Genomic DNA, 288,358 nt, shown 5'->3' with positions numbered 1-288,358 from the left:
CTCAACTCGTCGTGTTTGGAGGACAAAGAATGCTGAGTTGCATCCAAAGAACACCATACCTACTGTGAAGCATGGGGGTGGAAACATCATGCTTTGGGGCTGTTTTTCTGCAAAGGGACCAGGACGACTGATCCGTGTAAAGGAAAGAATGAATGGGGCCATGAATCGTGAGATTTTGAGTGAAAACCTCCTTCCATCAGCAAGGGCATTGAAGATGAAACGTGGCTGGGTCTTTCAGCATGACAATTATCCCAAACACACCGCCCGGGAAACGAAGGAGTGGCTTCGTAAGAAGCATTTCAAGGTCCTGGAGTGGCCTAGCCAGTCTCCAGTTCTCAACCCCATAGAAAATCATTGGAGGGAGTTGAAAGTCCGTGTTGCCCAGCAACAGCCCCAAAACATCACTGCTCTAGAGGAGATCTGCATGGAGGAATGGGCCAAAATACCAGCAACAGTGTGTGAAAACCTTGTGAAGACTTACAGAAAACGTTTGACCTCTGTCATTGCCAACAAAGGGTATATAACAAAGTATTGAGATAAACTTTTGTTATTGACCAAATGCGTATTTTCCACCATAATTTGCAAATAAATTCATTAAAAATCCTACAATGTGATTTTCTGGATTTTTTTTCCTCATTTTGTCTGTCATAGTTGAAGTGTACCTATGATGAAAATTACAGGCCTCTCTCATCTTTTTAAGTGGGAGAGCTTGCACAATTGGTGGCTGACTAAATAGTTTTTTGCCCCACTGTATATACTGTATTCTATACTATTCTACGGTATCTTAGTCACTTAATGTTTACATATCTGGCATTACTCATCTCATATGTATATACTGTATTCTATACTATTGTATTGTAGCTTAGTCCGTTCCACTCGGACATCACTCGTCCATATGTATATAGTCTTAATTCATTCCTACATAGATTTGTGTGTATTGGGTATATGTTGTGTAATATGTTAGATATTACTTGCTAGATATTAGAGCACTGTCGGAGCAAGAAGCACAAGCATTTTGCTACACCCGCAATAACATCCGCTAATCACGAGTATGTGACCAATAAAATTTGATTTGATTTGATTTGAAATATCCTGATAAAAATAAATATCCTATAAATCCCATTGGCTATGCATGGCTTCTGCAACGATCTTGAAACATTGTATCAACTATCAACAGGGTCACCCCCGAACTCGCTTTAGCAAACTTGAACATTGTATAACATTTTCAGGGCCCTCAGTTTCCCACACCAGTGAGCTTGGGACAGACATAGCTGTAGGCTATTCGTGCAAGGGATGAGAAGTAATATGGTTATTTGATGATGTTTCCACTGGATCAGAGCAATACATTTTTCCCTTTCATGCCAAGTTGTTATTGAAAGGGAGAGAGCGGGAAATATTGTTCAAATACATTGAGGAACTATTGTTATTTTCAATTTATTCTAAAAACAGACTGTGTTTACTTTCTGTCTGAGGTAAAGAAAAAATACTTTGAGAAGCTCCATAGCTCATTAGTGGTCGTGAGTTAAGACAATCAGAAATACTATCAGACATCCCCAAGTGGGCACATTTACAGGCCTACAATTGCATGCAGGCCAGGTAGACTAGTCCAACCAAAATGGCGCTGATAGATAGGGCAGCCTTGCTTCTAGCCCTTAGGCAACTTTGCAGTATTTTTTTTGTTGTGTGTTATTTCTTACATTATAAGACCAGAAATTATTTTGTGTTATTACATAGAGCCGGGAATAACTTCTTTTTTTTTACAAGCATTTTGCTACATCAGCAATAATATCTGCTAAACAAGTGCATGTGACCAATAAAATCTGATTTTTGTTCAATATTTTTTTTTCCCCCTACTTCTATATGTGTAGTCAGGTGTGCATCCTTACTCAAAAGGAGCACTGCAAACAAAAGACGAGTAATAAATTGACCAAATGGAATGAAATGAACAAAAACTTTTTCTCACAAGTCTAGCAAAGGTTGTGCGCTCTGCAAACAACTTGACCACTCCGAAAATGACAACGGTAAGACTGTAATACTAATATATTGACTGCATTAACAGAAATTACTATAACCACACAAACATTAGAAATTATGGGAATTAACAGTAAATGTAGGCTACTACTGGTGGTGTATGTCATGTGGAATTGATGTGGATGATCCTAAAGCACACCGATGCCCCTTATTGTATCACAGTTCAATGATAAAACTGTGTGGGAAGGGGGTCATATCCCCTCTATGGTCATTTTTGTTGCAATTTACACATTTATATTGGGGATCCACCCCTGTAAGCGTAGTTTGCCTAATGACGCACGAGTGGAGAAGGACCGTCTCATTTCAAGCAAGCGCATTTCATCCATGTTCACTCTCCTCGCCAACTCTCCTCTATTAACTTGGACCCTTTTCATAAGGACGTGAGAGAGGACGCAGGAGAGAGGACGCAGGATGTGAGCAAATCTAATTGATAAAAGGCCATTGAGATTCTCTATTCCAGTCGCCTACTAACGAATTGACATCTCCTCGACCTCGTTTCAGGGTCACAGAGGAGAGTGGGTGGAGTACGGAATTGTGCCCAAATGAGAAAAGGTCTAAGTCCTTTCTTGATATTATTTTTCAGTAGTAGTATGACGCCGCATGAACGATCAGTGCCCAAACAACAATATGAACCAGGAACAAAGGTTCGGTGCCCCCCTCCACGCGCCACTTCAAAGTATCCTCATTATTCCAGAGAAATTAGTGCGAGCATTTTGACTAATGAATGTTAATTGACCATAATAGCCGTGTTCCAGAACAGAAAAGAGGTCCTGATTTAGATAATTGAGAAATCCTTTTGAAATTCAGCAATTAAGGAAGGCATATATCCCAGAGGAAACGTGTTATGATGCTAATTGCCCGTAATTGCATGTAGGCCTCCTATGTGGAACAGCTGAATTGTCACTGTAAGGTGCGCTCACCTGTCGTCGAGAAATTATTTATTGAGAGCATCTAGGGATATGAGATTATATTGTTCCTTTTAAAATGCACTTCTCCTTGACCTCAATACAGTAATAATGGCGAAGACGTGAGCTATGGCAATGTATGCAAATGTTTGCATGTTGTGATTTATAATGCCATTGAGAAGAGGTTGACATTGGGATGAATAATAATGTAGACTGGTTATGGAACCAATTTTCGTGGAAACTGTTTTCTGTTGCTGTGGTTCACTTTGGGTAGAATCCTGAACCGTTTTTTACGGATAAATATCAATGAGCGATTAACGCGTAAAATCGGTATTACGCAGGATTATGCTCAGAGTTTGGAGTCAGCAAACAAAGAGGGATAATCAAAATATTTACCCTTGTTTCCTCTATCGGGCACACGTGTTATTGTGATATAAAATTATTGCAATTTGACAGTATGTGTAATGGTTTAATGCTATCAGAAGTGACACCATGCGTCGTATCACTCTGGTTTGTTTGAAATAGATGTGACCACAGCAGGTTTGTCAAACGTGTGATTAACGAGACTAAACTGTCTAACGTTGGCACAATGAAAACCACCGATACTTAGACATCTATTCAATATGTATTTCACATCATAGCCACCAGAAGACGCTGTCTTGCTGTCTTTCTTCGGTCCAATGTATGTCCAGGGCCTCGACATCCAAACGAGAAAGGCTTATCAACACCGGGACTGTTTGTTCTTCTTTCCTAAATTCCTCGATGTGTTTTATTCGACATCACGTCAATTGAATGTTTTCTTCTCGTTTATAAACCTATATAAATGATCTCCAGCGTGCACTGCAGTACGGATAAAACATTGAAAGTAGGACTGCACATTACCAAACTATTTCCATCTATAATTTCCTGAATATCTTGGAAATTATTTTTTTTTTAAATCAAGTAAATAGCCAAATCAGATTTCTTCCTTTGCACTCCGAAATGTATAAATCCATCCCACATATCTTAGGTCATTACACTATATCCTAGCCAATTCATTTCCACAACCGCATGCAGGCTTAAGCTGAGGCGATACGAGGATATGCCCTCTGACTGTCATACCAATGTATTTTGAAAAGCCTATTGGAGATGATGATGTCAACGAGAACACTGTTACAGTAATAATGACGTTAGTAGGCTAGTCATAGTGATAACCGTATGTGTAGTGTTATTATTGTTGTTGTTGTTGATTGCTGTTTCTATTAACAGGACTATGGTTGTTCATGTAGTTTAATTTCATAACAATCATAATAATCATAATAATGAACACTTATAACAGTTATTATTATGAAATATTATTAATATTGGGTGAGTTGTTTATTTCGTGGGGTGTCAAGGCATGAAAGTGGATCTACTGCCTTCCTGTATACGTTTAGATGTTATACTTAAGTTTGAGTTTTTCCTTGCATAAATAATACATATGAAACAAAGCATGTATAAAAACAATGTTTATGACAACGCAAATGAGAGATAAGAAATTCACGCAAGGGGCATCATTTAGGTCATCGTAGCCACATTTTTAAAAAGGCATCTTAATTAATAACGTAATAAAACAACAACCAAAATCAGAGGCTTTAGGCTACGTACAATAACAACAAAAATTGTTTACATTGTTTGTTGTTGTAAAATAACAAAACAATAATCAACAGTCAAGTCATGCAGACAGATTGATTAACCATGTTATTATTATTATTATTGTTGTTGTTGTATTCCACCCACATCAATGTACAACGTCCTCAATAATGGAAAGTTATAGGCTACAATTAGCCTACTTCCTTCAATTTATTTGTATATAACATTTTTGTCATGCTCCTTGAATAAAGTGAACAAAACACTGTCCTTTGATTATAGCGCGCGTAACTCGAACTACACCAAATATTCCTTCCTTTGACATGAAAATAGTTTAGGAAAAATCGAATTCTATGGTCATGCCAGGACTGCGGCCTTTCCCTGTAGTATCATTTTTCGTTGGAAAGGTGAAGGGGAAACTAAGCACATTTGACTTTTACGCATCCATGAGCAGTGAAATCTGATTGAGTTAGACAATTATGGCTCCTTGGGCATCAGGGCGAGAGGCGGCTCACTGAGGACGACTACCTGGCGTGTGGTGTGGTTCTCCCTGCCTATCTACTGCTGCAGAAGGAGAGTACAGATACTTGAGCGCCGTTAACTTTACAAGAGAGCCTCTCCTGAAACGCATTTTCGTTTGACTGGCTGCATGGCTGTCTGATCTGAGACGACGAGTGGAGCATCCGGATTTGGGGTGACACGCTGCTCTCTCTCCTCGCGCTCAACTAATGATAACAAATAGAAAAGGGGTTAATCATTCACGCGCTGCCACTTAACACGCGGATGTGTATTTGTTTACTTATCCGTCAATTTTCCTCCCTTGTAGCAGAGAGCAAGTGCACTTTTGCATGTTTGAGTAAGATGCGAGCATAATGCAAACACGTCTGCAATCAACCAGAAGCCTCTCACGCCCATTAAAAGTCACTAGTTCAACTCAAGCTTTTCTCAGAGTACAGAGATTGTGTCCTAAATGGCACCCTATATTCCCTATCGTGCACTATTGACCATCAGCAGTGAAACGTGGTTAAAAAAGTACACTAAATATGGAATAGTGTGCCATTTGGGAAGTGGTCGGGGTGGGTTCCCCAGCTATGAGACTCTCAAGTCCGTCTAGGCCCCTTTTCATCAAGAGGTCTTCGTAAACATCACTACAGTTAATATAGTGCATTGTGGTGCATGTGCCCACTGCTATCATTATACTGCTGCGTGTTTGTCAACCACAACACAACAAACCCACCTACCTACTGCTAATAAAGTAGCCTACCTACTATCAATAGCCTATAATACACAGGTAGCCAATGTGCATGCACTTTGGTTTATGGATTTGTGGGAGGGAAGCTGCAGAGCGCATTCTGTAGCTTGGCCAACATGTAAGTCAAATTATGCCTTTGGGTGCAACGAGGTTGAAAGGAGAGGAGGATAGAGCTGCTTTGTATTGTTGCCCTAGTTGGTGATGCCCCGCCTCTGATGCTAGACTTAAACCTGGCACCCTGCTAAAACAAACGGAAGCCAGCAGCACCAAGCTCAGCCCAGCTCAGCTCAGCTCCCACTCAATGCAATTAAGGCGGAATTCAGTCGACTCTCCTACCTACGTGTTCATCTAGCAAGGATCGACGTTGAGTCAACAGGAACCAAAGAGAGAGAGAGAGAGAGAGGGGCTTTGGTCCCCCCAAAAAAACAGAAGGAGAGATTGCCTAGCCTTCTAATTTCTCCCCTCTCCACCTGCCCCAGAACAATGTCGATGAGCCCTAAGCATACGACTCCTTTTTCTGTTTCCGATATCTTGAGTCCTCTTGAGGAGAGCTACAAGAAAGTAAGTATGGAGAATAACAACTTAGGGGTACCTCTCGCGTCTTACCGGCAACCGCAGGTGTCTCAGGCGGCGATGCAGCAGCACCACATGGGCCATAACGGGACTGTGTCCGCAGCGTACCACATGACCGCGGCAGGGGTGTCCCAGCTGTCACACACCGCGATGGGGGGCTACTGTAACGGCAACCTAGGCAACATGAGCGACTTGCCTCCCTACCAGGACGGTATGAGAGGCAGCACCACTGCCACCGGCTGGTACGGAGCCAACACAGACCCGCGATTCTCCACGAGTAAGTATACCTTTTGGTCTGCATGAAGCCGAACAGCTGAGGGTATAGCTTTTTTATTACGCATCATCACGTACGCTAGTCTACACTAGAGCCATATGCTCTAGTCTGCACTGAAATTAGTGATAGAAATCACTGAAACTATTTGTTGTTGCTTCCAGTTTTTGCATCGATACTTATTGTTTCACTAAGAGGGAGTGTTAGGTATATTCATTGTTAATCGCCCAATTTAGTGACCCACTCTGTGCCTTTTTTTTTGCCTGTCTACCAATATCATGTTTACCATGGATATAGGAACACGTTTCATAGAAAGCTGACACCACCTGAAAATGTCCTTCACTTTTTTCGTTTATGATACATTTAGGCTCCCGCGGTCAAGATTGATGCTTCTAATAGTCTATTTGATTTAAGAGTATTGTCACTCCGGTTTGTAAAGATATATTACAGACACCTGTTGCTGGTTTCTACTCTATTGTGAGTAGCCCACAGAGGTTCATGCACCTGTCACGTGGGGGTGTATCGAATGCGTTATTAGCCTATTATTCATCTGATTGCACTAAAAATATAAACGATATAATTCCGTTAAAATAGGCTACTAATTATGGTTAGGTCATTTGTCCGTTAGGAGACAGACCTGTGAGTGACGTGATCATGTTAGCCTCAGTTTTTAAGGAAGGGTCATATTCCGACACGTTCTAAATTCAATTCATTCACATTGAGTATTATTTTATGGTTAAATGTATTGAAGCGTTATAATAATATTATTTTTTATTATTATTGTTATCATAATCATCATCATCTCACTGGCCTATTTCTGCTTTCAGTCTCCCGCTTCATGGGCTCTTCCTCGGGCATGAATATGGGCAGTATGGGCAGCCTCGGCTCCCTCGCGGATGTGGGCAAAGGCATGGGCCCGCTGTCAAGCACCCCGAGAAGGAAGAGACGCGTGCTGTTCTCTCAGGCTCAGGTCTACGAGCTCGAGCGGCGATTCAAACAACAGAAGTATCTCTCGGCGCCCGAGAGAGAGCACCTGGCGAGCATGATCCACCTCACCCCCACCCAGGTCAAAATCTGGTTCCAGAACCACCGGTATAAAATGAAGAGGCAAGCTAAGGACAAAGTGTCGCAGCAGCAGATGCAACAGGATAATAGTTCCTGTCAGCAGCAGTCCCCTCGGCGGGTGGCCGTGCCGGTGTTGGTGAAAGACGGCAAGCCATGCCAAGGCAGTGCCCACACTCCAACCACTACTGTCCAGACACACCACCAGCAAGGGGCCAATGTTATGATCATGTCCAGTAATGGTTCAGGCCTAGGCCAGCACCAGGGCCAGCAGGTAGTTAGCGCAGATCACTCTCCAGACCTAGCACATCATTCGACCAGCCCGCCGTCTCTCCAGACCCAGGTAGCTAGTCTCTCTCACCTGAACTCATCCAGCGCCGAGTACGGGACAGCCCTGCAGTGTTCTGCTCTCTTATACGGCCGGACATGGTGACAGCAAGACAAACTATGATCACAAACAAACAACACTGTTGTCAAAGCTTTCGCAGAAAAGTCCCTCAACAGACAAACTAACAAACTCGGTTACTTTGTATACATTTTCAACAACACCACTTGGTGCATTTGGTTCACGCTCTTCTAAAAATGTTATTTACTCTTTCGGAAAGCCATGTTGGATGCGGACAGTAGGAGGGGAAGAAAGAAACTTGAAAGACGAAGTGTCGAGTACATGCGATTTCAAGACTCGCCTTGAAGGTGGATTTTTTTATTTATGTAAATTATACTGAGAAGGTATAAAAGGCTTACGTCAAGAGGTAGGCCTTCTCCTGTGTGTAGGTCATTGGGCTTAAAGGTCTCAATAGAAAAACTGTGGGTGCTTTTCAACTTTTGTCACAGAAGGCTCTGGTTTATAATAGATTTCATGTAAAACGTAGCTTGTATATTTCTGTCAAAGTTTTGAATTGAACATATAGCCTAGTTTTTAGCAATCTGTTGTACAAAGTTTTTATGCTTTTGATGGTTTGTTGTTGGTTCTTTTAGTTCTATCGGTATTTGTACGTTTTATTTACTTGTAACTTATATAGATATTTTACTTAAATACAGACAAACAATCCTATTAATAAATTATGGAAATAAAATAATTCACATCCATTTATTGAAATTGATTTGTATACTGTTTCAGAGAAGAATATATAGGCCTACGAGAAACCTTGAAATGTGTTTTCAGAAAATGATATAGGCCTATTAACAACATAATTTTCAACTTATTATTATTACTATTATTATTATGTTATTTTTTAAATATATTTTTTTAATGTAACCTTTATTTAACTAGGCAAGTCCGTTAAAAACTCATTCTTATTTAAAATGACGGCCTAACGAGGAACAGTGAGTTAACTGCATTGTTCAGTGGCACAACGACTGATTTTTACCTTGTCAGCTCAGGGATTCGATTCAGCAACCTTTCGGTTACTGGCCCAACGCTCTAAACAATAGGCTACCTGCTGCCCCAAAACAGTGTCTATAACCCACTTTAGCTTGTCGATTCAGTAGGCCTCAATTTATACCGACATTATTTAGCTGTTTTATTAGAATAGCCTATGTTAACCGCACACAACATTGGCTTATAAGCAATGCATGACTAATGAAAACCTGTTCCTTGACTAGGTGTAATCCAAATTGCTGTTACAATATGCTTGCTTGGTAGACTAGCCTACATTGCTATTAGCCTAATGCTAACTTTTGCATGTAAGAGCTCGACCCCAATTTCACGTTTTTTTCGTCACGTTTATTATAGCTACAATCAACGACTGTGGGTAATAAGGTTAATTAATCTCTGTGACCGTTCCTACAAAACGCGGCTCTTCACAAATCGTATATTAAGCTAATGGATAATTGTGTACACAGTATCTCACTTGGATAACGCTGAGTAAACCCAGGCCAGGCCATTGTGTGCTGTCGGCGGCCCTTTGGTTCTAACTTTCTTGTATTCTCGGCTGCGGGCCTGTGTGTTTCTGGTTTGGGTGAGTCAGTTAGGTGAGGCCCCGAGGCGTTCTTTTTAACAGTGGGGATCAAACACGCGTTGGCTGAAAGGAAGTCTTATCGTTCAAATCCCTGCCCAAACAACTGTATTCTTCTCAAATAACTTCGCAAGACAAATCTCTTCGCTTCTTATCAGAGGTAGGCTTACGTTTATCAATAATCAATCAGTCAACTGGGATTGAAAGGAAAATAGCGTGCCCATAGCCACTCTTTACGTGGTAGGCCTATTGATAAATCGCCTTTAACCTATAGGATTTGCAACAAAAACTTTTGATAGCCTACCTATTTTATTGAATTGTTCTAAATCTATAGCACGTAGGGCCTGGTCACTATTTCCCACTGTGCAAAAACTGGTTGAATCAACATAATTTAAAAAAAAAAAAAACATTTTTTAAAAATGTGATGACTTGAAACAACATGGAAAACGTGGATTTGCAAAAAGTCACCAATTTAAGGGATTTTTTTCACCCAACCAAAATCCAATGACATGGTTAATTTGTTGTTGATTTCACGTTGAATTCACTTTTGTTGACAACTCAACCAAATGTAAATCAAAACAAGATGTCTGTGCCCAGTGGGTTCTTTAATAGTCTCTTTTATGAGATTTTTTTTGGTTTGTTGCAAACTTCAATGTAAACATGTCGCAGAAGAGTGACCCGAGTCTAAACCATATGAAATTGCCAGCCTTGCACGGGGATTAAGACTTAAATCTAGACCTATCAAATCGGATATTATTTTGACTGAGTATGTTCATGCATTTGACTCTATCCCGTCATATCATTTGCATGCCGTGGGGCAGAGATTTTGCGGTTCTTAATCGAAAAGGTTTTAACATACTCCAGAATATAAATGGTACATTTCAAATGAATTGTTGGAGACGGGCCCATAGGTCCATAGTGTGGAAGGACTGGCTGTGTGTTCTCTTGTAATTTAGCTGTTAATTACCTTGATGTAACATACTTCCTGCAACTAATAGTATGATATTATATTGGTATAGATTATTAATACTATTCATATTAATATTATTTATTATTGTGATTATTAAGGGAATGGCAAGTATTTTTTAGTCTTTATGATAAGTCTATTATGTCATGACTTGTTTGATATAGCCAATACGGGCTCCCCCCGCAAATGCTAAGCGATTGAACAACGACCCAAAGCGCTTTCTCAGAATACTTTAGTCTTATCCGCACTGGGCCCATAAATACATATTTCAGTATGCTATACGACGCCCACGGTTACACTATATTCTCTTTATTTGCATGCTTTATGACAGGATACTTGCGTTATGCTCTTTAGAATATTTATACGTTAACTTGAGACACTTGACAGACATGAGATCGTCTTTTGCCAATTATCAAACGGCTGATTCAAGCAGCAGATTGTGCAAACATATGAAGAACAATATAATACTCTCATCAAACACTTCTGTCAAGTGGAGAAAAGTATAGTTGTATACTCGATTATTATGTTTTAATGAGCTCTCACAAGAGTTGCACTTCAAACAAGCAAACATCCTACATCATCAGCATTTCAGACTCATGCCAACCAATGGTAAACACTTCAAATTTAGTGCAATGCTCTTTTCAATACTGTGCATTTGACCTAAAGGGATTATTAACCTAGTTTCAATATAGCTTATTGATTTTGATAAGACTAATGACACAGGTGGTTGTGCATGCGCTTGCCCGGTCCTGGCTACATTGCAGCGTTGGGCTATGACAAACCATTATTGGAAGCACGCCTTTGGTCGCAATGGGGTTTTTGAGCAAGAGCTTTCTTCGACACAAGGTGAATAGCCTAGCGTAGCCAGTTTTCCTTTGAATCGGCTACAGCATTATGGCACAGGTGCAGTGAGGTTTCCCTGGCTGTAAAACAAGTCGCTGGTACATCTATCGGCTCAGTTACAGACGTATCATCCATCCCACTGGCACATACGTCAATTCAACGTCTATTCCACGTTGGTTCCACGTAATTTCGTGAAAACAACGTTGATTCAACCAGTGTGTGCCCAGTGGACTTACACGGTTCACTTTATCTCGCTAAATATGATTTGGAATAAGCATTGTTGAACAGATTTTAGGACTTTACGAATAGACTAATATTTAATTGAAATATAGGCTACTAATCGAATGTCAGGGATAGTCAACGGAATTAACAGAGCACCAAACGCCTGTCGTAACCCTGCGTCAAAGCGCAGCAGTGCAAGGATTTGAATGAGGCACTGATTGTATGTATTGGCGCTCTACTTTTCACTTAAAGTGGATCATTCAACCAATTGGGCTTTTCGTCGATTATTTTCTTTATAAACTATATTGTACAAGCCTCTAGCATTCTGGGTATAGAGCCTATTTGCTCTGTGCTAGCTCAATTTGATGTTTGATATTATATACGGCAACCTCTCACCCTCCGCATTGTTCTTCCCTTTTGCCTAAGCATCACATCCCGTCTGTGTGGCAGTCTATATATGCCTGCCAGGAAAATGTCAACCGTATAAGACGTATTTTCAACCCATCATCTGTCCTATATTAGTTCTATGGCGACATTCGTAAAAGGAGATCTCTACTGTCTGCAAACTGATGTAGTTTGCTTGTTTAATGGACCCATCTTCTACCAGTATGATATAAGTTAATTAACATTGTATCAATACTTTATTGGTTTTAATTGTGTTGAGTAAACACATTCCAATTGTTTGTCCATTTCAATACATTATTAGGAAATTTGATATACACCGGAGCACATGATTTGACCCCATTAACGCCGCTGGTGGATTGGAAATTAGTCTGAATATTTCACACATACTTACATGGAATTATGACTACAGCTCTATTATAAGAGAGAAATCCCAAAATGTCCATAGCTTCCTCAACTTCCAAAGAGATTCAGTCCTCTGTCTGCTAACTCAATATCTATTTTTATTGGGATCTGGTACTATAGTCCTAAAGTCCTACCATTTCCCTAAAACTTTAATTCAGTGAGAATTCGGGGCATTTTCAAACGAACCCTTTGCAGCATCAGATAGAACAGAAAAGCGTTCGATTAAGTATTTTGTTGGTGTGGTTTTGTTCAGGATGAGCTCTGAGAGGCTCAAGCTTACATTATTACCATGTCTGTGGCGCGGTGTGTGGTCTTTTTGTTGGGCTTGTAGCTGTTCAGAATGACTTGTTGGAAGCGTGTGTGCTCTCATTGCTCTCTTTAAGACTGGTCTTTAGACAGACACATTGTACAACTCCGGCAAGTCCTCCTTGCTTTATACTCCCCAGGTCTCCACCAACCCAAAAGCAATTAGTTCCTAATCTCAAGGCAATCATATTTGAGTTGCGCGTTTGTTTCCCTTATTTACTGTCATTTAAAATGCAAAAATATATTTAGGGCAGCCTATAGAACCTGTGTGGTATACCCTCATTATTTCGAGACTATCAGTGCACTATAGCCATTAGACCACCTTAGTTGAGGATATTTTAGTTGAGGAACAAGAGGTAGAATGGTTAACTTCAGGTTAAGTTGTAGGCCTGTGATAAATGAATCCAATGTTAATCAAGGGGGGTCCAATTCTGAGTGGAAAACCATAATTGTCTAAAACGCATCAAAGTTTTGCTCCTCAATTGATAATTAAGTCAAGTGTTACAACTTTTGACCATATGGCATTTTCTTTGGAGGTAGCGTTGATTTTCACATGCATTTCCAATCAGGGAAATATTTGGAATAAGTAAACAGAGCTTTAATCAAACTGGCATGCAAAACAAACCAAAATGTTCTGGAAAGTGTCTCCCATTTGGCCTCGATATTTTTACACCTTTGACTTCAGATATATTTTAATAATATCCCCTAGATTCTAATTAGCATAATACAACAATCCGCATAAAAATGAAGATTGATCTGCTGTGGAAGGTGGCAGAGATATACCCACTGTTTGTCAGAACGGGAGACATCCGGATAATCGGTCTTCTCACGAAAACGTCTGTAGCATTTGAATGGTTTGGCCTACAAATGATGGTGTTCTCCGTTTTACTCTACGACCCCCACGCGCGTCATGGGACTCCTCTGCAGGTAAACAGGTACGGGGCTGAAAAATGAATGGAAGTGAATGGGGCATTTCCATGTCAAACCTATACAGATCATTTCAACATTTAAAAAAATCCCTGCGCTTTCTTGTATCTCATAAATATAGGACAACCACTTCAGAACATACTTCCTTTTGATTTATTTTTGGACTATCTGTTTTTCTGTGTACTGTATGAATCAGTTATTCAATGCGTTTCTAAGGGGTAATATCATGATATCAGTAAGGCCAAATTCAATGTTTTATCAAATAATGTTTTATAAATACAGGTCAAGTCGAAAGTTTGGGCACACCTACTCATTCAAGGGTTTTTCTTTATTTATTTTTTTACAATTTTCTACATTGTAGAATAATAGTGAAGATATCAAAACTATGAAATAACACATATGGAATCATTTTGTAACCAAAGAAGTGTTAAATAAATCAAAACATATTTTAGATTTTAGATTCTTCCAAGTAGCCACCCTTTGCCTTGATGACAGCATTGCACACTCTTGGCATTCTCTTAACCAGCTTCACCTGGAATGCTTTTCCAACAGTCTTGAAGGTGTTCCCACATATGCTGAGCACTTGTTGGCTGCTTTTCCTTCACTCTACGGTCCAACTCATCCCAAACCATCTCAATTGGGTTGAGGTCTGGTGATTGTGGAGGCCTTGTCATCTGATGCAGCACTCCATCACGCTTCTTCTTGGTCAAATAGCCCTTACACAGCCTGGAGGTTTGTTTTGTGTCATTGTCCTATTGAAAAACAAATGATAGTCCCACTAAGCGTAAACCAAATGGGATATCACTGCAGAATGCTGTGGTAGCCAAGCTGGTTAAGTGTGTCTTGAATTATAAATAAATCACGGACAGTGTCACCAGCAAAGCACCCCCACACCATCACACCTCCTCCTCCATGCTTCACAGTGGGAACACATGTGGAGATCATCCGTTCAACTACTCTGCGTCTCACAAAGACACGGCGGTTGGAACCAAAAATCGCACATTTGGACTCATCAGATCAAAGGGCAGATTTCCACCAGTCTAATGTCCATTGCTCGTGTTTCTTGGCCCAAGCAAGTCTCTTCTTATTATTGGTGTCCTTTAGTAATGGTTTCGACCACATTCGACCATGAAGGCCTGACTCACACAGTCAACTCTGAACAATTGATGTTGAGATGTGTCTGTTACTTGAACTCTGTGAAGCAATTATTTGGGCTGCAATTTCTGAGGCTGGTAACTCTAATAAACGTATCCTCTGCAGTAGAGGTAACTCTGGGTCTTCCTTCCCTGTGGCTGTCCTCATGAGAGCCAGTTTCATCATAGGGCTTGATAGTTTTTGCGACTGCACTTGAAGAAACTTTCTAAGTTCTTGAAATGTTCCGTATTTACTGACTTTCATGTCTTGAAGTAATGATGGACTGTTGTTTCTCTTAGTTTATTTGAGCTGTTCTTGCCATAATATGGACTTTGTATTTTACCAAATAGGGCTATCTTCTGTACACCTCCCCTACCTTGTCACAACACAACTGATTGGCTCGAACGAAATAAGAAGGAAAGAAATTCCACAAATTAACTTTTAACAAGGCACACCTGTTAATTGAAATGCATTCCAGGTGACTACCTCATGAAGCTGGTTGAGAGAATGCCAAGAGTGTGCAAAGCTGTCATCAAGGCAAAGGGTGGCTACATTGAAGAATCTCAAATATAACATATATTGTGATTTGTTTAACACTTTTTTGCTTACTACGTGATTCCATAGGTGTTATTTTATAGTTTTGATGTCTTCACTGTTATTCTACAATGTAGAAAATAGTACAAATAAAGAAAACCCCTGTAGGTGTCTCCAAACTTTCGACTGTTACTGTGTATTTGATTGTCTACCTACAGGGGTCCTCAAATTCAATATTAAAAAGCTAAATGATCCTTTGTATGATCATCTTAAAACAATTCCACATGTTACTGACTCATAGATGAATCAGGAGGATGTCAATAACAAGTGGGTTAATTTGGGCCTTGATGAGTGCAGACAGCTGTCCCTACTGGCTGGACGACATCGTGGACGATGTCTACCTTGATTGTTTTAGATTTGACCGGCAACTTTGTGAGATCAATTACGAGTCTTGCTAGCTGCCTACCTAATGATGCTGATATTGAAAACAACTAACATAAAAGATAAGCTTACTCGTTTTCGAAAACGAGACATTTCGTTGTTTTAGTTAGCCTTTTACTCATGTAGCCTACAGAAACTCTTCGTTAGCCATGTGTACAAATAACAATTTCACTTCAAATTCAACATCCCTGAAGATTCTTTTCAAAATCCCAACTTTTGTTTTTCTTATTACGGACAGGCCTACAGCTTTGACGTTAGGAGCAGGGTATGGGGTGGAATAGCTACGCCTCAATTTGGCGCTGTCCAAGGTTCTGCAATCCACAAGGCGATGAGCGTTTACCAAACCGCCCAGCGTCAGAATTCAACATGACTGTCACTCATGTTTGAATCAACACAATCTGCTATAGTAAGGCATGAAGAGTGACTGGTCGAGGGTGCAGATTTATTTAATCTACTTAAACCCTATGTAGGCTATATATAGCCTATGCGTCTGCATGGTGGCTGCATGGCGCAGAGAAACGTTGGACTGCTCCGGAAAGGATTCATGTCGTTCTGAAAAATCTGTGTTTGAGGTCAATGCATTGTTTACCAGCTCGAATTCGAACCGATCTGCAAAATGGTTTGTGAACACTTTTATAGGTAAAAGCCTATCTAATACACAAATGTGAATACCGCTTGTTGGCTATTCGGATTTCTAGACAGTTTGACACAATACAGTTAATGTAACTCTGAATAAGGAAGAACTTTAGTAAAAACGACTTCATTTTGCCTCCTTGCTAAGAGTTATTTTAACAACATCACACTAAGCAAGCATTCCTTACTGTGCTGTGCATGACAAATTGGACAATTAAACTGTAACTGCAATCACCTCCTCTTTAGTAAATCTTATTGTCAAACTGGTAACAAGAAATCTTTAATTGTCCTACATTTATCTGGATCTTGAAGCCATTGTGCGAACAGGGCACCCGAGGTTCATTTGCGAAGTGAAATACTTGGGCTCCATCCCAAATGGCATCCCTTTCCCTATATAGTCCATTACTTTTAGTGGGATATATAGGGAATAGGTTGCCATTTGGGACGTAGTCTTGTCATGCAAAGCGGAGTACAAGATGCTGTTATAATACTTGACCTTTTCAGCATAATTGTTGCAGCAGTGAAATGCAGGGAGCGCATTCAGAGCCCGGCTGAATAGTCTTTTCCCTCATAAAGGAACAAAAAGACACATTTTTATACCTTCGTTTTTCATTTGGTTTTGTTTCTTCTGTGAACATTATTATTTTAATGGCTATAGTCTAGTCTAGTTGCAATCAGTCAGCATTCTGAATGGGCGAGGAGCGGAGGGAGAGGAGACATGAATTGCAGAAATGTCATGTCTCCATTTTTTTGTTGTTGTATGGGTGAGAAAATGCATCATTCCACTGACGAGTTGGGTTTTATTTTCAAATGGCCATTAAAATGTACACGGAATGGTTATTTTGCGGATTTTATGGGTCATTGTTTGAAATGAGCACCTGATTTCCTGAAAATGTTATTCCAAATGAATCAGTCGAATAGACTTACATTAGCCTTTATATAAATTGTATTATAGTATAAAACAAACATTTTCATTTTTCTTTGATGAACTTTTAAGATGTTGTACTAGGACTACTTCAGTTGACATGGATCACCAATAGTGCTCTCGCAAAATAGGACTTATTTTTCGTTGGTTGCAAAACATCCTTTAGTGCCGCTTTACAAAAAGGCACTACTACACTTAACAAGACCCAGGTCAGGCAGGCACGGCTGTCAGTGAGGCTGTGGACATGTGTAGCATCTCAATCACAGGCTTTCATTGATACAGACGTTAATTAGCCACATTTCTCTGTGGCCCGGCAGCCCGACTGAGCTAACCTAAAGTCTGCTCTGAGACAGCTGAGAAGCCACATGCCATGTGGGACTGGGCCCCTCTCCCATCACACTTCCTCCTTCTGGAGAAGCTCACGTGATGGGGTCTGATGAGTATTCAATCACATTCAAGTTGTATATACTCTGGTGGGGGTGGTGGAAGTATGCGCGTCAATGTTATTGCTCTTGTTTAATTGTGGGGTACAAACTGTCTGCTATAGGTATGGGAAGGCTTTTATTAATAAGAGGTGCATCAGCCCGCTCCAACAGGGGCTTTGCCATGCATGGCCTTGTAGGCTACTGTACCAGCGGGAGTCCTTTAGTAGCTACTGAGCCATTACTAAACGTGTTAACACGAGGTCTTTACTAAGTGGCGTGTAATCGTCTCTTTTCCCTGTCTCACTGTCGAATCCCACCATCCCCCACTAAAGCAGCTGTTTCTATATTTCAAACGGCAAAAAGGTTTAGCATAATGTAACTTAATTCGAGGACATTGCAAGACACCTACTGAGCTTCAGTCTGCTCTCACAACGAGTTTACTGATCTGGATAAATGTATTTAGAGGAGATGAAATGGAGGCTCTCCCTCCCCTGCCACAGTCAAATAGAGAAAACAGGCGTTATTAGGCTTTAATACAGCAATAATGAACCAACCACACCAATTACGGGAAAGATACGGCTGGGCAATTTTGCGCCTCATTTACACAATTGACTGAAGTTAGAGAAACGTTGTTTTGACAGTTGCTCCGATTGACCTGGAACAGCAACAACAAAAACATCCGTTAATCTTCATCAGGACTAACGTGGATATGAAAATATTGGATTTCCCACATAAAATCATGATGGGAGATCAAGAACACATTGAGCAAACTGCGTTATTGGGTTTTATTATCAACATGGTCTCATTGTAATATGTAACATTTGGTGATATTTACCATTGTAGTAATGTCCAACACTAATGTCACATTTTTACCCTATTCGCTATTTTACAAATTGCCTTGTCATTTAATTTCGTAGGGAGTCATTATGGGAACCCTATTACACATACCCAAAATACAGTCTTCTGTAGGCCCTATAGACGGGGGGAAGTGCCTATAGCCAACCCATTGCCCTACGGAGGGCGTGAACAAAAACGAGTTAAAACGTTCCTAAAATAACTACCCCAACAGTAACAAGCCAAAATAACAAGCAATCCAATCAATACACTTTATTCCAAAATAACCTCGGAATTACCATGCCATGGCATCATGATGAGTTCAGACTAAAAATAATCCTCCTAAGTATATGTTTAACCAACAGGTCTATACGGGTCGGGGCTGCGAAAGGCAAAGCACGTCTATTTAACTCAAACCAAAAGAAAAAAAATAACTGCAGCCGAATGAAAAATATCTGGGGGTGAGGTGTGAGGTTGGATCGGCTATAGCATTAGAACCTGTTGAGACGTTGGAAGGCGTTCGACATTAGTTTTGTTCTAGAACCTCTAATGAAATATGCAATTAAGACAGATTCATGCGACACAAAAGGCACGGCAGTCAAAAATTGCCCCACTGCTGTTCGGTAATTATATAGTTTGCCCTGGCAGCGGGCCGACTCGTGTCGAGGCAGGTGGCGATAGTCCATCATGCAAATAGTCTTGGCTGTGTCGACATAATTAGCCTCTGCGAGCCGCTTAAATGAACAATTAGCTAACATGCAATTCGGTCCATGCAACGTGGTAGTTCTCCTTTGTATTGTATTTCCCGCCCATCAGTTGAATGCAATGAACACTGTAGGATTTGTTTCATAGGTCAATACCCAGCTGGCACATTTGGTTCCTTGGAAGTTGTGGGAACATATGTTTTCGGTTTCACATTGATTGTGGGAACGAAGCCATAAATTGCCTGAGCGGTAAAACTGGATGTTTTTTGTTCTGAGATCAGAAGTGAAAAATGTGCCTGTTCTGAGAATGTTTATTTTTAAGTTGCAATGAGGTTCTGAGAACGTTTCACTCTGGTTCCTTGAACGCTTTCCTTGGAGGTTTTTATTAATGTTCAAAGAATGGAAATTATATGTTATTTACAGGTTTTTTAATAACTTCCTTAAAACTTCCAGTAAATGTTTCAATAAGACTTTTAATACAACTGCTAGTTCATTGTAGGTTAACTCTTTTGAATTCCAAGCACAGATATAAATTAATTTCATTAGGCATTAATCATGCAAACACATGTATTTTTTTATTGTGAAACGGCATCAGTGAGATTTGTTTGACCCTGTAATCTTCTGTTTTCTATCAATGGAATTAGGCCACTACGCCACCAAGATGGAGCTAGCATGCTGTTTTATTTACGCATACAAAGGAGTTAAATTTATTTTATTCAAACAGATCCCATTGCAAAGGAAACACACATTAAGATCAGGTGTGGCCAATTAGTGGGTGTGGCCAACACATCTGACCACACTTAACAAGGTAGAGAATAGAGTTTTGTTGAAGCTGAGAATGAAATGTATATGTTTAATGACATTCTAAATGAAAGTTTTCTTGTGGTTTTTATAAAACGTTTTCTTAAAGTGCTCAGAACAGTTTGAGAACATGACTTTAAATAGAACCATGAGGCAATCTGTACGAAACGTTATGCTGAAGTACTGAAATTCCACAGAGGAACGTTTTCTTAACATTATCTGAACTATTTGCGTACATTCCCAATGTCAAACCAGTTGGAGAACATTCAAAGAACATTACCAAAATTGAAAATAAATGTAACCATGTTTGAACTTTTAGGAAAGTTCTGTTAAAATAATGAAATACCAAGAAAATTGTTCCTTAAAAATAAAAAATACATTTTTGTCAAGTTCCTTTAAATGTGCATAGAATTCTCCAAAACCAAGCAACTATCCTAATATGCACCATTCCTAGAAAGTTGTGGGAAGGCTATATGCAAATTAACCATAGTACAGCCAAGCTCTAACAAACGTATGGTTCTAAAAACGTTATGTGCTAGCTGGGTATTAATAAGCTAAATCTGAAGGAACGGAACTCGCTGGTGGTACAGGCCCATGGAGACACAGTTGGATCTCTGTGTTTGGAAGAGCTGAGTAGGTTATTATCAGTTAACAAGTTCAATACATTTATTTCACACCCCATGGCCATATAACTTTAGTCAAAGTTACGTTTCCTCCCCTTTGATTAGGCTAGTCTATTCTTTCAAGTCACTGTATAGTTTTTACTTGGGTGCTTCGATCCCTGAATGCTAATTGGCTGACAGTCGTGGTATATCAGACCGTATACCATGGGTATGACAAAACATTTATTTTTACTACTCTAATTACGTTGGTAACCAGTTTGTAATAGCAATAAGGCAACTCGGGGGTTTGTGATACATGGCCAATATACCACCGCTAAGAGCTGTGTCCAATTACTCCGCTTTGCGTCGTGAGTAAGAACAGCCCTTAGCCGTGGTATATGGGCTATATAGCACACTCCCTCAGGTCTTATTGCTTAATTATACTGCCATCAATTTACCCTAGTGGGGCATGTGACACATGCAGTCCTATTGGTTTTAGTATGGGCTAATACAATTATTAAACATCACTCACAATTATGTTAGAAAACATTAAATAGCTCATTTTTGGAATCCTTTTTGGGTCAACTTATTTGTGGGACGGTGACCTAACAGGCGACATCCTGTGTCCCAGGGTTCTGATATTCTAACATCGCTCACTGATCTTCCTACATACCCCACATCATCCAACACGGACCCATCACCGCCCACCCACCCATTCATTATCCTCACTGCCCTCCGGCTGCGGCGTGACACAGGAACGAATCAGACATTAGGCAACTTTAAACCCTGGACCGGGAGTAATCAGGACACGGTTTCTGTTAATGAGGGGAAACATGCAGAGGGATACTCACACTGCCTAATCAGTAGAAGCTGTCGGACAATGCTGGTTTAAAGTTCAACCGATGGATGGACTCTGAACGCAAAAAAGGGAAAATGCAAGTCAATTAGAATCCCCTATGAAACAAACTAATTCATTTCACACGTGATCATAAGTTCCACATGTGATCATTTGATCTTATTTTAAGTTAATGTGACAACGTAGTGTGATACGTAATGCTTATTAAAGAGCAGTGATACTATCAAGAGCGGCGTGCAGGTTTCTTTTTTTTCTTCTTCAAGTTAATGTGATAACATGTGATAACATGTAAATGAAAAGTGATAACATGAAACTGCACATGTGAAAACTTTATCTAATGTGAAATAAATGTGACAACCATGGGGATGCAACATTTCAACCATGAAACTAGCCTTGATAACATTTTAAAGTTTTTCACATGTAAAAACTGCAATTGCACATCAGAGAGAGAGAGAGGTTTTTACATTTGAAAAAGTCACATGTGAGAGGAAACATATTATTCTCCTCACATGTGAAAAGGTGAACTCTAAATTGAATACATGTGAACATATGTTTTCACATGTGAACAACGGACCTCACATGTCTCTTTTGTTTACAGTGAACTTTTTTTCAACCGACATTTCACATGTTTTTTTGTTGTAAGTGAAGTAATGAAACGGTATGTGGGTTTTAAAGTAAGTTCTGCTAAAATAGTGTAAAAATAGTTCATCAACGACCGTATGATTACATTTGACATGATCACTTAATACTTACTTTTCAATATTATCCCACCTGGGGTTTGAACTCACAACCTCTGGATTTGGGGTACACTGATCTTTCTGCTGTGCCATAAAGTCTGCATTGTTATCAGAAGTCCCCCTACACATTTAATTAACCAAAATACATCTCTGTACTTTGAAATAGAGTACAATCTGTACTGCCATTGCAGTTATCCGTTTTTCGCAATATTCTCTCATTGATTTAAGTGACTTATTTCAGCAATTTGAGAGTTTTCTGTATAGCTGTCTAATGTTGGTGAGGCATATTATTCTGTCTTCATGTTACTCCTCAATCACTAATTGATATAATTGTTTTTATTGAGTGTATTATACACATCTGAATTTTCCTTTGAAGTCCAAATTGTAGGAACACAGGTGAAATCAGTAAATGACAGACATGGTGGCATAGCAGAAAGTTTGGACTGCTGTGAAACAAGAGGTTGTGAGTTCAAATCCCAGGTGAGGACATGTTGAATAATAATGACTGTATAAATAAACATGCACAAGGTAATCATGTGTGTCAAATTTGTCAGTTGAAAACAATGACTATTTTAATGATGTTCAGGAAACACCTAACCACTCATTTTTGTTTTCTGGTCATCACTTGTGAAATCAAATTGTCACGTGAAAATTTGAATCCTCATGTGAAAGGTTATGTGATCACATGTGAAAATTTGAATCCTCATGTGAAAGGTTATGTGATCACATCTGAAAATTTGAATCCTCATGTGAAAGGTTATGTGATCACATCTGAAAATTTGAATCCTCATGTGAAAGGTTATGTGATCACATCTGAAAATTTGAATCCTCATGTGAAAGGTTATGTGATCACATCTGAAAATTTGAATCCTCATGTGAAAGGTTATGTGATCACATCTGAAAATTTGAATCCTCATGTGAAAGGTTATGTGATCACATCTGAAAATTTGAATCCTCATGTGAAAGGTTATGTGATCACATCTGAAAATTTGAATCCTCATGTGAAAGGTTATGTGATCACATCTGAAAATTTGAATCCTCATGTGAAAGGTTATGTGATCACATCTGAAAATTTGAATCCTCATGTGAAAGGTTATGTGATCACATCTAAAAATTTGAATCCTCATGTGAAAGGTTATGTGATCACATCTGAAAATTTGAATCCTCATGTGAAAGGTTGTGTGATCACATCTGAAAATTTGAATCCTCATGTGAAAGGTTGTGTGATCACATCTGAAAATTTGAATCCTCATGTGAAAGGTTGTGTGATCACATCTGAAAATTTGAATCCTCATGTGAAAGGTTGTGTGATCACATCTGAAAATTTGAATCCTCATGTGAAAGGTTGTGTGATCACATCTGAAAATTTGAATCCTCATGTGAAAGGTTGTGTGATCACATCTGAAAATTTGAATCCTCATGTGAAAGGTTGTGTGATCACATCTGAAAATTTGAATCCTCATGTGAAAGGTTATGTGATCACATCTGAAAATCCACACGTGAAATATCATGTGAAGTGTTCCGAAACAAAATGGTTTCACATGATTTCACGTAATATATGCATAATGTGAAAATGTTCCATCTATGAAATCATATGTTTTTTCCATACGGGATCATCAGTCTGTGTTTGCCTTGAAACCATTCAGTCTATCTGTAGCAATTACTTCCTTAAATGTAATTTGTCATCCTAGCCTATAGGTTACCCTAAACAGCCACAACAGTTGTTTAGTCCCAGTCACCATTTTAACAAAACCTAATGAATGTGATGGGACAGGACAGCCATCTGGCTATGCAATGAGTTGACAATCCCTTGAAGTCACTAAATTAGGTTAACATAACGCACAGTTGCACAATGAAATCACTGAAACACTTCAGAAGGATTTTTTTGGGGGGCTATTTCTTTATAAATGTGTAGATTCTAAAAGCTTACAACATCATGAAGTTTAAAACATAGGCCTATACCATACCGTTGAAAAAAAACAGGTGTCTAGGGCTCTTATTTTGATCAGACAGAACTGAATTTGTGACACTTACAGTGCATTTAGAAAGTATTCAGACCCCTTGGCTTTTCCCACATTTTGTTATGTTTACAGCCCTTTTCTAAAATGAATCACAAATGATTATTTTTTTTTTAACCTGTTTTTGCTTTGTCATTAGGGGTTATTGTGTGTTGACCGATGAGGGAAAAACATGTATTTGATCCATTTTCGAATAAGGCTGTAACGTAACAAAATGTGTGAAAAGCCAAGGGGTCTGAAAACCTTTCAAAATGCACTGTATATCACGTCTTTTATTTGCATGATCTTTAAGTGTGTGATCACTGTTACCTTGACTCACTGCAGCTACTACAACGTTACTCGGCTTCTGCCAGAGGCCTACCTCCTCTAGACTATGCGGTTGCTATAGCATTCTCAAGCACCATTCTACTAAATCCCCGCCCCCACAAACCCGCTCTGTGCACTTGTCATAAATTAGCCTCAAGTGAAACAGCTCAAATGATATTTGGAGCAACTGGATTGGGCTGGACATGGCAGGGGCACTTTGGTGAATCATACCTCACAGACACACACTCTTCAACTTCATATTGTGCGAGTGACCCTGAACCTACCCTGTATGTATACAGTTGTTACACCTGGCGTGTTCATTTCTGGTTTAGTTTTTTCTTACATAATCCCAGCTATGGATTTGCTGTTATGTGGTCACATTTGGCACCAGTGGCAGATTGGCAATAGACAACATCTGTATGCAACAGAAGAAACATGTCTCGCATGCAGAGCCTGTGCCTCGCCCCCTATATTCCAGTTTGAAGTGCAAACATATGTGACAACCAGGCTCCTGAGAAGAGCTCTGATTTGTTGACTAATTGAGAATGGCCCTTCAAAATGGCCCCTAAAGCGAACCACCACTGTAGACCGGCACCTCCAGGTTTACCAGTGAACAAGTGGAAATTTTAATAATTCAACCCCCTTTTCTATGAGCCCCATCTTTGCCAAATTGAATGCCGATTGAAAATAATTTTACAGCTCTTGACTTGTGCGATCCATTGGCTCTCTGGATTTGTTTATCACGGTCACATTGCCACTAGAATGCCAATAAATGCAGTTAAAGCTGCAGTAAATGCTTCACCTGATGAACATGCATGGTTGCATGGTCATTTTGTGGAGACTGTGTACAGGGTGAAGGAATAATGACTATATTGAAATATTTTTTAGAAATGGCGTGTTTTGTTAACTTTTGGCGCTTTTCAGCACAGCCTGTTAATGTTGTGATTCTTTTTTGGAAGGTTTTGAATGGACAAATCTTGGTGTTTTTATTTTATTATGCATTGACATGGATGTAATTTTTTTTTTAAAAGCATTGATAATATACTCAAGCTTGGTAAATAGTCGGTAGATGTAAAAGCATCACAACATCCAAGTGTATTGATTGCTTTTGTACTCTTGGAAGTAAAGCACCAAGCAAAGAATCACTGAGTTTGTCTTTTTTCATACCTTTATAGAAGTTCATACCTTAGGAGACATTGATACATGTTTTCAAATACTAAAGCCTACTGAACATACCCCCCCTTACCAGCTCTCCTTTCCCTTGCCCCCCACCCCACCCAAGTCGCTCCCCACCCTATTCGCCTCCCACCCCAGCTATTCCCCCCCACTCCACCACAGGACCAGGACCAATCGCACGCTGCGATTTGGCAGAAAATCAATAAAATGGAAAATCTGTTCTAATCATCGGTACATTTACCATCACAATCAACAATCAAAGCCAAGACCCTGGTGCTTTATTTGTAGGCCTGAGCCGCCCAATTTCCCCACTGTGAGACGCAGGCTAAATTAGAACCTTTGGTTCCTGTTAGCTGCTCCTAATGGCCCTGATTTGTGAACTGCTAAATGAGGTTATGTAAATGGCTCCTGAGTGTAGTGGAGTCTAGGCAGCAGAGGAAGAGCAGAGCAGGGGCTCCCAGGTGACAGGTGCAGTCGTCCCAATGTGGGGGCAGGGGAGAGAGAGGGAGGGAGGAGGAGGAGATGTAAGGGGGGAGGGAGATGCTGGCAAGAAGAGCTGCAGGGCCACCGACTAAGTGAGAGTGAGAAACGAGGCAGTTTGACTGCACATTCCTCAAAACGTTGAGTATTGCCCTACATTTATTTGCCCCACAAAATCACCTTTGATACCTACAATGGCAACAACAACAAAAATTATGGGTAATATTGCTACCACGAGAAATAAAAATTAAAATATGTCTTTGACATTAGTCAATTTCATCACCAATTAGTCATGCTACAAATATCCATATGATGTATCCATCTACAACATGCAGATAAACAGTCTTCCAGACTGGAGTGCTCATAGTTGTGAGGATATAATGACAAGACAACTATCAACATGTTCCTTCTCCCTCTCAGTGGAAGTAATGCTGCAGAGTGATTGGCGCGCTCCTCCGATTTACTGCACTGCACTTCACTTCTGTTCCCTGTTTAGACACCCCCCACACACGACCCGGGTTACTGTCACAGCTGAGATGGGAGAGAGAGGGGCTTCTTTCTCTCTTCCCCTATCTTCTCTTTCCCTCTTCTGATTCTTCTCCCTTTGTTTAGGCAGTAGGCATAGGGACTTGTGTTTACCTATCTCCATCCAAAGGCTGCGGTCAATTTGATGTCAATTCAGTCAGGATGTAAAATTAAACTCCAATTCCAATTTTACACTAAAGTACACATTCAAATTTCAATTCAAATGTTTCTCATTGGACTTCAACTTTGCTTCCAAAATTAACTGTATTGAAGTGGAATTGATTGCAACTCTTCTCGGCCAAAGATATTTTATTAAGTAAATACCGTATATGGTAATGAGAAACTTTACTGAACAAAAAGGTGAAAGAGGTATGTCTGAGTGTCAGTCAGGCTCTTGAATGTGAAGCCGGATCTTTATTATATTAAGAGGTCCAATTGAACATGGAACCGCCTGGGCTCTGATGCTAGTAGCTAATCCTCTACAGTACTTCTGCTGATTGGTGACACAGTCAGTGGTGGGCAAGAACAGAACAGCACTATAACTGACTGCTTTAAAAGCCTAACGAGTATTCTCATTAATGCTCTCAACAGCGTAAAGTGGAACTTTTAAGTCATTTTTTTCATTTCACTATTTTATGTTATTAATGCATGTTAAGGATGTCATTTTCGATCCCGTTGTAATTGCTTAATTTAGTTGAAATGATGTAAAAAGCTAACAGCTATTTAAAGTTGCATTTGTTTCACCTGTCTGGTTGTTTATATATTTTTAGTATATTTTATTTGTGTTGTCTTTTTTTAAGGCAAAAATAAAATGATTGAAAGATTGAAAAAAAAAATATATATATGTATATATATATAAATATATGCATTTAATTTTCCATGAGACAAAGAGGTATCTAGGCTATTCTACTGTCAATTGTCTGCTGTACAGTTTGCATTACAGGATCACTCTGTGATATTTACAGCAGTTTGCATTAAGCGCTTGTTCACCCTCATTGATTAGTCAAGTGCAGGTTTAGAAACCTCGCTGATGGTCAACATATGTGGTAGGTGAGAAATACACGGCCTGGTATTATTCTAGAACTACTTACAGTTAAACATTTTACTGTGTTCCTTTTTCCTTCATTTAAACTGTTCAATTATAGTTCTACGTTAGCCCAGACACATTAAATTACTTTATGTTGTTTTGAAAAGGTGAAGTACAACTAGCACTGATTTTTCTTTTAGTTTTGTCACTTTTGTCTAAAAGACTGGAAAAGAAAACCGAAAATAAATGAATTAATCAGAGAAACTATAATGGACAACGTTCTCTTTGTGCTGAGGAGTGTAGCTGAGACTGGGAAATATCCCTGGCATCTCGAGTATAGGTGTGTGTATTCTGAAAATTGCTCCCAAACTGAAGCAGGAAAAATATCAACGCCTATCAATTCCCCATACAAAAAAAATATAACATTTCAGAAGCCAACACTACTCTCTCCTTTCCTGTCACTCTCTCCATCTCTCTCTCTCTCTCCCTCCCTCATGTTCTGTCTCTTCCTTTATCCGTCTCCTACTCTGTCAACATCATCTGCTAGTGAAGACTAGACAGACGGGCTAAATAAGCAGCTTTTTACTATACTGCAGGTGGCTGATGGTAGAGCAGCAAGAGGCAGCCTCAATCCCTCTTCAGATCCCCATCTCCCCACCACCTCCACCACTTCATGCCAGCCTCCCCCGTCTTCTATCCTCCCTACTCCAACACAAACTCCTTAGACCTGTGAATGCACCAATTCCTGTCCTGAATAAAGCTAAAACCATTTATCATAGAGATCAAATATGAAGTTATCCAGTTTATAATGATTACAATAAACTTGTATTTGTTTAACACCTTTAGCACCAGTTTGTGCAAATATTGTTTTGTATTATTTAAATTGTTATTTATTTTGTTTCATAGCACAATTGCAACGTATTTAGAATCATATTTAGAATCATACAGTAACAGTCAAAAGTTTGGACACACCTACTTATTCAAGGGTTTTTCTTTATTTTTTACTATTTTCTACATTGTAGAATAATAGTGAAGACATCAACACTATTAAATGACACATATGGAATCATGTGTGACACATATGGAATAAACCAAAAAAGTGTTAAACAAATAAAAATATATTTTATATTTGAGATTATATTTGAGTAGCCACCCTTTACCTTGATGACAGCTTTGCACACTCTTGGTATTCCCTCAACCAGCTTCATGAGGTAGTTACCTGGAATGCATTTCAATTAACAGGGGTGCCTTGTTAAAGGTGAATTTGTGGAATTTCTTTCCTTCTTACTGCGTTTGAGTCAATCAGTTGTGTTGTGACGAGGTAGGGTTGGTATACAGAAGATAGCCCTATTTGGTAAAAGACAGAGTCCATATTATGGCAAGAACGACTCAAATAATAGAAATGACAGTCCATCATTACTTTAAGACATGAAGGTCAGACAATCAGGAACATTTCAAGAACTTTTAAAGTTTCTTCAAAAGGGCAGTCACAAAAATCATCAAGCGCTGTGAGAAACTGGCTCTCATGAGGACGGCCACAGAAAAGGAAGACCCAGAGATACCTCTGCTGCAGAGGATAACTTAATTAGAGTGACCAGCCTCAGAAATTGTAGCCCAAATGAATGCTTCACAGAGTTCAAGTAACAGACACATCTCAACATCAACTGTTCAGAGGAGACTGTCTGAATCAGGCCTTCATGGTCAAATTGCTGCAAAGAATCCACTACTAAAGGACACAAATAATAATAAGAAGAGACGTGCTTGGGCCAAGAAACACGAGCAATAAACATTAGAATGGTGGAAATCTGCCCTTTGGTCTAGTGAGTTCAAATTTGCGATTTTTGGGCCCAACTGCTGTCTTTGTGAGGCACAGAGTATGTGAATGGATGAACTCCGCATGTGTGGTTCCCACCGTGAAACATGGAGGAGGTGTGATGTTGTGGGGCTGCTTTGCTGGTGACACTGTCTCTAATTTATTTAGAATTCAAGGCACACTTAACCAGCATGGCTACCACAGCATTCTGCGGCGATACGCCATCCCGTCTGGTTTGCACTTAATGGGACTGTCATTTGTTTTTCAATAGGACAATGACCCAAATTCTCCAGGTTGTGTAAGGGCTATTTGACCAAGAAGGAGAGTGATGGAGTGCTGCATCAGGTGACCTGGCCTTCACAATCACCCGACCTCAACCCAATTGAGATGGTTTGGGATGAGTTGGACCGCAGAGTGAAGGAAAGACAGCCAACAAGTGCTCAGCATATGTGGGAACTCCTTCAAGACTGTTGGAAAAGCATTCCAGGTGAAGCTGGTTGAGAGAATGTCAAGAGAGTGCCAAGCTGTCATCAAGGCAAAGGGTGACTACTTGGAGGAATCTAAAATCTAAAATCTTTTTTGATTTGTTTAACACTTTTGTGGTTACTACATAATTCCATATGTGTTATTTCATAGTTTTGATGTCTTCACTATTATTCTACAATGTAGAAAATTGTAAAAATAAAGAAAAACCCTTGACTGAGTAGGTGTGTCCAAACTTTTGACTGGTGCTGTATATATTTGGTTACATTTGGTTATATTGTAAGTAACTTTCTGTAAAAGTTAATTGTCAGTCAATCATACACAGTCAGTCAGACAAATGAAATGAGCAGCTTTTAATTATCCAGCTCCTCTTAGTGTGGGAACATACAACCACAGCATGTCAAAAGATGTCAAGTAACCACGACTCAGCATGTCAAAAGATGTCAAGTGTTACAGTTCCCTTCCTGCTGCAAGGAGAGAGAAAAAAAAACCTAGAAATGAATTCAAGTGAAAGGCTTGTCTCTAAACCCCTTCCTAAAATGATTAACCCGTCCACCAGGACATTATGAGGTTCAGCTCTGAGTTCTCATGCTTTCTTATTGCTGTTAATTGTTCTTTTTCTGTTGTTGCCTCTCTTCATCAGTCTCCCCCCTCATTATATGAAAAGAGGGGAAAATGTCGACCTGAATAGAGGAAGGAGATTTTCCCACAGTCACTTAACAGAGAAATTCACCATTGTAGGCCAGGCCAGGCAGGTTCCCATCCCTTGTCTGACACACACACACACACACCTCCAGCACAGTTTGATAGACAGTGTTTTTATAATTGAGTGACCAGTCTTTCCCCTTGTGTCTAAATTGAAAAAACTGAGAATAATATAGTTTTGGTAACAGGGTGCGTATCCCAAATCATTCACTTTCTGTCAAACTGATGGACCATTCACTCAGGTAACACTTCAGTGTTGAATTGGTATTTTATCATACCAACTATGTCCCAAATGGCACCCTATTCCCTATAGAGTGCACTACATTTAAGCAGGGCCCATACATCTCTGGTCAAATGTAGTGCACTAAATAGGGAATAGGGTGGCATTTGTAATTGCCTGGGAATAATTCAATTCACCATTACAACCCATTTCAATAAAAATATGTATATATATAATATCTTAAGATTGGAGATTAATAAACCAAATGAACCAGTTTTTGAAATTGTCAAAGCAAAACTGTGTACATCAAATGTTTTGTGATTACATTTTTAAAAACCTATTGAGCTCAGGTGCATCCTGTTTCCATTGATCATCCTTGAGATGTTTCTACAACTTGATTGGAGTCCACCTGTGGTAAATCCAATTGATTGGACATGAGTTGGAAAGACACACACATGTCTATATAAGGTCCCACAGTTGACAGTGCATGTCAGAGCAAAAACCAAGCCATGAGGTTGAAGGAATTGTCCGTAGACCTCGAGACAGGATTGTGGCGAAGGGTAAAAAAATGCTATTTGTAATTTCCTGGGAATAATGCAATTCACAAATTCAACTCATTTCAATAAAGAAAGTACCGCAGTGTGTCTCCATAATATACTATCTTCAGATTGGAGATTAATACACAAAATTAACCGGTTTGGGAAATTGTAATGGCAAAACTGTGTACATCAAATATTTTGTGATTCAATTTAAAAAAAACTATTGTTAAAACACAAAAAAAGCTGCATAAATCAATGCAATGTGAAATGATGAGGCTATTATTTGATTGCCAGGTCCTTGCTACTAATATAGGCCCCATTTGATTGTGGGACATAAAAGTTAAATGTTAATGTTTTAGTCAAATATTTAGGACTTTAGTTTTGAGTACTGATTCATATATGATGCAAGTTAAATAATTGTTCTGAAGTGCTCCTACTGGTTCTGGAGTGTTTGACTAACCAGGTCGTTGGTTCACTTTGTTAGCGGTATCTGACTTTTCACCTTGAGTAGGCCTACCTTCTGATATTCTGAAAGGCTGATTCTATTCAATAGTTATATTTTCGCTACAAAGATAGTGGAGGTATATATGGAGTTTATATATATATATATATATATATTTTAATGATGATTTTTTTTCACCTTTATTTAACCAGGTAGGCAAGTTGAGAACAAGTTCTCATTTAAAATTGCGACCTGGTCAAGATAAAGCAAAGCAGTTCGACACATACAACGACACAGAGTTACACATGGAGTAAAACAAACATACAGTCAATTATACAGTAAAAAGGTATGCGAAGAAAGTTGAAAAAAAAAAATATATATATATATATATATACGGGACACGACAAGACGAGGACAAAAGACGTCTGAACTGCTATGCCATCTTGGAGCGAGTATGCGCATAACATTTCTTTTTTCTCAGTTTGGTTATACTAAGGCCAACTTGTTGATGGTTTTATGCACCATCCATTTATTGCTTTGCAGGGGCTACGTAATGAAACTTCCGGTATTGGAGGGACCGTTTCTTAACCAATCACTGTGCTTGAGACGCGGAAATGCAATGGCGGACAGGATGAAGTTGAATGACGAAAACGGTGTGTGCGATAAACAAAGGGGAAATGTTGCCATAACGTCTTCTTGCAAGGAAATATCAAGCTACAGAGACAGTATGTTAATTCTTTTGAATCTGCTCACAGACTTCGGGAGTGAGGTTGGTATACTAATGCTTTTGCACAATCTAATTCAGCTATAATTGCTTCGATCACTGCGAGAGATGCCCACGAGATGTACATGCTGCATGTCTGTTCTTATCAAATAGGAATTTGTCAAATATCCTTTGTCGCATGCAATCGCACGCTAAATGGTACAATGTTGCAAGAATAGTTTGTGTTGCAGCACAGTAGGCTACTACTACTAGCTTGCTGTTGCACTGATTACAGATGGGCTCCTTCCTCCTTTATCTAGCAGGCTGAATGCGACAAAGTAGCAATCAAAAAGATCTTACTGACAACTGCCGCGTGGAGCAAAGTAACAAATAATAGCCCTCGTTTGTATTAACAGCTTTTGCTTGTTTTTTTCCCCCGGTTCTTATAGCCCTGGAAATAATATATTTTGTAGACTTAGTATAGCTCAAATGGAGGCTTAACTATTCTTAGTCCAGGTTCTGACCAAGTTTCAATGATTTATTTTGTAACTATTTTTCATTTCAAGCTGAAATTGGGTGAAGCTGCACTGAAAATCAGCGCCAGCTTAGACACAGTGGATGTGGCATCTCTTCAACCTACTCGTCATGTGTTCACCTGTCTTCAGCAACACATCTCCAAACTACAGGTAGACAACACTACAGTCTCACAACGGTGTGCTGACAGGTGCACAGTGGTGTCATGTCGAAAGTTAAGGATGGATATGCAACACTACTTTCAGTATTTATGACATTTTTCATTTGGTTCTTTACTCTAGAGCAAGTATTCCCAAACTGGGGTATGCTAAATCAAATGTGATTCACATTTAAAAATACATTTAAAAAAGTAAAATATTTTTATTAAAAAATAAATGTTTCACATTTTCAAATAGTCCATTTATATTTTCCAACGGTGCTATGCATTTGGGAGGTTTATTTCTCGCCTGAGTAGCCTTGCTTCACTGCCAAAAATAAAATTAAACCATCTAGTGTTCAGCAAAATAACAACAGAATGTCAAATACAGGTAGCCTAGTCAAATAATTAACATCCGATTACATTAAACGTTACTCTCTCACGGGAATTCCACTAACGGTCCGCATGTAGCCAAACGTAGCTGCTGCTGATTCTGTTTGCTAGAAAATTGATAAATGTTTTTTTTAAAGTATGGCACACGTCCATAGACACATACCAGCTCTACTGGTAGTACTGCTACTACCAGCAGTACTACAAATGCACCTGTCGATGACACAAGTTGTTCTGCTTCCATGAGCACATCCAATGCTAGCATCAGTAATTCTACATTTGTTGATAGCCCAGCTAGCATGGACACTGATAGTAGTGAATCTGATACAGCCAAAGAGCTACTGCCCCCTTACCCGGGAAACCACCGAACAACAGACAGGGACGTTGGACCATCGAAGAGGCGCAAATATGATGAGAAGTACATTGATTTTGGGTTCACTTATATTGGGAGTAGGGCCTTTCCTTATCCACAGTGTGTTATGTGTGCAAAAGTACTATCTCACAACTCGATGAAACCTTCACTCCTGCGTAGACATTTAGAAACAAAACATGCCAATATAAAAAAATAAGCCACAGGAGTTTTTTGAGTGAGAATTAAGATTACTTTTGAGTAGTAAGACATGTATAAATGCAACAGATACCATTAATAAGAAGGGGCTAGAATAGTCTTATATGGTGAGCTACCGAGTGTCTAGGACAGGCAAACCACAAACTATTGTGTAGGACTTAATTCTTCCTGCTGCCTTGGATATGGCTGGGACAATGTTGGGGGGAAAGGCCGAAAAACTATACAGACAATATCTTCATCAAACAACACTGTTTCACGACGCATCAGTGACATGGCAGGAGATGTTTCGAAACAGTTACTGCTTCGCATGCAAGCCATTGAATTCTATGCGTTACAGCTGGATGTGTCAACAGACCTGTCAAAGGGCCTGGCACAGCTCCTGGTATATGTTGTTTAAGTTTATGGGGGTAATGAAGGCATCCTCTTCTGCAAACCACTGGAAACCAGGACAACAGGAGAGGATATTTTAAGTACTGGACAGCTTCGTGACATCAAATGGACTTTGGTCATCAAGATTTGTTTGTATCTTTACTAATGGCCCAAAAGCTATGAGAGGGAGACATAGTAGAGTGATAACCCACGTGCAAGCAGTTTCTCCCGACGCTACTTGGGTACACTGCAGCATCCACCGAGAGGCTCTTGCTGCCAAAGGAATGCCTGACAGCTTGAAAGATGTTTGTGACACTACAGTGAAAATTGTTAACTTTGTTAAAGCAAGGCCCCTGAACTCTCGTGTATTTTCTGCACTATGCAATGATATGGGCAGCGACCATGTAACGCTTTTACAACATACAGAAAAGCGCTGGTTATCAAGGGGCAAAGTATTGACACGTTTTTTGGAATTGAGAGACAAGCTTTAAGTTTGCTTTACTGACCATCATTTTCACTTGTCTGACCACTTGCGTGATGACGAGTTTCTCATACGACTGGCCTATCTGGGTGATGTTTTTTCTCACCTGAATGATCTGAATCTAGGATCACAGGGACTCTCTGCAACTATATTCAATGTGCTGGACAAAATTGAGGCTATGATTAAGAAGTTGGGAGCTCTTCTCTGTCTGCATTAACAAAGACAACACACAGGTCTTTCCATTGTATGATTTTTTTTTTGTGTGTGTGCAAATTCCCTCAAACTTACAGACAATGTCAAATGTGATATATCGAAGCACCTGAGTGAGTTGGGTGCGCAATTACGCAGGTACTTTCCCGAAACGGATGACGTAAACAACTGGTTTCGTTATCCCTTTCATGCCCTGACTCCAGTCCATTTACCGATATCTGAACAAGAGAGCCTCATCGAAATTGCAGGAAGCAGTTCTGTGAAAATGGAATTTAATCAGAAGCCACTGCCACATTTTCTAGATTGGGCTGCGCTCAGGGTATCCTGCCTTGGCAAATTGCACTGTTGTTAAGTCACTGATGCTCTTTGCAACCACGTACCTATGTGAGAGTGGATTCTCGGCCCTCCCTAGCATGAAAATCAAATACAGGCACAGACTGTGTGTGAGGCATGATTTAAGACTGCGACTCTCTCCAATGCAACCCAACATTGTGGAGTTACGTGGATCCTTTCAAGCACACCCTTCTCATTAACCTGTGGTGAGTTATTCACAATTTTCAATGACCAAATAAGGTTTTATATGTAATATGGCTAAATAAAGAGCAAAATTATTTATTATATTATTATTTGTGCCCTGGTCCTATAAGAGCTCTTTGTCACAACCCGGCTCGTGGGAAGTGACAAACTCCCACTCATTCTTATGTTTAATAAATATATTGTATAGTGTGTGTGGCAGTGCGCTGACCCTGGCGCTAGAGGGGGTACGCAGCTGGAGGTTGAATGTTTGAAGGGTTACGGGACTATAAAAAGTTTGGGAACCACTGCTCTAGAGTTAAATAAATTGTTGCATTTTCATGTGTTTTTTTTGTGTTTTTTATTCTTTGTCGTATTAGTTAATGGATGTAGAAAGTGTATGTTTAAAAAAATATATATATATTTCACCTTTATTTAACCAGGTAGGCAAGTTGAGAACATGTTGACGGGGACTTCACCGTCTCTCCCCATAACCTGCTTTTAATCCTCCTCAACAGTCAGTTTCAGACAACCTGAGGGTCCTGGTGGAGGCAGAAGACCAGTCCTCGTCTTCAAAGAGCAACAAGGATGAAACCACTAGCACACTCTCTTCTGAAGAGATGACCATAGACTCGCCACCCATTCTACCTGCAGCTCAGCCAACCCGGCCAGAGGTAGAGGAGGAGGGCAAGTTGCAGGTTGATGACCTCAGCATTCAGATCAGAGCCAACAAATCCGAGGTGAGTTGACTGTAGCTTCTGTTTGGTCATTGGTCAACTCCGCTCAGCTGGAATGATGCTGCGGTTTATACGGCAGTGTTTTCAATACTGTTTCCTATTCTCTGCTAAAGCCAATGAATACTCATAAGTAATTGCCTCCGAGTGTGCTGCACACTTTGCAATAACATAGTAGTGAATCAAATGTTTGATCAGGACCTGATGATAAGCCAGTTTAGCACAGAATAAGGGCTCCTTCAGAGTGCTGTAGTCAGGGAACGTGGGAGTGTGTGGTCGCTGACTGGTGTGGTGGCAGTAGCAGGAGGGCTTTGCGAGAGGGCCAGGCCCTTGATATATTATGAAGTGGATGCTCATTACTCTAGAGAGATTGCATGTGGATGAAGGACAAGAGGATGCCGAGGCCTGTTGTATTTCATTGTGTATTTATTTTGGTAGCCAAATAAACAGTATTTTGTAATACTTCGTCATTTTTAGAAATGGCAAAGCAATTGTGATGGGGTATTCTGAATCTGAGGACATTTCACGTGCTGTCTGGATGTGAACGCTAGTCTCATATCGCTTTGCTTGCCCCTGCCTTTATTACCATGATATAAACAAAACTCGACTGTCGTTTGATATCAATAGCTCTTTAATCCAGCCTGTGTCACATCTCCAACTGTCTCCTCTACTACTATAGATTGATAGGAGGATATCTGCATTTATAGAGCGAAAGCAGCTGGAGATCAATGAAAACAACGTGAGGGAGTTCTGCAACGTGATCGACTGCAATCAGGGTAAGAATCTGAGTGAGGTGTGGGGAGAGGTGTGTGTGTGTGTGTGTGTGTGTGTGTGTGTGAGAGAGAGTTGGTGGAGGGGGGGCGTGCACAGATTGCCAATGTTTGGAGAGGGCTGATTTCCACAGCCAGAGAGGCAAGAGGTCAGACTGAACTGTTATAATAGTGGGCCTGAAGTAGCTAACACCCTCCTCAGCTGGCCTCAAAATAAATCCAGCTTTGTCCAGATTCTTTGAACAGAAGGTACAAGTTGTTGTTTTTCTTCAGAAATAGATGGTGTGAAATGACAGTAATACAAATGACAATTAACAGTAATGACCGTAACAGAAATATTGGTAACAGAAATGAGGGTAACCGAAGTGAACATGTCACAAGGACAGTCCATTTAATTTTAAACGGATCCATCAGTTAATTATCCACAAAATGGATATTTCAAAGGTAAAATATATATTTTGTGCTGATTTAATATAAACGGTTCCCTTTTGCTATGATGTAGAAGACAGCTGTGCCAGAACAGATGCAGTATTCACACCCTACCCAGGCTTCAAAAGTCATGTTAAAGGTAAGAGCATTCTGCTTTAAGTTTAAACATAGTTTTCTTATGTTATTTCTTATTTTTTATGTTTATTGGTGGGTCGTTCAAAGAAATTAGTCCCTTTTGCGTAGTGTAACTTGATTAAAATAATAATAATAAATGAGTTAGCTAATTTTAACATTATTAATTTAAAAAAAAACATGTATTACCATCAAGTTAAATAAATTACTGTAGTAATTTCCTATTAAGTGCCAAATAAAGTACCAGCGTTGCTAGTCATTAATCCCCTTGTGACGGGGGGAATGGAAGCTTGTTGTTTGCAACGGGGAGGAGCAATCGAATGCAAGTTTCACAAAGAAATGTACATTGTAAAAAATGTCTAGCCTGTCTATCGAAGGGTAACAGGGTCGACATGGTATGTTTGACCCACTGTTTTCCACCACGATACACCAGAAAATGGCCAAAAAGAGTAGACCCAGCTCACTTGCTTTTACACTATGATTTGACAATTAGATGTTCAATGTTTCTTTAGAAAATAATATTTAATGATCAACTGCCCCTTGGAACCATCTTCTCTGGTTTTAAAGGACCTATGAGGCATTAATATGAGTCAGAAACATTAATTCTAGTATTAGAATTGACTACAAAGTGTAAAGAGGATAATTTTGGTTTATAAAGTCAGTCTCGTCCAAAATGGAGTTTGGTAAGTGACTGCGTTATGTCAACAATTCAACAAAACAATTCATGCCCCATTTTGCCTATTAACGCGTGATGGCACTGTGTTTTCTGGGAAAAGACTGGGCGATTTCGCTTTGCATGGCCCAGTGCCCCTCGGCAGACGTAGGAGACCTCTCCTTAGGACAGTTTTTCCCAACCCTGGTCCCCGAGTACCCCCAAAGTTCACATTTTTATTGTAACCCTGGAGGACAAGCACACCTGATCCAACTTGTCAACTAATCATCAAGCCTCAATGAGTTGAATGAGTTGTGTTAGTCCGGGGCTACAACGAAACGGTGTACTGTTGGGGGTACTGGAGGACCAGGGTTGGGAAACACTGCCTTAAGAGGACCATTCCATTGGTCCTCTTTAAGGTAGTGAGCAGACCCCGCCTACGCGAGGCGAAACACACTCGCCCACTGGAACCTCTTCCCTAGACATGACGTGGGTAGTACATGCCCTACCCCCATTCATAGACGCTAACTACCTTTAGCGCCTATTGACGATAGTATCTTCTGGCCAGGGGGGTTTGTTAGGAGCCATGACCCTCAACCTGAACATGGACCACGGGTCACTTTAATTATGTTTACATACTGTTTTTTTTACCCTCTTCATATGTACACTATATATGCAGAAGTATGTGGACACCCCTTCTAGTTAGTCGATTTGGCTCTTTTGGTATTTTTTTAGGATCCCCATTTAGCTGTTGCAAACGCAGCAGCTACTGTTCCTGGGGTCCACACAAAACATGAAACATCATACAGAATGACAATACAGAACATCATTAGACAAGAACAGCTCAGACAGAACTACATTCATAAAAAAAGGCACATGTAGCCTACATATCAATGCATACACACACACACACACACACTATCTAGGGGAGAGGTGAGGTGTTGCTTTACCTTGAAACAAGGTTTGCTATTTATTTGAGCAATGTGCTCTGTTCTGTTCTGGGCCAGCTGCAGCTTAACTAGGTCTTTCTTAGCAGCACTGGACCACACGACTGGACAATCTGCAGCCACTCCTGTTGCTGACAGGTGTATAAAATCAAGCACACAGCATTGCATGTTAAAATTGTCTGTCCTCTGTTAAAACACTCACTACAGAGTTACAAACTGCCTCTGGAAGCAACGTCAGCACAATAACTGTTTGTTGGGAGCTTCATGAAATGGGTTTCCATGGCCGAGCAGCCGCACACAAACCTAAGATCACCATGCGCAATGCCAAGTCTCTGCTGGAGTGGTATAAAGCTTGCCGCCATTGGACTCTGGAGCAGTGGACTCGTTCTCTGGAGTGATGAATCACGCATCACGCTTCACCATCTGGCAGTCCGACGGACGACTCTGGGTTTGGCAGATGCCAGGAGAACGCTACCAGCCCCAATGCGTAGTGCCAACTGTAAAGTTTGTTGGAGGAGGAATAATGGTCTGTGGCTGTTTTTCATGGTTCAGGCTAGGATCCCTTAATTCCAGTGAAGGGAATTCTTAACCCTACAGCATACAATGACATTCTAGATGATTCTTTCAACACACCTGGTCTTCCAGGTCGATTAAATCAAAAACATGTGGTGCCTGCGGCACTACTGGGCCAGGGTTGCCTACCCCTGTACTAGGCTAGCTAGCTCATAACTAAGCAAAGCTGACAACATGTTTGATGCATGTTACCAGCTTGCTTTCAGTAAAGAAAATTAAATGCCAACTGGTTAGCTACTGTCCTTTTTTTTGTGACTGAATGACAAAGACAAACCCAAGAAACACGCACATCAAACCACACCCCCAAGACAGCTCTCGTTTGCCTTTATTCACAGGCACTAGCATTTCTTAATGAGCAATGATGAAAGACGAGGCCAAATCAGGAAGTGCAAAAAAATAAATAAAGGGAACACTTAAACAATACAATGTAACTCCAAGTCAATCACACTTCTGTGAAATCAAACTGTCCCCCCCCAATAAAGGAGTGGTTCTGCAGGTGATAACCACAGACCACTTCTCAGTTCCTATGCTTCCTGGCTGATGTTTTGGTCACTTTTGAATGCTGGCGGTGCTTTCACTCTAGTGGTAGCATGAGACGGAGTCTACAACCCACACAAGTGGCTCAGGTAGTACAGCTCATCCAGGATGGCACATCAATGCGAGCTGTGGCAAGAAGGTTTTCTGTGTCTGTCAGCGTAGTGTCCAGAGCATGGAGGCGCTACCAGGAGACAGGCCAGTACATCAGGAGACGTGGAGGAGGCTGTAGGAGGGCAACAACCCAGCAGCAGGACCGCTACCTCCGCCTTTGTGCAAGGAGGAGCAGAAGGAGCACTGCCAGAGCCCTGCAAAATGACCTCCAGCAGGCCACAAATGTGCATGTGTCTGCTCAAATGGTCAGAAACAGAATCCATGAGGGTGGTATGAGGGCCCGACGTCCACAGGTGGGGGTTGTGCTTACAGCCCAACACCGTGCAGGACGTTTGGTATTTGCCAGAGAACACCAGAATTGGCAAATTCGCCACTGGCGCCCTGTGCTCTTCACAGATGAAAGCAGGTTCACACTGAGCACGTGACAGAGTCTGGAGACGCCGTGGAGAACGTTCTGCTGCCTGCAACATCCTCCAGCATGACTGGTTTGGCGGTGGGTCAGTCATGGTGTGGGGTGGCATTTCTTTGGGGGGCTGCACAGCCCTCCATGTGCTCGCCAGAGGTAGCCTGACTGCCATTAGGTACCGAGATGAGATCCTCAGACCCCTTGTGAGACCATATGCTGGTGCGGTTGGCCCTGGGTTTCCTCCTAATGCAAGACAATGCTAGACCTCATATGGCTGGAGTGTGTCAGCAGTTCCTGCAAGAGGAAGGCATTGATGCTATGGACTGGCCCGCCCGTTCCCCAGACCTGAATCCAATTGAGCACATCTGGGACATCATGTCTCGCTCCATCCACCAACTCCACATTGCACCACAGACTGTCCAGGAGTTGGCAGATGCTTTAGTCCAGGTCTGGGAGGAGATCCCTCTGGAGACCATCCGCCACCTCATCAGGAGCATGCCCAGGTGTTGTAGGAAGGTCATACAGGCACGGGGAGGCCACACACACTACTGAGCCTCATTTTGACTTGTTTTAAGGACATTACATCAAAGTTGGATCAGCCTGTAGTGTGGTTTTCCACTTAAATTTTGAGTGTGACTCCAAATCCAGACCTCCATGGGTTGATAAATTTGATTTCCATTGATAATTTTTGTGTGATTTTGTTGTCAGCACATTCAACTATGTAAAGAAAAAAAGTGTTTAAAAATAATATTTCATTCATTCAGATCTAGGATGTGTTATTTTAGTGTTCCCTTTATTTTTTTGAGCAGTGCACTTTCACCATATTAAAAGGTTTATCTTTTTTAAACCTTAAAATGCATCACTAATCACATTAAAAATATATATATTTGAAATCTTCAGAAATGACTTTGTCACAGCTACAAAAGAACTAGGGCTTTGTGAAAACTGCTGAATTTTGGGCACATTAGCTAGTATTTATTCATATATATTGAATTTTCCATGTGCTCTAAAGGCCACTACATTTTAAAATAACAGGCTTTTAAAATCCAATATGGGTGCACAATTTCTACTTAAAATATCGAAGGGACGTAAAAGGGACTCAATCCGATGAAACGACCCTGGTATGTTTCTTTACTCTGCTTGTGACATTTAATGGGTTTCTATTGTCTGTATGCCTTGTCTGTGCAGTGACTCGTGTGGTGAACACCTACGGGCCTCAGACTCGTAGAGGGGGAGGGTTAGGAGGAGGCGCCTTGGGGGAGGCTGAGGAGCAGCAGAGGGCCATGGTGTCTAGAGACTGTGGGAATCCAGCCATAGAGGAACGCCTGCACAACATCGAGACACACCTAAAGCTCCCAACAGGTGAAGAGGTTTAAACAAGATGTGGTATCGGCCATATTGTGGTCGTTGCATGTCTCTCTTTACCCAAACATTTGTATTCCTTTACATTTCTGACACTTGACCTTTAGGTCTTATACTCTTAATATTCCTATCAGACACACAAACCTTTCTTTTCCAGAGGGTCCAGTGCCTTTAAGTGTGTACCAGAGGCTGAAGAAGCTTGAAGATCGGATCCTGGAGTTGGAGGGACTTTCCCCGGAGTACTTCCAGTCTGTGAGTTTACGGTGGTAGAAAGATTTTAACACATCCACTTATATTTTTGTATGTGCGTGCGGACATGCGTGCGTCTACTTGCGCGTTAGTATTTCTCCATGTTAGTATTTTTCCATATTGAGCCCGAGAGTCCTTATGCGTGATTATCAGAAGTGGGGTATTTCTTCCTCTTCAGTTCAGAATATATCATCCATGTCAGAATTTAGCCTATCAAAGTTAGCTGAGTAAGAGCGCTCGAGTTTCTGCATGACTCTTATCTCTCCCTTCTCTTGGCTTGACGTGCCGGTTCTAAGAGCGTGCTGCTCTCCATGTCCTTTAGGGTGTGTGTGTGTGCGTGCGTGCACAGAACTGGGGGTTGAGAGAGTCTTTTTGAATAAACTGAGCTGATCTTTTTTTTTTATTCCAAGTGCCACTGTTTAAGCAATTTCTGCAAATAGTTTGGAAGTACACACTGAGCAGGTTTCTGAGGGTGGAGGAGGGGAGATGTTTCCTCAGTAGCGGCCTAGTGAGTCTATAATCTCGTCTTTAACACTCGTACCCAGGCCCTAACATTAACCCCTGCCAAATGTGGGTAGATTTTTCCATTGGTGGGTAAGATGTCTATTTCACCAGCCACGTTGGTGGGTGGTCAGGGCTCCACAGTGCACGCATTTCACTCGCATTTGTGAATTAAAATGGTCAACTATGATCACATTTTATAGTAACATAAATGCTGCAGTAGCTGTTTTCAAAGTACACTACAAATGTATGTGGACACCTGCTCGTCGAACATTTGCTGCTAAAACAGTCTCCACTCTTCTGGGAAGGCTTTCCACTCGATGTTGGGACTTGATTCCATTCAGCCACAATAGCATTAGTGAGGTTGGGCACTGATGTTGGGCGATTTCGCCTGGATCACAATCGGCGTTCCAATTCATCCCTAAGGTGTTTCGATGGTACTACGCATTGGGGCAGGTAGCGTTTTTCCTGACATCCGCCAAACCAGATTTGTCCATCGGACTGCCAGATGGTGACGTGTGATTCATCACTCCAGCGAACGTGTTTCCACTGCTCCAGAGTCCTATATCAGCAAATTTTATACCACTCCAGCCAATGCTTGGCATTAAACATGATGATCTTAGGCTTGTGTGTGGCTGCTCAGCCATGGAAACCCATTTCATGAAGCTCCTGACGAACAGTTATTGTTATAGCACAATTTCAACATGCTATGTGCTTCAGCACTCGGCGGTCCGGTTCTGTGAACTTGTGTGGCCTACCACTTCGCCGCTGAGCCGTTGTTGCTTCTAGACGTTTCCACCTTACAATAACAGCACTTACAGTTAACCCGGGGCAGCTCTAGCAGGGCAGAAATTTGACAAACTGACTTTGTTGCTTTGTTTCATAGCTAGTAAATTAATCGCACAAAGTCAAAGAACTACAAATCCTATATAGCCTATACCATCTCGCGCTGCAACACTTCATAGATTGGGGCTTTGCGCACATGAAGAGCTGAGTGAAAGATTATTTACTTGAAATGAAAGTCTACTTAAGTGAGACTTTGTCATTGTGTTTCTTGTCTATTTACATTGTTTTGTTCACACGCTAGGTTGTTTTTCAGTTTGAGTTTCAACTGCTAGGGAAGAAAAAAACTCTGCTACTAATCAGACTCAATCTCAAAGGCAGACTGGAGCAACGTTACCACGGTAACCTCCCACTCTTAAAGGGGCAGGTGAACATTGTTGTCTCATCTGTGATATTTTGGTAAAAGACTCTGGCCACAAAATATATTAAATTAAACAATATACCACATTACTTCTTACTAGTAATACATTTGTATTGTTTTAGAAACATTACAAAGCATTGCAGCATGCTCTCCTCTTTTTGTGTTTTGTTGGTGTAATTTTACGGGGGGTGGAAAAATGTTCTCTGGTTAAAAGAAATCTGAGTGGCTGGTAGATTTTTATTTTTTTAATCTACCTGACACTGTGGTTGGTGGACCAGGAAGTTGATTTTAGGCCCTGCTCGTACTCCTTTAGGGGTTGAAAATTCCAGATTTGGTCACTAATAAACGCTTCAATTGGAATGCAGTGGCTTTCTATCAGTGGTTTAGCTAAGTCATTGCCCAAGTCTTTAGATTTACAGTACTGTATGTTGCATAGCAGACTGCTGCAGTGCATTAAAATACTTTCATGGTTGGGTTGAGGGTGGGAAGGCCATGTTTTTGTACTCTCATTCCTGGCCCTTTTTAGTCTGCTAGTTCTGAAATGACTAAAGAACTGAATTCTTCATGGAGATTCTTCATATGAGTAATATACTTGCACTATTAGCCTTCTTGCAGAATGTATTTTTGTCACCAGAAAATGAAGGCACAGCTGGTTGATTTTAGTTTTTAATCTTTTTATTCTGAAAGCTATTTGATTGGTGCCATTTCCAGAAATAGAAGGTATTTTCTGAGGTAGGTGTATTGATGTAAAAAGAACAAGTAGCTCTCGGGGCTCATTTTAAAGCTACAATATGTACGTTTTTGGACGACCTGACTAAATTCACATAGTAATGGGAGTTCTAGATCTGTCAGTCACATTAAAAGCAAGTCTATTATTTCTATGCTTTCCATTTTTGTACACCAGCTTCAAACAGTTTAAAATATAATATTTTTGGTTATGGAAAATATATTTCACAACTGTTTAGATGGTACAATGATTCTCTATTTGCTTGTTTTGTCACACAAACTGAAATTATGCGAACGATTTTAGAATTTTAAGCAACCAGGAAATGGCGTAGAGATTTCTGCGTAGTGCATCTTGAATGGATGGGAAATATTTGTTCAGTCTGTCTGACCCTGTGCACGGCAGGAATGTTGCCAGTGGCTAACCTCTAACTCTTCTAGTTCTCTCAAAGTTACTGAACCTCTTTTTTTGTCTCTGCTCTCTCTGAGTTACCTAAACATTCTAACCTCTCATCTCCTGTGTTCTTTCAGAGTTACCTACACAAGCGACCAAAGACATCAATGTCTCAGGTGAGATGTGTTATCATACCTTCTCACTTGTCTCATACCTTTCCTCCTTTCATTACATTCAAGTTCAAAGCAGTGTTTCTCAACCTTCGGTCCATGGACAACCACCAGTTTAAGGTGACACTGATTTTAGTGTGCGCATATGTGCTTGTACTTGCTTTTGACTGTGATTGTTCTTATCTCCCATGTTGGCAGGTCTGTAGTCTGTCGGAGCTGGATGTGAAGATCAGTGCTGTCAAAGCGGCCTTGCTGAAGAGGATGGGGGAATTTGGGCCGGTAGAGTACGACACCGAGTGTCCACTCTGACCCCCAACCTTTTGACCTATGACCTTCACACGTACCCACCATTATGGGCACCAGACTAGAGGAACAGATGAGAGACTTTAACCTTGAGGTGTAGATATCCACCCTTACACACAGCTGAATGCTGCTTCAGTTTTATTGAGTAAAATGTGTGTGTGGGGGGGGGCAGCCATATTGGTCAGGGAGAAATCCAAACCAGTCTAATCGGAATGAATAGCAGTAGAGGCGCAATACGGATTTGTACTTATTCAGGGAAATAAAACTAATGCATGTGATATCAGAAATTGTTTAATACAATTATCAACTGAAAATATTGTCGTATAATTATAAATACAGTTTTATACCAATTGAAGGATACCATAAATGTCTAAATTGATGTTTTCTTGGAAAGCTGTGAGTGCTATTATATGATACAATGTCAGTACTTGTTGCATTTACAACTTGTCTAAGTCCTATCATCAGCTGATTTCAACCAGTGTGTGGCTGTGGATTGACTGCATTGTCTAATGGAATGTTGGGATATTGGCCATTTTTAATTAATTAGAAAATGAATGAAATCATTCCCCTAAAACTGTCTGGCTAGCTAGCTGACCAACATCGCAGATAAATTCTTTGAATTAATATTTTATGAATCACAGCACTGACTAACCATGGTTGACCAACTCCCTGACCAAGATGGCTGACCTTTATCCCATCATAAGAAGGTTCATGTCCATTCTGGTATTCTATTCCTAATTCTATGTGTCCTGAGCTGAAGGTCTTGGTTTTCAACCTTCGGGTTGAAATGTTGCACTCCATGAAACTACTGGAGAATTCAAGTGTGTGTGTGTGGGTATCTATCTTTCTAGCATGATGTGGCTCTGCGGCTCCCGTGTTTTTCGGGATCTATAGTCTGCCCCACTCAAAGTTCCGGAGCTTCCTGAAGCTTCTGCGCATGTATATATTCTCTACTTTACCCACAGAGAACAGGCTACTCGGGTGAATGGTGCTCGTTTAATAAAGTTAGATCAAAGCTGAAACCGTGTCGGCAAGATCGCATAATGATAATATTCGACATAGAGTTTGATATAACAGCGTAGTATAACATTACTGTAAGACAAAAATGGGGATATGCATATAGATCTTGAGTTATACAGTGTGTTTTTTCAAAGTAGTCTACAGTGTTGTTTTGAATGATGTACAGTTAATTAATTTTAGAGCAGATGGAGTAAACAAACTAGCATAGCCTACCTGTGTATTTTGCCCAGTGGCGCATGCTGTTGTGTTTTGGCCACATGAGAGAGAGAGATGCGTTGTTTTTTAGAAACGTTATATGCTGCTATTATATTATTTTTCTGTTATGGAGAATACTACGCTCATTGTGATGTTGCAGACATTGCTTCAGACATTGATCTAACTTGATTCAGCGTTGATTCTTCCTCCTTTTTGCTGTTGTGTTGCAAAGTTTGTTTTTGTAAATAAATTCTCTTTTTCATTTGGCGAACCTGTTGAAGTAGACTTTGACTCAGGGTTCTAATCACACACTCACTATGAACTGTTAGACACACACACATTGTACATGAACAGTGTTAGTCATGCACACAGCTAATCAGATCGCAATTAATTCCTTTTCTAAATTGTACACAACTGAAGAGGTTTAAATTTAACTACGTGAGGTAATTCATATTAAAGGGTGACAGTGGGAAATCAGCAAATCCAGGAAATGACTTGGCAGGGGGCCACTAAAGCCTGCGTGCTCTGTTCAGTGAACTTTTCAACAGTACGTTTAAAGTACAGTAGTTTGTAGTTAGGAATTGAGTAGTGCTTTTCAGGACCCTGTCTTTTTCAAAGATAATTTGTAAAAATCCAAATAACTTAACAGATCTTCATTGTAAAAGGGTGAACCATAAACAATTAATGAACATGCACCTGTGGAACGGTCGTTAAGACTAACAGCTTACAGACTGTAGGCAATTAAGGTCACAGTTATGAAAAATTAGGACACTAAAGAGGCCTTTCTATTGACTCTGAAAACACCAAAACAAAGTTGCCCAGGGTCCCTGCTCATCTGCGTGAACGTGCCTTAGGCATGCTGCAAGGATGCATGAGGACTGCAGATCTGGCCAGGGCAATGAATTGCAATGTCTGTACTGTGAGACGCCTAAGACAGGGAGACAGGACAGACAGCTGATCATCCTCGCAGTAGCAGACCACGTGTAACAACACCTGCACAGGATCGGTACATCCGAACATCACACCTGCGGGACAGGTACAGGATGGCAACAACTGCCCGAGTTACACCAGGAACGCACAATACCTCCATCAGTGCTCAGACTGTCTGCAATAGGCTGAGAGATGCTGAACTGAGAGCTTGTAGGCCTGTTGTAAGGCAGGTCCTCACCAGACGTCATCGGCAACAACGTCGTCTATGGGCACAAATCCACCGTCGCTGGACCAGACAGGACTGACAAAAAGTGCTCTTCACTGACGAGTTGCGGTGTTGTCTCACCAGGGGTGATGGTTGGATTTGCGTTTATCGTCGAAGGAATGAGTGCTACACCGAGGCCTGTACTCTGGAGCGGGATCGATTTGGAGGTGGAAGGTCCGTCATGGTCTGGGGCGGTGTGTCACAGCATCATCGGACTGAGCTTGTTATCATTGCAGGCAATCTCAACGCTGTGCGTTATGCAGGGAAGACATCCTCCCTCATATGGTACCCTTCCTGCAGGCTCATTCTGACATGACCCTCCAGCATGATAATTCCACCAGCCATACTACTCGTTCTGTGCGTGATTTCCTGCAAGACAGGAATGTCAGTGTTCTGCCATGGCCAGCAAAGAGCCCGGATCTCAATCCCATTGAGCACGTCTGGGACCTGTTGGATTGAAGGGTGAGGGCTTGGGCCATTCCCCCCGGGAAATGTCCGGGAACTTGCAGGTGCCTTGGTGGAAGAGTGGGGTAACATCTCACAACATGAACTGGCAAATCTGGTGCAGTCCGTGAGGTGGAGAATTTGTTCTATGGAACTTGTTCAGTTTATGTCTCAGTTGTTGAGTCTTCATACAAATATTTACACATGTTATGTTTGCTGAAAATCAACGCAGTTGCTGAGTTTATGTATGTATGTATGTGTGAACAACTGTATTAAGTTGTGCATATGTGTGTGTACACACATCTATTCAGTTGTGTGTCTGCATGCATGTGTATGCAGGGCCGGGTCTAGCCTTCTGGGGGCCCTAAGCAATATACTGCAATTCTGATGATGCACAATCACATTTTGAAATTGCACCTGCTGTGTTGTACTATTCTTACTCTCAATAGTTGAGACCCTGACTGAAATCCTAAACTGGGTCGGGGGCCCCGAGCTACCGAATGTCACTTATGCCTGGAACTGGCCCTGAGTGTATGTGTACAAGTGTATTGAGTTTCTCAGTGAGTGTGTAATTGGGGTGTGTCAGAGTGCACATGATTCAGCTGTCTGCTTTGCTGTGAGGTTGATGATCACCATGATTTCTATCATTACAACAAATTACCTGATTACTAGATCTCTGTCTGCACCGTACAATGCATCGAGCTCTGAGTCCTCACGCACGCACGCGCGCACACACACACACACACACAGCAGTTAAGGAAATTGCTCTGTGTATCTGTGTAGGCATAAATTGATATGTGAAAGCTAGATTAATGTTCACAGCCACACGACTAGACGTTTTAAACACCTGATATAGAATTGCTATTGATTGTCATTTCATCTACAAAATGGATCTATGGTTTACAATGATTGGGTATCAAAAAGCTTTCACATTTCATTCCACATTTCTTGGAGACTTTAAATCATCTAATTGTACAGTAATCCTTCTTTTCTCACTCTTATTTGACATTTCCTCGCAGTAAAATGGCACATCAACGTTCTATGAATTCTCCGGTGGCGTCTCGACATTGATTGACGGAGAGGTCTCTGAGCACAAAAGGAAAATGTCCTTTTGTTTCTGCCTTGTTCAGTCACATAATATTCTTACTGTGGAAATGGGGGGGGGGGACCTTTTCCTCTCAGTCCTTTTCAGGTGTTCCTCACTTGTTCTGGTCTCCCCCAGTCTTTTATTCTCTCATTCATCTGAACTTTCTGGGCACAAGGCCCACACGGCACTAAGGGAGGCACTTGAGCACTGACAATGTGAACAGGCGGTCGCTGTATTGCGGTCACAATGTGAACAGGGGGTCTCTGCATTGTTCCCCTGTGGTTCCTTTGTCTTAGATACGGAACCCTTATAAGGGTTAATGACAAATGATTGGTCTGAGTGTAACAAATGGATTTTGGACGTGGACAAAGGGATTATCAGTAGGCATGGCTTGTGTCTCAAATGGCACCCTATTCCCTATGTGGGCCTTAGGACTCTGGTCAAAAGTAGTGCGCTATATAGGGAATAGGGTGCCATTTTGGACATCCCCTGTCTGTCGAGCTGGGATGGATCCACCCATGATGAAGGTATTGAACGGAGCATACAGACCAAGGGGGAGGTGATGGCGGGCTACAATGAACACAACACAACATTTTAGCGGCCGCCAGGCTCCAGCCCGGCCCCAGAATATTTGAACTGATCTCGTTCCCTTCCCTCACGCCCTGGTTTTCGCCAGGTGATGATGTGGCATTCAACAACAATGCACAGCTCAAACACATTATTTTACTTTGCCAATCAATGAGCTGCAATTAGGAGCAAGAGCCACTGCGGAATTACATACATGGATTTGAATTGTACCACCATGTTTGGTTCAATAAGGAATAAAGTCAACAACGTTAGTGTCAGTAAATAGCCTATTAGTCCATGGGTGGGTGAGCACAGTATGGCCTTCTAGAAGACTACAGAGCCACTTCCACACCGACTCAATGCTCCCTCCCTGTCTCTGTTTGTCTGTCAATCTCTCCCTCTCCCTCTCTCGGACTATTTCTAGTTCTGTGATTGTCTATCTGGGAACCTTGTTAAAAGCCTGGGAGGTTTATGCTTGTCTTGTGTCAAGGTCTCCCTACATGATATCAAGGCCAGGGAGGAGTTATTCATAGCCATTCATAACTTCCCCAACTCTTAATGGGCTCGGACCCTCCATAGAGAAAGGTTTTTCATGTGACTAGTCAGCTCCAGTCGTCATTCAGCCCGCGGCTCCGTGTCAAAAAAGACTGTTGCTCGTTTGTGTCCTGAACAATGAGGAACAAGGCTGAATCTCTGGCCGGGGACAAAGGGGAGAAAACAACCTTTTCATTCTGCAGAACATTAGATTCTGACACATTTTGCCATGGCAGGTTTTTTTTTCCTGGGGTCCTGAGTGCTGCAGGATCTGGGTCTTTAAAAGGACCACCTGTTGGTTACCAGCCGGGTCTTCATTACGTGCTAGGAACTATTATCACAGGGTGTGGAGTGCAGCACGAGGGACTTCTAAAGTTAACCCTGTTGATCAGGACCCGGCTCAAAGGAACCACGTTCCACAGCCATGCCTGTAAGGGGAAAGAAACCTACAGAACCAAATCCAATGTCATGTCCAATTCTGTCATCGCTATGTGGATTCATCATTTTTGGGGGGGCTTTTTGTGGATCGAGGAGGGGGGGGTTATTCATTCACAGCTGTCACTCACTCACAAATGACACATAAAGACAAAAGATGACCAAATAACCATTGTTCAAACCACTCAATGATAGATAACTCGTTCTTTCTTTTAAGTGTAGAAAGGTTTATATGCATGCAGTGTGCAAAAATGATTACTTTATTATATTTCAGTTTCCAAAACGTGTTAACCATAATTGATGCTCCAACATTTCATTGCACAGCGTTAAGGCTGCCTAGAGAGTTTAATAGGAATTTCTCTTTATGGACATTGACCCATTTGCAGTCCCAAAGCCATTGTCAGAGCAAGGACATAACCTCCCATGATGTTTATGACTGCTGTGAATGTGTTCATGCCTCTCAACTGCCTCACAATCTAATAGTCTTTGAGCGCATTGAAGATTGAATTGAACAAACTAAACTTCTAAACAGATAGCATGGCAATGCTTGCCATTCAGATGATCTGTATTAAATACATCTGATGCTGCTATAGATGCTGTACCAAATACCTATACACACAGCATCATCACTTTGTCTGTGAATGTGTGTACAGTTTGTTGTACATCTTTTGTTTTAAATCACACATACTGAGAGGAGCTTACACCTCTGACCTGACCCACTGGGGTGGAGGGGAGAGAGAGAGCCAGAGAGAGCCAGCCAGCCAGCCAGCCATCCAGCTGCTCTTTGTGGTCCTCTCTGCCTGCTGCTGCAGCCCCCAGTCAACATGTGCCTGTGATATTGCCAGGATGGATCAGCGGGAACCGAATTCAGGCAATTACAATCAAGTCAGGGCATAGTTAGTGCATGGGCCCAGCACCTGAGCTGGATGCTGATGAGAGACTTAGCCCCGACCAACCCCCTCCCCAATTCATTGTACCAGACACAGCCTAGTGCAGGGGTGGGCAATCATTTTGGCTCGAGGGCCACATTGGGAATTCAAAATTCAGTGGAGGGCCGTCCAGATTTTTTCCAGGTCAATTGGTTAATTAAAAGCAATTTGCAGGTCAAGAAAAAGGGCAGTTATTTGAAAACGTATAGGTCCATTATAATTTCTACATACTTTCTATCTCGTTTTAGATGTTCCAGAGTGACCTGGAGTGTTTTTAACCCCCCCCATCCCAACCTCCATCACCCAACCTCCCAACCCCCGTTTGACAGCAACCGTTCCCCTCACCTCTTTCACTCCCCTCTGTAATCCTCTCTGTCACCTGTCTCTGTTCATTCTACTATATAAATCAAATCAAATTTTATTTGTCACATACACATGGTTAGCAGATGTTAATGCGAGTGTAGCGAAATGCTTGTGCTTCTAGTTCCGACAATGTCGTAATAACCAACAAGTAATCTAGCTAACAATTCCAAAACTACTACCTTATAGACACAAGTGTAAGGGGATAAAGAATATGTACATAAAGATATATGAGTGAGTGATGGTACAGAGCGGCATAGGCAAGATACAGTAGATGGTATGGAGTGCAGTATATACATATGAGATGAGTATGTAAACAAAGTGGCATAGTTAAAGTGGCTAGTGATACATGTATTACATAGATGCAGTAGATGATATAGAGTACAGTATATACATATGAGATGAATAATGTAGGGTATGTAAACATTATATTAGGTAGCATTGTTTAAAGTGGCTAGTGATATATTTTACATAATTTCCCATCAATTCCCATTATTAAAGTGGCTGGAGTTGAGTCAGTGTGTTGGCAGCAGCCACTCAATGTTAGTGGTGGCTGTTTAACAGTCTGATATACTTATATACTGCACTATACATAGGCCCTGGGCCATGGTGGTCATCTACATTTACAATTCATTCTTCACACTGTAGTACTTGAAGTCACACTTTCCATAACATCTGCACGTGCTGGACATTGACTGAATTGCTCATGGTACAGCACATATCTGTGGTAAGAGAGGGGAAGAGAGTGGAAAAGCAGGTCACAGCCAGGAGAGTCCTCTACCTGGCCGTGATGCAAGAATATGGAGTCACAAGATGTCACAGCTCTCCAATCATTCTTAGTCCCCCTTTTTCCTACAAGATGCTCTCAACCCTTTGGAAAGGTAAGGACAGCCAGCTGGCTAGTCACCCTCACTCAGGTGGGCAGGCAGCACACTTTGCTGAAGGGTCATTGTGATTCTACAGATCAGGTTACCCACTACTAGCTACACTACTCCCGCCACTGGCTGTTCTTATGGAGTCCCTATAAATCCCCCCACCCCACCCCACCCCACACTCTCAATCTCTAATCTTTCAGCCTCATCTTTCATCTGTTGTTTTGAAGTGCACTGACTGTCTGTTTTGGGAGATTGCTAGCCTTTATCCCCATTCCACTGAACCCTCAGAGCCTGTGGCAGCAACATATATTTGAAGTCCTCCTGTGTGTTTGTGGTAGTTTGGTGGGGTGCTGAAGTTGAACACATCTCGGGTGGGGTGCTGAAGTTGAACACATCTCTGTAGCCAAACATTTCTGTTTAGATTACACCAGTGTTGTTTCTGGTGGTTGCTAGTTTGGCGGGGCATAAGGGTGAATTTGAACGGCAATTGGCTCTCCCAATTCTTGCCATAATGGTTGTTTTTTGACTATGGTTTATTTTCCTGAGGCTATAGATGCCAGGCCACAGCCAGCCGAGGAGTCAAATGATTGATGCTTAAAGATTCCTTCTGTTTGTGATAAGTGGTAGTTGGTGGTATTTTGTTGGGCGTAGGGGTGAAGCTGATGACCCATATCTTTTCCCCAATTTTTGTCATAATGGTTGTTTTTTAACTCTGGTATATATATATATATATTTCCTTTTCTCTCTCTCTGTGGTAAGATACCGACCGCCAGCCCAGACAACCAGGGTTTTCTCTGTAAAATTATTCCATTTTGGTTGAAGAAAAAGAAATTGGATTGTGTTGATCCTGTTCTGTTCCTGGGAGGGCGGCAGCGGCATTATCCTCGGCTGACACCGCTGTCCAAGAGGCAATCACAGTGGCCTCGCTCTCTTCGCCTCGCCTCGCCTCACTGCGACAAAAACACTCCATCTGCTAGGAGAAGGAGGAAATCACACCACAATGAGGTCTCACTCTCCGAGACTGCTGCTATGGCGGTATGGCTGGGCTGGGCTGACAGCTGGGGCCTTAGAGAGGGATGTATACTGACGGGCCACTATCTACACAATGTTCACACACACACACACACACACCATACCATACCCCAGAACACACACCAGCAGCCATATGTACTACACTAGTGCTATGCACCTGTTCACACACAAAGATGATTTTAACTATTGGTTACACAGTTGCTCAGTTTAACAAATAGACGAGAAATCACAATATGTACACATTTTGGAAAATATTGTGGAGACAGCTTATTTATTTCTATAAAGAATTTACAGTTAATATACGGTCTCCTTGGTTATGGAATGAGAAGATGTGGCTTCCCCACCATGGCACAAACCATTACACACAAGATGGATAACACAATTAGCATTTCTGGTGTAACTAATACTTATCTGACAACCCAAAGAAATCGTTCATAAATCATTCAGAAAACCACAATGCCTCCCACTGTAAATCTTAGCATACAGACATACAAAACACATTGGCACCAAATACTACCATTAGGTCAGCAATCTGGGATAGACACTCTTATGGAAATAACTGCCACCGTTTACAGGTCACCCTTTGAGCATTGAGGAGAGTCACCCCCCCCCAAATGGCACCCTATTCTCTATGTAGCCCACTACTTTTGATTAGAGCCCAATGATCAAAAGTAGTGCACTATATAGGATATAGGGTGCCCAGCTGACACTGCCTCTTGCGCCATGTAGATGGAGGCCCGTGATTACAAACAGACAGGCAGGAGGCACAATCCTGAAGAGAACTCCACTCTCCTCTCTTACTTTTCTCCCCATCTACCCCCATGCATATGTACTATGTGTACACACACACACACACACACACACACACACACACACACACACACACACACACACACACACACACTTTCACCCCACACAACAAATGCACATGCACACACACACACACATGTTAACTCCCACACACACACACACACACACACTTTCTCCCCCACAACAAATGCACATGCTATCTCTGACATAGATGTTAATCTCCCAGCCAAGCCACTACCACTGTGAACTCGCTGACACACAGTATATAACCATGCCGGAGCCACGCTATCACTAGCAACACACACGCACACACCCACTTTCTCCCCCACAACAAATGCACATGCTATCTCTGACATAGATGTTAATCTCCCAGCCAAGCCACTACCACTGTGAACTCGCTGACACACAGTATATAACCATGCCGGAGCCACACTATCACTAGCAACACACACACACACACACACACACACACACACACACACACACACACACACACACACACACACACACACACACACACACACACACACACACAGTGAATTACAAATGGAAGGATTTTTACACAGAGTGGCGAGATACAGGCCACCTTACACAAAAACGGGTTATTTATAGTGACAATTGTTCTGATAGATTAGAATTTGAGATTAAAATGTCACAGAAATCGTTCTTTCCCCCTCTAGAATAAAGTACAGTAGAGAGAAGGCATTGAAATAAGTGAAAATATGACTTTGTTGAAAGAGAGCAAGAGCAGAGGCTCATGTGGGGTTTCACATAGCAAATTAGCAAACCCTCGTCTCAAACCCTCTTGTACAGACATGCATATACACTTCAGGACACCCACACACAAACTCACCTACGCATGCATCCCTTTCAAATCCTTGAAATCAGTCTCTCTCTCTATTATTAGAGAACAGGTGCGTCAAAGCTGGGACCGAGAGATTGAGAAACAGCTTCTATCTCCAAGCCATTAGACTGTTAAACAGTCACCTCTATCCAGCCTCCGCCCAGTACCCTGCCCTGAACTTTAGACACTGTTGTAGCCGGCTACCACCCGGTACTCAACCCTGCACCTTAGAGACTGCTGCCCTATGTACATAGTCATTGAACACTGCTGGATTCATCATTTTTTTCTGGACAACTTGTGTATTTTTGTTTTATTTTTGTATTGGTAGATATTACTGCACTGTTGGAGCTGGAAACACAAGCATTTCACTGCACCTGCATTAACATCTGTGTACCCGACCAATAAACTTTGATTTGATTTTTTATTTTGAATTTGATTTCACGCACGCACGCGCACACACACACACACATAAACACACACACACCTACCTTCAATTGTACAGTGGCAAGAAAAACTATATGAACCCTTTGGAATCATCTGGATTTCTGCATAAATTGGTCATCAAATTAGATCTGATCTTCATCTAAGTCACAACAATAGACAAACTCAGTGTGCTTAAACCAATAAACACACAAATTATTGTATTTTTCTTGTCTATATTGAATACATAATTTAAACATTCACAGTGTAGGTTGGAAAAAGTATGTGAACCCCTAGGCTAATTACTTCTCCACAAGCTAATTGGAGTCAGAAGTCAGCTAACCTGGACCCCAATCAATTAGATGAGATTGGAGAAGTTGGTAAGAGCTGCCCTGCCCTGTAAAAAAACACTCACAAAATTGGAGTTTGGCTATTCACAAGAGGCATTGCCTGATGTGAGCCGTGCCTCAAACAAAAGAGATCTCAGAAGACCCAAAATGAAGAATTGTTGTTCATGGAAGGGCACCATGGAAGAAGCCACTGCTGTCCAAAAAAATCCATTGCTGCAGGTCTGAAGTTCGCAAAAGAGCATCTAGATGTTCCACAGCGGAACTGGCAAAATATTCTGTGTTCAGGTGAAACTACAGTTGACTTGTTTGGAAGGAACACGCAATACGTGGAGAAAATGTGGAGAAAAAAAAGCACAGCACACCAACATCAAAACATTGTCCCAACTGTAAAGTATGGTGGAGGGAGCATCATGGTTTGGGGCTGCTTTGCTGCCTCAGGGCCTGGACAGCTTGCTATCATCGACAACTTTATCAAGACATTATGCAGGAGAATGTAAGGCTAACTGTCTGCCAATTGAAGCTTAACAGAAGTTGGGTGATGCAACAGGACAACGACCCAAAACAAATAAGTCAATCAACAACAGAATGACTTCAACAGAAGAAAATACGTCTCCTGGAGTGGTCCAGTCAGAGTCCTGACCTCAACCCGATTGAGATGCTGAGGCATGACCTCAAGAGAGCGGTTTACACCAGACATCCCAAGAATATTGCTGAACTGAAAAAGTTTTGTAAAGAGGAATGGTCCAAAATTTCTCCTGACTGTTGTGCAGGTCTGATCCGCAACTACAGAAAATATTTGGTTGAGGTTATTGCTGCCAAAGAAGGTTCAGCCAGTTATTAAATCCAAGGGTTCACATACTTTCCCCACCCTGAACTGTGAATGTTTACACGGTGTGTTCAATAAAGACATGAAAACATATAACTGTTTGTGTGTTATTAGTTTAAGCAGACTGTGTTTGTCTATTATTGTGACTTAGATGAAGATCAGATCACATTTTATGACCAATTTATGCAGAAGTCCAAGTAATTCCAAAGGGTTCACATACTTTTTCTTGCCACTGTATCGACAGACACAGAAATCAATCTCTTGTCTCTTTAGTTAATCCGCAATGGCTCTGCCACTAATAACGTATGGAGCAGGTGAGACGACAGACTGAGGGGGGAGAGGGGCTGAGGGGAGAGGTAAGGAAAAGGTGGTGAGGGAAAAACAGAGAGGGAGGAGATAGGACTGGGGAGGGGCAGATTGGAGAGCAAAGAGGTGGGGGAGGGCAGGGGGGCGAGGAAGAGGTGAGGGGCAGGTGAGGGGCCTGTAGTCTGAGACTGGCTGGCACAGTTCCAGTGCAATTATGGGACTTGTGTATGAGAGGAGAAGGGTGTAGGAAAAGAAGCTGCACAGAGGGAAAGAGGAAGAGCGAGAGAGAGAGAGAGAGAGGAAGAGGACAGAGAGAGAACGCAACAAAGAGTGAGTGAGAGAGAGACCAAGAACCGAGAGCGAAAGAGAGAGACGAGACGTAGGGGGAAGGTAGGGTAAAAATCGATCCCATCTGTGGTCTGATGGTTAATTACCACGTCTGTGGATGAGAGGAGAGAGAGCAGAGCAGAGCAGCAGCCCTGTAAGGATGAATGAGGAGGATGAGAGGCTTGGCTGGCCTCCCGGAGCCTCAGCTCTGATTAATACCACAGAATAGAGGGTTTCTTAGCAATGAAAGGAGGAGGCCATGAGCTGCCTGGTAAGGTGCACAGAGGGTAGACAGAGAGAGAGATGTGCGTTCTACACACACACACACAGAGACACACGTCGCACACATATGCACATACATGTCCGCAAGTATGCACACACACACTTTCACACATAAACTAGATTTCCATCCAATTGGCGACAGATTTTCATGCAAATAATCTAAAATCGGCATGAAGAAAATAAGCGCATTTTCCCACCAGCGGTGTGTATCCACCCATCGGATAAAAGTCAACACATGATGACTTAGTACACAAAATATACCTTTTCTCTTAAATTTTCATGTACTTTATAAAAACTAAAGTTCAGTGTGTTTCCATCGTATTTTCAACTCTACCGATAATTTTGCCACAAAAACTGTTGCGTTACATAACAAACGTTCCTACTCTGGTCTTGGCCCATGCTCTCTGTAGCCAACAGTTTGCAGATACAGTGCAGGTAGGCTAGTCTACACATTGAGATTATTATGGAATTATTATGGAAAAGAGCTAGAATATTTGGATTTGTCAATCGGCAGTCAAACACTGAGCATCATGTAACCAGGATAAGACCCTAGATATTTATTGGAAACGAGCATTACCACCCTGGTAAGTTCATCATCTTTGATTTTATCTGTAGCCTAATAAACTACATGGTTTCCCCGAGTCATAGTGGGAGGACAACACACCATATCATCACGTGACTCCAAGTTTACTTCGATATGATATTATTATTATATCAATATTTGTGCGTAAAACCATTTCTTGCATAATTCATTTTACCACCATGTCGAACAAATAAATGATCTGTCAGCATTTATATAATTGTACCGAAGCTACCTGTTTCCATTACAGCTCTCAGCAATTTTTTATACGCTAGGACTCTGGAACTGTGGAAACGTGGTTACAGACATCAAAGGTTTATTAAGCTTATTCGATTTTAAAGCGCATTTTACAAAATGGTCACAACACACAAGACGGATGAAATATGACAAGAAATGCACGTATGGAAACACACAGAGCTCAAAAACGATCCTGATGAAATGTTACTGCAGATAAACAGAGTTTCCACAGCCTCATCTCAGACCACCGATGATGTGCTTGATCATATTCTTGACCTCTGACCCTCTCAAGGTTCAATTGAACAATGCTACCAGAGCCCCTTTTTGCAACTCTGCCTGGACAAAGGCTAGCTAAAACAGCAGGCCACAGCAGAACAGGGAGGGAATTTAGAAGTAGGGAACAAAAGTTTACTTTTGTAATATCTATGTTTTAGTTTCCACTATCAATTACAAATAGGCATAGTTATTATGGAGGTTGCTAGTATACTTCTTCGATCATCCCGTTCCCAGGCTACCTAAATGTGCAGCTTTCTTCTGGGATAAGGCCACTGCATGGTGGTGGCACTTTGGTGTGACCCCACCCCCTTATGGATAGATTGGGTATTACATAATAGTGGTGGGGTAGTAGTAGGAGTTTAGTTGTACAGCAGGGTACTAGGGGGTAACTAGCCCCCACTAAGAACAATGTCTAATTGCTGACACACAAAAAAAAGCAATGTTTAGAGAAAAAAATTGGTATGTGAATGAAGGTCATGCTTAGGCGAATAAACGGCTACAGCTTTACACTTTTACTGAGAAGACTATGGTGTGGGATTTCACACAAGGGTGTTAAAATCCTTTTAATCGGTTTTGTTTAGAAATTATTCAGTGAAAACTAAGTCTAGTTCATTTTAATTATTTAAATAAATTATGGGGGTGGTGGTGTGGCACGTCCCCATTAATATCCACACTTTGAGGAGATTTTATGTAAAGTCGCTCTTTTTACCTCACCTGCACATTCATTTTCTTTGTTCTTTCATTGTTGTTCCTTTTCCATACAATCCATTATGTACAATTGAACTAAATAGGATTTGAATAATGCAAGGTTTTAAATTGCAGCAGTATTTAAAATTACATTCAGGAGCAAAAGGTTTTCAATAGTTGTTTTTAATTCATAAAACATTAATTGGAATATAATATTGGAATGGAATATAAATAATAACATTTACATAACATTGGAATATAACATTTAGTAACAATAACTTAACTAATTAACTCAGTGTAACATTGATGTGGCAACTTTCTTATGCTCTGCTATTTCACCATTCTAATTTGAACCTACGTACTCATCCAACATATTACTACTTTACTCAAAAACTACCAAAATGTTCCTCTCTGAACAAGTGGATGATTTATTTTAAGGCTTTCCTATTTTTATATATCTTTACAAAAATAGAGATCTAACTTCACTGAAATATATCGACAACTTTTTCAAAATGTCCAAAAATTGGATCAATTTACCACACAATCATGTTGTTGAATTATCTCCAAAAGTTGTGATGACACAGAGGATATGTTTTGTTCAGCAAGAACAGTGACAGACAGGGAAAATTATTTGGTGTCATCTTGTGGTCTTTATGTGAATTACAGGTGTGTGTGTGTGTGTGTGTGTGTGAGGGGGGGGGGTTACCCCCTACTACCCTACTAATGCCAATTTGATCATTTAATTGAGCTCTGGCAGTTTTATTGACATGCATCTGTATTCTCTTCCAAAAGAATTGGGGACAAGCGACAACCAAAGATATCGAGCCCAATAGAAAGATGATGATTATACAGAGAGAAAATACATCCTATTCTTATTAAGTCAAGTCTAACAGTACAAAATGAATGTAACTATAATCACACTTTCAATGCCGGAGAGAGGGAATAATACATCTGAATCATTATTCCACCTCAGGTAGATGCATTATGTATAGCTATGATAATTTGATGGCTGAATGTATAACGACTCAGAGTGAGTCAAATTAGTGAGTGGCTGATTAGAATCCTCCGCCGGAGCTTCACGTGGCTGTATCTCAGTCTCAGGGTGTGTGGTTGTGTTTTTATCGGAGGTCAGAGCCCTGTGCTAATTGGCAGAGGGCCGAACGCTCTGTGAGGAAATTTGAAAATTACACGTTTTAGTACGGGAGAAATCAGCAGCAGTTCTTGGGGATCCGTGTAGCTGTGTGCACAGTAGTGGCTAGCTACTCCTCGGTCTTGTCTTGTCTGTGTGGCAGACTAGAAGTGGCTGTAAGGCTGTACACCTCGGTATTCAGAGATAGGGGAACCCAACACACCCTTGGAGGCACACAGAGGTAGGGTTGGGGTCAATTCCATTTAAAATTCCATTAAGATGAAATTCCAATTATCCTTAATGAAAAGTATAAACAGGGGATCTGATTCTTACTGTAAATAAGATATACTTAATTTGGGATGATCGTACAGAACTTGTAACATTCCCAAAGGACAAACCCAAAATATTGTCGCTTACAGAAAAGGGAACTAGCAAAGTCACGTCGACAACCAAAACAGAAAGCGGTTCCAAAGTGGTTCTGGAAGTAACTAATAAATGAGCTGTATTCCACCATAAGCAAACAGGAAAAATGCTCATCCAGAGGTGGCGCTCCTTGTGGCCGGCGACTTTAGCGCTGGGAAATTCAAATCAGTTTTACCTCATTTCTACCAGCATGGCATGTGCAACCAGAAGGGAAAACAACTAGACCACCTTTACTCCACACACAGAGATCCCTGCTTACAAGCAAATCTAAACATTTTTTATTTACCTTTATTTAACCAGGTAAGTCAGTTAAAGAACAAATTCTTATTTTCAATGACGGCTTAGGAACAGTGGGTTAACTGCCTGTTCTTGGGCAGAACGACAGATTTGTACCTTGTCAGCTCAGGGGTTTGAACTTGCAACCTTCCGGTTACTAGTCCAACGCTCTAACCACTAGGCTACCCTGCCGCCCCAGGAAGCATCAGTGACTCGGTCAATAAGAAAGTGGTCAGATGAAGCAGATGCTAAATTGAAGGACTGTTTTGCTAGCACAGACTGGAATATGTTCCAGGAGTCTTCCGGGACATCCACAAATGAATACATACCAAACAAAACATATCGTACTAATTGGAGTGCAGCGGCTTTACGTACAGAATAATATGAAATGCTCTAAGATTAGGTTGCCAGCCAGTCAGCTACAGGCCACCTATTAAGTTGGGTCAACAGTTCTGAGCAATGCAATAGACCAGACAACACCTTAGCAAGAATCTAAAAATTGTATTATAATTGTAACATTGAACATTACAGGTTCCAGGCACATTAAAAGGGAAACAGTACAGACAGATCAGCAACGTTTAACAAAGCTTACAGAATTAGGTTCTCGTTTGACACAAACAAGAGTTACACCAAAATTACTTCTTAGATCTGTTACTTCCAGTAGATACTTTTCTAAAATACAACAGTGCTTTCAGAGATTCAGTTGACCAAGTTTTACAAGAGGACCAAAAACGGAGACAAACAGTACTGTACTTCTGATGGTAGAAAAGAACAGAGTTAACCACAGCATTTACATAAATTGATTTTAGAAACACAAATTACTTTACTTAAAGACAGTCACCTTACTGCCAATAAACTGATTGGACCTCAAACCAATTGAGAAAAAAAGGACATCTTGAATATTGTCACATGTATTAACTCACCTGGGTTTAAACTCAACACATACCATTCAGAACAATCGACCAAACCCCAAGTATTTCTTCAAGAAGGTATGGTCACAAAAATGGTTGCTCACATAAATAAACCAATATCAACAGTGTCATACAACACACACACACACACACACACACACACACACACACACAGGTAGGAAAACAAACCATCAGGAGTGACGAAAGCAGACAGCTCTTTGACACACTCGGTTTGAGGAACTAATATAGGTACTAATATACAGGGCGAACTCCATGGACTGTTGCCATGTTGTGGAATACCATGCTCAAGCATGAACTCCTCACTGTGGAGTTTCTCTCTCTTTTCAGGATTCAGTCGATAGGCACGCTGTTTGATTGGGGCAGAGTCTCAAACGTCAATATAATGCCCGAGTATATTTGTCTGAGTAGGCACACCTGAGAATAAACCCTGATTTTTCTAAAAGCAGTGCAGCAATGTCGCCTTTTTCCTCTGGAGACAAGTGTGCCAAAAAGTCATCAAGGTTTTTCTTCCTGAGTTACTCACACAGGGAGTATTGGGCTTCCCTCTCAAGGAAGACAATAGTGACTGCAGTGGCCACAGGCAGCTGATCACTACCTGTTTCCACCGACCTCTCTGACTGATCGCAATGGGAAAAGTAGGACTTTAACATGTTGACACGACACAGCTGGGTTTTTTTCTTCTTCAGTGCTCCGTTTTTTTCTCTATGGTTTAAGGCAGCGTTTCCCAAACTCGGTCCTAGGGACACCAAGGGGGGAACATTTTGGTTTGTGCCATGGCACTATGCAGCTGATTCAAGTAAGGAACTCGTCATCAAGCTTTGATTATTTGAATCAGCTGCGTAGTGCTGGCCAAAATGACATGAAAAGTGATCAAAATATATTAACAGTATTGTAGTAATTTCAGCAGTTCAGAATTTGTTTGATTTTTAGATAGGATATCGATTGCTTTTCTATCCTAAACTTGTTGCAAGCGAGAGGCATTTTGCAATCATTCGTTAGCTATGTCATGTTGATCCGCATCCCATGTCTTGCTTGCCCTGGCCACACGGCTTCACCCCCCTCAAAGATGCAAAAGCATTAGATACAGGTGTCAATGAATGGTCTACCAATACAATAACACCAATCCACCGCGTTTAATCTTTGAGCATGCAGTCTTCCCGTTGTCTAGTTAGTCATCAATCATCGTTGAAATTAACGGCTGACTTCTCAGATAAATAGCTTGTTGTTTGATATTGGAAGTTCGAGTGAATAGAAATACAAAACGCAACATGCAACAATTTCAACGATTTTGACTGAGTTACAGTGCATAATAAGGAAATCAGTCAATTGAAATCAATTCATTAGCCCCTCATCTATGAATTTCACATGACTGGGAATACAGATATGCATCTGTTGGTCACGGATATCATGAAAAAAGGTAAGGGCGTGGATCAGAAAACCAGTCCGTATCTGGTGTGACCACCATTTAACTCATGCCGCTCCTTTGCATAGAGTTGATCAGGCTGTTGATTGTGGCCTGTGGAATGTTGTCCCACTCAATATTCAATGGCGCTGCGAAGTTGCTGGATATTGGCGGGAACTGGAACACGCTGTCGTACACGTCGATCCAGAGCATCCCAAACATGCTAAATGAGTGACATGTCTGTTGATTATGCAGGCCATGGAAGAACTGGGACAGTTTCAGCTTCCAGGAATTGTGTACAGATCCTTGCGACATGGGGCCGTGCATTATCATGCTGAAACATGAGTTGATGGCGGTGGATTTAAATCTGTGCATTCAAATTGCCATAGACAAAATGCAATTGTGTTTATTGTCCGTAGCTCATGCCTGCCCATACCATAACCCCACCGCCACCATGGGCACTCTGTTCACCGCATTGACATCAGCAAACCGCACGCCTCCACGAGGCGGTGCCATCTGCCCGGTACAGTTGAAACCAGGATTCGGCCGTGAAGCGCACACTTCTCCAGCGTGCCAGTGGCCTTTGAAGGTGAGCATTTTCCCACTGAAGTCGGTTATGATACAGAACTGCAGTCAGGTCAAGATCCTGGCGAGGACGACGATCACGCAGATAAGCTTCCCTGAGAGGGTTTCTGACATTTTGGGAAGAAATGATTTGGTTTTGCAAACCAACAGTTTTATCAGCTGTTCGAGTGGCTGGTCTCAGATCATCCCGCAGGTGAAGAAGCTGGATGTGGAGGTCCTGGGCTGGCGTGGTTACACGTGGTCTGCAGTTGTGAGGCCGGTTGGACGTACTGCCAAATTCTCTAAAAAGACGTTGGAGGCGGCTTATGGTAGAGATATTAATATTACATAATCATTGTATGAGCACTTTGTGACATCTGATAATGTCAAAAGGGCTGTATATAAATACATTTTATTGATTGACTGAGTCCACCACAACATCCTGTTTCAGACCAGGCCAGAAGAAGTTACGCAAGTTACGGTCATAGGTCTTGTTGACCCTAAGATGGCCTGCCATACTACCATCACAAGCCAACCCCAGTATCTCTTGTCAAATTGTAGATACACTAGTCAAAATGTCTTGCCCAGAAGTGGCGTGAGAATGCCATCAGAACACAATCTCTGTCAAAGTAACCCAAACAAACTTCATAAAACTCTGGATGTATCTCAGCAAAAAGAGGGGAGAGAGAAGCGTCCTTACTCTTGTCAGCAATCAGGTGCTTCCTAGTCGTCGAAGTGTCAACTGGTAGTGATCCTCTCTTCTTTCAGAGGTCCTTAGGGGTCTTCAAAGGAGAGGTCAACTGAGGAATCAGCACCACACAAACGTCTCAGACAGATCAAACATGGTGGAATCGCTGACATCCTCCTCAACACTATACTTGCGCTCCACAATCTTCTTAGACAGGAGCATGTGTAACAGCATCAGGTTCCTCCACGCTGGCCCTCCAGCCAAGTCGATTCCCCCAAATTAATGAGACCCCCTTTACAGGTAGGGTAGGCCTCACTCAAAATACCACGGGACCAGAAACCAGATCAGACTCGAAGTTCCACATTATACAAAGGAACGTACATTCGACCCATATCCACACCTTGAATTAACACACTGTCACCGGTTGTTGAAGTATCAGACAAAGGCAAAACACTCACCCCAAAAAATGAAGGACTGGGATACCCCAGTGTCTCACAGTATCTTCATCGGCTGCTTAACAGCATCACCCCTCTTGGGAGATAAACCAGTCCCAACCAGTGAGATAACGGGCTGGCGGGCTCCCAGAAGAATATGAAATGTATTTTTGTTTTTTTTATCTCTCTCATTTCTCTGTTTCAACTTAGGACACAGAGGCGATATGGCCTTTCTCATGGCAGTAATGACAACCTGGCAGATATGAACAACCAGCATTCTGCCAATCCCTGTCTTTGGACCCTGGGGGAGAAGACTACAAACTTGTAGTCCGAGGTGACTTCTCTGGATATTTTTGTGTGTGTAGGGATAACGACTGGATGTTTTGTTTGAACGATAGTTTTATGTGTCAACAAAGACTCATCTGCAAGGACTGCAGCTTTCTAAATATTGCTCATAAATGAAGGCCACTCTTGAACTGCTAGAGTTGCATGAGTGTCTTCAAATCCTGAAAGTCCTTGACCTCTTGAGAAGCACACCCCAGATCAAAAAGACATTCTTGCTCCTTTGGAACTTATGGAACTGTCGTCTGTATGCCTCCGGGACTAACTCGTCAGCCCTGGACCAACTCGTCAGCCCTGGACCAACTCGTCAGCCCGGGACCAACTCGTCAGCCCGATGGATAGCAGCTTTAACAGTGTCATAATCTAAACTTGGGTCAAGAGGTAAAGCGACGTACACTTTCTGAGCTTCCCCCACATGAACACTTTGGCAGAGCAGTGACCGTATATTGTGCAGCCATCCTAAGGACCGCTCAAAACAGTAAAATATACATCAACCTCCTTTTCGTTGAAAGGCGGTACAAGCCGGATGTTCTGACCAAGATCACTGACTTGATTCTAGTCAGGCTGCACGTTCATTTCCCTTTTCTTTGTGTTCGAACTCAAGTTCCTTGTTCCCTGAACTCTAATTTCCTTTCCTCGACCTGTTGCTATAATTCTGCCTGCAGTCCTACCTCCCGCAGCCGCATGTCTAAAGGATATACTCTACTACCCGTAGCACTCTTTTCATTATCCACCCTCTCCGGGAGGAATTCCTCCTCCACCAAAGCAGTATCTATTGACTCTTTGATTACTGCTTTTCACTGGGCAGATGCCACTTTGAGGTCTGTATCACAATGATAAGCGGATTCACCTTTGTAACTTTTATCCATCCTCAGAAGACAAACTGAAAGAAAACAACCCACAACAATTTTGGAAGGGGATTAAAAAATTAATATTGCAGCAAAACAAACAGGGGAAAACACAAAACTTAAGCTTATTTTGGGTTAACTGAAATGGAAGAGCTAACATGAGGTGTAGCTCTCCCAAAGTCTCCAACTGATGCACTGGGATAGCAGGTCCTAAATACCAGCTGGGCCAGCACAGGTGAAACACATACTGACTAACGACGTGACTCCAATCAGTACGCCTCAGCTAACATGCCAACGAACCTCTAAATGGATAAAGAAACCCTTAACAACACTACACAGAGTGTCAAGAATGCTCCACGCTTCAAGTGCCAGCACTCTTTTTGCTGCTCACAGCGTATTCATGATGATCACCTTTGTCAAATTTAATTGTCAAGTTCTCCAACCTCTCAGAATCTCCACGTCTTGCTATTTTCATGTGTGCCTCCCATCATGACCCTTCCAAACACATTTCTGCTCGCTGCCAAGATGATGGCTTACAAGTGTCGAAGGAAAATGGAAATCATCATCTACAACAAGTCCACTTAAACCCCCACCCCAACGACACACACACTACTGCAAAATGATCATGTCTAGATGTTTTTTTGTTAGACTGTTAAAGTTACACAGCGCATTACAACATTATAGCCTACTAACTGAGTAATGATACGTCGGCAGCATTTATTTATTTGTACAGCTCTTAAGGATCGGACACGTTTTGTCGGACACTAAAGAGAGTCGCACACTCTATATATAAACTCCCAGTAATTTATTGGGTAAACCACCAACGTTTTGGCATCACTGTGCCTTCTTCAGGGTAATGTCATGAATGCTTGAACCAGGTTATGTAGACAAACAGTGCAATTAGTGCAACCAATGACAGTAGCGAAGGGTGTGTCATAATTATTAGGTTGATGAGAATGAATTGAGTGAAACCGTTATAAGACAATAGTTTACATCCTATTGAATATGGAACCGGGTGGATCCCGAGTGGCACAGTGCTCTAAGTGCATCGCAGTGCTTGAGGCGTCACTACAGACCCAGGTTCAATCCTGGGCTTTATCACAACCGGCCGTGATCGGGAGTCCCATACGGCGGAGCACAATTGGCCCAGTATCATCTGGGTTAGGGGAGTTTGGCTGGGGTAGGCCGTTATTGTAAATAGGAATTTGTTCTTAACTGACTTGCCTAGTTAAATAAAGGTGAAATATATATATTTTTAAACAATTATGGTAGAGACTCCAGTTGAACAAGTTTACGGTGTGTTTATCCTGTACCCAGTCAGGTCGCCTGGTCTTCAGTACTATTATTAGAGTGGCAACAGTTTTGCAGAGGTCTGTACTCAGTGTCCAGTTTGGTCACCGGGTCTTCAGGTGCCCAGGTGGGTCTGAGCAACCAGCTGGTACTTCAAAGCCTCCTGGCACCGTCTGCCCGGCCTGACCACGCCATTACAGCACAAAACCTCTTTAAACAACTGATAGCAACACAAAGAGGGCCACTGCATGCTTTCTGTGGGCGATATGAGTATGTTTACTCAAGATTACCTGCTTTCACCACCAAAGGAGTCTGGATAGAGTCGGAGAGAAAGATAACCTGGAAGAGAAGAGAAAGAATGAAAGAAAGAACAAAAGAAAAGCAGGGCAACTCAGAGCTTTGGTCATTAAGTTAGTTCACTTTGTTGTTTGTCTGTTTGTTGGGTGTGACTGAGTGGATAGAGGAATGTTTTGGTTGGAGGTGAATCATTTGCTCACTCGTTCTCTAATGTGAAGACTAAATCCAAAACCATAGGTGTCTGTGTGTCGTGAACTACCGCGCAAAGCCCCTGGAGACATTTTGGGATTTCAGTTGTGTGTCAAAGTACTGTACTTGAAAGTATTTTTATAAAGGTGTTGGGCGAGGTGTAGTAAAAGGGTACCATGTCCATTGAAGTAAAAGAACCCCAGAGAAATGTGTCAACGCAACAGGAAATAAATTAAGTTAGTCTGGCAAATGTTGCCGACGTTGACATCTACTGGTCTGAATTATGACTTTGATCCCTGGCCTTTCTTATGAACAAATGTTCATATTTTTTAAGAGGTCTTGTAAATTGAATATATCATTTCTACGGCTTATCAGCGTACACCCAATATGTTCCCCCTTTTTGCTAATGCTTATTATGCATGATGGTTGAACCAGAAGATTACATGTCACAAACATTTAATGAAATTGGAAAGAATTAAATATATATGTGAAATTAAATTGAAACAATAATGTATTTTGATTCTAATATTAGGTACAATATCTAATTATGTTGCCATATGATAACAATATACTAATATTAACCTTTATTTAACCAGGTAGGCTAGTTGAGAACACGTTCTCATTTACAACTGCGACGTGGCCAAGATAAAGCATAGCAGTGTGAACAGACAACAATACATAGTTACACATGGAGTAAACAATAAACAAGTCAATAACACAGTAGAAAAAAAAGTCTATATACATTGTGTGCAAAAGGCATGAGGAGGTAGGCGAATAATTACAATTTAGCAGATTAACACTGGAGTGATAAATGAGCAGATGATGATGTGCAGGTAGAGATACTGGTGTGCAAAAGAGCAGAAAAGTAAATAAATAAATCAGTATGGGGATGAGGTAGGTAAATTGGGTGGGCTATTTACCGATGGACTATGTACAGCTGCAGCGATCGGTTAGCTGCTCAGATAGCAGATGTTTAAAGTTGTTGAGGGAGATAAAAGTCTCCAACTTCAACGATTTTTGCAATTCGTTCCAGTCACAGGCAGCAGATAACTGGAAGGAAAGGCGGCCAAATGAGATGTTAGCTTTAGGGATGATCAGTGAGATACACCTGCTGGAGCGCGTGCTACGGGTGGGTGTTGCCATCGTGACCAGTGAACTGAGATAAGGCGGAGCTTTACCTAGCATGGACTTGTAAATGACCTGGAACCAGTGGGTCTGGCGATGAATATGTAGCGAGGGCCAGCCGACTAGAGCATACAGGTCGCAGTGGTGGGTGGTATAAGGTGCTTTAGTAACAAAACGGATGGCACCGTGATAAATTGCATCCAGTTTGCTGAGTAGAGTATTGGAAGCTATTTTGTAGATGACATCGCCGAAGTCGAGGATCGGTAGGATAGTCAGTTTTACTAGGGTAAGTTTGGCGGCGTGAGTGAAGGAGGCTTTGTTTGCGAAATAGAAAGCCGACTCTAGATTTGATTTTGGATTGGAGATGTTTGATATGAGTCTGGAAGGAGAGTTTACAGTCTAGCCAGACACCTAGCTACTTATAGATGTCCACGTATTCTATTCTAATAAGACAGCACACCATTTCAGTGTAGGATTCATGCACATTTTCTACAATTTCCTGTGCGTAGAAAGGGAACGTGTACACAATCCACACCACAATATAGTAGCACACAGTTGATAGACTTGAGGGGTGGGGTTAAATGCGGAAGATAGATTTCAGTTGAATGCATTCAGTTGTACAACTGACTAGGTATCCCCCTTTCCCTTACCGTTGGCCTTCAGTAGCAGATTCTCTCACTGATTTGACCATTTCCTGGGGCTAGAGAACAGACTTGAGATCTGGATGGAGAGAGGTGAATTATGGGTGACGTGCATTGGGAGAGCGAGGGAGGGAGGGGAGGGAAATGTTTGGCCTGTAGTCTGAGTCAACAGCTGAGAGAACACAGCCTGGACCTGGGCCCATTAGAAGCTGATTTAAGAGAGTAACCCTGTACTCTACTCCAGTGTCCGCTGGCATACAGTATATCCACTATACCATCACACACACACACACACATTATGGGTAATACACCTGCTCTTACCTCTGCCATGTACTAAATTATAAAGAGGTTAAGGGAAAGGTTGCATATCAGGGTATCCATCCATCTACCCTGGAAACCGACATGGAGAGAGAGAGCGAAAGAGAGAGAGGTCTGATCCTAGCCCCTGCTGTGCTTAGTAAATACAGTCTAATGGCTCCTGATTAATTCTCATGAGGCCAGTAAAAAGAGATGTAATGACCTGCATGTCTGCCCCTCGCAATCTCTCTCTCTCTCTCTCTCTATCCCCCACTCTCTCTCCCTCCATTTCTCTGTCGCATTTGCCCAGTTTTTGATTATGAATTAAAGGGATTGTAATGTAATGGCGCACTGTTCTGTTGGTTAGTCTCCTGATTGCTATATTTGATTAAGAAATGTCAGTGTGCATGTTTCTCCTTCACTCCCCCCCCTTCTCTCTGTTCGATATACCATTCACTCACAATGACCTTCACTTCCACCATGATTCCTCCATGAACAGCAAGCCTAACGCTAATCAAACACATTCTTCCACCGTTTTCTTTCTCCTCTTTCATTCTTCTCTCATTTTCTGCCTTTTGAAGACGTTGTGGTGTATCAGGTGTGCGAGACAGCAACAAGTGGAAATCAGGTTTAATCACAGAGTATTGAGATCAAGATAGCCAGGTAGAGGTGGAAAGTATAGTACATTATTTTCACTTTTCACTGTTGTCGGTTCTTCACTTCTGTTATCCTTGAAGATGTCTCTAAGCTCTGGACCAGGGCGGTCCAACTTCGCTTTCTTGTAAATACATTTTGTGATCTCAAACAGTAGGAACTTCTGGTGGCAACTGAAGTGAAAAATAACATATTTATTATAATTCTGTTGTAACTAAGCTCCCTAATGTTTTCGGGGCCTTTGGGTTATAGCGCTTTGAATCCAGTTCTGTAAATTTGACTCCTACGACCTTACTCTCAATTCCCAAACATGACTTTGTACTCAACACACAGCCCCCTGTCCTAAACCTCAATCACAGAACAGACAGCTATATTCCATGCTATTCTCCACACATCTCAACCCCCAATAGCTCTGTGCTGCAAAGCTTAGAGGCTGTGTGTGTGAAAGCCAGATTTATAATGGCCTGTGGCCATCAGTACACTGAACACAACCCTCTGTATCAGGCAGAAGAAACACTTAATGCCTGCCACAGGGTCAGATAAGGTGTGTACAAAAGAAAATTGATTATATTTGAAGAAAAAAAACAGAACCCAACGAAGGACAGTTTTCCCATTTGCTAAGGAATAAGAAAGAGCGATGGAGATAAAGAGAGAGGGAGAAAATAGACGGGAGAAAGAAATAGCATAGATAGACGCTGACAGAAACCTGAAAACATGTCGATCTTTTCAGATGGGAAACCTTAGCTATATTCACAGACAAGGGCTACAGAATGACATGAGGAGAAGCTCCAGGGCCAAAGCTATTCAAACCCCCCTCTTTTCTTTTCATTCCTGGTTCTTTTGTTGGTAGCACTGCCCTCATTAGTCAAGCTAGAGGTGGTTGGGAGAAGTTCTTTTTTTTTACTGTTTATTTCACATTTGTTTATCTATTTCATTTGCTTTGGCAATGTAAACATATGTTTCCCATGCCAATAAAGCCCTTTGAATTGAGAAGAGGAGGAGGAGGAGAGGAAGGCTCGTTGTGTGTCATCTCCCACCAGTAAAATGGATTCCTTTCCCTTCCCACTCAGCAGAGAGAAAACAGCCTAACCATACACCTCAAGGAGGAGAGTAGAGAAGGAGAGGAGGAGGAGGAGGAGAGTAGAGAAGGAGAGGAGGAGGAGAGCAGGACCCGGCAAAGGAGGGGAAGATTTGAAGTTGGAAGTGAAGAAGTCGTGGAAGAAGAGAAGGAGCAGGGGACTGTGTTAATGATGGGGGATGGGAGAAAGAGAGATGAGAGAGAAAACCTGGAAAAGGTTTCAGTGCATTTTTGCTCTTCTTTCTGTGTGGGTGGTGGGCAGTGCTGTTGGCTCTTGCATTATGTTCTTGACTCTCCTCTGGGAGGGCCTAATGAAGCTCTCTAGTCACGCTGGACCTGAGGTGACAGAGGAACAGGGAAAGAGAGAAGAGGCACGCCAAGAGGATGGGGGAGAGAGAAAGACGGAGGAGGAGAGAGGGGGGGAGGGAAGCGGAGAGGAAGGCTCGCCATCCAATAGGGTCTCTTTCGCCATATTTTCCTCCCTTTCTCTCCATCCAACCTCTTCAACCTCTCACTTCCCCTCCCCTCTTCGAAGATCCTTCTACCTCTCCCTCTCTTCCGAGTGGAACAGGTTGGTAATGGTCTCACACACATAGCTCACTTCCTTCATACATACTGTTAAAAAAAAATGGATTCCTCAACATGTCTTGAATAGGCCTCCCGAGGGGCGCAGCGGTCTAAGGGACTGCATCGCAGAGCTAGGAGTCACTACAGATCCAAATCAAATCAAATTATATTGGTCACATACACATGGTTAGCAGGTGTTATTGCGAGTGTAGCGATATGCTTGTGCTTCTAGTTCCGACAGTGCAGCAATATTTAACAAGTAATTTAACAATTCCCAAACAACTACCTAATACACACAAATCTAAAGGGATGGAATAAGAATATGTACATATATGGATGAGCAATGTCAGAGCGGCATAGGCTAAGATGCAATAGATAGTATAGAATACACTATATAAATGAGATGAGTAATACAAGATATGTAAACATTATTAAAGTGCCATGTTTAAAGTGACTAGTGTTCCATTTATTAAAGTGTCCAATGATTTCAAGTCTGTATGTAGGCAGCAGCCTCTCTGTGCTAGTGATGGCTGTTTAACAGTCTGATGTCCTTGAGATAAAAGCTGTTTTCAGTCTCTTGGTCCCAGCTTTGATGCACCTGTACTGACCTCGCTTTCTGGATGGCAGCGGGGTGAACAGGCAGTGTCTCGGGTGGTTGTTGTCCTTGATGATCTTCCTGTGACAACAGGTGCTGTAGGTGTCCTGGAGGGCGGGTAGTCTGCCCCCGGTGATGCGTTGTGCAGACTGCATCATCCTCTGGAGAGCCCTGCAGTTATGGGAGGTGCAGTTGCCGTATTAGATGGTGATACAGCCTGCTCTCAATAATGCATCTATTAAAGTTTGTCAGGGTTTAGGTGACAAACCACATTTTTTCAGCCTCCTGAGGTTGAAGAAGCGCTGTTGCACCTTATCCACCACACGTCTGTGTGGGTGGGCCATTTCAATTTGTCCATGATGTGTACGCCGAGGAACTTTCCACCTTCTCCACTGCTGTCCTGTCAATGTAGATAGGGGGGTGCTCCCGCTGTCTCCTGAAGTCCACGATCATCTCCTTTCAGGAAACAGCAGAGGGAGCACCCCACTATCCACATCAACTGGACAGCAGTGGAGGTGGAGGAAAGTTAAGTTCCGTACATATCACTGACAAACTTAAATGGTCCACCCACACAGACAGTGTGGTGAAGAAGGCGCTGTTGCGCCTCAGGAGGCTGAAGAAATTTGGAGTGTCACCTAAAACCCACACAAACTTTTACAGATGCACAATTGAGACCATCCTGTCAGGCTGTATCACCACCTGGTACAGCAACTGCACCGCCCACAACCGCAGGGCTCTCCAGAGAGTGATCAGGGTTCGATCAGGGTTGCAGTCGGCCACGACCTGGAGACCCATGAGGTTGCGCACAATTGGCCCAGCGTCGTCCGTGTTAGGGGAGGGTTTGGCCGGCTGAGATGACCTTGTCCCATTGCGCTCGGAGGAAACAGCTGTATGGTGTTTCCTCCGATACATTGGTGTGGCTGGCTTCCGGGTTAAAGGAGCCGTGTGTCAAGAAGCAGTACGGTTTGGAGGGGCCATGTTTCAGAGTACGCATGGTTCTCGACCTTCGCCTCTCCTGAGTCCGTACAGGAGTTGCAGTGATGGGACAAGACTGTAACTACCAATTGGATATCACAAAAATCGGGGAGAAAAAAAAGGGTAAAAAGTACCAAAGATAAATAAATAAAAACATGTCTTGAATATCTTAAGAATTTCACATTGTCAGTGTTCATGTCCACCCACTATCCACCCTCCACAACTATCACCCTCGTGCTCCCCACCACCACCCCCCATACTAAAAATATCAAACAAAATCAGAGGGTACAGTAAGGTCTTTAATCAAGGCAATCAGTGCTGTTTTCAGAATAATAACACAGAGCACACACTGCACGCACACACACTGTGTACAGGATCAGTGGTGGTCTCATTTTTAAATTCTTGCTTTTGCAGTCTGATGGTGACAGGGATGTGCGTCTGTGTGGGTGCATGTAACAGAGGGTGATTGTGTTTTATCACCTATCTCCCAGGAAAAAGTACTCACCAATTACTTTGTTTGGATGCTAATGATTGCATTTCATTAGTAGCCCGCTCTTAGCCCTCCTCACCCGCTTAAATGGATGAATATGCTGTAATTTCAATTATTGGAATTATGAAAATTGCTTTTAAAAAAGACGCCGTGGAGCCAAGGCGGGTATCATCAGTTCTCCACTGTGGCATGATGTCAGTTTAATTTCTATAATCGTTTTAATTGTGGGTGGCCCTGCTGAGCGTTAATCATTTAATTGTATTGTATTTTTCTCTTCCTAAACACCTAGGTTGTTTCCCAAATGGTATCCTATTCTCTTTAAAGTGCACTATTTTTGACCAGGGCTGGTCAAAAAAAGTGCACTTGATAAGAAATAGGGTACCATTTGGGACATATCCCTACACCCTGCTTAACCAAGCTTTGAAGATACAAATCACAAATCAGAGGGATCATCATCTCAAGAGTTGATGAACACTACAGAATGGAATGAAATGGCAAGTTGGAAGGATCATTTAGAAGTTTCAAACCACCGATAGTCACGACGGTACGGCCTACTGTCGTCCTTTTCATGGATCTTTTCGAAGGCAGTTATTTTCTAAATATCTTTTTCCCCTCATCACAATTCAGAATTGGTCCGGTGGAGTCAATGCAGAGGCACTTTGGTGGTAACTAACTTTGACATCCGGTTTTATGAACTGAAAAGGGAACATGGCATTACAGTGGTTGTGGCCCAAATGGCACCCTGTTCCCTATATAGTGCACTAATTTACACTATGTAAGGAATAGGGGGACATTTAGAACGTAGCCAGTCTCTCTCCTCAGGTGACTAATACAAGAGATGGAAGGAGACAAAGGAGAGATGGAGGTAAAGGGAAGAGGTCGACCAAGGTTGTGGGAACAAAGCCCAGGACCAAAGGCCATGTGCACTGCTGTCACCCTCTCTAAAGCATCAAGGAGAAAGAAGACCTACTGTAGGTGAGTGAGGAGTAAGCCTACAATAGATGTTAGTTGGAAAGTGTCAGTTTGCAAAGACAGCAATACAAAATCTCATAGACCTTGATATGGACATAGAGCAGCTATTGGCAAAAGATTGAAAACACATACAAAATACTTTGCATTTAGAGAAAGCTATACCATGTCAGTAAAATAGTTTATCCCTCTCTGATCAAATGGGTGGATGTGATAAAAACCTTAACTAAGAGGTTATTGACCAATGAATTGTATATATTCTTTAGACATTGACTTCACAATGACAGATACCAGGTGTTTGATGCTGTTTCGGTGGTCCTCTTCACAGATCCTTCCCATGCCTGTGTTGTACTGTACGACTACGTGTGAGTAGAGAGAGCCTCCAGAAACAGACAGGCTACTCCTTGAGGACCGTTAACCATGTCTGCTCTCCTCCGCTCACCCACCTCTGAGTGACAGCTTTGAGCAGCTCTCTATCCGTCTCCTCCTGAGTCTCTCTCTCTCTCCCCTCGAGAGAAACCGGGAGGTCAAGTGTACCCCTCAAACAAACAGAAAAGACGTTCAGCTCAGATGGATGCCCATGCAGAGCACCTTGCCAAAACCTTTTAACCACTGCTCCTTTTCCTAACCACAAGTCATCGAGAGAGACAAGCAGAAAAGCCAGAGGGCAGGAGGGGGGTGTAAAAAAGTAAGAGAGGGATGGAAATAAGACAGTGAGGGAGTAAAAACATGTGATAGAAAGCTGTGGATGCAGGGAATGGAATTGCAGAGGACTTGGCCTTGGTGTGTTCGAATTATAGAACTCTGTAGGTGGCACTCCAACCACCTGAGCAGTAGACTCTTCACCCTTTGTACTACCCACAGCCATTCACTCTGCATAGGGAGCAAGGCCGTTTAGGCTGCTGATGCTCCATAACAAAACACACAAAAAGAGGCCCGTACAATGCAGAGAAGACACTGAAGATACTGAACTACATACATATACAGAGGTAGATGCATAGTGCAACCTTTTTGGAACTACTGGGCTTCAACCTTCCTCAGACAGGCTGCTGCTGCATACAATGTTATCAGAATAAGCGTCGCTGCTCACGGGAGACAATCAGAGAGACAAGCAGGCTGGAGACATGAGACAATGATGAATGAGAGTCTACCGACAAAAGAGAGGTGGAGACTACGACAGTGAGGGGAGGGAGACCGAGGGAATACGTCTGAGCTAGGCTGCAACCATCCCAATGCAAGTCTGCCATCTGCTGGTAGAAAAGTAAAACTACTGTCTCCAGGTCAAAAAATAAATGATGCCCAAAAGAAGAACATTTCCCCTGAAATAAATACATCTAAAATGTTTCTCAAGAAGACGCCTCTAGACACCGAATGAGCATGATAGCCAAAAGGAGCATACATATCCTGTGACATTGCAATCCATAGGTCACAGGTGTGAAGAAGGCCCTTAATTACTGCGCGTGCTTTTGCCCTAATCAAGTGTTCCTGATTGATTAATAGAGCAATATGATTGGCTCTGTTTTATAACCCTTGTTTCCTTTGTTTGAGGTGCGGCGCCCACGGGAAGTGACTGCGGTTGAAGCTGTGACAGAGCGCCTTTGGAAATATTGGGTTTGGCGAGGAGAAGTATTACCTTGATTAAATAATTATTTCAGTTGAAACGTTTTCCTTCCACTGTAACCAGTTTTGAGTTATCCTCCATTTGTGCTAACGCCAAAGTGAGTATAGAAACCGACCAATTGTGACATGCCTTTGATCCTCATTTCGTGTTCTTCCACTCAACCCCAAATTGAAAGAACCTGCGTAGGCAATGGTAGTGTTATTCAGGGCTCCCTGTGCTATTGGTGTAAACCTAGGGTGGTGTTGTCGGCTCTGGTCCTCAACTGTGTTTAGTCACAGCCCCTCTCGGCTGCGGTGTGGCATTGTATACATGTATACTGAACAAAAATATAATAACTCAACATGTAACATTTTCTAAGATTCTACTGAGTTACAGTTCACGTGAGGAAATCAGTCAATTGATCAATTCATTAGGCCCTAATCTATGGATTTCACATGACTTGGAATACAGATACATCTGTTGGTCACAGACCTGGGCCTCAGGATCTCGTCGCAGTATTTCTGTTCATTCAAATTGCCATGATAAAATGCAATTCTGTTTGTTGTCTAGTGCATACCATAACCCCACCATGAGGCACTCTGTTCACAAAGTTGACATCAGCAAACCGCTCGCCCACACACATTGTCTGCGGTTGTGAGGCTGGTTGGACATACTGCCAAATTCTCTAAAACATTGGTGGCTTATGGTAGAGAAATTAACATGACATTTTCTGGCAACAGCTCTGGTGGACATTCTTGCGGTCAGCATGCCAATTGCATGCTCCCTCAACTTGAGACAGTGTTGTGACAACCTATTTTAGTGGCCCTTTGTCCTAAGCACAAGGTGTGTAATGATCATGCTGTATAATCATCATCATCATCTTGATATGCCCAGTGGCGATTTTGTAAATTTTTGTGGGGCAAAAATAAAAATGTGGGATGCATGCCAGCAAAGCCACATCACCACACACAAAATACGATAAATTGCACTAGTGTTACACCTGGCTATCAGTGGAGCCTTGTCTGGCAGTGAAACAGTTCATTCAGCCTAATTTACTGCCTTTAAATAAACACAGCTGATATTACTGACTTGCTGAAACCAATGTGGTTTCTACTGACAATTGAGATGTCCTCTTATGCCATAGTTTGTACAACAAGCAGCTAAGAGGCAATCCGTAATTTAGTTTAAGACGTTAATGAGCGAGCTAGGGCGGACATAGTCAGCTATTTGTTCAGCAGTTTTGAAATGTACAGCGACAGAATTCAGAACATTCTTACAGTGTTCTCCCTGTACACCAAGTCCGAACCCTAGGATAAATAAAGGGGGCATGTAAGCAGACAACGAAAGCTCTTACAATATTCAATGATTACATTTCTCAAAAACAGGTTATAGGCTACATGTGCACCACCAAGTCAGAATAGTAGGCAAAATTAAGTGAGGCACATGGTCTACTAACAGTATTACTTTCTTAGCTACAGTAACATATCCCCCCTGGTATATTACATCCTTTATGCACTAGCATACAATACATGTTTGGCCTCACCTTGTTGTGTTGTGCTCATTTGAACAGGAAGGTGGTGCGGCAGTTCTTTGTGGGCAAATTTTAATCAAAGCCTGTCATTCTCTGGATTTACGGCACTTTCTAAACAACTGGGAACTCTGGGGGGTGGGGGGGTTGAATCGTGATGACGTCAGTGATCTTCAGGTCAAAGAGGCCCGAGTTCCCAATTTACAATTCCGAGTTGGATGAAAGTTCAGAACGCATTTACCCAGTCGTAGCTTGTTTCCTCCCAGCAATGTTTATGTCCAGTGGCCGATGAGCACCAATAAGTTGTATCTATTATTTCTCTTCATATGACAAGGATTAGGAGCTTTTATTTCAGCTTAACTATACATGCTGCGTTTATATTTTTGTTCAGTGTAGCATGGAGAGACTCCTGGGTAGCCTACATTCAGAACCTCACTATCATATCTTATTGGCAGACGGACCTACTTTAATGACCATTCCTTGTGTATCAAGTCCGGAAAGAAAAACCTATGAATGATTTAATCGCTCCACAAATAGATTTGCCTAATACAGACAGGGCCTCTGATCCAAACTGATACACAGCTGGAGCACTGTTATTGGAGAGGGAGAAAAGAGGGGGTATGAGAGAAAGGGACGGAAAGTGAGTATGACCGGAGGTAAATGGGGAATGCACTTCTGCATTAACATTTATTATATAGGATGAGCCACCTTTGTTTTATAGCAGGCCATTCCTCTTTTTTTCCTTGAGCGGATGGTCAGGGGGCCAGTATGTAATTACAAATCATTTGTAGACTGCAACTTGACCACAATAAGCCCCAAACAGATACGCAACATATAGTGTTGGTCCCATGTTTCATGAACTGAAATAAAAGGTCCCAGAAATGTTCCAGATGCACAAAAAAAAAGAATTCTATCAAAGTCTGTGCTCAAATTTGTTTACATCCCTGTTAGGGGGTTCCCGAGTGGCGCAGTGGTCTAAGGCACTACATCTCAATGCGAGAGGCGTCACTATGGTACCTCTAAAATGTGCAGATTTGTCACACAACGCCACAGATGTCAAGTTTTAAGGGAGCGTGCAATTGGCATAAAATGTAAAGTACATTTCTTCTCCAACATCGTTTTAGAGAATTTGGCACTAAGTCCAACCGGCCTCACAAACACAGACCACGTTTAACCAGCCACCCGGACAGCTGATGAAACGGAGGAGTATTTCTGTCTGTAATAAAGCCCTTTTTTCAGTGAAAAACTCATTCTGACTGACTCGTCCTTGCCCCCCAGTGGGTGGACCTATGCCCACCCATGGCTGCGCCCCTGCCCAGTCATGTGAAATCCATAGATTATGGCCCAATTTATTTATTTAAATGGACTGATTTCCTTATATGAACTGTAACTAACTAAAGTTGTTGCATGTTGCGTTTATATCTTTGTTCAGTGTATTTGACTAAAACATTTAAAACCTTGCTTACTGATTATACGATCACAAATCTATTATGCATGGGAATACTTTGGAACAGTTTTCCTAAATTCAAATCACTTGAAGCTGATTTGTTGGTGTTTTTAGCCTTCTATGTAAAACTTTGTTTTTGGTTCAGAACCTGGGGGCCAAATAAAATGACGGACCGCCAGATGGGGAACCCTGCTTTCGAGTAACAATACTTCCAGTGTCTATATGGTGCCCCTGGCATCATAGGGGTTAATACATGGTTTTGTAGGGCTGTCTGGGGAAAAAGGGAACATGAAGGGACTCTCCACCATTCACCTAGTCCACTCCTCACTCTAATGTATGGGCTTCTTTAGGAGGAAGACCTGTGATTCTCTCCCTCTGGTAAATATGGTGGTCCTGCTAGCCCCCCTCGCTAATGTACATTTGCGTGTGTGTGTGTGTGTGTGTGTTTTTACTCTCCTTGTAGGGGACCAGATGTCCTCACAAGGAACATTCTGACAAGTGAGGACATTTCAGTTTAGGAGTTAGATTTAGGGAAAATAGGATTTTGAATGAGTTGTGGTTAGGGTATAGTAGAAACAAAACATGTGTGTGCACAGGGATAGATTGAAAGAGAGAGCACGGGATAGAAACTGAGAGTGCTTGTGTGTATAATGTGTATTTGGTGGCCAGGGGTCTTCCCAACTCTACACCACACAAAGAGCTGCTTAACATGAACACACCAGGGGGCTCTTGGGAAACCTATTGGCTCTTAGGGAGAGGCGGAGGAGAGAACTAAAGACAAATCACCTAAAGGTTAGGGTTATAGGAGTGTGACGAGGGAGGTCTCTGCTTATCTAGTGAGGGGAATCAGTGGAAGCTTGCTAACGCGCACAAATTAATACTCTAGATCAGATCTTTGGCAAAAATCTATCCATATCATACTCAGGAACCCACAGAAGGGAAATACAAATGGTTGGATACCAGGACTGTTGCCCAAGACCAAAACACACGCACACCACCCCTCCCCCACCCACCCTCCCAGCTGTACCCTCCTACTGTGTTTCCTTTGTGTGCTTCATTGTAACAATTTTGTCTATGCCATATGGAGGGTTTTTACAGAGTTGGACCCCCAGCAGCTGAACCATTTGTCTTGGGGTCACAGAGGTCACAGGGATTGTGTTCCAGGCTAATTCCTCCTTTCACTGACTCCAGATCAGAGTCTATAATGATCCGACCAGCCCAGCACAGGGGATTAGTGTTGGATCTGACACCCACAGGGATGGGATGGAGGGGGATGGATGGAAGAAGAGGAATGGGGGAGGGAGGAGAGAACCCCAGAGGGATGACATCTTCAGATAAAACATTGTAGCCACTCTTTTCACAGCGGGGCTCAATTGTTACTCCTATTATACAAAGACACAGGAGACACCAGGGAGAACCACACTTTTCCACCTCATTTCACCAACTACAGCTTGAGCAAACATTATCAGGAGAGAAAAAGAGAAGAGGGACAGAGAAGAGAAAAGTTAATTAATGGAAGAGAAAGTAATTGGTTTCTGTGATAGTCACCCTGAGACCTGATTGCACGTTTCACCAGTGGTAGGTTAAACTTACCGTATGCTTCCCAGTCAAAAAAGTTTGCACATATAAACTACATGAACAAAAGTATATGGACACTTGCTCGTCAAACATCTCATTCCAAAATCATGGGCATTAATATGGAGCTGATCCCCCCCTTTGCTGCCATAACAGCCTCCACTCTTCTGGAAAGGCTTTCCACTAGATGTTGGAACATTGCTGGTGGACTTGCTTCCATTCGGCCACAAAAGCCACATATTTTTGTATATATAGTGTATTTTGATGACTTTTTTTACTTGATATGTTTCGTTCTGGTATACGGCAGGCATTTTCTTCGGCTGTTCATGCACACATTTTTCTCGAGCCAGGTCAAAGTTAGTCTACACTCCTTTGTCGGTGATTGGTAGACAGTACTACTCCTAGGAGGAGTGGGAACATGAAGTCTTTGTTGTCATTCAACGAGAGACATCTTGTTTTCATGCAAATGATTTTACTTGAAAAATACTGCACCAAACATCTTAGCTATATGTAAAATTGCACGACCAAGAGCTGTTTTGCAAAAATGTCCAAATTAATGACAGTTTTTTCCCCGCTTAGATTAATTCTGACTATTTTGAGGAAGTGTTTCTGGCTGTTGTTGTTGCTACGGTGGCTCAAGAGGGACAAACAGAAATATTGCCACTTTTTGTCTTGTTTTTCAACCAAAGGTCTTTAGGGTGTATGAGAGCACAGACGGTCGGCTCGCCTTGCCGAGTTCTGCCAGGAGCAAACCTACCCTATGTATGCAAACGCCTTTAAGTCTCCTCGGAATGGTTCATCAATGGTGGGTAAAGGTTAACTTTACTAATCTGCAGGAATATCAACACGCACCATCACAAAGGAGAGGGCAGAGAAGGGAAAACCAAAATAAACACATTCATTTTCTAGATACTATTATAACAGTACTCACGGGCATCTTGCATCCCAAAAATCTGAGGGTATGTGAGGCTGGCTGGGGGGTGGTCCGGATCGGGGCTAGGCCCAACTAAGTTGGAGAATATAGCATTTTTCAAACACCTGAAACAGCTTTTTTCCTGCTATCTAGAGCCATAATAAAGATGGTTATTTCTATATAAAAATACTATTTTTCTGCATATAAGCCTACGTCTTGAGCTGTCTGTATCCTCCTGACTGGTGTTTCTTTTTTAAAAGAAATGACACTGATTGAAATGACACCCCTCCTCCTCCTTTCCCCTTCTCATCTCCCTGGTCATGGTTTGATTAGGATCTGGAGAAGATGACAGCTGTCTCCTGGAAATTAAACCCCCAAATGTGATAGAAAAACAGATACAAGGCCTTGGCCTGGGTGTAGCAAAAGAAAAACAGATACAAGGCCCTGGCCTGGGTGTAGCAAAAGAAAAAGAGATACAAGGCCCTGGCCTGGGTGTAGCAAAAGAAAAAGAGATACAAGGCCCTGGCCTGGGTGTAGCAAAAGAAAAACAGATACAAGGCCCTGGCCTGGGTGTAGCAAAAGAAAAACAGATACAAGGCCCTGGCCTGGGTGTAGCAAAAGAAAAACAGATACAAGGCCTTGGCCTGGGTGTAGCAAAAGAAAAACAGATACAAGGCCTTGGCCTGGGTGTAGCAAAAGAAAAACAGATACAAGGCCCTGGCCTGGGTGTAGCAAAAGAAAAACAGATACAAGGCCCTGGCCTGGGTGTAGCAAAAGAAAAACAGATACAAGGCCCTGGCCTGGGTGTAGCAAAAGAAAAACAGATACAAGGCCCTGGGTGTAGCAAAAGAAAAACAGATACAAGGCCCTGGGTGTAGCAAAAGAAAAACAGATACAAGGCCCTGGCCTGGGTGTAGCAAAAGAAAAACAGATACAAGGCCCTGGCCTGGGTGTAGCAAAAGAAAAAGAGATACAAGGCCCTGGCCTGGGTGTAGCAAAAGAAAAAGAGATACAAGGCCCTGGCCTGGGTGTAGCAAAAGAAAAACAGATACAAGGCCTTGGCCTGGGTGTAGCAAAAGAAAAACAGATACAAGACCTTGGCCTGGGTGTAGCAAAAGAAAAACAGATACAAGGCCTTGGCCTGGGTGTAGCAAAAGAAAAACAGATACAAGACCTTGGCCTGGGTGTAGCAAAAGAAAAACAGATACAAGGCCTTGGCCTGGGTGTAGCAAAAGAAAAACAGATACAAGACCTTGGCCTGGGTGTAGCAAAAGAAAAACAGATACAAGGCCCTGGCCTGGGTGTAGCAAAAGAAAAACAGATACAAGACCTTGGCCTGGGTGTAGCAAAAGAAAAACAGATACAAGGCCCTGGCCTGGGTGTAGCAAAAGAAAAACAGATACAAGGCCCTGGCCTGGGTGTAGCAAAAGAAAAACAGATACAAGGCCCTGGCCTGGGTGTAGCAAAAGAAAAACAGATACAAGACCTTGGCCTGGGTGTAGCAAAAGAAAAACAGATACAAGGCCCTGGCCTGGGTGTAGCAAAAGAAAAACAGATACAAGACCTTGGCCTGGGTGTAGCAAAAGCCAAGGTCTGGGTGTGAGATGAATCTGACCAGGGCTCGATATCAGTCCTCTCCTTTATCGACACTGATTAGGAAGACCAGGTGAAAGCCCGGTTAATGACGAGCTTCCACCATATTGGTTTCACCTGTGAAGTATTTTCCAATCATTAGAGATGAAGAAAGGCTATGAGGAACGGACATATACTTTAGACAATTGAGAAAGAGCCCAAGACCTGCAGGTATATGCACAGTGTGCAAAAACATGAAGAACACCTGCTCTTTCCATGACATAGACTGACCAGGTGAATCCAAGTGAAAGCTATGATCCCTTACTGATGTCACTTGTTAAATCCACTCCAATCAGTGTAGATGAAGGGGAGGAGACGGGTTAAAGAGGGATGTTTAAGCCTGGAGACAATTTAGACGTGGATTGTGTATGGGTGCCATTCAGAGGGTGAAAGGGCAAGACAAAAGATTTAAGGGGTGCAACTCAATAGTAGGAAGGTGTTCTTAATGTTTTGTACACTCCGTGTATGAATGCATACATTATGTAAACATGCTCGCTGTGTATAAGATAGAGGACATCCACACGCAAACCATCTATTCAAAAGATGTCTATTTTCCATATGAATGGTGTTCTTGACTGCATGGACGTGGTCTTGGAGGCATTTCGCTTTGGAAGAATGAAAACTATGCCTCAATGGAGAGATCCTGATTTTTATTTTTTACATTTGCTCTGCTGACCATGTGAATAGATTAATACAGAATACAGTATGTACACGTGATTACATCAAAAACAATTGACACAGTCTATTAGGAGACCTATCCTTCAAACATGACAGCATCCCTATGCTCCATGGCCCTCAAGGCCAACCCGTATCAACATCAAAACCACGAGAAAGAAATGAGATTGTTCCAAACCCTGAGCATAGGACCGTTGTCACGGTAACCGGTGGCGCATAGACTAGTGGCAGACCTCCACATATTTGCCCAGAGTTTAAACTATTTCTTACAAAAGGACACACATGCACGTATACATGAGCACAGACAACAAGGGCATGTGTTTGGCAGATGGTAGAGGGAGAGCAAGAGAGAAAGAGAGAGAAAGAGTGAAAGAATACGAGTGAGAGAGTGTAAGAGAGAGAGAGAGTAAGAGTGAAAGAGGAAGAGGGAGCGAGAAGGACCAGCAGCACAGCTCATCTGATCAGACCAGCCCTGATGTGCACATGAGTTCACAGGGATTCCATAAGGTTCCCAGGGCCACTGACCAATACACAGGGAAGACAAGTGACCAGACCAGAGTAGCCATTCCACCACTCACAGACATCACACACAGGAGCACAATTGCATTCTTCTCTCCTTCATTCTCTCTCCTCTCTTTTTTGTCTCTCTTGAGAAGAGAAGATGCGTCACTTGAACAAGCACAGTAGCTGCGTTTTAGAGTCCGTGTGTGGCAGGGTGACACCACTCTTTCCCTTGTTTTCCCCCATTTGGGGAAGACTGTGGCAAATTGAAAGTGGGTCCTCAGCTCCCTCCCCTAGCCTCTCACTAGACCCCCTCTGTGTCTGTGTGTGTGTTATTAATACCTCTGGTAGGGTAGCGTTTTGTGCAGGCTATATAAAGAACAGGAAGCTAGGGGGTCATTGGGGCAGGACTGAAGGTCAGCTCAATCAGTCTCCTCTCCAGCGTGATGACGTCGTCGCTGTGATGGATGGATGTGATGTGATGGATGCAGCATGGATGTCAGGTCCCCTGAAACACGCAAGTCAAGATGAGCCACATACATCAACACACACCATACATTCTCCCACTCTCTGGCGCTCTCTCTCTCACACACACACACACACACACACACAGTTCTCCTGTCCTCCGCTGTATCTAATATCAGAGTGAGGTGTCCTGCCTGTATTTCTAGCTAGAACAAAGTCTGACGTATCGGTCGGCAGCAGAGCCATATAAATACAGACACACCCGGTAGTACCCCATCTCGACCTGCCGCCCATCGGAAATGAGGAACACATTGAGAGTTGTTAACCACACGGCGGTATATGGCTCTGGGGGTGCGGGAGTTTTCGGGGGTTGGCATGGAGACCCTCCGTTGTGTGGGAAGCGTTCCAAACATGATGGGAGGGGGCAGAATTGAGTGACTCAAGGTGTCTGGGGTGATTGGGGAGGGCTATAGGGACAATGGCCCCCTCCATTAGGCCTAATGGGGACACATGTAATGGGATTAGGGTTAGGGCACCTGGGGGGGACCACATGGGGAGACATTGCACTTGTCCCACACATATACCCCCCACCCCCATGTCCCACTCCATCAAACCTGCCTGACAGTGTCTGACTGCCCAGCAAGTTCTCCTTGATTGGAGAAGGATGGATGAGATGGCTGTCTGTAGGTCTGTCTATTCAGTCTGTGGTTAGATTGAGCGCTTTCAGAAAGTATTCACAACCCTGGACTTTTTCCACGTTGTTGTTACAGCCTGAATGTAAAATGGAATACATTGAGATTGTGTGCCACCGATCAACACACAAAACCCCATAATGTCAAAGTGGAATTTTGTTTTTAGACATTTCTACAAATGAATACAAAAAAAATGTCATCTGAAATGTCTTTAGTCAATAAGTGTTCAACCCATTTGTTATGGCAACCATAAATATGTTCAGTAGTCACATAATAAGTTGCATGGAGTCACTGTGTACAATAGTAGTCCAAACGTACAGATAATTGTAAGGTCCCTAAGTCGAGTAGTGAATTTCAACTACAAAGACCAGGGAGGTTTTCCAATGCTTCGCAAAGAAGGGCACCTATTGGTAGATGGGTAAAAAAAAAAAGCAGACAATGAATATCCCTTTGATCATGGTGAAGTTATTAATTACACTTTGGATGGTGTATCAATACACCCAGTCACTACAAAGATACAGGTGTCCTTGTTAACTCAGCTGCCGGAGAGGAAAGAAACCGCTCAAGGTTTTAGCCATATTGCCAATAATGATTTTAAAACAGTTTCAGAGTTTAATGGCTGTGATGGGAAAAACTGAGTAGTTCCTCCACAATACTAACCCAAATGACAGAGTAAAAAGAAGGAAGTCTGTACAGAATACAAATATTACAAAACATGCACCCTGTTCGCAATAATGCACCAAAGTAATACTGCACATTTTTTTAAACATTTGGTCCTGAATACAAAGCATTAATATAAGCATTATGTTTGTGGCAAATCCAACAACACATTCCTGAATACCACTGTCCATATTTTCAAGCATGGTGGTAGCTGCATCATGGTATGGGCATGCTTGACATCGGCACATACTAGGGAGTTTTTCAGGATAAAAAGGAACTGGATGGAGCTAAGCACAGGCAAAATCCTAGAAGAAAACCTGGGTTCAGTCTACCTTCCAACAGACACTGGGAGACAAAATCACCTTTAGGCAGGACAATAACCTAAAACTCAAGGCCAAATATACGCTGGAGTTGCTTACTAAGACGACATTGAATGTTCCTGAGTGGCTTAAATCAGTTTGAAAAACTATGGCAAGACACACCAACTTGACAGAGCTTGAAGAGATTAAAAACAAACAATGTGCAAATATTGTACAATCCAGGTGTGCAAAGCTCTTTGAGACTTACTCTAAAAGACTTACAGCTGTAATTGCTGTCAAAGGTGATCCTAACATGTGACTCAGGGGGTTGAAAACTTATGTATTAGGGTTTTATTTTTCATTTATCTTTAAAAGGTTAGAATTTTTCTTCCACATTAGATTATTTGTGTAAGATCATTGAAGAAAAAAGACAATTAAATCCATTTAAATCCTCATTTGTAACACAACAAAATTTTGAAAGTCAAGGGTTGTGAAAACTTTAAGGGGCGGATTCTGGATCGAATCCCCGAGCTGCCTAGTGGTTAGAGCATTGAGCCAGTAACCAAAAGGTTTCTGGATCGAATCCCCAAGCTGACAAGGTACAAATCTGTCTTTCTGCTCCTGAACAAGGCAGTTAACCCACTGTTCCCCGGTAGGCAGTCATTGTAAATAAGAATTTGTTCTTAACTGACTTGCCTAGTTAAATAAAGGTTAAATAAAAATAATAATAAAAATAAATGTATATCCCAGATACATTCTCAAGCAAAACCAAGTTTCGCATTAAAGCTGACAACTAAAGATTAAAATAGTATTTGATAAGGGATATCAAACAAATCCTGACAGACATTTTGGGCAATATACTCTTTTAGTGAATTTTTCATACATCATTATCCCCCGCCCCAGTGATGTGAATCATAAAATAATAAATTGGGGGAAAAGTGTCCAATGAATCTTTACCAGTCACCACTCCCCGTTCCCCCTCTCCAAATTCCTCCCCTCACCCCAGGACAAGACGCCCAGTCAATTAATAAGACATTGTCTCCTCCCCCAGGGGCCGGTGCACAAGAGGCCACCCAGGAACCAGCGGCCCTCCATCTAAAGCTGCTTCACTGGTGGCCCCCAGGAATGCAGAACATCGCTTTGGGAACAGGACAAGGACAGGGGGTCCGGGTGGGGTGAGAGTAGAAAGGGGGAGGCAAGAGAGAATAGAAACAGCCCCATCATCATCATCATCATGCTGGGCCAGGGCAGGCCAGTCAAAACTGGAGGGCAACAAAAGGAAATGGCATCCAGGGTTCCAGTCTCTCTCCAGGATCCAAAGCCACTTCACTTCACCCCTCTCCAGTCAAATCCCACCTCACACACACACCACCACCATAACCCACCCCAAAGCACTCTATCACATGGCTGCCCCAGTCATAACCCCCCACGACAGTCCTGCCCCCCTTGGATACATCCCAATCCCGGCCCTCTCCCACAGTCCTGCACCTTCAAAAACACAGACTCCCTGTTCTTGTCTGCTTCTCTTTCCGTCTCCCTCACTCGCAGCATCAGTTGCAAAAGGGCAAAAATCTTACGAAAGTGACATCATTAAATTCGGGTTTACCTTTATTGAACAAGGACTGACAACTAAGTGATTTACTGTCCAAGAATAAAACCAGAAGTCAGATCCAGACTGAATAGGACATTTAGGCTTAACCGGTATCACATAAAAGTTACATATGGCAAGCACAGTGCGCTGGTGCTACTTTCCTTGAGAATCACGTCAACATTTCAGTCAGACACAACTGAAGCAACCCTCTGATGTGGGACTGCGTTTCATTTACATGGTAGTAGAATGATGCTGCCATACATTCCCCCTGGGAATACCACTACTGACAGCCATGACAACTCACAGAACACTGTCTGGGAATACCACTACTGACAGCCATGACAACTCACAGAACACTGTCTGGGAATACCACTACTGACAGCCATGACAGCTCACAGAACACCGTCTGGGAATACCACTGACAGAGCCACAGACACCGAGCCCCCTCTGCTGTCCAGATACTGAACAGTAACTATTGGCAGGAAATAGTTTATAAATATGGACTTCTCCATGCTTAGCATCGAACTACTGAGAATGTGAAACAATCTCTACTGAACCAAGTCACTATGTAAGTAACTAAATAATCATAGACATCAATTCCTTTTAATATTCATCTCTGCCAAATTAGTTAATTAATGGTACAGCCGGATTTAGCTGTGTTTTACCAAAACATTCGTACCACAAGACTTGAACATAGATATTTTACAGTATTACATGATTTTCTATATAAAAGAATAAAACCTTAATGTCCTTCACGTTTTTTTTTAATAAACATTTATTTAAACAGATATTAAACAAACCACAAACAAGCAATACCAACAGGATTGGTTTACAAAACAAAACACACTCCCTTCCAATGATAATATGCGAGTTGATTCAACTCGTTCTCACCCAAAACAATACAATACAAGGGTCACACACACAAAACGTTAACCTTATTTTCCTGACAAAACAAAATACAGTAGAAATCACATCAAAATTCATTGTTTGAAACACAGCAAAAAAAAAAAACTCTTATTAGTATTCAATGTCATTCTCCCTCTGTAAAAGTTCGCATTTCAAGACAACCCACTGCATTGTATCCAATGCAGTTGAATTATATATTTTTTAAAGTCTTACCGTTTAGAATCTTATGGCGTAGCATAATTACAATATTTACAGTATTAGGACAAAGAAAAATACGGTTATTATTTTAGTTATTTCTTAAATGTACACGCATCTACCTAACTTCTATGACTCTTAACGCAAATACAATTTCTAGCCCAGCTAGATAAAATTTACAGATTTGATATAATAGCCATGAAATAACTTCTTCCAAATATTTTCTTAAAGCCTTTTTCTATGGATAAATATAAAATATAGTCACTAATGTTGCACAGTGATTGGATAATGAGCTACAGAGAAGAGAATTAGGATGGTCCCTCAGTACCAGTTCATTAGAGCCAGGAGCTGGTCGACGCTGCCCTCTTGTGGCTGCCGTTGGACATGTCATCTTAAAACTACGGAGTGCCCTTTGCTTAACTTAACTTTCACATAATTTACAGTTAACTTTCAAATAAAAATACAAAAAGGAATTACATTTTATTTTGATAGACAACACAAATGTAAATAAATACATGTTCTATGATGCTAAAGCTATTCAAATCAAATGCACAGGTGTTGTTTTCATGATTACTCGTTTATGAGGTAAGAAAATGTCCCTTGTAGAGCTCAGAATTAGAACAGCCCCAGGAAATCTTCTCTTACGAAACTCGGGATCAAACCAAATCACATAAACATCTCAGTTGAACAAATTATTTTCTAATTTAGGATGCATGTAAGATTCATCTATTTTAACAGGTCTAAAACAATAGGACTGGATTCACAGCGAACAGCGCATATACACACACCATACTTTTACATGGGTAGACAATATAGAAAAAGACCCAGAACACTGCTATGCTCTTCAGTTCATAACATAATGCCGTATCGGAGAACATCCATGGTTTGGCTGGCCTGCACACCTGAATGATGGTGTATTAAGTGACCAAACCATATACCGCATGTCAAATGGACCAAACACACAGGTATTGTGTTCACAGTGATGGTTAGGCTACGTATGCCCTTGCAGTAACTAAAGGGGTAAGCAGTAGAGTAGTGTCATAAATTACGTTGACTGATGTTCCATTCCAAATGGAGGACAATTATCTACCGTGAACAAACCAATTGAATGCCCCCCCACAAAAAAAACATTGTAAAAAAAAAAAAAAAAAAATATCAAAAGTGCAAAGGTCGATAATATTAAAGCTGATTTGCATGTTAGAAGGTTGGATATTTCAGATATAGTCTATTGAAAGGACCCACCGCTACAGTACTATTCAGGAAGACAAGCTCCAGAGAACCATGGCCATGACAATGTGGGATGTGTCTGTCTGTACCACCAATAGCATTGAATGTAGTGGGATGGGAGAGAACCAAGTGCCTCAGGCACAGGACTCACCTGGCAACGGGGGGTCGAGCTTATTTCAAAATAGCATAGCTATTGAGTGAGGATGCACATTACAAATTAAATTGGGAACAAAAACTTTTGGGTGTGAAGTGTTAATAAAAAAACAAGTCAGCTTGGCGTGAGTCTGACCTAAAATGACACAAAACCACGAGAGAGAGTTGAGCATTTCCCTTTCTGGAATAAACAGGCCAGCACTACAGCAGACTCCCAGCTCCCAAAGGAGAGTTCAATATAGGACACACTCCTTCCTCTCCTCCCTTCCGTTCTCCTTAACACCCCCCCTTCCGGTCCTCCCATCCCCTGCTTCCTCTCTTCTGTGGGTTGTGCTCTCTAGTCTATTAATAGGCCCAAACAACTTTAGGTTTAATGGGGCAGAAAATAAGGAGGAGGGAGGGAACTCAAACAGAATGAAGTCAGGAGAAGAGAAGAGCTTTGTACTATTTAGCTTCTAGGGTTCAGCCTTTTAGTCCATGAAACTGAGAAGTGCGTGTGTGTGTGTATAAACAGTGTTCCCTGTTGACATGTCAAGCTATAGGTTCAGACCTTTTTTGGAGTGGACTGCATGAAATGGGGAGAGCAATAATATATTTATGGTTTCAGCATGAACTGAGTTCAAATGAAGCCCTCAATCCGAAAAGCAAGCTGAAAAGTCCCTGTGCACCTGTGCTCTAGAAATAAACAAGTTCTCACCTCTGACAGTCAGACAGTGTCATACAGATATTCAGACATGAAGTATCCTCACCAATACGAGTCGGATGGGGAAACATGTGAGTAACTTGCATAGAAAGGAAACATCGCATGCAGATATTAACAGGTCGCTACCTAAAAGTGTGTTTCCACAGAATGCCGCTTCTAAATACTCAAGTAGATAAAGAAAGCCAAGTCGAGGCGCTCTTCGCAAAGCAACATGTCAAGATGTGCATCACAAGAGTTCAAACCACAGTGCGTGTCCCAAGAACGCCAACCAACCATTATCTCAGTCCTGCAACACTCGAATACAGAGAAAGACATGATGAAAGGAGATTCATTTATGTTTCTACAAAAATAGCAACCAGTGAACTGTTTGTAGTAGTCTGAAGCAGAGCCAGACACAGTACCAGTCAAGATTGGACACACCTACTCATTCAATTGTTCTTCTTTATTTTTACTATTTTGAAGATTAATAGGAAAGACATTAAAACTATGAAATAACACATATGAAATCATATTGTAACCCCCCCAAAAAATCTTAAATCAAAATATATTTTATATTTGAGACTCTTCAAAATAGTCACCCTTTGGCAGTCCTGGCATTCTCTCAACCAGCTTCACCTGGAATGCTTTTCCAACAGTCTTGAAGAAGTTCTCAGATATAGCCACCTGGCAGGGTAGCCTAGTGGTTAGAGCGTTGGACTAGTAACCGAAAGGTTGCAAGTTCATATCCCCGAGCTGACAAGGTACAAATCTGTCATTCTGCCCCTGAACAGGCAGTTAACCCACTGTTCCTAGGCTGTCATTGAAAATAAGAATTTGTTCTTAACTGACTTGCCTAGTTAAATAAAGGTCAAATTAAAATAAATAAATATGCTGAGCACTTGTTGGCTGCTTTTCCTTCACTCTGCGGTCCGACTCATCCCAAACCATCTCAATTTGGTTGAGGTCGGGTGATTGTGGAGGCCAGGTCATCTAATACTCAATCACTCTCCTTCTTGGTCAAATAGCCCTTACACAACCTGGAGGTGTGTGGGGTCATTGCCCTGTTGAAACACAAATAATAGTCAGACAGTGTCACCAGCAAAGCACCTCCTCCATGCTTCACAGTGCAGAGATCATCCGTTCACCTACTCTGCGTCTCACCAAGACACAGCGGTTGGAACCAAAAATCTCTAATTTGGACTCATCAGACCAAAGAACAGATTCTACCATTCTAATGTCCTTTGCTCGTGTTTCTTGGCCCAAGCAAGTATCTTCTTATTATTGGTGTCCTTTAGTAGTGGTTCGACCATGAAATTCAACCATGAAGGCCTGATTCACGCAGTCTCCTCTGAACAGTTGATGTTGAGATGCGTCCGTTACTTGAACTCTATGAAGCATTTATTTGGGCTGCAATTTCTGAGGCGGGTAACTGTAATGAACTTATCCTCTGCAGCAGAGTTAACTCTAGGTCTCCCATTCCTGTCCTCATGAGAACCAGTTTCATCATAGCGCTATAATGGTTTCTGCGATTGCACTTAAGAAACTTTCAAGTTCTTGAAATTTTCCAGATTGTTACTTTAAGACATTAAGGTCAGTCAGGCTGTCATTTCTATTTACTTATTTGAGCAGTTTTTGCCATAATATGGACTTGGTATTTTACTAAACAGGGCTCTCTTCTGTATACCACCCCTACCTTGTCACAACACAACGGATTGGCTCATCAAGGAAATAAATTCCACAAATTAACTTAAGGCACACCTGTTAATAATTGAAATGTATTCCAGGTGTCTACCTCATGAAGCTGGTTGAGAGAATGCCAAGTGTGCAAAGCTGTTAAAGGCAAAGGGTGGCTATATGAAGAATCTCCAATATAAAATCTATTTTGATTTTTGGAACACTTTTTTGGTTACTACATGATTCCATGTGTGTTATTTCATAGTTTTGATGTCTTCACTATTATTCTACAATGTAGAAATTTGTCAAAAGAAAAACACTTGAATGAGTAGGTGTTCTAAAACTTTAGAGACACAGAGACACAGACAGAGACACAGACAGAATCTAATGTAGAAAAGGCAGAGGTTTTTGGCACAGTACTTGTCACTCCCCTGCCGCCTTCAAGACAAGTTGATGTATATGAGGATCCTACCCTACTATTTGTCGTCCACAACAAAACACCGACTAGGCCTGAAACATAACATCAACCTGCCATTGAAACGTTTTGCAATGAGGTGACACTGGGTCTAGATCTCAGGTTGGTGGTCTGAGCATTTCCATCCATCATAAACAGCTGTGAACCATTAATAAGTTCACACAAAAAGAAGAAAGAATTTCGGTCTGCATTATTGTCATACATAAAATCCTGCAAAATATATGTGCTCCGCTTTAAAAACTAGAGGTTCACCCCAATGTGAGAAGCTGCAGTACTTGTGGCTTAGCGGTCCATTTTTACAATAACGCAACATACCAGTATAAAAAGAGACCAAGAAACACAACCGGGACGACCATCTACTAAACCTGACAAACTAACAAACAAAAAGACATGACTGAAATTGAGTTGTGGTTGTAGAGGGTTCTCGCCGCTGTCTAGCCCTGAATCCATAGAGCAGCCCTTATTTGGCGTGTGTCTACTGCTAGCAATGACCGAGAGGTGGTTCCTGCTCCCGCTGCATGCTCGGTTTTGGAGGCGTGCGCTTGCTGTCCATGCGTGTGACTGATTGACTGCGAGCTGCCATGGAAGGAGAGCAAGAGAGGGATAGAATAATAGAGGGTTCTCCCTGCCGTCCGTCCAGCCATCTTTCTGACGACGCAGGCCTTCTCCCTGCCTTCTTTCCCCTCGCTCGCTCAGTGCGCGTTTTGAGATTGACCGCATGTGACCGCACAGAAAGCCTGACCTACAAATTAAGATTAGCGAATCAGCCGTGCTCAGGCTGATCCCCTTTTAATACACCGCCTGTCTCTTATTGTGAGAAGTGGAAGGCTGGAGGGCGCGGGCGTTCCGGGGCAGGGTTGCTGTCTGAGCCCAGGGCGAGGGGTGTCGTGACAGGGGTGGTGTTGGAGGGCTGGGGTGGAGGGTTGGGGTCTCCACCCATCTTCACCTGGTGGGTCTGGGAGGAAGAGGAGTGGGTGTCCTGGTGGGTCTGGGAGGAGGAGGAAGAGGAGTGGGTGTCCTGGTGGGTCTGGGAGGAGGAGGAAGAGGAGTGGGTGTCCTGGTGGGTCTGGGAGGAGGAGGAAGAGGAGTGGGTGTCCTGATGGGACTGGGAGGAGGAGGAAGAGGAGTGGGTGTCCTGATGGGACTGGGAGGAGGAGGAAGAGGAGTGGGTGCTCTCACCGGAGCTGCTCCTGGTCTCTGTGCTGGTGCTGGTCTTCTTCATCTTCCTCCTCTTGGCCAGCGGGGCCTTGTCCACCGTCTGCAGACGGAAACCCTCCCGCTTACACTTGTTGAACGCCTGGAGAAGCAGAACCCAAGACCACAATAAAAACAACAAGAATTGCCTTGGCAGCAGCCAATGCGGGGGGTCCATAAACACAATTACAAACAAGAAATCAACAATAGGAAACTACAATAAACACACTCATAAAAACATGAATGGATTTATACCCGCCATCACCCATCCCTTTTGGAAGAACTGAAACGGGGATATTGGATAATCTCAAACACTCTCCCCCGATTGAATGACTAAAGCTCACGTTGAAGGTAGCCTTGACGTAGGTGTGTACGGACACGGTGGTGGAGGAGCCCAGGATGTCTGGTGTCATCAGAGGGTTGGAGGAGAGCTGGCTGTCGTCTTGGAGCCAGGCGTTGTACCTCAGACCACACATCTTGATCCGCTTGTCAGGGTCCACTGTCAGCAGCTCTATAGGTACCACATCAACGATGGATATTACAAGCACTAATACTGTATGTATGTCAACACAGAATCTCGGGGGGGATGACGACGACGGACGGACAGACCAGACCAGGGCTCTCCAACCATGTTCCTGGAGAGCTATCCTCATGTAGGTTCTCTCCGACCACAGCTGGAACAAACCTGATTCCGCTTATCAACCAGCCAACTATTAGAACCAGGCGTGCTAGATTAGGGTTGGAGTGAGAAACCTACAGGCGGTAGCTCTCCAGGAACAAGGTTGGAGAGCCCTGGACCAGACAGACACCAGGTGAACATTACAGACACCCCCGCTGGTGAGCAGCAGCACCATGAACACGCTGAACTCTCGAGGAGTTACACCTCCATCCAGATGACACTAAGGTCGACTCACACATCAACTCATTTACTAAAATGTTTCACCAAACTAGGGGTGAACCACAAGAAAAACACACGCAGAGTAATTACCGGAGTCATTCAGTAAGTGGAACCAACGCAGCCTTCACCTTGCAGCAAAGCATTCCCGAAGTTGACGTCATATCTTCTGACCTTTCAACCCCCCCCATGCTCACCTTGTATAAGGTCCTTGGCCTGCTGCGAGACACTCCTCCAGGCCTCGCCCTCGAAGGAGAAGTCTCCCTGTTTAATCTTCCTCATGATCTCTTCAGCGCTGGTGTGGGTCAAACTCTTCCCCTGACACTGGAATGGCACCTGACCCGACAGCATGGTGTACTGGAACATAATCGTAATAAAACACATTCCTAAACATAATAATACATATTTTGGAATCCTACATGTGGCCTATATGATGACGTTGTGTATACATGTTGTCTCCACGTCTTACTAAGTCATGTACTGGGTGTACGCTCACTTGAACTAAGTCCGATTAAGGTTGGCCCGGTTTCTAATACCTCATTAAACAGACGTTTTGGCCGTGCATGTGTCCGTCTGTCTCTGGGGCGTCCGCTCATCGGCTTGCTATGCTTCCAGGGCACTCTGCTATACAGAGCCTGGTCTGTCGGGAAGCGTCACATCACAGCTCTGTACACACAGCCAGCACACTACTATACTCTACCCCCAGGGGCCAACGCGCAGAGCGAGAGAGAGCGAGAGAGGACTGAGGCTGCACGCTTGAAAGGACATGCAGAGAACTCGCTCTTCCTCTCTCTACTCTTCTTCCTCTCACCTCTCGTCTTGCTCTCTTTCCTATCACTCTCCATCCATCCCCCTCACTCACTCCACCTCCCCTCTTCATTCTTATTCTCTTCAGATGGCCATTGAATTACACTGACATTTCCACTGGCAGGAAGCAATGCCACAGCCGCATGTGGCCACAGAATAGTCTTAAAAGCTACAGACTGCGATTAAAAATATATAAAAAATAAAAAAAATCAGCTGAGGGATAGGGCTAGGGCAATTGCAACCCTTCTCCAAGTCATAAACAGTGTTTTCCATGCAAAGGCTGACAGTCCATGACATCCAAGAGATCGTTTAACCATCCTTTGACGCAATACATCAATTGTTTACATTCTTCTTGTTTGTAAACAAAGGAGTAAGAAACCCTCATATTTGGAGTTACGATCAAAATGAACAAATTAAATGACCCGCTCTGCTCTGGCTAGGCCTATGACCGGTCAAGAGTTTTTTTTTTGTCAACAAAACTCAAGAGAAAAATAGTTATCACTTGCGGCATTCCACAAGGTTCGATTTTGGGTCAGGTACTGTTGAGTTTATAAATGTTACCCCTTGGTTGCGTCATCACAAGGCACGGCATTGATTTCCACTGCTACGTAGACGATACACAACTTTACATTTGTGTCACCAGAGGATTTTAGCACCACAAATAAATTATACTGTATTAGTTATTTAAATACTTGGATGGCTCACAACTTCCTCCAGCTAAATCAAGACAAGACTGAGGTACTTATTGTTGGAGCCAAAGCACACAGAGAATCTAGCCGCACATCTGAATTCACGGGCAATAAAGATAAAACACCAGGTAAAAAAACAATCTAGGTGTCATTTTAGATTCTGAACTCAATTTCGAAACACACATTAGGAATGTGACCAAAGCACATTTTATCCCCACTTGAGGAACATAGAAACGGCAGCGTCTTGGCAATCTCAGGCTGATAGAGGGACTCATTATTACAAGGTGGCTTGACTACTGTAATGCTCTCCAGTCTGGTCTTTAAGAGAATGCCATTGGTCAACTGAAAAACATACAGAATGCTGCAGCACGGGTACTGACCAAGACCACACAGAGAACACACATTACACCGGTTTTAAAAAAGGTCTCTGCACTGGAGTTTTAGAATACATTTTAAGATTATTCTATTGGTTAGTAAATCAATCCACGATTGTGTACCCCAATACATGTCAGACATGCCTTTAAGTTCTGTACCCAGTAGGTCCCTCAGGTCCTCTGGCCTTTTAACTATCCCGAAGCCTAGGACCAAGAGGCATGGAGAGGCAGCCTTTAGTTATTATGCCCCCAGCCTCTGGAATAGCCTGCTAGAGCGAACCTGAGGCAGGCCGAATCAGTGGACATAATTAAGAGATCTTAAAAAACATATTTTTAGCTTCACTTTTCCTTAGGGTGTTTTTTTTTGTCTTTCAGTTTGTTATTCTTTAGTTTTTTATCCTCTTATGTTTATTTGTGTGTAATAAAAATGTTTGTATTTTCTTTGTTTTTTTGAAACTTATGTTTTTCCCCTGTGAAGCGCATTGCGTTGCATTCAAATCTGAAATGTACAGTATAAATAAAGCTAAGTGCTGCTGGTAGATCGTCGTTTAGTGGTGAATATTGATGCGTGTCAGCAGCACAGCACACCCCCGGACACAACAGCAGCATGTTAGCTGTACTGAATAAAACATAGAGATGGGTATCAGACAGGCCCTAACCACATAACACAGGATACAGAAAACACCGGAACAGCTTCCCTTGTGAATGGCCTTGACAAAACTCCCAACATAAAACTGCTGAATCAAGCTAGAATTTGTGTAGCTGTATTGAAACAATGAAACACAAGATCTAGTGCAGCTATTGGTACAGATAAAGGCTCCGGTTGGATTCGGAACACCCCGACATCCTTCTCAAAACCCAATTCGGAGGAGACGTTCTAAGGGAAGGAACCTTTGATCTTCAACGTATTTAAAGGGTATAAGGACTCACTCCTTCTCTGTACCACCTCCACTCACCAGGATGACGCCCAGGCTCCAGAGGTCACATGACTCGTCGTAGCCGTCGTATTTGAGGATCTCCGGCGCGGCGTAGGCCAGGGTGAAACACGGCGTCTTCAGCAGCTGGTTGTCTGGGGGCTTCAGCCGGGCGAAGCCAAAGTCTATGATCTTTATCTCAGAGTTCTCACTCTCGTCTGTGAACAGCAAGTTCTGAACAGGGTTTCAAGAGAGAAACAGGTTTCTGTTATTGCTCCAGAGTCTATTTGAATGCATAATTGCAATCTCAAATGGCACACCCGTTACCATTTCTAGTCCATTAATGACAGGAAGGATGAGATGCACCACTTTTAAAGTGCCAGCTTCAGTTCCATTTGGCCAGATGGAGAAAATAAACGTAAAAAAAAAAAAAAAGATATCACGCTTCATTCAAGCCTTTGATCGTTATATTCTATTCATATGCAATGAACATGTACAGCACATTTGGAAAGGATTCAGTCCCTTTCCCCACATCTTGTTTCGTTACAGCCTTATTTCAACATGGATTAAATAAACATTTTCCTCAATCTACACACAATACCCCCATAATGACAAAGCAAAAACAGGTCATTTTTTGGTGCAACTTTATTACAAATAAAAATGTACATAAATGAACACGAAATGGAGCTCAGGTGGATCCTGTTTCCATTGGTCAGCCTTCATGTTTCTACAACTTGGGAGTCCACCTGTGGTAAATTCAATTGATTTGGAAAGGCACACACCTGTCTATAAAATGTCCCACACTTGACAGCGCATGTCAGAGCAAAAACCAAGCCATGAGGTTGAAGGAATTGTCCTTAGAGTGCCGAGAAAGGATTGTGTTGAGGCACAGATCTGGGGAAGGGCAGCCCAGCCAAACTGAGCAATCTGGGGAGAAGGGCCTTGTTCAGGGAGGTGACCAAGAACCCGATGGTCACTCTGGAGATGGGAGAACCTTCCAGAAGTACAACCATCTCTGCAGCACTCAGGTCTTTATGGTAAAGTGGCCAGACCACTGTACCATAAAGAAGCCACTCCTCAGTAAAAGCCACATGACAGCCCGCTTGGAGTTTGCTAAAAGGCACCTAAAGGACTCTCAGACCATGAGAAACAAAATTCTCTGGTCTGATAAAACCAAGATTAAACTCTTTGGCCTGAATGCCAAGCGTCACGTCTGGAGGAAACCTGGCCCCATCCCTACAGTGAAGCATGGTGGTGGCAGCATCATGCTTTGGGGATGTTTTTCAGGGACTGGGAGACAAGTCAGGGTTGAGGGTAAGATGAACAGGGCAAAGAACAGAGATATTCTTGATGAAGACCTGCTCCAGAGCTCTCAGGACCTCAGACTGGGGCGAAGGTTCAACTTCCAACAGGACAATGACCATAAGCACACAGCCAAGACAATGCAGAAGTGGCTTCAGGACAAGTCTCAATTTCCTTGAATGGCCCAGCCAGAGCCCGGACTTGAACCCGATCAAACATCTCTGGAGAGACCTGAAAATAGCTGTGCAGCGATGCTCCCCATCCAACCTGACAGAGCTTGAGAGGACCTGCAGAGAAGAATGGGAGAAACTCCCCAAATACAGGTGTGCCACGCTTGTAGCATCATACTCAAGAAGACTCGAGGCTGTAATCTCTTCCAAAAGGTGCTTCAACAAAGTACTGAGTAAAGGGTCTGAATATTTATGTAAAAGTGATTTGGTTTTTTATTTGTAATAAATGTGCAAAAATGTCTAAAAACCTGTTTTTGCCTTGTCATTATGGGGTAGTGTGTAGATTGATGCAGGTAAAAAACGTAAGGCTGTAACGTAACAAAATGTGGAAAAAGTCAAGGGGTCTGAATACTTTCTGAACGCACTGTATTTAGCTAGACCATACATAGAGATCATCAGGATAAGTTGGGAGTGTCCCTCAAGTTCTTTACTTCCAGGGGTTCAACAGCCTGATCCCAGATCTGTTTGCGCAGTATGGCCAGCCCATAAAGATAATAAACTCGGCAAAAGAAAAAAACGTCCCTTTTTCAGGACCCGGTCTTTCAAAGATAATTCGTAAAAATCCAAATAACTTCACAGATCTTCATTGTAAAGGGTTTAAACACCGTTTCCCATGCTTGTTCAATGAACCATAAACAATTCATGAACATGCACCTGTGGAACAGTCGTTAAGACACCAACAGCTTACAGACGGTAGGCAATTAAGGTCACAGTTATGAAAACTTAGGACACTAAAGAGGCCTTTCTACTGACTCTGAAAAACACAAAAAGAAAGATGCCCAGGGTCCCTGCTCATCTGCGTGAACGTGCCTTAGGCATTCTACAAGGAGCCATGAAGACTGCAGATGTGGCCAGGGCAAGAAATTACAATGTCCGTACTGTGAAACGCCAAAGAGAGCGCTACAGTGAGACAGGACGGACAGCTGATCGTCCTCGCAATGGCAGACCACGCGTAACAACACCTGCACAGGATCGGTACATTCGAACATCACACCTACGGGACAGGTACAGGATGGCAACAACTGCCCGAGTTACACCAGGAACCACAATCACTCCATCAGTGCTCAGACTGTCCGCAATAGGCTGAGAGAGGCTGGACTGAGGGCTTGTAGGCCTGTTGTAAGGCAGGTCCTCACCCCACATCACCGGCAACAACGTTGCCTATGGGCACAAACCTACCGTCGCTGGACCAGACAGGTCTGGCAAAAAGTGCTCTTCACTGCGGTTTTGTCTCACCAAGGGTGATGGTCGGATTCGCGTTTATCGTCGAAGAATGAGCGTTACACCGAGGCCTGTACTCTGGAGCGGGATTGATTTGGAGGTGGAGGGTCCGTCATGGTCTGGGGCGGTGTGTCACAGCATCATAGGACTGAGCTTGTTGTCACTGCAGGCAATCTCAATGCTGTGCGTTACAGAGAAGACATCCTCCTCCCTCATGTGGTACCCTTCCTGCAGGCTCATCCTGACATGACCCTCTAGCATGACAATGCCACCAGCCATACTGCTCATTCCTAGTGATTTCCTGCAAGACAGGAATATCAGTGTTCTGGCATGGCTTGCGAAGAGCCCGGATCTCAATCCCATTAAGCACGTCTGGGACCTTTTGGATCGGAGGGTGAGGGCTAGGGCCATTCCCCCCAGAAATGTCTGGGAACTTGCAGGTGCCTTGGTGGAAGAGTGGGGTAACATCAAACAGCAAGAACTGACAAATCTGGTGCAGTCCATGAGGAGAAGATGCACTGCAGTACTTAATGCAGCTGGTGGCCACACTAGATACTGACTGTTACTTTTGATCCCCACCTTTGTTCAGGGACACATTCAATTTCTGTTAGTCACATGTCTGTGGAACTTGTTCAGTTTATGTCTCAGTTGTTGGAATTTTGTTATGTTCAAACAAATATTTACACATGTTAAATTTGTTGAAAATAAATGCAGTTGACAGCGAGAGGATGTTTATTTCTTTGTTGAGTTTACATGCCATTTAGCAGATGCTTTCATCCAAGAGACTAAACTCATGCATACATTTTACGTACATGTGGTCAGGGGAATCAAACCCACTATACTGGTGCAGCAAGAGTCATGCTCTACCAACTGAGCTACAGCGGACCACAGGTCTGGGAGCAGCCTAAACGGTTGAGTAGTACCAATGACAGTGTGTATAAATGGAGAAAGCCATCGATTACTCGGCACCCTTCATTCCTATGTGAAAACTCAATAGCACATTGAAGCCAAATTAAGTCAGTTAAGATGGCGTCTCATGGAGACATAACATGCTCAGTTTGAGCTACTCCAGGAAGTGACATTACAGGCTAGCTCAGTTATGCCCCCTCATTGAGTAAGTCAAGTTGAAGGCCGACCGGGGTGCTGCAGGCCGCCATTAGCAGCTAAAATATCCTTAATAACTTCTTCTGTGTGTGATTTTCAAATAACCGGTTCAAGGACATACATCTGGTGTATTAGAAGCAACGATTGGTACCATGACGGTCTTCAAATTTGTATTGTATTTACAAAGATTGGCCACAAAGATTTTTTCTATTCTCTATAATGGGGGAATCCCGTTTTCCCGCAAACAATGCCTGCAGTACCGCAGTCGGCCTTGAACTTCCGTAGCCGCAATGAGAGGGGGCAGTCATTCTCTCAATAGTAGTACCTCTGGCTTGAGGTCCCTGTGCACCACTCCTACATCGTGCATGTGGCTGACAGCTGACACCAGTCTCCTCATGATGCGGCTGGCCTCAGTCTCACTGAAGTGCTGCTTCCTCCGTATCCTCTCCAGCAGCTCTCCACCACGCAGCAGCTCCAACACCAGGTACGTATGCAGCTGGAGGGGAGAAGGAGAGTTACACACACACTTACCCATAGGGTCTCCAGAGAGAGTCTTACCGTCATGTTGACCAACGACTCAGTTCCTATACAGACGTATAAAACTGTATTTTGTAACTTTCTAAATAAATAAATATTGGAGGTCATACGAAGTAGGAAACGTCACGCTTTATGGAATTCATGTGATCGATTGCTCCGAGCCCAAGGCTGTGGTTATACAATAGCGGAAATTGTTTGGAAAACTCAAAACGGTAGAAACCCTGAGTCCACATTTCTATTTTGTATGAAACATGTCCTAATAACAATACAGATGTCACGGTGATGGAGAGATGAAACCGGAACAGAGTGGCTGAAGTGAAAGGACCCTGATAAAGAGGCTAGAGAATAATGTACCTACGTCTGTCTGTGGCACTGCAGCCGGGTAGAGTAGGCTTTCTCATTAGTGCTCGAAGAGGGGAACAAAGAGAGAGAGAAAAAGAGAAAGAGAGAGAGAGAGAGAGAGAGAGAGAGAGAGAGAGAGAGAGAGAGAGAGGGAAGGGGCGGGAAGGTGGCCTGCATCCCAATTCTCCACCCTTCTCCCAAAGTATGCACTTGGACACCATTGGCTATGTCCCAACTCTCCATGCAGGTGCTGTGTGTCCCAATTGGCGGGGAGTGTGCAAGTGCACACTTTGGGAGAAAAGGTGTAGAATTGGAACGCAGAATGGGAGAGGAGGGCCGCAGCAAGGCGGCTCTGCTTTGATCTAGTTAACAGCCCTCGGTCTGCCTGAATTCTAAATGGCTCCCTTTATGGTGCACTACTTTTGACCAGGGCTCCTATAGTGGACCAGGGCTGTGGTCAAATGTAGTGTGCTTTAAAAAGGAAATATGGTGCCATTTAGGCCAAGCCCTCTCTGAGGTACAGTACAGTAACAACCCAGCAGAGCTCATCAGAGCTACAATGCTGCTCCTAGGCCTGAAGGGCCCCAGATAATGAACATGGCCAATATCAGCCACACACACACACACACACACACTTGTTTGACCCAATTAGGAGAAAACAGTTTTTTCCTTCTCTCACCAAGCTCAAATCCATCATGAGATCTAAAGGCCCACATACAGACATGAAATATGCTCTGTGTAGGTTAATTCATCTATACCGACAATGTATGTGCCCGTATGTGGCGCAGCTGCTGTACTGCAGTAAAATGCAGTGTATACAAACTGAAATATGGGGGTATAGTGTAGTGCTTATTATGAAGGAGAGAAGAGGGAGATAGAGAATGTCCCAGGAGGAATCTAGCTTCCACGTTCATCTGCTCTGTTCCACCTCTTGACTTAATAAGGCCGTCTGCCGTTAGTCTCGTCTTACGATCGCTAGTTCGGTTAGGAAAGAAAATGGCCATTTCTAAAGATGGGCTTTGACCGGCAACGCTTGTGATAACAGGTCTCTCTGGTAAAATAGATGATATCATCTCGATGAGAAGAAACTGTAAGAAATGACAAGTTCTATGAAAATATGTGGTTGTTTATTTTGCCTACTTCAGTGATTCCAGCGAGTGTCTGCCGAATGACTGAAATATAACGTAATGCAATGTTTCCACTGACTCTATAGCACGCACTTCTAACCAGGATAGCAGAGACAGCAAAGATAACATCTCTTCTGTAAGAAGTGCCTGTTATCTAAAATGAGACTGACATTTAAAGATATAAGGTTCAATAAAATGTAAAAATCCTTACCTGATCATGGTAAATCTCGTGAGTCTTGACGATGTTGGGGTGGCCGTCGCAGAGCTTCAGAGCTGCAATCTCTTTCTGTGTCTGGGCCTCCATCCTAGAGGGGACATGGGAGAGACGAGACGCAAAGTGTCATCGGGAGGAGTCGCCTGTCATGTGTGCACCTGTCACAGTGTCACCCCCGTAAGTTCAGTGTCACCACTGAAGCCTATTCCTGTCAGGGAAGTGTTGGCACACTTCATCCACCAGCAGCCAACAAGTGTTGTAATCGCAGAGCAGTCTTCCGCAACGTCTGGTGGCCTGGAATTTACATCACATCGAGTGAGACCAAACAAATTGAATTAGATGTTTAACGGATGTCTCACTACATTTTTCTCCAAAATAGTTTTATTTAAAATCAGCTAAATTGAAAAGTTAATGAAAACTGGCACAATTATACACACATTTTTTAACTACTATTAAAAGAATCTCAATCGTATAAAAAGTCAAACCTTTTTTATTTTTAAACAATGGCGATTCAAAGTCGGCTTGTGATGAAACTGAGGCAATTTGGGCTTCCAGTAAAGTGACAGAACTTCCTCTTGGATTATGGCTCAACTATGCCTCTTTTAGCCTCCCTAAGAGGCAAAAATCTCACGATTAGATCGCTAGTTGTTAAACTAAAGTTGATGTAGTATTTGAACAATGGGGTTCTACTTTTTTCTTCTTCTTTAATTTTTTAAAAAATAATACTACAATGTCTTATCTAGTTAGCTAGCCAACTCCCAATAAACACACATCAGTGAGCTCCGGGGAGGGCCAGTCTGAGCCTGGTACAGTATGGCAGCACAAAACAGATCTGGGAACCAGGCTAGCCTATGGTACAGTACCTCTTGCTGACGATTTTCACAGCGTACTTCTGGCCAGTCTTCTTGTGGGTGCACTGCCTACAGATGGAGAAGCTGCCCTCGCCCAGAGCATTGTCCTTCAGGTTCATCTCATAGTTCACATAGAACGGAGAGTCCTAAAAGAGAAGATTGTCTTACCAAATCACAAAGAACGCCGTTTTCATAACGCCACTATCAGTCGCTAATTAGTCAACACCACACCTGAGCCAAAGCTGAAACTGAAAATAGAATTTAAAAAAAATACAGTAGCTAAATGATTCACTCCTGGAAGGACTGAAACCTGAAAAGACAAATGCAAAAACAATTGAAAGCAAGCGTTGCTCTAGGGAGAAAACTCCTTTCTTAGTGGCTGCAGCTAAGCTATTAAAGCTAAGTGTGTTTAGGTGGCGGGAATAAATACAACCCTATCCATCTAACTGTCCTACACACACACACACACACACACACACAGACACACACACACACACACACAGGTGTACCTTCATCATGGCGCTGCGGGCCACAGCAGCAGACCCCGGCCTCTGTGACCCTGATCCTCCACACAGCTGTAGTGTGTCATCCATTACAGCGTTCCACTTGAACAGGATGGAGGGGGCCATGAACGAGTAGCCCTGTAACCAGGACAGAGAGATAGAGAGAGGGGGTATTACATGAAGCAGAAATGTGAAGCGAGAGGTGGCCATGAACAAGTAGCCCTGCACAAAGGACACACATAAGAAGTGGGTTTAATATAATATACCTTGTCATATGAAGCACAGGAAAGAGAACGGTATACCCTTCACATTATAGAGCTTACCTGAGACGTCCTTTTCACCATTGTTGCAGCAACAATGGTGGATGCATAAGATGGCCATCGACACCAAAGTAGACTAGGTTGTGTTCAAATCTGAACTTCAAAACGTAGTTTGTCATTTTACTGAAAAGGCATGCAGCGTTTATTTCATTCAATAACTACATTATAACCCATCGATCCTGTAACAACTGTGGCGTGAGCATGACAATGGCTGCCATTCATTGGTGGTCCACCTGTGCTCATTGTTATAACTGTCATCTATGACAGGATTGGGATGTGCTGCCTGGTTCCAACTATGAAGGGCCCAGAGCTAGCTAGCTAGCACACACACACACACACACACACACACACACACACACACACACACACACACACACAGCTGCGTGGAATGCATACAGAGTAAGAGCTGTGGATGGACGGATGGATGGATGAGAATACCCTAATTGCCAGGCATCAATATCTGATTGCGCTGCTGTGAAATTACATCTCGTCGGGGCTCTAATGCAATTTAATTTTGTTTTGTGAGGCGAGGCGGGAGCGCAGACCCCCAAGAGTTAAAAGTTGTGATAGCAGCAGTTCTCTCTAACGCAATTGCTCAGGCCTGGCGTCAAATTATAAAGACTAGCCTACAAATTCTAGTATATGTGAAATTTGGGCTGCGTGCATGAAATAAAACAAGCCAAGATGAAGTTGGCAATCATAGGTTTAAGGCGTAATTGAGGCAGACATGGTGATTCTCTGGAACCGTAACCTTTTATTCCAGCAGAGAAAAGAGAGAAGCCCTTATAAATGGGCCTATTGATCAGCCAGGCTCGAGGAGCCAGAAGGCATGGCAATCACAGCTGAGATTTTGCTCAATAGCCTACATCAATCAGACACTCAACCAAAAGCTGGCACACAGCTGCATTCATAAAGTGTCTCAGTGTAGGAGTGCAGATCTAGGATCAGGTCCCTCCGTCCATATAATTATGATCTAAAAAGGCAAAAATGGATCCTCGATCTGCACTCATGCTCGGAGATGCTTTATGAATAGGGGCTCTGGGACACATTATGGTTCAAAACTATAGCATAAATAGTCATTCACATCTGTTAGGTCCATCAGAACTGCATATGGCTATAATTATACGCCTTGAATGAAAAGCCCTTTAGTCAATTTGAATACCAATGTACACACAGACGGGCTTGCACTGACTTTAAAGCAAGCTATTGAGGAGTTTCTAAACAACGTCAATAGCTGAGGAGTCAAATACATACAGTACCCGTCAAAAGTATGGATACGCCTACTCATTCAAGGGTTTTTATTTGTACTATTTTCTACATTGTTGAATAATAGTGAATACATCAACAGTATAAAATAACATTTGGAATCATGTACTAAGCAAAAAGTGTTAAACAAATCAAATTATATTTATTCTTCTTCAAAGTAGCCACCCTTTGTCTTCACAGCTTTGCACAATCTTGGTATTCTCTCAACCAGTTTCACCTGGAATGCTCATCCAACAGTCTTGAAGGAGTTCCCACATATGCTGAGCACTTGTTGGCTGCTTTTCCTTCACTCTGCGGTCCAACTCATCCCAAACCATCTCATTTTGGGTTGAGGTCAGGTGATTGTGGAGGCCAGGTTAGCTGATGCAGCCCTCCATCACTCTCCTTGGTAAAATAGCCCTTACACAGCCTGCAGGTGTGTAGGGTCATTGTCCTGTTGAAACACAAGTGATTGCGCTTAGTCCCACTAAGCGCAACCTAGATGGGATGGCATATCGCTGTGGTAGCCATGCTGGTTAAGTGTGCCTTGAATTCTAAATAAATCACTGACTGTCACCAACAAAGCACCATCACACCTCCTCCTCCATGCTTCATGGTTGTAACCACACATACAGAGATCATCTGTTCACCTACTCTGCGCCTCACAAAGACATGGCGGTTGGAACAAAAAATCTCAAATTTGGACTCATCTGACCAAAGGACAGATTTCCACTGCTCGTGTTTCTTGGCCCAAGCAAGTCTCTTCTTCTTATTGGTGTCCTTTAGTAGTTTCTTTGCAGCAATTCGACCATGAAGGCCTGATTCACGCAGTCTCCTCTGAACAGTTGATGTTGAGGTGTGTCTGTTACTTGAACTCTGAAGCATTTATATGGGCCGCAATTTCTGAAGCTGGTAAATCTAATGAACGTATCCTCTGCAGCAGAGGTAACTCTGGGTTTTCCTCATGAGAGCCAGTTTCATAGCGCTTGATGGTTTTTGTGACAGCACTTGAAGAAACTTTCAAAGTTCTTGAAATTTTCCAGATTGACTGACCGTCATGTCTTAAAGTAATGGACTGTTGTTTCTCTTTGCTTATTTGAGCTGTTATTGACATAATATGGACTTGGTCTTTTACCAAATAGGGCTAACTTCTGTATACCACCCCTACCTTGTGACAACACAACTGATTGGAATGCATTCCAGTTGACTACCTCATGAAGCTGGTTGAGAGAATGCCAAGAGTATGAAAAGCTGTCAAGGCAAAAGGTGGCTACTTACTAAAATCTCAAATATAAAATACATTTTGATTTGTCAAACACTTTTTTTGGTTACTGCATTATTCCATGTGTGTTTTTTCATAGTTTTGATTTTTTCACTATTATTCTACAATGTAGAAAATCGTAAAAAATGAAAAACTTGAATGAGTAGGTGTCCAAACATTTTGACTCGTACTGTATAGAAACAGCGTCATCTGTGACACCATCTACCACATGTCAAGAGTTTACATTGAATGTCAACAAAATAAGGTCGAAGTTTACCTAAATGAAACATAATTTGACAATTTGGGCAAAGCATTTTAACACAGACCGACTGTATTAAAAAGCATAAATCAACCACTTGCCAACCCATCTGAAAGATGCATTGTCAAAAACCTCTGACCAACCAGAGAATTAAGGTAACAGTTCTGAGGCAGAGCTGCAGGGGACTAGGTGGGGTCCATCGGGCACACACACAGAGACACACCTGAAAGATGCGGTCACAGTTCTGAGGCAGAGCTGCAGGGGAGTAGGTGGGGTCCATTTCAGTGAACTCCTCCGCAAAGTTGCTGACATCTAGCTCATCCCTGATCACCGGCTTGAACGGGGCAGGCACCCTCTTAGCTGCTAAGTCCTCCCAGTTAATCTTCTGAAATATTGAGATGAAGCACAACAAAAAGCTTTAGTCAGCAACCATTTCTACTTTAAGACCATTTTATCAACAAAAGGCAAATATAAAGTGTCTTCAGGAAGTACTCATCCCCCTTTTCCACATTCTGTTATGCAACAGACTAAATTGTTTGTTTTTTTGGCACTGGCCTACACATACCACATAATGTTTAAGTGGAATGATGTCATTTTTTAAAATAAATTCATTGAAAATGAAAAGCTGAAATGTCTTGAGTCAAGTATTCAACCCCTTTGTGATGGCAAAAATGTGCTTAACAAGTCACATAACTTGAATAATGGTGTTTGACATGATTTTTGAATGACAACCTCATCTCTGTACCCCACACATACCGTACAGATCATTGTCCCTCATTCGGGCAGTGAATTTCAAACAGATTCAACCATAAAGACCCGGGAGGTTTTCCAATGCCTCACAAAGGGCACCCCTTGGTAGACAGTGAATATCCCTTTGAGCATGGTGAAGTAAGTTATTAATTACACTTCAGATGGTGTATCAATACACCCAGTCACTAGAAAGATAGTGGTCCATCCACACCCAGCTGTCGGAGAAGAAAGAAACCGCTCAGGGATTTCACCATGAGGCCAATGGTGACTTTGAAAAACAGTTTCAGAGTTCAATGGCTGAAATAGGAGAAAACTGAGTATGGATGAACAACATTGAAATTACTACACAATATTAACCTAATTCACAGTGAAAAGAAGGAAGCCTGTACAGAATACAAATATTCCAAAACATGCATCCTGTTTGCAATAAGGCACTAAAGTAAGTGTAAAAAATGTGGCAAATCCATTCATGTCCTGAAAACCAAGTGGTTATGTTTGGGGCAAATCCAATACACAGTAACACTCCCCATATTTTCAAGCATAGTGGTGTTATGGGTATGCTTGTAATCATTAAGGACTAGAGAGTTTTTCAGGATAAAAAAGAAATGGAATGGAGCTAAGTACAGGCAAATTCCCAGAGGAAAACCTGGTTCAGTCTGCTTTCCACCAGACACTGAGATGAATTCACCTTTCAGCAGGACAATAACCTAAAACAGAAGGCCAAATAAAAACTCGAGTTGCTTACCAAGAAGACAGTGAATGTTCTTGAGTGGCCGAAAATCGATGGAAAGACCTGAAACCGGTTGTCCAGCAATGATCAACAACCAATTTGACAGCTTGATGAATTTTGAAAAGAATAAATGGGCAAATGTTGCACTATCTGGGTGTGGAAAGCTCTTAGAGACTTACCCAGAATGACTCACAGCTGTAATCACTACCAAAGGTGATTCTAACATGTATTGACTCAGGGGGTGAATACTTATCTAATCAAGATACTCTTGAGTGTACAAAACATTCGGAACACAATCCTAATATTGAGTTGCACCCCTTTTTAACCTCAGAACAGACTCAATTTCCTCGGGGCGTGGACTCGACAAGGTGTCGAAAGAGTTCCACAGGGATGCTCGCCCATGTCGACGCCGACGGTTCTAACAGGTTGTGTCAAGTTGGCTGGTAGTAGATCTGTACTCCCGAATACCTCGTTCCATCTCATCCAACAGATGCCAAATTGGATTGAGATCTGGTAACTGGGCAGGCCACTGCAGTTTGCTGAATTCACTGTCATGTTTGTGGAATAATTCCTGAACAATCCTAGCCTTGTGTCATGGGGCATTGAGTACTTCAGGATGAGTCATAATACCCTTAAAACCTAGTGGTCAAACAGTGAAATGGTTCCAATTGATGTTCATTTTCCCCTGTGTTTCTTGTAGGCTTACCCTGGAGTGCCGTTTTGATAACCGTGTAAATCTCTTGGACAAGGTGACTTATCAATTTATTCGCCTGCATTTACCCTCCAAAAATGATATGCTAATTAGCTGCTAAAGTGAACTAAAAAAAACTTCAAAATGGCATGATGATCTGGATGAGACTGCCGAATCAAGGCAAAGGTAAGAATCTCTGGATGAACTATTTAATGTTAGCTAAATGCGGTAATTAATAAATAGGCAAAATTTCTTTCAAATTGAGAATTCTCTGAAATGTCTGGTACAAGTTTTAAATTGACACAATACCTGTTAGCAAAGGGGTCTGCTAGAGATGAAATCCAGGAGCCTGCAGGGATTGGTCGTTTTGCATGTCTACTTTGATGGTATTTAGCATTTTAGAATCTGAGAGTGAACAGAGCCAAATATATTGATGAAACTCACCTTGTCAGAGAGATTGACATAGTTATCAAAACGTCACGCCAGGGTAAGCCTACAGGAAACAACACTTATTTGGAGTGTTTCTAAAATCCCCTACGGGAAAACTGAATGGTAGAAAAACAATTAGAATCATTTCCCTGTTTGACTGCAAGGTTTTATGGGGATTATGACACCTCCACAGTGAGTCTCTATTAACCTGCTGAAAAAAATCTATTTGCAGATGGATACAAAGCCGCCATGAAAGGATGCACCTAATTGGCAATGATGTTCAGATATTCTGTGGCATTCAAAACGCTGCTCCACTTTTATCAAGAGGCCCAATGTGTGCCATGAAAATACACCCCACACCACCAGCCTGCAATGTTGACACACGCCATGTGGATGCTTGTACTCATGTGGTTCTCCATACCCTAGTCCTCCCATCAGCGTGACAAAGCAGGAACCGGGATTCATCGGACCAGGCAATGTTTTTCCAATTCTCCAGTGTTTATGTTCCTTAGCCCACTGCAACCGCAGTTTGTTTTTTTGCTGAAAATAGTTTAACTCCGAGGTCGTCGGCTGCCATACCCCATTCGTGTCAAGGTAGGACGAGTTGTGCATTCTTTTACGGGTCTTTGGGTACCAATGTTGTACTGGACTGTCAGTTGACTAACTGTAGCCCGTCTGTTGCTCTGCACAACACATGCCAGCCTCCTTTGTCTTCTTTCATCAATGACCCATTTTTGACCACTGGCCTGCTGTTGTCTGGATGTCCTTTGGGTGGTGGACCATTTTTGATGCACACGGGAAACTGCTGAGTGTGTCAAAACCCAGCAGCGTTGCAGTTATTAACATACCCTGTTCAAAGGCACTTAATTCTTTTGTCTTGCCCATTCACTTTCTGAATAGCACACATACACAATCCATGTCTCAAGTGTCTCCATGCTTTAAAATAATTATTGAATCTGTATCCTGCCCTTTATCTAGACTGATTGAAGTGGATTTAACTGGTGACATCAATAAGGGATCATAGCTTTCACCTGGTCAGTATGTCATGGAAAGAGCAGGTGTTCTTAATGTTTTGTATATTAGAGTTAAATACAGTGCCTTCGAAAAGTATTCAAACCAATTGACTTATTCCACGTTGTTACGTTACAGCCTTGATTTTTTAAAATCATACATCTTCAGTAATCTACACACAGTACTCCATAATGAAAAAACTAAAACAGGTTTTTGAAATGTTGGCAAGTTTATTAAAAATAAACATAAATACATTATTTATATAAGTATTCAGCCCCTTTGCTATGAGACTCAATTGAGCTCACTTGCATCCTGTTTCCATTTATCATCCTTGAGATGTTTCTACAACTTCATTGGAGTCCACCTGTGGTAATTTCAATTGATTGGACATGATTTGGAAAGGCACATACCTGTCTATATACGGTCCCATAGTTGCCAGTGCATGTCAGGGCAAAGGAATTGTCCGTAGAGCTCCGAGACAGGATTGTGTGTCAAGGCACAGATCTGGGGAAGGGAACCAAAAACATTTCTGCAGCATTGAAGGTCCCCAAGAACACAATGGCCTCTTTGGAACCACCAAGACTCTTCCAGGAGCTGACCGCCCCGGCCAAACTGAGCAATCGAGGGAGAAGAGCCTTGGTCAGGGAGGTGACCAAGAACCTGATGGTCACTCTGACAGAGCTCAAAGTTACTCTGTGGAGATGGGAGAACCTTCCAGACGGACAACCATCTCAGCAGCGCTTGACCAATCAGGCATTTATGGTAGAGTGGCTAGACAGAAGCCACAACTCAGTAAAAAGCACATGACAGCCTACTTGGAGTTTTCAAAAAGGCATCTAAAGGACTCTTAGACCATGACAAACAAGATTCTCTGGTCTGATGAAACCAAGATTGAATGCCAGGTGTCACGTCTGGAGGAAACCTGGCACTATCCCTACGGTGAAGCATGGTGGTGACAGCATCATGCTGTGGGGATGTTTTTCAGCAGCAGGGAATGAGAGACTAGTCAGGATCAAGGCAAAGATGAACAGAGCAACGTACAGAGAGATCCTTGATGAAAACCTGCTCCAGAGCGCTCAGGACCTCAGACTGTGGGCGAAGGTTCACCTTCCAACAGGACACTGACCTTAAGCACACAGCCAAGACAACATAGGAGTGGCTTGGGGACAAGTCTCTGAATGTCCTTGAGTGGCACAGCCAGAGCCCGGACTTGAACCCGATCGAACATCTCTGGAGAGACCTGAAAATAGCTGTGCAGCGATGCTCCCCATCCAACCTGACAGAGCTTGAGAGGATCTGCAGAGAAGAACGGGAGAAACTCCCCAAAAACAGGTGTGCCAAGCTTATAGCGTCATACCTAAGAAGACCAGAGGCTGTAATTGCTGCCCAAGAGTCAAGGAGTCTGAATACTTTGCAAAGGCAGTGTATATACAGCGCCTTCGGAAAGTATTAACAGTTCCTTCAGAAAGTATTCAGACCCCTTGACTTTAACATTTTGTTACATTACAGCCTTACTCTAAAATGTATTCAATTGTTTTTTTCCTCGATCTACACAAGTCAAGGGGTCTGAATTCTTTCCGAATGCACTGTGTGTGTACACACACAGTACCAGTCAAAAGTTAACATACCAACTCATTTAAAAAGGTTCTTTATTTTTACTATTTTCTACATTGAACGAAATAATACAAAAAATAAAAACCATCAAGCACTATGATGAAACTGGCTCTCATGAGGACTGCCACAGGAAAGGAAGACCCAGAGTTACCTCTGCTGCAGAGGATAAGTTCACTAGATTTACCAGCTTCAGAAATTGTAGCCCAAATAAATGCTTCAGAGTTCAAGTAACAGACACATCTCAACATCAACTGGCCTTCATGGTTGAATTGCTGCAAAGAAACCACTACTAAAGGACACCAATAAGAAGATACTTGCTTGGGCCAAGAAACACGAGCAATGGACATTAGACCGGTGGAAATCTGTACAAATTTGAGATTCATGGTTCCAAACGTGAGATGCAGAGTAGGTGAATGGAAGATCTCCACATGTGCGGTTTCCACCGTGAAGCATGGAGGTGGTGGTGTTACGGTGCTTTGCTGGTGACACTGATTTGTCAAATTTTAGGCACACTTAATCAGTATGGCTACCACAGCATTCTGCAGCGATATGCCATCCCATCTCGTTTGCACTTAGTGGGACTATCATTTATTTTTCAACAGGACATTGACCCAAAACACACCTTCAGGCTGCGTTGGACCAGAGTGAAGGAAAAGCAGCTAACAAGTGCTCAGCATATGTGGGGACTCCTTCAAGACTGTTGTAAAAGCATTCCAGGTGAAGCTGGTTGAGAGAATGCCAAGAGTGTGCAAAGTGGTCATCAAGGCAAAGGGTGGCTACTTGGAAGAATCTCAAATCTCAAATATATTTTTATTTGTTTAACACTTTTTTGGTTACTACATGATTCCATATGTGTTATTTCATAGTGTTGATGTCTTCACTATTATTCTAAAAAGTAGAAAACAGAAAAAAGAAAAGAAAAACCCTTGAAATGAGTATGTGTCCAAACTTTTGACTGGTACTGTATATTTTTTTTCCCTTTTTACATTAGATAATTTTGTGTAGATCTTTGAATAAAATGGCAATTAAATCCATTTTAATCCAACTTTGTAACAACAAAATGTGGAATACTTTCTACCAATACACTTACCCTACAAATGAACCTACGACGTACCAATTTGTCTAAATGCCACAGAAAATAAACAAAATATGTTCTCAATATGTTAGCGAGGAGATGCTAACCAGGTCTCAGATCTGTTTGTGCTGTATAGCTAACTACTTTTGTCATTAGTAATGACAATGACCATAGGAGTTGGCTATACAGCATCTCCGGCCAGCCTATGGAAATAGCTCTGGTACGAAGTTAAGGGGCTGCCTCGCTCTCCTACCTGGTAGAATGGATGTTTCTTAACGTTTTCTGCTCCGTCAGGCCCAGAGCCCAGTCTCTTCTTTGGGTCTTTGATGAGGAGGCCCTGGATGAGGTCTTTGGCCAGAGGGCCCATGTCTTTGGGGAACGGAGGGTCCTTCTTTGAGATCCTCCTGACAGGTGACAGAGGTCATGGTTGGATAGGATTTTGGTTTTATTTGTAAAAAATTATAATTCATACTGTACATCAGACAAATTCAACTCTGGACATTGAAGCCAGTTCCACTGCTGATTTTTTATTTCCCCCCTGTAATCAGGATCTGATTTAGACTGGAGACACCAGGTAGAACAGAAAACCAGCAGTACTCTGGGCCTCCAGGATCAGATTTGAATACCCCTGACTAACATACAGTAACAAGAAGTGTATTTGATCCCAGAGAATAACATGAAAACATGAATGAAAACACATTTCCTAAGTGGTTGACTGACAGTCCAGAGAGAGAGAGAGAGAGAGAGAGATGGAAAACAATCCAGAAAGTTTTACACAATGAGAGGCCAGATATAGAAGAATAAATTCATATTTTGTCCCTTGATCAGCCCAACTTGATTAGACACAGACACGCTGGGTACCAACTACTTATTGGACAAGTGAAACATTTTTGTTTTCCAGAGAACCAGGAAATCAAATGGATGTGTAGTTGAGTTGATTAGGATCCCCATTAGCTAATGCTCATGCAGCAGCTACTCTTCCTGGGGTTAGGAGATATGACAGTGGTCACCAACCTTTTCTGAGTTAAGATCACCGAGTCAAAATGCAAGCTGAGATCTACAGATAAGATTTTTTTTATTTTTATAAACATGACTTAAAAAAAGAAAAGCCTATGCAACATTAACCTATTAAAAACAGTTCTGTAGCAATGAAGTTTATGCAATATGCCCAATATAGTATTTCTGCATTTCGGATGCCTCTCACCGGACTCAACATCCCTCCGCTGAGAAAAGGAGATGGTGAATCTTAAGTCGCACTGCATTTTTTCTGCCTCGTGCACCAAATAATGTTGTTACTCCTACGACCAGAGAAAGTGAAATATACCTCAATATTAAAAAAGAGAAGCAACTAATAATGAAATCGCAAGCTTATCGAAACACTTTGCTATACTCATTCCTTGCTGCTGCAGCAGTGGTGGTGGTTGTAGCGTGAGTGAAAGTAGGGAGAACGCACATGTTACGGCTTATAAAAACGGGTTGAACAAAGTGTTGACAGTGCTGTGTAACAACTGAAACATTAACTTAGTCATAACAGCAGCTCCTTGCTGTAGACATTGAGTCGCTTTATTCATTGTTTAAAACGTTTTTAAATATCACAATATCAACTTTGCTGTGCACTCGAGGCTTCTTTTTACAGTCTATGGCTCTCGGAAACTGCAGAAATGGTAATCTGAGCTATCCGATTGGCCAGCGGTAGGCCTATAGGTGCACTTGATTTGTTCTCTGGGTCTGCCAGGTAGGTGTTCTACCTTCAGACACATGAATTGGTTCAAAACGGAAACACTGCCTTCCCGGCGCTAGACCTGCGGGATCAAGTGCACCTACCACCAACAGCGTTGACAGAAATGTTTGGTGATCGACAAGGAATGCCTTGGAGATCGACCCGGTTGGTGACCACTGTGTTAGGAGATATATCTAGGGGAATGCTTACTTGGCAATATCTGTGTGAGAGTTGTCGTCTCCATCGACGGTGAATGGTGATCCGCCTGTCATAAGTTCATACATCAATACCCCAAGGCTCCACCAGTCTACTGCCTGGAACACGGGTAGATTTTCCATGGATGAATAAAGTTTGTATTATTAAGATTATATACAAGCTCATGATATACATTACCATGTGGCAAAAGGTGGAGTTCCAGGCTGCCGACACCATTGACGTGTTGTGCAAATGATTCAACGTAGGCAGCTTGGAACCACACCAGACACCGGAGGGCAGCTCTTACAGGTGTGTAGCAGACTACACCCAGTTATTAGTGAGCTAGACCTATGATTACCTGTGTACCATGTGCATTTGGGTCAGGAACAGTAGAACAGGTAGAAAAACACGTTCTAAATGATCATTTACCATGTCATGTCCAGCCTCTCCTCCCGCTGCGATCTCTGGGGCCATGTACTCAATGGTGCCACAGACAGAGTAAGCCCTCTCCAACTGGGGAACAAACAGTCAAAACATTGAAATAACATAGCAAGATGAGATTTTTCCCCTCCATCTCTTGTTCTCTAATCACTGGCATTTTGCAGACACACTAGGATTGACAGGAAGGATGCTTGGAACTAGGACACATTTGATCAGTTCAGGTAGAAAATAAGTCACGGTTGTGAAGAAAGACCTACCAAGCACCACAGAACGGGACATCTAACTATGCTCTTATAATGATGCTCATAGAGGTTATTTACACTACATAACCATCACATATATACACACACGACATAACTATCACACAGAATGTGTATAGACTGCCGAAAATGATCATACAGAATTGGTATGTCCCAAATGGCACCATATTCCTTATATGGTGCATTACGTTTGACAAGAAAGTTATGGCCCCTGGACAAAAGTAGTGCACTACATAGGGAACAGGGTGCCATTTGGGGGGGCACACTGCATAACAACTGGCTGCAAAACATCTTCTCAAGTGGGCTGGACCTAAATCAGAACCACTGCCTCAAAACATCCAGACAGACATAAACATGCAGATACTGGGTGGCCTGGTGTCTGTGCTAGCATAAATACTCATCCATAAGTAAAGAGAGAAGACATGGCTGTCAAGGGGCTTGGCATTGCATAACGTTTTACCAAGGGTGCATTCACACGGAGACAACTCAAAGTATGTAAATGGGGAAGGCGTGTAGGAAGGTGGGCGTGTCAGGTAGCATGAGCTTAAATTGCGTTAAACAAACATAGCGCATACATAGCACATACTCCGCCATAGGGCTGGGCGATATGGCCAAAGTATCATATCACAATATATTTTTTACGGTATGACAGTATGACTGTTTTTTTTATATTTTTTATAATAAAAGTTCTAAATATTCAGGACCCTAGGGTGGCAACGTAGAAAATATAAGTGATGTTTATGGGGCATTCTCCATTCCGATTGTTTTATACTGTTCAATCCAACGCAAATCAATTCATCAACATCTGCATTTCCTGCACTTTTAACATATCCACACTGTCACGTAGGGCTACATGGTAGATCTGGGCAAAACAATCTAGGTCTAAAGTAGTTTATTGGTGAACTGTTGAAAGCATGGAAATAGAATGATTATTGTAATTCAATTGTTGGGGGGGGAAAGTGGCGTTAGGTTCTAAGTTCTGTTACAAATCCAGACGGACCCCAAAGGAAGCTCAAAACTAGATTTATTACACCAGACAGGATGTCGCTGCTGCACGACACAACATACAAGACACACAAGCACATAGGTGGAGTCTTCTTCTTGGTGGAGTCTAAGATAAACAGTCATTCTCTGTTACTGGGCAGGAACCGAGTCCGCTCCTCATGTTATTGTCGTGGCCCAGACTGAGCCCAAAACCTTTGGGCGGGGATGTGCGTGTGTGTGAGAGAGATAAGGCTTCAGTTAGAGTGTTGTTAGGTGGACCCCTATGGGCTCCCTCTCAGCGGTTCAGTCTCTCTTTAACCGTTGTCCTCACCTCAACCTCGAGATGTTAAGTTCCACATCTCTCCTTACCCTATTTCCACAGAGACTAGCCTAGCTTGTCAGGAACTGAGACTTGACGGGTGCCTTTTACCTACTTCCTTAGAAATATTAATATACAGAAAAGCATGATGTCTGGACAGACAGAAACTTTCTGTACTTCCTTCCCCTGGTCACCGCAATAACACACAAAAGCGCCAACATCCTAACCGATAACAAGTTATTACTACTAATAAGCTGATTACGCAGTTATAAACAGGCTCATTATGTAATTAAAATGGGCTCAAGTCAGTCTTTAACAGTGGGCAGCATGTTGAATACATTGTTGTTTGACATTACACCAAATAAATAAGCCAGAGAGGAATTATTGCGACAGGGTAGAATCCAAAGTGTTGGTCAGTGTTTCCTAGGGGACCATATACGATGTTACATTACATGTGTATTCTCTTACTTTATGTAGCTAGCTAGCTAACATATTCATGCTTTGCTTATTCCTCTCTGATTTAGTGTACCTAGGCCTAAACCAGAACTGGTATCAGGCTGTATATTAGCTACAGTGTAGCTACGTTTGGTCTGACTCTGATTACATTTAGCTAGCTAACTAGTGATTAACATTCATGGAGAACATCATTGATTTTAGCCAAAACTTGCTAAGAAACACTAGCTGCTTGCAGACAGTCAGATACACAAACTAACAGTGTAATTAATTAAAGCACGGTTTGAAAGCAGCATTGCTGGCACCAACATCGTGTTGCGTCTGACTCTGCAGGAGGCAGAGTGAAGGGGAAGTGAAGAGCTCGTGACTCCATGGTCGAGCAACAACAACTGATCTCTTTGGAGTGACAGGGGGCAGGCAGGGCTAGGTGTGGTAAGAGGGAGGAGAGAGAGAGGACTACCAGGCAACAAATGGGAGTAAACTATAAAAGTGGACATTACACGCGCCATAGTTGCGTGTCACACTTAACATACCAAAACATTGAAATACTGTTATAGAAGGTAAAGTGAAAACAAGTCATGGGGAAAAAAAAAAAAAAATCGATAGTTACATATTGGGATATTATGTTTTTTGACAATATCACAATATTATCTTCACGCTAGTTGGCTGTACCTGCACCAAAACTTCAGTGTTTGTCCTCCATCTTCTTTATAAATAGGGAGCAAATTTGTTTTCAGCATTTCTATACTTTTTTCAATACAAAAAAAAAATACATACAAACGCCAGCATAGAAACACACCCCCATCTCCAGCACCCTCATCACTCTCCGCCTCCGCCACATGGCCTCAAACAGCAGCCATTTTGTTTCTCTCCGTCACCCACACACATTCCAACATTTAGATAACAAAGCATTTGACCTTTCCATTGTGTTAACGATTGAGTGTTGGTTGATTTCCAGCTCAAGCCTATCTTTTTTCAAGGTGATTGAGGAGAAAAGTATCGTCCAACCCATCAGGTATCTCACTGCACACTGATTTGCCATGTCTTGAAATATGTAGACAGATGGATTAAAAGTACATTTACATACTAATACTTCGGACAGCCAACTTTCTAACTCCTCCCATAGCCCTTCTCTTTCCATGACTGATCAGAACTTGTTTTGTCATGGCTCCCTCTTGTCCCTCTGCAACAGAGATGTGGGTAAGCAATAGGTTTAGAACATCGAATCCCAAGAAAATCACAGTATGGAATCGCAATACACATCGTATCGGCGCCTAAGTACCGTGATAATATCGTATTGCGAGATCCCTGGCAATTCCCAAACCGGTCCGCGCATCAATACCGGTATAGTCAAATACAGTACATTGCCCGGCCCTACTCATCCATTGACTCTGCGAGGGATGCGTCGCGAGTGTGAATGCACCCTAATACTGTAAGCAGTCTAACCATTTTTAAAAAGCACAACTCTCCTCTGTCTTAACGTTCACATGGATGTTTGCTCCAAACATCTGTAATACATACCTCATCAAACTCTTTGCTCAGGCCAAAGTCTGTGAGCACTATGTGCCCGCTGGAGTCCATGAGGATGTTCTCCAGCTTCAGGTCTCTGTAGACTATCCCCAGCTAGAAAACAGTCAGGCCATTACAAGGCTCGACTATGACAATGTAGAATCAGCAGCCAGCAATTCATCCAGAAAGTATTTCAGGGGCGGTTCCCCCGGACACAGATTAAGCGTAGTCCTGGACTAAAAAGCATGGAGAATCTCCAGTGAAATAGCTTTTTAAGTCCAGGACTACGCTTAATCTGTGTCCGGGAAACCGGACCTGAAAGTATGAGTTGTGATAACACACGTGTGGTTAATGATTGAGGAAACGGCACCGTTTGTAGCTGCATTTAGGCTACAGCTCCAAAGCTATTGTACCTTAATGAAGTTCAGGAACGACAAAACAATGAAGTGTAGGTCTAGAGGTACCCACACTCACCTGGTGTAGGTGCTCCAGTGCCAGCACCATCTCTCCACTGTACAAAGCTACCTCCTGCTCCTTGAACCGAACCCTCTGCACCAGGTGTGTGAAGAGCTCCCCACCGTTCACATAATCTGTCATAATAACAATAACAACAACAATGAAACAGGTATGAACGAGCCAATTCGTATTAACTCCGTGACATTACATTTCAACATTGCCTGTATAGTTCCAGAATTCAACGGGTCAGTTCACTGTAAGACAGGTGAAAAGTCTCACAGAAAACGCTGAATTTCTTTTGCAACAATCTTGCATTCTGCTACTCGATATTCATACTTCATACTCATGTCTTCCTTGTAAAAGAACAACTTTGTGTAAAAGACAGAACAAGAGGGATAGAACAAGAAGAGAAAGAAGAGGATAAAGGGGCAGAGAGAGAGAGACAGAAAGAGAGAGCGACCCAGACCTAGAATGAGGTGCAGCTTGGTGTCTGTCTGGAAGGCGTAGTGGAGGGTAACGAGGAACGGAGACTGCCTGATGTGTTCCAGAACCTGTCTCTCTGTGCGTGTGTGCTCTGCTGTCTTGGCCTTCTGTATTATTGTGGCCTTCTTCAACACCTTCATGGCGTATAGTTGCCCTGCATTGTGACCGCTCACTTTGCGCACAAGGAACACCTTGCCATAGGCTGAGAGAGAAAGAAAAAAACATGTTTTTTGTTTCGTTTTTTAACTCCGCAGCCAAAATCATTCAGCGCATCTGTAGCTCACCTGGAGCACTGGATGGTGTGAGATAAAATGAATGCACCTTCTCAAAAACTGTGACAAAATTTCCAGCACTGGATTGGCTTTTAGACCTGTCACTCACCTCCAGTTCCCAGCACCTTTAGCAGCTCAAAGTTCTCGATGCCCACCCTCTCTATGTGGCCGGTCAGGTTGGCTGTGGAAAGACAAAGATGGTAAGATCCTTAGCTTACAAACAAGAAAGTATCATGAATGCTTAACAATACACACCAGGCCTAGAACATTGGCCTGGATCGGGGAAAAAAAAAGACATTAAAAATATCTCAATGCCGAAACTGATGACTTCTGCATTATTCAATGATTCAATGTTGTTATCCAAATCGAGGTAGCCTACTCACTGGAGTGAACACAACTCTGAAAGCAGACTGAGCAGCTGTTAAGGGTAGAGTATCTAGGCTAAGCCTCGGCTGACATGTGTGCATGCATGGCGTGCGTGAGAAGGAGAAGAGAGCATAGCAGGTACGCAAGCAAGAGTGAAGGTAATCTGTGAGTTCGAGGGTGTGCTAGTAGCCTTGTAAACGATGTTCGATGTCAGGTAGCATGGGGAACACTCGCGTGTGTTATGCTGGCGTGCACGCACATCTGTGTACACGTCTCTAAGCACGCAGAGCAGAACGGCATGCTCATTTTAAGACGTGCGTGTCTATTGTAGCAAACACATTCCTGCTGTCTTACGGGCAAGACAGAGAGACACAGAGAGTCTTTGCTCGCTCCCTCACTCACTGCGTAAGTGCAACACAAAAAGAGAGTTCACTATTTCACAATGTGTATATCAATTCCATAGTCACACTTTCTCAGTCACCACCTCTGGTAGACACTCACTGATTGACTGGCTGGCTGGAAGCCCCAGAGCAATGCATGTCAGGCTGTCTGCCACTGACAACATGGAGATAAAGAGGTTCTGACTGCATAACACCTAATGACTGACAGCCCAGCCGGGCATCCAGTTACAGCCCAGTCCCATTTCACTGTTTATTAATAGATTTTGAGTGGATTGGGTATTCTTTCCAGCCAGACCCCCGCCTCAAAGCCAAAGGCTATCGAGCTGCTTTGTAAGTAGGCCTGGAGGCTCATCATATGCAGGATCTGGTAAATACCATCTAGTCACTTCTGAAAACTTTTCTTCATATTATGATGAACTGGGACAGTTTTGTCCACATCAAAGTGGCCACCTCAGAGGTCCGATCATACCAGGGATTGACATTAAAAAAGGTGGACTCAGGGAGATGATGCAGAAAATAAAACGGCAGTGCACCACAGGGGAGGTGTCATTAATACCCATGAAACCTAGCGGTCAAACAGGGAAATGGTTCCAATCGTTTCTCCACCATTCATTTTTCCCCATCAGGGATTTAGAAACACTTTCGGGTAACTTCGACCGACTTCTATGCCTGTGCTGTGGGCTTCTAAAAACAAATAATTCAGCACTTCAAGTTTCAGTGCGCACAGCCCCCAGGATTGCCATGTCTGCGGTTTTCCGGCCAAAACCTATATCTTTTTAAAAGTTATAATAATTTTGGGGGGTGCTTATATTTGTCCTGTTACACACAAGTGTGTAATGGAAATGTGTTTTGTTTCATATCTCAACGGCCCCTGAGATACCTGCAGGGCCACCACTGTACAGTACCCGTAGAGCGATTATGGTTAAGTGCCTTGCTCAGGGGCACAGCGGCAGATTTTGTTACCTCGTTAGCATCATTATTCGAACCAGCGACCTTTCGGTTACTGGCCCAAAGCTCTAACCTCGAGGCTACCTGACGCCAAAGGATGTACACATTGGCCTGTAATCAAACCTGACAATTCTCGCATGCTACGCGGGAGACCAACACTGAACCACCAATGCACTGTTAACTGCTGCTGCTGACCATCAGGCAGTGAGGCAGGCTGTTGCCGAGTGAGTTGTAGGGAGGGAGGTAGAGGGCCTGAGGGGTCTGTGTGTTCTGAGAGACCGCTTCAGGCAGCTGAGTGAGCGAGTGAGTGAAAGGAGAGCTGCGGCAGCACGCATGACAAGTGATGTGAGAACAACAAACTAACAGCACCAGCTCGCTACGGTGTGGTTCAGAAAGTATTCATAACCCTTTACTTATCCCACATTTTGTTGTGTTACACCCTGAAAACAAAATGGATTCAATTGATTTGTTTTCTCACCCATCTACACACAATACCCTATCAGGAAAAAAGTGAAAACGTGTTTAGAAATTTTTGCAAATGTTTTGAAAATGAAATACAGAAACATTTAATTGACCTAAATATTCACACCCCTTTGCCATGACACTACAAACTGAGCTCAGAATCCAAATTCCTTCGATCGGATATCCTTGAGATGTCACTACAACTTGACTGGAGTCCACCTAGACTGTGGCCAATTCAATTGTTTGGACATGACTTAGAAAGCCTTTTGTCTATAGAATGGCAACACAGTTGACAGTGCATGTCAGAGCAGAAACTATAGCATGAAGTCAAAGGAACTGTCCCGTAGATCTCTGAAATAGAATTGTGATGGGACATACAGTTCCAGTCATAGGTTTGGACACACCTACCTCATTCCAGGTTTTTCTTTATTTGTACTATTTTCTACATTGTAGAATAATAGTGAAGACATCAAAATCGATGAAATAACACATATGGAATCGTATAGTAACCTAAAAAGTATTCTACTTTGAAGAATCTCAAAAATATATTTTGATTTGTTTAACACTTTCTTGGTTACTACATGATTCCATCCATGTTATTTCATAGTTTTGACATCTTCACTATTAATCTACAATGTAGAAAGTAGTGAAAATAAAGAGAAACCCTTGAATGAGTAGGTGTCCAAACTTGACTGGTACTGTCCATATCATTTTCACATTAATTTATTACAAAAAAATAAAATAATAATATATATATATTTTTTTAAATGAAATCTCAAAACTACCCTTTTTTGATTTTGTTCAGTTTCAGACATCGTTTGGAACAATATAATCTACAAGTACATAACATTTCCAGTGACCTCCAGTAATTCTGAAGTTCTGATAAATGTTGTGACCACCAGCACAGTGAATGGTATGGATTCAAAGGGAACTCCCTCTGCTGGTGATTTGATGAATATGCAATCCTAAAAGGAGAAATGTGATTGGTTAATAATGAGTTGACCCGTCAATGTTTATGTATAAAATGGGTCGGTCATATCATTAAAAGTACCAGAGAGTCCACTCTGGAAATCTGATGTTTAAAGAGTATATGGTTTCAAAAAAATATGTCTAAAAATGAACTAAATCAAAAAGGGTAGGTGATATATTCATAATGTTGAATAAATGTGAATTTCAGAACCTAAACATACTCCAAGTTAGAGCACACTATAAGGAGTAGGCATGTAATGACATGAACGGTTCATGGATCATAAGGGAAAGGGGGATACCTAGTCAGTTGCACAACTGAATGCATTCAACTGACATGTCTTCCGCATTTAACCCAACCCCTCTGAATCAGAGGTGCAAGGTCTTAGAGGCGGCGTGTATAGGTCTACAAAGGGTCTAAAATGGCCACTTTTATAACAATAAAAATATATACGGTTTGTGATATAAATGTAAAAACGCATGTCCATCCTCACAGTTATATTTCTGTGAGAGAATTGACAGAAAAATCAGAGACACCAAAAAATATTTTCTGCTCTCACTGGCGTGGAAATCACCCATATATGCCTTAAGTTTACATGAATAGACTTTTACCTTCATTTTATATCAAATTTGATGTGCTCCAAATAACAGTGCTCATGGGGCTTTTTTTTTTACATGGAAATGCCCCGAGTGAGAAGAGAGCAAACGTTATGCAACTTCACCCATTAAAACCTAATGTTTAAAAACAACATACAAGGACAGGGCACATTGTAACAAAATAGGATAATAAATAGCCTGCACTACAGCAGTCCCTCCTATCTAAAGCAGAACAGACAGAGCCTTGAGCAAAAACCAGACTATTTTCAGCCATCCAATTTATTTCTCTCTTCATGACCCCTGTTTTTAAAGACCCACTTTATTTATTATTCCTGGCCTCAGTGGTGTAAAAAGTACCCAATTGTCATACTTAAGTAAAAGTAATAAGTAAGTTTCTATGAAATTAAGGTAAGTAAAAGTCACTGAGTAAAAGGCTAAAAATATTTAGTTTAAAAAAATACTTAAGTATGAAAAGTAATTGCAATCGCTAAAATATACTATAATATAAATTACTTCCAATTCCTTATACTAAGCAAACCAGACAGCACCATGTTCTTGTTTTTTTATATTTACGGATAGCCAGTGGCACGCTCCAACGCTCACAATGTTTAGTGAGTCTGCCAGATCAGAGGCCGTAGGGATGACCAGGGATGTTCTCTTGATAGGTGTGTGAATTAGACCATTTTCCTGTCCTGCTCAGCATTCAAAATGTAACGAGTACTTTTGGGTGTCAGCGAAAATGTATTTTCTTTAGGAATCTAGTGAAGTAAAAGTTGTCAAAAATATAAAATAGTAAATCTAGTACAGATAACCCCCCCCAAAAAAAACACTTAAGTAGTACTTTAAAGAATTTTAAAAAGTACTTTACACCACTGCCTGGCTTCCTGCATGACAACTTGTTTCTGTGTTTTACAGCTGGCTATGGCATCAGAATCAACCAAACTGTCTTCTAATCAAGAACAGGGGCATATTATACACTGCTCAAAAAAATAAAGGGAACACTAAAATAACACATCCTAGATCTGAATGAATGAAATATTCTTATTAAATACTTTTTTCTTTACATAGTTGAATGTGCTGACAACAAAATCACAAAAACTATCAATGGAAATCAAATTTATCAACCCACGGAGGTCTGGATTTGGAGTCACACTCAAAATTAAAGTGGAAAACCACACTACGGGCGGATCCAACTTTGATGTAATGTCCTTAAAACAAGTCAAAATGAGGCTCAGTAGTGTGTGTGGCCTCCCCGTGCCTGTATGACCTCCCTACAAAGCCTGGGCATGCTCCTGATGAGGTGGCGGATGGTCTCCTGAGGGATCTCCTCCCAGACCTGGATGGAGCGAGACATGATGTCCCAGATGTGCTCAATTGGATTCAGGTCTGGGGAAGGGGCGGGCCAGTCCATAGCATCAATGCCTTCCTCTTGCAGGAACTGCTGACACACTCCAGCCACATGAGGTCTAGCATTGTCTTGCATTAGGAGGAACCCAGGGCCAACCGCACCAGCATATGGTCTCACAAGGGGTCTGAGGATCTCATCTCAGTACCTAATGGCAGTCAGGCTACCTCTGGCGAGCACATGGAGGCCCCCCAAAGAAATGCCACCCCACACCATGACTGACCCACCGCCAAACCGGTCAGGCTGGAGGATGTTGCAGGCAGCAGAACGTTCTTGGTGTTCTCTGGCAAGTGCCAAACGTCCTGCACAGTGTTGGGCTGTAAGCACAACCCCCACCTGTGGACGTCGGGCCCTCATACTACCCTCATGGAGTCTGTTTCTGACCGTTTGAGCAGACACATGCACATTTGTGGCCTGCTGGAGGTCATTTTGCAGTGAAAGCACCGCCAGCATTCAAAAGTGGTCTGTGGTCCCCACCTGCAGAACCACTCCTTTATTGGGAGTGTCTTGCTAATTGCCTATAAATTTCCACCTGTTGTCTATTCCATTTGCACAACAGCATGTGAAATTTATTGTCAATCAGTGTTGCTTCCTAAGTGGACAGTTTGATTTCACAGAAGTGTGATTGACTTGGAGTTACATTGTGTTGTTTAATTGTTCCCTTTCTTTTTTTGAGCAGTGTATTAAGGCACAGCGTGGAATATATCACTTCACTTTATATACAGATACATTCGTAGCCATAATTTTTTGTCTTGTGCAGTGTGGATGGGCGGAGGGGGAGATGGAGTGAGGGAGAGAGACCGGGACAGAGAAACAGAGACACATGAGAGGGAGGCTAAAGAAGCCCATGTCTTCACTCTCATAAAGTATGGGCTGCTACTCTGCTAAGGAACTGCTCAGATACAGTGCATTTGAAAGGTATTCAGACCCCTTGACTTTCTCCACCTTTTGTTATGTTACAGCCTTAATCTAAAATGGATTAAATAGCTTTTTTCCCCACTCAATCTACACATAATAACCCATATTTCAAAAAGTTTTTTTAGAAATGTTTGCAAATTTATAACAAATCAAAAACTGAAATACTACATTTACATAAGTATTCAGACCCTGTACTTTGTTGAAAGACCATTGGCAGCGATTACAGCCTCAGTGTTTTTTGGGGGTATGACCCTACAAGGTTGGCACACCTGCATTTGGGGAGTTTCTCACATTATTCTCTGCAGATTCTGTGCACTCTGCAGAGCGTCGGTGCACAGCTAAATTCAGGTCATCCAGAGATGTTCAATCGGGTTCAAGTCCAGGCTCTGGCTGGGCCACTGAAGGACATTCAGAGACTTGTCCCGCAGCCACTCCTGCGTTGTCTTGGCTGTGTGCTTAGGGTCATTGTCCTGTTGGAAGGTGAACCATCGCCCCAGTCCGAGGTCCTGAGCACTCTGGAGCAGGTTTACATCAAGGATCTCTCTGTACTTTGCTCTGTTCATCTTTCCCTCAACCAGTGACTGGTCTACCAATGCTGCCACCACGCTTAACCTGGCACCATCCCTACGGCGTTCTCCAGACGTGACTCTTGGCATTCAACATTTCTGAAAACCTGTTTCCGCTTCGTCATTGTGGGGTATTGTGCGTAGATTGATGAAAAAAAACATTAATTTAATTGATTTTAGAATAAGGCAGTAACGTAATAAAATTTTGAAAAAAAGGAGTGTGAATACTATCCAAATGCACTGTACATGCAAGAATGTGCCAATAGGATCTCGCTAGCTCGTGCTTGGCTCTGCCCATCTATTTGCTTGTTCTGACCACAATGATTAATTTGCTCCCATTGGAAACGACAGACTCTGGTCTATCTTGAGTTAGTTATACAAATCTTTGAATGAATTAGGTGGTAAACGATTGGAACCATTTCCGTGTTTAATTTCTAGGTTTTATGGGTATTATGACTCATACTGTGGTACTCCCTGGGGCCCACCCTCCCTGGGGCCCACCCTCCCTGGGGCCCACCCTCCCTGGGGCCCACCCTCCCTGGGGCCCACCCTCCCTGGGGCCCACCCAGGGTGGGCCCACCCTCCCTGGGGCCCACCCTCCCTGGGGCCCACCCTCCCTTCTAGAGGAAAAATGGGAAGGTCAACATAATTGGTCAACATTTGAAGTAAATAAAAATCGCAAATTCTTAGTACAGAAGCAAAAAGAGTAAATTGCACTTGCAATGAATGATTGGGCTACATTGCAACATCCTCCAAAAATGATTGATGGGGTGGGACAATACAAACTTGAAATACAGACAGTGAGTGCAGTGTTCAACTGAAACTTGACGCTGACAGCTATCACTCAAGGTTCTTGAGCCTGAAAGCCATGGCATAGCTAATGTCTGACTGCAGCACAAAATAACCACTATGATTGTAACACCCACAATGCAGTTTAACACACACGATGCGGATGGGAATATTACCTACTGCTGTAACTTATACAAGCCACCACAAATGGGAAAACAGGCTTTTATAACGTCTGACACAAACAGCTAGCCATTAGCCATCCTGTCAAGCGCTCTTCGGTGTTATACTTCAAACCCTCGCTAACGTTAGCGTGTTTGATGTTCAATTTATTTGCTTGAATGACAGCGAATATCACCGTTAAAAAACCTGAGCCATTTTAAATAGCCGCCAAAAAGCATGCATGACGATGGTGGGTATAATTTGTGTCACATTCCAACAGGAATCTGTAACAAAAACGTCGTAAAGTAACGTTACAAGATTGCCAACAATCAACGCACACAAAGTAACACGATCAATTCACCTAGCTAACTAGCTGCCGAATAGGCATCAACTCACCACGTAGCTTATTCTTAATGTTTGTCCATAGGCTACCAGAGTGAGGACAGACATTTATCGAAATAAACGTGGTGAGTGAAAAACAATGAAATAGCCCACTCCCTACCCTGTATCTTATTCTGCCGCTATACAACTTTGTATGCGTTGTTTGTTACCAACCTTCTCATTTACGAAGTTGTTGGAACAGATTCCCGTTGGAACGTTCCACAAATTATACCCACCCTGCGTGACGACGGTCAAGTTAGCTTGGCTAGCTAGGTTAGCAAGCACTTTTCCCTGCCTTTTTTGGACTTGACCGGATGCACTTGCAGACTAAGTTAGCTAACCGATTCGTTAGCTAATCACTATTAGCTAGCTAGCCAACTTACCATTTTTCAGCTCATGTTTCACAGTAAACAGGTCACCTTCTCTAGAAGATCCTTCCATCGAAGATGGCATTATATTCCAAATGTGCCCAAAATATACACTTGCTTAGCAAACCATCAACATAGCTAAGATAGTTTGAAATTACAGAATCACATGTAACGTCAGCTAGCTATATCTGATTGTAATGTGGTGTTGAGCATTGAGGGAAAGGTCTGGTTAGCTTGCCAAGCAAGACAAAAATGTGTCTACAAGATAGCGTGGGGGACGTGTAACCACTACTACCTTCACGACCAAGTCCTCCTATAGCTGTGATTGGGGTTGCTATGTGGAGTTTTAACATCTGATTGGTCCATTTTGCTGTCCATGACAGAGAGGCCATCCTTCCTGCCCTCTTATTGGTCAGATACTGACAGCTGAAATCAAGGTCCTACTTCTTACAAGACCAGGGTTGAGGGTCTGCCAGCTGATCTAACAAAATTATTGAGCATTTAGATTTTTTCTTAATGAAATATAGAGGAACAGAGAACAGCAACAGCATCACATACAATGGTGTAGTGGAGAGTTAATTTTTTGGCCCAAAAGTTTACCCACCTTTTGCAGAAAAATGCACTATAAGTATAGGAAGCGTGATTTTTTCTCACAATGACGGGTATTCAGGGTTTACCTACTAATCTTTTGTACCACTATACCACTGAACACAAACATTTCCAGTATATCTGTAGAAAGAACATGTCTGCCATGAAACCAGAACCTTAACTTGATATGCCACTCCCTTATGCCACATATGTCAGGCCTAAGACTCATGGAATGATTAATCAGCATCAAGATTAGGCTATGATATTTGTTTTATATTAGGCCTATGCAAAACACTCAGCTCAAACTCTCTGAATATAAACTGTCACTGTTTCCATACTGTGAAACGGGTTGCCTTTTGCCACCACCTTGTGGTGATGAAATGAAAATAAATGTCAATAAATGTTCATCAAAAATGACAATCTGATACAACTTGGCCCATTTACACTAGGTTAGGAGTTGTAACACTGATGGAATGCTACTGTACATCCAGTATAGCATCCAGCTCAGAGTTACAACCATTTACATTTTGGCAGACTTAGTGAGTGCATACTTTTTCATTTTTAACTAGGCAAGTCAGTTAAGAACAAATTCTAATTTACAATGACTGCCTACCAGGGAACAGTAGGTTAACTGCCTTGTTCAAGGGCACAACAACAGATTTTTACCTTGTCGGCTCAGGGATTCGATCCAGCAACGTTTTGGTTACTGGCTCAACGCTCTAACCACTAGGCTACCTGCCACCCCTCATGCTGGTTCCCCATGGGAATCGCACCCACAACCCTGGCATTGCTAGCACCCGGCTCTACCAACTGTCCAGTAGCTGGCTCAGAGTTACAGCCAGCATCGGGCTCAGAGTTACAGTACATACAGCATCCAGCTGAGTTACATCCAGCATCCAGGAGGATATAACTATGAGCTGGATCCAACACACTTTAAAATAAGAGTCCCCCAATTTGTCATGCCAAAATAAAAGTGATGCCATTTCCAATTAAAAAACAATAGTCCCTCGATTTGCCATACTAAAATAAAAGTCCCGCGATTTCAGATTTCAAAATAAGAGTCACTCAATTGGTCATGGACTATCATTTGTTTTTCAACAGGATGACCCAACACACCTCCAGGATGTCTAAGGGCTATTTGACCAAGAAGGAGAGTGATGGAATGCTGCATCAGATGACCTGGCCTCCACAATCACCCGACCTCAACACAATTGAGATGGTTTGGGATGAGTTGGACCGCAGATTGAAGGAAAAGCAGCCAACAAGTGCTCAGCATATGTGGGAACTCCTTCAAGACTGTTGGAAAAGCATTCCAGGTGAAGCTGGTTGAGAGAATGCCAAGAGTGTGCAAAGTGGTCATCAAGGCAAAGGGTGGCTACTTTTAACACTTTTTTGGTTACAACATGATTCCATATGTGTTATTTCATAGTTTTGATGTCTTCACTATTATTCTACAATGTAGAAAATAGTAAAAATAAAGAAAAACCCGATGTAGCAGCCAGGATTAGAGGAGTGAAACCTGGGGACAGACAGATTACTCTCCAACACCAGATACATAGATACAGAGTCCCACTTCTACACACAAATTATCAAGTTCCCTGAAAAATGTACATAAAAATATAGCTATGTGGTGTGTGACATACAGTATATGTGCATCGATGTCCACAGAGGGATAGAGGGAGAGCATGGAAGGTGGGGACACTGTGTTGAAGGGTGTCTGTGCTGTGGGTATTGGTGAGGTTGTCGTGTTCAACACAGGCACTCTTCAAAAGCCCAGTCTTTCTTACGCTGCTGCTACTCCCTTTTTATTATCCATGCATAGTCACTTTACCCCTACCTACATGTAGTACATATTACCTCAACTAATCTCTACCCCCGCATATTGACTACCTCCTTCCCAAATGCAGGTGTGCCAAGCTTGTAGCGTCATACACAAGAAGACTTAAGGTGCCAAAGGTGCTGCAACAAAGTACTGAGTAAAGGGTGTGAATACTTATGTAAAGGTTATATTTCAGTTAGCAAACCGGTATTACCACATGTTCATAAAAATATATATATATTTGCAGGATTTTGTTCTTTGTTGTCAGCTATATTTCAAACTGCTTAAACAGTGATAAATTCATTTCCTTAAACTAAACTTTGTGTTAATGACCATAGCCTGTAATTATTAAGAGAGGTAAATTCAACAGACAGACTATGATCTCCTCCAGGACCTGCTCTGAGATTCCTTGTCTTCAGAATGCAATCAAACAGCATAGGTCTACTGGTCTCATCTTCAACGGATTTTCTCCCTAATACTCTCTCGTATTTGTGAATTCCATGAGTGCATGTTTTTAAAGTAAGAAAATATTTCCTAAAAAAATACATAAAAAATGGAATAATCTAAAGTAAGAAATAGTAACACAATAACGAGGCTTTATAAAGTTTGGGGAGTTTCTCCCATTCTTCTCTGTAGATCCTCTCAAGCTCTGTCAGGTTGGATGGGGAGAGTTACTGCACAGCTATTTTCAGGTCTCTCCAGAGATGTTCAATCAGTTTTAAGTCCAGGCTCTGGCTGGGCCTCTCAAGGACATTCCATTCAGAGACTTGTCCCGAAGCCACTCCTGCATTGTCTTGGCTGTGTGCTTAGGGTCGTTGTCCTGTCGGAAGGTGAACCTTCGCCCCAGTCTGAGGTCCTGAGAGCTCTGGATCAGGTTTTCATCAAGGAGCTCTCTGTACTTTGTTTTGATCTTGACTAGTCTTCCGGTCCCTGCGGTTGAAAACAACCACACAGCATGATGCTGCCACCACCATGCTTCACCGTAGCGATGGTGCCACGTCCTCCTGACGTGACTCTTGACATTCAGGCCACCAAAGAGTTCAATCTTGGTTTCATCAGACCAGAGAATCTTGATTCTCATGGTCTGAGAGTCTTTAGGTGCCATTTGGAAAACTCCAAGCGGGCTGTCATGTGCCTTTTACTGGCTTCCGTCTGGCCACTCTACCATAAAGGCCTGATTGGTCGAGTGCTGCAGAGATGGGAGAACCTTCCAGAAGGACAACCATCTCCACAGATGAACTCTAGAGCTCTGTCAGAGTGACCATTGGGTTCTTGGTCACCTCCCTTACCAAGGCCCTTCTCCCCCGATTGCTCAGTTTGGCCGGGTCGGCCAGCTGGTTACAAACTTCTTCCATTTAATGATGGGAGGCCACTGTGTTCTCAGGGACCTTCAATCATGCAGAATTTTTTGGTACCCTTCCCCAGATCTGTGGCTCGACACAATCCTGTCTCGACGGTCTACGGACAATTCCTTCGACTCCATGGCTTGGTTTTTGCTCTGACATGCACTGTCAACTGTGCGACCTTATGGCCTCCCGGGTGGCGCAGTGGTTAAGGGCGCTGGACTGCAGCGCCAGCTGTGCCATCAGACTCCCTGGGTTTGCGCCCAGGCTCTGTCGTAACCGGCCGCGACGTCCGTGGGGCGACGCACAATTGGCCTAGCGTTGTCCGGGTTAGGGAGGGCTTGGTTGGTAGGAATGTCCTTGTCTCATCGCGCACCAGCGACTCCTTATGGCCTCCCGGGCGCAGTGCGTGCTAACCAAGGTTGCCAGGTGCACGGTGTACCCTCCGAGGGACCTCCCGGTCGCGGCCGGTTACGACAGAGCCTGGGTGCGAACCCAGGGACTCTGATGGCACAGCTGGCGCTGCAGTACAGCGCCCTTAACCACTGCGCCACCCGGGAGGCCATAAGATTGCACAGTTGGTGCAGCTGGCTTCCGGGTTGGATGCACGCTGTGTTAAGAAGCAGTACGGCTGGTTGGGTTGTGTATCGGAGGACACATGACTTTCAACCTTCGTCTCTCCCGAGCCCGTACGGGAGTTGTAGCGATGAGACAAGATAGTAGCTACTACAACAATTGGATACCACGAAATTGGGGAGAAAAAGGGGTAAAATAAAAAAAATAAAAATAAAAAAAACTTTGCGACCTTATATAGACAGGTGTGTGCCTTTCCAAATCATGTCCAATCAATTGAATTTACCACAGGTGGACTCCAATCAAGTTGTAGAAACATCTCAAGGATGATCAATGGAAACAGGATGCACCTGGGCTCAATTTCGAGTCTTATAGCAAAGGGTCTGAATACTTAAGAAAAATAAGGTCATTTTTTAATACATTTGCAAACTGTGTGTAGATTGCTGAGGATTGTTTATTTATTTAATCCATTTTAGAATAAGGTCTGAATACTTTCCGAAGGCACTGTATATGAATTTTAAAATATAGAAGGGTATTTATACAAGGCCTGTATTATACTCATCATTCAGGATTCTTACGTTTAGTCTGGATACCTGTTTGTGCTAACATTCCACTACTTGTACTCCATGTCATATGCCAAATATATGGCACAGATTACAAGGAGTAGAATGAAAGCACAAATCAGGTCTTATTTTCCATACAGAAATCCCCAATAAGGACAACCTTGAGGTCCACAGGAAATCTCCCTGGAGGAGTTGAATGAGAGCCATCATGACTCCAATTCACAGCTCAACATGCAGGGTGTTTTCCTCCACAGCCTAGGTTATGCCCTCGGCTCTGTCATCATTGTGGTCAACGCTCTCATCTTCACCTACATGTGGAGGCCTTGTCATGCTGGAGAGACCTGTGTCAACCCAGGCTACAACAGCCATGACTACATTAACCACCAACAACATGTCAATGCTACGCTGGTCACCATGCTTGGTAGTAGTACCCAGACTACAGTGCACCTCGCTGGGCCTTGCTGGCGGCTCTACCTCGGCCCCATACTCTGCGTCATCATGTTGGCCATATTGCTCTGTACCTGAAGGAGTCAGCCCCCATCCTCCTGCAGACTGTTCCAAAACAGATAAACATGCACCGGCTGCTGGGGAGGGTCAGGAGCCTAGATGGTGTGTTGGCTGTCCACGACTTACACATCTAGCAGCTGGCAGAGAGCAGGATCATTCCCACAGCACACATCAAATGCTTCCTACATGGATGTGGCCAAGCAAATTAAAGGTCTCTTTCATGGAGAGGGTATCCATGCCACAACGGTTTCAACCAAAGTTTATTACCGTTAACTTTGTATCTGATACACTGAACAAAAATATAAACGCAACATTTAAAGTGTTGGTCCCATGTTTCATGAGCTGAAATAAAAGATCCCAGAAGGTTTCTGTACACACAAAAATCTTATTTCGCCAAAATGTTGAACATTGAGCATTATTCCTTTGCCAAGATATTCCATCCACCTGACAGATCTGGCATGTCAAGAAGCTGATTAAACAGCATGATCATTACACAGGTGCGTGTTGTGTTGGGGACAATAAAAGGACACTCTAAAATGTGCAGTTTTGTCACACAACACACCGTCACAGATGTGCAATTGGCATGTTGACTGCAGGAATGTCTACCAGAGCTGCCAGATAATTGAATGTTAATTGCTTTACCAAAAGTTGCCTCCAACGTTGTTTACGAGAATTTGGCAGTACGTCCAACCAGCCTCACAACCGCAGACCACGTGTAGCCGTGCCAGCCAAAATCAAATAAAATTTTATTGGTCACATACACATGGTTAGCAGATGTTAATGCGAGTGTAGCGAAATGCTTGTGCTTCTAGTTCCAACCGTGCAGTAATATTTAAGTAATCTAACAATTTCACAACAACTACCTTATATACACACACAAGTGTAAAGGAATGAATAAGAATATGTACATATAAATATATGGATGAGCGATGGCCGAACGGCATAGGCAAGATGCAGTAGATGATATAGAGTACAGTATATACGTATGAGATGAGTAATGTAGGGTATGTAAACATTATATAAAGTGGCATTGTTTAAAGTGACTAGTGATACATTTATTACATCCAATTTTTAATTATTAAAGTGGCTAGAGATTTGATCCCAGGACGTCCATACTCGGCTTCTTCACCTGTGGGATCATCTGAGACCAGCTAACCAGAACTGCAGTTCTGCATCATAACTGACTTCAGTGGGCAAATGCTCACCTTTGATGGCCACTGGCAAGCTGGATAACTGTGCTCTTCACGGATGAATCCCGGTTTTAACTGTACTGGGCAGATGGCAGACAGCATGTATGGTGTTGTGTGGGCGAGCAGTTTGCTGATGTCAACGTTGTGAGCAGAGTGCCCCATGGTGGCAGTGGGGTTATGGTATGGGCAGGCATAAGCTATGGACAACAAACACAATTGCATTTTATTGATGGTAATTTGAATACACAGAGATACCGTGACGAGATCCTGAGGCCAAATGTCATGCAATTCATCCACCACCATCACTTCATGTTTCACTATAATAATGCACAGCCCCATGTTTCAAGGATCTGTACACAATTCCCGGAAGCTGAAAATGTCCCACTTCATCCATGGACTGCATACTCACCAGACATGTCACCCATTGAGCATGTTTGGGATGCTCTGGATCAATGCGTTCGACAGCCTGTTCCAGTTGCCGCCAATATCCAGCAACTTTGCACAGCCATTGAAGAAGAGTGGGACAACATCACAATCAACAGCCTGATCAACTCTATGCGAAGGAGATGTTTCACACTGCATGAGGAAAATGGTGGTCACACCAAATATTGACTGGTTTTCTGATCCACGCCCCTACCTTTTTTAAAAAGGTATCTGTGACCAACAGATGCATGTCTGTATTTCCAGTCATGTGAAATCCATAAATTAGGGCCCTAATGAATTTCTTTAAATGGACTGATTTCCTTATATGCACTGTAACTCAGTCAAAATCTTTGAAATTGTTTCATGTTGTGTTAATTTCTTTGTTCAGTGTATTTACATGTGTGAGCTCTCCTTTCGGACGCAGTGTGGCCCGAAGCTGTGCTGTGGAAGCTTTGACAGAACAGCGCCAAGAGGCCCGGCTGGAGAAGAGGTTGTTTTCTCTCAGTATCACAACACCAGTCATCCTCAATACAACAGTCACCCTTTACAGCTACCATCAAGCTAACAGCCACGCAGAGCCCCAAGCCTGCCTTTTATACAGAGGCAGAACCCTCATTGTAATAATGAATGTATCTATACATTGGGAACTTGAAACTTGTCGAGAGGTTTAATTGAACTTTATAGCACACTGTATGCCACAGCAGGAGGCGTCGAAAGTGATACTTGTCCAATTACATTCCTAGTGTCTGGATATTCTGCCTACTGTGTCTATGTGAAGGAGTTGGTGTAGGCTGAGAAAACAAGTACTATTACAGCCTCTGCCATGGCTTTATGAGCTCTTTAGTTGCCTTTGTCATTGAATAGTCAGTCACAATTGTGTCTATAGGCTTTGCAGACAACTTGAGTATGCAACTCTTATAATCGTGCCAGTAATTAGGTCACTGTATTTACAACAATACTGTGCAGCCGTATTCATCGACCTGGCCAAGGCTTTCGACTCTGTCAATCACCACATTCTTATCGGCAGACTCAACAGCCCTGGTTTCTCAAATGACTGCCTCGCCTGGTTCACCAACTACTTCTCAGACAGAGTTCAGTGTGTCAAATCGGAGGGCCTGTTGTCCGGACCTCTGGTAGTCTCTATGGGGGTGCCACAGGGTTCAATTCTCGGCCGACTCTTTTCTCTATATACATCAACGATGTCGCTCTTGCTGCTGGTGATTCTCTGATCCACCTCTACGCAGACGACACCATTCTGTATACTTCTGGCACTTCTTTGGACACTGTGTTACCAAACCTCCAGACAAGCTTCAATGCCATACAACTCTCCTTCCGTGGCCTCCAACTGCTCTTAAATGCAAGTAAAACTAAATGCATGCTCTTCAACTCTTCAAATTGCTGCATGCACCTGCCCACCCGTCCAGCATCACTACTCTGGACTGTTCTGACTTTTACAAATGCCTAGGTGTCTGGTTAGACTGTAAACTCTCCTTCCAGACTCACATTAAGCATCTCCAATCCAAAATTAAATCTAGAATCGGCTTCCTATTTCGCAGCAAAGCATCCTTCACTCATGCTTCCAAACATACTCTTGTAAAACTGACCATCCTACCGATCCTTGATTTCGGCGATGTCGTTTACAAAATAGCCTCCAACACTCTACTCAGAAAATTGGATGCAGTCTATCACAGTGCCATCCGTTTTGTCACCAAAGCCCCATATACTACCCACTATTGCAACCTGTATGCTCTCATTGGCTGGCCCTCGCTTTATATTCGTAACCAAACCCACTGGCTCCAGATCATCTATAAGTCTTTGCTAGGTAAAGCCCCGCCTTATCTCAGATCACTGGTCACCATAGCAGCACCCACCCGTAGCACACGCTCCAGCAGGTATATTTCACTGGTCACCCCCAAAGCCTATTCCTCTTTTGGCCACCTTTCCTTCCAGTTCTCTGCTGCCAATGACTGGAACAAATGACAAAAATCACTGAAGCTGGAGACTCATATCTCCCTCACTAACTTTAAGCATCAGCTGTCAGCTCACAGATCACTCACTGCACCTGTACATAGCCAATCTGTAAATAGCCCATACAACTATCTCATCCCCATATTGTTTTTTGCTCCTTTGCACCCCAGTATCTCTAACTGCACATTCATCTTCTGCACATCTATCACTCCAGTGTTTAAATGCTAAATTGTAATTACTTCGCCACTACGGCCTATTTATTGCCTTAGCTCCCTAATCTTACCTCATTTTCACACACTGTATACAGATTCTTTCCCTATTGTTATTGACTGTACGTTTGTTTATTCCATGTGTAACTCTGCGTTGTTGTTTGTGTCGCCCTGCTTTGCTTTATCTTGGCCAGGTCACAGTTGTAAATGAGAACTTGTTCTCAACTGGCCTATCTGGTTAAATAAAGGTGAAATAAAACAAACAGAGACCATTCTCATCTGTATTAGGATTCTGTTCTCATGGTCTGGATCACCCACCCACTCACAGACCAAGAGGCAAGGACCAAATACCTCCTTTTCTTTATACTGTTATCACTTTGACACTTGCTAAGCAACCGTTTGTAAAATATTAAACACTTTCGTGGGCAAATTTCCCCTTTTTCCATCTGTGAGTAGGAATGTGCGTTTTGGCTCAAGGATCACAACTTGACATAACCACCATAGTGGCCCACTGAGTATAAAGGCAACACTGAGTCCTTTGTACAAATCCACCCATGTCTACTGTCTTCCATAGCACTCCATTAGAAAAGAGCCATTATTATAAGAGCCATTATTATAAGCATACAGTAGGTCCAACGTGCTTTAAAGAGAGAGGGAGAGAGAGAGAGAGAGAGAGAGAGAGACGCTCTAAATAAAAAAAACGGCAGTGAGAATAGTGAGAGCATCCTGACCTATCATTCTCACCAAAACAACTGACATTATGTGAAGCTGATGAACGTCCCATTTGTCAGAACCGCTCATGTTTTCTTGCACATATCAACAATAAGTGTAAAAATGATATGAATATTTTTGACAATATAAATACTTTTATGTCTCGCCTGTCTGCAAGGGGGCACAGCAGATTTTTGTCCCACTTTAGTATGCGTCTTCCGGTTGTCAGCAGTCCGTTTGTTTCGGTGTTCTTGACCTCCCAAGATGGCTGGTGTTCGATCCCTGGGTGCACTCTCCAGAATTACAGCAAAGAGATACAACGTCCTCTCAGGTAAAATTGTGTTGAAATGTGTGGAATTGATTCCAAAGTCATCTGTCTTTCAACGGTTTAGCCATGTTTTGGAAACCCGACGGGTCTCTACTGGAGATGCAGCTAACTTGGCTGGCTGGCTAGCTAGCTACCACTGGTATACTTCTGGCAGCTAGTTAACGTTAGCTTTTAACGCTAGTTAACGCTAGTTTTTCCAGCAACAAAACGTTACTAGACACCTCTAGGTTTAGATACCTATTTGTTATTCATTTAGATGAAGATAACACGTTCAATTGAGTAAACTTTCACCGCCTGAGCAAATTACTTTGCTAGATAGCTTCGTCACATGAATGAAGTTCACTAGCTAACGTTAGCTGGCTAATGTTAGCCTAGTTGGCTAGCTAACTATGATCACTCACTCATCGTCAAGTCAAACTCTTCCTGCAATTTTGTTGTCTAAACACATCTACACTTTACAATAAACGCTTCCATTTGCCATTCATTGTTTAACAAAATATCAACGTGTCCCTGACTGATGGAGTGGTAGCTAGGGAATCTAGGTGAGAGGTCAGTGTCTTGAGGTCAAACCATAGAGCAGGCAGGCAATCTTCATCATCTACACTGAATTTTTTATTTTTTTAAAGAATATTAATATATATATATATGTGTGTGTGTGTGTGTGTGTGTGTGTGTGTGTGTGTGTGTGTGTGTGTGTGTGTGTATATGGTATTCATAATATAAAAGCAACATGTATAGTGTTGGTCCCATGTTTCATGAGCTGAAAAAAAACAACCGAATTCTAATTGGCTGGGGCTGGCTCTCCACTGGGTGGGCCTGGCTGCCAGGAGGGTGGGCCTATGCCCTCCAAGGAAGAAATTACAAATAAATTGTAGACTGCAAATTGACCGCAAGCCCAAACAGATATAATATTAGGACTAAAATGTTACAATTTAAAACCTTACATTTGTATATGATCATGTATCTCTATTATGCGTGGGAATACTTTGGAACAGATTTTTAAAATAAAAATGGATTGGAGCGGATTTCCTTGTTTTTAGTCTTATGTCCATCAAAAAAAATATAAATAAATGTTGCTCAGAACTTGGGGGGGGGGGACATGTCCCTCCCACCATGAGTCTGTCATCAACACTAAATGGGAGTTATCTCACCCCCAGGCTGAGAATAAATAAAGTTTTGCCTTATTTTACTTCCCATACAGAGACACATGTATCACCTAAGATAGATAGCTGTATGTTTTCTTGTTATCTTTTGTAACTAGCTGAATTAAATGTAACCCTTTTCTTTTTTATATTTTTAGATATCTCATGTCGTACCTTTTCAGTTGCACCTGCTATGTCAGGTAAGTTGAAAGACTGGTTAGTGGGATATTAACTAGATTTGATTAGCCTAATAAAAGTATGGAGTTTGTTAATTTCATTTATTTTTGAGATATTCGCTCTCTTTGCACAGCCCGAACCCATGTCAACTATGAAGTCAAAGAGGATGTGGCAGTTATTCGGATGAATGACCCAACTTCCAAAGTAATTTACATAAAGATGATTGCATCTTCCTTTACATTTTTCAATTCATACATGAGACTGAAATCTGAATCTGTCTTTTGTGTCTGCAGGTCAACACTCTGTCGGTCCAAATGCAGAATGAGATGATAGAAGTATTTAATGAGGTCTTGGCCAACGATGCAGTCCAGAGTGCTGTCCTCATCTCCTCCAAGCCTGGTTGCTTCATTGCAGGAGCTGACATCAAGTCAGTCACACCTTTCACATTATATTATAGAAAATATTAGCTTTGGTGACACCTAGGCCTACATGCTGTGTACTCAAAATGCTGAACTCATTCTTGTTTGATGTTCTGATACCTAGGCCTACACAATATTGAAAATGTTGCATTTTAGTCTAGCATAAAGTATTTCAGCACTATGCAAGGTTCTTGGGTACTAGGTTCTAAGTGTTGTGATTAGGGTTGCTAAGGAAGGGTATATTACTTGAAACTCAGTTTTCCAGGTAACTAAGAATTTTGGTTAGCATACCTTTTTATTTTCACCAGATGACATCTATTGGCCTTTTTGAATACTTCAGATTATCACAGGTGTCTGTAATTAAGAACACCTTCCTAATAATAAGTTGCATGTACACCCCCCCCACCCCCAGAACAGCCTCAATTTGTCAGGGCATGGACTCAACAAGATGTCAAGCATTCCACAGGGATGCCGGCCCATGTTGACTCCAATGCTTCCCACAGTTGTCAAGTTGTCTGGATGTCCTTTGGGTGGTGGACCATTCTTGATACACATGGGAAACTGTTGAGTGTGAAAAACCCAGCAGCGTTGCAGTTCTTGACACAAACTGGTGAGCCTGGCACCTACTACCATACCCCGTTCAAAGGCACTTAAATATTTTCTTGTCCGTTCACCCTCTGAATGGCATACATACACAATCCATGTCTCAAGGCTTGTAAATCCTTTAAACTGTCTCCTCCCCTTCATCTACACTGATTTGAAGGGGATTTAACAAGTGACATCAATAAGGGATCATAGCTTTCACCTCACTTCCCAATCTGTTCTTGTTTGTTTATATTAGTACCAGTCAAAGGTTTGGACACCTACTCATGCTAGGGTTTTTCCTTTTAGTTTGACTATTTTCTACGTTGTAGAGTAATAGTGAATACATCAAAACTATGAAATAACACATGGAATCATGTACTAAACAAAAAAATATATATATTTTATATTTGAGTTTCTTCAAAGTAGCCACCCTTTGCCTTGATGGCAGCTTTGCACACGCTTGGCATTCTCTCAACTGGCTTCATGAGGTAGTCACATGGAATGCATTTCAATTAACAGGTGTGCCTTGTTAATTTGTGTAATTTATTTTCCTTCCTAATGCATTTGAGCCAATCTGTTGTGTTGTGATAAGGTAGGGGTGGTGTACAGAAGATAGCCCTATTTGGAAAAAGACCAAGTCCATATTATGGCAAGAACAGCTCAAATAAGCAAAGAGAAACGACAGTCCATCATTACTTTAAGACATGAAGGTCAGTCAATCCGGTAAATTTCAATAAGTTTCTTCAAGCGCTATGATGAAACCGGCTCCCATGAGGACCGCCACAGGAAAGGAAGACCCAGAGTTACCTCTGCTGCACAGGATAAGTTAGTGACCAGCTTCAGAAATTGCAGCCCAAATAAATGCTTTACAGAGTAACAGATGCATCTCAACATCAACTGTTCAGAGTAGACTGCGTGGGTCAGGCATTCATGGTCAAATTGCTGCAAAGAAACCTACTGAAGGACACCAATAATAAGAAGAGACTTGCTTGGGCCAAGAAACACGCGCAATGGACATTAGACCGGTGGAAATCTGTCCTTTGGTCTGTTGAGTCCAAATCTGAGATATTTGGTTCGAACTGCATGTATCTTTGTGAGACGCAGAGTAGGTGAACGGATGATCTCCGCATATGATCTCTGCCTGCAGCATACCACCCTGCATACCACTGCTTGCTTGCTTCTGAAGCTAAGCAGGGTTGGTCCTGGTCAGTCCCTGGATGGGAGACCAGATGCTGCTGGAAGTGGTGTTGGAGGGCCAGTAGGAGGCACTCTTTCCTCTGGTCTAAAAAATATCCCAATGCCCCAGGGCAGTGATTGGGGACACTGCCCAGTGTAGGGTGCCGTCTTTCGGGTGGGACTTTAAACGAGTGTCCTGACTCTCTGACGTCATTAAAGATCCCATGGCACTTATCGTAAGAGTAGGGGTGTTAACCCGGGTGTCCTGGCTAAATTCCCAATTTGGGCCTCAAGTCACCTAATAATCCCCAGTTTACAATTGGCTCATTCATCCCCTCCTCTCCCCTGTAACTATTCCTCAGGTTGTTGCTGTAAATGAGAACGTGTTCTCAGTCAACTTACCTGGAAAAATAACTGATAAATTAAAAAAAAAAGAGGTTCTACTGTGAATCATGGAGGAGGTCTGATGGTGTGGGGGTGCTTTGCTGATGACATTGTCTGCCTTGAATTCTGAATAAATCACACACTTAACCAGCATGACTACCACAGCATTCTGTAGCAAAACGCCATCCCATCTGGAGTGCCCTATCACTTGTTTTTCAACAGGACAATGACCCAAAAAACACATCCAGGCTGTGTAAGGGCTATTTGACCAAGAAGGTGAGTGATGGAGTGTTGCATCAGATGTGGGAACTCCTTCAAGACTGTTGGAAAAGCATTCCAGGTGAAGCTGGTTGAGAGAATGCTAGGAGTGTGCAAAGCTGTCATCAAAGAAAAGGGTGGCTACTTTGAAGAATCTAAAATATATTTAATTTGTTTAACACTTTTTTTGTTTTTGGTTACTACATGATTCCATATGTTATTTCATAGTTTTGATTTCTTTACTATTTTTCTACAATGTAGAAAATAGTAAAAAAATAAAGAGAAATCCTTGAATGAGTAGGTGTGTCCTAACTTTTGACTGGTACTGTATGTATATACACTGCTCAAAAAAATTCAGGGAACACTAAAATAACATCCTAGATCTGAATGAATGAAATATTCTTATTAAATACTTTTTTTCTTTACATAGTTGAATGTGCTGACAACAAAAATCACGTAAAAATTATCAATGGAAATCAAATTTATCAACCCATGGAGGTCTGGATTTGGAGTCTCACACAAAATTAAAGTGGAAACCCACACTACAGGCTGATCCAACTTTGATGTAATGTCCTTAAAACAAGTCAAAATGAGGCTCAGTAGTGTGTGTGTGTGGCCTCCACGTGCCTGTATGACCTTCCTACAACGCCTGGGCATGCTCCTGATGAGGTGGCGGATGGTCTCCTGAGGGATCTCCTCCCAGACCTGGACTAAAGCATCCACCAACTCTTGGACAGTCTGGTGTGGCGTTGGTGGATGGAGCGAGACATGATGTACCAGATGTGCTCAATTGGATTCAGGTCTGAGGACCGGCGGGCCAGTCCATAGCATCAATGCCTTCCTCTTGCAGGAACTGCTGACACACTCCAGCCACATGAGGTCTATCATTGTCTTGCATTAGAAGGAACTCAGGGCCAACCGCACCAGCATATGGTCTCACAAGGGGTCTGAGGATCTCATCTCGGTACCTAATGGCAGTCAGGCTACCTCTGGCGAGCACATGGAGGGCTGTGCGGCCCCCCAAAGAAATGCCACCCCACACCATGACTGACCCACCGCCAAACCAGTCATGCTGGAGGATGTTGCAGGCAGCAGAACGTTCTCCACGGCGTCTCCAGACTCTGTCACGTGCTCAGTGTGAACCTGCTTTCATCTGTGAAGAGCACAGGGCGCCAGTGGCAAATTTGCCAATCTTGGTGTTCTCTGGCAAATGCCAAACGTCCTGCACGGTGTAAGCACAACCCCCCCACCTGTGGATGTCGGGGCCCTCATACCACCCTCATGGAGTCTGTTTCTGACCGTTTGAGCAGATACATGCACATTTGTGGCCTGCTGGAGGTAATTTTGCAGGGCTCTGGCAGTGCTCCTCCTTGCACAAAGGTGGAGGTAGCGGTCCTGCTGCTGGGTTGTTGCCCTCCTACGGTCTCCTCCACGTCTCCTGATGTACTGGCCTGTCTCCTGGTAGCACCTCCATGCTCTGGACACTACGCTGACAGACACAGCAAGCCTTCTGGATGAGCTGCACTACCTGAGCCACTTGTGTGGGTTGTAGACTCCGTCTCATGCTACCACTAGAGTGAAAGCACCGCCAGCATTCAAAAGTGACCAAAACATCAGCCAGGAAGCATAGGAACTGAGAAGTGGTCTGTGGTTACCACCTGCAGAACCACTCCTTTATTGGGGGTGTCTTGCTAATTGCCTATAATTTCCACCTGTTGTCTATTCCATTTGCACAACAGCATGTGAAATTTATTGTCAATCAGTGTTGCTTCCTAAGTGGACAGTTTGATTTCACAGAAGTGTGATTGACTTGGAGTTACATTGTGTTGTTTAAGCGTTCCCTTTCTTTTTTTGAGCAGTGTATTTGTATGTATGTATTTGTGTATGTATGTATGTGTGTGTGTGTGTGTGTGTGTGTGTGTGTGTATATATGATAGATGGCCATGACTCTATGGTGGACTATGTTATACGGCTACTCCTGAGTTACTATTGAGGTGTGGTGTCTTTCTGGCGTCTCTTGACTGCTGTAGCATCACCCAAGTGTGTGCTGCATTATGGCAGTAGTGAAGAGTAGCTAGCTACGAGTCCAGTTGCTAGTACGGAATTCTAACTTAATAATTCTACTACGAAGCCACAGACTGCATGGATGGTGCTGCCTGTCTGCTCCCAGCTTATCCTTTGACCACCTCCCTCCGCTGACATCAATCAAGCCATGAACTTTATCAACCTTTAGTCTCTTGACCGTCTATCTACTCATGATTGTTGTTTTTAAATGGCTTGTTTTAAAAAAAATATTTTGCTTTACAGCGCTCTGAGATTTATTTATGTAATTAATAGCGCTATTATCCAAGTTACTATAGATGACCAAAATTACAGAAGATTCCGCTAACTTTTCTAAGTTAACGGTAGCTTTGCAACCCTAACTCTTATCCCCCCCCACCCCTCTTATCCCCACACACACTCCCTCTTCTCTCCTTTGCAGCATGATCCAGGCCTGTAACACCTCAGAAGAGGTCACAAAGCTTTCTCAGGAGGGACAGAAGATGTTTGCGAGGATTGAAAATTCTCCCAAACCTATTGTTGCAGCCATCAATGGCCCCTGCTTAGGAGGAGGCTTAGAGGTGAGCAAAGTGGCTACCATTACACTGTTTTGTTGTAATAGCAGTGCTTAATTTGGAAATGGGGAGATGACGGAACCAAAAGTGAGTCCAAGAGGGTGGTGACCTGGGGGGCTCTGAGGTACCGGAACACACGAATGACAGGCTACTTTGACACTGACAATCTGAGATCAATAAAAAAACGACCTTGTCTTGAATCCATCAATAGTGTAGGCCTAGGTGTATGGCGACACATGTTGTACAATATAAAGAGGAAATTATAGTCCTAAAAAAGCTTTCCAGTTTCACTGACTCACCCAATGATGTGCAGCTCACTCACTGGCGATTGGCTGATGCGCTTGTGCCAAAAGCTTATCTCTCTTTTACTTTGAATGATCAGCATTGTTTTACAATAGGCCTATTTGGAAGTTGATGACTTAGTAGCCTACAGACAGATAAGTCTTCTCTTTTCAGCAGGATCCATTGGCTTTTTAACCTGTCCTCCCCTAGCGATTCTATTTGAAATATTGGCCTGTTTTCCCTACATGATGTTCACTGACAGATTTGCCGCACGTTCACGACTGTAGACATGCCTTGTGACTGAGCTACACACAATCCACAGCTGGACTATTTAATAAAATTATTACCTTTCTTTTCTTTTTTTCAATTCTCCGTGGCTAAATTATAGGCCTACTCCTGGTGTAGTATTCTGAATTATTACATTTCTTTCTGAACAGACAGCAGTAATTCTATATCTTTGGCAAATGTATTTCAATTTATCAGTGGTGCTGCAGCACCCTTCCCACAGCTATGATTCTAATAAGGAAAAAATAAAGTGGAGAGATGAGTTGCAGGCTTATGTCTAATCAGAGCTGGGAGAGAGATCCTAGAAAGACTTGTCTCTCATCTTTATTTAACTAGGCAAGTCAGTTAAGAACAAATTTCTTATTTTCACCTCAGCAAGAGCCACGAGTTGGTCTCTAGGCTACAATGTTGTGCAAACCATAAACCCGGTCCGGCCAACCCAAATCAATTCTTACAATATCGGGCACTATTTCACATTACGTTTTTTTTTTACGGGGCATGAGAACTACAGAGAAGTCAACTTGAATTAACTGTGATTGCTTTTATTTGAATTTTTACATTGCAAACAAACAAAAATAATAATAATCATGCCACGAGAGGTACTGGATCCTGGGAAATGGGTTCCGGACGGAAACAGTCAAACAGAGGCGCCAGATCCAGTTACGGCAGATAGGAAATTGATTTATCGCCGTGAGCATCAGGAATACAAAATGTACATAGATGGGACAAAGGTCAATAACATACAGACATTAAGTCCTAAGGTACATTAAATTATTCTCATTTAACAAGACCAATTTGAGTTTAGTTCCTTTTTCCCCAAGTTGTTATTTTCTAAATGCAATGTTTAATGTGTTGTGTGTTTAGTTTGCCATCGCCTGTCAGTATAGAGTTGCTACTAAGAGCAAAAAGACTGTCCTTGGTACTCCTGAGGTGATGCTTGGTCTTCTCCCTGGAGCTGGTGGAACACAGAGACTCCCTAAAATGGTCAGTATCTGGGGAAATACTTTATAAATCCATAAACTGTACCTGAATAGCACAGTAACTTTGATCTACAATAGTATTTCAGAGTGATATTAGTGCAATGCAACAGCAAATCATAGTTGCTACAGTACACACACTGACAACTGCAGAGGGCTTCAGTATTCTTAAGTTGATCAGCTTTGCAGCACTGATTTTGCCTGTTGTAGCAGTGTTTGATTTTCTTGATTTGTGGTCAGCAGATTAAAAAAAATGTTATTTTTATTTAATGGAATGTTGTCATAAATATCAATGTTGTCTTCAGGTGGGTATTCCCGGTGCCTTTGACATGATGCTGACAGGAAGAAACATCAGGGCAGACAAAGCCAAGAAGATGGGTCTGGTCCACCAGCTAGTGGACCCACTAGGTATAGTAATCTCTCAATTAATTTTAATCAATATTATAGTAAATAAATGTTTATTGATGAAATGTTCATTGAGATTCTTTGTTCTTTTTTTTACGGGTCAGGTACTTTCAGGTCCGGTGTCTAAATGCTTCTAATTTATGCCCTTTTGATATTCCAGGACCTGGATTGAAGAGTCCAGAGGAGAGGACCATTGAGTACCTGGAGGAGGTTGCCATACAGTGTGCCAAAGGAATCGTCAACAAGAAGATCTCTCTCACCAAGGAGAAAGGCATGATGCAGAGTAAGTATTAGACCCAAATACAATGTAGATATACATGGCACTTAGTATAGAGCCCAAAAACAAAGGCTCATGCCAAGAATGACTTACTATACAGTTGTGGCCAAATATATTGGCACCCTTCTTAAATAATTCTCTATTTCTTGTAAAATAAATTGAAATAAAAAATCCACACCTTGTTACTGGATTTTCAACATTGCAGAACCAATGTTTTTGTTAACTTAAAGGTGCAATATGCAGAAATCGCTCTGCCATTTCCTTATTGCTAAAACTCTAATATTTCGCCTAATTTCAGTATATGACAAAACAAGCCACCAAAGTGTAGAGAATCATTGTACCATCTAAACCGCTCTGAAATATCTTTTCAATTACCACAAATATTGTATTTTCAGCTGTTTGAAGCTGGTGTACAAAACCAAAAGTAAAGACACAAAAAAACTTATGAACAGGAAGCATAGAAATGGCACGCACAGAACAGATCTACTGCTTCTTAGACATGCTTTCAATGAGAATTACAGATCTGTAACTTGCATTTCTATGTTAATTTGGTTGATCCCTTAAAAAGTTACACATTGCAGCATTAAGTTTATCATTTTAATTTAGAAAATAAAGACAAATGGCAAGGACAAAATTATTGGCACCCCGGAGCTAGAGTACTTGTTTAATCAGCCTTTGGCCAAGATGACTGCAGACAAACGCTTTAAAAAAAAAAAAAAAAAAAATTTATTTTTATAAATCACGGAGCTGATCTGTGTTACCAAAGAGCTCTAATTTTGTTTAATTGGTCAAATTGCTAATAGAAGGGTGGAGCAAACTCGATAATGGATGTGAGAAGCACCTGTCGGGGGTTATCTTTGCCAAAGGCTATAGAAGCAAGTGCTAGCTCTGGGATGTCAACAATTTTGTTCATGCCAATTGTTTTTATTTTCTAAATCAAAATTGTAAACTAAAAGCTGCAATATGTAACGTTTTGGGCAACCGGACCAAATTCACATAGAAATGTGAGTTTTAGATCTGTTTTAAGAAGAGTTGATCTCTTCTATGTGGACTATTTCTATGCTTCCCGTTCTTAAGTTAAGTTTTTGAATCTTTTACTTTTGGTTTTGTACACCGGCTTCAAACAGCTTGAATATACAATATTTTTGGTAATGGAAAATATATTTCACTGTGGTTTAGGATGGTACAATGATTCTCTACATTATATTTGCTTATTTTGTCACAAACTGAAGTTAGGCAAATTATTCTAATTTTAGCAAATGGCGGAGCGATTTCTGCATAGTGCTCCTTTTTAAGTTGACAAAAATACAATTTGTCCTGTAATGTTGGAAAGTTTTTAAACTTAATTTAGAAGAAATGGGGAATTTGGCCACACCTCTGTATATAATCTACATAAAACAAAGGCAGGCTTTTTAAATGTAGGCCTCTCATGGTTGTTGTTTTCCAACCTTGCCATATGTTACCATCACCTTGTTTTCTTTTCACTCCTTCCTCTGCAGAAGTCCAAGATTATGTAATGGGCATTGAGTTTGTGCGGCAACAGATCTACAAAACTGTCACAGCCAAAGTCATGAAGATGAGCAAGGGACTGTATCCTGCCCCCTTGAAAATCATTGAGGTAGGAGGAATTTGTCATTTACTTAATCATTCAATAATGATGAGGATGATTTTAGTGAGATAATGATATGAAGTGGCTGTTTTTGAAAGTAGATGCAGAGCTCCAGAATGGGTTCACTCACACCTTGGTTTTCTTAAAAGACACTTAGGACTTCTCATTCCCCTTTCTCCCCCGTCAGAGTGTGAAGGCTGGCTTGGAGCAGGGCCCAGATTCTGGCTATTTGGCGGAAGCACAGGTGAGAGAATATACATTGAATTAGATTGATTATGAATACTGTAAAAATGCATAATGTTCTTATCAATAAGTTGAATGGTTTTGTATGAAACATTTTACAATTATTATTTTGTTACAGAACTTTGGCAAACTGGCAATGACCTCTGAATCAAATGCGCTGATTGGCCTTTACCACGGCCAAGTGGCATGCAAGAAGAACCGCTTTGGAGTCCCTGAGAGACCTGTGAAGTAAGTGATGACCTTTGACCCAAAACTAGTTAAATGGCTATATTTTGGTTTTAATTAGTGAGAAATGCAAATTATATTAGAATACTGATCAGACGCAGCTCTGAGATCTCTGGAGCTCAAAACATTTATGCTGATAGGTTATGCCATTAACCTTTAACCCCTTACACTTGTGGGAATTAGCCTATATGGATAGGGCGAAATAGAAGTTTTCCTTACAGAAGAAATATGGAATGCATAACCATGGTAGCAATGAAGAGGGAACAGTTTGGAGATGATTGAAAAATTATTAGACTAAAGGGGAGGACAAAATGTTAATCTGACATAAGACTGAATACATTTTATGTGCATTTTACATTTATTGTACTTTTCATTGACACCCCTCCCCCATCACTCTCCTTCTTGGTCAAATAGCCCTCACACAGCCTGGAGGTGCGTTTTGGGTCATTGTCCTGTTGGAAAAACAAATGATAATCCCACTAAGCGCAAACCAGATGGATGGGGTAGCGCTGCAGAATGCTGTGGTAGACATGCTGGTTAAGTGTGCCTTGAATTCTAAATAAATCAGTGTCACCAGCAAAGCACCATCACACCACCTCTGTGCTTTACGGTGGGAACCACACATGTGGAGATCATCTGTTCACCTACTCTGCGTCTCACCAAGAGACAGCGTTTGGAACCAAAAATCTCAAGTTTGGACTCATCAGAACAAAGGACAGATTTCCAACGGTCTAATGTCCATTGCTCGTGTTTCTTGGCCCAAGCAAGTTTCTTCTTATTGGTGTCCTTTAGTAGTGGTTTATTTCCCACCATTTGACCACGAAGGCCTGATTTACGCAGTCTCCTCTGAACAGTTGATGTGTCTGTTACTTGAACTCTAAAGCATTCGTTTGGGATGCAATTTCTGAGGCTGGTAACTAATGTACTTACCCTCTGCAGCAGAGGTAACTCTAGGTTTTCCTTTTCTGTGGCGGTCCTCATGAGAGCTAGTTTAATCATAGTGCTTGATGGGTTTTTGCGACTGCACTTGAAGAAACTTTCAAAGTTCTTGAAATTTACTGGATTGACTGACCTTCATGTCTTAAAGTAATGATGGACTGTCGTTTCTCTTTTCTTATTTGAGCAGTACTTGCCATAATATGGACTTGGTATTTTACCAAATAGCCCCATCTTCTGTATACCATCCCTACCTTGTCACAACACAACTGATTGTCTCAAACGCATTAAGGAAAGAAATTCCACAAATGAACTTTTAACAAGGCACAGCTGTTAATTAAAATGCGTTCCTCATGAAATTTGTTGAGAGAATGCCAAGAATGTGCAAAGCTGTCATGAAGGCCAAGGGTGAAGAAAAAAAACACTTTTTTTAGTTAGTACATGATTCCATATGTGTTATTTCCTTGTTATTATTCTACAATGTAGAAAAATGTAAAAAGAAAAATCCTGGAATGAGTAGGTGTCAACTTTTGACTGGTACTAAAATATATATATATTACCACCACCGTTCAAAAGTTTGGGGTCACTTAGAAATGTCTGTGTGTTCCATGAAAATATGCATGAAATGAGTTGCAAAATTAATAGGAAATATAGTCAAGACTATATTTGAAATAATTCTGTCCTTCAAACTTCGCTTTCGTCAAAGAATCCTCCATTTGCCGCAATTACAGCCTTGCAGACCTTTGGCATTCTAGTTGTCAATTTGTTGAGGTAATCTGAAGAGATTTCACCTCATGCTTCCTGAAGCACCTCCCAGAAGTTGGATTGGCTTGATGGGCACTTCTTATGTACCATATGGTCAAGCTGCTTCCACAACAGCTCAATAGGGTTGAGATCCAGTGACTGTGCTGGCCACTCTGTCCAGTGTGTCTGTTATTTTGCCCATCTTAATCTTTTCTTCTTATTGGCCAGTCTGAGATATGACTTTTTCTTTGCAACGCTGCCTAGAAGGCCAGCATCCCGGAGTCGCCTCTTCAATGTTGATGTTGAGACTAGTGTTTTGCGGGTACTATTTAATGAATCTGCCAGTTGAGGACTTGTGAGGCGTCAGTTTCTCAAACTAGACACTCTAATGTACTTGTCCTCTTGCTCAGTTGTGCACCGGGGCCTCCCACTCCTCTTTCTATTCTGGTTAGAGCCAGTTTGCGCTGTTCTGTGAAGGGAGTAATACACAGTGTTGTATGAAATCTTCAGTTTCTTGGCAATTTCTCGCATGAAATAGCCTTCATTTCTCAGAACAAGAATAATTTTGATCCTGTAATCGAACCCACAAATACTTATGCTCCAGATACTCAACTAGTCTAAGGATGGCCAGTTTTATTGCTTCTTTAATCAGAACAAGAGTTTCCAGCTGTGCTAACATAATTGCAAAGGGGTTTTCTAATGATCAATTAGCCTTTTAAAATGATGAACTTCGATTAGCTAACACAATGTGCCATTAGAACACAGGAGTGATGGTTGCTGATAGTGGGCCACTGTACACCTATGTAGATATTCAATAAAAAATCTGCCATTTCCAGCAACAGAAGTCATTTACAACATTAACCATGTCTACACTATTTCTGATTAAATTGATGTAATTTTAATGGACAAAAAATGATTTGCTTTTCTTTCAAAAACAAGGACATTTCTAAGTGACCCCAAACTTTTGAACGGTAGTGTATACTAAATAAATAAATCTTGTTCAACCAACAGCCTAATGACTGAACAGTCGACTAATTGGGGTCAGCCCTAGTAAAGAGTTAACATGGTAACTGGAAATATAGTAATTTCAAAAATCCTCCTTGGTGGACAATCATTTCAATCTATTGTATTCTAACCATGTGTTTCTTCATCCCTGATCCACTAGGAACCTGGCCATCTTGGGAGCAGGTCTGATGGGTGCAGGCATTGCCCAGGTGACTGTGGACAAGGGCATTCACACTGTCCTGAAAGACACCACAGTGGAGGGCCTGAGCAGGGGCCAGCAGCAGGTCTACAAAGGGTGGGTTTACCAGAGAGCGATAGGTCACTGCTAACTAGCTATCGATTCTACATCGGCTACACAATGTCCTGGTTGTCTGGCATATGGGGTCACAGACAGGACGGTTGCAGTTAAAACTCATAGAAATGGTTTCCTACAGAAACATCTGGTCTTGGACTAAGAAGCATTTTTATTGGAGATTCTCTTTTTTTTTTTTTTGCACAGGACTATGCTTAATCTGTGTCTGGGGAACCGGCCATAGTTCACCAAAATTACATCATAGTTTCGTACTCTGTATTACATCATACTTTCGTACTCGTACTCGTACAGCAATCCATGCTTTGGTATAGTTTCCCTGGCACGGTTTCCACATGCTTATGTTTTAGTAATTGTGGCATATGTTTGCATTTTTCACTTATAATGTTACAATTATTTGACATTGAGCTTCACAATCAATTTTAGATACTTTTGGATGATTTGGACATGTGAAAAATGCTAGTATCCTTCACATGACTTGAATGGGATTTGTGCCACAAATGCTAAATGGTTAGCATGTGGATACAGTGCCAGGGAAACTAAACTAAAGCATGAAATGCTGTCATACCTTGTCTATAGACTGCTTAGAGGGTAAGGAAACCAATGTGTCATTTGGGTGAACTATTACGTTTTACATGAGCAATTAGCCTTCCTGGGCACATCAACAGATTTTTCACCTAGTGAAAAACTACTGTCCCAAAGCGCTTAAATGGTAGGCTACCTGTCACCCGGTTCCCTATCCCTTTAAAGCATAGTTGTAGTTGTTGAAGGGACTAAATGAATGTTGTTGAACCTGCCCTAATCACTCTTGACAGACTGTTAACATAAAATGTAAATCGGCTAACTGACGCACACGAGATTTGGTTCTAGGTCCTGAGAATAAACCTGCCCTCACTTTCCTCACCAGCCTCAATGACAAAACCAAAAAGAAAACCATCACGTCATTTGAGAGGGACTTCACATTGGCCAGCTTAACTGGCCAGTTGGACTACAGCGGCTTTGAGAAGGCTGACATGGTCATAGAAGCTGTGTTTGAGGACCTCAACATCAAACACAGAGTCATCAAGGAGGTGGAAGCTGTGAGTAGCACTGAATGTTAAAATCAGCGCTGTGTTCATTAGGGCACGGAACAGAACGCGTTTTCTCACAACACGAATAAGCATTTCTTATTGGACAAGATGTTTGTTCTAAATGAACTTTTGTTTGATCGCAGGTGATCCCCCCTCACTGTATATTTGCTACCAACACATCTGCTCTCCCCATCAAAGATATCGCTGCTGCTAGCATTAGGCCAGAAAAGGTATGTTTACTTAAGAGTTCAATGGGGTTAACATTCCTGTTTAACAAAAGGCTGTCCCTTATGGATCCCGTTGTCTACAATAACCTCTCTACATGTGTTGTGTGGTTGGGGCTGGGTACTGTGAGAGCAAAAAAAAAGTTGTTGCCGTCTCTGTATAAGTAAGCAAGCTTTGGACGAGTAAGCCTTGTCTGAATCAGTACCGCCAATAGGGACAGGAGCTTGTCTCCTGTTTCTGTATTGTAGGCAAGGTTTTAAATTAACCCTTTATTGGTAGCACATGAAAATTGATTGAGATACTGCCTATATAAATTCTAGCTGCTTTTGAAGCACATGTTGTGCCCTAGAAACTAATATGTAACACTGTAAAGACATTTTGTTTATTATAAAAGCTCAAATGTTGATACGAATACCCGTCATCGAAATTACAAAGTCATTTGTGGAGTATTAGGTTTCTAGATTGTTTAAAAGCACGAGTTGGTTCTTTGTATAATGGATACATGTAAATAAAGTTCTATTGTATTTTCTATCGTGTAGGTGATTGGCATGCACTACTTCTCTCCAGTGGACAAGATGCAGCTGTTGGAGATCATCACTACAGATAAGACCTCTAAAGACACCACTGCCTCTGCTGTAGCTGTAGGCCTGAAGCAGGGCAAAGTTATCATTGTTGTCGGGGTGAGTGAGCTTCTGCTCATTGCTTACTTCCGGTATTCTCCCTAAGTGTGTTGATAAGCATAATGATGCTAATACATGGATTTTATATATATATATATATATATATATATATATATACATACATACATACATACATACATACATACATACATACATACATACATACATACATACATACATACATACATACATACATACATACATGTACAGTGGGGCAAAAAGGTATTTAGTCAGCTACCAATTGTGCAAGTTCTCCCACTTAAAAAGATGAGAGGCCTGTAATTTTCATCATGGGTACACTTCAACTATGACAGACAAATGAGAAGAAGAAAACATCTAGAAAATCACATTGTAGGATTTTTTAAATGAATTTATTTGCAAATTATGGTGGAAAATAAGTATTTTGTCACCTACAAACAAGCAAGATTTCTGGCTCTCACAGACCTGTAACTTTGTCTTTAAGAGGCTCCTCTGTCCTCCACTCGTTACCTGTATTAATGGCACCTGTTTGAACTTGTTATCATTATAAAAGACACCTGTCCACAACCTCAAACAGTCACACTCCAAACTCCACTATGGCCAAGACCAAAGAGCTGTCAAAGGACACCAGAAACAAAATTGTAGACCTGCACCAGGATGGGAAGACTGAATCTGCAATAGGTAAGCAGCTTGGTTTGAAGAAATCAACTGTGGGAGCAATTATTAGGAAATGGAAGACATACAACACCACTGATAATCTCCCTCGATCTGGGGCTCCACGCAAGATCTCACCCCGTGGGGTCAAAATGATCACAAGAACGGTGAGCAAAAATCCCAGAACCATACGGGGGGACCTAGTGAATGACCTGCAGAGAGCTGGGACCAAAGTAACAAAGCCTACCATCAGTAACACACTATGCCGCCAGGGACTCAAATCCTGCAGTGCCAGACGTGTCCCCCTGCTTAAGCCAGTACATGTCCAGGCCCGTCTGAAGTTTGCTAGAGAGCATTTGGATGATCCAGAAGAAGATTGGGAGAATGTCATATGGTCAGATGAAACCAAAATATAACTTTTTGGTTAAAAACTCAACTCGTCGGGTTTGGAGGACAAAGAATGCTGAGTTGCATCCAAAGAACACCATACCTACTGTGAAGTATGGGGGTGGAAACATCATGTTTTGGGGCTGTTTTTCTGCAAAGGGACCAGGACGACTGATCCGTGTAAAGGAAAGAATGAATGGGGCCATGTATCGTGAGATTTTGAGTGAAAACCTCCTTCCATCAGCAAGGGCATTGAAGATGAAGCATGGCTGGGTCTTTCAGCATGACAATGATCCCAAACACACTGCCCGGGCAACGAAGGAGTGGCTTCGTAAGAAGCATTTCAAGGTCCTGGAGTGGCCTAGCCAGTCTCCAGATCTCAACCCCATAGAAAATCTTTGGAGGGAGTTGAAAGTTCGTGTTGCCCAGCAACAGCCCCAAAACATCACTGCTCTAGAGGAGATCTGCATGGAGGAATGGGCCAAAATACCAGCAACAGTGTGTGAAAACCTTGTGAAGACTTACAGAAAACGTTTGATCTCTGTTATTGTCAACAAAGGGTATATAACAAACTATTGAGAAACTTTTGTTATTGACCAAATACTTATTTTCCACCATAATTTGCAAATAAATTCATTAAAAATCCTACAATGTGATTTTCTGGATTTGTTTTTTTTTTCATTTTGTCTGTCATAGTTGAAGTGTACCTATGATGAAAATTACAGGCCTCTCATCTTTTTAAGTGTGAAAACTTGCACAATTGGTGGCTGACTAAATACTTTTTTGCCCCACTGTATACATATGTGTGTGCTTTTCATGGGCCCATAATCATTTGTGTTGTTGTTTGCAGGATGGACCTGGGTTCTACACCACCAGGTGTCTTGCTCCTATGTTAGCTGAGGCAGTGAGACTCCTACAGGTTAGTGTTATTACACACACACACACACACACACACACACACACACACACACACACACTGGACATGTCCGAATGCCCATAGTAGCGTACAACATACTTCATCTGCATACTATGTATTCATCGTCGCATACTATTTAGCATGTACCATTTAGTAGAAAGTGTGCAGTATGCGACGGCCAAAACGCAGTAGCGGCTCCTAACTGGCTTAGTAGGTGGCGCGGGGCCGAGTGCAGGTCGATTTTTCCAAATTGAACAGACCTGCATCGCATTAACCAGCCTGATAACAGCTCATTTGCAATTCGATTAATTTCTCTAAACTCTGAATAGAATAGCAATGGTTATACACCTTCTCGGGCTGGTTATAGACAGACTATCACATTCGCCCTATAATTAAATGGTTAGCCTAGCTTACAAAACTAGATAAATCCATATGTTGAAATCAAAAGGCCTGATTAACATGACATCAATAACGTATCCACACACCGAGTCCCCGGTACCGACAAATTCAGAAATCAAAAGATGGTTTAGTAATTACTTTAAAAGCTCTGAGGAAGGCCAAGAAACACTTTTCAATAAGAAAACAGAAATCCACTTTGGTCACAAAAAAAAGCCAGCTCTTCATTTGAACAGTACTTAAGTAAAAATACGTTAAAGTACTACTTAAGTAGTTTAAAAAAAATATATATATATATTTATTTTACCCTTTTTCGTGGTATCCAATTATTAGTAGTTACTGTCTTGTCTCAACGCTACAACTCCCGTACGGCTCGGGAGAGACGAAGGTCGAAAGCCAATGTGTCGGAGGAAACACCATGCACCTGGCGACCTGGTTAGCGTGCACTGCGCCCGGCCCGCCACAGGAGTTGCTAGTGCGCAATGAGACAAGGATATCCCTACTGGCCAAACCCTCCCTAACTCGGACGACGCTAGGCCAATTGTGCGTCGCCCCATAGACCTCCCGGTTGTGGCGGGCTGTGACAGAGCCTGGGCTTTACTCGTCACATTTTCTCCTGACACCCAAAAGTACTTGTTACATTTTGAATGTTTAGCCGGACAGGAAAATTGACTAATTCACGCACGTATCGAGAACATCCCTGTTCATCCCTACTGCCTCTGATCTGGCAGACTCATTAAACACAAATGCTTTGTTTGTAAATTATGTCTGAGTGTTGAACTATGCCCCTGGCTATCTGTAAATACATTTTTAAAAAACAAGAAAATCGAGTCTGGTTTGCTTAATATAAGAAATGTTTAATGATTTTTACCTTTTAATACTTAAGTATATTTCAAACCAAATTCCTCAAGTAGTATTTTGCTGGGTTACTTTCACTTGACTCATTTTCTTTGAAGGTGTCTTTACTTTTACTCAAGTATGAAAATTGGGTCCTTTTTCCACCACTGTTTGAACACCACCGCAGAAGCTTCTCTATTTGGCATCTTCCCAATTTAAGTAGCCTAGTTTGGTTGTTTAGCTACTTGAAGAGAATTAGGCCCTATCACTCGAAGCCCACCTCTTCCACTGCATTGTAGAAGTGTGCATTGAATTTATTATTTTATTTATTCACACACTATAAAACGTTCCATTTTTGCATACTGAGAATTTGTAAAGCGTGATTGCGTTGTTTCACGTTATTGGTTAATTTCGGTAGCACATCACCATATCAGATGATCATGTTGTCATAGTCCAAATGAATATGACATCAGGGCATTTAAAATATACTTCATTATCACAATGTGAAAACACATTTTTCCCCCTCATATTCAAACAGCCTATTATTTAAGATGCAAGTATGGGTATTCGGAAACGGACACTCTGTTGTCATATACAATGTTGAATTGGAGGGGGTATTTCATGCATCCCAATAATAACAATTAAAAAAGATACACCTGTATGTTGGGCTGTGTGTGTTCTCAGGAGGGAGTTGACCCCAAGAAGCTAGATGCCCTGACCACAGGCTTTGGGTTCCCAGTGGGTGCTGCTACACTGGCTGACGAGGTGGGCATTGACGTGGCTGCCCATGTAGCTGAGGACCTGGGTAAAGCATTCGGATCGAGGTTCGGAGGTGGAAACGTTGAGGTGCTGAAGACTATGGTGGAGAAAGGATTCAAGGGTAAATTATCTTGTTTGTAGGACGTCGAGACAAAGACTCTTTTCTTAATCAATATTTCCTCGACTCTTTGCATCCTCACCTTGCCTCTTTATCAAGATGCGTTGGGGAGGGACTTTGAATATTGTTGTCCTTTGAGGTTTGAGGAGGCAAGGAGAGCGAGGATGTGTGGAATTGAAGAAAAATGTAGAGTGGCAAATGATATAATGGGAAATGCATGGTCATCATCATTGGTATATCTCATACCCAGTTAATTTAATCAACAGGCCGCAAATCAGGGAAGGGCTGCTACGTCTATACACCGGGACTCAAAAGCAAAGACGTCAACCCCGATATTGAAGACGTCTTGGGGAAATATAAACTGACACCAAATCCGTTAGTGTGAGTAGTAACCACTGGGGAAATGTCTCCTCTAAAGCAAGTTAAAGTACATTGAATGCATGAATTTTATTTTTTATTTTTACCTTTTGCATTTGCTAGCTGTTACCAACGGAGCCATATAGGATCATACACATCACCACTTAACCCTGTCTGTATCTTCTCTCTCCAGGTCTTCAGACTCTGATGTCCAGTACCGTCTGGTCTCTCGGTTCGTCAACGAAGCAGTTATGTGTCTGCAGGAGGGGATCCTGAACGGCCCTGTGGAGGGAGACATAGGAGCTGTGTTTGGTCTGGGATTCCCCCCTTGCCTTGGAGGTGGGTGTTCACTCCATACCAGGGGTATTCATATGTTATGAGCCTGGCGGTCCGGACAGAGTACTGCTGGTTTTCTGTTCTATATAATTAATTCTGATAATTAACTGCCCCCAAATTAGTGTCCCAGGTCTAAATCAGTCCCTGACTAAAAGGACAAGAATGAAAATCAGCAGTGGAACTGAACTCGAGGTCTAGATTTGAATATTCCTGCTTTATACTATGCTATATACCACTTATAGTACAGTGAGTGTGTACATGTTTAGTATGTGTATCTAATCCCTGTTGGAATTGAACACATTACCTAACACCATGCTTTTACCAGCTGAGCCACACACACAGGGTGATCACATGACATGAGCATCAACCAGTTTAGTGTTGTATGTGGTGTTGAACTCTTTTCAGGTTTAACAGTAGGCAGATAGCCTTTTGTTGTGCTACAATTAGGAGTGTTATTGTACCTTCTCTTTGACCTTCCCTGTTTAGTTATTTTCCAGTTTGTGGAGCCGTACTTGACTAAAATAATTTCACTGTCCAATTTGAGTATTTCAGACTGAGCTATCAGATATGCCTATATTATTATAAAATGCTTTCATCATGGGATGACGCTTTTAAAAGGAATCCTACTAACCATGTATCAACCTTCACTTTAAACCTTCTCTGTTCAGGTCCTTTCCGGTTTGTGGATACCTTTGGTGCCAACAAGCTAGTAGAGAAGATGAAGAGGTATGAGGAGGTTTATGGTAACCACTTTACCCCCTGTCAGCTACTGCTGGATCACGCCAAGGACTCCAGCAAGAGATTCCACAAGTGACTTTCCTCATCACCATGTATCACTACCACCTAATAGCAGGCTGCCATTAGAATGGGCCTAGGCCGTATATTTGTCTGTTAAAGAAATAAGCCCTGAGTTTAAAGAGATGGTTCGGCAATGAAACCCTTTATCTCCTTCCCCAGAGTCAGATTACCTCGTGAAAACCATATGCAAACTATTTTTGAGCAAAGACTGAATGTAAGCTAACGCTAGTTAGCATTGGCTCGCGAAACTACCTCTAACTTCCCTCATTCTGGACGCAGAGACATACAAATTCTATCCACAAGTTCATCGGACTTTGGGGACATTGATAAAGGGCTTCATTGCCAAAATTCTGAACTATCCCTTTAAGTTAAAGTTTGGGTTGCAGAAGAGAAATCATGAAAGTGGCCTGTTTTTACAAATCACTAAACAAAATAAATGTTTTCAAGTTGTAGTCAGAGATTTCAGAATTCATGACTAACAGGAATCTATTTTTTATGGTTTGGTTGTTTTTTTGTATTTTCTGAACATTTTTGACGGTTTCCTTTTTGATAATATTCTACTGTAATATCCATCTGAGGCAGGAGTAGACCCAAGGGGAATCTTAATCTTCTCACAATGCAAATGAAATTCATGGCTACATCCCAAATGGCAACATATTCCCAATGTAGTGCACAACTTTTGATCAGAGCCCTATGGGGCCCTGGTCTATGAGTGCACTATAAAGGGAATAGGGTGCCATTTCAGCCTTCATAAGTGATTGGTCTTGTCCTACACTTCTTGGCTTGTTCATGTTTTATTGATTGTCATCTACTAATGAGGTAAACATTTTTATATGTATTTTTTTTAATACATTTATCAAGGTCTTTATTCCATGGTTTGGGCAGTGATTGTATGAATATTTAGAGTCAGTAAATTAATAAATAATCATGCTGAAGTCAAATGTGTAGGCCTATGTATATTCTTTGTTTTTCAATGAATGAAAATCAGATTGGGCTAAATGGGTCATTTGTTTACTAGGCCTATTTTGATCACATGTATTAAAGAATTGTATTAGGCTACACTTAGTTACAAGATTTTGATTTAAGGTGGCAATCGGCAGTAGAAACAACGTGTCCTTCCCACCCCTGTTTCGGGTAAAAAGCAGAGGGCTGAGGCTGGAGAAAAGTAACCACTTTCCAATTCACAGTCAGAGCTATGATGCAAGGGCTGACCATCCATTAAATGATTGTTTTAACCATAGTTTGAGGTTATATGATGTTTGTTAACATTTACTTGGTTTACAGACATTGGAGTAAAACAAGCTTATGTTTTGGGTTCAGATGTTAGAACATTTGATCTAAGCTCATTAGGAATTGAAGTTATATTCTTGACGAATCAATGGGTACATTTCAATTTAAGTCCAAAAAATGTATGTAGCAACTGCTGATTGCCCCTCTAATCCAATTCGTTGTGTTAGTCACATGCCTTGTTCCTATTGTCTGCAGCAGGGCGAAGGGTGTGTACCGGGGGACTGGGGACGTATACAGGGTTGGGCAGGGCTGGCCGACGGCGGTATTTTCCAGCCGTGGTGGCGCAGCATCCTTTGTACCATGAAGCCTTGGTGCGGTGCATGCCGTTTGAGAATGGTGGAGGCAGTTATCATTGTCAGGATCAAGGAGGATATTCCTCAGATTTGGAGATAAAACACGTAGGCTACGCAGGGTATGTCCGTGTTATTAGGTGTGTCCGATTACAGAATGTTAACATTTTCTGCGAATGACATGAATTGGTGTACCTGAGTATTGCTCAGCGGAGCTGCGGTGCGAGACGTGTAATTCCCTTGATGCGCGATTAGCGACGTATACGGTGGAAGTGTTGCGGAGAAATCAATTTAACCGTCAAGGATCGAAGGAATAAATATGTCGAGACAGTGCGAGGCTGTGAAGGTGGTCGTGCGATGCCGCCCATTCAACAGGAGAGAGGAGACGATGGACAACGATAACATATTGGAGGTGAATACAAAACTGGGGCAGATCACATTGAGGAACCCAAGGGCGTCACCTGAAGAACCCATGAAATCGTTCACCTTTGATGCAGTCTACGACTCTGAGTCGAAACAGAGCGATATTTATGACGACACAGTTAGACCCCTTGTAGACTCCGTGTTGCAAGGATTCAATGGGACCATATTAGCTTATGGGCAAACTGGGACAGGTAAAACCTTCACCATGCTAGGTATGCCCACAGACAATGAGAGAGGGATCATCCCAAATTCATTTAACCATATTTTTACACAGATCTCCAGGTCTCAGAATCAGCAATATTTAGTGAGGGCATCCTATCTAGAGATCTATCGGGAGGAGGTCAGGGATCTGTTATGTAAGGACAACAACAAGAAACTAGACCTCAAAGAAAACCCAGATTCAGGTGTCTATGTCAAAGACCTGTCTTCGGTTGTCAGCAAGAATGTCACGGAGATCGAACATGTCATGAACATAGGAGACCAGTCCAGGTCTGTGGGGTTCACCAATATGAACGAACGCAGCTCGCGGTCCCATGCCATCTTCATGATCACGGTGGAGTGCAGTGAGAAAGGTGCAGATGGAGAGGACCACATACGGGTTGGGAAGCTGAACATGGTTGACCTGGCTGGCAGCGAACGTCAGAGAAAGACAGGTGCTAATGGGGAACGCCTGAAAGAGGCCACTAAAATCAACCTGTCCCTCTCAGCACTGGGTAATGTCATCTCCGCTCTGGTGGATGGGAAGAGCACACACATCCCTTACAGGGACTCTAAACTTACCCGCCTGCTCCAGGATTCACTAGGTGGCAATGCAAAGACGGTCATGGTAGCCACTCTGGGACCAGCGTCCAAGAACTATGAAGAGTCCCTAACGACCCTGAGGTACGCTGACAGAGCTAAAAATATAAAGAACAAACCCAAGATCAATGAGGATCCAAAGGATGCTCTGCTGAGAGAGTTTCAGGAGGAGATCACCCGCCTGAAGGCCCAACTGGAGGAGCGAGGGATGCTGGCAAAGGAAAGGAGGAGGAGAAGGAATAGCAGAAGACTGACTAAAAGTATGATTGTGGAGGATGTAGCCCACAGAGAAAAGGATGCGGAACTGTGGAAGGCTCTGGAAGCAGAATGGGAGTGGAATGCAAAATACTATATAAAGGAAGAACAGGAAAGCAAGAGGAAGAAAGAGGAGGAAAGAAGTATAGCGATAAGTAGATTCAAATCCATGGATAACTCTGTAGAGGGCCGTTCCCAAAAAGTTGTTACATCCACGCTACCGATACATAGATTTAGATCTGTGGAGGATAACCCCAAAAAGCTTCTTCCCACCAGCGCCCATAGCAGCCCAGGGGCCAGAGAGAAAAGGAAGCCATTTGGTGAGAAGGAGCAGATGGAAAATGAAAGGATGATGGACCACATGCAGAAGGAACAGGAATCCATGGAAAAGATTATTGAGAAATATAAGGTGACAATAAATATATTATTATTTACTCCGTTTCTGTATATGAGACAATAGTGCATGTTGGTATGTTTAATATGAGCAATGATTAATTGGTCATGATACAGAGCATCAGTCTTTCCAATAATCAATTATCCATATTACCACGTGTCTTTCCCTCCAGGCAATGGAGAGCAAAATATTAGCTGGGGGAAAGAACATTATTGACCACACTAATGAGCAACAGAAGATGCTGGAATTGAAGAGGCAAGAGATTGCAGAGCAGGTGAGAGATCGTCTACAAACCCATAGGCTATGATAGATTGGGGGAGTTGTGGCGAAGACACAAAACAACTAGACTATCCCTCTAGTATATCGGAAATATTGCTGTATGTAATGACCATGTTGCAAGTGGTAATTCTATATAATATTATATTTCTCAATGTGCATCCAGGTTTATGCATTGTTGTTTTTTTCTCTGTGTTCACATATCTTAGATTTTGGTCAGCATCATGGAGAATGGCTGTGTATATATGTATATATATATATATATATGTGTATATATGTGTATATATATATTTTTTTTAAATTTTTAAATTTTTTATCTCATATTATTTGAGTGTAGGCTAGGCCTAGCTGTATTGGGTTTGCATGAATGAACCATGACTCCACAAAGGAATTTCCTTTGGAATAAAAGTCATTTTTATTTGTATTTAGATAAGACGGGAGAGAGAGATCCAGCAGCAGGTGATGGCTCAGGATGAGGAGACAGGAGAGCTGAGAGAGACCTTCTCCTCCCTGCAGCAGGAGGTGGATCTCAAGACCAAGAAGCTGAAAAGGGTAAAATGGATGACTAACCAATCCTTCCATATACATAAAGCCCATCTACTGTAGGATCATTATTATGACCTCATGTTTAATTTGAACTGATTTGAGACACAATTCTATTTCCTAATTCCAGATATTTTAATAAGGATGTTAATATTTAATGGAGTTATTTCGTTCTCCTATTGTGTTTCCTCTCTCGTTGATCCAGTTGTATGCCAAGCTGCAGTTGGTGAAGGCTGAGATTGGGGACGTCATTGATGAGCATGTAGTAACCAGACAGGAGCTTGAGCAGACACAGAATGAACTCACCAGAGAACTCAAGTTCAAGTGAGTATTAATAACCTGTAATCATGCAAGTACGCATGCAACACACACACACACTATGCCAATTTGGCTCACTTTTTACAATATTTTTTATGTTTTACCTGCAGGTATCTCTTAATTGAAAATTTCATCCCTCCTGAAGAAAAGAACAAGATTATGAACAGGCTTCACTTTGACAGTGAGGAGGACCAGTGGAGGTTTAGGTCCTCTGTTACTTCAGAAAGGTCAGTGAGTTCACCCAGTCTACACTAGTCCATACTACACTCTTAGAAAAAAAGGAACCTACAAAGGTTCTTTGACTGTGCCCATTGGAGAGCCCTTTGAAGAACCCTTTCTGGTTCCAGGTAGAACCATTTTGGTTCCAGGTAGAACCCTTTAGAGTTACATGTAGAACCCTCTGTGTAGAGGGTTCTACATGTAACTCTAAAGGGTTCTACCTGGAACCCAAAAGTGTTCTACCTGGAAAAGTATTAAAAAATTGACTACTTTGTCACAATATGATATTATCTATACTTTTCTTTTAACTCCTTAAATAACTCCTAAACTAGTCTTTCCTCCCATACACATCTTATTGCAGAAAATCGGCTTATCAGGTGAAACGAAGGCCCACTTCTGTGGTGGGATACAAGAGACCTATCAGCCAATATGCACAGATTGCTGTCACAACAGGAGCTCAATCTAGATACCGGGTGGGTTGGTGCTAGGTTTTGTATCTATGGAAATATATATATTTGAGATTGAAATTTAGTGTAGTGTAATTTTGCTAAATGTATTACATGTGCTAGATGGAAAATGTTTAATCAGTTGTATTTGACAGTACATGATTAAACAAATAAACTTTGCTCATACTTGAGGTCCATTGACATACTGTACTGATTAATGTCCAGAACACAATTTCCACCCATTTTATTGAATCATCAATTGCAGATGCTTTCCATCGTCACTGTCCATTACATTAAACTTCCTCTCTCTTTCTCTCTCATTCCTTATTCCTATAGGCTGAGAATGTAATGCTCCTGGAGCTAGATATGAGCCCACCCACCATGTACAACCTCAACCTTAATGGAGCACACCTGGAGCAGGCCTTTGGAGGTCCCGATAGCCCCAGGAGAGACCTGCTAGTCAACGTCCCCTTCAGGGACAGGACCACTGCATCAGGAAGGGTCCGGAAGTCACGATCCTGGTGAGTTACAGTACCTGTAGTAACCTGTTGAGTTTAACCTGCAGAGGAGGACTCTATTAGAGTTGCTACAGAATTGGCTGATTAACTATTATCTGATTAGTCTTTCCGACTTTACTAATAATTGGCAGCATTTAGAGCCATGAATTTCATAATTTTATATGCATTTGTTTTTGCTGTATACCCTTTTCTTCGTTCCCAGGTACCAAGCACCTCGCTCATCCTCTTCATGCATCTCATCCTCTTCATCATCCAGCTCTATAACACAAGGACCCCAGACCCAGTGCTCTCCTCACCCTCAGAGACCCTCCTCAGCCATCTATACTCCGTTGGAAGGTGCCATTCCAGGGAGCCCCTGATTATAGAACATTCCAATGTATATCATATATGCTTATTTGCTGTGTTACATTATGCAATCAACAATTTCAAAGTGTATTATTTCACCAAATCCAATTTGTCTGTAACCAAAAGATTTGCATAAGACTTTGTGGAAAATATTGTAAAGCTGAGCTTTTCATTATTTTATCTTTTTTTAAATATTATTATAGCTTATGCAGATGATGACTGAAGTAATGTTTAGCTTTAGATGTATTGAAACATCAGAATAAATGGTACAAACTGTTATGAATAACATGTATGAGCCTACATTTTTTTTAGGGAAAATATAAAATACCTGTCTTTCAAGTCAAATGAACTGCCACTGACCATTAATAGGGAGAGGAGAAAAAAAAAGCACCAGCCTAAAGGTTTGCACGAATTTGACTAATTTTAAAGGATTTACTCGGAAGGCTAATATTTTATTCTAGCCTAAAACACCACCATCTCCCAAAAATAGTCACATGTTCTGACAGTAATAACGGTCATGGTATTATTTTTTATAGCTATGTAATTTGTTTTATAGCGAAGTAAAACAAATGTTTTTAAATACGCGTTTTCCAGTGACAGCTGTCATTTGTACAGTAAGATGACGTCTCTCTCTGGGTCACATGACACACTCCTTACAGTAAAGCAGTAAAAGCCCAATATGGCAGAAGCGGTCGGTCTTGCGCGGTAACTAAAGCAACATTTCAACTAACACACTGTCATATTCAACACTAATCAGCACAAGACCGCAGCGATGAGGGAGAGACAGAAGAAAAAGAAGGGGAGGACATGGGCAGAAGCTGCTAAAACGGTATTTACTGTCGTTCTATTCAACGTTTGTTGTGCTTGTTTTCCCTTCGCTCCCACTTGTACAACTGTTTATGAGTTCATGACCCGCTGGTGCAGACGAAATGTTGCGTCTGCAACGCAAGGCCTGCTTGTCGGCTAGCTAAGCACTGGAAGTCCATCAAGATTGGCTTGACAGTCTTGTGGGTGCATTTACAGAAAATGGCTATATCAGTGTCTCCATGTAGTTTGCTTTAGTTGCTGAAGTTGTAGATAGGAAATTGACAGAATTATTGTTTCGACCGCAGACACGCAGACATGTCTGTTGCTTTAAAGTAAACACGAAGTGTTGCGCGAGCGTACAGCTAGCCAGTTAGCAAGCTATGCTAACTCAAATTCAGTTTGACAGCTTTTTCTGAACTGACAAAATACATTGAAACATGGCCGTTGTCAAGTTTCTAGCTCTCCAGCTAGTTCTAATCGCCCTGTGTCGATGGACATTAGCTATAACGCTAGGTAATGAGCAATGAACGACAGCTAACGTTAGTATGGTAGTAGTAGTCAACTTGCTAGCTAGCTACAAATAGCTACCTAGTAGCTACATCGGTAGTGTTTATAAACTATTTATAAAGTTGTTTTAGCTACCTGGTCACTGTATTGGCCATTCGGTTTTTTAACATGCTTAGCTGCCTATGGCTTCATGTATTAGCAAATCATTGCTGTTACTAGTTTTGAATAGCTATGTTAGTGTGTCTGTAGCTAATTAAAACTAGTAACAGCAATAACATAGCTAGCCAGTTAGCTAACAGTCGTTAGTTGACAGCTGACAGTTCTACTATTCATATGAAAACCTTTGTGGCATCAAAGATTTGTATAACTAAATCAAGATAGACCACAGTCTGTCTATGGGAACAAATTAGTCATATTGGGCAGAACAAGCAAGGAGGTGGGCAGAGCCAAGCACAAGTTAGCGAGATCCTATTTGCCTGTTTTAGCAATCATCTGCATATTTCCGTTAGGGAACGCCTACTCTGTGAAATGCGCGTGTCCAATAACTCAATTCGCCTTTGCACTCCTAAACATCGCGATTTTTAAAAACTTTGGCAAAGGGTCTACAAAACATAGTCCACTCGGTTAAAAACAGATTTTAGTTTGGGGAACTGAAAACTGTATTGAGACCAAATCTTTCGTCATGAGATCATTTGAAGAATTTCGGCCAAGATCCATCTCCTTCCATCTTCTCCCACTGCTGGCCACTGAGCTTCCTCTCATTACCATATTTGGTAGTGAGTGGAAACGCCAAGCGGATGCTTCACATTTATACTTCCAGTGAAATGTCTGTCTCATTGTTCTGTCTGTGGTGACGTCATCATGGCTATAATTTAGGCTAGCTACATCAGCTATGCCTGTGGTGATCTTGCTCAGGCTTTCTCTTCTTACACATACACAAAGGAAGTGAATCATGCATTGGTGAGGTCATTGAGGTCGGTCTTATTTCCAGCAAGTCACATATTCTCTTGACAATGGGTAAAAGCATGCACAAAATCATTGTTGACAGACTCATTCCCAGAGGTTGACTTCATGTCTTAACAAACCACACTACTAATGAATTTGCTAAAAACCGTATGCGCAGGAGTGCTGATCTAGAATCAGGTCCTCCCTGTCTATGTAATTTTATTAATTGTGATCTAAAAGGCTAAACTAATCCTAAATCAGTACTCCTTCTCTAAGTAAGAGCTCAGTTGAAGCTTACTCAATTGACATGTTCATTTCATACAACTAGGTCCTAATTCCATACCACTAGGCCCAACTATATAATTGTGGGTTGATAATGTGTAGTAACACCATAAGCAATGTGAATACTAGTATAGGACAGGTTGACATACAGTGCCTTGCGAAAGTATTCGGCCCCCTTGAACTTTGCGACCTTTTGCCACATTTCAGGCTTCAAACATAAAGATATAAAACTGTATTTTTTTGTGAAGAATCAACAACAAGTGGGACACAATCATGAAGTGGAACGACATTTATTGGATATTTCAAACTTTTTTAACAAATCAAAAACTGAAAAATTGGGCGTGCAAAATTATTCAGCCCCCTTAAGTTAATACTTTGTAGCGCCACCTTTTGCTGCGATTACAGCTGTAAGTCGCTTGGGGTATGTCTCTATCAGTTTTGCACATCGAGAGACTGACATTTTTCCCATTCCTCCTTGCAAAACAGCTCGAGCTCAGTGAGGTTGGATAGAGAGCATTTGTGAACAGCAGTTTTCAGTTCTTTCCACAGATTCTCGATTGGATTCAGGTCTGGACTTTGACTTGGCCATTCTAACACCTGGATATGTTTATTTTTGAACCATTCCATTGTAGATTTTGCTTTATGTTTTGGATCATTGTCTTGTTGGAAGACAAATCTCCGTCCCAGTCTCAGGTCTTTTGCAGACTCCATCAGGTTTTCTTCCAGAATGGTCCTGTATTTGGCTCCATCCATCTTCCCATCAATTTTAACCATCTTCCCTGTCCCTGCTGAAGAAAAGCAGGCCCACACCATGATGCTGCCACCACCATGTTTGACAGTGGGGATGTTGTGTTCAGGGTGATGAGCTGTGTTGCTTTTACGCAAAACATAACGTTTTGCATTGTTGCCAAAAAGTTCAATTTTGGTTTCATCTGACCAGAGCACCTTCTTCCACATGTTTGGTGTGTCTCCCAGGTGGCTTGAGGCAAACTTTAAACGACACTTTTTATGGATATCTTTAAGAAATGGCTTTCTTCTTGCCACTCTTCCATAAAGGCCAGATTTGTGCAATATACGACTGATTGTTGTCCTATGGACAGAGTCTCCCACCTCAGCTGTAGATCAATGCAGTTCATCCAGAGTGATCATGGGTCTCTTGGCTGCATCTCTGATCAGTCTTCTCCTTGAATGAGCTGAAAGTTTAGAGGGACGGCCAGGTCTTGGTAGATTTGCAGTGGTCTGATACTCCTTACATTTCAATATTATCGCTTGCACAGTGCTCCTTGGGATGTTTAAAGCTTGAGAAATCTTTTTGTATCCAAATCTGGCTTTAAACTTCTTCACAACAGTATCTCGGACCTGCCTGGTGTGTTCCTTGTTCTTCATGATGCTCTCTGCGCTTTTAACGGACCTCTGAGACTATCACAGTGCAGGTGCATTTATACGGAGACTTGATTACACACAGGTGGATTGTATTTATCATCATTAGTCATTTAGGTCAACATTGGATCATTCAGAGATCCTCACTGAACTTCTGGGGAGAGTTTGCTGCACTGAAAGTAAAGGGGCTGAATAATTTTGCACGCCCAATTTTTCAGTTTTTAATTTGTTAAAAAAGTTTGAAATATCCAATAAATGTCGTTCCACTTCATGATTGTGTCCCACTTGTTGTTGATTCTTCACAAAAAAATACAGTTTTATATCTTTATGTTTGAAGCCTGAAATGTGGCAAAAGGTCGCAAAGTTCAAGGGGGCCGAATACTTTCGCAAGGCACTGTATGTTATTGTCTTTAGGCTAGAGGTTGTTTTACATTCTCAAGTGGTTTTAGGTATGTATTACACATTATTACACTGCAATCCATTGACTGATTTTGTGCTTTATTCTTTCAGGTATTAGAAAAGTACCCCAACACACCTATGAGCCACAAAGAGATCCTACAGGTGATCCAGAGGGAGAGACTGAAAGAGATTAGGTAAATAAACAGTCTCATATGTCTTCTGTTTGTTTTCAAAGAAAAGGTCCTTTTAAAGATCCCCTTTTAAGGTTCCTTTAGGTCGCTCTTCACAGTTTTGACTTCATTTTTGATACACAAGATCAGCACACTAGGCCTAGTTTTGTTTATGAATAGCACCATTTCATTTCTTCTTGTTTGATTGATTGCTCATGTCCTTTCCCTTTTTCTTTTCTTCTTCTTGGTGGTAATTATTACATTCACATAATTCTAATAATTTTGTTTCTTGTTTCATTTTTTCACTCTTGTCATCCAGAAGGTAAGACAAAGCAAGTTTTGCCCCTCCCTCCCTTAACAAACTCACTAAAATGTTGTTTGTTTTTCCTATTGCATGTTAACAACTTGTACTTGTTACAACATGTTATTAGCAACTTGTACTTGTAACAAGAAGTTACAACATGTTATTAGCAACTTGTACTTGTAACAAGAAGTTACAACATGTTATTAACAACTTGTTCTTGCATGTCAGGTATTTTTATTTCAGGCAGCACAGTCTAATAATTTCTGCTGAAGCTCTGAATACAGTACACTGGTGCCTGATTCACACTATAGGGCCTAACCGGGCCAGGCTGAGGTGTACTGGGTTGGCCAGCGTGCCCTGGCTACACATCCTCAATAGTTGCTGAAACTATGCTGGAAAGGACAATGTCAAAAGGAAATGTCAGAGCCAGTACAGTACAGTTCAAGTCGGCTCTGTAGTGGCCAGTCAGCTGTCTGCTTCATTGGATGTAACTGGCTGTGATTTCCTCTTCTCCTGTTATCTAGTGGTACTTCCCCGCTGGCCTGTCTCAATGCTATGCTCCACACCAACTCTCGTGGTGAAGAAGGGATCTTCTACAAAGTTCCTGGACGAATGGGGGTCTACACACTGAAGGTCAGTTTAACATTTCTATAATTCTAAATCATGAAACCAATAAGCGCCGACATATCTCTATGTGGGATTGACATGCCATTTTTTTAAACTAATAGGCAGCGCCACAGTGTCAATAATTATGAGCTGTTAAGCGGTGTCATCATAAATATTTTTCTCTATGGAAGGAGAATGAAAAGTAGAGCAATGTTATGACTCAATTGGAAATTCACATGAATCATTATTAATTGCTCTGAATGTTAGCAGTCATTCAAAGCAGTCCGTGTTATGGGGGTGTGTATATAATATCTTATTGTGGTGTGTATATTATAGAATGTGTACACTGAGTGGACAAAACATTAAGAACACCTTCCTAATATTGAGTTGCCCCCCCCCCCCTTTTGCCCTCAGTACAGCCTCAATTCATTGGGGCATGGGCTCTACAAGGTGTCAAAAGCATTCCACAGGGATGCTGGCCCATATTGACTCCAATGCTTCCCACAGTTGTTTCTAGTTGGCTGGATGTTCTTTGGGTGATGGACCATTCTTGATACACATGGGAAACTGTTGAGCTTGAAAAACCCAGCAGCGTTACAGTTCTTCACACAAACCGGTGCGCCTGGCACCTAACAACCATACCCCATTTAAAGGCACTTAAATATATAATACACTGAATGGCACACATACACAATCTATGTCTCAATGCTTAAAAATCCTTCTTTAACCTGTCTCTTCCCTTTCGTCTACACTGATTAATGTTTTGTACACTCAGTGTATGTTGTGTGTTTGTATATAATGTGTTGTGTTTATATAATTTGTGTATAACGTATATGTATGTTGTGTGTCTGTGAGTAGAAGGACATTGGGGACGTGGTGAAGGAGCTGTCTGAGGAGGGATCCGAGGAGGTCGATAGTGATAATTTGTCTGATTCCCAGAGCACAGAGAACAACAATTACACTAACAACCAGGAGGGCATGAGGGGACAGTGGAGGAGGAGAGGTATGATACTACTTCACAATATATTTATAACATCACTGTCTTTTTGATAAGGGACGACGAGAGGTAGAATACTGTATATTTTGCTATATATTTATTAGCTTCACCTTTTTCCATGATGATTAGGCTATTATTCCAATACTTGAAATTGACTGAAATACAGTGCATTCGGAAAGTATTCCGACCCCTTGACTTTTTCCACAGTTTGTTACGTTACAGCCTTATTCTGAAATGGATAACATTGTTTTTTTCCCCTCATCAATCTACACACAAAACCCATAATGACAAAACAAAAACAGTTTTTTGTTGTTGAGTTTTTGCCAATTTCTTACAAATTAAAAATTTAAATATTACACTTTACTCAGTACTTTGTTGAAGCATCTCTGCCAGTGATTACAGCCTCAGGTCTTCTTGGGTATGATGCTATACCCAAGATGATGCTTGGTGGTTCCAAACTTCTTCCATTTAAGAATGATGGAGGCCACTGTGTTCTTGGGGACCTTCAATCCTGCAGAAATGTTTCGGTACCCTTCCCCAGATCTGTGCATCGAGACAATCCTGTCTCGGAGCACTACGGACAATTCCTTGGGCCTTATGGCCTGTTTTTTTGCTCTGACATGCACTGTCAACTGTGGGACCTTATATAGACAGGTATGTGCCTTTCCAAATCATGTGAAATCAATTGAATTTACCACAGGTGGACTCCAATGGAGTTGCAGAAACATCTCAAGGATGATCAATTTCAAGTCTCATAGCAAAGGGTCTGAATACTTATGTAAATAAAGTATTTCTGTTTTTAGCAAACATTTACAAAAAACTATTTTTGCTTTGTCGATATGGGGTATTATGTGTAGATTGATGAGTAAAACAATGCATTTCATACATTTTAGAATACGGCTGTAATGTAACAAAATGTGGAAAATGTCAAGCGGTCTGAATGCTTTCCGAAGGCACCGTAGGTGCTGATACTCATTTCGGTGCCAACCATTACTCTTTATATTTAGGTGCCTGTCCCACTCAAGTTATTGTGGTGTTTCCATTTTCAGTATTGAGTGTGCAGCTGTACATTTTGTGATTAATACTAGACATCAGACTGTTGCCCATCGTAGTGACACTTTAGAACGAGATGAAGTTTAGGCCATTTCTGTCATTCTCTCTGCCCCTTGAACATTTTAAGCAACGGTTACAACAGGAAATTCTTTTTTTGTCTGAGTCAGATCTGTGACCACTTCCTCATATACACATATGAACAAGTTAAGGAACCGTTGAAGTAAAGTAACAGCATATCTTCTGAGCACAGGGATACATTCTTTTCTTTTCTGTTTTCTATTTTATTGTTCTTAATATCAATGCAAAAAGCTCCATCAAAGCAAATGCTATCAAAAGACCCCAAAAGACCCAAGTCCAAGGATAACAGCTACGGTGAGTGAGAAATAAAGATGTAAGCCTTGTTTTTTAAAAACCAGGAAATAACCATTACAAAAGTTGTTTTACATAATCTTGCTACTAACAGTTTTTTTTCTGGCGGTTGGAAAGTCGAGGAGTCTTCGATAAAAATTTAAAAAATGCAATGCACATCCAGGCAACTTTTTGTGTATGTTTTCAGCAATCTTTTAGATGCAATGTAGATTTGTATCGTGTCTGACTGCAAAACAAAACGTATCTACTTTGGTATATCCATCTTAAAGATGAACTGAAACACTCAATCAGCATACAACTTGTGTATTTATGTAAATGTTATCAGTGTTTTGGATGTGAACATTGGCTGTTGTTGTTCAGCGTATTAATGTGTTATTGACTGTGTCTTAAGTTGTGCTGTGTTTCCTTCCCAGTGCCCTCCACGCTGCCATCTGATCCGTCGTCTCCTCAGCCACGTTGTTCATCTCCCTCTGTCCCCAGTAGCAAGCTCATCTCTCCCTCACAGAAACACAGCAAGAAGGCTCTCAAACAGGTGGGCTGATTCTCTATCGGTCTTTTTTTCACTGGTTAATAGAGACCAGTTCTCTCTTTTCTCAACAAGACTAATCTGGGTAAATAAAAGTTCAATAAAGTACTGCTACTGACCTGGTGCCTCATAACCTGCCTGACAGTGTCTCAGTGATGTGCCCTCAGTCTTTTCCACAAGTACCTAGAGTAGCCAGCCAAAAGAAAAATTAGCTAGGCAGGCCTTCCCAACATAATTTTTTTGTTGGCCCGAATTACCTATATTTTGATGGCCTCTGGTACATTCTAATGCCTTGATTCCATCCAAAATACACAGCTAAATTATGGAATTCTTTGTCAAATTGATCTCCCAGATTGGAAAAAGTTGTTGTTATTGGACATGACTTTACAATTTACATCACTAAGAATGTATGAATTCAGTGTATTGTTAGTTATTTGGGTTATTGTCTAGGCCTTGGCTCCTATGATCAGCACGATCTCCTAAGTAAAATAACATTAAACCTTTTTAACATTTAACCTGTCTTCTCTTGATCTAAGTTTTATTTACAGTTATCTGCCACAATGTTTGTTCTTTAAATTATGTATTTTCTTTTAACAGAAAAATTGTCCACTGCACACATTATCTTGAAAAACAAATGAAAAGTGGCTGCTATGTGCAACACCCAAAAGAAAATAAATGAATTTGCCAGAAAATAATGAAACGGCTAAGTGGATTTTGACACATCGGTACAACTTATTTTACATTACACGAAGTGCAAATTCAGGGCTCTATGCTGAGATTTTTAACCAAAAAAGTGTTAAACAAATCAAAAATATATTTTACATTTTAGATTCTTCGAAGTAGCCACCCTTTGCCTAGATGACAGCTTTGCACACTCTTGGCATTATCTCAACCAGCTTCACCTGGAATACTTTTCCAACAGTCTTGAAGGAGTTCCCAAATATGCTGAGTTGGCTGCTTTTCCTTTACTCTGCGGTCCAACTCATCCCAAACCATCTCAATTGGGTTGAGGTCGGATGATTGGTCATCTGATGCAGCACTCCATCACTCTCCTTCTTGGTCAAATAGCCCTTAGACATCCTGGAGGTGTGTTAGGTCATTGTCCTGTTGAAAAACAAATGATATTCCCACTAAGCGCAAACCTGCAATGCTGGTTAAGTGTGCCTTGAATTCTAAATAAATCACTGACATTATCACCAGCAAAGCACCATCACACCTCCTCCTCCATAGTGGGAACAACACACGCGGAGATCATCCGTTCACCTACTTTGTGTCTCACAAAATTGGACAGATTTCCACCGGTCTAAGCAAGTCTCTTCTTCTTATTGGTGTCCTTTAGTAGTGGTTTCTTTGCAGCAATTCAACAATGAAAGCCTGATTCACACAGTTTCCTCTGAACAGTTGATGTTGAGATGTGTCTGTTACTTGAACTCTGAAGCGTTCATTTGGACTGCAATTTCTGAAGCTGGTAACTCTAATGAACTTATCCTCTGAAGCAGAGGTAACTCTGGGTTTTCCTTTCCTGTGGCGGTCCTCATGAGAGCCAGTTTCATCATAGCTCTTGATGGTTTTTGTGACTGCACTTGAAGAAACATTCTTGACATTTTCCACATTGACTGACCTTCATGTCTTAAAGTAATGATGGACGCATCCACAGGAACACACACACGTGACCACCCACACCCGTCCATTTAAAACATTACAATTTTATCTCCTGTTAGGGCCTATAAATATTTCAGAATATAATGTCTGTAATTTTTGTAAATAATAATTGTTTCAAAAATAGTAATTTGGTTTCATATTCTAGGAGTTATAATTTTCATAGTATAGATTTCGTGAATTGTCTCTTTCCAATTGCTTATTTGTGGTGCCAGCGGATTAGGTCAGTTTCTAGTAATCTAGTAAGTGCTGTTATCAGAATTCTGAAGAGGTCCTTATCGCATGAGGGGTTCTCCCCAGGAGTATGTGTTCTGGATTTAGATAAAGTGAGCTTTCAAATGTATCATGCAATACTTTGCATACTTTGGTCCAGAAATGATTGAGGACTGGGCAGGAGTATGGGTTTGGTTAGCCCTGCTCTCCCCATGGTTACCCAGCAACTTGGTGTGATGTGCCGTTTGTACTTTGATTGTATTATACTAGTTGAAAAATCTTCACTAAGTATCCATGAGTATTTCCTCCAGAGCAGTGTTGATTGTCTTGGACGTGTTTCTAGATACTGTAGATCAGGTCTGTTTGGATGCATTTTGTTTTCTTTGTCCAGACCTTTTATGGTGTTATATATAAAGGTATTTTTTATCTTCCTAGTGAGTGTATTGATTGTCTTCATAAATATAGTTGAACTTATTGTTTTTTCTATTTGTTGGATTTGCATCTGTCTCCATTTACCTGTTGTTGCTGGGTTCATCCATACAATAATTGATTTGAGTTGGGCGGCCTAGTCAACTAAAGAAGGCCAGTTTTATTGCTTCTTTAATCAATCTTTTAAACAGTTTTAGCTCTCCTAAAATAATTGCAAACGGGTTTTCTAATGATCAATTCATCTTTTTACAATGATAAACTTGGATTAGCTAACACAACGTGCCATTGGAACACAGGAGTGATGGTTGCTGATAATGGGCCTCTGTACGCCTATGTAGATATTCCATAAAAAATTCAGCTGTTTCTAGCTACAATAGTCATTTACAACATTAACAATGTCTACACTGTATTTCTGATCAGTTTGATGTTATCTTAATGGACAAAAAACGGGCTTTTCTTTAAAAAAACAAGGACATTTCTAAGTGACCCCAAACTTTTGAACGGTAGTGTATATCCTAAATCGTTCTTACTTCAATGGTTCTTTGTGTGATTAGCTACCAGCGATGAAACCAATCGGCAGAAATGCAATGAAAAATAGCTACAGCAGCATTTATATGTTGCTATAAATCAAAACTTGCACGTTCTTATACTTTACTTTTTCAGTTCGCACACACATCTGTTTTTTAGGCGCATATGGTCACTCTATAGAGCCCTGAAATTCACTCAGAGACTGCAACCAACCACAGAGCACACAAATCACACTGCCCACAGGTACCTGGATGAGATATTAAACTGTCAAACCAGCAGTGTTTCCCTGTCAACGCTCACTTTGTGACTGACAAGTGCCTGTCCTTTCAATAGATCGCTAGAAGATACACATCTTTAATTTTAGTGGAAGAGGGCTCGGCTGAATTTGTTTCTGACTAGCCAATTGAAAAGTAGCTTAGTTTAATTTAAGTAGCCGGCAATAAATGAGTCTGTAATCAACTGTTTAGCCAACAGCCGGCGCTAGTGGAAAACACTGCTTGCTCTCTATGCTAATAAACTGTAGCTCTAGTTGCTCTAATTTGGCTAAAGACACCAGTTTTGTAGAATAAATGCACGCTTGACATTCACTGTGCTTGTTAAATTTAATAACTTCTTTGTTACAAAGAAAACAACACCTTGTGTAAGTTATTTTAAAAGACATGAGTGTGCATTGGGGAAAAAAATACCATTGGCTGAGTTGTATTCATTTCCTCACAACCCACAACTCCACTAGCTTCCCATTGGTCTTCCTTAATTCTGCATCACAAATGTCACCCTATGCCCTATATATTGCACTGCTTTTGACCAGAGCTCTATGCGGGCCCTGGTAAAAAAGTACTGCACTATATAGGGTAACTCTTTTGGGCTCCTGAGTGGCGCAGCGTTCTAAAGCACTGCATCTCAGTGCAAGAGGTGTGATGCAGTCCCTGGTTCAAATCCAGGCTGCATCACATCCGGCCGTGGTTGGGAGTCCCATAGGGCGGCGTCCAGGTTTGGCCGAAGTTGGCCGTCATTGTAAATAAGAACTGACTTGCCTAGTTGTATTCGGCGCATGTGACAAATAAAGTTTGATTTGATTAGTTAAATAAAGGTTCAATTTACTAAGTCTAGCCAGCTATCTAAACTACCGGCTAGGGGGCTCCCCATTGATTTTGGTAGTCAATCTCACTCAGATATCATATCATAACTGCAAACATTTCTCTCCACCCTAACAACAAATATTTTGTATCTTTCTGCCCCATGGCAAAACTGCAACATTTTCTCTACGCCCAATGGAAAAAAGTAGAATTGCAGGAAATTAACTCTAAAAAGTATTTTCTTTCTCTCCACTGTCAAGCGGGGATGGCACTAAAATAGCATTGAATGAGCTGTATTGCGCCATAAGCAAACAAGAAAACGCTCACCCAGAGGCGGCACTCCCAGTAGCCGGGGACTTTAATGCAGGGAAACTTAACCAAATTTCTATCAGCATGTTAAATGGACAACCAGAGGGAAAAGAACTCTGGACCACCTATACTCCACACACAGAGATGCAAACAAAGCTCACTCTCGCCCTCCATTTGGCAAATCTGACCATAATTCCATCCTCCTGATTCCTGCTTACAAGCAAACATTAAGCCAGGAAGCACCAGTGACTAGATCAATAAAAAAGTGGTCAGATGAAGCAAATGCTAAGCTACAGGACTGTTTTGTTAGCACAGACTGGAATATTTTCCCGGACTCCTCAAATGGCATTGAGGAGTACACCACATCTGTCATTGGCTTCATCAATAAGTGCATTGATGACATCGTCTCCACAGTGACCTTATGTACATATCCCAACCAGAAGCCATGTATGACAGGCAGCATCTGCACTGAGCTAAAGGCTAGAGCTGCCGCTTTCAAGGAGCGGGACTCTAACCCGGAAGCTTATAAGAATTCCCGCTATGCCCTCCGATGAACCATCAAACAGGCAAAGTGTCAATCCAGGACTAAGATTGAGTCGTACTACACCGGCTCTGACACTCGTCGGATGTGGCAGGGCCTGCAAACCATTACAGACTACAAAGGGAAGCACAGCCGAGAGCTGCCCAGTGACACGAGCCTAACGGCCGAGCTAAACTACTTCTATGCTCGCTTTGAGGCAAATAACACTGAAACATGCATGAGAGTACCAGCTGTACCGGAAGACTGTGTGATCACGCTCTCCGCAGCCGATGTGATTAAGACCTTTAGACAGGGCAACATTCACAAGGCCGCAGGGCCAGACTGATTACCAGGACGTGTACTGCGAGTATGCGCTGACCACTAGCAAGTGTCTTCACTAACATTTTCAACCTTTTCAAAATGTCAAGAACTTTTAAAGTTTCTTCAAGTCCAGTTGCAAAAAACATCAAGCACTATGATGAAACTCAATATGCCACATTGAGGGGGGAGTCTAAGACAGGAGCGGACATTCATCTTGGCACTGGTAAATAATCTCTTCCTTTCTTCATTCCTCTTTTCCTTCCTTTTTTTCTCCCTCCCTATTCCTCTTTTCCTTCTCCTTCTTCTCTGTCCCATAGGCCCTGAAGCAGCAGAGGAACCAGCGGAGACAGGGGGGCATGCCCACCACCTCCAGCCCAAGGCTGCTCATCAAGAACGTGAAGGACATGGCTGACACCATTGCCACTAAGACCGGTAGGTGGCAGACAGACGTACAGTATATGAGCTCCAAAAGTTTTGGCACAGTGAAGTTTTGATGTTGTTTTGGCTCTGTACTTTAGCACTTTGTATTTGAAATGATGCAATGACTTCAAGGTTTAAGTGCAGACTGTCTGATTTCATTTGAGGGTATTTTCATACATATCGTGTAAACCATTTAGTAATTACAGCACATATTGTCCCCCCATTTTAGGGGACCAAAAGTATTGGGATAAATTCACTTATGTGTAATAAAGTAGTATTTGGTCCCATATTCATAGCACACAAGGACCACATCAAGCTTTTGTTTTGGTTGTGTTTCAGATTATTTTGTGCACAATAGAAATGAATGGTAAATAATGTATTGCGTTATTTTGGAGTTACTTTTATTGTAAATAAGAATATAAATATGTTTCTAAACACTTCTACATTAATGTGGATGCTACCATGACTATGGATAGTCCTGACTGAATCGTCATAATGATGAGTGAGAAAGTTAGACATGCTACCCTCTCACCATTACAATAACAGGGGAGGTTAGCATTTTTGGGAGGGTATGATATATATGACTCGAACATTCTCACGCATCATTATTCAAGATTCATTCAGGATGATCCGTAATCATGGTAGCATACACATTAATGTAGAAGTGTTTGGAAACATATTATATTCTTGTTGACAATAACATTTTGGAACTGTGTACAAAAGGTGCCATAATTTCTAAATGGTTTACCCAATATGGATGAAAATAGCCTCAAATTAAAGCTGACAGTCTGCACTTTAACCTCACATAGTCATTGTATCGTTTCAAATGTCCCAATACTTTTGGAGCTCACTGTAACTACAGTGCATTCGGAAAGTATTCAGACCCCTTGACATTTTCCACATTTTGTTACGTTACAGCCTTATTCTAAAATGGTTAAATAAAAACATTTCCTCATAAATCTACACACAATACCCCATAATGACAAAATAAAAAAGGAAATATCACATTTACATAAGTATTCAGACCCTTTGCTTTGAGACTCGAAATTGAGCTCAGGTATATCCTGTTTCCATTGATCATCCTTGAGATGTTTTTACAACTTGATTGGCGTCCACCTGTGGTAAATTAAATTGATTGGACATGATCGAGGCACAGATCTGGGGAAGGGTACCGAAAATGTCTGCAGCATTGGTCCTCAAGAACACAGTGGCCTCCATCATTGTTAAATGGAGGATGTTTGGAACCACCAAGACTCTTCCTAGATCTGGCCGCCAAACTGAGCAAGGGGGGAGAAGGGCATAGGTCAGGGATGTGACTAAGAACCCGATGGTCACTCTGACAGAGCTCCAGAGTTCCTCTGGAGATGGGGAACCTCCCAGAAGGACAACCATCTCTGCAGCACTCCACCAATCAGGCCTTTATAGTAGAGTGGCCAGACGGAAGCCACTCCTCAGTAAAAGGCACATGACAGCCCGCTTGGAGTTTTCCTAAAGGACTCTTAGACCATGAGAAACAAGATTCTCTAATCTGATGAAACCAAGATTGAACTCTTTGGCCTGAATGCCAAGCGTCACATCTGAAGGAAACCTGGCACCATCCCTATGGTGAACCATGGGTGTGGCAGCATTATGTTATTGGGATGTTTTTATGTGGCAGGGACTGGGAGACTAGTCAGGTTGAGGCAAAGATGAACGGAGCAAAGTACAGAGAGATCCTTGATGAAAACCTGCTCCAGATTACTCAGGACCTCAGACTGGGGAGAAGGTTCACCTTCCAACAGGACAATGACCCTAAGCACACAGCCAAGATAACGCAGGAGTGGCTTTGGGACAAGTCTCTGAATGTCATTGAGTGGCCCAGCCAGAGCCCGGACTTGAACCTGATCGAACATCTCTGGAGAGACCTGAAAATTGCAAAAATGTCTAAATAGTATTTGCTTAGTCATTACGGGGTATTGTGTGTAGATTGATGAGGAAAAAAACGATTTCATACATTTTAGAATAAGGATGTAATGTAACAATATATGAAAGAAGTTGCTTTCTTATCCAGTTCCAGTTTTGCCGTGTACATCAGCTAGCCTTTCCTGCTTCCACAATGGAAATAAGTTGTCTTATGCTCATTTTTATTTTACCCAGTGTATCAACTTGTGTGGCTGAATTGTGTTTAAATCAAATCATGCTCCTCTCTGTCCATCCAAACAGACTCCTGTCCTGCTTCTGGTACCAGGAAGATGTCTCAGAGGTCCAGTCGACTCAGTGCACGTAAGTACTAGATATTTCAGGTATTTCAGACATTCCAGAATGCAGATGATAGAATTTGCATTCCATATACCGCAGCAGCGTGATCGCCCATTCAAATACTGCCTCGGCAAGATCGTGTTACTTCCGTGACCTACATTACAGTAATTTAGCTGACGCAGACTTATAGGAGAAATTAGGGTTAAGTGCCATGCTTAAGGGCACATCGGACAATTTTTGTTCACCCTGTCGGCTCCAGGATTCAATCCAGCGACCTTTCATTCACTTGCCCAATGCTCCCAACCGCTAGGCTACCTGCCGCCTCTGTAGTAGACTCATCCAGCTTGTCTTTGTAATTTAGATTTAGTAGGCTAATACTGCACATACCAGTCTCTGTTGGCCTGGTCCCAGATCTGTTTGTGCTGTCTTGCCAACTCCCATAATCATTGACATGCCAAACATAACAACAACCATAGGAGTTGGCTACAGCACAAACAAACCTTTTTAGTTATTTTGTATGATTTCCAGTGGATTTATCTTCTCTTGTGCTGTGTGTGTTTTTTTTTTTTTAATCCAGGGCAACTGAAGCGTACCAAGTGTGCAGAGATAGATGTTGAGACACCAGACTCTATCCTGGTTAACACCAACCTGCGTGCCCTGATCAACAAACACACCTTCTCTGTCCTGCCCACAGAGTGCCAACAGAAGCTACTCACACTACTGCCTGAGGTCGACCAACAGGTACTAGACACCATAAGGTCTCTAGCGCCAAAGAGGTTTAAAACCAAGAGACTCAACTTGCGATTCATTTCTGTAATCATCCACAAGATATTTGCAGGAAATAATCGCATGGGGAGTCTCTCATCTCTCTTCATGTACCGATGATGATAATGACAATGATGATGCTATTGATAAGCAGATGGTGATGACAATAATGTACGATGATTTTGATAGTGATAATGATGGTGCAGTTTATGATGATGTACACAAGTTATCTCTGTCTGTATCTTTAGGCCTGTATGGATGGTCTGTTAAAGGTCACCAGTTCTGCCTTGAACAATGAGTTTTTCACATCAGCAGCTCAGTCCTGGAAGGAACGACTGGCAGAAGGTCAGTGCTCCTAGCCTGGTCCGGGATCTGTTTGTGCCGTCTTGCTAATTGTCAATAGCATGATAATGACCATTGGCAAGACTGCATAAACAGATCTTGGATCAGGCTACTGTGCTTCTGCTTCAAAATATAGCTTTTTATTAAACATCATTTTTCATATTCCCAGTAACAAGGTTTTTTAAATGTCTCATAAACCTTTTTTTTTTAAATGTTATATTTTCCAAACCACGAAGGTGAGTTCACTCCTGAGTTGCAGCTGAGAATGCGTCAGGAGATTGAGAAGGAGAAGAAGGTGGAGTATTGGAAGGAAAGTTTCTTTGAGAGCTACTATGGTGAAAAGTAAGTCATTTTTCAGGGCTGGAATCTATAAAATACATTGTAGTTATTGTTATGTCATTCAAGCTTTTTTTTACCTGCAAGCCTCTGTTTGCTTATCCCTCAGATTTATCCTTTCTTTATAGTTGGCTGACTTCTCTCTCACGCTTTCTCTCTTTCTCTCTCTCTCTCGCTCATGCTTTCTCTCTCTCTCTCCCTTCCTCTCTTCCTATCCAGCTCTGGACTCAGCTTAGAGGAATCCAAAGAGCTGCTTGAGTCTGGTCTCAGTCTGGAGCTCTCAGCCACCAAACCCCAGTTGTCTCCTCCAACACAGCCAAGTCCTGCTGGCCAAGCACTGCAAGATCCCAAGGTCCCTGAGAACAGCTGCCATACTCGTTCGTCAGAGAGGAGGCTCCGATCATCATCACTGCCTATAAACCCTACATCTAAACCCATAGAACCTCCATCTAAACCCATAGAACCTCCATCTAAACCCATAGAGCTTTCCAAGCCAAGACCGGAACCAGAGCCTGTTCACGATGAACCAGTACCAGTCCCACCCATTGTCCCACCAGTTATATTACCGAAAATTGTACAGAAGACACTGGAGGTTGAGTACCCCAGACACAGGACTCGTAGCAGAGGTTTATCCCTGCCTATAATGGCAGTGGAGGCACCTGTTGTGCGGAGGCAGGATGTGGTGGACTCAACCTTAATGGTTACTCCACTTGGGGAGAAGCAGATGGAGGAAGAGGAACAGAAGCTGAAAGAAGCTCAGCCGGAGACCCCCCAGTCCCCTGAGATCCCACAGTCCCCTGCCCTGGAGAGTCCTCCAGAGGTCTACTCACAGACGAAGCTCAGATCATCACTGCCGTCCGACCTTTCAAAGCCAGAGCCTCTGGGCTTGGACGAGCACAGTGGGGAGAGGAGGGAAGATGTTACACCAGAGAGAGGCGCCTCTGTGTCAGTCACCCCCGTATCCACCCCTGTATCCACTCCTCTATCCACCCCTCTATCTACTCCCGTATCCACCCCTCTATCTACTCCTTTATCCACCCCTGTATCTACCCCCATATCCACCACCCCATCCCCAGAGCCGTTGAAAAGGAAGTCCTCATCCAGTGAACAGGAAGTAGAGCTGACTCCAGAGAAGAGGGCCCGCATCACTCCACCGACAGTATCTGTGGTAACCTCTCCAGCAGCCACCATAACAACAGCTCAGAGAGTGCCTCCGCTTAAGGTAAATACAGTAATTTTTTAAACAATTAAATATTGTATATTGAAATTTATTTGTGGTGACTAAAAACATCAGGTACGAATACATACACCAGGAAGGCCCACACATGTTAAGCTTGCGTTCTTTCTTGTTCAATTTCCTTTTCAGATTCCTGTGTCACGAATCCTATCAGTCCCTGCATCTCCAACCCAGGTGTCCCCCAGGACCCCTGTACCGCTCAGCCCTGGCCCCAGCCCCGGACGCACTGGTGCTCGCACTCTGGCTGACATCAAGGCTAAAGCCCAGCTAGCCCGGGCCCAGCGTGCAGCAGCAGCTGCTGCAGCCAGCTCCTCCTCTAAAGGTGCAGTACCAGGCCCAGGACCAGGAGGAGGCATTGTAGAGCATAGAGCTTCAGCCCAGACCCTCCACTCCAGGCCCCCCTGCTCCACCCAGTCTCAGTCAACCACCAGGCTGCCAGTAAGTAGCATCACTGGTCAATCTACCTGTCAATCACCTGATGCAGTCACCACACCAGCCCACTCCAGTTCGGTCCAATCCTCAGGCTCCTCTGTGCCCTTTGACCTTAGCCTGTCTCAAAGAAGCTCCAACACCGGTAGAGCGTCTCTTACTGATGACCAACAGAGAGGCTACTCCGATGGTCTGATGAACCCAGGTTCTCTGATGGGACCTCAACATGGGAACATTCAACATACGTCATACCCACCAGGTCCCCAGTCAACCTCGAGCTACACTTCATCTGTGTGTGGTGTGAAGAGCCAGTATGTATCTGGAAGCTCCATGGCAGCCAGGGCTAGCCACTTTATCCCAGCCAACAACCCTCTGGTCACATCTCTCCTCCAGGGGAAAGAGGTCCCTCTGGAACAGATCCTCCCCAAGCCTCTGGCCAAGGCCGATGTCCAGATGTCCCAGGCCAAACCCTCCCATGATGACAAAGGGACGATAAAGTCCCACAGCACTGCTGGAACAGCCAGTGGTGAGAATAAGAGCCAATACCTACACGCTGGTGGTGTGGAGGACTACAGTAGATCTGAACAGCAAGGATCCATAGGCCAGTCCACTTCCACCATACCTGGAACAAGAGCAGGTATGTTGGCAGAGCTCCAGCACCATCAAAGGGAAACACCTAACAAAGACATCCAGGAACAGATCCTTCAGGCTCTGATGCACAGGGCCACCCACCAGCACCAGAACCAGCCATTTGGGGTCTCAGGTGGAGCTCAGCCTGCCCAGTTCGGAGCTTGTAATCTGGGGCACCAGGAGTGTGGGGACCATCCCCGGTTCTCCGCGGGGTTCCCTGGACGGAAGAGGATGTCCAGGCCTGCCATGTCAGGGCACTACCTCCTCAATGTCTCCACGTACGGACGAGGCTCAGAGAGCAGTAAACGCTTCCACCCATTGAACACCGTTAACACCTCACTGACCCCACTGGCCAATCTGAAGAGAGAGCACATCGGGGGGGAGAGGCTGGCTAACGAAGTGGAGGAGTCAGTGGAGAATAAGTCTCATTCTCATTCTAACCCTGCTGGAGTCAAGATGGAAGAGCAGGGCTTCTCAGTCACAAAAATGGATGAAGCTCTGGGCTTTCAACACTGCTCCAGAATAATGTCTGAGTCTCCATCAGTGGGGGGCTGTATACCAGAGCAGGAGGACAACAGTTCAGCCGGTACAGGTAGAGACAGTGGCACTTCTGCAAGAGCCAAAGAAACCAAACCTTTCACCCAATCACAATCACAGCACAGGAGGCACCTGGAACTCTGCAATACTAAACAGGGTGGTCATTCCCAGCAATATCGTTTATCTGTATCTCCCCACGTGGGGACCATGGACCCCACTCACCCCAGTACTCACCAGCGTCCGTCTGCCTTTCAAACTCAGAGACCTCCAATCGATAATCAGGAATCCATTTTGGGTTCCTGCTACGGTGGCACCATCAGCATGTCTGTACCTCACGCTCTGAATCACAATGCTGCTGCTTCAGGCACCGCTTCTAGTGCCTCCCCCTCTGTGTCAGGTAGTGGTGGGGACAGCGGCAGTGGCACCGGCAGTGTCATGTCTTTCTCAGTGACCGTCACTACCATACCTGCCGGTCACCCGTTGGACCACAGCAGCCAGGGGGAGGGGTCTCCAGAGCAGGGGTTTATGGAGGGATCTGGTATAGAGGACGTTCAGTCTAAATGCTACTGCCGACTCAAGGCTATGATCATGTGTAAAGGGTGTGGGGCCTTCTGCCATGACGATTGCATTGGCCCTTCGAACCTCTGTGTCTCGTGTCTAGTGGTACGATAAAACTACTAATAATGTAGTGCTGAGCGAATAACTATTATTTTTCGTCGGTTCAATTATTTGAATTGCATTTCTGTTAGCTCTATGCAGTTTCTGTAGAGTTACATCAGATCAAGCCTGAAACTGTGTGATGTAGTAGGGAGTTGTAGTTCCTAACAGGACAATGTTCTACATAGTTTAGCGCCGAAAACGTGCTAATAACTACGTACGGTCTGTGTGGAGCAAGACACGGGGAGGAGAGAGAGCGCGCGATCGAGAGAGATCGAAGGCAGTCGCTTCGCGAGCATGAAAATACATGATCTAAATGTTTGATAGTTGGTATTTAGCGGTCATAAATGTATGCCTTATTTACTTTGAAGAACTACTAAATAGTGATTGTTGTACAGCATAGGCAGCAGCTCTATATGAGATGATGACTCGGAATGAAGTAAAAAAATATATTAAAAAATCATCAAATAAAACAAATATTTTATTAAAGTAATGTGAATAAATGATGGTTAATAAGTGATACGCAACAATGGCCAGTCATTACCATCATGTGACTTTTATTAATTGTTTTATTCTGTGTTACAGCATTCAACCCACATAATGTATAGTGCGTTTAATGTTTAAAAAGATCATCAAAATTTAAAAATTGAATTTTTTTTTTTTTTACATAATGAACCAAAACCAAACCGACTTCAAAAATCACTAATCGCTCAGCACTACATAAATGTAGACATGATCTGTTTCAATTCTTTATTATTGTACCAAGGAACAAATCAGCATCAAGTCATCTACCATCATCAACAAGTAGCGGTTACGAGCAAGGTCAGTTCCATTTAAATTCTGGAAGTAAACTGATTCAAATGTTTCTATTTCAATTCCGAATCTAATTTGAAAAGAAAGACAAATTGGACTGTCAGTGTATTTCCTGAATTGACTGAATTGAAGTGGAATTGACCCTAACCCTGGTTACCAGGGTAAAATGCACAGTGGCCATACTCAACCCAGCACATGGTTTTAGTGGGGTGGCAAATCATTTATACTGGACGACACAAGAGGTTGGTGGCTCCTTCATTGGTGAGGACATGCTTAGCGAAACTAAGTGGAATGGTATCAAATACATCCATTTGCTCTGTTTCGGCCATTATTATGAGCTGTCCTCTTCTCCGCAACCTCCACTTTCATCTATTCCATCTGAAAAAGAGTTTGTTTTGTACAATTCACCGATCAGTTCAAATCAAATCTTAACCTTTTAGACTTGAGACAAAAGTTGAATCTTGGCAATATTTTGCACTTGGACATGTTATTGTGCTATATTTTTGTAAAGATAGTTTAGATTTTAAAAAAGTAAGGAAAAAAATGAATGTTGCTATTTTTGTAGAACGTAATAACAATGTTATGTTAAAGACTGCCACTCTTCATTCAGGAGTTTAAGTTATGATGTTTTAAAAGGTGAAGAAGGGAGTTACATTCATATTCATCGACCCCTTGGGGTTTGTGTGTAGGTGGGGGAGTACAAATACTGATTTATATAGATTTTAAAGGTTGCAATCAATCATTTATATATATATACAGTACTAAAAACAAAGTTACAGATGTGTCAAAAGAAAATAGATATTTCAAATTATTTAGATTATAAAACATTATTTCTACTAACGGGGCGACTGACACTGAGACTGTATAGTACATGTTGTGTACAGCGTTTGTACTCTAACATGGTGATGAAAAGTAAAAGCACTTCGCAAATAAATGGATAAATAGTGCCCTTCAAGGAGCAAGCTGAGTATAGTCTGATTCCAGATCTGTTTGTGTTGTTTTATGGCAATGACCATAGGAGTTAGCAATACACCACAAACAGATCTGGAACCAGGCTACAAACTTGAGGCCATTTCAGATCATCGTGTGAAGTTTACCGACTCCATGAACTCTGAAAAACCTCGACTTGTAGAGATTTTGGCTCATGACGCATTTGTTTTCATATATGTTTGTTTGTGTATAACAGAGTAACTATTAGCAGTGATGTACATTTAAAACACTCAGAGAAAGAAAGGAGAAAAATGAAGATTTCAGTTCTTGTATTATTCTTTTGCTTTGTAAATATTGGCTTTCGTTGAGCTAGATTTAGAAATTAATTTAGCTTTATTTTCCTTGCTTAAGCATATCCAAAATATATTGTTTTTTATTGCAAAAGAGTTTATATCTCTAAAAGAAACTACACAAAAATGTGTATTTTAACGCTAAATGCTGTGCTATCATGAAACCATTCAAAGTTGTATAGGCTCCAGGTACAGTATTCAGGTTGATGGGCGGTAGAGATACAATTTACTAGCTACATATAAAACAAAGGAACATCATATGGGTATACATGGTGATTGCAATTATAAAAGCAAAATGTATCAATCATATTTTTGAAATGATCTGACTAAAACTGAAGATAGTTGCTGTGTAACGGTATATTTTATAGAAATAATTTCCATGGTAAGATGCCAAAGTCACCTTATGAAAACGAAATGATCAGATCTCGTTTTGAAATGTCTGACTAGTTAAACAAAGTAATATATTTTAATATAAAAAAATCTATTTACAAATCATTTTTAAAAACAACAGGGTATTTACTAGAATGATACACAATACACCGGCCAGTTTTTTTTAGGTACACCCATCTAGTACCGGGTCAGACCTACCCTTTGCCTCCAGAACAGCCTGAATTGTTCAGGGCATAGATTCTACAAGTTGAAAATGTTTCACAGGGATGTTGGTCCATGCTGACGTGATGGCGTCACGCAGTTGCTGCAGATTGGACTGCGGTACCCCACCGTCAACAGCCTGTACCGTTGACACCAGGCAGGATGGGACCACGGACTCATGTTGCTTACGGCAAATCCTGACTCTGCCATCAGCATGACGCAACAGGAACCAGGATTTGTCAGACCAGGCTATGTTTTTGCACTCCTCAATTATCCAGTGTTGGTGATCGTGTGCCCACTAGAGCCACTTCTTGTTTTTAGCTGATAGGAATGGAACCCGGTGTGGTCGTTTACTGCAATAGCAGTGAGTTGTGTGTTCCGAAATTCTGTTCTGCATACCCCTGTTGTTCTGCGCCTTTTATTTATATGTTTGTGGCCCGCCTTTTAGCTGGCACGGTTCTTGCTATTCTCCTTCGACCTCTCTCATCAATGAGCTGTTTTCACCCACAGGACTGTTTCAACATTCTCGGTAAACCCTAAACACTCTCATGCGTGAAAAGCCCAGGAGGGTGTCCGTTTCTCAGACACTGGATCAGGTGTGCCTGGCACGACGATCATACCACACTCAAAGTTTCTTAGGTCACTAGTTTTGCCCATTCTAACATTCAATCGAACAGTAACTGAATGCCTGTCTACCTGCTTTATATAGCAAACCACGGCCACGTGACTCACTGTCTGTAGGAGCGATCCATTTTTGTGAATGGGGTGGTATACCTAATTGACTGGCCGGTGAGTGTATATTGGCTGTCCCTTTTTCTTATGTTTTTGTGTGAAAGCGTGGACAGACCACAACATAACTTTTGTAGCCAAAAAAACATACCCAAGTTTTCTGATTCTATATGACCCATGTATTTTTATGGAAATCTACATGTCCTTTTCCACTGAAGTCCTGCCTGGAATATTGTAACCATCTGAACTGTATGCTCTTGTTAACGACTTTGGTTAATAAGATATGGGGCATTGTTTTGTCTTACACATTTTCAGCATTATGTGCTTATTTGGGGGAAACTGAATACAACTTCATGGCACCATTTTGTAAGTGGTCTGTGGATTGGATCCGTGTGTGCGTGTGTGTATGTGTGTGTATGTGTGTGTGTGTGTGTGTGTTTAAAAGTTAATTGACGTCCTTATTTACAGTCACAGGATTCTTTATCGTCTCAAAAAGTTCACAAAGTGTGCATCCCAAATGGGCTCTGGTCAAAAGTAGTGCATTATATTGTATTATATATATGGAATTAGAGGGCCATTTGGAAGCAGCCAAATGGTTCATATATGGAGGGTGCATATCTTGTAAAGATGAGACCCAATATTTATGATTTGACCCCTATCATTGCAAACTTTGTTAATTCATTTGATCACCTATCAAATGTTATTAATTTTATTTTAAATAAATACATGTTTTAGTCTAATTTGGTTTCCCCAACATCTAGTATTGAGTATTAATTATATATTTTTTTATGAATTTTGATGTTCTATTAACTGACTTGTGTATATGTGGATTGCAAAGAGAAAGTTGTTTTTACCCACATTTTGTAAAAAGGCAGCTGACATCTCGTAAAGTTTAAGAGAGCGTTGAATTATTGATTCAGTAGCATACTCCACTTTGTCCTTTTCTCTCAAACCATGATTGACTTTTTTAAACAAATCGAAAGCTTAAATTCAGAGGGATATATTGATTAGATCCCATTTTTAAACCGAAGGACAAAAAGTAAAGGGTGAGGATAGACTTGGTTAGGAGGAAACGTTTCTTAAGTGTCATCCAATAATGGTTTGAAAATGTCTGTCTGTTTGTCTTGTGAAGGGTGTGTTCCCATCAGTCTGTCATTTTTGCTGTTTTTAGATTGGAAAGTCTCCATTTTAAAATGCAGGTGAATGTAATATAGTAATCAGCACTTGTAAACAAAGTGTATTTTATCAAACTATATATTATGAATAAATAACAATGCAAAAAACATTTTGATTGGGTGTGACATTTGTATGTCAATTAAATGTATTTTATAAAGCCATTTTTACATCAACAGTGGTTGCAAAGTGATTTACAGATACCCGGCCTAAAGCAGAAGCACAGTGGCCAGGAAAAACTCACTTGAAAGAAGGGACCTAAGAAGAAACCTAGAGAAGAACCCCGCTTAAAGGGGTGAATGGGTGGGCCATCCTCTTCTGGCAGTAAGGAATGTATGTATGTGAGTGACTACTCTACTCTAATACTAGTACAATTTACACTATAGGCTTACTATCAGTATCACATTACTTCACATTACTACACATCATATTACTAAAGCTTTTACACTCCACTAAGAGATACAATCACCAGTCAAATCAGATGCATGTCGTTTCCATATTATGCATGGGGGAAAAAAATGCTAGTCTATTGCTTGGAATATTACGCGAAACCTGCTGACCGTCGCATATCATATAAATACCGTGCACGTAAAATATCAACAAACGTGGGTCGTGACTCGTTAGTGGTTTTTACTGTGCGCGCCTCCAAGTGGCGCCTGCCGCTACGTTAGCCAGCATGCGCGCAAGCGCGTAGGGCCGTTTGTGATGAACGCGCAGCCTCATCTCCTTGCTTGCCTGCGCTTTGCTGTCCTCTGCTGTTCGGTCGTTGATGATGCTGACGAGAGAGAGCGCGGCGCTCGTACATTTTTATGAGACACCACGGTCCACCGCAATTCTGAGTCGTAGGCTATAGAACAGGAAACGCACTGGAAATGTAACGATGGATAGATAATCTCGATCGTTTGGCATTGCTCGGACAAGCAATAACGAACGACAGCGGACAGACAGCGTGCGAAATTTGTCAAAGGTGAGACTGAGCGCAGTAATGATTCACGAAGGAAATATCCTGACTACTTATCCTCCTCATCTGATGCTGATGATGGTGCTATAAACGCAACCTGCGTGATTTTCCTACTGGTAAGGCTAATAGATGCATCATTCTAATTGAAATAGCCTATAGAATGCAGAAGGCACGTCTAAATTAGGACACTACACATTTATGAAGGCAGATATTTAGGATAAATTATCACATATCATCTCAATATGAATCTTCCTTTAGATACATCGCACGCACAAATTAATATTGCGGAAACAAGGTAAATAGGGACTTAAATCAGTAAGTGGCCACGTCGGTCGAGCGGTTCCTTCAAGATCTGAGACGCATAAAGTAGTGTAAAGCTAAACGGTTCGTTACAGAGAGCGTTTGAGCAGCTACACAGAGACGGAAGTGGGTGATGTTTAGACATTCGAGCCCTAAAGCTGCCACTGCAGTGGCCTAGTCCTCCTTTTGACTCACGTAAAAGGATGTTGTCATTATTAGCTACCTACTCGACAAGGTGCGGTGAATACTGCACCTTTAATAATCGCCCTTTTAAACATTTAAATCACATTCAGACATCCAGTATATTTTTCCATAGCTTGAAGAATCACTAGGTTATTCGACGACATAATTTACACGTAGCTACTAGTTATTATATTAGTGTTTGTACGGGGATGCTCTTATAGAGGCTGATGCGCTAGAGTTCAGTAATTCCCAAAAGGAACCCGTGAAATGACATAATGCTTGGCAATAGGCCTACTATCATCCCTGTATTTGCATTTTGTTTATGTTGACCTTATTATTAAAAACGCCTATAGGCCTAATAATGCAGATTTAAATAGCTTCTTAGGCCTTTTGGCATATGATGATTGGTGATCATAATCATCACCACTGCATATTTTACGTTTCTGTTTTACCCATATGATGCCTTGGTAGCCCATTCTTATTTACAGTAAACTGTAGTTTAAGCCAACATATCTGTAAATGGAATTGAATTGTATTTGATGAACGTGAGACCTGCAGGCCCGTCACCAGGGAACTCCGAAGCTATTCATTATCCACCATATAATACCTAGAGTTCATTAGACATATTGACTTTTAATGTCTATAGGTCCAATGTAAATAGCCTTTCCATGGTTTATCAAACTATAATGTCAGCAATTCAGGACCAAATCTTGCATATTATGTTACTGCTGTCCACGAGAGACCAATCAAGCTCTGATATCTTCTTAAGGTACGTTCAGTTTCGCAATGGGCAATCTAAGATGGACATTTTCCTCAATATCAATAGAATGTATTTGTTTAGGGTAACCACTTCCTCATTTCCGGTCATAGTTGCCTACATATATGAATAGCTCAGGCAAGCTTACAGTAGGCCTACTTCATAGTTGAATGTTACAGAGGGCCATTGTAGAATTATTTTCTGACTTGCTTCTGTTAGTTTCCCTCCTGAGCTCAGCTTGTGTTTTCTAGCATTCTACATCCTGTTTACTACATATCATAATCATGTAATAACCCTTTATTACACAAGAACAACAGTATTATCACAACAATATTAGAATAAAGAGTAGGGAAACTATCAGATATATATATATATATGTATGTATATATATGTATATATATGTGTGTGTATATATATATATATATATATGTATACTGAGCCAAAATATAAATGCAACATTCAATAATGTCAACGATTTTACTGAGTTTACATTTCATATAAGGAAATCAGTCAACTGAAATAAATTCATTAGGCCCTAATCTATTGATATCACATGACTGGGTAGGGGCGCAGCCATGGGTGGACCTGGGAGGTCATAGGCCCAACCAGTTGGGAGCCAGGCCCATCCACTGGGGAGCCAGGCCCAGCCAATAAAAATGAAACTCAGTTTCCTCAGCTGTCCGGGTGGCTGCTAGGTGAAGAAGCCAGATGTGTAGGTCCTGGACTGGCGTGTTTACACGTGGACTGTGGTTGTGAGGCCAGTTGGACGTACTGCCAAATTCTCTAAATAACATTGGAGGTGGCTTATGATAGAGAAATTAACATTAAATTCTCTGGCAATAGCTATGGTGGACATTACTGCAGTCAACATGCCAATTGCACACTCCCTCAAAACATGAGACATCTATGGGATTGTGTTGTGTGACAAAACCACACATTTTAGAGTGGCATTTTATTGGCCCCAGCACAAGGTGCACCTGTGTAATGATACAGCTGTTTAATCAGCTTCTTGATATGCCACACCTGTCAGGCTTATATTGGTAAAGTAAAAATGCTAATTAACAGGGATGTAAAACAGATTTTTGCACAACATTTGAGAGAAATACACTTTTTGGGTGTATTGAACATTTCTGGAATAATTTATTTCAGCTCATGAAACATGGGACCAACACTTTACATGTTGCGTTTATATTTTTGTCTAGTATTCAGTAAAAGTCAAAAGTTTGGACACACCTACTCAGTCAACAGTGTTTTAATTTTTTTAAATATTTTTTAAACAATTTTCTACATTGTACAATAATAGTGAAGACAGCAAAACTATGGAATCATGTAGTAACCAAAAAAGTGTTAAACAAATCAAAATATATTTTATATTTGTGATTCTTCAAAGTAGCCACCCTCTGCCTTGATGACAGCTTTTCACACTCTTGGCATTCTGTCAACCAGCTTCACCTGGAATGCTTTTACAACAGTCTTGAAGCAGTTCCCACATATGCTGAGCACTTGTTGGCTGCTTTTCCTTCACTCTGCGGTCCAACTCATCCCAAACCATTTCAATTGGGTTGAGGTTGGGTGATTGTGGAGGCCAGGTCATCTGATGCAGCACTCCATCACCCTCCTTCTTGGTCTAATAGCCCTTACACAGCCTGGAGGTGTGTTGTGTCATTGTCCTGTTGAAAAACAAAGGATAGCCCCTCTAAGCGCAAACCAGATGGGATGGCGTATCGCTGCAGAATGTTGTGGTAGCCATGCTGGTTAAGTGTGCCTTGAATTCGAAATAAATCACAGACAGTGTCACAAAAAAGCATCATCACACCTCTTCCTCCACGCTTCACGGTCGGAACCACACATGCGGAGATCATCCATTCACCTATTCTGAGTCTCAAAAGAACACTCGGTTGGAACCAAACTTGTCCTTTGGACTCGTCAGACCAAAGGACAGATTTCCACCGGTCTAATGTCCATTGCTTGTGTTTCTTGGCCCAAGCAAGTCTCTTCTTATTATTGGTGTCCTTTAGTAGTGGTTTCTTTGCAGCAATTTGACCATGAAGGCCTGATTCACGCAGTCTCCTTTGAACAGTTGATGTTGAGATGTGTCTGTTACTTGAACTCTGTGAAGCATTTATTTGGGCTGCAATTTCTGAAGCTGGTCACTCTAATTAACTTATCCTCTGAAGCAGAGGTAACTCTGGGTCTTCCTTTCCTGTGGCGGTCCTCATGAGAGTCAGTTTCATCATAGCGCTTGATGGTTTTTGTAACTGCACTTGAGAAATTTTCCAAGTTCTTGACATTTTCCAGATTGACTGACCTTCATGTCTTAAAGTAATGATGTACTGTTGTTTGTCTTTGCAAATTTGTGCTGTTCTTGCCATAAAATTGACTTGGTCTTCATATTCTGTATACCCAACCCTACCATGTCACAACACAACTGATTGGCTCAAACGCATTATGAAGGAAAGATATTCCACACATTCATTTTTAACAAGGCACACCTGTTAATTGAAATCCATTCCAGGTGACTACCTCATGAAGCTGGTTGAGAGAATGCCAAGAATGTGAAAAGCTGTCATCGAGGCAAAGGGTGGCTACTTTGAAGAATCTCCAATATAAATATACATTTTTAAATGTAACACTTTTTTGGTTACTAGATGATTCCATATGTGTTATTTCATAGTTTTGATGTCTTCACTATTATTTCACAATGTGGAAATAGTACAAATAAAGAAAAACCCTGGAATGAGTCGGTGTGTCCAAACGTTTGACTGCTACTTTATATATGGCTCTGCAAACCCTTGCTCTCCAGCCACACGAGTGAGGAGGGAGGAATAAAAAAAGCCTGTCAACAGAGTTCCTGAGGGTTCAACCTTGGCTGGCTTCAATGACTACGTCCCAAATGGCACTCTATTCCCTATAATGTACTACTTTTGACCAGGACCCATAGGGCTCTGGTCGAAAGCAGTGCACTATAAAGGGAATAGGGGGCCATTGGGGACACAGACACTGACTGCTCACACTCAACTGGTCAGCTGATGCAGTTTCCTGGCTTGTCCGTCACCCCATAGCCACAGTGGGCTGCCATGTGATGGTGATACTGTACTGTATAGACCTGGGTTCAAATATTATTCCAAATCATTTCAAATACTTTATATGGGCTTGATTAAGCTTGCCTGGCTTAATAGAACCAATAGAAAAGTTCCATCAGTGCAAGCCCCACCCACCTGGCCTTCCAGGCAAACTCAAGCAAACGCTACAAGTATTTGAAAGATGTCAAAAAGTAACATCCTATGAACCCAGGTCTGGTGCCATCCAAGCCTATCATGCCATTCCCCGGGTTTTGGAACGAGTCATTGTATAGCTGTAATGGGTTTTGTGTCCATCATCATTAAGTGTCTCCTCGGGTCTGCATCCCTTGCTAGCCGTCGATGTCATTAGTCCACCGGATGCAGTCTTAGCTGAGTGGCGATGTCATGGAGAATTATTATTTGTGGTGTACATACAGGGTGTGTTTCCTAAATGGAACCCTGCCCTGGTCAAAAGTAGTGCTCTACAAAGGAAATACGGTGCCATTTGGGACACATTCAGAGAGACCGAGCAGGATCACTCAAGTGTTCTCTTGTGCCAGACACTGAAAGCGCACATATCTCTTTAGAGGAAGAATAACACAATGTTTTGTAGCGTTCATCAGGTCCTTGAAGGGAGGGCGTTAATGACTAATTTAAAAGTCAAGCCCATTTTGGCTGGAAGGACTGCTTATTTTAACTACTACAGAGCATACCAGAGACACAGAACATTAATTAAGGAGCCAACTAGCTAACTGACTATGATGTTTCTTCTCTTCACAGGGCAGCAGCAGCTAATGCTTCACTTTGTTTGAAATTCAGCCAGCGACAGGTACATATACCTCTGGGATTTTTATCTTTCATCAGACAAAAACATCTGTAGATTTTTAGTGAGCTTTTTTCTTCAGCTTTATGCATAGACAATGTCTGTTTAAATGTATGGTATGTGTTGTACATGATTGAACATTCCATATATGATGTAAACTTACAGAAGAGGGATCAATGTATAGAGTACACAGAATCAGTTAGATGAATATGAATATGCATGTAACTTTAAAGATGTGCGATGCAGAAATGGTTCCGCCATTTCCTGGATGCAAAAATGTGAATAGTTTGCTTAATTTCTGTTTGTGACAAAACAAGCAAGTATAGTGTAGAGAATCATTGTACCATCTAAACAGCTGTGAAATAGCTTTTCCATAACCAAAAAGATTGTATTTTCAGCTGTTTGAAGCTGGTGTACAAATCCAAAAGGAAAAGAAGCAAAACAAAACTTAAGAATGCAGAGCATAGAAAAAGCTCACATAGAACATATCTACCTCTTTTTAGACTTGCTTTCAATGATAATAAATAGAACACACATTTCGATGTGAATTTGGTCGGGTCTCCCAAGAAGTTACATATTGCAGCTTTAGTGTAAAAAATGTATAGGATGTTTTATTTTCACGTGGCTTTAATTGACCTTGATAATGTATAAAATGATTACAATGAAATGATTACAATGAACAGTACCAGTCAAAGGTTTGGACACCTACTCATTCAAGGGTTTTTCTTTTTTTCTACATCGTAGAATTATAGTGAAGACATCAAAACTATGAGATATCACATATGGAATCATGTAGTAACCAAAAAAGTGTTAAACAAATCAAAATGTATTTTATATTTGAGATTCTTCAAAGCAGCCACCCTTTGCCTTGATGACAGCTTTTCACACTCTTGTCATTCTCTCAACCAGCTTCACGAGGAATGCTTTTCCAACAGTCTTAAATGAGTTCCCACATATGCTGAGCACTTTTTGGCTGCTTTTCCTTCACTCTGGTCCCAACTCATCACAAACCATCTCAATTGGGTTGAGGTCAGGTGATTGTGGAGGCCAGGTCATCTGATGCAGCACTCTATCACTCTCCTTCTTTGTCAAATAACCTTGACACAACATGTGTGTTTTGGGTCATTGTCCTGTTTAAAATCAAATGATAGTCCCACTAAGCGCAAACCAGATGGGATGGCGTAGCGCTGCAGAATGCTGTGGTAGCCATGCTGGTTAACTGTGCCTTGAATTCAAAATAAATCACAGACAGTGTCACCAGCAAAGCATCCCCACACCATCAAACCTCCTCCTCCTGCTTAATGGTGGGAACCACACATGAGGAGATCATCCGTTCACCTACTCTGCGTCTCACAAAGACAGCGGTTGGAACCAAAAATCTCAAATTTGGACTCATCAGACCAAAGGACAGATTTCCACTGGTCTAATGTCCATTGCTTGTGTTTCTTGGCCCAAGCAAGTCTCTTCTTATTATTGGTGTCCTTTAGTAGTGGTTTCTTTGCAGCAGTTCGACCATGAATGCCTGATTCACGCAGTCTCCTCTGAACAGTTGATGTTGAGATGTGTCTGTTACTTGAACTCTGTGAAGCTTTTATTTGGGCTGCAATCTGTGGTTCCATTAACTCTAATTAACGTATCCTCTGCAGCAGAGGTAACTCTGGGTCTTCCTTTCCTGTGGTGGTCCTCATGAAAGACAGTTTCATCATAGCGCTTGATGGTTTTTGTGACTGCACTTGAAGAAACATTAACATTCTTGAAATGTTCTGTATTGACTGACCTTCATGTTTTAAAGTAATGATGGACTGTTGTTTCTCTTTGTTTATTTGAGCTGTTCTTGCCATAAAATGGACTTGGTCTTTTACCAAATAGGGCTATCTTCTGTATACCACCCCTACCTTGTCACAACACAACTGATTAGCACATTAAGACACAACTGATTAGCACATTAGCACAACTGATTAGCACATGATTAGCACATTAAGAAGGAAAGAAATTCCACAAATTCACCTTTAACAAGGCACACCTGTTAATTGAAATGCATTCCTGGTGACTACCACATGAAGCTGGTTGAGAGAATGCCAAGAGTGTGCAAAGCTGTCGTGAAGGCAATGGGTGGCTACTTTGAAGAATCTGTAATATGAAATATATTTTGATTTATTTAACACTTTGTTGGTCACTACATGATTTCCACGTGTTATTTCATAGTTTTTGATGCCTTCACTATTATTCTACAATGTAGAAAATAGTCCAAATAAAGGAAAACCCTTGAATGAGTATGTGTGTCCAAACTTTTGACTGGTACTGTACAATCATTACTGGTAATGAATGCTTGCGGTTTTATTTCCCTCAAAATGAGTAGTAGGCCTAATGTATACAAAGGGGAGAAGAAACGCCGTAGTCAGTACACAAAAGCCTGATCATGTTTGCAGTAATTATGTAATTAATTAGTGAGTAGGTAGTAATGCTTGCTGTATTCTTTCCCCAGAATGATTTGAGGAGGGCAGTGAAGGCCGATAATACAGCTTGATAACGTATATTGTTTACAATGATTGTCATTAAATATTGCGAAGGTCATGCGTGCTTATTGCCTGTTCTGTTATTCCCCTCAGAATGATAGAGGAGGGCAGTAAACGAGGCAAAGCGATGGTGGAGAAGAGACAACTCTTCATGGAGATGAGTGAGTAGACTGACTGAGAGCGAAATCTCTAGAGCCAAACCGTTACTATTCATTCACACTCTGCTTTGTCGTCGCAAAGCCATTCATACCCATACACTTTAGAGTATACAGTGCATTCGGGAAAGTATTCAGACCCTTTCACTATTTCCACATTTTGTTAGGTTACAGCCTTATTCTAAAATGTATTAAATGTATGCTTTTCTTCATCAATATACACACAATACCCCATAATGACAAAGCTAAAACAGGTTTTTAGAATGTTTGCAAATTTATTAAAAATAAAAATCAGAAATACCTTATTTACATAAGTATTCAGACCCTTTGCTATGACACTCAAAATTGAGCTCAGGTGCATCCTGTTTCCATTGATCATCCTTGAGATGTTTCTACAACTTGATTGGAGTCCACCTGGATATGATTTGGAAAGGCACACGCCTGTCTATATAAGGTCCCACAGTTCACAGTGCATGTCAGACCAAAAACCAAGCCATGAGGTCGATGGAATTGTCCTTAGAGCTCCGAGACAGGATTGTGTCGATGCACAGATCTGGGGAAAGGTACTGAAACATTTCTGCAGCATTGAAAGTCCCCAAGAACACAGTGGCCTCCAGAATTCTTAAATGAAAGATGTTTAGAACCACCAAGACTCTTCCTAGAGCTGGCCACCCGGCAAAACTGAGCAATCGAGAGAGAAGGGCCTTGGTCAGGGAGGTGACCAAGAACCCGATGGTCACTATGACAGAGCTCCAGAGTCCCTCTGTGGAGATGGGAGAACCTTCCAGAAGGACAACAATCTCTACAGCACTCCACCAATCAGGCCTTTATTGTAGAGCGGCCAGACAGAAGCCACTACTCAGTAAAAGGCACATGACAGCACGCTTGAAGTTTGCCAAAAGGCACCTAAAAAACTCTTAGACCATGAGAAACAAGATTCTCTGGTCTGATGAAACCAAGATTTAACTTTTTGGCCTGAACGCCAAGCGCCATGTCTGGAGGAAACCTGGCACCATCCCTACGGTGAAGCATGGTGTTGGCAGCATTATGCTGTGGGGATGTTTTTCAGCGGCAGGGACTGGGAGACTAGTCACGGTTGAGGGAAAGATGAACAGAGCAAAGTACAGAGAGATCCTTGATGAAAACCTGCTCCAGAGTGCTCAGGACCTCCGACTGGCCTGAAGGTTCACCTTCCAACAGGACAGCGACCCTAAGCACACAGCCAAGAAAACAAGTGGCTTCGGGACAAGTCTCTGAATGTCCTTGACTGGCCCAGCAAGAGCCCGGACTTGAACCCAATCGAACATCTCTGGAGAGACCTGAAAATAGCTGTCCAGCAACGCTCCCCATCCAACTCGACAGAGCTTAAGAGGATCTGCAGAGAAGAATGGCTGAAACTCCCCAAATACAGGTGTGCCAAGCTTGTAGCGTCATACCCAAGAAGACTCGAGGCTGTAATCGCTGCCAAAGGTGCTTCAGCAACGACTGAGTAAAGGTTTTGAATACTTATGTAAATCTGATATTTCAGTTCTTATTTTTTTATACATGTCCAATAAAAATGTTTCCTTGTCATTATGGGGTATTGTGTGTAGATAAAATAAAATAATATAATGAATTTTTGAATAAGGCTGTAAAATAACAAAATGTGGAAAAAGCCAAGGGGTCTGAATACTTCCCGAATGAACTGTACACTCCCCTTCCCATGCAGTGGGTTTTGTGTGTGGTTGTGGTAGAGTTGTTGATTCGTCTTTTTATTTTTATCAGGGGCACAAAACTTTGACGTCATCAGGCTGTCGACCTATAGGACGGCCTGCAAGCTAAGATTTGTCCAGAAGAGATGCAACCGTAAGTACCGCCTGCCTGGCTCGTTTGGTTTCCTCTCCTGAAAATGACATGCAAGTGTCCTCTTACTCTCTTAACTTTTCAAACTGTTCACATTACACTGTGTTACATGTGTTTGTTTCATATATGGTACACTTGAATATAATTAATTGATGTTAAAGAAATCTGTTCTTTTCTAAACTTCTTTCCTCCCCTCCTGCTATCCCCCTATCCCAGTTCACTTGGTGGATGTGTGGAACATGATTGAGGCGTTCCGTGATAGCGGTCTGAACACGCTGGACCACAACGCAGAGATCAACGTGTCTAGACTGGAGACGATCCTATCCTCGATCTATTACCAGCTCAATAAGCGTCTGCCCACCACACATCAGATCAACGTAGAGCAGTCCATCGGCCTGCTGCTCAACTTCATGGTGGCCACATACGACAGGTGCAGTAAATTAGACACAGGATATACAGTACATTAGATATAGGATATTAGATACATACATTTGCTTTGAACTGCTGTCTGAAACGTGCTATACAATGACACATTCTGTACATATTGTGCATGGATATGTCTATGGTGCAACACCTTATTTACAGAACAAGATATAATTTCTTACTATTGTTATGATATTTGGGGGACGGGGGTCATTTATTGTTAGCACACAGTTAGGCAACACACTCTACCAGGATAAACTTCCACACTGCACTTCCACACTAAGATCCCACAGTTGACAGCGCATGTAAGAGCAAAAACCAAGCCATGATGTCGAAGGAATTGTCCTTAGACCTCCGAGACAGGATTGTGTTGAGTCACAGATCTGTGGAAGGGTATGAAAAAATGTATGCAGCATTGAAGGTCCCCAAGAACACAGTGGCCTCCATCATTCTTAAATGGAAGAAGTTCGGAACCACCAAGACTCTTTCTGGATCTTGCCGCCCAGCCAAACTGAGCAATCGGGGGAGAAGGGCCTTGGTCAGGGAGGTGACCAAGAACCCAATGGTCACTCTGACAGAGCTCCAGAGTTCCTCTGTGGAGATGGGAGAACCTTCCAGAAGGACAACCATCTCTGCAAAACTCCACCAATCAGGCCTTTGTGGTAAAGTGGCCAGACGTAATAAAAGGCAAATGACAGCCCGCTTGGAGTTTGCCAAAAGGCACCTAAAGGACTCTCAGACCATGAGAAACAAAATTCTCTGATCTGATGAAACCGAGATTAAACTCTTTGGCCTGATTGCTAAGCGTCACATCTGGAGGAAACCTGCCACCATCCTTACGGTGAAGCATGGTGGTGGCAGCATCATGCTGTGGGGATGTTTTTCAGCGGCAGGGACTGGGAGACTAGTCAGGATCGAGGGAAAGATAAATATAGCAAAGTACAGAGAGATGCTTGATGAAAACCTGCTCCAGAGCGCTCAGGACCTCGGACTGGGGCGATGGTTCACTTCCCAACAGGACAATGACCCTAAGCACACAGCCAAGACAACGCAGGCGTGGCTTCAGGACAAGTCTCTGAATGTCCTTGAGTTGTCCAGCCAGAGCCCGGACTTGAACCCGATTGAATATCTCATGAGAAATCTGAAAATAGCTGGTCAGCGACACTCCCCAACCAACCTGACAGAGCTTGAGAGGATCTGCAGAGAAGAATGGGAGAAACTCCACAAATACAGGTGTTCCAAGCTTTGCATGTCATACCCAAGAAGACTCGAGGTTGTAATCGCTGCCAAAGGTGCTTCAGCAAAGTACTGAGTAAAGGGTCTGAATACTTATGTAAATCTGATATTGAATTTTTAAATTTTTAATACATTTGCAAAAAATTCAAAAAAAACTATTTTTGCTTAGTCATTATGGGCTATTGTGTGTAGATTGATTTAATCAATTTTAGAATATGGCTGTAATGTATTAAAATGTGGAAAAAGTCAAGGTGTCTGAATACTTTCCGAATGAACTGTAATTGTATTTGTCACATGCTTTGTAAACAGCAGGTGTGGACTAACAGTGAAATGCTTACTTACGGGCCCTTCCCAGCAATACAGTAAAAAAAAAGTAAAAAATGTAATAATAGATACACAATGAGTAATGATAACTTGGTTATATACACGGGGTACCAGTACTGAGTCCATGTGCAGAGGTACGAGGTAATTGAGGTATAAATGTACATATAACTAGGAATAAAGTGACAGATAGTAAATAGTAGCAGCAGTGTATGTGACGAGTCAACAATGTTAGTTCAAAAAGGGTCAATGCAGATAGTCCGGGTAGCTGTTTGGTTAACTATTTAACTAACTATATAGTAGTCTTTATGCTTGGGGGTAGAAGCTGTTCAGGCTCTTGTTGGTTCCAGACTTTGTACATTGGTACTGCTTGCCGTGCGGTAGCAGGGAGAACAGTCTGTGACTTGGATGGCTGGAGACTTTGACCATTTTTAGGTCCTGGTATAGAGATCCTGGATGGCAGGGAGCTTGGCCCCAGTGATGTACCGGGCCTTATGCACTACCCTCTGTAGCACCTTGCGGGTGGATGCCAAGCTGTTGCCATACCAAGCTGTTGCCATACCAAGCTGTTGCCATACCAAGCTGTTGCCATACCAAGCTGTTGCCATACCAAGCTGTGATACATCCAGTCATTGTGCAGTTGTAGAACTTTTTGAGGATCTGAGGGTCCATGCCAAATCTTTTCAGCCTCCTGAAGGGAAAGAGGCACGGTCGTGCCCTCTTCACGACTGTGTTGGTGCTCCGTCGATGGGAATGGGGGGTGTGCTCGGCCCTTCCATTTCCTGTAGTCCACGATCAGCTCCTTTGTCTTGCTGGCATTGAGGGAGAGGTTATTGTCCTGGCACCACACTGCCAGGTCTCTGACCTCCTACCTATAGGCTGGGTACAGGCAGTTTATGTACCTGCCGCCGTAGTTTAATCAGTGTGCCCATGTATACATCTGTTACACCCACATGTCGGTCTCTATATGTCGCCATCTCTTTCTCTTCCCAGTGTTGGGGGTTAGGGCTTGTTCCGGGGCGATCAGTACTGTATGTAATGCGGCGCCAACTCATTTAAGTAGAAATCTTCATCTAAATCGATGTTAACGATGTCAAGAAGCTCTTTTTGATCATAGGAAACGATGGGTGGAAACATTATGAACCAAAAAGTTACGATCTCCGCAACAAACACAAAAAAAAAACGCACGAAAATAGCAGAACTGGTCAGGAGCCCATAAAACGACCGCTATTCATTCCAGGGCTAATCAGTATACAGAACTATCTTCAAAGCTCTCCCCTCGAAATTATGATTTTGGTCCTTCAGACAACATGGTCCAGGTCAAGATGGATTCAGAAGTGCCAATTATTTGTGCTCCATTGTGGCCAGCAAGCTAAAGCAGATAATGGAAAAAGAGGAATTTGCTTTTGGGTAATAAACTTCACCTTTATCAGAATGATAACAACGTGTGTTTCAATACATTTGTTACATATTGTCGTAAATGTATGTTTTTTATGTGTGTGTGTGTGTTTAGTGAAGGCCACGGGAAACTGACTGTTTTCTCGATGAAGTCCATGTTGGCAACCATGTGTGGAGGGAAAATAGTGGACAAACTACGTTGTAAGTATATCTTCCTTGAAGGGAATCATTTACAGTTAATGTAACTAAATGGAAAGTTAGTTCTGTTTTGCAGGAGTCACACTTTTAATTTCATGGTTTAGTTTACAGCAGGGTTTACCAAAGTCGGTCCTGGGGTCCCCAATTAAATCTTGACGATGAGTTGGTTATTTGAATCAGCTGTGTAGTGCTCGGGCAAAAACCTAAATGTGCACCAAGGGGGGCCCCCAGGACCAAGTTTAGGAAACCCTGGTCTACAGTATCTGCTTTTTGACCATGTCTGCGGTTGCATAAATGATACACACGGGGGCGTTGTTGAGTCAATTACAGTACAAACACTGTTGTAATTTTATTTGACGGAAGTGTCAAGAAGAATTATCCCCCATACCTCATATTCAATAAATTATAGAAATGTTAAATACAGTGCTTAGTGAGAGTCTACGCACCGCTTTCAATCTTCACATTTTGCTGCCTTAAAATAAAATAAAAAAATTAATTACATTCCATTTTTTTTAAACTTCAGATCTACACGACCTACTAAAGATTTTCAAAGTGAAAGAACATTTTCCAAATACTGTATATATTTTTTAAAACAAGGATCTCTTGATTGCATATGTCTTCATACCACAGGGCTAATACTTGGTGGAAACACCTTTGGCAGCCATTACAGCTGTAAAACATTTTGAATAAGATTCTACCGCTTTTGACCAACTCTAAGGGCAGCCAACATATATAAGTTATGAGCTTGATGGCTCCTTTCCAATAAATATTGAGGGTCGTATTCTGTTGACATGATCATCAATGCTTGGCTGCCATTTGACAAATAAAAAGAATCTTGCTCTTTTGTCCATAATAATCTCATCATGTAGGCTGTATCTGTGAGATGTTGGCTAGAGCACACGTGCCAATACCAGGGTGGGCACATACTCGCTATATATAACAAAAACAATTTGTGAGAAAATCATCAATAGAGATGAAAATGCGATGGAAACTCATTTAACTTGTATTTTTTATCCGGTATACCGCAAAATGTATTTTTTTATGTGCACTGCATAATCACCCACAGCCTTTTATCCGCAACAAGTCAATTGATGGAAACACATCTCTGGTGGGGAAAAAGCACATATTGGTTTTATGCTGATTTTTTGCATATTCGCATGAAAATCTGTCGCCAGTTGGATGGTAACGTTGCTAGTGTCTCGCTGAAAACTCTATCCCAGGGTTAGGTTTTTCAAAATAATGATACGGGTATTCCTTTAACTTTTTACATTGGGCTTGGTCTTTTCATATTTCTTTTGATCCTGACAAACTCCCCAGTCCCTGCTGATCTCCCACATACCCATAACATGATGTTACCACCACAATACTTGAAGATACAGAGGGTAGCTTCTCGCCGGCAGGGACTGGAAAGTTAGTTAGGCTCAAAATAAATATGAAGGGTGCAAAGCCCAGGAAACAAATTAGAGGATATCTGCCTCAGTCTTCTGAAAACTCTGGGATAAAGTTGTATTTTTCTGCAGGATAATTGAACACATTTGAATGACAAAGACGTACCAGATTAGCTTTCCAAGAGGTATTGAGTTTTCCAGAATGGTGCATTCTCTGTCCTGACTTAAATATGGTTAAAACATGAGAGACAACATTTGAATATTGCCGTCCGTCAACGATTCCCAACCAGATTGACTGAGCTTGAGCAATTTTGACAAAAACAATGGATACATGGGGAACATGCCCCCCACCATCACACACACACATTCTGAAATTGCATTTTTGTCTCCCCCGGTTTTATGATTGGAATGTGATACAAAATGAGGCAACAGTGTGCTTTGGGAGCATGCAGACACCTCCGAGCGGTAGGCTGTTTGGAGTGTTTAATAAAAATTATAATAATTATGTCCCCCCACTACTAAAACCGAAGTTGCGCCCCTGTATGTTGCCCTAAGAGCGCATGGTTGGTAGAATCTTATTCAAAATTATTCACAGCTGTAATTGCTGCCAAAGGGGCTTCCACCAAGTATTAACTTTGGGGTGTGAAGACATACACAATCAATGCATCCTCATTTTATATTTCTTAGTAAATTGGAACATTTTGTGAAATCGAATGTAATCCCTTTTTACATTTTAAGGCAGCAGAATGTGAAGACTATGCAAGGAGTGTGTAGACTTTCACTAGCGTCTTTATATGGCGCTGATGTACTCACCACCACACTTGGTTCTCTCTTAGATATATTCTCCCAGATCTCTGACTCTAATGGTGTGATGGCCTTTGCTAAGTTTGACCAGTTTCTGAGGGAGGTTCTAAAGCTGCCCACAGCTGTGTTCGAGGGCCCGTCGTTTGGATACACAGAACACTCCGTACGGACATGCTTCCCTCAACAGGTAGGTTGGACTGGCCAGGAGGGGATTTCTCACACTGAAATTATATACAAAATGCACTGCTCACACATAATAAACTAGAGAGAGAGTTGGAGGGAGAGAGTGAGTGAGAGAGTTGGAGGGAGAGAGTGAGTGAGAGAGTTTGAGGGAGAGAGTGAAATAGTTTGAGGGAGAGAGTGAGTGAGAGAGTTTGAGGGAGAGAGTGAAAGAGTTTGAGGGAGAGAGTGAGAGAGTTGGGGAGAGAGAGAGAGAGTTGGGGGGAGAGAGAGAGTTGGGGGAGGGAGAGAGTTGGGGAGAGAGAGAGTTGGAAAGAGAGAGCGAGAGAGTTGGAGAGAGACATTAACAAATGATGTACAGTTGAAGTCGGACGTTTACATACACTTAGGTTGGAGTCATTAAAACTCGTTTTTCAACCACTCCACAAATTTCTTTTTTACAAACTGTAGTTTTGGCAAGTCGGTTAGGACATCTACTTTGTGCACGACACAAGTAATTTTAACATTTGTTTACACAGATTATTTCACTTATAATTCACTGTATCACAATTCCAGTGGGTCAGAAGTTTACATACACTAAGTTGACTATGCCTTTAAACAGCTTGGAAAATTCCAGAACGTTATGTCATGGCTTTAGAAGCTTCTGGTAGGCTAATTGACATCATTTGAGTCAACTGGAGGTGTACCTGTGAATGTATTTCAAGGCCTACCTTCAAACTCAGTGCCTCTTTGCTTGACATCATGGGAAAATCAAAAGAAATCAGCCAAGACCTCAGAAAAAAAATGGTAGACCTCTACAAGTCTGGTTCATCCTTGGGAGCAATTTCCAAAAACCTGAAGGTACCACGTTCATCTGTACAAACAATAGTACGCAAGTATAATCACCATGGGACCACGCAGCCGTCATAACGCTCAGGAAGGAGACGCGTTCTGTCTCCTAGAGATAAACGTACTTTGGTGCAAAAAGTGCAAATCAATCCCAGAACAACAGCAAAGGACCTTGTGAAGATGCTGGAGGAAACAGCTACAAAGGTATCTATGTCCTCAGTAAAACGAGTCCTATATCGACATAACCTGAAAGGCCGCTCAGCAAGGAAGAAGCCAGTGCTCGAAAACCACCATAAAAAAGCCAGACTACGGTTTGCAACTGCACATGGGGACAAAGATTGTACTTTTTGGAGAAATGTCCTCTGGTCTGATGAACCAAAAATAGAACTGTTTGGCCATAATGACCATTGTTATGTTTGGAGGAAAATGGGGGAGACTTGCAAGCCGAAGAACACCATCCCAACTGTGAAGCAAGGTGATGGCAGCATCATGTTGTGGGGGTGCTTTGCTGCAGGAGGGACTGGTGCACTTCACAAAATAGATGGCATCATGAGGATGGAAAATTATGTGGATATATTGAAGCAACATCTCAACACATCAGTCAGGGAGTTAAAGGTTGGGCGCAAATGGGTCTTCCAAATGGACAATGACCCCAAGCATACTTCCAAAGTTGTGGCAAAATGGCTTAAGGACAACAAAGTCAAGGTAGTGGAGTGGCCATCACAAAGCCCTGACCTCAATCCTATAGAAAATGTGTGGGCAGAACTGAAACAGCGTGTGTGGGAAAGGATGCCTGCAAGCCTGACTCAGTTACACCAGCTCTGTCAGGAGGAATGGGCCAAAATTCACCCAACATATTGTGGGAAGCTTGTGGAAGGCTACCTGAAATGTTTGACCCAAGTTAAACAATTGAAAGGCAATGCTACTAAATACTAATTGAGTGTATGTAAACTTCTGACCCACTGGGAATGTGATGAAAGAAATAAAAGCGGAAATAAATCATTCTCTCCACTATTATTCTGACATTTCACATTCTTAAAATAAAGTGGTGATCCTAACTGACCTAAGACAGGGAAGTTTTACTAGGATTAAATGTCAGGAATTGTGAAAAACTGAGTTTAAATGTATTTTGCTAAGGTGTATGTAAACTTCTGACTTCAACTGTACGCACCAGGGAACACAGTGATGGCGCCGACAGAGATGGTCATCTCGCTTCGAGTCTGTAGGAAACTAGGTTGTATTTCGTTTTTTGATGTATTATTTCTTACATTGTTATTTCTTACATTATTACATACAGCCGGGAAGAACTATTGGATATAAGAGTGGAAACATGGCTCTCTCGGAATCGGTTCAGCCACTGGGCTTCTCCATGCATTGCACCGACAGAGATAAACAGCTCTCTGGGAAAAGGAAGGGCAGGGGTGTATGCTTTATGATTAACGACTCATGGTGTAATCATAAGAACATACAGGAACTCAAGTCCTTCTGCTCACCCAATCTAGAATCCCTTACAATCAAGTGCCGGTCATTTTACCTACCTAGAGAATTCTCCTCAGTTATTGTCACAGCTGTGTACATTCCCCCTCAAGCAGACACCAAGACGGCCGTCAAGGAACTTCACTGGACTATATGCAAACTGGAAACCTATATCCTGAGACAGCATTTTTTGTAGCTAGGGATTTTAACAAAGCAAATTTGAGAACAGGTCTACCTAAATTCTACCAGCATATTGATTGCGGTACACGCATGTGCAATACCCTCGACCACTCCTACTCTAACATCTGCAATGCATACAAAGCCCTCCCCCACCCTCCCTTCAGCAAATCCGACCACGACGCCATCTTGCTCCTTCCGTCTTATAGGCAGAAACTCAAACCGGATGTACCAGTGACGAGAACCATTCAACGCTGGTCCAACTAATCGGAAGCCACGCTTCAAGATTGTTTTGCTCACGCGAACTGGATTATGTTCCGGTCAGCCTCTGAGAACAACATCAACCTATATGCTGACTCGGTGAGTGCATTAATAAAGAAGTGCATTGGAGATGTTGTACCCACTATGACTATTAAAACCTACCCTAACCAGAAACCGTGGCTGGAAGGCGGCATTCGCGCAAAACTGAAAGCGCGATCCACCACATTTAACCATGGAAAGAGGTCTGGGAATATGTCTGAATATAAACAGTGTAGCTATTCCCTCCGCAAGGCAATCTAACAAGCGAAATGCCAGTACAGGGGCAAGGTGGAGTCACAATTCAATGGCTCAGACACGAGATGTATGTGGCAGGGTCTACAGGAATTCACGGACTACAAAAAGAAAACCAACCACATCAGACACTGACGTCACACTTCCAGACAAACTAAACACCTTCTTTGCCCACTTTGAGGATAATACAGTGCCACCGTCGCGGCCCGCTAACAAGGACTGCACCCCCCCTCACCTTCTCCGTGGCCGACGTGAGTAAAATATTTAAACGTGTTAACCCTCGCAAGGCTGCTTACCCAGACGGCATCCCTAACCGCGTCCTTAAAGCATGTACAGACCAGCTGGCTGGTGTGTTTACAGACATATTCAATCGCTCCCTATCCCAGTCGGTTGTCCCCACATGCATCAAGATGGCTACCGTTGTTCCTGTACCCAAGAAGGCAAATATAGCTGAACTAAATGCCTACCGCCCCGTAGCACTCACTTCTGTCATCATGAAGTTCTTTGAGTGACTAGTCAAGGATCATATCACCTCCACCTTACCGGCCACCCTAGACCCACTTCAGTTGGCATACCGCACCAACAGGTCCACAGACGACGCAATCACCATCACACTGCACACTGCTCCATTCCATCTGGACAAGAGGAAACCATGTAAGAATGCTCTTCATTGACTACAGCTCAGCATTCAACATCATTGTGCCCTCCAAGCTCATCATCAAGCTGGAGGCCCTGGGTCTCAACCCCGCTCTGTGCAATTGGGTTCTGGACTTTCTGACGGGCCTCCCACAGGTGGCGAAGGTAGGAAACAACATCTCCACTTTGCTGACCCTCAACACTGGGGCCCCACAAGGGTGTGTGGTGAAGAAGGCACGACAGCGCCTCAACCTCAGGAGGCTGAAGAAATTTGGCTTGTCACCCAAAACCCTGACAAACTTTTACAGATGCACAATTGAAAGCATCTTCTCAGGCTGTTTCACAGCCTGGTATGTCAACTGCACCGCCCTCAACCACAAGGCTCTCCAGATGGTGGTGCAGTCTGCACATGGCATGACCGGGGGCAAACTACCTGCCCTCCATGACACCTACAGCACCCAATGTCACAGGAAGGCCAAAAATATCAAGGACATCAACCACCCGAGCCACTGCCTGTTCACACCGCTACCATCCAGAAGGTGAGGTCAGTACAGGTGCATCAAAGCTGGGACCGACAGACTGAAAAACAGCTTCTGTCTCACGGCCATCAGACTGCTAAACAGCCATCCCTAACTCAGAGAAGCTGCCGCCTTCATTGAGACCCAAATCCCTGGCCACTTTAATAAATGGATCACTAGTCACTTTACATAATGTCACTTTAATAATGTTTGCATATCTTACATTACTCATATGTATGTACTGTATTTTATACTATCTATTGCACCTTGCCTATGCGTCTCGGCCATCTCTCATCCATATATTTATATGTACATATTCTTATTCACCCCTTTTTAGATTTGTGTGTATTAGGTAGTTAGTTTTTGAGGAATTGTTAGAATACTTGTTAGATATTACTGCGCTGTCGGAACTAGAAGCACAAGCATTTCGCTACACTCGCATTAACATCTGCTAACCATGTGTATGTGACCAATACGATTTGATTTGGTGGTCCAGGTTAGCCCAAGTGTGATTGACAGCCTGGTTGGGTGCTAGAACCTTGTAAATATAGTCCACAGACCATAGAAGAAATGTATGGACAGCATTACAAAAGGTTATCCTCAATAAGCAGGGAAAGCTAATCTATTATTGAAGATGACCTTTTGCAGTGCTGTCCATTTCATTCACTATGCGCTGCATCCTAAATGGCACCCTATACAGTGCACTATTTTTGACCAGAGCCCAATGGGCCCTGGTCAAAAGCATAGTACTACATAGGGAATGGACTCCCATTTGGGACGTACTGTACCCATGGAGTCGATGCCAGCAGAATTACTACTTGCGTTCTGTCTGACAAGGTCTTGCTTCTCTGCTGTCTGGCAATGAACCTTATCCACATCTGTTGTTATCCAGATCTTGCTGAGAATTATTTTAATTGTCCCACTCTGTGCCTCTTTTTAAATTAATGCATTGGGGTGTGCTATCTCTGTATAACTGAATGCATCTCGGTGTGTTTGTATCTAGAAGAAGATCTTGCTGAACACTTTTTTGGACATTTTGATGGCAGATCCTCCTCCTCAGTGCCTCGTGTGGCTACCTCTCATGCACCGGCTCGCTAATGTTGAAAATGGTAATGTTACCCTGTTATTAGGGTTTTTCTTGACTCTATTTTCACAGTGAATTTGCCACCGAACACCAGTAATAGTCATTCTAATCTAAGCATTTCCATTGACAAATGTGGTAACACTTTTACCTGTATGTATAATGCTGTTATAAGCATATGTGTGATTTTATCATGCCTTATAATATATCTTATAATACGTTATGTCTCCCTGTATCAACATTTCAACTGACATTAGTGACCTATGAACCATTTCTCTGTGGTTTCCTTCTAGTCTTCCATCCCGTGGAATGTTCCTATTGCCGGAGTGAAAGTATGATGGGGTTCCGTTACCGGTGCCAACAGTGCCATGGCTACCAACTCTGTCAGAGCTGCTTCTGGCGTGGCCATGCCAACGGTCCCCATAGCAACCAGCATCAAATGAAGGAGCACTCCTCTTGGGTAGGCATGGCAACCACAAAGGCTCTATCTCTTGGTTTTTAAAATCCCTCCTCTCCTCGTCTCCTCCCCTTCATCTGCACTGATTAGAAAAAGACTTTACAGTAGGGCTGTGACGATACCAGTATGAAAACATGAAGCAGGCAAAACTATTTGGTGCTTTATAAACCTGCTGTATGTAAAATATTGTGTACCATAGCTTAAAAAATAAATAAAGGTGACTCTGGATGACAACATAATGATAAAGAAGTTAAATTCGCTTTGTGTTTTGTTTCTTTGCCACGATACTAACGGGTATCGTGTTACTGTTATCGTCCTGGCCCTACTTGACAGTTGAAAATAGTATGGTCGAAGCACATCATTCGGCTGACTTTCAGCTGGTCAGTTCTTTCAGATCCCACATCAGATCCCATAAATATTCTGAAAGGGATTTTATGGGTTTTTACTCAATTCAGCTAATTAAATTGAATTTCTAACGCTATGCCACCATTCTTCAAAGTAGCTACCCTTTACCTTGATGAAAGCTTTGCACACTCTTGGAATTCTCTCAACCAGCTTCATGAGGTAGTCACCTGGAATGCATTTCAATTAATAGGTGTGCCTTGTTAAAAGTTAATTTGTGGAATTTCTTTCCTTCTTAATGTGTTTGAGCCAATCAGTTATGTTGTGACAAGGTAGGGGTGGTATACAGAAGATAGACCTAGACGAATGACAGTCCATCATTACATACAGCCAGAAATAACTTTTGGATATCAGAGCGGCGGTAACTCACCAGCATTCCAATGAGAAATACAACTTTCCCAAATTGGATCCTTTGTTCTTACCCCCAAAGGCAATTGAACATACTAGAGGCTGCTCTAAGACGCCACTGGCAGTCAAGAGGTATTCGGAGTGGACTTCTAGTCCGACTCAGGAGGTGTGCACACCATCCACCGCTTCCGAGTATATTACTCACTAATGTTCAGTCCCTGGACAATAAAGTAGACAAGCTCAGGGCAAGGATCTCCTTCCAGAGAGACATCAGGGACTGTAACATACTCTGTTTCACGGAATCATTGCCCTCTCCGGATATACTGTCCCTGTCCATACAGCCAGCTGGGTTCTCAGTACATCGCGTAGACAGGAATAAAGAACTCTCTGGGAAGAAAGGCGGAGGTGTATGTTTCATGATTAACGACTCATGGTGTGATTGTGATAACGTACAGGAACTCAAGTCCTTCTGTTCACCCGACCTAGAATACCTCACAATCAAATGCTGACCTTATTACCTCTCGAGAATTCTCATCAGTTATAGTCACAGCCGTGCATATTCCCCCTCGAGTCGATACCACGGTGGTCCTTCTTTGTGCACTACACAACATAACTGAATATTCTAGAGAATTTTAAGGTAAATTACAAATACATCTCTTTACACTACTTCTATAAGTAATTCTCACATTATAACAGACAGTTTGGGGGTCAATTCCATTTCACTTCAAACAATTCGATAAGTTAACTGGAATTTCAGTTAGAGTGAATGTAATGTCCACCATCTTGTTTCTGCCGCTCTCACAGAAGTCTCCGGCTAAAAAGCTGAGCCACGCCATCAGTAAGTCTCTGGGCTGTGTCCCCATTGGAGAGCCACCTCATCCAATGTTCCCTGAGCAGTCTGAGAAACCGCAGGACACCATGGCCCACACTGTGTAAGTAATCTGGATACTTCTACATCCACTGGACACAGATTATGCCTAGTCCTAGACTAAAGAGCATGTTCAATGGAGATTCTCCATTAAAAGTCTATGCCTAATCTGTGTCCATGAAACCGACCCCGTATGTCTATCTTCACCAAAGATACTCCCATCTGTCTTTGTCCTTTTCCCTTTAAGTTCTCCACTGTCAGTTGTCCAAATTCCTTATGATGCAACCATTGGCTCTCTGTCAATTGATGGTAGCCTGGTGACGCGACCCATGTGACTCGCAGCGTAGAGAGGGCGGACTTCGAAAGTTAGGTGTTCGCCAGCCTAAATTGATGGTGCAATTGTCAATCATTTCTCACTGAAATGGAAGGACCATGATTACTTAGTTATACAGTACATGTGAGAGAGCTGATGTGTTGTGTAGGTTCAGGTTGGTTTTACTGAGAGGAGGGAGCTTTCATAGAAATAGAATGCTCTATTATAGTCCAAGTAATTCTATTATATTCTAAGTAATTCTATTATATTCTAAGAAATGGTAGGTTCTTTGAACAGCGTCTTGGTCACCATCGGTCTGCTGTGTGTCATGTCATGAAGCCGGAGCTTTGGTATAAATATAAGACTCTGGCTGGGAGGAACTGTTGTGTATCTTACCAGCTGTCGCATATCTTCAGTCTAATTTACATTTCAGAAAATGTCCTGTTTTTTCAGAATAATATGTGCTGCGTGTGTTCCGTAATCCATTTCACGTTTTTATTACCAGCGTAACAGTATATTTCATCGGCACTTCCTTGAAATATATTGACTAAAAATAAAATAAATACGGGCTGAAGATTGTTCTGGTTTAGATGTTGTTGACTTACCGTTTCCTCGTGTTGATGTCTTCTCTAGTATGCTGATTTTACAAGTCCAATAAGCTGCAAATGAGTTTACTGTCAATTACATCCCTTTTTGTTACTTGGATACCATTGCGCTGCACCGCCATACTGCAGACTACGAATCAGATTCCTCTCTTTCTCTGTCTGGTTTTCTAGTTATTTTAAGACCCGGGCTGAATGTCAGTGAGTACTGACATTCAGAGCCATCAGAGGAAAAAGTAGTAATCAGAGAAATGCCAAGAGGAAACAAGCTGCATGTGGAAATATTTGTGCTGTGCATAGTTTCCTGCTTTACATCTCCAGACTCTGAATCACTCGTGGGTCCGCAGCTCAGAGTAGGAGTGCTGATCTGGGATCAGGTCTCCTCTCTAATTCATTATGAGTTAAAAGGCTAAACTGATCCTAGATCAGTACTCCTACTGAGACCCTGTAGGGTTGATCTGCAGGCCTCTCTCCAACTGCTTAAGGGAGATCACAGACGTATTAATGGTCTAAAAAGCTTTAAAAATGATTTATAGTATAAATTATCATTAACTACTAAACACCCGAGTGCGTGCGTATATCAGAGATATGTCTCTCTAGTGTATTCACTGTATTTCACAGAAATTGCATTTGATGATGAATTTAGCAGATAGAACGAAGCCACATAGTGTAAAAATAAACTAATATGGAGTGTTCTTTTGAGATGTTAAGTGATAGGATTCGTTAGTGCAGTATATGTAGCATACAATTGCATTACATATGTAGAGGAAGGCCCTAAAAATTGTCAAAGACTCCAGCCATCCTAGTCATAGACTGTTCTGGGATGGAGCTGTTTAGAAGCCTCTTGGACCTAGACTCTCTGCTACCGCATGGCTTCTAAACAGCTCCATCCCCAAGCCATAAGACTCCTGAACAGCTAATTAAATGGCTACCCAGACTATTTGTGTCCCCCCCTTTCATGCCGCTGCTACTCTCTGTTGTCATCTATGCATAGTCACTTTAATAACTCTACCTACATGTACATATTACCTCAATTACCTCGACTAACTGGTGCCCTCGCACATTGACTCTGTACCGGTACCCCCCTGTTTAAACGTTATTTTACTGCTGCTCTTTAATTACTTGTTACTTTTATTTCTTATTCGTATTTTTGAAACGGCATTGTTGTAAGGATTGAAACGGCATTGTAAGTAAGGATTTCACTGTATGGTCTACACCTGTTGTATTCGGTGCATGTGCCGAAGAAACTGTGCCTCGATAGTAACCAGATTTCATTGATTAGGGTCTTACATCTTAGCTAAAGCCTATGTTTCTTTAGGATACCTCAGTCTGCAGATTGTTGATGGGCAATGTGCAGTCTCATGCTTTCTCTCCGATGCCGTTTCAGAGTTAGCAGCACAGTGTATAATAAGGAGGTTATAAGGCAAGGTAATGGAGGTTACTGCTTACTCCTGAAACATGACCTGTTACTGTAGCCTGGTCCCACATCTATTTGTGCTTTCTTGCATACTCCTATGGTTGTTGTTTGGCATGACAGACAAACAGATCTGGGACCAGGCTACTGTTTGTGTGCCTCTTCATTGCAGCTGGGGAGTCAAAGTAGAAACTGACGCGGTATGAGGGTTATTCACAGAGCTCCTCCCTCCTGTCTGTCATCTCCCTCCATACTGCCCTTGAATGATGTTGAAAACGATTTTCTGGGTTCCACCAAACCAAACACAATTTTTATCAGATTGTGGTGACAGCAGGGAATGAGTTGGGCAACGAGTCCAAGAACAGTATTATGGATCATAATGAAGTATGATGAGGAGCTGAAAAGTAATCAAATGTGAAACCTAAGCATTGAATAAAATATCATAAAATATTTTTTCTATCTTTGCCATATCTGCTCTGACCAGAGGGCACAATGGTCGGTTTGTTTTGCATATGGCTTTTGCTTCTTCATTTTCATATTTCAATTTTAAATCTGAGGCAATTAAATGCTGCTCTTCCTTCCAGCAATATTCCCCGGAACCCTTCTCGAATAAATGTAGGGGAAAATACATCCTCTTCCTCAAAGACCATTTTCAAAGACCTAAGTTGTGTTCCAAGTGGCACTCTACTCCTTATAAAGTGCATTACTTTTGACTAGAGCTCTACCGGCCAGGGTCAAAAGTAGTGCACTACAAAAGGGATAGGGTTACATTTAGGACGTAGATATAGTCCTCTGTTTTCTAATGAGGACAAATGTATTCCGAGAGGATGAGGGTTCGTAAAAAGGTCCTGAATTTGTATTAGGAGGACTGATCCGAAATGAAACAGTGTAATTAGGACGATGGCGTTTAAATTGAACTCTGGCTGCAATGTTAAGACATCGGCAAATATAAGGGGTGGGTTTGAAGCATAAAGGATTCATATGTGATTGAAGTGTAGGCTAATGTCAATGTACAGGATTTAAACCCATTGAGGTAATGAGAACCTTGTGTGACAGACAGTAGATATGATATACTTGGTGTGGCCTGAGCTCCTCAGCAGGCTATAAGCAAGCTGTGAGTTCAGGATCCCCTGACTGACAGTGAGATTCCAGTGGATTTATACACTACATGAAGGGCAGCAGAGTTATGGTTTTGTGATGGACTATCTGTCACTGTTGATCTGTACATTTTGAACTGATTTTGGCAGCCATGATTTTAGCACCTGACAATTTGACTCCCTCAATAATATATCATGATGGATTGGAAATTATTTTCCTACTGTAGCTACTGGCTTTCTGTGACTTTACACCACACAGTACTACTCAATTCCTCATTTTATGATTGGATCCCCCCACCACCAATTATGCTTTTGGTTTGGCCCGGTCCTCAGACGCCTTGGTTTGTGAAGGGTAAAAAAAAAGTTGTGCAAGACTTGTAAGAAGAATGGAGCAATAGTTTCTCTCTTTCTCTCTTTCTCTCTCTTCTTAACTAACCCTTCCTCCTGGGAGCTAACCTGTAACAAATAACGAAGTACAGCCACATTTAACATGCTAAATCCATTAGCACAAATAAAAATGATCTAGAAAAGGATATTTTTCAAATGGTGTCGACATGCGCATCTCGTGTTTCTCAAAACGAGTGATAATTGGTAACGGTTATTTGGGCTCAATTTTGTGAGTTCAAAGACAACTTCAGTATTATTATAAACTTTGAAACGGGTTTTTAACCTCAGGCAGTAGGCTCAAGCAAGCCTGTTTCTCTCAGTGCTTTTCTGAACGACCAGTTAAAAAATGGGGAGGGGTTATGGGTTCAAAATGCACTTCTGCCCTTCAAACACATCACTAATTGCTTTAAGCCACACCCCGTCACACCTACCAAACAGAGAAAACGCAGGTTACCTCAACGTCTGTTCGAGAACCTTTTGAAGGATGTTTTGGTGGAAACGTGTCGTTCAGTACACCCTGTTATGCAACGTAGCAAATGTTCAATTGACCAGAACGCATTCCAGAACTGACTTTCTCATAGTTGTTCTACGAAAAGAATCTCCAAGCGTGGTTACTTTCTCAACTGATAAAGTTAAACTACAGTTTAAAGTAATACATCAATTATTGGTATTTCAGTTGTGGTTGAGATATATTGACCAAATGATTAGGAAAGTTCGGGAATCAATCGAGCAAATGTATTTATGAAGCCCTTTTTTACATCGGCAGATGTCACAAAGTGCCATATGGAAACCCAGCCTAAAACCCCAAACAGCAAAGAATGAAGATGTCACAAAGTGCCATATGGAAACCCAGCCTAAAACCCCAAACAGCAAACAATGAAGATGTCACAAAGTGCCATATGGAAACCCAACCTAAAACCCTAAAACCCCAAACAGCAAACAATGAAGATGTCACAAAGTGCCATATGGAAACCCAGCCTAAAACCCCAAACAGCAAACAATGAAGATGTCACAAAGTGCCATATGGAAACCCAGCCTAAAACCCCAAACAGCAAACAATGAAGATGTCACAAAGTGCCATATGGAAACCCAGCCTAAAACCCCAAACAGTAAACAATGAAGATGTCACAAAGTGCCATATGGAAACCCAGCCTAAAACCCCAAACAGCAAAGCAATACAGATGTAGAAGGGATGTATTTTCTCTTCAAAATTCACCAGAAACAACGATTTCACAGCTATTTCTTCAAATAATGATCATGGGAGGGCATGCACCTGGACCCTGGTGTTGACCCTGGAACCCATTGACCCGGACATCCCCCCAATATGCAACACAAAGTTAAAAAGCTGCCTGTACTGTACTGAAATAAGTTTGAAATAGTGACCAGGGGCTGTATTTATACTGAACAAATATATAAATGCAACATGCAACAATTTCAAAGATTTTACTGAGTTACAGTTCATAGAAGGAAATCAGTAAATAGAAATGCATTCATTAGTCCCTAATGTACAGATTTTACGACTGGGCGGGGGCGCACCCACTGGGAAGCCAGGCCCAGCCAATCGGAATGAGTTTTTCCCCCACAAAAGGACTTCGAGAGCCATGCGTCCTACAAAGCACGACCCTGCCAAGCCGCACTGCAATGCAGTGCCTTAGAACGCTGCACAACACGGGAGGCCCGTAAACACATTTGTGCACAAAATTTGTCCATATTAAACATTTCTGGGATCTTTTTATTTCAGCTCATGAAACATGGGAACAACACTTTACATGTTGAGTTTATATTTTTGTTTGGTATATAACCATTGTCTACATTTTACACAAACATATCTCTGTGTGCCATTTCTGAAAAACGACGCATGCACAAAAATATGAATATTTATAAACTTGGTGCACGCCATTACATACACGTTTCCTGTTATAAATCAGACCTGGCGTAAAACTGTGCGCGCGTGCACGAGCATTATAAAAACACCCACTATTCATTTTTTTGGGTGACAGTAACGCCCTTATTTGCTGTACACTTTAGAAGTATTAGAATTAGGCCAAGGCAGTATCTGAAGGAAATGACAATGGCGAACTTGATCAAATGTCTATGGCGGCATTGGCAGACTGTTTTATTTTGCAGGGGCATTTGCTGTAGCCTATCTGACCGTTTCTGAAAGACAAAAACAGTTGCAAATTGTTGTGGACCTGTAAACAGATCGTTTGAATTCAATAATGTTTTGCATTTACTTTTCCCGATCCTGAATATGCTGCACTGCCCGCTAATTCTGAAACTTTAAAACATCTAATTACAGTAGGCCTAGTTACAGTGGTAGCCTACACACTTTAATGCAAATGATCAACTGTCTGTTTACCAGTTAAATTCTACTGAACGTTATAAACCGCGCTCCCTTTCGGGATGCATAGAGCAAACAGGTGAAATTATAATAGCCTATCTAATAGGCCCAATTATATAAATGAGAGATGCAGTTGGTCATTTGTTGTATGGCTACTTAGGGAATATGAACTATCATGGCAAAAAAATTGAGGAATTTATTCTGCAATGGTTGTGATATATTATGTTTGCTAAATGAAATGTTGTCTACTCGAGAAATTTGACATGACAGTTTTCTGACGAAACTGTAAAACGAAAAGGTGAACTGTCTGTTCTACCGTTATACTACACTTCGGATCAGATCGATTAAATCAATACATTTTCTCACTAATGTCAAATGTTATTATATTTATCTGCCTGTTTTTTTTTTCATTAATAAGTGTCATGATATATTCCTGCCCAAGGCTACTAGGCTACTTTTGCCTTCTTGCAATGGAGTACTTCAACCACTAGATACGCAAGGTCTAAAGTTTGCGGGAGACAAGCACATTCTCACATCAAGTTTAAGTTTTTATAAATTCCAACTTTTGCGTGAAAACTGGCGCATGCATGTTTTTGGGCATATTTTGTGTGGGTGCAATGTTTAGAAATGATGCCCCAGGTCATACTCACTGTACATATTTCCACCACCCAACCTTTAAAGGAGTGACTGCTATCTGTAATGTCAGAATGCCTCCTGGTCTTTTATTCCTTCACACATCCCCTTAGTCAATACTAATCCTATCACTGCCATTGCAATAGGAAATAGTTCTGTAATTCATTTAGGTGTGAGCGCAATGTGATTTTATGACAGGGATATTGACAGATGGAGAGAATGAGGGAGAGTGCATTAAGTAGTAGATTCATTTTTATAGCGGGATGGAGGGAGGGAGAGCTTCAGTCGCAGTGGAAAAAAGATTCTTATAAACACATCAGTGTTCAACCTTTTATGTAAGAGTCTTCTCAACCACTACTCTTAATAATAGTGTTTATCCAGAAATAGGAGCTATTTTTGTATGCTGTATGCAGAAAGGTTTGATTATTTCTGAGAGGATAGTACAGTACTGTATATCAAACACAGCATGTAAAGTCTTTGGTCCCATGGTTCATGAGCTGAAGTAAAAGATCACTTATATGTTCCATATGCACAAAAAAGCTTATTTCTCTCAAATGTTGTGCACACAATTGTTTACATCCCTGTTAGTGAGCATTTCTCCATTGCCAAGATAATCCATCCACCTGACAGGTGTAGCATATCGAGAAGCTGATTAAACAGTATGATCATTACACAGGTGCACCTTTTGCTGGGGACAATAAAAGGCCACTCTAAAATGTGCTGTTTTGTGACACAACCCGATGTCACAGATGTCTCAAGTTTTGAGGGAGTGTGCAATTGTCATGCTGACTGCAGGAATGTCCACCAGAGCTGTTGCCAGAGAATTGAATGTTAATTTCTCTACCAACGTTGTTTTAGAGAATTTGGTACGTCCAACAGGCCTCACAACTGCAGACGACGTGTATGGCGTCGTGTAGGGGAGTGGTTTGCTGATGTCAACGTTGTGAACGGAGTGCCCCGTGGTGGCGGTGGGGGCAGGCAATAAGCCAGACACAATGAACACAATTGCATTTTATCGATGGCAATGGGATTGCACAGAGATAGCGTGACGAGATCCCAAGGGTCATTGTCGTGCCATTCATTCGCCGACATCACCTCATGTTTCAGCATGAAAATGGATGGGCCCGCCCCATGTCGCAAGGATCTGTACACAATTCCTGGAAGCTGAAAATGTCCCAGTTCTTCCATGGCCTGCACACTCACCACACATGTCACCCATTGAGCATGTTTGGGATGCTCGGGATCGACGTGTACGACAGCGTGTTCAAGTTCACGCCAATATCCAGCAACTTCACACAGCCATTGAGGAGGAGTGGGACAACATTCCACAGGCCACAATCAACAGCCTGATCAACTCTATGTGAAGGAGATGTGTCGTGCTGCATGAGGCAAATAGTGGAAGGTATTTTTTGGAAGGCATCTGTGACCAACAGATTCATATCTGCATTCCCAGTCATGTGAAATCCATAGATTAGGGCCTAATGAATTTATTTCAATTGACTGATTTCCTTATATGAACTGTAACTCAGTAAAATCTTTGAAATTGTTGCATGTTGTGTTATATATTTTTGTTCAGTATACATCAAATACATAGTTTCCATGTGTTTGATGCCATTCCATTTACTCTGTTCCAGCCATTATTATGAGCCTTCCTCCCCTCAGCAGCCTGTGAGAGGCCTGTTATGTATTGGGCCTTGGAGGACTTTGGATTTTTGAAACACCTGAAACAACTTTCTTATCCCCCCTCCATCTGCATGAATTACACATTCTGATTTGAATTACAGTAAAATCTCTCACACATACACACACACACACACACACACACACACACACACACACACACACACACACACACACACACACACAAGCATCCCTCCCCCACACACACACACTTCATGCATCCATTATTTTAGAGGATGCACAAGTCCCCTTACGATAAAAACATATTTTCACAAGTGAAAAATCACATGATTTCACATGTGAAATTCCCAAATGTTTTGCATATGTGAAATCCCGTGAAACCATGTGATTTTGGAATACTTCACATATGATCTGGTCTTTTTTGGAACAAGTTTCACATCTGGATTTTCACATCAGTTTTTAGACATTTTTACAAATGAATAGAAGATGAAATGTCTTGAATCTATAAGTATTCTACTCCTTTGTTATGGCAAGCCTAAATACAGTAAGGAGTAGTCCCTCAGTCAAGTAGTCAAGTAGTGAAGTGCAGTACCTTGGGGTCACCGTGCTTTACATCGATAAAAACTGGAAACTGCATTCACACGCTCTGGCCGTAATGAAGACAGAAGAGGCACTATGCTGAAACGTGCGCCGAGCATTTCACGGGTGTAGCAAAGCAGCGGAACATTGAAAACAAAGCTACCACACTTTGCACAGGCAGTGCATGGAACGTGATTGCAGCTGCGAGACGTCTGCCTTTTGAACACCTGCCCCGCACCGCGCACAGTCTCCAAAGGTCCATCACAGTGTCCCTACAGAACAGCGGGTTCGACAATGCCCTAGCCAAATGCAGAGAAATTGTTGGGCATTTCAAACACAGCAAGTTGTAAATGGACAACAGCAAGTTGTAAATGGACAAAAGAAGGAGTCGCTTGCACAAGATGCCACAACAAGATGGAATTGCACTCTGGAAATGCTAACGCGTGTCCACAGAAACCAACAACCACTGACAGATGCGCTGTCCCAACAGAAAGCTAACGTCACCATGCCAACCACAGCTGAACTGGAGAAACTGCGGAAGCTGGAGGCACTACTGGAGCGCTGCAGGTAATCGTCTCGATCGCACTATTAGTGTTATAATACGATTGTGTATGTGTGAGAGAGAGCTCGAGTCTGTGTGTATAACACGTCTCTCACAATTGACTGAAGTGATTTTATATGATCTTCCACTGAAGGTACTTGACTGAACTTCTGGGAGGGGAGAAGTACATTGGTGGGGTTGCCTGCTTTGTGCCATCTCCTTTTGAGTGATGGAGAGCTCCGATGATGACCCTGCCTATGTGGTAAGATTCAAGCTGACATTCACAACAGACCTGCAGAAACGCAAGGAAAACACCAACCTCGCATGGCTGAAGATCGGTTTAAGGACCTGAAGTGCCTTCCCAGACCTGAGAGGGGTTAGGTGTGGGCTTTGGTCAGCAACTTGCTGAAGGAAGAGCGGCCTGCACAGCAACCTGGTAAAGCAACAGAGTCAGAGCCACCAAAGAAAGAAGCTGCCCTCTTGATGAGTTCGCCTGAGTCTGATGAAGAGGAGGAGTCCATTGAGAAATGTGTGGAGCGTTACAAAGCAGAGCCCAGCATCAACATGGAGGACTGTCCACTACAGTGGTGGTCACAGCATGCAGGGCCACACACCAGGCTGGCCTGCATTGCACGGAGGTACCTGGCAACGCGTGCCACGTCAGTACCTTGTGAGAGGTTGTTTTCACTCTGGGCATATCGTACAGAAGAAGAGAGCAGCTTTTTCATCTGAAAATGTCAACAGGCTTGTCTGTCTTTGTAACTGGCTCGGTGAAAATAAGGAGGACAACTGAAGTGTACTGTCACAGGTTTATGTTCTGTGGAATTCATGACATTGTTGGACAGATTTATGCTTTTTGTTCTTTGTATCCATAGAGACCGTTTTCTTATAGACAAACCTCCCATCAGTAATCGGGAGAACTGTCATTTGGAACGGCTGACGCTTTAACAGTGCGTGTCTGTGTGTCTAGGTTCATGTTATCACAATGTTGCTCTGCATGCGGTCACATGTTCTCACGTTAACGGCACGTAAGATTAAGCCTTCCCAAACCGTTGTAAGTCAAGTAATGAAATGGTATGGGGCATTTCAAATAAGTGGTACGCCGTTCAGCGAAAATATGACCTCATCTGTGATTTGAACTTACAACCTCTGGACTTCAGGTCCCCTGAGATTTTTTTTGCTGCGCCACAAAGTCTGCAGCTTCCCCTACACATTCATTAGCTATAATACAGCTCTGCTGCAGTTAGCAAAATAGTGCCAGCTGCACTGTTATTTTTAGTTATCAGTTATTCTGACTGTTCTGTCATCATCGATGACATTTATTTCAGCAATTTGTGGGTTTTCTGTGGTTGTCTAATGTTGTTGGGGCATATTATTTTGTTTTCGTATTGCCCCTGAATCACTATGATACATATAATCGTTTTTCTTGAGTGTATTTTTAACGAGGCTGAGATTTACTATGAAGTCCAAAGTGTAGCCATGCAGGTGAAATCAGTTATTGACACAGACATGGTGGCGTGGCAGGAAGATCAGAATGCTGTGAACCAAGAGGTTGTGAGTTCAAATCCCAGGTAAGGACATGTTGAATAATAATTACTGTATAGATAAACATGCATAATGTAGTCATGTGTTTCAAAGTGTGTTAAATATGTACATTGGAAACACTATGTTGAAAGTACTGTGTGTATCGTAATGTCCATTTTTTGTTGGCAGGGCATCGCTTGTGAAATCTCGTCACATTTCTTTATCCACATGTGAAAGATTGTGATCACGTGAAAATCTAGATGTGAAACTTCATGAAATGTCATATGTGAAGTGTTCCAAAACACATGGTTTCACCTGATTTCACACGTGAAAACCGTTTCGAAATTTCACCTGATTTTCCACGTGATTGTTTTTGTATTTTTTGTAAGGGGACTCTAAAATTGTGTGTGTGTGTGTGTGTGTGTGTGTGTGTGTGTGTGTGTGTGTGTGTGTGTGTGTGTGTGTGTGTGTGTGTGTGTGTGAGAGGGATAAAGGCAGAGGGACAGAGATGGTGAGAGCGAGAGTGAGAGTCTGACTCTGCATTGTCATACAGTCATGTGACTGCTGGGTCTCCTTGGAGACAGCAGCAGAGTAGTTAGTTGAGATACTGGCTCAGTTGAGAGCAGAGCGGACCAGGGTATGCAGCTGGCTACAGCAGCACTTGGATGGTTGGATGTATTTGGTTAGCCGCTAGCCGGACAGGTGCTTTCTACCCTCTAAAGGAGGTAAGTGTGATCTCATAGCCTCTCATCTTTGTCTTGGTTTTCACTGAGTCAGTTATTATAGTATTAGATTCTACATGAAAGTGCACGCGGGCTTTTTCATACAGTTGGAGTTCCTCAGAAATATTTGATTAGGTCATCAGCATCTTACTCGAGACGTGTTTGTGTCCTGTCTTGCTCAGATGCTAAGACAGTGTAGAACATTCTAAAAGATAACTCTGCCCAGTGTCTTATGTTCCCGATTTGAGCATGAAGACAGAAATATCAGTGATTTCTCTCATCTTTTTCTTCTCTAAACGTGATCAAACATTCTATTTTTATTGTTTGGGATTGTATATGTGGAGCCAGTTTTAAAAATAGTAGTTTAAAAATATGTTCCATGGTGTGCTTTGAATGTATTAGCTTGACTCTGGGGAAATCTGATATTTGATCTTCATAGTAATGCAAATACGCTGCTGACCCCCCGAGTGCATACTCATGAGTAGTACAGTGATTGAAAAATGAATTCAGTTTCTTTATTTTGAGAAATATTGATGAATACTGATACAGTATAATGGTTATTCCCTTGCGTTCATAGAGATTAGATGGCACTTATTTTCCCTACCTTTCATGTGTGTACTGTCATGTGAGTACACAAACTAATGATCAGTTAAAGAACAGTGAACTGTCTGTGTAAACATACTAGTATTACTTCACTGACAGTTACTGTTATGGAAACTCTTTTACGCAATGGAAAGTCTTATTTATAGAAATGGTTCACTTCCATGAAGGTCAAACATTCTTTGAACATATTCTGGAGAAACGTATGCTAAATTATTCTCAGTACGCCAGTACTCATGGCTGTTTAAATTGTTGGAGGCTTGCTGCTGATTAATGGCGAAGCTACAACGAGAGGTGTAGAGATAATGGATAAGAGATAGAGAAAGTGATATGGAGAGAGATAAAAAATAGTGAGAGTAAACATACAGTGTTCTTTTTTGATCATTTTCATACATTGGAGTGTGAAGAGAGAGAGAGGCTACACTACAGTATTTTAGGAAGAACGCATGAGAGGTAGCAAATTACTTTGCAACTGTTATTTTTCCATACATGGAATGAGAGAAAGACAGATCAGGAGAGAAACAGACCAACACTACTTTAGAACTGTCATTTCTCCATACATGGGACTACACATCTTACATTTTAGCTCTTATCCAGAGCGACTTATAGGAGAAATTAGGGTTAAGTGCCTTGCTCAAGGGCACATCAACAGATGTTTTACCTAGTCAACTCAGGGATTCAAACCTACGACCTTTCGGTGACTGGCCCAATGCTCTTAACCACTACGCTACCTGCTGCCCTGGAGTCTGAACTTGAAGAGTTCTCTTGTCCGAGCAGCAGACTCTGCATCTGAAATGGCACCCTATTTCCTATATAGTACACTACTTTGGGCACTGATCGAAGGTAGTGCACTATATAGAGAATATGATGCCATTTCAGACACACCCAGAGTGAGCCAATGAGTCAGGAGAATCTAGCCAAAAGAGAGAGCCCCAGCCAGCCAGCAAGCTAGCACAGGACTGCGGTGCTGATATGAAAGCCAGATGGACTTAATAGTCTTTGTTTACTCTCCCAAATTACCTTCTGTAGTGCAATGTCACCTTTCTTTTCCCAGTTCCTCACCAACCACAGACTTCTAGTTTAATTAGATTCCCTGTCTGCTTTTGTTCCTCTTGTACAGTTTTAATTAGTTTTAAGCTAATCAAAATGCCAAATCTATTATTCTTTCATACAGACCATGACAAATTAACTCACATATACTGTACAGCACAATCAGTAGCAATCTTCTACATACAGTACAGTTGTTCCCTATTTGATAATTGATAATCCCCAAACACGAAAGGTTGCATCCATTGATTGTAGTCTACAGTCATGATTGCTTATTCGTGAATATTACATTATATTATGTTCATGCAAATGCCCTCTCTCCTCCCCTGTAGGGACAGAATCCTCAGATCTCCTTAGTGTATAATAGTATATGTATTTAAAGTATATTTCTCCTACAGTGTAGCAATAAAGTCCTGTAATCTTGTGTTTTACTGTAGCAATGTTTCTACGTACTGTACAGTAGTTTTGTATGACGATTGCTTACAGTCACCATTGCATATTCATGATTCCTACAGTATTGTAATGCAAATGTCCTCTCTCCCACCCCAGAGTCAGTGTATAAGTCTATTTCACAGTGTAGCAATAAAGTGGTATAATCTTGTGTTTTACTGTAGTCAGCCGAAGCCAGTGGCCAACAATATGAACAACACAATGCTCATGTCGTCTGGGGCACCTACTCCTACTAAAAGGTGAGTTCTTCAGCATTGGCTTTGAATTGCTCCAATACCTATCATGCCTAACCTATTTCCAGAATTCCTTGCAGAGCATAGACCATTGTTGACCAACTGCTTCCATCCCCTTATGTCCTGTGCCCTTAAAGATGTTGCCAAGTCCATCCCCGTCTTCCCCTTGGAATCATTCCTGAGAAAACTCATTATTTGTTAGCTACTTTAGTGGCCCTGATCATAAACTCTTGATTGAAGTGACATGTATACATGGGTTCCATCGCGTCTGCTATGTCATTAGAAGTAGAAGAGATGAGTGTGTGTGTGTGTTTCTCTGTGTGTGTGCAGTACTGTGATGTAATCAGGCATTGGCAGAAGCTCCGGGCGATTGAGAGGCAAGATTCAGAACACATTCTCCTCCAGGAGGTCACGCGCACGCATTCACACACTATATTGCCAAAAGCTGCATATCAACAGAACAGAGAAATCCATTCTGATGTTTGGCGAAATTGGTTCCAGATTGCTCAAAGTTAAGTGTCAATGTGGATGCAAAGAGATGGTTAAGGTAGAGAGTTTGCTCTCTCATTATCAGATCAGAGGAAAGGTGTGTGTGTGTTTGTGTGTGTTTGTGTGTGTGTGTGTGTGCGTGCGTGCGTGCGTGCGTGCGTGCGTGCGTGCGTGCGCGCGCGCGTGCTAAGGTCTTGTTTGCGCGGCAGCAAGCCAGCCTGTTCCCTCTCAAATCCTTGTAGCCTGGCGTCTGACTGTGTGAGCTGACACACTGTCACATTTGGTTTTTAAATATTAATCCATGTAATTATTACTGTGTTCTGCTTGGCTTCTTCTGATGTGAAGGGTCTGGGAGTCAAAGATGTCACTACAGCTGAATAACAGGACTCTCTGCCTTAGCTCACTGGCGCTTGGCTGAATGCACCAAAGAGAAAAGCTTTACGGTTATTTTCCGTATGTTTTAATAAATACATTGAAGATCTTACTCACAATAGCACGATGAAAACAGTACGTAAAGTATCAACCACTGTTTTGTGTCTCAAATTATACAGTTTAGTGTTTGTTTTTTTATTCCAGATTCCAGTTGATGAGGTTATCTTGTCTTTTTTCCTTTTATTCAGAGATGTTTTATTGTAAGCTTAGTCCATCATAAGGTTGCAAAATTCTGGGAACGTTCAATAAATTCCATGGTTTTCCTGAAATGCCAGTTGGAGGATTCCCGGAATCAGGAAGGAATAAGCAGGAAATCCGGAATCCTCCAACCAGGATTTCTGGAAAACCAGGGAATTTACTGAATTTCCACCAAGAATGGGTATTGTTGTAGATTTTGTTTGTAGAGGCCTAACCTTCTATTCCAGGTTCGCACTGGAACCCGTCTGGTCCTCTCTGTCTGCTGACAAAGCATCTTTTCACTTCTCCAGCCTCTCTCAAACAGATTGCTCAGCGCTGCTCTTCCAAGGCCCAACCCACCGACCGACAACCCACAATTTATGACCTAATACTCAGCACCAGAAAATACAAATAATTTGCTGTTGGAGTGTTCGATTACTTTTAATTTGGAGTTAACTGACTATTGACCGAAACGCCACCAGATATGAAATCACAGACTCAACTGGTAGGCAGACTGAATGTTATTAACGAGGGGTGTCAATATTGTTGCCATCATGCTCAAGTAGAGAACAGTAACTTTTACAGTATTTTCCACCTGAAAATACTTCGTGAAATTTGACATTGATTGCATTGTAATAACATAAACATGTGTAAGAGAGAGACAGATGGAGGGATAGCCCTTTGATTGACAGCCCTGTGATTGTGTTGATAAACAGATTCTGAGTGTACAGTATATGAGCAGCCGTGTTATTATGCGGTAGGGCCTAACAACAACAACACTATTTTATTGTCCAATGGGAAATGTGTATGCTGAGACTCAAAGCAGTGCAGAATCAGTCACAGAGCAGTGTTCCTACATTATACAGTTTTTGAGCATGTTCTGCGTCAAATGGCATAAGCTCATTTGAACCTAGTACAGACAGAAGGGCATTGGTGACCGGCTGCTCACAGAGGATCAACAAGCCGTTTACACACAGTCTTGTCTGCTAGAATTCTCCCAGATCCACAGTATATGTGTCGTCTTGCCAACTCCAATGGTCATTGTCATGCCAAGTTAGCATGAAAATGACATAGGAGTTGGCAGGACAGCGCAGTGGATTTGGGACCAGGCCATGAAAACAACCAACACAAACAGATCTGGGGCCAGGCTAGCAGACGAGGTCCGTCTGCGACCATAAGAGTTGGCTGTACAGCACAAACAGATCTGGGACCAGGCTATTGTCTGCATTGACTGGTTGAAGGAAACTCTGTCTCTGATGAAGCAGAGGCAGTAAGACACGACCTGGTCGGAGTGGTCTTGTCGATTAATGGAGAGGAACAGCTAACAGCCCAACTCTGACTGAGCCAGTGTGGTTATCTTTCTCTTTTCCACTCTTATTTAAACCCTGGGACTGACCTCTCAGGACTCAATCTCAGAGTTAAGACGCAGGATATAAAGCCATAGTTGGTTTCTAACAGGACTGACCTCTCAGACTTCTCGGGCCGTTTTCCTTGACGCAAAAAGATTGGTAGTGATAGTCCTTAAACATGCACTCCATGAGACGGTGGAATGTACTGGGGGTATAGTCATGGGTGTGTAGTCATGGGTCGCACGTCAGCCAAGCTAAAAAACAAGCGGCATCCAATTTATTTCAAGCTGGGTTTTAACTGGACTGACCTCTCAAACTCAATCTAGACTGTGTTATAACTGTTAGACAGTGGATAAAAAGCTGAAGTGGATATGAAGCTGTAGTTGAGGTTTTACAGATGCAATTTCTTTCCATCCAGATTGCTGTTTAATGGTCTTAATCATGAGGGAGAGAGGGGGGGAGAAAGGAAGATCATTGCAGACCACTCATAGAGAGGGGATAGCATATGTCCAATCATCTGTTCAGACCATATGCCTCGATGAAAACCAAAGTCACACACATATTTGACTTTTCCGGGTAAATGGTTTTGCAATGAGCAGCTGTGATGGAATCTGACATTTGTGGCCTGTTGCTGTATTGGGATTTGTGTTGTCTCCCTAAAGACTCATGGAAACCCAGGATAATCAGACCTTTTTCACACAAGTTCTTAATGATCAGTCCACAGTGATGGCATAAGTTATAGGGGTGGCAGGTAGCCTAGCGGTTGGAGTGGTGGGTCAGTAACCGAAAGGTTGTTAGTTCAAGTCCCTGAGCTGACAAGATACAAAAAATATATGCTGATGTGCCCTTGAGCAAGGCATTTCACTTAATTGCTCCAGGGTTGTTGTTGATAATGGATGGCTGTGACCCCACTCTCCGAGAGGTGTCCAGTTTACACATGCCTATAAAATAGGGCAAATATAAACACCCACCAAATGAATTTATGATTATATCCATGGCACTTACATGCCATTATTATTCCACATTTAAAATGTATGAAACATTATTGCTCTATGATCTCTATCCCTCACTCCTTCTCTCCCTCCTCCCTCCCCCTTCCTCTCTCTCTCTCTCTCTCTCTCTCTCTCTCTCTCTCTCTCTCTCTCTCTCCAGTGTCTTGGAGAGTCCCAGCAGGCTAGACGAGGAGCATCGTCTGATTGCTCGCTACGCAGCACGCCTGGCAGCTGAGGCAGGCAACTCCACAGTGAGTAGCTCCACAGTGAGTAGTGTGTGTGTGTGTGTGTGTGTGTGTGTCCGTGTGTGTGCGTGCGTGCGTGTGTGAGTGACTAGTAGGGCGCCCCAGGGTGTGATTCTGTCCGCCTGCATTTAGCCTCTTCTTATGATGTAACACTTTGTGTAACTGCAGGATGTTCATAAAGAGATATTAATGATCTCTGCGCCCAGAATCAGATCATGTTAAGGCTATTACCAGCGACTAAGATAATCATTACCCACAGTGTAGTCGGTTGATCAAAGTTAAAGGTGAAATTTAAAAAGTCTGAAGCACAGCACGCATGACTTTTACTTCTGGCCAGTAGATCATGTTTGATGTGTTACTCTCTTTTGTCCACTCAGTTTTATTCATTCTGTTTTTAATGGTAATTTTGTCTTTCAGCAATGTCCTCCAACAGATCTGAGTTTCAACTTTGATGCCAACAAACAACAGAGGCAGCTAATAGCAGAACTAGAGAACAAGAACAGGTGGGAATGTATTTGATTGTCACGTTATGAATAAACATGAAAAAAAAATGGAATAATCACTACTTAAAGTAACTGTCCAGTGAAAATGTAACTTTTAAAAGTTCATATTCTGTTAACTACATCATTTGGGTATGAGTGAACTCATCCTATACTGGCCAAAGCATCAATTGGAGAAAAAACACTTCCAAAACCCCACCTCAAACTAAGCAAGCTATTTCCTCATAGAACATGATGTCATATTGGTTCATTGGCTGAGCTGGCCAATCAGCTGTCTGCTCGCGTTAATATTTTAATAACCATTCTGTTGTAGGGGTACGCCCACACCATTCCAACACAGAAAAGCTGCTTTTTAACATACGTAATACAAAAAAAACAATTTCACTCATATTGTAATGAATTATAGGTCATATTTCATAGAAATCTGGAAACCCTGGACAGTTACTTTAGATTGTTTATCAGGTAATTTAGTTAAATGAGTAATTATATGTATTGTATGCTCATAACTTAAGAATTTTGTGAAATATAAGTAAATATACTGAAATCTATCTTGGTCATCAGGACCTGCTTTCAAAATGTCATCGGCAGATTTTAAATCTCCATTTTGTTGTGTCTTCTGGTCCCTCAGAGAGATCCTTCAGGAGATCCAGCGACTGCGTCTGGAGCATGAGCAGGCCTCCCAGCCCACCCCCGAGAAGGCCCAGCAAAACCCCACACTGCTGGCCGAACTCAGGCTCCTTAGGTACCACATATACACCTAGATCTATTACCCACCTATATCTTATCTATATCTACTGTATACTTATTGTCGTCTATATCCATTTACATCTATGCCCATCTACAATCAATGTTATAACTGCTCGTCGCATATTTATACACTCTACAAAGTCATAACTACACCTTTATTAACTCTTTATTACTTATTGATATGCCTTAATAAAGTAAAGTATGCCTTAATTCCTCAGTAAACACAGCATGACCTATAACAGCACTAACAGCCTATGTGTGTGTTAGATATCTGTCTGTATTAAGGCCTATAACCCTGAGGTAGAGAGGAGGAGAAAGACAGCCGGGAAGCAGATGTTTGTGAGATTTTTGGAATGGGCAGAGAAATGGATAGGACTGTGTTTTCAGTCCTCAAATGACATTTTGATCTCATAATGTGAATGAAGGTAATTACCACGTTTGACCACCAGAGGGTGTTCAGACACCAATGGTTCAATTGTATTATCATCACAGAAAAAGGGATTGAGCCAGTAGTTGTCTCTTTCTGTTACCCTGGAGTGTAAGCAGCAGGCTCAAAGAAGGGACTGTCTGTGAGCATGTTGTCTGTGGGATGTTGGGAAAGGGACAGATAAACAAAAGACTGACCAAAGTTTTACATCAGTGGTTTTCAAACCTGTCCTCGGGGACCCCCAGCCATTCAGTTTATTTGAACTATTTCAGAGCGACCTGATTCCAATCGCCAACTAATCATCTACTGAGGTAGACTGAGGTAATTGTGAAACGTATGACAATCCCAGAGAAGAGGTTTGAAAACCCCCCTGTCTTACTTCAGCACGACGCCACCTGACAGAAGAGTGTGGAGACTGACAGGCCTTTCAGGAGGCAGTAGGGACTGACAGCCAGGTGTTGTGTTTGTGTGTGATTGTGTGGGACAACAGGCACAGGAAGGATGAGCTGGAGAGGCGCATGTCAGCCCTACAGGAGAGCAGACGGGAACTGATGGTCCAGCTCGAGGGACTGATGAGGCTACTCAAGGTAGGATAGTACTATGACTACAGAGTATTATACGCTATCTGATACACTATATCACGGTTTGTTGTTATTCTGACTTTCATATACTAAGGCTGTAATACGTATTAGTTGTGTATCACTATCAACATATGTCATTATTGCTTTTCGTGTCATCAGGTATTCGTTAACATCAACCGTGAATCTGTTTTATATTTTATACAACCATTTAGAACGCTGCATTGATTGTAGTTGACAGTAGTCTGCCTCAGGGTCCATTGGTTACCTTGAAAGGATCTTACACGTATGAACCTGTCTGTTCTGTCCTGATATTGAAAGCTTTTGACTCTTTGCCTTTGCCACCGTCTGTCTGTCTGTCTGTCTTAATTTCTTTCTTTCTTTTTCTCTCTCCTGTCTCTCGCTCTCTCTTGTTATCTCCCCCTCACTTCTTTCCTCTCCCTCACTGCTCACGCTTTAATATCACCGCGTACCATTGGCTGGCTGATAGGATGAGGAGCAGAAGCAGGCAGTAAGTGTCTCCATATTCAGTTAACTATACATTAATACGCTAATACAGCAATACAGAAGCAGACCCGCTCATTCAGCCGCCGTAGTATTACGTTTCATACTACTCTCCACACTCAAGGCATGTGCTGATATGTCTCAGACAGATCGTGTTTCAAGGAACTTAGAGTAGCATCGTTTTTTTTGTGTGTGTACATTTGACACAGTACATATGTACAGGAAACCATACACTAGACTACCTTATTATACACTGGGTGCTTCGAGCCCTGAATGCTGATTTGGCTGACTGCTGTGTTATATCAGACCGTATACCACAGGTATGACAAAACATATATTATTACTGCCCTAATTATATTGGTAACCAGTTTATAATAGCAATAACGCACCTCAGGGGTTTGTGGTATTTTGTTCATATACTACACCCCCTCGAGCCTTATTGATAAGTTATAACATGGCATTGTTGAATGCTCGTTTCTGATTGGCTTGAAGGGTAGAGAACGTGCATAATTTTCTTTATAACGTACGGTATATCAGCACGGTAGAATTCAAGGCTATAGTTAATTCTGTTCTATGTTTGAGCTGCTTTTGAAAGCAAAAGTCGCACTGAAAACATTATTAGCATTGTTGAATTTCGATATTCATAATAGCAAGCTAGGACTGATGGTTTGGTTAGCTAAACTAGAAAGTCTGTTTGTTCGGTTACCAAGGCAACTACCGTAGCTATGTAGTAAACTCCCTAGCTAATTCAGTGGACGTTGAACACATTTTGACCTGCAAATGAACACATTTCTAGCAGCAAATGTGTTTAAATTATAGTCATGGTATAAAAGGGATAATCAACTCGGGGCTCTATGCGTTATCTGGAAGAAAAAAAATACAACACCGTGGAAGGTTGGTTTCACCGCATAGCCCCTTGTTCATTATCCCTTACATATTATAGTTTAATGTTACCTTTTTGGTCATTTCTATATGAGCGAGCATACATTCTAATCTACACTAAGTAAAAAAAAAAAATGTGATATCGAGGTTATATGTTGCTTCATGAGATATCAATTCTAGTCTGAGGTAAAGTTCTTTAGGTTATTTGGTGAGAACTCTGCCATGTATTCCTTTCTTTGCCAAACAAACGTCCGAGACCTGTTCCTTTCATCAAAGCTAACAACCTTCCCTCTAATGTGACTGCAGTCTGGCTAACCATCTGCTGCTTGGCTCTGAGCCATACAGTCCTGGACCAGGGCAGACTTGGGTTCAAAGTAAACAGTACTCAACATCTTTCCAATACCTCTGTATTTGCTCTAGCCTGCCTGGAGTGCCAGTTGAGGCGGTGTTTGTACTTTTGGGACTATCCTATTTGTCCATTTTTAAGCTAGGCAGGCTCAATCAAGCACAGATAAAGTATTAGAAATTATTCAAATAGTGTTTGAACCCAGGTCTGGCCAAGGGCCCTGCACCAACCCCCTCCTCTCCCCTCCTTACCCCTCCCCACCCTAGGAAGGACACAGTGCCCCTTTCTCCAGGCAGCATAGAACCCAGGCGGCACATTACAGTCCCCTCTCTAGTCCCTGCAGGCAGGCTCACACATGGTTCTCATTAGCTTTCAGAGCAGTAAAGGTGCTGTAATAGACTGGGTGTGTATGTTTAGGTGTGTGTCGTAGGGGGTGTAGGTGTGTGTCATGTTGTGGGGGGTGTAGGTGTGCGTGTGTGTCGTGTTTTCTTAGCAAAGTTACAAAAGTGGTGGTCTAGGCCTCCTCTAATCCTAACCCTACCTATGCTGATGTTGGTGTATTTCTATAGTTTTTGGATCCTAACCCATGGTGATATTGGTATGTTTCTATAGTATTTGGATACTAACCTATGGTGATGTTGGTATATTTCTATAGTATTTGGATCCTAACCCATGGTGATGTTGGTATATTTCTATAGTATTTGGATCCTAACCCATGGTGATATTGGTATGTTTCCATAGTATTTAGATCCTAACCCATGGTGATGTTGGTATACAGTATTTCTATAGTATTTAGATCCTAACCCATGGTGATGTTGGTATATTTCTATAATATTTAGATCCTAACCCATGGTGGTGTTGGTATGTTTCTACAGTATTTAGATCCTAACCCATGGTGATGTTGGTATATTTCTATAGTATTTAGATCCTAACCCATGGTGGTGTTGGTATGTTTCTATAGTATTTAGATCCTAATCCATGGTGATGTTGGTATATTTCTATAGTATTTAGATCCTAATCCATGGTGATGTTGGTATATTTCTATAGTATTTGGATCCTAACCCATGGTGGTGTTGGTATGTTTCTATAGTATTTGTATCCTAACCCATGGTGATGTTATGTTATCAGACCCAGACAGGAGGCTCACCCCACTCTTCCCCCAGCCATGGGGCAGGCTGCTCCATGCCCATGCCCATCCGCTCCACCTCAGCTGGGTCCACCCCCACCCACACACCCCAGGACTGCCTGGCCGGGGTTGGGGGGGACGTGCTGGAGGCCTTCGCTCATGGTGAGTGCTGGACCTCCGCTGGACTATGTCCTCCTTTAGATCCAATGTGGCCCAGTGCATGTCTGTTGTTTAGTTATCCATTCTTGCCTTGTTTGAGTCAAGGAGAACACAACACCTGTGATTGAGCTGTGCCAAATTTGATTTAAGGATGCATTTAAAAAAAAAAACATGCTTCAAAAATAGCTAGCAACTAAATGACATGTAAATCATTGACTACAATCAGTGACGGTGTCCTCTGTCTTTCAGGTGTACCTAGAAATCTTCGTAATGATCTGTTGGTCGCTGCAGATTCAATCACAAACACCATGTCATCACTCGTCAAAGAACTCCACTCAGGTTAGTTGAAAGGCACATGACTTCCTGGTTGCCTGTGTTTGTTTTATAACTCTGGTGACGGAGGATATCATCTCTGAATTCTTTGGGTCTTTGTCATGAAGTAGATGATGCTGCAGAGGAAGAGGACAACAACATGAGGAACGGAGGCCTAAGGGACAGGGGTGAATAAGTCTTGGCTCAGTATTATGTTATTAACATTGCTTAGTTCCTGTATCAAGCTGTTTGAGATTTTGAAATGTAATTTCTTTGAAACGTCACTCTAGAATTCTAATTGTAATTGAAGGTCATTGTTTGTGGAAATCATGTGTTAGACTTTTATGTTACTGCAAATAACTAATCATTTCTCATTGTTTTCTAGCCGAGGCAGAATGAAAGGAGTGGAAAAGGTATGTATGAATATTCCGATAGCTGTGATATTGTCCGTATAATATCATCACATAGTAACTCATTAGTAATTCATATTGTAATGCAACAAATCTGCCAAGAACCTATGAACAAAACAGAGATCAGAGGAACTTTTTCAGTCCGACATAATCGTTGAAATCCAAACTTCCTCTGTGAATAGTTCTCTTCATGGTTACTTTCTACCCCAGTCTAAAACCTACCCTTCTTCCCTGTCTATCTGTGTGTTTTCAGGCACAGTGAGAGAAGTAAAGCATCGAGGGAGCAACAACCACTCCATCTATACCGGATGTCAGACTGGACATGACTGGAAAAGAGGAATCCAAATGAGAATCAGTCACAACAACCAAACCCTTCTATCAGGCATAAGCACGTAGAGTAATGCATGCTGTTATCAAACAGGATTTCACTGTGTGAACTACTATCAAACATGTTTATTACACCTTGCTGAGGAAAAAAGCAAGATGCTTCTATTAGCGAGTGTATATGTTGTTCTGTATAAAAACTTAAAGCTGTAATTATTATGTATTGATTGATTCCCCTCATCATGACTGCAACGGTCAAAGGTCTAAAGGAGTGGCTTGCTGTGCTTTCTCTCAACCCGTATTGTCAATAACAGACCATTCTGTGTGCATACCAAATGGCACCCTATTCCCTATATCGTGCAGTACTTTTGACCAGTGCCCTATAGGCCCTGTTCAAAAGTAGTGTACTACATAAGGAATAGAGTGCCATTTGGAACACTGTCTCTCTATCTGTATATACTGTACACATTATACATGACCTTGGGAACACAGCACTGACCACGACCTGAAAGCAACCTATTTTCATGATGATGATATGTTCCCTAGCCTTCATTGCTTTTGTATCATTAGAGACGGCTAGCTAGTATGTTTTCATTAGGGGTTTTGCATGAAGTTGCACTGTCCTGAGTCTGACTGGGTGTACTGTAGGTAGGTAGGTACCATGTTATGCCAGCTCTTTGTGGGTTTATCAGTGTTTCTCAACCTGTGGTCCGCGGGCCAACACGGGTCCCAATGATGTTGCTGATCGGTCCCTCAGCTAGTGAGCTGAAACTGATTTAGTTAGTTCTCAAGTGCTAGTTTTAATCTAAGTGGTCTTCATTGGAGGAAGGGCTGTAGCTGGTCCTTGCAGTTCCCTGGTACAAAAAAGGTTGAGAAACGCTTGGTTCTAATGACTGCTAGGATCTGTAGTCCTGTATATTGTCATGCCTCAGAGTTCACATTGGTCGTGCCCCAAATGGCACCCTATTCCCTATATAGCGCACTACATTTGACCAAGGCCTATAGGGCTCTGGTCAAAAGTAGTACACTATATAGGGAATAGGGTGTCATTTAGGACAGCCTGAGTCACATACTGCTGCTACTGCGTGCTCACTCTATGTCGTGAGACACCCTTGCAAAAATATGAGGGCTGTTTGTTTGTTTGGTTAAAGAGAGCCTAGTATGGGGGCTATTGTTGTCAATGCTAAACGTTTAATTTCATCAGGGAATCGTCCCTTTGTTATAAACAGATTTATTATTCTCCTCGTTTTGTCTCAGTAAAAAATTAACTAAGCGAGAGAAGCTAGTAAATGCATCTTAAAGAGCATTAAAACTGCATGGTTCTTCGTCCCTAATTCACTAACTAGTCACTCAGTAGTAACAGTATTTATTGTCCACGTAAAGTAAAGAGACGGAGAGCATCTCAGGACGGTAGTTTAAATGAATATTATTATATTGTGTGCTCTTTCGTTCAAATATGTTGAGTTACAACATATCCACCTATACACCTGTACGTAGGTGAGGACGGGCGGTACAGAAATCAAAGTTATGCACAGATAAGAGTTGCTTTGATAGCTTTATTTAGTTAAAATAAATGAGGACTGGAACATGTTTATGTGAGAGTTAATAGATAGGTGCTCAGGGACTGTAGATGGAATGTGGTGGTGGCTGGTTTGCATCCCAAATGGCACCCCATTCCCTACATAGTGCACTACTTTTGACCAGGGCCTATTAGCCCTGGTCAAAAATGGTGCACTATATAGGAAATAGGATGCCATTTGGGACGCATGTTCTGTGTGGTTAACGATTATGAGTCAGTAGCCTGGGCCCTAATGGGCTCCAGACCTGTGTCTGTAGGGGTTAGAGACTGATCATAAAAGAGCCTGAAGGGTAGCAGACAGCAAACCTGTCTCAATAATCTGGCTTTCTCCAAAAATGTGCACTCAAGCACTCTTCCACACACATTGAAAAGCATTGAATTGGTGTGAGCATAGACTAAAGTAGAATTTCCACCATATGTATTATATCGGTTCATTCCTTTTAAATAAACTGAGTGTACAAAACATTAGGGACACCTTCCTAACATTGAGTCGCACCCCCCCCCACACACACACACACACACCTTTCGCCCTCAGAACAGCCTCAATTTGTCAGGGCATGGACTCTACAAGGTGTCGGAAGCATTCCACTGGGATGCTGGCCCATGTTGTGTCAAGTTGGCTGGAAGTCATTTGGGTGGTGGACCATTCTTGATACACACTGCAAACTGTTGAGCATGAAAAAAAACCCAGCAGCGGTGAAGTTCTTGACACACTCAAACCACTGTGCCTGGCATGTAACAGATGTTAATCGTACTCTCCTTGCATTGCGTTTTGTTCAAAGAAATCACCCCAGCCAGTGGTCCCAGTTGGGCATCATTTATTATCTGGAGTTAAATAGGAAACAGCACGTTAGTAGTGCAGTGCTTAATGATGTTATACAAAATATAACGTGTAACTACCTGTGATTAAGTAGGAAATGGCATGCTAGTTGTGTAGGACTTAATGATGTTGATGGCTGTCGATGGTTAAATCTGTAGCATGAAAACAACTGTGTTAGCAGTGAGTTTATGTGACCGTTACATCGGTGCATGCTAGCTAACACAGCAAACATATACCAAAGCACATCCCAGAAAGCCCCCCATCCCTAACAGGTACCATATACCCACACATGTATACATCAGAAATGTACAGCAAACTTGTACACATTGTAAAATATAAATGGAATACAGTATTCAGAACGTGACCAACCCCTTACATCACATTTTCATACTGGGGAGACCTGACTTTCGCGATCTCCCCCTATCTGCAAGAGGGGCCAATAACAACATTGTCATCAGAATTGAACCAACCAATAAGAATGGTTGCACATTAAATACACATTTCTTTAGAGGCCAGTGGAAACATAACCAACTCTGTTACACCTGGCACCTACTACCATACCCCATTCAAAAGCACTTAAATATTTTGTCTTGCCCATTCGCCATCTGAATGGCACACATACACAATCCATGTATCAGTTGTCTCAAGGCTTAAAAATCATTATTTTAACCTGTCTCCCCCCCTTCATCTACACTGATTGAAGTGGATTTAACAGGTGACATTAATAAGGGATTGTAGCCTTCACCTGGATTCACCTGGTCAGTCTATGTCATGGACAGAGAAGGTGTTCCTAATGTTTTGTGCACTCAGTCTACATGTAGGGCAGTGAACAATTGCTTACTTCAGGAGAAAGGACAGATTATTGGGACATAGGGCAAGTCTAGTGTTGGCTAAGAATGTTGAATGACTTAGAGGAGAGAAATAGGAGGCTATTGCTGAAGTGCTAATTTTGACTGAGCATGTTGTTTTTGTGAATTATTGTCTGATTTGGCATAAAGAACAGCTATATAGTAGCTACAGGTTTAGCGACAGAGGTGGACTGGAAAAGGATACCGACTTACTTGAATCAGGAGAATATTAGGTCCAATAAAACACATGTCTTTCTGGTTGATGGAACTTTCTGCTGTTCAGGAATTCCATGTGTCTCTGAAAACAATCACTGACATGCATAACTTCATAACAAATGTTTGGCTTAGCAATCTGAAACAATAAATGGCCAGATAGCGAAGAGTAGGGTTTGGTTCAGTTTGGTTTGTCATGATGTAACATGACAATAACATATGAAGGATAATAATTGGACCAGAATGGTAAAAAGTCAATGATATGGTACCAAACACTGGTTAAGCAATGACCTGTACGGAATTTGTACTTTGAGGACTACATTTTGCATTGATATGATGTGTACAGTACAGACAGCCTATCCTATAAGCTAGGTACAAGGTCTTACCAACCTATTACACTGTGTCGAAAAATAGAAGAACAAAAGAGTTTCTCCTTTGTATCCGTTGTTCTAAATGTGATGTTTTTCATTTGGTTATTCATTTGACATGATGTTATCATTCTGGGTGTTATTCTAGTTTGCTTGTGGAATTGAATCATTGATAATGATTTATCGAAACACATCTCATTCAAGTGAGCACTTGTCTTGCACATCAGTTAGTTGCCTAAATGATTAAGAGGTTATTATATGAAACGGTGACCAATATACTGTAACGTACAGCACAACATTGTAAAATACAAAACATAGAAGTTGTAACTAATACAGATTAAGTCTGAGGGTTTAACATTTTGTTTCCTCTATACAACAATGTATATTCAAGACCTAAAGGAAAATTGAAGTACTGAGATAGAACCTTTGGAAAAGTGAATAATTGTATTCTCTCTTCACTCCGGGTCACAGATAGGAATGCAGTGTTATGATTTGAGTTTGTGCCTAGATGTTCTGTATAAAGTACTGTATAAAGTACAACCCATTCATGCAGATATAAGAATATCAGTCAGCCTTTTAAGTAGGAGTTTTAGTCTCAGTCTGTGACCATGTGGAAAAAGTTTATTTATGTATTGTTGTTCAGGAGGGAAGGTAGTACACTTTTATTCAGCCTTTACATTTGTGCCAAAATGTTTGCAGACTTTGTGTGTCATCATACAGATATATCTACATTCTATATGTTGTTGATGTCCAAATTTTGTCATGATATAATCGAGACCGCCCACATTTACATGGTCTTCCTTAATTAAAATGTAGAATCGTTACAAGTTCTAGAGCTATCAACAGTTCTAGAACCATCAACTGTTCTAGAGCTACCCACCGTTCTAGAGCTACCAAACCGTTCTTGAGCTACCAACCATTCTAGAGCTACCAACAGTTCCAGAGTTATCCACCATTCTAGAGCTATCAACAGTTCTAGAACCACCAACCAACCGTTCTATAGCTACCCAAAATTCCTGAGCTACCAAGAGTTCTTAAGCTACCAAGAGTTCTAGAGTGATCTCCTTCTAGCCAACAGAGGCAATAGACAGGTACATACAGCACTTTGTGATCATGTTTTTTTGCATAGAGAAAATGTGCAAGATGACGAACCACAAGCTTCCCTAAATGTTATTTATCTATCTCTGTGTTATGTACTGTTATGCTTCTGGTATGCATTTGTTTCTCATGTTCATTTTTAAAACATGGTTTTATGTCACATGACCACTGTCTTTTGTAAATAAAATGAATAAATTGTGAAATATATTAAAAGATTGAAACGCTTGATATGCTTTGAAATGGGATGCCTGTACTTGAGTGCTATGTCTCAGGTAATGTGTGTATGCGTGTGCATGTATGCATGCGTGGGAGTGTTTGTGTGCTTGTGTGTTGTATGTGCATATGTGTCTGTCTATCTGTGCAAGGGGGTCAGTGAGAGCAGTCCCAGCTCCTGTTCTCCTCTCTCTCTGCTGTGGGTTGTGTCATCATTCTGCTGTCCTTCACTGAACCAGACCATGAGAATTAGAGAAAGTCAGTCTACTCTACAGACGTGTGGTGTGATGTGAGGAGCTCCTGGCTCCAGCCATGCTTCTAGCTCACTGAACCACATCCACCTGCTCTCTCTGTCTCTCTCTCTGTCTCTCTCTCTGTCTCTCTCTCTCTCTGTCACTCTCTCTCTCTCTCTCTCTCTCTCTCTCTCTCTTTCTCTCTCTCTCTCCAGTCTCTTCCTCCCTCCTAAAGAGCTGTCTGCTCCTCCCCTGGGTTTTGTTCTGTTTGTGCTTGTAAGAGCCTCAGCCACTATACTATGTGTCTGACACTGACATAGCCTACTGACTCCTTCTGAAGCAACAGACATACAGTATGTCCCCGTCTAGTGGGCATGTATGGAAATAATAATATATGATAAGTATGAAGAATTGCAATTACTATATCTGTTTAATCAATCCACTAAACTGGTCATTTAGGTCAAATCACTCTGGACAAAATGAAGACGGTCATTATTTGTTATTGGGTTTTATTTATTGGGATATTGGTCTTGAGTATTTGGCACAGATTTTGAAACAATGTAAGCATATATTTTATAAAGATATTAATTAGCCCAATGGCAGTAGAGCAGCAGCCGTTACCCCACTACCTTTAGGACCTGGTGGAGACACGATCAGTCCGTTGGCCCCTGCAGTGTGAGCGGAGCATCTGGCGGAGTGCTGGCCGGCTGGGGAGGTGGAGGACGGGGAGAGAAGAAGAAGGAGTATCCGGGAGCAAGAGAAAACAAAAAGGGTCAGGCCTGGGACTTGGCAAAACGGGTAATAAACACCGTGACATAGCCCGTTATCACCAAACCCTCTGTAGGGGTAGCCTAACCTTTATCGGAACAGACACAGTCATGAGAGCCCTGAGAACGGAAGGCAGATTGGCTGCACTCGATTGTGCTGAAGGGAAACAGATAGCCGTTTTGTGCTTTTGCAGATGTGGAGACTGACGATTAGACATTGTGATATGCACTTGAACTTGATGACGGCGTATTTGTAGACACAGAACGGCGATTGTTGCTACAGAATACCGGCCCGTCTGAACATAACGGGGTTTTATCCTTCAAATGGTTGTGGCCTATAAATGGGATAGGCTACAGTCCACCGGTTTACAGATGATGATTTCCCCTGCAAATACGTGTAAAACTTTGTAATTTAGCCTTGACGAGTGACAAATGCAGGTGACCGCCAACCATGTGTGCACTGATAAAGTATTTAATTCAATCATAATTGTTAGAATGTATCAGATTTGTGTTTTGTGCTGACAATGGAACAGTAGGCCGTAACACTGAATCCACACTCATTTTGTATATTTAAAAAAGTAACACGTTTTGTGGACGCAATGTCATTATCCGCAAATTGTGTGTCTGTTCACGAAAAAAATCGAACCGTGCATTTACACGTTAACAACACTGATACATTTACCAATATGTTAAAATGCCTATTGACTATCGCTCCAGTCTGTTCTAAATGTTGCATTCGCGCTACATTTGTACCAATGTGTCAGAAAGTCTGCCTGTGTGTGTGCGTGGGTGAAAGTGTATCTTGAGCACTTTAAACACCGGCGGTTATCGGTGGTGTAGGACTAGCTAGTTAAAATGGGGGCAATGACCAAAACACCAAGGACGTTTAGCCTATAACAAGACTAGGCCTATATCACAAGCCTTCTGGAGAAATGACTGAAAAGTGTTACTTTTACAATCAACATTAGTACTGTAAATATAGGCTCTAAAGTGCGCATTTGAGGCTTTTGATCTCAATTAGGTAAAGAGGTTGTAGGCTATGGTGGGCTAGTCTAGGCCTTGCCTGCAGTCTGTGCAAAGCACTAAGTCTAGTTTGAAAAGACGGGCTATAATGAAAATCTAATATGCATATAGACTGTAATATGCATATTGCATATACTGCATATCATTTGTTTTCAATAAGACCATAGGCCCTACACACGTGTTATACTGTGTGTGTAAGAGAAACTGGAGAAACTAGAGCAAACGGACACTTCTCAGCATCCTAGACTAAATGTAAAGACATGGATCATTTGTCCCTAATAGGCCCTACTGTTGCCTAATCAGATCACTGCAGTTAGTAGGGAGACTGTTATTGATTGAATCCATTGCGTAGGCTAGAATAATGTTCAACTTAATACAAAAACTAAAGAAGAATAATAACGTTACAATATTAAAATAATAAATACTTATGTTTTTGTCCTTATTTTATGTATTGCCAGTTTTTCAGCATGAATGATTCAATTTGTTGTTCTTCATATTGCAGGGGAGGATCATCGATCACCATTTTTTTTTTTGTTCCATTTATTTTATTCATCCAATTTTGAAGCTTCTTCTGATTTCCGTTAAGAATATCATCCACACGATTTGCACTCTTAGCGATGCCGTCCAACACTGTTGCCACCGCCAACACCGCTGTGTTCAAAAACTCTGACTACACCTGTGATGCACCTGGGAACAGAATGGTAAGAAACAAACAGCCGTGTGATGCAAATTCGACTGCCGTTAAAGCACTATTGTGTGCTATTACGTTATAACAGTGTGTATTACAAATGTATTATAACATGTCATCAGAGATCAGAGGTCTTATCATGGACTTTTTTTTTGTTGCATCATTAACCTGAACCACTGTGTAATTGATTCTATTCATTTATTGGGGAAATAAATGGAATTACAACCCAGAGGATAACACATTAAAGCAATTCTCTTGCTTCCAACATGGTCCCAGATGGAATACATGTCATTTCCATATTATTTCCACTTCATTTCCATATCGAGAATAGACATACCACAAAATACACCCAGCAGATTTTGCCATTGTAGGTAAGGCTTCATATAGTTCAATGAATCGATACGCTGTACAGTTGTACTACACACATCATAAAATGTCACGCTGGATCACTGTGAGTCAGCCACCCATGATCTCTCGTCAACAGAATACGTAACATAAGTGGCATCTGACCAAATTACTCAAGATTTTAGTTCTGGGTTAACCATGATTAACCACCCATTACCCACATTAACAACAGTGACAACTGGGGATGTGAAAGGGCTTTATAAATACATTTGATCGATTGCCCCCCTCCCTGATGGGACTCAATCCCATCAGTGTAGGTCATGCTTTGGTGATATTACGGGTATATTTATCAATAATCACCACTTTAGCTCAGACCAAACCCATAGATATTGGTGACCCGTGTCTATCGTCATCTGTCTAATGTATGTTGTAATGTCCTCTACCTAGGGTTAACCAGCTTCTAGGGAAATCAATGAAGAGACACTCCTAAATGCTGGACGCTTATTAGTCAATATAACCAATTAGCAATATCACCAATATCAGTTGGAGCGCAGAGAATTGAGCCGTAGATAATAGCCTATTAGTTTCCAGTCACCACTGTCTATATGTCATCTAATATATGTGGTTAACCAAGTTCTATAAAATCAATAAGGAGACACTATAGGACCCCTAGTGATGAAAATATGAAACGTCTGTAACATGATCGCATAGGCCTACTGTACACAGTAGTTAAAGCATCCTTAACCACCCCCCATGGTAGCTTTCTGTATTATGTGCTGATTGTGCCTGTTAGAAAGATGCCACTGGTTTGCTAGTGTGACGTGGGGCGTTGGCTGTTGTATGATGAGCCTGCCAGCCAACTGCTGTGTTATACTGGGGCATTTCCTCTCTTCCTCTCTCCTCTACGACACTCTCCTCCCATCACACTGCCTGCCCAATGTATTCTTGTTGCTAAGCAACAGCCATTGCCTTAAATAAACTGACTTCCGACTGAAAATAGTGCCAGAGATAACGAATAGTGCCAGAGTATGTTATAGGGTTCACACAAGGCAATAACAAATAGTCATTGTATTTTATGCTCTGTAGTGCTTTTTGAATTGCCATTTTTACATATTTTAGTCATGTGTTGTAATGGTGTGTTGTGTTTCATTGAACATTTTCAGGATTTTGTCAACACAACACGAGACTACATGCCCATGGAATCAGACAGTGAGGCATCATTTAGGGCTGCATACAGACATTCCCTATTCTAGAATTACGCCCTTGCGATTACCTTCTTTCCACGCTTGGTGATTTTTGCCATTTTGTGACAAGGGGGTTGGTGACAGCTAATCCCTTATAGAATGGCAATAGGAGTGCATGCAGTGCCAATACTCCTTTGGTGGAGGCAGGCTTAACCAGGCACTAGGTCTGTGTCCCAAATGGCACCCCTATTCCCTCTATAGTGTACTACTTTTGACTAGGGTCCATAGGGAACTGTGTAGGGAATAAGATGCATTTGGGACGCAACCCAAGATAGGAGGAGGAGGGAAATCACTGCTGGAGAAATAAACAACAATGAAAATGCAAAATCACAATTTTATGAATCTAATGTCAAATTAGAGGATTATGTGAATGATTTGAAATATTGTATATGAATCCAGGTCTCGCCCAAGTCATATTAAACAAAACAAGGTTTTCAGGTCAGTCGATTTCCATGTACTAGATACTAGATTTACTACAAATAATGTGACTAGATAATGTGGCTGCCTTTTTGTTGTTGACTGTGGTCCATCCCCTTTAAAAAGCCACGGCTGTTTTTCATCACCTGCTCCCAGTAGCTCCCACCTCGTAATGCCGATAGCTGGTTGCTAAGCAGGATTTGGTCTACTTCAATGAATTGTTCAAGCTTGTCTCCCTTCTTTCCCCAAACAACACACCCACTAAGACACTCAGTGAGTTAATATTGAGGACCTGGGTCTGTATTTACAAAAAGAGTCTCAGTCAGAGTAGGAGTGCTGATCTAGGATCAGGTCCCGTGGTCCATATCAACTGATCAGCACTCTGAGATGATTTATACAAGCCCAGATCAACCCCAGGGGTGCTGGGTGAGGGTGGATATAGGGCCTTTTCTTAGGGGGAAGACACAGTTGTATTCATCAAAGGAAATGTGCAGGAGGGGGTCCACACCAGGGCTGTGACGGTCATAAAATTTAGTCAGACGGTGATTGTCAAGCAAATAACTGTCGGTCTCACGGTAATTGACCGTTAATTAACACAAACACATTTAGCATCTCCTGGCTTCCACACATAGAATTACAAGCCATTTAAAAAGGTCTTAATAAATCCATGTAATTTAACCTACACCTTCACAATAAATCCATTATTTATTTTAGACAGGTCTAAAGAAACATGATATGAAGAAAATGTTGTCTATTTCAGAAGAAAATAATAGCATATTCTGATACTCTGAGTTGTCCTTATGTTAGGGTCCTGATGTGCCTATGTCAAATGGCTGTGGGCTACACTAGTTCATTTAGCAGATAAGATTTGCTCATAATTCTGTGGCATTATTTTACATTATTTTATAGTATGAAGAATACAACGGAACAAAGCTGAATAAAATATAAATATTTTCTCCTAACGATTTGAGGGAGTGCCCACATGCGGCTATTCTGTGTTGAGCGGTTAACAAAGAAATAGGTATTCCTATATGCTTAATTTAGAGTTACTAATGTAACTTTAATTGTTCTACAAGGCTTGGGCTATATGTTTTGATTTTTAATACTTTGTAAGGCTGCATGATGAGAGACTAATGATGATTTGAAAAAAGTTGCTTGAAAGGCATGAGCTCTGCTTTGTTTTTTTTTGCGCAGGCTGTACACACTACATCGGTCACTCATTCACAATTTGACAAACACTTGATAATGCCTTGAATTCCACGGCCGCATCCCCTTTGTGCCCTTAAAGAAACCCTAAATAAATCCATGCCTTTAGGGCCTGGAGTGCTGCGTTGTGCTCTTCTCCCTGAGTGTGCTGCGCAATCCAAACCGTCTCTCACTCACACGGCTCTCCGTCACGTGATCAGGTCTTTCTCACAGGCTACAAGTGAAGACAGACACATCAGGGACGCAACTGCTTGCATCCTTATCCACTTCCGAGGTGCATATTGAAGATATTGGATGAACTGTCCACATTTACTTTTCGTCAGCCAACAAGATGAGTAGGCCAGGCGAACAGCAAAAGCATGAGCCTATATCTACTATCCCCGTAGTAGAAAAGTCAAACCTCTTATATTCTGTGCCAGAAATAAATATTCCACACAGTCTGGGACAGTTGTGGGATGCGATAGATCACAAATTATTACAACCACTAGCATCAACATTTTTTTTAATGCAATGTGGCTAACGCAACAGATCAGAACGTTTACCTCAAAATGTTGATTAACTATTAGGCTATGTCTCCACATTACAAGCTCAGCAATGCACACGTTAGTAGGCTATAAGCACAAATGTTCCATTAGAAGTAAAACACCATTCTATAAAGTGACCACAAATGCGATTATGCATGTAATGCTTTTATTAAAAAGGTGCATTTTTATGGTGAAAATTATCTTACCCAATCTTGGAATTCACACACTACTTATAGGCTTTCCACCCTTTATGAATCGGATTATTGTGCTTAATTTTAGGCCATTATTAGGCTAATATTGTAACCCATCAGACTATTCTTGATAGAATATTATCTTTACATATACTAACTAATATACAGTTGAAGTCTTGTCGGTTAGGACATCTACTTTGTGCATGACACAAGTAATTTTTCCAACAATTGTTTCCAGACATATTATTTCACTTATAACTCACTGTATCACAATTCCAGTGGGTCAGAAGTTTACATATTCTAAGTTGACTGTGCCTTTAAACATCTTGGAAAATTCCAGAAAATTATGTCATGGCTTTAGAAGCTTCTGATAGGCTAATTGACATAATTTGAGTCAATTGGAGGTGTACCTGTGGATGTATTTCAAGGCCTACCTTCAAACTCAGTGCCTCTTTGCTTGACATCATGGGAAAATCAAAAGAAGTCAGCCAAGACCTCAGAAAAGAAATTGTAGACCTCTACAAGTCTGGTTCATCCTTGGGAGCAATTTCCAAACACCTGAAGGTACCACGTTCATCTGTACAAACAATAGTACGCAATTATAAACACCATGGCACCACGTAGCCGTCATACCGCTCAGGAAGGAGACGCGTTCTGATGAACATACTTTGATGCGAAAAGTGCAAATCAATCCCAGAACAACAGCAAAGGACCTTGTGAAGATGCTGGAGGAAACAGGTACAAAGTATCTATATTCACAGTAAAAACAAGTCCTATATCGACATAACCTGAAAGGCTGCTCAGCAAGGAAGAAGCCACTGCTCCAAAACCGCCATAAAAAGGCCAGACTACAGTTTGCAACTGCACATGGGGACAAAGATCGTACGTTTTGGAGAAATTTCCTCTGGTCTGATGAAACAAAATATAACTTTTCGGCCATATTGACCATCGTTATGTTTGAAGGATAAAGGGGGAGACTTGCAAGCCGAAGAACACCATCCTAACCTTGAAGCACGGGGGTGGCAGCATCATGTTGTGGGGGTGCTTTGCTGCAGGAGGGACTGGTGCACTTTCCAAAACAGATGACATCATGAGGAAAGAAAATTATGTGGATATATTGAAGCAACATCTCAAGACATCAGTCAGGAAGTTAAAGCTTGGTCGCAAATGGGTCTTCCAAATGAACAACGACCCCAAGCATACTTCCAAAGTTGTGGCAAAATGGCTTAAGGAGAACAAAGTCATGGTATTGGAGTGGCCATCACAATGCCCTGACCTCAATCCTATAGAAAATATGTGGGCAGAACTGAAAAAGCGTGTGCGAGCAAGGAGGCCTACAAACCTGACTCAGTTACAAGAGCTCTGTCCGGAAGAATGGGCCAAAATTCACCCAACTTATTGTGGGAAGCTTGTGGAAGGCTACCCAAAATGTTTGACCCAAGTTAAACAATTAAAAGGCAATGCTACCAAGTACTAATTGAGTGTATGTAAACTTCTGACGCACTGGGAATGTGATGAAAGAAATTCAAGCTGAAATAAATAATGATCTCTACTATTATTCTGACATTTTACGTTCTTAAAATAAAGTGGTGATCCTAACTGAACTAAGACAGGGATTTTTTTACTAGGATTAAATGTCAGGAAATGTGAAAAACTGAGTTTAAATGTATTTGGCTAAGGAGTATGTAAACTTCCGACTTCAACTGTATGTGTGACATTTGTTTTGATTTAGAATGTACAGTTATCATGCACCTGTCTCGAAACAGGGACAGTGGGAAAAAATACACATCATCTATCCACTTGAATAGTGAATGGAGGACAGTTTTCCCGTGGATAATTTTCATGCCAGCCATAGGCTATACTCCGGTTGTAAATATAAGCAATGTGCTTAATATTAGGAAAGTTGAGAAATAACTATAGTAGGCCTAGCCTATAGAAAGCTGATGGGATCCTCCTCTTTCTATTAGCGGCCATCACTCTGTTTTCTCCCGCATAGCCTATAAAAATGTTGAGCAACGTGAGATCATTGATTCGATTTTCGAATATATTTGCATTGATGTCAGAGTGATTAGAGGGACAATAGAGTGCTGAGTACCAGACATTTACCACGTTTGGTAGGCTACTAACAACCATCAGCAGCATCAGAGCTTGGAGAAGCCTAATTACCGTGACTAAACGGTCACGTGGAATTTGACTGCCTTCATTACTCGTGACCACCAGTGTGGCGGTAATACGGTCACTGCAACAGCCCTAGTCCACACACACACACACACACACACACACACACACACACACACACACACACACACACACACACACACACACACACACACACACACACACACACACACACACACACACACACACACTCCCACAGTGTCTTTGTAACAGTGTCATTAGGGAATGTATCTCAGTGAGGTCAGGCTCTGTGGTAGTAGCTAAAGCTATAGCTCTCACTTCACCCAGACTCAAAGGGACATGTCATTCAAATCCCATCTGTCCCATTGTCTCTCTTCATCCTAAAGAAGCACAGGATAGAGACCTATTGAGAGAGAGAGTCCCTAAACTGTTCAAGAGTTGTAATGTATACTGCATACTGAACAGGGTTGAGGTCAATTCCATTTAAATTCCAGTCAATTCAGACAGTAAACTACATTCCAATTCCACATTTTTGTCATTACAAAACAATTAAGTGAATTGGAATTGGAATGAGAACTTCAGTGTACTTCCTGAATTGAAATGGAATTGACCCCAACCCTGTACAGTATACAGTTGCACTATAATTAGAATCACATTACACATTGCCTCTCAATCCTATGGGTGATGCTTACTATGCATTTCGTTTTAACTGGGTACTTGTGATTCTAATCTGTTAATGTGCATTTGTTAAGAGTTGGAATATATACTGTTTACATAAGAGCTAATCAGTAAATTCAGGGTACATTTTTAGGGTCAAAGTAGACACATTCAATAAGCTAGTTGAAAGTAGTTAGATAGCTAGTTAAATGATGTCACATTTTTTTGTATGGTTGGTTTGTGATTCTACCTGACTCTACTGTGATTCTATGAGATTCTACCTGATTCTACTGTGATTATATTGTGATTCTACCGGATGTTACCGTGATTCTATGTGATTCTACTGTAATTGTATCTGATTATACATGACTCTTCTGTGATTCTACCTGATTCTACTGTATTTCTATTGTGATTCTACCTGATTCTACTGTGATTCTATTGTGATCCTACCTGATTCTACTGTGATTCTATTGTGATTCTACCTGATTCTACTGTGATTCTACCTGATGTTACTGTGATTCTACGTGATTCTACTGTAATTGTATCTGATTATACCTGACTCTTCTGTGATTCAATCTGATTCTTCTGTAATTCCATTTGATTCTGTAATTATTCCTGATTCTACTGTCCTTTTATTTGACCCTACTTTGATTCTACCTGATTTTGCTTAGATTTCCTCTGATTCTACTGTGACGCTCCCTGATTCTACTGTGATTCAACCTGATTCTTCATACGAGGATGAAAACGTTGTGTTGTGTGTTTTCTTTTGACAGAGCGAGATGGATAATATTGTGTTGTGTGGTTGTCGTTTGACAGAGCGAGAGCACGAGACTGGACAAGGAGCCGGCACCAGAGGAGAAGCCAGCTAAAAGCAACACCAGCTGTAAAGTGGTCAGGCCTGCTGGGAGGAAACGCAAGTCGATACCTGTGAGTAGATCATCTGTGATAATATCTTTATTGGGCTTTTCCATTTCTTTCATAACCATCAATGGAGAAACATCGTGCGGACCTGAAGACTACACATGTCGTAGGTTTATTGTAAAACAAGCTAAATTTACAATTTGGTTATTTAAAATGATCCCAGATATGTTTGTAAACAACAGTTCAAGTTTCAAGTTCATTTGCCATATGCCATCGGTCCTATAGCATACACTATGTGTTTACAGTCATTGCAAAGGGATCTCTTATGAAACTCCATCACGCAAAGTGACATTGTGCCTCAGTGTTTTCACAGCTGTGAGATGCTTGGATAGCAGTCATAGGGGAAATCACTGTGCCAGAAAATAGGCATTTGAAATGATTTCACAATTCGAATAATATCATTACATTATTTCAGATATCTGGATAGTCGAAAAACATGTTTTTCTGTAACTTTGTTTAAACTTGTCACTTGTTCGCTGCGCACCCTGTGCAGCTCGGCGGCAGGGCGGGGGGTGGGCAGGGGTCGGTGTGGCGGACTAAACTCCACTCCATGTTGAAGGAAGTTTATGATGAGACCAGGCTTTGTGGAATCTAGCTTTGACTACATTGATTTGTCCAAGGTCAATACTTTAAAATAAAAAAATAAAAATATATATATATATGCGAAACGCCCACCTAGTACCTATGTTTGTCCTCTGTCGTTGCGTGCCTATCTTTGTTTGCTGAAATCCATACTTTTTTCTAAACATTAATCAAACACAATCACCGACTGTTTCCTTATTGAGATTCAATGGGCACATGCGCATTTGGGCTGAGTTGCCATCTCAGAGCAACAGCAATGAGCAAACATTGTCGGAGATAGATTCTACAAAGCCTGGTCTCAGCTCCACAGCGCTGGTGAAGTTCATCATAAATGGACCCTGGTTCGATCACAACCGGCCGTGATTGGGAGTCCCATAGGGCGGCGCACAATTGGCCCAGCGTCGTCTGGGTTAGGGTTTGCCCCGGGGAAGGCCGCCATTGTAAATAAGTTAAATAAAATAAAAAATTAAGTATATGTGGCCAAGATTGATTTCGGCATAATTTTGTTGTTCTTGGTGTTATGGTAGTTAACACCATGATTGGGCTGAGTTTCCTGATATTCCATGTCTGTCTTGTCTATGACCTCTGTGACCTTTGGCAGGGGGGCAGTTGTAGATCACTGGGTTGTGTTTCGTAACACCCCTGTGCTGACAGAAAGTGTAATGTTACATTTCTCACACACACTGTCTCTCACTCTCTCTCTCTCTCTCTCACTCGCTCTCTCTTCCTTGTTGTTGTTAAATGCTATCTCTTTTTCAAATGTCAGTGAGAAATCAGTGGAATTTGATTTCAGAACACCTTTCTGAAAATAGCTTGACAAATAGCAGTGGACATGTTTTTTTGTTCTACTCTGCATCACAGTATAATTAAGATTGGTTGCTCGAAGGAGACTAAGGAAGCAGTCATTAGTCATTAATAAGCAGTCATTAGTCTGATATAATCAAAACATTTTTCACAACATCTTCCATTTTAATGTTTTACAATCTAAAGTCTCCGATCTCATGTATTATTGTATTCTTTAATGGTTTATTCAGATCCCCATGAGCTTTTTCCGAAGCAGCAGCTATTCTTCCTGGGGTTCACACAAAAACATAAAACATGACAAGTAACAAAACACTAATGGACAAGAACAGTCACACAAATGTAAAATACAACGACATACAAATATAACTATAAAGTAATGTGTGTGGAGCTTGTGGGGCCAGTCACTTCGCGGCTTAGCCGTTGTTGCTCCTAGATGTTTCCACTTAGCTCTAGCAGGGCAGAAATTAGACGAACTGACTTGCTGGAAAGGTGGCATCCTATGACGGTGCCACGTTGAAAGTTACTGAGCTCTTCAGTAAGGCCATTCTACTGCCAATGTTTGTCTATGGGGATTGCATGGCTGTGTTCTCAATTTTATACACCTGTCAGCAACGGGTGTGGCTGAAATAGCCGAATCCACTAATTTGAAGGGGTGTCCACATACGTTTGTATATACACTACCGTTCAAAACTTTGGGGTCACATAGAAATGTCCTTGTTTTTGAAAGAAAATAACATCAAATTGATCAGAAATACAGTGTAGACATTGTTAATGTTGTAAATGACTTTTGTTGCTGGAATCGGCTGATTTTTAATGGAATATCTACATAGGTGAACTGAGGCCCATTATCAGCAACCATCACTCCTGTGTTCCAATGGCACCTTGTGTTAGCTAATCCAAATTTATCATTTTAAAAGGCTAATTAATCATTAGAAAACCCTTTTGCAATTATGTTAGCACAGCTGAAAACGGTTGTACTGATTAAAGAAGCAATAAAACTGGCCTTCTTTAGACTAGTTGAATATCTGTTTTGTGGGTTCGATTACAGGATCAAAATGGCCAGAAACAAAGAACGTTCTTCAGAAACTCGTCATTCTATTCCTGTTCTGAGAAATGAAGGCTATTCCATGCTTCACAGAACAGCACAAACTGTCTCTAACCAGAATAGAAAGAGGAGTGGGAGGCCCCGGTGCACAACTGTCCTTATTGCTATTAGCCCATAGAAAAGCATTGAATAACAGATTCATACTTGGAAAAACAGATCAGGAAACTATAGAACCATTTTTTTAGACATATTTAACCTATTTTTATTAGGCACTAAACGTCTTCCATACTGTATATACAGTACTTCCATTCATTTTTTAAAATGGTACCGGGCTACGTTCAGGCGAGTCTTGTGACGCTTGTGGCCGTCCTAGAGCAAAACAACTACACATACATGTTCGTATCCATTCGGATGCTACAGACGTTATCGTGAGAAGGCCGATTTTCGGGATGTCTTATGGTCTGACAAACACTGCTGTGGCTCTGCCAACTTTCAACGCAGATGTGGAAGGTCGATATCGGCGGATGCGGTGTATTGAGAGGCAGCCTATGCAAAAAGCCATGGCCTGTTCACCCCGCAATCATCCAGAAGACGGGGTCAGTACAGGTGCATCAAAGCTGCGACTGAGAGACTGAAAAAGAGCTTCTTTCTCAAGGAACAAACTGTTAAATAGCCATCACTCGCCGGCTACCACCCGGTTACTCAACCCTACACTTTAGAGGCTGCTGCCCTATACACATATACATATAATTACTGGCCACTGTAATAATGTTTACATATTGCTTTACTAATTTAATATGAAAAATACTATATTCTATTCTACTGTATTTTAGGCAATGCCACTCCGACATTGCTCGTCCTAATATTTATATATTTCTTAATTCCATTCTTTTATTGTCTATTGTTGCTAGATACTACTTCACTGTTGGAAGTAGTATTTCGCTACACCCGCAATAACATCTGCTAAATATGCGTATGTGTATATGTGACCAATAATATTGGATTTGATTTGAGGGGACTAAAAAGATTTGGCATGGGCCCTCAGATCCTCAAAAAGTGATACAGCTGCACCATTGAGAACATCTTGACTGGCTGCATCACCGCATGATATGACAAATGCTTGGCATCCAACCGCAAGCCGCTTCAGAGGGTAGTGTGTATGGCCTAGTACATCACTGGAATAATGGCGCCGAAGGAGATGGCTGCCGTTTTACGATTCTGTAACCAATTGTGCTATAGTGGTTTTTTTTGCGTTATTTGTAACTTATTTTGTACATAATGTTTCTGCCACTGTGGCTTATGACCAAAAAGAGCTTCTTGATATCACATTCCCAGTGGGTCAGAAGTTTACATACACTCAATTAGCATTTGATAACATTGCCCTTAAATTGTTTAACGTGGGTCAAACGTTTCGAGTAGCCTTCCACAAGCTTCCCACAATAAGTTGGGTGAATTTTGGCCCATTCTTCCGGACAGAGCTCTTGTAACGGAGTCAGGTTTGTAGGCCTCCTTGCTCGCACACGCTTTTTCAGTTCTGTCCACATATTTTCTATAGGATTGAGGTCAGGGCTTTGTGATGGCCATCCACGACCTCTATACCAGGCAGTGGCAGAGGAAGGCCCTAAAAATTGTCATGGACTCCAGCCACCCAAGTCATAGACTGTTCTCTCTGCTACTGCATGGCAAGCGGTACCAGAGCGCCACATCTAGGTCCAAAAAGCTTTTTAACAGCTTCTATCCCCAAGCCATAAGACTCCTGAACATCTAATCAAAGGGCTTCCCAGAACCCTCTTTCACACTGCTGATACTCTCTGTTTATAATCTATGCATAGTCACTTTAACTCTATTAGGCACTAAACCTACATGTACATATTACCTAAATTACCAGGCCGTGTCAGATGAAGACCATCAAATTGTCAAAGACTCCAGCCAACCTAGTCATAGACTCTTCTATCTGCTACCGCACAGCCAGCAGTACCGTTGCACCAGGTCTGGAACCAAAAGGACCCCAAACCATAAAACTGATAAATAGTTAACCATATACTGTAGCTAGCCAGACTCTCTGCATTGACCTCTTTTTTGCACAACTCTTTTGACTCAACACATACTCTGCTGCTACTCTTATATATCCTGTTGCCTAGTCACAATAGCCCTAGCTGTGTGTACGTATCTACCTCAATTACCTCATACCCCTGCACACCGACTCGGTAAGGGTACCCCGTTTATACAGCAAAGTTATCGTTACTCATTGTGCATTTATTCCTTGTGTTATAATTGTTCCATTTTTCCCCCAGCATTTTCGGGAAGGGCCCAGCAGTAAGCATTTTACTGTTAGTCTACGCCTGTTGTTTATGAAGCATGTGACAAATAACATTTGATTTGATTTGAGTGATAATCTGGATCATATTACAGGCATTAGTCACAGATAGAAGCTTCCTCTTGAGAGGACAACTAGTTGCAAACCAGTCAATGTTCAGGTCACCCAGAAAATAGACCTCTCTGTTAACATCACACACACTATCAAGCGTTGCACACATATTATCCAAACACTGACTGCTAGCAATTGATGGCCTATAGTAGCAACCATAAAGAAGAAGAGGAGGAAATACTAGATCCTGTGTGTGTCTGTATTTCTGTCTGTTTCTCACACTCAGCCTCTTGTCTGTCCCTCTGAGACGATGGCTGCTTCAAAATGCTGTTGTCAGTGTTGACAGACAGAGAAGGCATTCTCATCTCGTTAGACATGCCCTACTTTCCTCTGCTGTGACCCAGTAATTGTCTCCGAAACAAATTTGAACACTATTTTTAGGCAGTGGTCTAGCAGAGACACTGTGGCGACAAGACCCCTCCCCCATCTCTCTCAAATGTGGGTCTGTCTGTAAACTAGGGTAAGCGTGACGATTTCTTGTAACCGCTGTTGATAAGTCATTGATAATAATCTGCCAATGCTTTTCGTGTCATTACATATATTATATATATATATATATATATATTATATATATATATATATATATATATATATATTAGTTAAGATTCACGAGTTGATTTAAAACCTATGTTTAACCCTTTACCACGAAGGGTCGTCTTGACGGATTTGTATGAAATCATGTGGCATAAAACACTACTTTTCTGTCCTTGCATTTATGGTCGTGTAAATTGCCATTATATCATATATTAAGCATTAATCAGTTAAATTAGACATTGAACTTGAACCCTGTAAGAATCCTGGATCAAGCTGTCTGACAGTTTTTTGGTATAGAGATTTCAGATATGCAGTGTAACTATGTAACATTTCGTATCTCCTTATGTTACTGGGTGAAAACGGTTTTCATGGGCACACAAATCCCGAATAATAAATGTGATTGCAGAATCCAATGCTTTAAACCGATAAAGTCACCTTCCCTTGATACTTAAAAACGTGATCTGATCAGGGAAGGCATTTTCTGAATGACAGACAGCTGCTGTGATGGCGCATGCAATGCAACACCAGCCCAAGTGCTGGTGAAAAAGGTGTTCGTGAAGGAATGTCCAGAATATGTTGGTGTCTCATTGATTACCCCGGTGAAGACAGTTGTGCCTGGATCAACGTTGGATCTAATATCCCCAGAGAATTGATGTTGATCATCTGTTGTTGTCTGCTTGATTTACAGCAGTATCCCGTTAGATTTAACAGAGAAAGCATCAAGGTAATGTGGTCACGTTTTCATATGTTCCTGTGCCTCGGATTGGACGCCGAGTCTACCGTGCGCAATCGTGTAGGATAGACTATTGCACAACACCCAACGGTAATCCGATTATTTATTTGGGATATAACGACAACAAATGACATAGCCTAGTGGGCTTCTTCACAGTATGATTTGGTAATGAAATGACATGACATACATTTTGTTTTCCACGTTACACCTTGAATTTTAAACATTACAAGGGGCCTGAAGGAGCCTACATGAACTTGGAGTACTTGAATAGGCCTACCTTGAAATGTTTTATTTTTTAAATCCTTTTTTTGTGAGAGATGGCAAACTTTCGTTTGTTTCCCACGACTTCAATTGGAGGGTGTCATTGCGCTACTCTGTTGAGGTAAAACCATGTGAGGTGCTTTCTTCAACATGGCTTCCTGTAGAAGTCCTCCCGTTAAAAAAGGAACCAGGTCCCTTTCTCATTATTAAAACAGTGATGGTGAGAATCAAATGTTAAGATAAATGCTACTGGTATTCATGGCTGTATTATGCCAGGAATACCAGTACATCACTAACTGATTTGTTGGTTAAAGGCTTGTACAGTAAGTAAGCATATCACAGTAACCTGTTGTATTCGGCGCATGTGACAAATACAATTAGATTTGATTCAATGTCCTAAACCTATGTTGACGTATAGGTGGATTTATGGGCCAATTTGCATATATTCACCCTTATTCCTCTAAGTACACATGTGGAGCTGTATGAAAATCTTTTTTTTATTTTAGTTTCAAACCATTTAGAAATGTTTATCCCAATGTCACACATAGGCCCCATTATTTACAGAAAGACCCATGACCTCTACTTTGAACATTTTGGAAATGAAATGAATACATTTCCTCACTAAGAAGAGGTGTAAATCAGGTGATGTACTTATCTTAAAAGAGTATTGGCTTGACATAAATATATGACATAGATATACAATGACATAGATTTACAATGTAGTCAAATCACGCCCCCGATAATCCCAGCCAGATAATCTCGTTTGGGTCTGCTATGGGGTCATTGGGTTCGGGAATCTCTGTGCTCCTGTTGGAACAGAGTAGTAAACACTTTTCTTTACAGACTGAAATGTTTTTTAGGGGCGAGTCCCCACGTCAATGTAGTATCCAAACAAAATTAAAGATTTCCTTCCTTTGACAAAAAGCCAACATTCCTCTCGTATTTCTGTGCTGCTGTAATGCGTTGAAGAACTCTACAAATGAGTTACAGCACTCAATGAATGCCCAGCCAGTTGAGTTCACAGGGTTTCCGACTATAACCCGTTCAGTGCTGAGTAATACTAGAACCAACAAAAGGTTATTTGTGCAGCGTTACTGTATCAACTCAGGTGTACAGCTACAATGGTTATGGGAGGGAGCCTAACAGAACCTCAGGCTATTGAAGCATGTGATACAAATATACTGAGTTGTGCTTTTCTTTCAACTAAAGGTTAAAGCGATGCAGTGGAATAGAATAGATGTTACTTTATTATCCGCAAAGGGGACATTTTCAAACATTGCTAATAACGTGAAGAGATTGGCAATAATATCAACACTCAAATATAACCTTCCCATTGTCTTGATTTATCGTCTTCCTTTGCCTGCAGGTGGAGGGCAGTGTGTCTGTGAAGGAGAGTGTGGTCGGAGGTGGGTGCAACAGTCGCACCGGGCTGGCAGCGGAGAGAGAGAGACAGTCTGTGTCTGTGGCGCAGGTGCACAATGGAGTCGTGAGCAGCGGGCACGCAGACAGAGACAGAACCCAGGCTGGTGCCCGCTGCTGCCCCAAGCAGGACAGGAAAGCTTCAGAGAAGAACGGGTTACCAGGCGCCCCTGGTACCCCCAGTGCCCCTGCCAGCCGGGCTGAGGACGCCCCCCCCGAAACCCACACCCTCCTATGTCAGAGCCGGAGCCTGAGTCCCCCCTCCCTGGAGAACGGGTTTCTACTGAGCCGGGAGCCGAGCCGGGACGAGCAGGACGACTCTGAAAAGGACAAAGAGGAGACTCTGCCAACTCCGCCGCGCAAGAAACGAGGCAGGCGGAAACTGGAGCGCCCAACAAAATGTGAGTCGTGTCTCCTGCTTGGTTATATTATTATCTTCGTTCTCACTACTTTCTTGGCACAGCCAGCTCTGCTCTGGCACCACTGACGGCCAATGCCAAAGGAATGAAAATGAATTCGCAGTGAATGGATGTGAGCGGTTTCATGTTACTTGCTGTGGCCATTTTGAATTATTCTTTGGTCGTGTTCAGTATGGATGAATTTAACACAGTAATGTAAAACATTTGAAATAACTTGTAATAGAAAGGGAGAGAGTGAGAGAGTCCTGCTCACTACCAGTCTGTTGTCATGACGTAGAGATTAACCAATTTGCTAGCTTCCCCTCTCCCGCGTCGTGTTCATTAGGTCACACCATAGCAAAACTGGACAGGTGTTTCAGTTTGGTGCCTATTGAACTTTACCCTGGTCACCTCTGTGGCCCCCCTCTTGTCTCTCTCCTCTCTCCTTCTCTTCCCTCTTCTCAGAGTTGCAGCCAGGCTATGACCTCCGTGTTCCTCTCCCACTCTCCCTCCCCCTCTCGCCCTCTTCTCTCCCATCCCCCTACAGCCCCTCTCTCTCAGAGAGGTGCAGCCTGGGTGTGACCTTGATGAGGAGTAGAGTAAATAAAGCCCTGATAGAGCCCAGAGTAGAGAGAAGAGAGAGAGAGGAGAGCTTCCGTCTCCTGGCAACCTGCCTTCCTGCCCCTGTTCTGTTCTGTTCTGTTGGGGCTGTGTGTGTGTGTGTGTGTGTGTGTGTGTGTGTGTGTGTGTGTGTGTGTGTGTGTGTCAGAGAAGAGCTCAGGCTCAGGGAGCAGGTCTGGTGTGTGTTGTTGTGGCCGCTGCTCCTTGCGCTCTGTGTGTGTGTGTCTCTGTCGGGGGCACGCCAGGTGGATGGCACACAGCCCAGAGCAGAGCCACTTACACACTGAGTCTGCACTCTAATAACCTGATACACACACTGCCCTACATGCTGTGTAGCCAGCTTCCTATCTAAATGTACCTCTCCAAAACTGCATTGCAAAATCAGTACTGGATGAATGATACAGGGATTGTATTTGGTTGTGCACATTCATTTGAAATGTAAATCACACTTTCACTGGAGTGAATAATACCGCTGTAGATAATTCAGTGTGATTATTCCGCATTCAATTAATACATTAGCTATACATTGATTAATGAATTCATCTCAGAGGAAGAGGAGAGGATGAGAGTATGGTGGATGGATGGATAGATAGGTGGAGGGATGGATCGAGGAGCGAGGGAGGGAGGGATGGATCGATAGATAACAGGCTGAATGGAAGGAGGGGGTTCTGCCATCCATCTGAAGGGCACAGCAGAGGAAGGATTGCAGCTTAGAGAGGAGGAGAAACAGAGGAATGGCATGAGCGCTAGCAAAACGAGTGCTGGAGGCAAGGTATAGGATGCCTCCCAAATGCACACTGTTCCTCATTTAGTGCACTATATAGGGAATAGGGTACCATTTGGGATAGATATATAGTAGCAGATAGCCTAGTGGTTAAGAGCATTGGGCCAGTAACCAAAGGGTTGCTGGTTCGAATCCCCGAGCCAGCAGGGTGGAAAAGTCTGCAGGTCTGCTCTTGAGCAAGGCAGTTAACCCCTAACAACAACTGTTCCCCGGGTACTGATGACATGGACGCAGATTAAGGTAGCCCCCCCTGACTAGATATCCCCTGTGTGTGGCGCCAGCCAGCTCTCCCTTCTCTCCTCTCCTTGCACCGCAACAGAAACTCCCTGATCTTGGTAGCAGCCCCCAAAGTAAAGTAACCCCCACTCTGCCTGCCTCGCCCACTGGTTATTGTGGTAACGTATTCACATTGAGGAAGCACAGAGAGAGAGGTGGACAGGGAAAGGGAGAGAGGAAAATAGACAGAGAAAAGACAGAGAGGGGGGAAAGCGAGGTGGAGGCAGAAATTGAGAGTTTACCCAAGGGACCAAGTTGAAGAGAGACAGAGAGAAAAAAAAAGAGAGAGGATCATGGTCTATCGTGTCTATGGTACTTCAGTGACAACACCAGGATAGTTGAAGGAGAAAACATGGGCTTGTTTCCCAAAAGGCATCTATTATCATATAGTGCACTACTTTTGACCAGGGCCCATTTGGGCCAAAGCCATGCTATAAGGACACTGCCCCAGGCCTTTTAGAGCTCGAGTGTTGTAATGGGGCTGAATGATACAACTCTTAAGACTACTGTGTTTAAACTGGGCCGAAATTAGTCTATGGTAATAATGTGGTTGTATTCTGTGTTTATCATTGTGTCAATCTGTTACGTGCAGCAACTACATGCAATATTGTTTTACATTTTCAATAGACATTGAAGGCTGATATGAGAACGATGTATAGTTTTTGTTAAGGAGTGCCGTGTCACCCCTGTTCCACAGATGTGAACATTGCAACTGTGTTTAACAACAAAACTGACATTATCACTGCATATTGGCTATGCTTGAATTGCCCTGCCAATGTTGTTCTTCTCAGACCATTTTCTCTATATTTAATTATATATTTTTTAATTACAGTAGGTATATGATCACACCGGTAATAGACAATTTGTTGCATTACTTGTGAGGCACGGCTCAGTGAGGATAATAATTTGCTTCTTTAAAAACATTTTTTTACTGGACTTATGGCCTGAATCTGATGGTGAGTCTGATGCCCCGTTTACATCGTGACGTATTTCATTACGCCGTATGTCATCTTCACAGAGTCTTGCCCCACTTCTGAAAGGACAAGTGTAATGTTTGTAATACAAGATGGAGGAGAGCCTGTCTCGTCAGAGATGTATTTATTTTGAGAGATTGCAAAACATGATCTTTTCATTCAAGACAAGATAAATGTATTGTTTCAGGTGACAATAAAACAGATTTTGTTTAGTTATTAGCTAGCTAGCTAAACGCTAGGCTAGGTTGAAGATACCATTGTATTTAGCGACCTCCACCTAATATTATCAAAAACCAACATCATTACCATCACAATAAACTTAAACGGGAGGCAACAGTCATATAATATAATTGGCTTAACAGCCCATGTGTATTATTAAACATTACTATTAAAATAGTACACACTTATAGCGATGGGTAAATGTTTTTAAGTTGCTAGCTATCCCATAAAGCCATCACTGAATACCACATACTGTGTTTTCATCTTCTCTGGTTTGGTAACTTCCTGTTCTTCGACAGACTCTGACTGGACCGAAGGAGACGCAAAGTTTGAAAAATGTCAAAGTATGCAGCGTCCGTCTCGAGCATTCAACCATAAGGGGGCGTTGCGTTTCCACTCCGTTCTGGAAGTCCCCGTTAAAATGCGTGACATCCGGCGCAACACAACGGAGTGCTTATGGGTGATGTGAACGAGGCTCGAGGGGAGGGAGGGAGCAGCGGGGGAGGGAGGGAGCAGCGTAGAGAAAGTGAAATGTTCGCTGTGGCACCGACTCATGTCGAAGTTACGGTGCTGAATAACAACGTAAACTTACTCATAAATATCAAATCAAATCAAATCAAATTTATTTATATAGCCCTTCGTACATCAGCTGATATCTCAAAGTGCTGTACTATGAAAGGCCAAAACCTAGGGAGCAGCGTAGCGCTGTGTTATTTCTCCCTCATGCACCGACTCATGTCGTTACTCCTATAGAAAGTGAAATGTTCCTAGGTTATATAAAAAGAAAAACACAAGCTGTTAATAGCACAGTCAGGTGGAAGTTGAAACTGGAGCAGCAGCATGGCCAGGTGGACTGGGGAACATCATGTCAGGTAGTCCTTATACTTATAACAGCAGCATGGCCAGGTGGACTGGGGACAGCAAGGAGTCATATAACACTTTGCTATACTCATTAAGAACGCACACTTGCAGGACTGCAGTGATATAACAAACTGGCCCCCCGACACATTGTAAATGTAGACATGAGTGGAAGTAGGGGGCCAAACAGGAAGGATATAACACATTTTCTGGCTCATAAAAAGTGTTAAAAAGATCTCCGAAGTGACCACAACAGTGAATGACGGTGCTGAATAACAACCCAGTGGAAACTTAAATCATAAATAAAAAGCAGCTTGTTGCAGTATTTGTTAGGTCTCTAGCTATGGTTTTAAAAGTTTTGAAATCTCACATGATCAACTTTGCTGTTTGTTCGAGGATTCTTTTTATAGCTTGAGGAAACTGTGCAGACACAGTGATCTGAGCTATCGGGATTGGCCAGCGGTAGGCCTATAGTGGCACTTGATTTGTTCGCTGGGCCTGCCGGATAGGTGGAGTTCTACCTTCAGACACTTGATATGGTTCAAAATGGAAACACTTTGCCTTCCCGGTCCTAGGGCTGTTGAATCAAATGCACCAACCGCCAACAAGGCAAAATTAAGAAAAATAAAAGGAACGCTTTATCGTTGTTGTTTTTTACCAAAATGTTTGGTCATTGACTAATTCCTCGTCTCCAATGTTTATTGAAAACATAAATCAATTTGAACAATAAGCACTTGTTGTGTCTCAAATAGGGAATTAGGGCCGATTTCAAGTTTTCATAGCAACCAGTAATCAGCCTTTTTGGACGCCGATTATGGCCGATTACATTGCAATCCAAGAGGAACCTGCGTGGCGGCTGACCTCCTGTTACGTGAGTGCAGCGTCAAAAGGAATTGTGGCTGCAAGGAGTCAAGGTAAGTTGCTAGTTAGCATTAAACATGATCTTATAAAAAGATCTCTCAATCTTCACATAATCACTAGTTAACTACACATGGTTGACGATATTACTAGGTTACCTAGCTTGTCCTGCGTTGCATATAATTAATTTATTATCGAATCACAGCCTACTTCAACTTTGCCAAACGGGTGATGATTTAACAAAAGCGCGTTCGCGAAAAAGCACATTCGTTGCACAAATGTACCTAACCATAAACATCAATGCCTTTCTTAAAATCAATACACAGAAGTATATTTTTTTATACCTGCATATTTAGTTAAAAGAAGTTCATGTTAGCAGGCAATATTAACTTGGGTAATTGTGTCACTTCTCTTGCGTTCAGTGCAAGCAGAGTCCGGATATATGCAACAGTATGGGCCGTCCGGCTCGTTGCGAACTAATTTGGCAGAATTTTACATAATTATGACATAACATTGAAGGTTGTGCAATGTAACAGAAATGTTTAAACTTAGGTTTGCCACCCGTTCGATAAAATACGGAACAGTTCCGTATTTCACTGAAAGAAATTATAATTTCGAAATTATAGTTTCCGGATTTGGCTCGTATTTCTGTGTTTATTATATTATAATTAAGTCTATGATTTGATATTTGATAGAGCAGTCTGACTGTGCGGTGGTATGCAGCAACAGGCTCATAAGCATTCATTCAAACAGTACTTTACAGCATTTGCCAACAGCTCTTAGCAATGCTTGAAGCACAGTGCTGTTTATGACTTCAAGCCCATCAACTCCCGAGATTAGGCTGGCAATACTAAAGTGCCTATAAGAACATCCAATAGTCAAAGGTATATGAAATACAAATGGTATAGAGAGAAATAGTCGACGCATCATAATTCCTAAATGGGAATATTGAAGAACTGGGAATATTGAACCACCAGCTTTCATATGTTCTCATGTTCTGAGCAAGGAACTTAAACGTTAGCTTTTTTTGCATGGCACATATTGCACTTTTACTTTCTTCTCCAACACTGTGTTTTTGCACTATTTAAACCAAATTGAACATGTTCCATTATTTATTTGAGACTAAATAGATTTTATTTATGTACTATATTAAGTTAAAATAAAAGTGTTAATTGTTCATTCAGTATTATTGTAATTGTCATTATTATATATATATATATATATATATCTGCCCCCATTTAAGCGTGAGCATGATTTTTGTGACGTTTTCAGCTAACCTATCTATAAAGACATGTAATTGTGTTCGTGAGGGATTTGCTTTTCGCTTGGACCTTCTCCCTCGCTCAGCCTCTTGCTGCTGTAATGTGTGTGGTTAAAAACTCTTCATGAATCATGAATCCTAGTGGCCTAGTGAGTCTTCTAGTTTTCTAGTTGGGTAGCATCCATGCTCCTTGGCTAACCTCTGCTCTGCTCTGCTGAACGCAGGCAAGAAAACAATGCTGCTTAGGAATGGCTAACACGCCTTTGTAGTTACAACAGACCTGGGTTCAAATACTATTCAAAATCATTTCAAATGCTTTATCTGGGCTTGATTGAGCTTGACCGGTATAATGTAACCAATAGAATAGTTGCAGGAGTACAAGCCCCACCCATATGGCACTCCAGACAGGCTAGAGCAAGTGCCAAAGGTATTTGAAATATTCTGAATAGTGTTTGAACCCAAGGCTGATTTACAGACCTCAGTAACTCACTTCATTCAACACCAGATATGTGGGAAAACCCCATGACTGCGTCCCAAATTGCACTCTATTCCCTATGTAGCTCTATGGGTCCTGGTCAAAAGTAGTGTCCTGTGTAAGATATAGGGTGCCATTTGGGAAAAGCGACAGTTTCAGAAGTTAGATTTTATAGTATTAGTGGAGAAGAGGGAGTAGGCTTAACTACATTTTATTACTGGAGGCTAGAGGAAATATTTTTTGTGCAGCATTTAGCCTGCAGGAAGTGCGTCAGTTTCCTTTTCTGTACAGTTTTATCACACTACCAACGGCAATTTGCCTTTGTACTTTCAAGCCAGGTATAATGTTGGAGGTATATGTTGAGGCTCAGCGCCCTATTTTCTATCCACACGCTCACACACATGAACACACACACACACAGGATAGACATTTTCAACGAAACACTGTGCTCAAACAGGAAATGCAATACATATTTATTTGGGGTGAGGTGTAGATAGGAAACATACAGAAACATTCAGTCAGGCCAGGGAGTTGATACATATAGGAGTGATTAGGAGATTGGTTTCCAGTGTACTTCATTTGATAGTGCCCTTATGTTGAAGTAGTGAAGAAAAGTGCTGAGGCTACTATCACTGCTATTACTACTCCAATGAAGTCATTGGAACGACATTGTTGCAGAATTCATGCAGCAAGTTGTGATTCATTATGAAGGAGGCGGAGTGTTTTAACCCTATCCCAAAGCTTAACCTTTACCTTAACCATTTGGAATGAGTGCCTAACCTTAACCCTTAATGTAGTGCACATAGGTGCCATTGCCTGCCGTTTCGCCCTTGAGCAAGTTAACGCTACTTAACCCCCCACAACAACAGCTCCCGAGCGCCCAATGTGGCAGCCCCCGCACCTCTCCAAAACCTCTATATGTATGCGTGTCTTTCGGAGGGGTTGGGTTAAAAGCGGAAGCACAATTTCGGGTTGGACCTGGTGTGCAATTAACTAATAAAGTGATCTTCATGTTAACGTAATCAAAATGGCATGTACCATTGGCCACCAGTTGGTGTAGCGCACGTGTCCACACTAGCCCGATTTCATCAAGTGCGTGGAGATCGCAGAAGAGATTTTATGTGGGCCTACAGTGGCCTACAGTCACACAAGAGAAGCAGTGAGTATGTGACAGTGTTGTTGTTTTTTTCTGCTTAATGTCAAAGGGTTGTGAGGTGGGAGGAGCTATGGTAATAACAGCCAGCTGTGGCTCTCCTCTCATCTCCACTCCTCTCCTCCCCCTCTTCTCCTCTCCACTCCCCCTCTTCTCTTCCCTCCACTCTCCTCCCCTGATGGTAGAAATCATCCAAAGTCAAACATTAGACTGTTAAAACATTCGCATGGAGAAAAGAACCAGGTCTGGACGGATTTCCCATAAAATTGTATTCAACATTCTGGGACAAAGTTGTGCCCTATTTACTCAAATGACAACACTCAATTCAGTACTTCCTAGTTCCATGTATCAAACAGTTATTTCAGTTATATTTAAACAGGAACATCTGGAGAGTCACTTGCAGATTACAGACCTATACAGTAAGTTAAATCAATTGTGAATAAAATATCAACAAAACTCATAAGCAACAGAATAGCAAAAGTCTTGCCAGACCAGATACATATGAATCCAATGGGATTCATTAAAAATAGATAGTTAGAAACAAATACAACAACATGTTTTAGTATAATACAATACGCAAAAAAACAAGATGTAGATTTATCAATATTGGCTGTTGATGCTGAAATGGCTTTCGACCATCTTGTATGGCATTTTCTATTCAAAACTTTGGAAGCCTTCAACTTTCCAGCTAAAATGTAAAAAAATCATATAACTATGATATAAATATCCTAAAGCAAAAATAAACACAAAAAACATGATCTGATGAATTCTCCTCCCTCCTGTTTGTACTTAGGTTGGCATTTATTGTCATGAATCTTGCCCTGAATGCAGCTCTGTAGGGTTGTCACTAACTGGTACAGCCACAAAGTCATAACCCTAACCTTAACCACACTGCTAACCCTAATGCCTAACCCTAACCTTAAATTAAGACCAAAAAGCACATTTTTGTTTGCATGAAATGTTACAATATAGCCAATTTTGACTTTTCAGCTGGCCCATCAAGCTGAAATCCCTCAGTTCTGCCTCCAGGCCAAGATTCATGACAATAAATGTCAACCTGCTGTTTGCACTGGCAATTGAACCGCTTGCAGAAAGAATTAGACAGGACCCAAACGTAACAGGTATCGGTATTGGTAAGCATGAATATCAACTAAATGTATTTGCGGACGATCTCCTGATCTACCTGACATACCTGATATTTTCAGAATACTCTAAAATCTCAGGATATAAAAACCCACCCCTATGGAATAATCCTTGGATATCTTTTCATAATTCACTGATAAATTGCCCAACGTGGAAAACCAAAGGCACAGAAACCGTAAATTACTTGGTAATGGGAAATAAAATGATTTCCATGACAGAATTAAAAAGCAAGTTTGAACAGACTAATATAAAGATTTTCAAATACTTGCAACTTAAAAGTTTTATATCACAAAATGTCGATCTGAAATCTATTTGAGTCCGACAATGATACTCGTATGATAGGTAAGATATGCAAACATTGCAGAGAGCCTATCCAACAGACAATCTCTGAGAAAAAAATATTGGAACCAAGATCTAAAAAGAACGGATATTGGCACAAGATGGAGGTAGTGTTGGTACATAACCAATGAGATTACAGTTAATGAGAATGTATGCATAGTCCAGTATAAACAAATGTATAGAATTGATTATACAAGAGACAAAATTCACAAATTCTACAGCACAACGACAGAGTCATGTCTTAATTGTAAAACAAGCAAAGACTCAATAACTCAAAACTCCTGGGAGAGCTGTAAAGTCCAAAAGTTATGGTGGGCGGTAGAAAGCTGGCTATAAGTTTTGCAATTTAAGTTGACTTTTAATCCATCTATCTGCATTTTTCAAGACATGTCATATGAATGTGCGGTGAGATACCTAATGCGTTGGTTAATTATTTGAGAAAAATGTTTAACTTAAAAACTGGAAATCTAATGATCCTCCTTCGTTTAAGCGGCAATCAGCAGTGGAAACAATTAACAAAGCGTCCCCCCCCACCCCTTGTTTTGGTAAAAAGCTGAGTGATTGGGCTGATTAAATGTAACCACTCTCAAATTCATAGACAGAGCTATGGATGCAAGGACTGACCATCCATGATATCAAACTAGTTTTAACCATGTTTTGGGGCTATAGAGTGATTGTTTAAATGTACTTTGTTTGCAGACATTGGAGTAAAACAAGCTTATATTTTGGGTTCTGATGGGGTATGACAGTTGAACTAAGCACTTGATGCATTTATAAGTTATACTCTTCAAGAATACATTTTTGTAGTTGTTAGTGCTCCCCAAGGCAGCAGCTGCTCTTCCTGGGGTCCAAACACATTAAGGCACTTACATCACACATAAAACAAAAGATAAAACAGTACATCATTATTACACCACTGTGTATATACAATACAACATGTATAATACCACCATACAACAATATTACAATGTACGTATGTGTAGAGTGCGTGTTGTAGCGTGTGTCTGTATATGTGTGTCTTTACCTGTGTGTGTGTATCTCTCTTCACAGTCCCCGCTGTTCCATAAGATGTCTTTTCTATCATGTAAAAAATCTGATTCTACTGCTTGCATCAGTTTACTGATGTGGAATACAGTTCCATGTGGTCTTGGTTCTATGTAGTACTGTGCGCCTCCCATAGTCTGTTCTTGACTTGGGGACTGTGAAGAGACCTCTGGAGGCATGTCTTGTGGGGTATGCGTGTGTGTCTGAGCTGTGTGCTAGTAGTTTAAACAGACCCCTCAGTGCACTCAGCATGTCAACACTTCTTACAAAAACAAGTAGTGATGAAGTCAATCTCTCCTCCACTTTGAGCCAGGAGAGATTTACTTGCATATTGTCAACGTTAGCTCTCCGTGTACATTTAAGGGGCAGGCGTGCTGTCCTGTTCTGAGCCAATTGTAGTTTTCCGAGGTCCCTCTTTTTGGCACCTGACCACACGACTGAACAGTAGTCCAGGTGCGATAAAACTAGGGCCGTAGGACCTGCCTTTGTTGATAGTGTTTTTAAGAAGGCAGAGAAGCACTTTATTATCGACAGACTTCTCCCCATTTGAGCTACTATTGTATCAACATGTTTTGACCATGACAGTTTACAATCCAGTGTTACTCCAAATCAAATCGAATTTGTAACACACGCCGAATACAACAGTGTAGACCTTACAGTGAAATGCTTACTTTCAAGCCCTTAACCAACAATGCAGTTAAAAAAAAAAGTGTTAAGAAAGTATTTACTAAAATAAACTGAAGTAAAAAAATAAAATAAAAAATAATAAGACATTTCTTTTTCAGTAACTAATAATTAAGGAGCAACAATAAAATAACAGTAGCGAGGCTATATACAGGGGGTACCGGTACAGAGTCAATGTGCGGGGATACCGGTTAGTCGAGGTAACTGAGGTAATATGTACATGTAGGTAGAGGTAAAGTGACTATGCATGGCTAATAAACAGAGAGTAGCAGCAGTGTAAAAATGGGGTGTGTGGTGGGAATAATGCAAATAGTTTGGGTAGCCATTTGATTAACTGTTCAGCAGTCTTATGGCTTGGGTTAGAAGCTATTAAGAAGCCTTTTGGACCTAGACTTGGTGCTCCGGTACCGCTTGCCATGCGCAAGCAGAGAGAACAGTCTATCGCTAGGGTGGCTGGAGTCGGGCCTTCCTCTGACACCACCTGGTATAGAGGTCCTGAATGGCAGGAGGCTTGGCCCCAGTGATGTACTGGGCCGTATGCACTACCCTCTGTAGTGCCTTGCGGTCGGAGGCCAAGCAATTGCCATACCAGGTGGTGATGCAGACACTACAAATCCAAGCTGTAGAACTTTTTGATGATCTGAGGACCCAAGTCTTTTCAGTCTTTTGAGGGGGAATAGGTGTTGCCATGCCCTCTTCACGAGCAGTTTAGTCGCATCAACTTGCTCAATTTCCACATTATTCATTACAGTATTTAGTTGAGGTTTAGGGTTTAGTGAATGATTTGTCCCAAATACAATGCTTTTAGTTTTTGAAATATTTAGGACTAACGTATTCCTTGCCACCCTTTCTGAAACTAACGGCAGCTCTTTGTTAAGTGTTGCAGTGATTTCACTAACTGTAGTAGCTGATGTGTATAGTGTTGAGTCATCCGCATACATAGACACACTGGCTTTACTCAAAGTGGCATGTCAGTAGTAACGATTGAAAAAGTAAGAGGCCTAGACAGCTGCCCTGGGGAATTCCTGATTCTACCTATATTATGTTGGAGGCTTCCATTAAAGAACACCCTCTGTGTTCTGTTAGACATTTAACTCTTTATCCACAATATAGTAAGGGGTGTAAATCCATAACACATAAGTTTTTCCAGCAGCAGACTATGATCGATAATGGCAAAAGCAGCACTGAAGTCTACCAAAACAGTTCCCACAATCTTTTCATTATCAATTTCTTTCAGCCAATCATCAGTCATTTGGGTAAGTGCCGTGCTTGTTGAATGTGATCTGTTGTCAATTTGTTTACAGTAAAATAGCATTGTATCTGGTCAAACACAATTTTTCCAAAAGTTTAAACAGGCTGATTGGTTGGCTATTGGAGCCAGTAAAGGGGGCTTTACTATTCTTGGGTAGATTTTCTATCAAGTTGTCAGACCCCGGTGGCTTGTCATTGTTGATAAACAACAATATTTTTTTCACCTCTTCCACACTCACTTTATGGAACTCAAATGACAATGTTTGTCTTTCATAATTTTATCAGTTATACTTGGGTGTAGTGTCTGCGTTTGTTGTTGTCATGCTAATCTTGCCAATGAAAAAAATCAATAAAGTAATTGGCAATATCAGTGGGTTTTGTGAGGAATGAGCCATCTGATTCAATTAATAATGGAGCTGAGTTTGCCTTTTTGCCCAACATTTAATGTAAGGTGCTTCACAGTTTTTACTATCATTCTTTATATCATTTATCTTTGTTTCATAGTATAGTTTCTTATTTTTATTCAGTTTAGTCACATGATTTCTCAATTTGCAGTTTGTTTGCCAATTGGTTGTGCAGCCAGACTTATTTGCCATTCCTCTTGACTCATCCCTCTCAACCATAACATTTTACAATTCCTCATCAATCCACTGGGATTTAACACTATTTAGTCATTTTTTAATGTGTGCATGCTTATTAGTAACTGGAATAAGCAATTTCATAAATGTGTGAAGTGCAGCGTCTGGTTGCTCCTCATTACACACGACAAAACAGTAAATATTCTTTACATCATCAACATAACAATCACAACAAAACTTATTTTATGACCTCTTATTCACTATATTAGGCCCAGCCTTTGGGACTTTGGTTTTCCTAGATTGGCTACTATATTGTGATCTCTACATCTGATGGATTTGGATACTGCTTTAAAGCAAATGTCTGCAGCATTAGTAAAGATATGATCAATACATGTTGATGATTTCATTCCTGTGCTGTTTGTTAATACCCTGGTAGGTTGACTGACAACCTGAATCAGGTTACAGGTACTGGTTACAGTTTGAAGCTTTTTCTTGAGTGGGCAGATTGATGAAAGCCAGTAAATATTTAAATCACCCAGAAAATATATGTCTCTGTTGATATCACATACATTATCAAGCATTTCACATATACTATCCAGATACTGAATGTTAGCACTTGGTGGTTTATAGCAGCTTCCCATATTAATTGGCTTTAGGTGAGGCAGATGAACCTGTAGCCCTGTTACTTCAACAGTATTTAACATGAGATCCTCTCTAAGTTTTACAGGAATGTCATTCTGATTATTAACAGCAACACCTCCACCATTGGCATTTCTGTATTTTCTGTAACCAAGATGATTCGGATGGACTCTATCATTCCTGTAGAATATCTTCTGTTTCCAGAAGGTGTCAAAAGTTCATTGTAAAAGTGATTACACCAGAGAGCTACAGTAATATTTTAGCCAGCCCAACGATGGTAAAATAACTGGCTGCTTTTTGAAATCTTTCGGTGCTAGAATCAATTCTTTAAAGTCAATTTTCAGAAGTTCTGAGCTAGCCCTCCCAATGTCGTTTCACCCGACATGGACTACAACAGCGTCAGCTTCCGGCAACTGTCGTAGAATGGTTGTAAGCAGCCGTGTAATGTCCTGTACCCGTGCCCCAGGATAGCACAGGGTTTTTCCCCCGGGAATCATGATGTTCCTTACGATAGAACTGCCGATGATGAAAGCTGCTGCTGAAGAGGTCAGGCTGTTCTTTCGCCATGAGTGGTTTCGCAAACTCCTCGAGGACAGAGGAGTTTGCCCGATGGACCCGAGCCAGCAGTAGTATCCATGGTGGATGATGAATGAGCCGGAGTCTCAAGACAGCCTCACTGTCTGTTGAATGTGGGAGCTCTGAGGATCTGAACCAGAGGTAGAAGCCATCGTTGAGGGATCCAGAACAGAGGGTGAAGGCGCAGGTACCTCCGGGTACCTTCGAAGCCCCCAGGGAGGAACTCGCCGAAGTCTCTGGATCCAGGGCGGCGAAGCTGTTTCTAGTCTGTGTCTGGTCCGGGCTTAACATCTCCAAGGAAGCCCCCCTTTCCAGAGGATGCTGTTTTTGATTTCCACAGCGAGTGACATACAGTACATTCGGAAAGTATTCAGACCACTTCCCCTTTTCCACATTCTGTTACGTTACAGCCTTATTCTAAAATGGATTAAATAATATTTTTTCCCTCATCAATTTACATACAATACCCAATAATGACAAAGAGAAAACAGGTTTTTATTAAATATAAAAAACAGAAATACCTTATTCGCAAAAGTATTCAGACCCTTTGCTATGAGACTCGAAATTGAGCTCAGGTGCATCCTGTTTCCATTGATCATCCTTGAGATGTTTCTACAATTGATTTGCATCCACCTGTGGTAAATTCAATTGATTAGACATGATTTGGAAAGGCACACAACTGTCTATATAAGGTCCCACAGTTGACAGCGCATGTCAGAGCAAAAACCAAGCCATGATGTTGAAGGAATTGTCCGTAGAGCTCCGATACAGGATTGTGTCGAGGCACAAAACCAAAACATTTCTGCAGCAGTGAAGGTCCCCAAGAACACAGTGGTCTCCATCATTCTTAAATGTAAGACGTTTGGAACCACCAAGACTCTTCCTATAGCTGGCCCCTCTCAGCCAAACGGAGCTATTTGGGGAGAATGGCCTTGGTCGGGGAGGTGACCATGAACCCGATGGTCACTCTGAAAAAGCTCCAGAGTTCTTCTGTGGAGATGGGAGAACTTTCCAGAAGGATAACCATCTCTGCAACACCACCAATCAGGCCTTTATGGCAGAGTGGCCCGACGGAAGCCACTCCTCAGTAAAAGGCACATGACTGCTTGCTTGGAGGAGTCTGACCATGAGAAACAAGATTCTCTGATCTGATGAAACCAAGATTAAACACTTTGACCTGAATGCAAAGTGTGACGTCTGGAGGAAACCTGGCACCATCCCTACGGTGAAGCATGGTGGTGGCAGCATCATGCTGTGGGGATGTTTTTCAGCGGCAGATACTGGAAGACTAGTCAGGATCGAGGGAAAGATGAACAGAGCAAAGTACAGAGAGATCCTTTTTTTGTATTTTTTTAACACCCATTTTCTCCCCAATTTCTATCTTGTCTCATCGCTGCAACTCCCCAACTGCCTCGGGAAGCGAAGGCCGAGTCATGCGTCCTCCAAAACATGACCACCAAACCGCACTTCTTAACACCCGCCGGCTTAACCCGGAAGCCAGCCCTATGGGACTCCCGATCACGGCCGGTTGTGATAAAGCACGGGATCGAACCCGGGTCTGTAGTGACGCAATCTAGCATTGTGATGCAGTGCCTTAGAACGCTGCGCACTCGGGAGGCCCCAGTACAGAGAGATCCTTGATGTAAACCTGCTACAGTGCGCTCAGGACCTCAGACTGGGGCGAAGGTTCACCTTCCAACCCTAAGCACACAGCCAAAGACAATGCAGGAGTGGCTGAAACTAACTGCAGCTCTTTGTTAAGTCTCTGAATTCTGTGACCCGTTTTTAAAAATATTTTTATTTATTTCACCAGGTAGGCTAGTTGAGAACAAGTTCTCATTTGCAACTGCGACCTGGCCAAGATAAAGCATAGCAGTGTGAACAGACAACACAGAGTTACACATGGAGTAAACAATTAACAAGTCAATAACATAGTAGAAAAAAAGAGAGTCTATATACATTGTGTGCAAAAGGCATGAGGAGGTAGGCGAATAGTTACCATTTTGCAGATTAACCCTGGAGTGATAAATGATCAGATGGTCATGTACAGGTAGAGATATTGGTGTGCAAAAGAGCAGAGCCGTAGTTTTCCCTGATCTGGTAACCTAACCAGATAAAACTCCGGAACTTATACGGTATGACTTGATTAATCTGTTGTTAAAAGAGCTATGATGTGACCAGAGTTTTTCTAATCAGGTTTTTTGAAACCTGATGAAAACCCTGTCAAACTGCAGAAATCTTGTACTTGTTCATATTAATTATATTTTAAAGGACTAGGGGAATTTCTTATACACAGACACAGAAAAAGCAACATGATTGGACAATATAAACTCACAGGGCTGAGCTAGCTTTATGCAGATTTGCATCGTGTAGTCCTGCCCTATGCAACTGTAAGCCTAATAAAACATGTACTCACAGTCTATGTTATTTTGTTTTTTCATTAATTCTAGTTAATAATTGTGGATTAAAAAAAGTCTAGGTAGCCTAGTCAGCCTGAGTTTGAATACAAATCAAATGGATCCCATTCATGTTTTCTCACTAACAAATGGGCTATAAATACACAACGCTACTGCTTCGTTTACCCTGGCCAGAGGGACAGGGTGCATAGTAGGCTAGACTATGCAACTGCTGTTAGTAGCTTTCAGTTGATCAGACTGAAAAAATAGTCTAGTTTCCATGCAATACAGCATGTCAGATTGCTTGTGTTTAGGTATCTAGGCTGCTACATTTATGTAAGAGTCTTTGCTTGTGTCTGTCGGGAGTGATGTGTTATCGCGCTAGCTAAATAAATATCGGAGGAAAGTGGAGAGCAAGCCTTGAGTTCTGTGCGACCTGAGATTTCTGTGAATCTGATTGCTCAACACACACAAAGAGCCTACTAATTGTGCGCGAGTTGACAAATGATGAGGCAGATCAGTCTAAAAAAACAAAGCTTTGCTTATTGAAGCTTTGCGTCAATATATTTTACAAAAGTAAATCAAGTGGTGTCACACCTGATTGAAAAGTGCTGTGGCAAATGTCGCCTCGCCACACGCTTTCCGGCAGGCCTGGGTCTATAGGTCTATTCTTTCTCATTCAGCACACTATGGTGTCTGAGCTTCAGTTATGAAAGGGCCTACAACAGAGATGTTCGGTTACCTCTGGTTTTATTTCCTACCTTTCAGTTAATGGATTCATGTTTGGCCTGAGAGTCTGAATCAGAGAAAATGAAGGTCATCCTCAGGACCATGGCCATTGTCTCCAGAGTCCAGACAGCTACGTCATTCTGACACGTCTAACATCCCTGAGACAATAGGACCATGGGGGGTGAATAGACTTCTGACCCGGTCTGCAGACATTCATATCAGGTGCTAAGGTGGCAGGCAATTGTGACTAGCTAGCCCACGCGTGACTAGCTACAGGTCAGGTAGAGCTCTTATGAATGATTGAGGTGTTGCTCTTGTGTTGCTGACTCGCTGTGTTTTTCTCCAGAGGTTAAACTACTGTGACTATCTAGCCTTGAGTTGTGACTTGCCTTCAGGTAGACTCCTATGAATGATTGAGGGGATCCATTGGTCCTGTGTGGCTGATTCGCTGTGTTTTCTCGCCAGATGCTAAGGTGACTATAGCTACTGTGACTGTAGTCGCTGTCTTCTCATAGCTGCTGAGGCTGGACAGCGAGACTACTGTGACTATTGGCTAGGCCAAAGGTACACTATTGATTGATTGCTCCTATGTGACTCACTGTGTTTCCCTCTAGATGTGGAGCAGAAGGAGGAGGAGGGAGTGGATGCAATCAAGAACGAGGTACGTCATCCACTGTCTTCATTCTGCTGTGTTGTTGTGTTACGTCGTCAGTCAATCAGTCAATCAATGACTCGGTCTCTGTAGGTGTGTCGATTCTCCACCCTTCTCGTGAAGCGTGCACTTGTACAGTTTCTTAGCTTCTGGCATGGATTTAACAATGGTGGAAACGCCCTCCAGTGAATGCTTACATCAAGTCTATGCTTGATGGGGAGTGTTGAAGTAGAGGCTCCTGGAAGAGGGTGGAGCCTCAGTCAGGGCCTTCGTTAGGACGGACCACATGTTAGGGGATGGTGATGCTGGACTAAGGGGAAGGTTTCCTTTAGTAGATGATTTGTATAATATCACGACCTCTTGGACTTGTGAAATGGTACCTAATGGAGTATAGATCTGACATATCAAATACACTTTGGTGCCCAGTCCGACACGGAAGGTCCTCGCGTTGGTCGATGGCGTCAAGCAGGCTCGCCACGCCAGGCGGCGATTGGTTGAGACTGTAGCGGGTTGCCACGGCTCTGGAAGAGACAGTTTGGGCTCCTTGCTGTTTGACCAATTGCACATTGTCTGCATTGGGCTACAGTTTTGTGAACGAGTCATCATCTCTTTCTCGAGCACACACCTCATCCCTCCACACCCAAAAAAAGAAAAATAGCAAAGAATTGCTACTCTGCCTTGCTAGCAGCCGTATTAGCCAGCAGTTTCAGCAGTGATAGCATGAAACTTTGCTTGCGTCATCTTCCTCCTCTGCAAACATGCAAAATCTTAGCAGCGCAAATAAACATCAAACTAATACGTTAGTTAATTTCTTTATTTTGGTGTTCTTCTTTGTATCCCTTTAAACAGGGAGTTGGAGGCCCTGGGACAGGCAGGCTGCGTGGCTCCGTCAGTCTGCGTCAGAGGCCCATTCCCAGAGTAACCTTCCAGGCCGGGGACCCATATTACATTAGCAAGAGGACCAGGGAGGAGTGGCTGGCTAAATGGAAGATGGAGGTGAGTACAGTGCCACCCACCGGCTGGCTGTCTCGCCGCTGTCTCAGGCAGGCTTTGACTCTTAGGGGTGCCCAAACTGCCCATTGTGTCTTGGGGATGATTGTGTGGGCTCTAGAGCTGACCACAAAGATTTATTATGGGGAAGATTGGTTCCCAGTCCTCTCTAGCCATCCTGTTATTCAAACCTGGTCTCAGGGACTACAGATGGTTCAGAGCTGCCTGTCTGTTAGGGTTAGCAATAGTCCAATAGACAGGGCATTCATAGCCGAGTGAACCAGTATTTGTTGGGTGCTTTCACTGCCAAGTGTATTTGATGGGTCATTTGATTTATCATAGAGGTACCATTTATTTCATTGGCTTTGTAGGGTGTTTGATTCTCCTGGAGTTTCCTTCCTGTCTTTGTAGGGCCTACTTCAGTGCACCATTGTTGACCAATGATAAATGACCACTAATTGTTGTTGCTCACTCGGGTTTTCTGTTGCCTCAGTTTAGTTCCCACTATACAGCCCAAAGTCACGTTATAGTCATGGTCCAAGCTGTGAACTTGCCCCAGTCAGAGACTAATCTAGCCTCCACCTAAATCCAAACTCATTTTAAGTTTATTTGCCATGTAATAAGCTAATTGTTAATCTTACTCAGCAGTAAGAATCTAAACTAAGGAGAGCGAACCAATAAGATAATTTACAAGATCAGTCTTACTACATTTGCACACACTGTATATAGACTTTTTTCTATTGTGTTATTGACTGTACGTTTGTTTATTCCATGTGTAACTCTGTGTTGTTGTTTGTGTCTCACTGCTTTGCTTTATCTTGGCGAAGTCGCAGTTGTAAATGAGAACTTGTTCTCAACTGGCCTACCTGGTGAAATAAAGGTGAAATTAATTTAAAAAATATATATATATATTGTGACTAAAAAGCCAGTTCTTCCATTGTTACAACCACTTCAATATGCACTGAGTGTACAAAGCATTAGGAACATCTTCCTAATATTGAGTTGCACCCTCTTTTTGCCCTCAGAATAGCCTCAATTTGTCAGGGCAAGGACTCTACAAGGTGCTGAAAGCATTCCACAGGGATGCTGGCCCATGTCGACTCCAATGCTTCCCACAGTTGTGTCAAGTTGGCTGGATGTCCTTTGCGTGGTGGACCATTCTTGATACACACGGGAAACTGTTGAGTGTGAAAACCCCCAGTATCGTTGCAGTTCTTGACCCACTCAAACACATATTTGATGTAGGCTACTGCACATTGCACACAACAGAAAAACTGAAAAAGCCATAGCTAGCTATATGCTCTCTTGGGTAAATAAATTAAACTAGCTCCAGTATGCTAATCTTCTTTGAGTGTGAATTGTACTGCGTTGTATTATACTGGACTGGAATCACCCACATCGTTCAAACCATGATAGAGCGGAAGAAGAGAACATGCGAATCTGGTGCAACACATGCGGCCTACAAAGTTAGAAATATAGGCTAGCGTATCTTATTTTAATTTTGAAATATAATAAGACCTATTTGTATAATTAGTAGGCTGAAGCATACATACCTTTCATAATATTTCCCCTTGTGTTATTAGCATACCTCCTCTTTCTCTCTCTTGTTGCTGCATTCCTTCCTCGCTTTCAACTGTTAAATGACTTAAGTTTC

At 42.0% G+C, this 288,358-nt stretch overlaps 8 protein-coding genes and 1 pseudogene across 28 annotated transcripts in view; 8 read left to right on the top strand and 1 right to left on the bottom strand.

Annotated features, from left to right (window-relative positions):
- The first annotated feature begins 5,664 nt into the window (after positions 1-5,664).
- nkx2.1 (NK2 homeobox 1) lies at positions 5,665-8,801 on the top strand. The gene is made up of 2 exons (XM_024436965.2): positions 5,665-6,646; positions 7,468-8,801. Exons 1-2 carry the CDS (start codon positions 6,280-6,282, stop codon positions 8,133-8,135), a joined length of 1,035 nt encoding a protein of 344 aa, XP_024292733.1. The 5' UTR covers positions 5,665-6,279; the 3' UTR covers positions 8,136-8,801.
- Positions 8,802-32,680: 23,879 nt separating this feature from the next.
- Positions 32,681-47,679, top strand: LOC112261539 (MAP3K12 binding inhibitory protein 1). Its single transcript, XM_024436964.2, has 9 exons — positions 32,681-32,861; positions 33,362-33,481; positions 36,515-36,736; positions 37,410-37,506; positions 38,003-38,068; positions 42,476-42,649; positions 42,807-42,901; positions 45,858-45,896; positions 46,089-47,679. The coding sequence occupies exons 1-9, from the start codon at positions 32,712-32,714 to the stop codon at positions 46,197-46,199; spliced, it is 1,074 nt and encodes a 357-aa protein (XP_024292732.1). The 5' UTR covers positions 32,681-32,711; the 3' UTR covers positions 46,200-47,679.
- Positions 47,680-95,698: 48,019 nt separating this feature from the next.
- rps6ka5 (ribosomal protein S6 kinase, polypeptide 5) lies at positions 95,699-133,297 on the bottom strand. 4 transcript variants are annotated; one of them, XM_042329852.1, is made up of 17 exons: positions 133,029-133,297; positions 124,797-124,868; positions 124,399-124,617; positions 123,951-124,066; positions 123,489-123,590; positions 119,940-120,023; positions 119,526-119,629; positions 117,849-117,999; positions 111,519-111,680; positions 108,217-108,348; positions 107,720-107,853; positions 106,854-106,947; positions 104,962-105,132; positions 100,822-101,013; positions 98,193-98,352; positions 97,445-97,611; positions 95,699-97,203 (listed from the first exon to the last, which is right to left on the bottom strand). In XM_042329852.1, the coding sequence occupies exons 1-17, from the start codon at positions 133,096-133,098 to the stop codon at positions 96,715-96,717; spliced, it is 2,619 nt and encodes an 872-aa protein (XP_042185786.1). In that variant the 5' UTR covers positions 133,099-133,297; the 3' UTR covers positions 95,699-96,714. The 4 variants fall into 4 exon arrangements, with proteins under 4 accessions (XP_042185786.1, XP_042185787.1, XP_042185788.1 ...); XM_042329853.1 differs by lacking the exon at positions 133,029-133,297 and adding an exon at positions 124,943-125,145; XM_042329854.1 differs by lacking the exon at positions 100,822-101,013.
- A 2,205-nt stretch (positions 133,298-135,502) lies between these two features.
- On the top strand, positions 135,503-138,679 carry LOC112262440 (annotated as a pseudogene).
- A 4,408-nt stretch (positions 138,680-143,087) lies between these two features.
- hadhab (hydroxyacyl-CoA dehydrogenase trifunctional multienzyme complex subunit alpha b) lies at positions 143,088-165,742 on the top strand. The gene is made up of 20 exons (XM_024436959.2): positions 143,088-143,238; positions 144,536-144,577; positions 144,688-144,758; positions 144,848-144,981; positions 149,859-149,997; positions 151,423-151,542; positions 151,841-151,943; positions 152,101-152,223; positions 153,717-153,835; positions 154,014-154,070; positions 154,188-154,297; positions 157,140-157,274; positions 158,197-158,368; positions 158,503-158,589; positions 159,124-159,264; positions 161,135-161,203; positions 163,118-163,313; positions 163,577-163,691; positions 163,861-164,006; positions 164,672-165,742. Exons 1-20 carry the CDS (start codon positions 143,172-143,174, stop codon positions 164,815-164,817), a joined length of 2,292 nt encoding a protein of 763 aa, XP_024292727.1. The 5' UTR covers positions 143,088-143,171; the 3' UTR covers positions 164,818-165,742.
- A 549-nt stretch (positions 165,743-166,291) lies between these two features.
- LOC112261535 (kinesin-like protein KIF3B) lies at positions 166,292-171,202 on the top strand. Its single transcript, XM_024436958.2, has 8 exons — positions 166,292-168,266; positions 168,424-168,525; positions 168,957-169,079; positions 169,276-169,394; positions 169,499-169,615; positions 169,969-170,080; positions 170,390-170,574; positions 170,774-171,202. Exons 1-8 carry the CDS (start codon positions 166,701-166,703, stop codon positions 170,928-170,930), a joined length of 2,481 nt encoding a protein of 826 aa, XP_024292726.1. The 5' UTR covers positions 166,292-166,700; the 3' UTR covers positions 170,931-171,202.
- Positions 171,203-171,577: 375 nt separating this feature from the next.
- On the top strand, positions 171,578-196,606 carry LOC112261534 (putative Polycomb group protein ASXL2). 3 transcript variants are annotated; one of them, XM_024436955.2, is made up of 14 exons: positions 171,578-171,745; positions 175,348-175,430; positions 175,726-175,728; positions 176,235-176,343; positions 177,175-177,319; positions 178,676-178,738; positions 179,149-179,267; positions 184,634-184,748; positions 186,939-186,998; positions 187,552-187,715; positions 187,988-188,084; positions 188,318-188,423; positions 188,637-189,639; positions 189,784-196,606. In XM_024436955.2, the coding sequence occupies exons 1-14, from the start codon at positions 171,689-171,691 to the stop codon at positions 191,920-191,922; spliced, it is 4,263 nt and encodes a 1,420-aa protein (XP_024292723.1). In that variant the 5' UTR covers positions 171,578-171,688; the 3' UTR covers positions 191,923-196,606. The 3 variants fall into 3 exon arrangements, with proteins under 3 accessions (XP_024292723.1, XP_024292724.1, XP_024292725.1); XM_024436956.2 differs by lacking the exon at positions 175,726-175,728; XM_024436957.2 differs by lacking the exon at positions 178,676-178,738.
- A 646-nt stretch (positions 196,607-197,252) lies between these two features.
- Positions 197,253-246,580, top strand: dtnbb (dystrobrevin, beta b). 10 transcript variants are annotated; one of them, XM_024436949.2, is made up of 21 exons: positions 197,253-197,570; positions 202,537-202,585; positions 205,189-205,256; positions 207,015-207,095; positions 207,309-207,522; positions 210,586-210,671; positions 212,893-213,047; positions 218,231-218,336; positions 218,602-218,768; positions 220,320-220,447; positions 234,439-234,513; positions 238,107-238,212; positions 238,609-238,694; positions 239,320-239,433; positions 240,356-240,452; positions 240,934-240,954; positions 243,304-243,463; positions 243,710-243,799; positions 243,904-243,960; positions 244,158-244,185; positions 244,436-246,580. In XM_024436949.2, exons 3-20 carry the CDS (start codon positions 205,190-205,192, stop codon positions 244,169-244,171), a joined length of 1,824 nt encoding a protein of 607 aa, XP_024292717.1. In that variant the 5' UTR covers positions 197,253-197,570; positions 202,537-202,585; position 205,189; the 3' UTR covers positions 244,172-244,185; positions 244,436-246,580. The 10 variants fall into 10 exon arrangements, with proteins under 10 accessions (XP_024292717.1, XP_024292720.1, XP_024292719.1 ...); XM_024436946.2 differs by having other exon boundaries at positions 197,254-197,460; positions 243,901-243,960; XM_024436947.2 differs by having other exon boundaries at positions 197,254-197,570; positions 218,234-218,336; positions 243,901-243,960.
- A 3,956-nt stretch (positions 246,581-250,536) lies between these two features.
- The window catches only part of LOC112261530 (DNA (cytosine-5)-methyltransferase 3A), a 66,814-nt gene continuing 28,992 nt past the window's right edge, over positions 250,537-288,358 (top strand). For 4 of the 7 annotated variants that reach the window (XM_024436940.2, XM_024436937.2, XM_024436939.2 and 1 more), the window contains exons 1-6: positions 250,537-250,676; positions 252,171-252,369; positions 259,896-260,006; positions 267,754-268,207; positions 285,677-285,723; positions 286,564-286,710. In XM_024436940.2, the coding sequence (XP_024292708.1) occupies positions 252,286-252,369; positions 259,896-260,006; positions 267,754-268,207; positions 285,677-285,723; positions 286,564-286,710 (843 nt within the window). In that variant the 5' untranslated portion in view covers positions 250,537-250,676; positions 252,171-252,285. Of the gene's footprint in view, positions 250,677-250,697; positions 251,084-252,170; positions 252,370-259,895; positions 260,007-267,753; positions 268,208-285,676; positions 285,724-286,563; positions 286,711-288,358 lie in introns of those variants that run through there. The other 3 variants (XM_024436942.2, XM_024436941.2, XM_042329848.1) reach the window with 2 other exon arrangements.

The sequence above is a fragment of the Oncorhynchus tshawytscha genome, linkage group LG11, assembly GCF_018296145.1.
Source record: "Oncorhynchus tshawytscha isolate Ot180627B linkage group LG11, Otsh_v2.0, whole genome shotgun sequence".
Taxonomy (NCBI): Eukaryota; Metazoa; Chordata; class Actinopteri; order Salmoniformes; family Salmonidae; genus Oncorhynchus; species Oncorhynchus tshawytscha.
This window is presented reverse-complemented; position numbering and strand designations above follow the sequence as displayed.

Excerpts from the sequence above, each read along its gene's own strand:
- nkx2.1 (XM_024436965.2), top strand. The coding sequence starts at position 6,280 with ATGTCGATGAGCCCTAAGCATACGACTCCTTTTTCTGTTTCCGATATC. Across the intron at positions 6,647-7,467 it reads AGACCCGCGATTCTCCACGA|TCTCCCGCTTCATGGGCTCT; the intron begins GTAAGTATACCT and ends TTCTGCTTTCAG.
- LOC112261539 (XM_024436964.2), top strand. The coding sequence starts at position 32,712 with ATGGCGGACAGGATGAAGTTGAATGACGAAAACGGTGTGTGCGATAAA. Across the intron at positions 37,507-38,002 it reads CGTGATCGACTGCAATCAGG|AAGACAGCTGTGCCAGAACA; the intron begins GTAAGAATCTGA and ends GCTATGATGTAG. Across the intron at positions 42,902-45,857 it reads CCCCGGAGTACTTCCAGTCT|AGTTACCTACACAAGCGACC; the intron begins GTGAGTTTACGG and ends GTGTTCTTTCAG.
- rps6ka5 (XM_042329852.1), bottom strand. The coding sequence starts at position 133,098 with ATGCCATCTTCGATGGAAGGATCTTCTAGAGAAGGTGACCTGTTTACT. Across the intron at positions 124,869-133,028 it reads GAAACATGAGCTGAAAAATG|CCAACCTGACCGGCCACATA; the intron begins GTAAGTTGGCTA and ends GTCTTTCCACAG. Across the intron at positions 107,854-108,216 it reads CCCGCAGCGCCATGATGAAG|GACTCTCCGTTCTATGTGAA; the intron begins GTACACCTGTGT and ends CTTCTCTTTTAG.
- hadhab (XM_024436959.2), top strand. The coding sequence starts at position 143,172 with ATGGCTGGTGTTCGATCCCTGGGTGCACTCTCCAGAATTACAGCAAAG. Across the intron at positions 151,944-152,100 it reads CCAGCTAGTGGACCCACTAG|GACCTGGATTGAAGAGTCCA; the intron begins GTATAGTAATCT and ends TTGATATTCCAG. Across the intron at positions 157,275-158,196 it reads CAGCAGCAGGTCTACAAAGG|CCTCAATGACAAAACCAAAA; the intron begins GTGGGTTTACCA and ends TTTCCTCACCAG.
- LOC112261535 (XM_024436958.2), top strand. The coding sequence starts at position 166,701 with ATGTCGAGACAGTGCGAGGCTGTGAAGGTGGTCGTGCGATGCCGCCCA. Across the intron at positions 168,267-168,423 it reads AGATTATTGAGAAATATAAG|GCAATGGAGAGCAAAATATT; the intron begins GTGACAATAAAT and ends CTTTCCCTCCAG. Across the intron at positions 168,526-168,956 it reads GGCAAGAGATTGCAGAGCAG|ATAAGACGGGAGAGAGAGAT; the intron begins GTGAGAGATCGT and ends ATTTGTATTTAG.
- LOC112261534 (XM_024436955.2), top strand. The coding sequence starts at position 171,689 with ATGAGGGAGAGACAGAAGAAAAAGAAGGGGAGGACATGGGCAGAAGCT. Across the intron at positions 171,746-175,347 it reads GGGCAGAAGCTGCTAAAACG|GTATTAGAAAAGTACCCCAA; the intron begins GTATTTACTGTC and ends TTATTCTTTCAG. Across the intron at positions 189,640-189,783 it reads AGAGAGTGCCTCCGCTTAAG|ATTCCTGTGTCACGAATCCT; the intron begins GTAAATACAGTA and ends TTTCCTTTTCAG.
- dtnbb (XM_024436946.2), top strand. The coding sequence starts at position 205,190 with ATGATAGAGGAGGGCAGTAAACGAGGCAAAGCGATGGTGGAGAAGAGA. Across the intron at positions 207,096-207,308 it reads TGTCCAGAAGAGATGCAACC|TTCACTTGGTGGATGTGTGG; the intron begins GTAAGTACCGCC and ends CCCCTATCCCAG. Across the intron at positions 210,672-212,892 it reads AATAGTGGACAAACTACGTT|ATATATTCTCCCAGATCTCT; the intron begins GTAAGTATATCT and ends GTTCTCTCTTAG.